At 39.2% G+C, this 262190-nt stretch overlaps 1 protein-coding gene and 1 non-coding gene across 11 annotated transcripts; one reads left to right on the top strand and one right to left on the bottom strand.

Moving 5' to 3' along the window:
* Positions 1-81958: 81958 nt before the first annotated feature.
* Positions 81959-220774, top strand: Add3 (adducin 3). 10 transcript variants are annotated; one of them, XM_020183099.2, is made up of 15 exons: positions 81959-82139; positions 186781-187004; positions 198129-198267; positions 201538-201689; positions 202856-202936; positions 203752-203901; positions 204382-204525; positions 204638-204736; positions 205929-206111; positions 207490-207747; positions 207975-208094; positions 208543-208629; positions 216582-216705; positions 217980-218075; positions 218566-220774. In XM_020183099.2, exons 2-15 carry the CDS (start codon positions 186810-186812, stop codon positions 218850-218852), a joined length of 2115 nt encoding a protein of 704 aa, XP_020038688.2. In that variant the 5' UTR covers positions 81959-82139; positions 186781-186809; the 3' UTR covers positions 218853-220774. The 10 variants fall into 10 exon arrangements, with proteins under 10 accessions (XP_020038688.2, XP_020038694.2, XP_073934440.1 ...); XM_074078339.1 differs by lacking the exon at positions 81959-82139 and adding an exon at positions 82932-82955; XM_020183101.2 differs by lacking the exon at positions 81959-82139 and adding an exon at positions 83297-83321.
* On the bottom strand, positions 103020-103121 carry LOC141425270 (U6 spliceosomal RNA). Its single transcript, XR_012450342.1, has one exon. It is a non-coding gene; the product is annotated as a U6 spliceosomal RNA (small nuclear RNA).
* Positions 220775-262190: the final 41416 nt, after the last annotated feature.

Genomic DNA, 262190 nt, shown 5'->3' with positions numbered 1-262190 from the left:
TTAAAACTGCCACCTCTGTCTGAAGCATGTGAGTGACCCAGAGACAGCAGAGCAGACAGAGGAAAGAAACAGACCTCATCACATTATCTGAGCCCCGAATCCTGCTGTACCTTAGACCAGGTTTCCCACTGGACTTTTCAAATGTCAGCCAAAAAATTCCCTTTTGTGTTTAAGTCAGTTTGACATGGGTTTTCTGTCATTTACAATCAAAAGACTCCTTACTGAATCATTTAAATAATCATACGTACAATTGAATTTTATGCATGAGTAATTATGACTTTATTTGTATAGATAGTAACTAACAAATGGAAGAGGTAGCTTATAAAATATAATATCCCATTGTTATAAAAATGTAGATAGAGATTTAAGACATATATTGCTATAGATATACTTTTTGGAGAATAAAAGAAGTGTTCCAAAAAAAATCTTAGCAGTGCTTTTCTTGCCCCATTTCTTTCTGTTTTTTTTTTTTTTTCTTTTTCTGTGCTTCGAGTCAAACCCAAGATTGCCTTTCATCAAAAAAGAAAATAAGGTTCAGAGTGGTGGTGACAACTGTAACCCCAGCACTCAAGAAGATGATATGAGGATTGAAAGCTTCAGGCCATCCTAGACTACATAGCAAGACCCTATTTCAGAAAAGAAAAAAAAAGAAAGAAATCACTAATCCTTGGGAGTCAATGGACTCTGTTGCACCTTACAAATCTGAACACACCAACCAGTAAGTGTCCTCCAGGTTTCAAGTTGGTAACTGGTTGATGGCCTCACCATTTACTTCCCACAGACATCTGGAAGAAAAAAAAAGAAGAAGAAAAAATTCTTGTAGCAAATCAAAATTACAGCTTCAGAAGAGAGTTTAACCTGTTCAAGCATTTTCAGTTTGTTCTAATAAAATTGATAATTGTAACAGCAGTGAAGAGTGAGGCTCACGTAAATTGTTATGATATGGCCTTTTTTTTTTTGTAAAGTTGACTAAAAGATAGACTTGTGGTTACACCCTACAGAAGAATGGGAGAAGAAAGCCAACTTTCAGATTGTAGTCTGCCAAAACAAAGTACTGTAAATTAAGGGTGGGAGAATGCATTTGGCTCTGTTCAGAATCTACTCACCCTTTGTATTCAATGAAAACTGAACTCAGACCTTTTGACATCTAAGTTCCATTTGCTTTTGGCAAAGATCAGTTCTCTGGTTCAAACCAAAAAAAAAAAAAAAAAAACCTTTTTAAACCTTTAAGAGGCCCACAGGGTTTCTTGGACTTCAAATGATTCTTACACAAACAACATATTGGTGAGCTAAGTGTAAGTGAATCATAAACATACAGAGTAAGTGCTCCCTGGAACACATGGACCCTTCATGCTGTAGGAAAAGAGACTCAGGGAAGAACTAGACCTGTCTCTTCCTTTAAGGAGTATTCCTTTTTGCCATATTTCATTCCCAACTTGAGAAACTTACTGAGGACCTTTGCAAAATGTGGGAAAGAGAAGAGAGTGTATCCAGCTGTTCTTGTAATTCCTTCCTGGTTATGTCTTGAAAACTATACTTTGGATAGAGTTAGCAAGCCCTAGAGGTCAAGGTCAAGAGACAAGTTCTGGCCCCAGATCTGCCATGTATAGCTTTTCTTTGGTTTCCTAAGGGGTCGGTGTGATGGTCCCCTTTCCAAACCTACTATGTAGCAGTCAAGACCTATGCAGAGAACTTGAAGCTGGCAGTCTAGATGACAGGTTCTGTGTGGTCCCCACTGTATCCTTTTGTAGCAGCTTTACTGACAAATAATTCACATACCATACAATTAGCCCATTTACAATGTGCAACTCAATGATTTTAGCATATTCACATAATTGTGCCGCCATCACCACAAGCAATTTTAGACCATTTTCTCTACCTCAAAAAGAAATCTATAACCTTTAGTCACTTTCCACCTTCCTCCCCACATCATCCATACCCTCGGCAACCACTAACCTACTTTCTGTCCCTATAGATTGCCTCTTCTGGGCATTTCATATAAATGATATCACGTAACGTATGGGAGTTTTGGCCTCTCTTACTTAGTATGGTGTTTTCAGGGTTTATTCATGTTGTGGAATGTGTCAGTACCTGATTTCTTTTTACTGCCAAACATACAAAATAATATTCCATGCAGTAGAGTCTTATCCTTTCATTAGTTGATGAACATTTGGGATTTTTTTTCATTTTTTGAATGCTGAGAATAACTCTGGTATGGAACTTTCATGAACGAGTTTTTATGTGAACATATGTTTTCATTTATCTTAAGTAGATACCTAGGGGGCAAAATGCTGAGTCACATGGTCACTTTATGGATAATCCTTTAAGGGACTGTTGTACTGTTTTCCAAAGTGACTAAACCACTTCACATTCCCACCAGCTGTGTGTGAGGGTCCAGTTTCTTCAATCCTTGTTATTGTCTTTCTTTGTGAGTCTAGCCATGCTAGTGTGTGTGAAGTACTATCTCACTTGGTTTTGACTTCCATTTCCCTGGTGGTAATGACATAGAGCATCTCTTCAAGGGCTTATTGACCATTTGTGTATCTTCAGAGGAAGGCATGTCTATTAAGATCCTTTTCCCATTTTAAAATTGAGTGGTTCCATAAGAAAGAGACTAAGGTAGAAAGAAGAAAAATAGAGGAGATGAACTAATTTGGGTTGTAATACACATATACTTGGAAATGTCACAAGGAAACTCCCTGTGTAACTATCTTAAACAAACAAAAATGTCATTTTTTTTTCCTTTTACAAAATCTAAGGACAGAAGGACAGAACAGGTCCTGCCTGAGGGGTTGGTACCAGTGTGGGGGAGGACCTGGGGAAAGGGCGTGGGAGGGTGAATATGGTGCAAATGCTGTGTACTCATGTATGTAAATGGAAAAATGATACCTGTCGAAACTCTTCCAGGAATGAGGGGAGATAAAGAAGAATGATGGAGGGGTAAGTTCAAGTATGATATATTTGATATATTGTAAGAACTTTTGTAAATGCCACAATGTATCCCCAATACAACAATAAAAAAAAATAGAATAAATAAAATTGGGCAGCTAATTATTATTGTTATTATTACTATTGAGTTGTAAGCATTCTTTATTCGAGAAAAAAATCTCTTATCAGATATATGGTTTGCAAATAATTTTCTCCCATTTGATAGGTTCTTGCACTTTTAAGATTCTAATTAGATGGCAACATTTTAAAAAGAAGATTTCACTATTTAAAAGTCCATATCTTCAGCTTTCTTTGAAAAAGCAGAAGATTGTTTTGGCAACACTGGCCCTTCCCCCACCCAGTAGCAAGCAGCCTGCATGGAGGGGAGGCTGCCTGGGAGATGGGAAGTGGACAATAGGACAGTAAGCCCCTCATTTAACAAGTAGGCTCTGGTGCTTTACCTGCCAGACTCCTGTCGGCATCTGATTTGTGACCCCTCTTCCCAGAGAACCTGGCAAAGCATGGCCTGCATTTCAACTCTGCTGAAATTGTCCTTGCAATTGAAGTATGCTACTGCTTGCCAGAATACTTTCACCTTTGGCCTTTAAACATAGAATTCCCCCAAACTTAGCACCAACTAGCAAGTCCTCCACTCTTCCTCTTTTGCAATTTGAATTTTTCAAGGCCTGGGGCCAGTCACTGGAGCTTGGCAGAATTTTGGCAGCCCTGCTGGTACTGATGTCATGAATGTCCCTTGCCATAATGCATCCTCATTACTAACTCAAACCAGCCAAACAAACAAATAAAGCCAAAAAACAGACTAACAGGCTGCCTGCGCTTCAAAACACTGCATAAAAATACTCAGCAAAACAAGTCAGTGCTTAGGACTACGTCCACATCCAAGAATGAAAATCATCGCTTCTCGTTATTAACCATCACTTCCCCCGATCACAATTTGCCTTCTAAAAGCAGTCCTTGCTCAGAAGGAAATGAGTATCCCTGAAAAAAATATTAGGAAGGTAACCTACTCATGTAACATTCTTTTCCCCTTCTCATCCACCTTTGTTTAACTTTTTATTCATCTGGTTCTTCACTTAAGTATTCTTTTTATCCTTAATATTCCTTTTCAAATAGCTTTACTGAGATAGAGTTTATATACCATATAAGTCACCTACCTAAAGTACACAATTCAGTGGGATACTTTTGCATTATAGGTTTAATTTTATTTCTTTTTAAATTTTGTTTTTAAATTAGCATACCTTAATAATATGAGGAGATATCATTGTGATAATTCCATACATGTATAGTGTACAGATTTTTTATGGTACTGGGATTTGAACTCAGGGCTTCAGGCTTGCTAAGCAGGCACTCTACCACTTGAGCCATGCCTCCAGCCAACTCAGTGGTTTTCAATACATTCACAGAGTTGCACAGCCATCCTCACAGTCAGTTTTCAGACATTTTCATCACGCCCCCCCCAAAGAAACTTCATATCCTTTAGCACAATACCTCATTTCCCATTCTTTCCAGCCCTCCACAACCATTAATCTGCTTTCTGTCTCTGTGTAGATGCTTCTTTGACCATTTGACATAAATAGAATAGATCACCCTCTGTGACTGGCTTGTCACTTAGCCAGCTAAGCATAATAAGCAGGAGAGTGGCAATAATTTCAAGAGCAGGGCATATACACAAGCAGAGTGTAGAGTTAGGTCATTTCGGGGTACTAAGAGCTGATTCTAGCTCATAGATGTATTTACCTTGCTTTGCATGGAATTTTATGATTTTCAAAATAAACTCTACTATGGTTTGGCTATAGTTTGACCCTCAGTAATTCATGTGTTGGAAGCATGGTTCCCAGACTAGCAATGTTAAGAGGTTTTGGGGCCTTTAAAGTAGAGCTTAGTGGAGGTTGAGTAGGTTATTGGAAATACTGCCTTTGGAAAGGATTAAGGTTACTTCTCAGGAGATCAAGTGGCTAAAATAGGCTAGCCCTCCTTACCCTCTTCCTTCTTGTCTCAGCACATGATTCCTTTCTCACACACACTTCTACCACTATGAGGCCATCTATATAGAGGACTTCACCAGAGCAGAGCAGAATTGCTCTTGAACCTCCAGAACTAGGAACTAAATAAACCTTTTTTCTTTACTTGAGGAAAAAAAAACAGCCTTGGGTATTTCATCATAGTAATAGAAAACTGACTAATACAGTTTCCAACTCATAAAAAAGGTAAATTCATCCAAAAAAAATCTATTGACATTGGACCCATGCCCCCTGCTTAAATTTTGCAACAAACAAACTAGTTGAATAATACCATTCAGCATTTGCCCATTGGACCTCACTCATCAGCCTGCCTAGTGGGGGGATAGTATTGTTTGGGGGACCCTTAATCCAGATAACTGGGACATATCTGAGGTGTTTGTGCATTGGCCATCTACAGAAATACCCCCACTCTACATGGCCTTGTCGAGAGAGGAAAAAAGAGCCCAGAAAGATACCAGTGGGCAACTGAGTCTTTGCAGGCTCACAGGGTTTATCAGGAAGGCAGCAGAGTGAGGAGGAAGCCTTGGGGCCCCCCTTTTGTCTGTGTTTACAAAATAAGCAGCAGATGCAGCTAGTCCTGTGCAAACTTCAAGGGAAGTAAAGGCAGCATGTTGCAGAAGTCCTCTCAAGGGCAGGTCTGGCAACAGACATATTCTCAGGAGCTGTGGCCTTCACCTCCCCTAGTGTAAGGAGCTGGACATCACTTGTTTTTAGAAAGTGCCCTCTAGTTCTCTCTGCTGTTGATTGAAGAACATCAGCTCTTCTAATCAACTGCTAATTGATGACATGAGCCATGGCAACCTTAGATCCCAGTGAATCCCAGACCAACAGATTCTGTGGTACAAACCTCTCTACAAACCAAAGGCCTCTGCCAGTTGGTCCACTGCCCTCACATGGTGAGTGTTAAAGGCAGACTGCCCATTTTTAGTTTTCTGTTAATCCTTGGAAGTGGCCACAGCTCAGCCTGCAGTGGGGTCACAGACACTGTAAGGAATTTCATCCTATCCCAGGCACTTAATGCCAGGACACCCTTTCTGCTCCCTATTAGCCATGAGAGCTTTGACAACTTATTTTTCCTCTGTAGCCTCATCTGTAAAGTGGGAAGAAGGATACCTGACTTGAAAGGCTGTTCAAAAGAAAACACTTTGCACTGTGTGAAACTCAGAAAGAACTCTGCTTCCATGGTGCATTTAAAAATCTGATAACTATACATCTTCATAAAATCAAAGACTGTCAAAACTACTAGAGATATCTTTGGAGACCATCTAGTTCACTGAACACAGGAGAAAAGCAGTTTCTTTCCCCTTAAAAGGAGGTGATGGCCCTGGCCAGCGTGTGGTCCCATCCATCAGGGTTTTGTCAATGGTCTCATTGTACAGATCAAGGCACACCTGCAGACCACCCTCCCCCACACCCCATCCCCTACCCCATAGTCCTTGCTGTTATGCTAAACAGTACCTTTCCTGCAGTTTTGACTCAGCTACTTCACAGCGCTTGACAGTCAGAGCTTCAGAGGCCCTTGGGTGAAGACACATGAGCTGGGAACACATGTGGGAGAGCAGCATTTACATCCTTCCCCTCTTTGCCAGAGAACTGAGTGTGTAAGGAGTGGAATGGAAGGCTCTGGAGTTAGAGTGCAGCACAGCTGTAAAAACAGACTCTCCCCATGGCTTCACCCAGCTCTTTGGCACAAAGAGGCCTTCCAGCAGCTTCAAGCAAAGGAGATGCTACTCTTCAATGGAAACAGCAAAACAAAAAGCTGCTGTTGTATGACCTTGTTCCCAACCAGGTTTTCCTTCCTTTCTTTGAAGTTAGGTGGGACTGGAACCATATGGGTATAAACTGATGGAAGAAAAGAACAATAGATTAAAAATGTTTATGGAAAGTTTTGTTGTACACCATGATCACCAATTTGCAGGGCCCGTCAACTGTGAGAATGGGCTTAAGATAGGGAAACAAACTAAGGGTCTGTTGACAGATGAATGGAAGAAGAAATTGTGGTATTATATATACAAGTATGATGGAATATTATCCAGCCTTTAAAAAGGAGATTTTTGCCATTTGCTGCAATATGGATAAACTTGGAAGGCATTTCACTAAGTGAAATAAGCCAGACATAGAAAGAAAAATACTGCATAATCTCACATATATGTGGAATCTAAAAAAAAGTCAGATGTGTAGAAACAGAGAATAAAATAGTGGTTACCAGGAGTAGGAAGTGGGGAGAAATGGGGAAATACGAATCAAAAGGTACTGAATTACAAATACGTAGGATGAATTAGGTCTAGCTATCTGATGAAGTCTTGAGTACCATAGTTAATATGTACTGGAAATTTGCTGGAAGAGTAGGTTTCAGGTGTTTTTACCACACATACACAACAAAATAAGGGGTAACAAGATAAGCTAATGGACGTGTTAATTTAACTATAGTACCCACTTCCCTATGTATAAGCATAACAAAACATCTTGTTGTATGCCTTAAATATATACAACTAAATAAAACTAGAACCAGAATTTAAAAGTCAAAAATCTTGCTATTAGTCAGGTTTCCATCACTATAACAAAATGCCTGACACAGGATACTCAGCAAATAAAGAGAAGTGTTCTTTTTTGGCTCATGCTTCTGGAGGTTCAGGTTAAAGATTGGGTGGCCCCTGGGATTGGGCCTCTGGTGAGGGAAGCACTTCATGGCAAGAGTGCAAATCATAGCCAATGGTCACATCTTAGGCAAAGACAGAAGGAAAAGGAGGAGGAGGACAAGGAGGGGGAAAAGGAGGAGGAGAAAAGAGGAGAGAGACAGAGAGAGAGACTAGGCCCCCACAATCCCTTTTGAGGGCACATCCCAATGACCTAAGGATTTTCCACTAGACATCACATTTTAAAGGTCAGCATAAGGGCTGGGGTATGGCTCAAGTGATAGAGTACCTGCTTAGCAATTAGGAGGCCCTGAATTCAAATCCTAGCACTGTCAAAAAAAAAGTTACCAGCACCTCCCAATTTCACCATCCTAGAGGCCAAACTTTTACTCACAAACCCTTGGGGGACAGTCATCCAAACTATAGCAAATCTTAACCTGTCCAACCCTCCATCTAACCATACATCCTCTCTGGGTTCTAGCTTCATCTTCCTTTGTGCCTCAGAATTTTTGCATATCCTGTTGCCTCAGAATGAACCCACACCACCACTTCTGCCCCAACACACTCTTCACTTGGCTAAGTGAAATGTCCCTCCCATAAAGAAGCCTCTCCTGCCCTCCCAACCATGTTAAGTATTGTCTGTGCCAGCCTCCCACAATGGCAAGCTCTCTGATGGCATGGTCTGTTCCAGTTCTTGTTGTACATTCCCAGGGTTTAGCACAGTTCCCAGTAGGTAGAGGTGCTCACTTTCATTTAATGCAAAATGAACATGCAGGCAACATACACAGTTCACAATACTCTGGACTTTTCCCTTCTCCAAGAAGCTCAGGCTCTCCAAATTGAAATGTTCAGAGTTGGAGAAACAACTGTCTCTTTGCAAAGTTAAACTGCCAGAACAGAGTACATGGGAATGATTGTATCAGGCAGTATTTTTTAAAGCACCTAATACATGCCATCCACTATTCTCAGCAACATTACAGAGGAGTCAAAGATAACTGAGCCCTGACCTAGTGGCAGAACGCCTGGTGGATATTGAACTTGGAGATTCTTTTCTTCCAGCTTCAACTAAAGGTAGCCTACACCTTTTTTTTTTTTTTTTTTTGTCTTTTCTTTTTTGGGGGTGGGGATTGAACCCAGGGCCTTGTGCATGCTAGGCAAGCACTCTACCACTGAACTATATCCCATCCCTGATGGTAACCTATGCTTTAGCTAAGATGTACACTTCTTCAACTCACATCTCCAGTCTTTGTGTTACAGGGTAGAGTATGAGAAATACTCTCATCAAAAAAATCTAAGCAGATCTTTTGTGCAGTCTAAGTGATACCATGTAGTCTTAGAATGGGTAAGATTAACAATTTTTGACTTTGAGAACCTAAAAAAATGAGGATAAGCAGGATTAAGGCACCAATTCTAGATAAATTCTGAACTTATTCATATTTTTAGCAAAATTATCTTAGTTCTTCTGTGTGTTGGGCCCCATTTTAGGAGGCGATGATAGAGCAGAGTACAAATCAAGGGTGCTCTTGATTCTGTGAAGTTTACTTTCTAACGGGGAAAGACTGACAATAACACATACTCAGTGGTGGCAAGCACTAGAGAGGAAAAAAAATGAAAGGAGGGGACATGAGAGTGCTGGAAGTGGCATAGCATACAATTTTTCTAGGACTGTCAGATGCCCTGGGAGCCTAACATTGTACAGAGGTAAAGGAGGGGACTGTCCTTGTAATGTCTTGATGATTTAGGAAAGTTACAAAGGTCACCGAATAGACTATTTAGGTAGCATTTGTTAGGAAAACGCTGCACAGCACACACAAAGGAGGCTCATGAGAGGTATCTCATGTTCAAAAGTTTAATAAGCAGGCTGGCTGGCCGAGAAAAATGGTGTAGCAGCTTCTCTCGGCGGGTCTGGCCTTAAGTAGCATTTGGGAGAAAGCAAGGGCTAGGGAGAGACAAAGAGAGGTGGCAGGAGATAAGGACAGTGGGGCTTTGTTCTGTAAGGGATGAGACCAACTGCTGAAGCAAGGTCTAGGGGCGGGCAAAGGAAGGTGGTGGGAGATAAGGAACAGTGGGCTTTGTTCTGCAAGTGATGAAATCAGCTGCGGCTCAGGCTGCAGAATGGTGGCAAGGGGCAGTTCTTATCATTCCCCCATTTTTTGATTATTAAAGAGAGAGGGAGAGGAAAAGGGTAGGGTCTTGGGGCACAGTTTGATCCTCTGGCTGCTTCCAGCTGGCGGGGAGTGGCACATGTTCTCAGGTGGGGTCCTTAGGGTTTGGTGTCTCCATAGGGGTTAGTGTGGGGGGTCCCCTCAGTGGCCCCAGAGAGGTTGATATCCTTGGAGGAGGAGTTGATTGAATCTTTGGTTGGTGGCTGCAGATATGCAATCTAGTAAAAAATTCTGTAAAGTTTTTACAATGCAGGGGAGAAAGCTCAGGAGGATAAAGACAACAATAAGGGATGCTAGGAAAGGCAGTAGCCAAGAGAGCAAAGGAGATTGAGTCCAGTCTAGGACAAGGGAGTTTTTAGTCCTGCAAAGTTGGATTTCTTCGCTTAAGCGAGACAGGGTATTAATATTTTGTTCTACTAGGCCTGACTCATAAATGTAGTAAAAACATTCCTCTTGGAGGAAAAGGCAGGTGCCTCCTTTCTCAGCGGTTAAGAGATCTAGGGCTCTGCGGTTTTGTAAGGCAACCTGAGCTAATGAGGTGAGTTGTCGCTGAAGGGAGGCTAGAGAAACTGAGGTTGAGTCAAGGGTGACCTGTAGGCGCTCCTCAAAATCTTTTGCAGAGATGACACTATGGCCCAGGGCCCCACCTGCAAACCCAGTGGCAGCGATGGAGGAGACTAGGCTAATCCCAACCATAATGGGCAGGAAGGCGGCTTGTGGTTGTCTGGGAGAGTATAACCAGAAGAATTCAGCCTTTCCATAGACAGTAAGTTGGGGAACTGTTATTACTGAAAGGCCGGGGCCTGGAGTAGAGGCATTTGTACAGGTGTGTAAGGAGCCGTTGCACCAGAGGTGTAGTCCAGAGGGTGGGAAGGTTTGTGTAGTTATAGAGACATTAGAGGGACAGAACTTGAACTAGCTCCGGAAGAGGAGTGGACAGAGGTGTGATAGCAGGTGTAGGAGGGAAGTGAGTATTGGTCTGGGTCAGGTTCCCACAGAGGTATAGAAGTCAAAGGGGGGCAGCATTTAGAGATTTGGGACATAGAGATGGGGGCAGGGATAGAGAGGTTGATGGGTACTGCCACCAGCAGGGGGCGCTGGAGGGAGGCACACAAGAAACAATGGGTAGTGTTTATGGAACTGGTGGAGATAAGAAACTGTATAGAGGTTTCTATAATTTGGATCCAGGATGATAGAGTTGTTTGAGTAGGCCCCTTGCGGAGTTGGTCCTGGAATGTCTGCTCAGCTTTTAAAATGTTTGAGGAGAGTTCTATCTGTGATTGGGGAGCCATAACCCATTCTCTAGCTATAAAGAGGGTTCCTGAGGGTCGTAAACTAGTACCTGAGTAGTACATGGAGCCTTTGACCCTGTCCTGCCAACACTGGTGCCAGGGATCGAGGATGTAGAGGAAGAAACCTGAGTCATTATAATGGGCACCTACTGTATTACTTGTTGGACGCTTTTCTGAGATCCAATGTTTTCTGCAGCTCCAATATGGGCAGCGTCCATATTCCTCTGACCATTTAGCAACCTTTTTAAAATATGGTTGGGTTTGATCAAAGAGGAAGCAGATATAAGGGAGGTTGATGTACATCCCCACAGGATGTGGTACAATGGACTTAGGTGTAAACAAGACGGTGACAGCCCGATTACACCCCGTAGGGGGAAGAGTCCCCAGAGCCCACGTGATGTGTAGCCTGGTTGAGGCCTGGTTTATAGGTTTCCCTGATCTTGAACCTCCAGAGATATGATGGAGATAGGGAACTGACCAGGAGGGTAATAAAGATCCAGTTTATAAGAATAAGGAAAGTACAAGAAATAGGCCACAGAGGGCAAGATACCCAAGGCAGAGCACCATGTGGTTGAGCCAGCTCCATCCAGGTGGAGAAGTTATCCATAAGCCCATGCTTAAAACAAGGGGAATGAGGATAATAATCACCCATAAGAAGGGATGGAGTGAAAGCATAGGTGGAGTGGTTTACAGTAAGGCAAAGAGTAAGTTGGAAAATGAGTAGATTTCTTCAGGAGTAAAGTCTGAGAGAGTACCCTGGAGATGCAGATTGGATATCCAACTTATAAAGCAAGGGTAAAAGAGGTATGAGAAAGGAGGGAGGCTGATCGTATTGGGAGGTAGGAAGTCTAAAACCTCACAGTAGAGTGTATATATGAAAGAGTAAAAGTGTGGGCAGGCACTGACAGGAAAGAATGAGAGAGGAGAAGTATAAACAGTGAGTAGGCGAGATACCAGGTCCCCAGGCACCCTGGGAGTCTCCGTGGGTGTGTCTCCATCTTCTGGGATCCATCTTCTGGGATCCTGGGGAAGCAGGAGATCTTTATTTTTGTTGGTCCTGTAAGAAGAGATTGGTAAGTCTTTTGTGGGGCTGCCAGTTTTAGACTTTGAACATGTACCCAGGAGGGAAATCCTGCTAGCTTAGCAGCCGTGGGTGTGGTGAGGATGACCTTAAATGGGCCTTTCCATTTTTCTCTCCACTTTTCTTTCAGGTGGCCAGGTGTGGTTGTACTTTTCAGATAAACCAGATCTCCCATTTGGAGGGTAGGAGTTATTTTGGTGGTGTCAGAGGGCTGTGGCAACTGATCATGAGCATGAGACCAAAGGAGAGAGAGAAGAAAAATGAGGAGAAGATTGAGGAGAATGGGGGAAATGTTAGGGGGTTGTGGCTGAACCATGATAGGAAGAAGTGGACAGCCATACAGGAGCTCAAAGGGGCTGAGCATAAGTGGTCTCTTTGGGAGAGCCCAGAGGCGGAGAAGGGCTAAGGGCAGGAGATTTGTCCAGACTAGATGGAGTTTGAGAGAGAGTTTGGTGAGAGCATTTTTGAGTGTGCGATTGGCATGCTCAACCTTGCCTGAGGATTGGGGATGATAGGAGATATGAAATCTCCGGTGGATGTTTAAGGCTTGTGCCAGTTTTTGGGAAATAGAGGAAACAAACTCGGGCCCATTGTCTGACTGAATGGAGGCCAGGAGGCCAAACCATGGGATGATATCTGTGACCAGGATTGTTGCTACTGTGGAGGCCCTTTTATTAGTTGTGGGGAAGGTTTCCACCCATCCTGTGAAGGTATCGACCAGTACCAGGAGGTATTTGATTTTCTTTACTGGGGCATGTGGGTAAAATCCACCTGCCAGTCCATGGCAAGGAGGCATCCTCTGGCTTGGTGCATGGGAAAGGGAGGGGGCCTAACATTGGAGTTAGGATTTGTATGCTGACAGATCGAGTAAGACTGGGTGATCTGTTTAAGGTATTGTATGTCTTCTGTTGATAGGGAAAGGGATTGGTGGAGAAAGGTGTAGACAGCATGAAGATTAGGATGAAAAAGCATATGTAAATAAAGAGAAGAGGGGAGTGAAAGCTTAGTGAGAGGGGGAAGGGAGGCTGGGGTAAGGGGGTACATGGTCTAGGGTGCAGATTGGAGGGCTGCTCATTTTGCCTCTGTATCTGCTCAGTTGTTTCCTTTGGTAACAATAGAGGAATCAGTCTGATGAACTTTACAATGGGTGATGCCTATTTGGGAAGGGGGGTGCAAGGCTTCTAGGACCTGGGTTATTAAGGCAGTATTAATGATGGGGGTTCCTTTTGTAGTTAGGAGTCCCCTTTCCTTCCAGATTGCAGAATGAGACAAAGTATGAAAGGCATATTTAGAGTCAGTGTAAAATATTAATAGTTTTGTTTTTTGCCAGGGTTAGAGCTCTAGCCAGGGCAGTTAGTTCAGCCTTTTGGGCTGAACTAAAGCAAGGGGATATGCCTCAATGACAGTAGAATTAGAGACAATAGCATATCCTGCTCTTTGTTGTCCACTGTGAATAAAGGAGCTGCCATCAATAAACCAAGTATAGTCAGCCTGAGGAAGAGCACCTTCTTGTATGTGATCTGAGCAAGGGAAGAACTTTTCCAGGGTATCAGGGCAGGAGTGAATCAGGGGTGTTGGGGAGAGAGGAAGAAGGGTGGCCAGGTTAAGTGAAGGACACGAGACGAAAGACAGTGTGGTGTCCTCAACCAAGGCCACCTGGAGGGACAGGATACAAGAGAGGGACATGAAGTGTAAGGAGCTCCAAGAGGCTATGAGAGGAGCAAACAGTAAGGGGGGACCCAAAGGTGAGCTTTTCACTTTCTTGAATTAGGAGAGAAGCAGCTGCCAGGGCCCTGAGGCATGGGGCCCACTCCCTGGTTGTAGGGTCTAACTGTTTGGAGAGGTATGCTACTGGAGCAAAGGAGGGCCCTATGTTGTGTCCTAAAACTCCTAGGGCAAACCCTTGCCTCTCAGAGACATGAAGGAAAAAAGGATGAGTGAAGTCCAGCAGGTGCAGTGCCAGGGCTTGTACCAGGGCTTGCAAGAGGGATTTGAAATGGCCCGACACAGGCTGAGAGGGGTCCAGGGTCTCTTGGATGGGGCCCCTGGATGCCTCATATAGAGGTTTGGCCATTAGACTGAAGTTAGGTATCCAGGCCCTGAGGTAGCCCACCAGGCCAAGAAAGGAGAGAATTTCAGCCTTGGTGGTGGGGATAGGGAGAGAGACTAATAAGGCTTTATGATCTGTGGTGATGGCCCTATGGGTAGGGGAGATACACAGGCCCAGGTAAGTCACCTGGGTGAGAGACAGTTGAGCCTTGTTAGGGGACACCCAGTATCCCTTTTTTCCCAGAAAATTAAGCAGGAGGGCAGTGTGTTGTTGGCTATCCTCAAGCGAGGGGCTGCAGAGCAGATCATCTACATACTGGAGGAGTTTACTCGGGGAGAGATGGAGGGTAAGGAGATCCCTAGCCAGAGCTTGGCCAAAGAGTTGGGGACTGTCCCGGAACCCCTGAGGCAGAACAGTCCAGGTCAGTTGTTGGGAAGTATGAGAATCTGGATCAGTCCAGGTGAAGGCAAAGAGGTTTTGGGATTGTGGGTGGACAGAGATAGTGAAGAAAGCACCTTTTAGGTCCAGGACTGTGAAATGGGTGGTGGTACCAGGGATGAGAGACAGGAGAGGGTAGGGGTTGTGTACCACCAGGTGTATAGGAGTCACTGCCATGTTGATTAAGCAGAGGTCCTGCACCTGCCAGTAAGACCCATTGGGCTTTTTTACAGGCAGAATAGGAGTGTTATGGGGGAGTGGGTTGGGCAAAGCAGGCCCTTAGCAAAGCTCCGAGATGATAGGCTTTAATCCCGTAGGTGGGTTAGAGAGATGTGATATTGAGATTGGTTTGGGAAAGTAGAAGGCTCTTTGAGAGTGATGACATCTGGCTCATGATATGAGGCAACAGAGGGGTTTTTGAGATCCCATACAATTGGGTCCACCAATGTTGCCGTAAGGGCAAGGAGTTGGGAGAAGCTTGTAGAAGCAAGACACCTATGATGGTGAGGAGGGACTGTGAGGATGGAGATGAGGGGTTGATGGGTCATGGCCTTGATGGAAATGGGTGTAAGGTGAGAGTGGCCTGAAATTTTGTTAAAAATGTCTCTACCTAAGAGTGGAGTGGGACAATTAGGTAGTACTAGGAAGGAATAGGTAAAGAGGGTATCTCCCAGTATGCAAGTTAAGGGAAAGGTCATTAAAGGCTGGGTGGGGGTTCCCTCCACCCCAACTATGGAGGTTGAAGAAGGCTTGGTAGGTCCCCAGAACTCCAGCAAGGCAGAAAAAGTGGCACTGGTGTCTATGAGGAGAGAGATAGGCTTACCATCAATCATGGCCATTACCCTGGGCTCCTGTGAAGTTATGGTCGTCAGGCCTGGGAGTCCTGGGCTCCGTCAGTCTTCTGCTGTGGTTGCTAGTCCTAGAAAATCAGTTAGGGAGGAGGAATGTTGAGGGGGTCTAGATGCCCTGCCCTGAGAGGTGGAGGGGCACTCCCTTACCCAGTGGCCCTCCTGTTTGCACTTAGGACATGGTCCTGGTGGGCAGCATATCTTAGGACAGGCATGGGCCCAGTGTCCCTCAAGGCCACACCAAAAATATGAGCTGGGAGGTGTTCAGAATTTTCCCTGGCCTTGTGAGTTGGGAGCCGGGGGGTTTTGCCAGAGGGCTTGGGCCAACATCTGGAATTTGGCCTTATCTCTCCTCTCCTTATCAGCACTTTGCTGTTCTTCTTGGTAATTACAGCCTTTAAAAGCCACATTTAGAGTTTCAGCCTGTGGAGTCTTAGGGCCATTTTCCAGCCTTTTAAGTTTTTTTCTTATATCTGGGGCTGACTGGGAGATAAAGTGGGTCATAAGGATAATTGTCCCATCCTGAGTTTCAGGGTCAACTTTTGTGTGGAATCGTAGCACTTCTGTGAGTTGGGACAAGAAACTGGCTGGATTTTCCTTTTCCTCTTGTTGAACTTCTCTGAGTTTATCAAAATTAACAACCTTTTGGGCAGCCCTCTTTAACCCTGCCACTAGGCAGGTGACCATCTGGTCTCTGGAGTTGTGTCATTAGTTTGATAGTCCCAATGGGGTTCTGTCTCTAGAACTGCCAATGTTCCCACAGGGTGAGCAGGGGTGGTGCAGTGAATCTCATCTGCATGTGTCTTAGCTGCATCCCAGGCCCTTCATCCCTCCTCCAGGAGGAGCATTGAGAAGATGGTGTAAATGTCATGCCAGGTGAGGCTATAAGATTGGGCCAAATATTGAAATTCTTTAATATGAGAGTCAGTGTTAGTGGTGAAGGAACCAAGGCATTTTTCAATTTGAGACAGGTCTGTGAGAGAAAAGAGAACATAGCTCACATGATACCCTCAGCACCAGCCAGCTCTTGGAGGGGGTAGAGGGAAACCAGCTGCCTGGGGGGACCATGAGAGCAAGTGTGTGGGGGACTCAGGGGATCCTGTGGTTCTGAGTTGGTAGGAGGGCGGAGGGAAAGGGAAGCAGAGGGAGGAGTGGAGGAAGGGGTGGGAGAAGGGGCAGGGGAAGTGGCAGAAGGAGCAGTGGGAGGAGGGGCAGAAGGAGCAACAGGGGAAGCACTGAGGGCCAGCTGCTGAACAACGGAGGCTCGTGTCTGATAAGGTGGAGGCTCATCAGCAGGGTTGAAAGAAGGGAAAGCATCAGAGTCAGGGAGGGTAGTTGGGGTTTTTATGGCCAGAAGGACTTGGGCAGGGGAGCAGGAGGTGCAGAGAGAAGGCTTAGAGTGGAGGTAAGAGAAGGCCCGGACATAGGGAATCTCCTTCCACTTTCCAGTGCGTTCACAGAAGTTATAGAGATCCCTGAGAATGTTAGGGTCGAGTGTGCCGTTAAGCAGCCATTTTGAGTCATTGTCCAATTGTTATTGTGGCCAAGCCTGATGAGAAAGAAAAATGAGTTTTTGGGCTTTGAGATCAGGTGAGAGCTGTAAGGACTTGAGGTTGGCCAGTAGGCAGCCCAGAGGAGTGTCTGAGGGAATTTTGGAAGGTCCAGTCCCCAAGGTGAGACCTGGTCAGAGGAAGAATATGGTGGGCGTCCCCAAGATATTGCTTTCCTGGACAAAACAGAGGAGTGGAGGACCTCAAGGGAATGTCTTCAATGAAAGGATCGTCCACGGCCCAGGAACCTGGTTCCTGTGGGGAGTGAGCCAGGACCTAGTACTAGGATTTTGACCACCCGAGAGAGAAAGAGAGAGAGCCATGACACATGGCGCGACAGCGTGAGGGAACTCACCAAGGGAGGACTGAGGAAATCAACCGGTGATGGGCAAGTAATGGGAGCTCACTGGCCTTGAGGAGGTTCCCTGTGAGCGAGAGTGGTCATGGCGGCACTAGTCTGTGGTCAGAGGTCCTGGCAAAGCAGCTCAAATCCCAGTAAGTTTATCCAGGCTTAAGGAAGGCAGTTCCCACCTATGTGGCTTTGGCAGGCCGGTATAATCCCCTGGACAAGCACCCCTATATAGCGGATGTCTGCCTGTGGCCAAAGTAGGATTGGGAGTGCAGCGTATATCAGGAGGGCCTGAATTTATTGACTGGAAGAGCAAGATCAATGCCGGAAGCTCACCTGGTCCTGGGTTTCGGCACCAAAATGTTAGGAAAACGCCACACACTGCACACAAAGGAGGCCCACGAGAGGTATCTCATGTCCAAAAGTTTAATAAGCAGGCTGGCTGGCTGAGAAAAATGGTGCGGCAGCTTCTCTCAGCGGGTCTGGCCTTAAGTAGCATTTGGGAGAAAGCAAGGGCTAGGGATGAGAGAAGAGAGGTATCAGGAGATAAGGGACAGTGGGGCTTTTTTCTGCAAGGGATGAGACCAGCTGCTGAAGCAAGGTCTAGGGGTGGGCAAAGGAAGGTGGTGGGAGATAAGGAACAGTGGGCTTTGTTCTGCAAGGGATGAAATTAGCTGTGGCTCAGGCCACAGAATGGTGGCAAGGGGCAGTTCTTATCAGCATTTAGGTAGCATTTGCATTGCATTAGGTATTAAAAGAAATTAAGAGAAACTTTAAAGCATAGAAATTAAGAGAAACTTTAGAACATACATAGGTTATATGCAAATACTATGCCAATATATACATGGAAGTTGAGTATCCATGGATTCAGGTATCCATGGGGGGCCCTGGAACCAATCCCCTCACAGCCAAGGCACAACTGTACAAAGATTCTAAATTTGTCAAGATTTCTCATTTCTAATGTTATTTGCTTTGGAATGATGAAGCCATAAGAAACCTTTTATAAAATATGAGACCAGAATAACCTCAAGGTCTTAGGTTATTTCAAATTTAGAAGAAAAATCAAGATCCTCTGTTTTTATACATGTAAATAGCTACTATTGTAATTAAATTTGAAAAATGATTCCTGATGAGTATTAAATAAATTGTTTCTTTCTTTTAAAAAAGAAAAGAGAGAATTTTCCTGTGTTAGATCTACTTGTGCCCCAGAGCAGTGTCCAACAGAGAGCACCCAGCCCAGCCTAGGCAGGCCACATCTACATTCAGGTTGACACCTTTAACAAGGCTTCTTCCCACCCAGCACTAGCCTAGGATCATAGACATTCAGTTGGACATGACAAATCAAAAGACACCCAGGATATCCAATGGAGGAGCTGGGGTTTATGGATCACACTTGTTATCACCAGCTGTCAGGAGCCAGACAAGGAGAGGGCTCTCCTTTTATAAGTGGACCGGGATATCAGACAGGTCCAGCCCACACACTAGCCAGAGCTAGGGAGCACTAGAGAAGGAAACCACCAGCTCTGCTGGACATGAAAAGAAGGTACAGCAGGACAGCAGAGGGCACTCAGGAAAGGCCTTGTACAGCATAACAATTACGGCAGGAGTTGGAACAAAAGGCATGGGTGTGTTTCTGGCTTTCTGGGAAACTTCACCAAAAGAAGAAACTTGTTTCCTTGAAACAGCAGCTGTGCTCCCAGGCTGGAGGTTTGGGGGGGTGGGGGGGCTGTGAGGAGAGGGAGACAGTCGCAGAGCACAAAGAAAATAGGGTCCAATTGACCTCTTAGCGAAGCACCAGGACACATTGGGGTTCTGGCTCTGAAGAGAGACCCAGTTCTGCTTCATATGAGCCATGTGACCCCAGGCAGGTCATAGCCTGCACTGAAATGGATAACCCTCTTATCCATAGCAGAGTAGATGAGATATAACCCAAGCCTCCTTCCAGTGCTAACATTTGGTGATTCTAACACCAGATGAGGGTTGATCTAGTTATTCCTCTCTTGATCTGCACACCCAACAGAAATACATTCAGATGTTCACCCAAAGGCACTTCCGACTGCAACGCTGTTCATTGCAGCTGAAAAAAAAGCAGAAACTACCCAAATATTTCAAACCAGTAGAATGGGGAAATGTATTGTGGTATATCCACATATCTGAATAATAGAAATCCGTAAGAATGAGCATAATAATTCCTGTATAACATGAATGAGTCTCAGAAACAGGACCCTAAGAATATATGCTATGTGGGTCCACCTTGATCAAATACAGAAACAGGGAAAAATCATGTTGCAACATTAGAAATCAGGGCAGTGGTTCCCTTGCCCTGGGGAAACTAAGACCTGAGAGGGACCTTCTGACTTCTGATGATGTTCTTCTTGATCCAGTCTAGTTACACAGACGCTGGCTGAGTGAAAATTCATGGAGCTGCACTCTTAATGACTTGTGCACTTCTCTGTAGGTATATAATATTTCAACAAAAATTTAAAACACTTTTAGAAGAAAATCAGGAGATTTTAAGATCTTGCAGTAGTGGAAATTTTTCTTATATAAGACCTATAGAACAGGCATGATTATAGGAGCATGAATTCAATTACATTAAAATTTTGAATTAAGAAGGAAGCAGAAGCAATAACAGCTTCAGCATAAGGAAAAACATCATGAAGAGATTGCATTCATTTTGTCATCTACTATGTCAAGCCTTTTGCAAACATCCCACTGAACCCCTGTAATTACCCTGGAAGTTAGTGCCTTGATCATCCCCATTTTGCAGATGGGTCAAGTAAGTTTGAAGGAGTTCAGTTACTTGCCTATAGGTACTTGGCTGGTAAGCCAGTACTTGCACTCAGGTGGGTCTCACTTCTAGGTTTTTCTTCATTCCCTAGTTAGCCAAGGAGATTCAGAGACCAAGTCAGAGGGGAGTGTGAGAGCACAGGTCCTAGGTCCAGATCACATCCCAGTCCATTTCAAGCACTGTATTCAAATAGAGGGGATAACTAGAGTTATGATGCCAGGTTGCCACTCCCCTGAGATCAGGAGCCCACAGTAAGAACTCTCTCACCCTTACAAAATAGACTGTCAAGAATGGCATTATGGATTGAGAGGTAAAAGGAAAGTGGGCTTGTGTATTCCATTCCCACTCCACCCCAGCTAGTCCAGTCCTCCTGGGGGTAGGCCCAGCATGCTAGGTTCATTCCAGTTTCTAAACACAGTTCTTCCCTCCTGAGGACCTTTACCCTCCTCTTTAATTCTGCTATCCTTCCAGGCCCAGGTGGAGCCACACCTATACTCTGAAGTTGTCCTCTGTTATTCTGAACCAACACTGTCCCATCGTGAGAATATTCATTTTTCACTGTCCAATATGATGACACTAGTCACTATGCATGTTGCATGGTGAGCACCTACTATGACTGAGGCATTGGATTTTTAATTTTACTTAATTTATATTTAAATAGCCAACATATTGGAAGCACAGCTTTAGACTATGCTCACTCCCTGTATTGCTTTAATTATATTTCTTCATGAACTGAATACCAAGTTGATTGGTTCTGTAATTATTTTGCTTGCATAAGTCATGTCTTTGGAGCTGAGCCATTAGCATAAGAAGGGTGTTAAAGAGATGAAAACAATCAACTTGTGGGGCCTACTATTGGTACACAGTGCTGAGCACAGAGTAGGTTCCTCTCAATAAATTCCTGCCAACACAATTGCTGGCTCAAAATAGAGGGAGATAGCAAACAAGGCGTGGAGCCCTTGGAACCCTACTTGTTGATGCTTCATTTTCAAGGTATGGGGTGGAGTGTACATTCCAGGAAGAAGCTAATAGCTCCCATGCTGCAGAAATCAGAGAAGGGTCCAGGCCAAGTACTTTAGCTCCTCCGAGGCCTTGCCACCATTTTCTATAATCTTCTTCCTCCCTTGGAAGTAGCTCGTGGTTCCACGGTGCAGGTCTGAGGCAGACTGTAGTGACATGACTACAATGTAAAACCCATGGGGGTGCTAACTGCAAGCACTAATGGTCACATTCCTGAGAACCCTGAACTTTGCCTTCCCTTCAAAGCCTCAGGACACCCTCACTGGAGTTTCCTCTGACACAAGGTTGGAACAGCAGAGGTTGAAAGAGAAGAAGCTGGTCTGGGGACACCTTTGATGTGGGCCCCATCACCAAAGGTTGTCCTTAGGCCCTTCCCAACTATCTAGGATGTTTTCCATGGGGACAGGATGGATCAACAGGAGCACTATCAGCAACAGATAGAAAGAAGAGGCAGTGAGTCCCTTAAGTCAGGAAAGGCAAATGAAAAAGAGCCTGTTAAGGAATGAGAATCAAATCTTCCTAAGGCCCAGGCCTTCCCACAGATCTAACAGGAGTTTTGAAAGAGATAGTAGCCAAATTGCACAATAAAGATAGGAATGAAATAGAGGATTAAGGTGCCTGGATGCTAAGCCAAATAGTATACACATTAGGCAATCTGGAAGGTGCTTGTATGGAGTCTGAAGAGACTCTAGTAGCTTCTTTTAGAGTGAGGCGAAAAGTGGAGAGAAATGGAGATAACCACTATTACCCAGGATGCCAGGCTGTTGCTGGAAGATGCTTGAGTTGCCTCAGAATGGACCAAAAGAGCAGGAAAGTGCCTGGATCCTTGTGCATGTTACAGATGTGATGACATCAGCCCTTACCCAGTTTAGGAAGAGGGAGTACGTAGGATCAACAATGTATAGGAGGCCCCAGCCCCCAGCTCCTGTGCCCACACCTGTCTACCCTGTCAAGAGAGAGGAGCATCCTGTGAAGTGGCCCAACACAAAAAGTGTTTAGCCTCTGGAAAGCTGCTTCAGGAAACAGATAACCTTCTCCTCTTCTCCACAGTCTGCCACCTCTTCCTTTTCCTTTGGCATTCAGGAATAGGCTCTGCAGGATGCAGCCCCTTGTCACTGCCTTGGCCACGTGGCTTCCCACTCTCTCCCCACTGTTTCTACCATCTCACCACTTCCCTCCAGTTGCCAAACTATGCAGACGCTGCTGAGGCACCAACGTATTTGACCTTGGAGATGCTCCTCCCTCCTTCAGAAAGTGTTCTCCTCAGGCCTTCCTAATACAGATTTCTACATACTTTTTGGACTCCCTGGGTCTCCCTTCTTTTTCCCACCTCTGTAGGTGTCAAAGCTCCTTCTCACTCACCCTGCAGTATTCTGGGGTGCTCAGCCTGTACCCTGTCACCTCCACTATCATGCCTTTGACTACTATATCTATGTTTCCAGTACAAATCTGAATTTCTGAGTCCTGGGTCCTTATTTCTAACTTTCTCCTCAAGTGCATTGTCCAAATATTCAACATGTCCAAAATTCTCTCTTCTCCCCTCAAAACTTGACTCTTACTGCATTTAAACATATTTGGTATCACTCCTGAGCTACAAATGCATTTTTGCATTTATTCCTCTTCCTCCAATAAAGAATTTGTGGCTTTCTATTCAGGTAAGCCCACCACCACCACACACACACACACACACACACACACACAGCCCATGGTCTCTGGGACATGCCCTTGGTTACCAGCATATCCCCTCCTCCTGGCCACCAAACTTGTTTTAGGAACAGACCCAGTTTAAACTGGAGAATGCAAGGGGATTCTTTCTGAGAAAGAACTGTTTCACCCTTGCAAACTCCTGGACAGCTGCTTTCTCATTCTGCGCATAAATAAGAAAGATGTATCTCTCAGAACATTCTGGCAGCCATCCTATGACCATGAGGCAGCCAGATAATATAGGATAAAACAGACATCTTAGGAATCTGAGACCAAAATAAGGAGGAAAAATTGGACCTTTAGTGGCATTGTGAAACTGGATCAGCCTTGCCCGAAGGACACCTTACCACTGTTTTGGTTTTTTGTTTCTTTTTTTTAATGGTACTAGGGCTTGAACTCTAGGACTATACCTTGAGCGAGCCACTCTATCAGTCCCCAAACCCTTTTTGTGTGTGTGTGTGTTGGGTTTTTTCAAGATAAGCTCTCGAACTATTTGTCCAGGTTGGCTTCGAACCACAATCCTCCTGATCTCTGCCTTCTGAGTAGCTAGGATTACAGGTGTGCACCACTGGCACCAGGCACCACTAGGGTTTTTAATAAATTCTTTTTGGGTGATAGGGATGTAGCTCAGTGACAGAACACCTACTTGGCATGCATGAGGCCCTGGGTTGGATCCTGAGCCCACGAAAGAATAAATAAATAGATTCCTTTTCTATTTTAAGGCTGTTTCTATTACAACCCAAAGCACCTTCAGTGATACTACTAGTAGTAGGTCATCAGCAGATATTTTTTATATCAAGTTAACCCCTACAAATTCATTAATTACAACTAACCTTCAGATGATAGAATGTGTTTATCCAGTTCAGCTACATCTCATTAAGAAAGCACTTCAATGTCAGGGACTGCTTATCTTATTATTTATTTATGGTTTATTTTTGAGGCAGGGTCTCACTATGTAGCCCAAGCTGACCTTGAATTCGAAATCCCCCCTGCCTCTGCCTCCCCAGTGCTGGAGTTATAGGCATGTGCCAGTTAGGGACCACTTATTTCAGAGGTTTACAGGAACTGTAGGGCTCAGGAAGTCCCTCAAATCACAGCATAGAAGTATCTAACTCTGCTTCCTACACATGAACCTCATTCTCTCTTAATTTCAATGTTCTTTTCTCTATTTTTCCTTTTTTTTTTTTTTTTCGGTGCTGGGGACCAAACTCAGGGCCTTGCACTTGCCACTTTAGCTCTTCCACTGAGCTAAATCCCCAACCCCCAATTTTCTCTTCTCTAAATCCAGGTGATAAAATGCACTTTCATTTACCAGCTCTGGGTCATAAAAAAAGCTGGGAAATCAAAGGTATTAAATTTTGTAAATTTTTGCTTTCTGCAGCAAGAAGTACAGATACTCTCTGTGTAATGCAGAGGGCAAAATTTCTCTTGGGGAAATTTGTGAGAAGAATCCTTATGTTGGCTCTTACATTGAGCAAACCTCTTATGAGGTGTCAAAACCACAAGCAAAACCCACTCATTAGGCCCAAAACAAACTTATCAAAAACAATAAAACCTTAAAGTAAGAGGATTTTTCAACCACACCGTTCTAACATACTGGAGAGTCACAGCCAATGGCAATACATGCTGCAAGTGAGCACTTACAAATAACTGTTGAAGTATCATGCTCCCTGAATGAATATCTATTAGTTTTGACTATTTAGATTCCATTCTCCTATTTACTATTATCAGTCTCTCAATTTTCCTTTGCAGATACTCCATACCCACTCATAGTCCCTGTAGTTCACATGAGGCTGACCCCCAACTCCACCCCTTATTCCCCCATCCTGGAACAAACGAGAGAGAGAGGATACAGTCCTAGCCAACCACATGTCATATTGGCTTAAAAGCAGTGGCCCATCCAGGACAGGAGGCTGTGATTCCAAGTCAGTCCAATAGAGCTTAATCTCAGAATTTACATTAAAACCATTGGGAAAAGAAAGCTCTCTTCTCCTAGAAGGTGCTAAGCTTTGAGGATCTAAGGCTAAGACTGCCAGGAGATATTTATCACTCATGAAGAGACTGAGTGTGACAATGCCAATATAAAGCAAAGCAGAACCTGGAGATAGAGACAGTCTAAGTCCTGAAGAAACCATTTGAGTTCCTGGGTCCAACCATGACTGAAACATTCACTCCTGGAAATCCTTTTATTTCACAACCCAATAAATTTCATCTTTCCTTTAGGTCAATGCTTCATTACATATAAGAATTGTGAGTTTGGGCTTAGCACAAGTGGCCTGCGCCTGTACACCCAGCTAGCTACTCAGGAGGCAGAGCTCAGAAGGATCATCATAGTATAAGGCCAGCCCAGGGCAAAAAAAGTTAGTGAGACCCTATCTCAATCAATAAGCTGTCATCCCAACCTGGAGGATCCAGGTTGAAGGTGGTGGAGTAGGGGAGGCACACAAGACCCTGTTTGAAAAATAAGTGAAAGGGCTGGGGCATGACTCAAGTGCTACAGTACCTGCCTAGCAGCCAGGAAGCCCTGAGTTCAAACCCTAGTACTTCTGAAAAAAGAAAAATCGTGAGTTTGCAATTGTAGAAATAAATGAGAGTGAAATCAAGGTTGTCCTCATTGGAGCATCTTTCTCACTCACATTCTGATATAATTTTTTGAGTGAGGGTGAGGAATGGAGAAGGAGCCAACAACCAGCACTAGCAGTTGAGTTATAGTTTAGGTGTCTCTGGAAGTGAAAGACCAAAAATCTGAGCCTATCAAAATAATGCGTCCTGTCTATGTCCATGAGTCATCTGTGTGTCTTCACAAAATACAGATTGAAAAAGTCTTTACTTAGGGGTTTTTGTTGTTGTTGTGACACGAGGCTAGTTTGAACTTAGGGCCTTGTGCTAACTAGGCAAAGCACCTTACCACTCGAGCCACACCCATAGCCCTTTTTTGCTTCAGCTGTTTTTGCCCAGCTGACCTGGCCCGTAATTCTATTTACACTTCCATGTAGCTGGGAGGACAGGCATGAGTAACCACATCCAGCTTGAGATGGGGTCTCGCTAACTTTTTTGCCCAGGCTGGCCTCAAATGCAATCCTCCTGTTCTCTATTTCCAGAGTAGCTAGGATTACAGATGTGAGCCACTGTGCCTGACTTAACAGTGTTGTTTCTTAAGTTCCTTCCATCTCTATAACTTCCAGAGTATAAATGACTTTTGGCAGCACAATCTATTTCTGTCTATAATTTTTTTTGTCCTTCTTAAAGGAGTTTCCTGCCACATTTGCATTTACACAACCTCACGCAGTCAGCAGTAATTATAATACCACTTTGCAGACGGACAAACTAAACCTGAGAACAGGGAAGTGACCTGCCCTGCCACAGAATAGGAGAAACAAGGTTTGCTTTCCCTAACCGGTTCCCTTTCCTCCTCCCGTGAGAGCAAAATGAGATCATAAATAGGAAAGCACTTTGGAAAGAAAGAAACTTTATTGATGCCAGATGTATTAATATAAAGCAAACCTAAGTACAGAGTGACCTTGTTATCACCCCCAGAGGTGGGGATGCTTACATATCAGTCCTGCTTAATCTCCTGTACTCTTGGGAAAGTGTCTGGGGCTTTCTCCAGCAGGGTTAAGTCTTGCATGTTTCTGATATCACTTTCTCCAGAGAGGACCCATCAGAAAGAAAAGAGTGACATCCCCTTCATTCTTTAAAAACATCGCCCTCCAATTATGCCCAACTCAGGCCAATTCAAACGTCAGAGAGTAATTGTGTAGATGTCAGAATTCAAAATTTATAGACAGTGTGGACATATGTGATAGTTTGTTTGGGAAAATGGATTCGTCATGTGCAAAATATATGGCAGCAGATAAAACATTCTGACAATATTACACACTTGGGGTGGGGGTACATGAGCATATTATTTTGAAAGTACACTGTTATGACATTTTAAAAATTCCTGAGCGAATGCTGAGCAGATCCAGGGGCCAAGGCCATGCTGGAATATGCAGCTGTGCAGGACCATAAAGAATCATCTACTTTGAATCACAAAATACATTTTTCATTTTCTTTTCTTCTCAAATCATGAAATTCAGTGTAGGGGAATTTTAAGCAAATTTGATTTGGATATATTTAAGAGTTTAGTATAAAAATAATAATAAAGATTCTTTTTTGAATTCTTAAAAATAATGCAAATAACTCTAAATTGTAAATGTGTCCAAAATTGCAAGTTTTTCAACTCAAAAGGCAAACTATAAATGCTGTTTATTCTCTTTCCAGCTGGCCAGTCTTTGTCAGAAAGAACCCATATCATAAGATGTGTATGTTTTCTATTTATATGAGATTGTAACATGCAACTCTGCTAGAAATTGCAGCTTCCTTATACTTAGATATAGTTGATGTCTCAGGGGGCTTGTTACGTACAGGCTTTCACACATCTGCTATTTTAAACCTCACAACAGCCCAGACAGTGATAACGCCACCTTCATTTTACACAGGAGAAAACATAGACTGAGAAGATATGATTGCTTGCCCAAGGTTATATAGGCAGGATTGTGCAGAGCTAGAACTCACAGGGCTCCTTCACCTCAACCCCACAACCACTCAACCTGCATTAGACTCAGAGCATTCACGCATTCACTCATTGGTCTCCAGGCATGTGCCAGGCCCTGTTCTAGGCAGTAGGTTCATGAAGACAGGAAGATGTTAGAGCCAATGTTTTGCAGGGCCAGGCAGTGTGGCACCCAATGCAGTGTCCAAAGCTCCAGGTTGGTTCCAGCAGGTTGCAGTTTTGCCCAGTGGTAAGAGATGGGGGAGAGGGGTCAGTGTGAAACCTCTTCCCCTGGATGAGGTATGGATGATCATAAGCAGGCTAAAAGTGCTACCTTTCCCAGTGAGGTTAACTGGATCCCAGAAATATTAGAGGTTCACTGTATGGATAGAAATGGAAATAAGAAAGGTATTTCCAAATCAAATCCAAACACCAGACCACATAGGAAGAAAAGTCCATAGCCCAGCTGTACCTTAAGGAGCTTGGTTCTTGGTCTGAAAACAACATGGCTATAGTTCATTCCCATCGGTAGACTAGCTCTGGACTCTCAGAAGTGAGGCTCACAGGTCTTCAGTGTATGACCAGTGCCAGGACTCAACAATTTCCTTTCTCTCTCCCACTCACACTGCTCCTGTTGTACTGACCATACCTTCCCCACTTTGTCCCTCACCTCAGAGCTACTCATTCAGGGCCTCTATAGTGTCATGATTTTTCTTTACTACTTCTTTCTATGTGTGTCATTTGGCTTCTGTTCCTCTGACCAATGTTCTCAATGAGTTCAAACCCCTGAACCAAAATATCTGATTGGTTAACTTCATCAGTGTTTCCTTCTTATGCAAAACTTTTGCACCAGGTTACCTTATAGGCTGTGGACTGACTTATACACTAGCTGCCCTTCCTGCAGTCAAGTGCTTACCCCTGATCCAATCAGCTATGATGGGAGGACTGCTATGCAACAGAACTGACCACTGGTGCACCAAGAAGAACTTAGAGTGCTGGGGCCTTAGCTCAGTGGAAGAGTGTTTGCCTAACATAAGTGAGGCCCGAGGTTCCATCCCCAGCACCACAAAAATTTAATTAATTAATTAATTACTAATTAATTTACTAATGAAAAAATATAAAATAAAGAAAGAAGACCTTAAGGCTATGCTTCTAGCAAGGAACTATAGGTGTAGGGTTGGCAGATAAACTACAGACTACTCAGTTAAATTTGAATTTCAGATAAAGGACAAATGGTTTTCTAGTGGAAGTATGCCCCAAATTTTACATAGGGCATACAAATATTATTTCTTGTGTATCTGACACATAAATTTAACAGGATACCCTGTATTCTTAAATCTGATATCCCTATTGGCAAGGGGATGGGGAGTTATTAGAGTGAGTCATGAATGTCCTTCCAAGGCATAGCCTATTCAAAAGAAAGAAGTAAGACAAAGAAAGCCATGAATGCAGAGAAAAGCATCCACATTAATTATCAAAATAAGAGAACAGGAAGCTGGTATAGGAAGCCAGAGATTGTAAGCCCAGGACAGCAAAGAAGATATCCACAGATGGGAGGAGCAATAAGAGGGTAGGCAAGCCATTGGCACTGTGTAGGAAGAGGCCCTGGAAGATAGGCAGGCACCAGAAGATAGGCAGGCACCAGGGTGGTACTGCATTGTGCTTAGTTCACTCAGACAAGGGTATTATGTCTATGTGTTAGCTTTCTCTTGCTGTGACACAATACCTAAGAAAAGCAACTTTAGAAAGGAAAGATTTATTTTGGTTCATGGTTTCAGATGTTTCAATCCATTGTCACTTGGATCCATTGTTTCTAGGCCTGTGGCAGTAGAATATCATGATGGGAAAGACATGGCAGAGCAAGTTTGCTCACCTCATGGCAACCAGGAAGCAGAGAGAGAGCACAAGGAAGGGACCAGAGGCAAAATACACCCTTGCAGGGCATGGCCCCAGTGACCTACTTCCTCCAACTAGACCCCGCCGCCTAAAGTTTCTACCACCTCCCAAAAATGTCATCAGCTGGCAGCTAAACCTTTAGCACATGGCCTCTGGTGGACATTTGAGAACCAAACCATAACAGCCTGTCAAAGAGAGATATGTGAAGGACACTGTCCAGTCCCTAGGACAACTTGGTTTACAAGAACTAGTCAGTATGCAGAACCTCAGCACTGAGAGTACAGAGCAGAAAATTTATACAGAAACCCATGTTTTAATCAAGCAGAGGTAGTCACAGGATGCTACTCAGGAAATGAGTCTCTGTGAGGTACCCCATGCCATTGGGATACTGGACTCACATGCACGTCACTGAAGCCCTGCTTCTACAGATGGAGACTAACTAACTGTCAGCCATGATGCGAGTAGACTAAGGAATCAAAGAGGGCTTACATATACCAGTAAGTGGGCCAAGAGAAGTCTGAGCTTGGCAACTCAGACTGCCTTAATTTTTCCAACTTTCCTTTCCTGGGGCCACTGGGGAGTTGAACCAGTTGGACTGGAGTTCCCAGAGTTGGGCCAGGGCATGGAGTTGAGTGGAAGAAAGTCTAGAACTGGATGGATGGGAGTAAGAGCCAGATTCAAAGCAAAGTTTTAGCACAGATTAGGCAAGATGGCAGGATCACCTGGAGAAAAAAGACCTAGAGAGGCCCTCACAGATAAATGTCCCCAGAGTGTCTACATCAAACCTATGGCTGGTGGATAGGAGTAAGGGGCACTAGTTGGTTTGGACTTAGATTTTTGGTTTGCATCACAATCCACATTTTATATACTAATCTAGTAAATATACATAAGTAATTAAGACACAGTTTCATAAAACCATGTTCACCCTTTACTAAGTGGCTTGCATTTTGGTATGTTCTAATCTCTTCATTTTTATTTATTTAGGTAATTTTGCATGGCTCTGATTGGAGATCAAATTGAGGGGCTCACGCATGCTATGCAAGTGCTCTGAATTACAACCCCAGTCTTCAATTTTATGTTTTTTAAAAAGTATGACTCACTAAACTGATTTCACGGCCTATTAATGGATCATTGCTCACAGTTTGAAAGACATTATTTTAGATTACATTTCCTTGCATCCTTTGACTATCATTTTGTTTTTATCTCTGGCTCTTGGCAATGCCATGCGTTCAGATATCTACTCTGCTCATAAAATCCCTTCTCTAAGAATTATTTTGTACTCTCCACCCCACATGGGGTCCCCAAAATAAGTGAGAGTCTGGATCCATGTGTCTACAACATGATGTTTCCAATTTGAGCATATTAGATTGGATAGGAGTAGACAACTGACCCCAAAACAAAACAAATGTTTTCTCCCAAGAACATGGAATTAGGCCAGTGAGAAGATAGTTAATTGGACAATGGGGGGGTGTCCTTGAGACAGGGACATATGTGGATGTGTACATTATGAATTACACAACTCTAAGGATTACAAATCACATAGACTAAAATGCAAAATGTGCCTCCTAGAATAACTTAGCATACAACTTGTACAACCATAAGTGACAACCCTACTGGAGCTGGAACTTAATTTATTCCTAAGCTAAAATGGCCTTACTCTATAATATACTTGTAAAACAAGCTTTTAAAATGTCTTATGATATTATCAGCTGTACCCAGAATTCATTTTAGGGAAAGAATTTTCTTTATACGGGTAAGTACCTCAACAAGCTGCTTAGAGAATCCTTCGGTAACAAACATAAGTTGGTGCCATTACATCACAAGAGGGAGGAGCTCACTGTGCTTGAGACAAAGGAAAAGGAAAAATTTTCAATTTGAACAATGGTAGATTAGGTGGAGGCTGATAGGCTACTATCTGGAATGACAATCTATAAGCAGTAGTGAAATCTCACTAGGGTAATAAAAGTGTCACTGGAAATGTGAAGGAATGGGAAATTTCAGGTTACCCAAACTTCTCAGAAATACTTTGATAAGCTGCCTGGGGCTGGGATGAGACCCATGGGACATGACTGCATAAAAACAAATACTTGGTTTTAAAATAACTTCAGCAGACACATAGACCAATGGTACAGAATAGAGAGCCTAGAAGTAAACCCATACATCTACAGTCATCCGACTTTCAACAAAGGTGCTAAGAATACACATTGGAAAAAGACAGTCTTCCAATAAATTGTGCTGGGAAATAGGCTATCCAAATGCAGAAGCATGAAAGTAGACCCCCTATATCTCTACAGTTACAAAAATCAACTCAAAATGGATTAAAGACTTAAATGTAAGACCTAAAGTCAAAGGGTTAAGCAGACCCAAAGAGAAGCCCTGTCGTTCTTGTATTTAAGAAACTTGGCTATGGTAACAAGCATGCAAAATGTTATAATTGCATGAAAATAAGAGTTTATTTTTCATTCATCCTGACACTCTGAAGAGAGCTCTCCTCTATGTGATGATTCAGAACTTAGGCTCCTCCTGGCTGTGGCTGCACTGTACCCTAGGATCCAGGGATCCAGGGCTTCAATCCTTATCTATATCCAGCCAGCGGAAGAGGAATGAGAGCCAGGAGGGAACACACCAGTTCCTTAGCCTGAAAATGGCCTCCATCATTTCCACTCATGCTTTGTTGTTGTAGCTATTTTACAGTACTGGGGTTTGAACTCAGGGCCTCAAGTTTGCAAGGCAAACCGCACTCTACCTCTTGATCCATGCCTTCAGCCCTCCACTCACATTTTGTTGGATAGACCTCACTCCCATAGCCATACTTAACTGTAGATAACAGGTGTCCATCCTGCTAAGCCCTAAGGCTAAAATGGCATCTATCTATCTATCTATCTATCTATCCATCTATCTATCTTAGATAGACTTTTTTTTTTTTGGTGGCAATGGGGTTTGAACTCAGAGCTTCATGCTTGCCTTGCTCTGAGTACTAAAATCTACCACTTGAGCTATGCCTCCAGCCTTTCTTGCTTTAGTTATTTTTTTTCACATGGGATCTCACTCTGCCCAGGGCCGGCCTTGGACTATGATCCTCCTACCTCTGCCTATCACATAGCACCACTACACCTGGCATATTCTTTGAGATAGAATCTTGCTAACTTATTGCTTGGGCCTCAAACCATGATTCTCCTGTCTCTACCTCTCAAGTAGCTAAGATTATAGGGCCACCATTCCCCACCCTAAAATTTTCAGATTCTATCATGTGTATATAAAACAAAGTTTAAAAACATTTTTATGACAAGAGGGTGGAGCAGGTTCTGCCCAGAATCAGGGTGGAGGACAGGGAGAAGGTGGCCCAAACAATATATATACATGTGAGTAAAATGTAAAAACAATAAAATAAAATAAAACATTTTTTGATGTCACCAACTGGAACCAGAATTCATCTTAGGGAAATAATGGAAAAGTACCTCAATGAGCTGCTTAGAGAATCCTTCAATAACAAACATATCATCATGGCCTCTGCCCCAGAGATCACTAGGCAAAGAACTTCTGTCTATCTTTGGACTTTAGCTCAGCCTAATACATCTGATCAATTGATCTGATCAATAGTCCCTGCTGTTACATCACCACACCACCCACTTCAAATCTGCCCTCTGGCCTTTTGATTTGACAGCCTAGGAAGGGTTGATATCCTGATACCTCCTGCAGTGACTTTTGCATTTGTATCGATTCTTTACTTTGACTTCTTGCATTCTTATGGCCTCTTTACTCTTTTCCAACTCTCTGTAACCTAATAAAACTGCTTGAAGTATGATGTGTGATTTAAATGTTATAGATATTTGTGATTAAAATTAGAAGGGAATAAAGAATTTGCAATCACTATGGTCACAACTACCAAGTGAACTCAGCAGTACTTGGTGAAGTAAGCCAATGAAACTGCTGCATCTCATGAATCTATTGATAGACAATAAATTCTAACATTGTGGAAGGGCACATACATGTTGGTATGTGTTAATGACATAGCTCACTCATGACACTGACTTACTGTATGTCCCAGAAACCTGTGTGCTTCCAGAGGAGAAATGAATCTTCAATAAATGGATTTTTAATAAGCAGCCCTCAGTCTATTACAGTCTACTCTTCTACATACTAATAGTCCATTACTACCCTTTTACCTACACAGAGACTATATTCCTCAAGGAAGATAACCCATGGTTCCATCTGTCACTACACTCACCTCTAAATTCAGGATGTTTGAGGATACAATGTTTTCTTGATCAGTTTTATATGTAGCTCCATGGTTCCACAATTTATTAGTTAAAAGATCAGTTATCTGCCCCTCTAACATGTATCCACTATACCATAGTTGAACAGGAACTTGATAATAAGACTCCCATACAGAAAAAAGACATGGTGATAGGATCCTGCTTGGTGGACAATGTGAAAACTGTCTGCAAGGGGGCTTAAGACTCTTGTTTATCCCTTAACCTGTTCTCTGTGAGGAAATTCTTAATCATTTTTCTTTACCTGCCTTACTGTACCCTCTAGGACATCCCTTCTTGTCCATCATCCATTTGGGCCTCTTCTGGAGTCCCCTCCTTGAAGACCGTACACCCTCTCTAGTCCATTTCCTGCTCATACAAGTTAAGACTTAACCAATCAAAAGTTACTTCATATGGGCCTGTGATTTCTTTGGTAATACCATTTCCTCACAAAGAGTAAATTTCTCATTTATTAGCTTCCAGTAAATTCTAAGTGCCAGTAACCACACCTATAGTTCCTTGCTAGACCTAATTCTAAAGCCTCTGCTATTTGCTTCCTTGTCTCCATAGCTTTCTCTCCATTTAATGGAAGCTAACCTTGGACCATCTGGATGACAGATTTGAATGCAAAGGCTACATCCTTTTAATTTGCTGCAGAGCTTCTATAGCTAACTGAGAATTCTTAATTGTGTGTGTGCATGTGTGTATGTGTGTTCATCCCCAGTTTGTGGGCCAGAATCAACAGGCTTTTCCAAATTTAGGCATTCTCTTTGTTACCTTTCATTTCTTCCTATAAACTAGTCAGTTATTAATAGGGATCATATTTTTCTAGTAATAACTTGTTATAAGCAGCAAGGAATTTAACTCAAACACACTCTAGCATTCTGTCTCTTTATAATGGCTTTCCTTAGAGTTACAGGCTCACCAGATATTTGGTTGGACTTCCAAATGATAGTGGGCAAAATTTTTAAGAAATGTTTTGCTGCTGCATAACACAGGGCACCATTTTTGCAGCTATTCTTGTTTTCTTATCTCCCTTTGCACAATTACTAAGTGCCACTTATTTTGGGTATTTCATATATTTTCATTTTCACACATTCTTATTACCTTTCTGACACCAACTTCTACACTATTTAAGGTAGGCAAGCTCTGCTAAAAATAGATACAAAATGTATAATGACTCAGACACAATAGAAATCTATTTCCTATTTGCATAACAATCTGAAGCAGTTGTTCATGGTTGGCTCCATTCCCCATAGTGATTCAGAAATCAGACTCCTTTACCTATGGCTCCATCTTCAGAAGGTAAGGAGAATGTGAAGGTATAGATCTGCTGATTGCAAGTTTTGACCCAGAGAAGTTCAAACTTTTCAAGCATAATTCCCACCAGCAAGAATTCAGTCATACAATCACTCCTAATCACAAGGGAAACCAGCAGATTAATCTTTGGCTAAGTAGATTTTTTCCAACAACCCTGTAGTTCCAGAGGTCAGCAAACTAGAGTCTGTTGGCCAAATCTGGCCCACTGCCTGTTTTTGTAAATAAAGTTTTATTGGAACACAGCCATGCTCACTCACTTAATGTATGATCTATAGCCACTTTTGCACTATACCAGCAGAGTTGAGTAGTTGGAACAGAAACCATATGCTCCACAAATCCTAAACTATTTCCTATCTTATACCCTTATGGAAAAAAAATTGTTGACCCCTAATGTTATAGTTTGGATCTTGAAAGTCCCCAAAGGCCCATGTGATAAAGGCTTGGTTGACACCCAATGTCATTACTTGGAGGTTATAGGACCTTTGTGATGTGGGACTTAATGTGAAGAAGTTAGGATATTGGAAGTGTGCACTTGAAGGAGATACTGAGACTCTGTCCCCTGCTTTGCTTCCTGGCTGCCATAAAGTGAGCAGTTCCTCCACCATGCACTCCTGCTATAATGTACTGTCTGCCACAAGCCCAAAGCCACCCTCTGAAACCATGAGCCAAAATAGACCTTTCCTCCTTATAAATTGATGAGCCTCAGGTTTTTATTACATTAAAGCTGACTTATTCCATAGAAGCCTTATTCTGTAGAGGCTGGAACTATTGCACCATCTTGCCACCACAAGGGGGAGTCTGGAACTGCCTGGGCCTACCACATGGAGGTTGAAAATGAAGCCAATCTAACAGAAGGTAAAGCCTAGAAATGGAGAGAAACCAAGTCCTGATGACCTCATTTGAGCCATAAGCTAGTCACTCCTGAAGCCAGCCCAGCCCTAGGCTTTTTAGTTAGTTGTCCCAATACATTTCCTTTTCTTTCAAAATTTTCTTTCTCATCAGAAAGGAACCTAACTGATAACTCCTCCCACTCTAGCAATTGCAGGCAATGGGAAAGAGAGTGATATTTTTTCTTATAATTAAGACATAGAAATAAAACTTCAGCCTGATTTAACACACCAATGGGTCTAACATGAACAAGCTCTACTGAGGCATAAAACCAGCACATGACATTCCCCCAATTTAACCTTGCAATCTCTTGAGACACTGATCACTGAGAGCTTCCTATAAATATGTCATGTCTATGTCTGAGTCGGTCAAATTTCTCAAAGCAGGTGAGGCAAGAGTAAGAGATGGGTTCAATGAGGCATCTGCTAGGTGATCCCTAAGTCCCAGGAGATTTTAGATAAAACCTGGCCAAGAAACAAAGGCAGAGATTTTAGTCCAGCCTGTCCTGGAAAGGCACTGTGTCATCTCACGCAATGAAATATAATAAGCCATCTCTCTTCCATGCTGAGCCCTGGGAGCTCTCTGCAGGTGCACTGGAGCATGGAGGGGCTGGCAAAGGCCAGGTGGCTTTGTTCCTCTACTGCCTTCTCCTTATAAGTTGCTCATTACAGAAAGAGCCGGCAGTGTTGTATAACATGAGCTCAGCCTGATTCCAATAGAGTACAAGGGAGAGGAAAATACCTAAATGGCTTAAACACACCACAGACTGGGAGACCATATATAGAACCCTTTAGATTTTGACAGATGGGCAACACATTGAAGTCCTAATATGTCCTAAGCCTCCTATGAGGTGCCTCTTATAAAGGCAAACACTTGTTATGTGATAAGAGTATTTTAGAGTATGACCAACAATAGTAGTGCCTGTATTTCTAATAATTCTTGGCTTTAGTCCAGTACCTTCCTTCCAGGGATCTGTAGGAGCTTTGCAAACATTTACTGTGAATTCACACACACACACACACACACACACTCACACTCACTCACACAACCATGCTTACTCTTAAAAATCATTTTTGCAAATAAGTAAAGGTGATTGCACACACTCCCTTTTAATTAACAAACATGTCCTCCTGTAACCACATCTCCTGAGACATGAATAACAAATATAACACCCAGAGACAGAAATGAATTCAACCGTTTTTAACCCTTTGTAAAAGTATAAGAACACTGCGTAAAGAATGTGGTTTCTGAGCAGAAGCATGTAGGGCAAGAAAGCTCTAAGCCACTGAAGCACAAAAAGGCAGAAGCTCTGGAGCCCATGTGGACAGTCATGCTTGTACCTAGCTGAGCTCTGCTATACCTGTTCAGGTCCTTCTGGGTCAATCCATGAGGTCTCAGGGTTGGAGACAAATGAGAGGAAATGTTATTCAGGGAAATAAACGGCACCCAGAGCCGAAAAGAAAGTTTAAATCCTGGTCATCTAGGAGAAAAACACAAGGTTGAAACTAGAAATGTAAAGTTGAGAATAGAAAGGATGGAAAAATAAGCCAAAAGCTCAGATGGTCAGGTAAGAAGGTCAAGTGCATGGTAAGTCAGGGTATGTGGTTTTAGGGGAGGGGAAAAAAAGGGATTTTTTAAGTTGTCTTATGTGATTATGGGAGCTGGCAGATCTGAAATCCATAGGGCAAGTCACCAGGCTGGAAATTCAAATAAAAGCTGGTGTTACAGGCTTCAGTCTGAAATTTGCAGAGTGAGCCAACAGGATTTCAACTCAGGAAAATTTTCTATGTTACATTCTTAACGCAGAATTCCTTCCTCTCCAGGAAACCATAAGAGTCTCTGCTCTTACCTACTTCAACTGATTAGATGAGGCTCACACACACATCATGGAGAATACTCTGCTTTACTTAAAGTCAACTAATGGTCAGTGTTAATCATATCTACAGTATCTTCACAGCAACATCTAGACTATTGTGTGCCAAACAACTGAACACAGCCTAGACAGCTGACACATAAAATTAGCCATCACGTGGCATTTAAAGATGTCCAGTAGAGCTGGATCACTGGTCATGCCTGTAATCCCAGTTACTTGGGAAGCAGAGATAAGGAGGATTGTGGTTCAAAGTCAACCCTGGCAAACATTTCGAGACCCTATCTCAAAAATACCCTACACAAAAAAAGATTGACGGAGTGACTCAAGTGGTAGAGCACCTGCCTAACAAGCATGAGGCCCTGAGTTCAAACTCCAGTACTGCCCAAAAAAAGATGCTCAACAGATTCATAGGTTTACTAATTTCCTTACTCATAGACAATTAGGGCTACACGATGCTCTATAAATTGGCAACCTAAGAATCAGACAAGGAGGGAGGTGACACTTAGGTCACCCAAAAGAGAAAATGGAACTTAGGTCTCCTAAATTCCAGTCCAGAACTTTTTCAAATTCTGTATCCAGGCATCGTAAGCCTCAGTGTGCCAGTTCCCGCACAGTTTCTTTTTTGATCAAGCTCGGTTGGGGTAAAAACAGCCGTGTGCCTTTAAATAAGTGCCAGCTAAATAACATTCTAATCATTCAAATGTCTTTTTCCTCAATAACCTCAGGAGGAAGTTAGGGATAGTAGAAGTCTAAGGACAACAAAATGCAAGAGTTTCCAAGATACTGGAGAACATATGTGGACTTGGAGGCTTGCCCTTGGGGGTTTTTTCTGAGCTATGTACAGCTAAGCAGCTATTACTTAGGGAATTCTCATTTGCACCTATGTTCATCTACTTGCAAAATTGAGTTGCATCAAGATGTGACTGCATATCAAGACAGGGATGCTCACTTTTCCATTTGTTTGGATTAAAATAGGGAAGTCAGCTTAGTTCTGACTTTTTGTGAATGAAATAACAGGGTTTGCTCTGTGGAGCCATCTGGTCCATGCACAGCATGGATTGTTTGCATTGAACCCTGCCTGGCATCCCTCTAAGGTCAGAATCCTTCTATGCCTGGGGTGGCTCCAGGAAGTGTTTAGAGCAACAAAAAACTTGGCAAAAAGTATCCACAAGAGCATCATGAATGCAAAAACTCTTTCCACAACAGAATAATTACCAGACCAGTCTGGTGCTTTTCTGTGGGAGTCAGAGTGTACTTGAAAAATCACCCAAGAGACCAAGGCAGAGAGAAAAGATCTGTTACCATCTTCCCAATGTGGCCTGCTTTTATTTCTCTAAAATTATGGTTTGCAATGTGTGGGCATTGTTGTGCTATTTTTCCCTGGCGGTACTTCAATTGAGCAAGTGTTTGTAGATTTCAGGGGTATAAAGTGAATAGTAACAATAGCTAATTGAGCATTTATTGTGTGCCCAGGAATGTTCTGAGTACTTTGCATGATCCAACTTATGAAATCTTCACGACCCTCTGAGGCAGGTACTAGGATTACTCTCATTTTTTAAAGGGGAAGATGAATCTTAAAAAGGTTAAGCTAGAGAAAGAGTTGATTGACTAAACAGTTACCACAGACTAGCAATTCTAATATATTTTTTGTCACATTTTAACGTCACTGAAATTAGGATGTGTCCTATGATTGATGGCATATTGGCATTACATCATAATTTAATGGGCAGATTTTTTCTTTCTTAGTGATGCTTAAAACAGCGATGCAACTTGTAGCCAATGGCATCTTAAACTTGATACGATCTGGGAGGTGAGAGGAGCAGGGAAATCCTGGCACTTTCCCTGGACTCTATTGTCAGGCTGTGCAATGAGACATTCTCAGTTGCCTTGGTGGAAGGTGGGGGGGGGGGTGCAAAAGAAGCTTTTTTTTTTTTTTTTACCAAAATAAGCTTTGATTTCAATCCAGAGCTCATTCAGTGCGCCAAATAGAATTTCTGAGGCAACTTCACCACTTACCTCCTGAAATTGGTCAGTAAAAAAGCACAACTTTATTTAGTTGCTTTGGAAATGGAAAAAAAGCCAAGACCGCCCAAGGCAGTTTTTTAGTCTTTTATTTTTTAATCTTAAATGCTTTTGGTAAACAAACACCTCATTCTGGTTCCCTCCCTTTATACCCCCAGGAATTCAGAACCATGACCCCACTCAGAGTAAGACTACGGACCTGAAATGATCCAAAGTTTTCTTTTTCTGTATATAGTCAGGCATTGGATTTTTGTTGTTCCTGTTGTTCTTTGTGAGACAAGGGCTTACTATGTAGCTTAGGCTGGTCTGAAAATGAAGACCCTCTTGCCTCAGCCTCCCCAGGACCAAAATTATTGGCATGCATCATCATCATCATGCCCAATCAGGCATGGATTTGATCCACTTTTTTCTTATGTTTTCAAGCATAATAATAGTTATATACCATTAAATTTTAAATTTTTTAAAAGAATGAATGCAAGTCAAAGGGAGAAATAGACTCTGTGTGTGTGTGTGTGTGTGGGTGTGGGTGTGTGTGTGCGCGCGCGTGTGTGGTGTTGCTTGACAGTGTTTCTTGTTTTGTTTTGTTTTATATTTGAGTTGGTAAGGAAAAAAATCTCTATTTAAACAGAAAATCTGTAATTTCAGCCAATTTATTATTCCTGGTTTTTCTATCAACAGCACATTGATTTTGTTACCCAGGAAACCAGTGGGAGTTTCTGGAGAACTAATTACTTCATTCCAAACCAAGAGGTCACTAAACTCTCTTTTCAACTCTTTTTATATGAAACAAAGGCAATTCCTCGCAGCTCACCTGAGTCTCTCTAGAGTCTGAAACTTGAGCCTGGACTCATTCCTGGGATTTCGCACTTCCTGCTACAAACCATATGTTAGGGTATAAGGGGAAAACCCTATAGCTACAGTTGGGAAGTGTGGGGGAGGAAGGATGAGGTCACAAATCTCTGCAGGAGGCAATCACAGCTCTAATCCAAGGCTGCTAGAAAAACATGTCCCAATAAACTAGATAGATTGTTGTCATAGCCCTTCAACATCAACCCTGGGCTCATTATGGTTGGAAGTGCCTTTCCTTCTTTTCTCTCATAAGCAGGCTCCATCTACACTCCTGAAAAAGCTAGTGGCCAGCCTGCCATGCCCTGTAATCTGTCTGGATTTTGTTCCTTGCACCTAGACAGTTCTTTTAATTAGAGTGTTTTATTCCTGTCCTTTCTTTGGGTGTGATACCAAATACAGAGGGCCTAAGGAGAGATGGGAGCCTCTGTAACCTCTAACCCAGAACAATAAAGCCTCTTCCAGGACCTATGTGGTGCTCAGGCCTCACCTGGCACTCCAGCAAAAGATGCCTTTCCAAGGACACAGGGTTGAAGGCTCAACAACCAGCCTCACTGCTGGTTCAGATACCCAGCACTACTTCAATTTCCAGAATGAGCCAGAAGATATCTACCACCAGGATGAGAACATAATCGTTTCTTATACAGAAGAAAACAAGAGTGTTTCCTTAAAAACGACTGGCAGAAAACTGACTCATGACAGGGTGGTGAAGGAGAAAACAATTAGGATTTGAAATCTGACCAGCCCATCATTTTTTACCGTGCTGGGGATTGAACCCAGGGCCTTGGGCATGCTAGGCAAGCTGACTACTACTGAGCTACATCCCCTTTCCTGACTGACCTAAATCTGAATCCTGGCTTGACCACTTTCTAACCTGAATAACCTGAACTCTCTGACCCTCTGTTTCCTCTTCTACAGAAAGAGAATATCATATAAAATAGGAATACTGTGAGGATTAAGTGGTGTCAGGCATGGGATGAATGGGCTGAGCATGCAATGCATCTGACAGCTCTCTAGGGCAGTGCCTTTGCTTGTGTTTTCTTTTCCACAACAGAGTTCAGACTTTTCCTGTTCCTCAGCACACTTTGTGTGCATTTCTCTAGGGCTTACGTTTAGATCTGCACTTATTCCACTTCCTCTTACAGGAGACCAAGCATGTAGAAGCCTCCACCCTTGCAGAAACTGTGCTGCTAGAGACTATCTGGGTTAATGTCACGGACAGTTCACTTTCAAAACCAGCTTAAAGGGGTATCGCCCCTTTCTTCCAGCTCCAACCTGTGAAGTCATTTCCATACTAAGCACTTTTTAGAAGTCACTGGCTCTATTGCTGCTTCCAGCAGTCCTTTCTATAGCCTGGAAGCCTTTCAAATGCCCATTCTGCCAGCATGGAGAGCCGTGCCTCCTTGATGAAGCCTTCTCTGTTTGCCCATCATCACCCTGGGCCCTCCCTGCTCAGAAATGCTGCAATGCCACTAAATCGGCACCATATGCCTTAGCTATTCTTGCATCATTGCTGTGCTCAGCTCTGTTGGTTGCTAAGCCCCTTGACTAGGGATGCCAGATAAAATACAGGATACCCAGTCAAATTTGAATTTCACATAAACAACAACTGACTTGTTGCTGTGCCTTGCATGTTGCAACCCATATTCTTATTTGAGAAGTCTGCAGCAGGAGAGAAAGCCAGACTCTTGAGCTTTGGTACCTGTGACAGCACCCAACATGGAGGTGAAATGTTCCTGGCTGCATCATAAATGCTTTACTGTTAACAATAACAATAATAGTTAACATTTATCAAGCACCAAGTGTTTACATTTGCCAGATACCATGCTAAATACTTCACATCAAGTACAACAAGGAGACCATAAAACACACACACACGGACATGTGATTGACAACACAAGGTAGAATGATTTTTTTTAAGGCCATGTAGTTTAAAAATTGAGGGGAGACATGCAAAGCCATATGGCCCAGCCCTGTCATTTACTGTGCCAATGACCTTGGGTGTTTACCTAATCTCTCCTTATTCTCCTCAATTATAAGATGATGATGATAATAGCTCTTACCCCCTGGAACTATGGGTAAAGATGAAATAAGATACTATAGGGCTGGGGTGTGGCTCAAGTGGTAGAGATCTTTCCTAGCACGTGTAAAACCCTGGATTCAATCTCCAGAACCACACACACACACACACACACACACACACACACAAATTCTACACCAAGGGCTTATCCAGCATACACTAAGTCCTCAAGAAATGGTAGGCACTATGGTGATAGTAATGTTGTTCTTGTGGGAATTTATGGAAACTCTTTGAGCTGAGTGATCAGTACCACCTTCAAGGATTGCTTAGTTTGACAAATCTGGGGAAATTCTCAAGAGAGCAAGAAAGTGAGAGGCATTTTTAGGATGTGGTAAGTAAATTTAGTTGCTTCAGTTTGCATTGAATTAACTCAAAATCTTTTTTTTTTTTTTTTTTTTGGTGGTACCATGGCTTGAACTCAGGGCCTACACCTTGAGCCATTCCACCAGCCCTTTTTTGTATTAGGTATTTTTTTGATCTAGGGTCTCATGAAATATTTGCTCAGTCTGGCTCCAAACCATGATGATCCTCCTGATGTCTGCCTCTTGAATAGCTAGGATTACGGATGTTAGCCACTGGCACCTAGCTTCAAAATCTTTTTTACCATCAAAATCTAAATAAACTTGAAGTCCGCATACCTAAAAATTACTGATAAAATAAAATAAATTGACATTTTGACTAAAGTAATTTACAGATCTAAGGACACGAGTGGAACATTCAGTGACAGGATGCTTTATTTTTTTTTTAAAGGAAACACGAGGGACAGTTCTGACACTTGCTAGCTACCATTGCATCTCCTTTCTCAGCTTGCCACAGTGAGACAACATTCACCAAGGCCCTGAGATATTGATTATGCATCTGTGTAACCACTGACAATAAGAAGAGTTGTACTCTTGAAGTAATGAAACCTTGACGATCCTCTCCAAAAATTCCTTTTGTTTGCTCGGCTCCTGCAGGAGGGCTTGGGTAGAGAAGTACAGGCCCAGCCCTCGGGACCCTTTTGCTGGATCTGAGCTTCCGCTGAGGTTTCTGCTCAGAGCTTGGGCTGTGGGAATGAAACCAGAGAGGGTGCCAGATGGCAGGGTGTGGGAAGTCTCGGGCTGGAAAGGGATGGCCAAGATAAACAAGCGACTGGAGGTCTGAAAAATGAATGGATAAACATCCAGACCAAAGTCAACAGTGCTGGATAAGCCAACCCAGTCTCTGGAGCAGGGGAGGTTTGGACACATGAGTTCAGTACCAAGTCCTTGAAGGAATTGTGTGCCTCTGATTCTGAGGCATCCCTGCCTTTGAAAGGGACTAGGGAAGGGGGAGAGGTCAGTCAGTTCCTGCAGCATTGTAGGAATCGCTAGATTTTCATGAGTGGGCCTTTCTGTTTAAAACTCTATAAATGACTAATACTGGTTGATATTAAAGAAGCAATTGTTACTTTTTAAAACTATCACAATGGTATTATGTTGCTTTTTAAAAGGAATAGTTACTTTATTTACAGTTGAAATGATGGTGTTATGGATTTACTTCAAAATAACCTGAGAATGAAGGCTGGAGATAGGTCTTATATTGATATCAAAGTTTAAAGCAGATTACTCTCTCTACTTTTAAATATGGTGCTTGAGAGTTTTCATATTACAACAGTTTAAACAAAAGTTGAAAAAGATGCATTATGGTAGCCTATTTGCAGTTTGCACCATTAAAAAAAGAAAAACTAGGATTACATAAAATCTGTTTTGTTTTTTTATACAGTGTCTCTCTGTGTAGCCCAAGCTGAACTGAAACTCATTACCAAGCTGGATGCATACTTACTATGTAATTCAAAGTGGCCTCAAATCTCCTTCTCCGGCCTCTCGACTGCTGGGATTACAGAGGTGCCCCACCATGCCCGGCTATTTGTTGTATTTGTTGTTATTGTTTAAAGCATGAAAGATACTGGTTCTAGGTCTGCACACAGAGCAAAATGAGATGGAATACAAACAAAACTAAGCCATTTTGAACCTAAGTCATAAACACCTTATACCTATGAGTGTTTCAGGGCAAGGTATCTATGTTTTCCTGTAAATTCACAGATAATATGTGCATAGTAAAATTGGTTCAGGATTCTCACTTCTCTGGATAACTGGATTGTGAAACTTAGTCTCAGGAAATACATTCAGAGGGTAAAATTTAGGGTGTGGATCCAAGAGATATTTCAGGATAGCAGTTATTGCTTGGTTGGCTGGTGGCCTGTTTGAAATTCAGTGGGGTCTTGACATAGACTAGGGGAAGTTAAGGAGTCTAGCACACTGACCAAAACATCCCTGCTGGGGCTCTTCCCTGACTCTGTTCACTTCCTCCCAGCCTTCTGGGATGATAGGGCTTTATTGTTTATTTGCTTTGTTTTCTCAATCTCTGATAAATTTGAACTATACACTCTATGATGTGTGCTATGAGAAAAAAAAAAAAAGCAAAGTGTTTAGAAATCCTTGTTTAAACTAGAATAACTGATTCGGCTTTGAAAGTAATACATAATCATTTCCTGACCAGCAAAAGCCCCCAAATCGTGTGTGACCAAGAAAACAGTACTTATGTAATGACAATGCCTGGAGTCTGTTTGCTGCCACAGTGGGGGTGGGGAGGTAGAGATGCCCAGCATTTCTCTACAGAATGGTCAGCACAGTCATCCCCAGATGGTCTTTTAAGGCTGCAAACCGGCACGTGTCACTCCATATTGTTGGGAATGCAGTAGAGTCAGATGACACTGCACAGTGTGCTGAAGGGAGTGCAGGTCTGGCTGCTCTGCTGCCTGAATCCAAATCAATTATGCTCTAATCAGGACTGTTTCCGGAACTGGTCCGACTGAGGTTCAGAGAGAAAAAGAAAAATTGCTATTTCTCTCCAGATCCTGTTTGCATTAGTGGACTCCATCTGAGACACATCCTGTTTGACCTCTGGTGTGGCAGGGTAGGAAAAAGTTCTGTTGGACTTTTGACTGTCACAGATCTGAGGGCCTTCACCCTGCCCCCCACCTTTCTTTTTCAGGAAAGGCTCAGATTAATATTAAAAGTTAGTCGTCATCCTCAGTCTATAAGGGTACACTGTCTGAAACATTCTTGTTTCCCAAAGAATAGCTCTGGGCACATCAGAAACCCCTACCCCCAGGATATCTGTTCAAAATGCCGATTTTGACATAGTCTTTAGGGGACTAGTCTAACCCATGACCCAGGTGATTCTGAGTTACAGCCAAGTTCAGGACAATAACTGCTCAAATCTAGGCTCTTAATCTTAGGCCATATATTCCAGCCAGGCTTTCCTCCACTATTTATGCTGTAATGTTGAGAAAGTTGTTTTGAATTTGGGGCACCTGGAAGGGACCACCAAAAGAGGTGCCCTTGCCTGTGGGCCACGGAGTGCTATAGAACATCACCTCCATGCATCTGAGAAGTGATTACTGAGAACCAGGTGGACTGGTGAGGTCAATCTAGAGGCTACTGTCCAACTTTGGCCAAGTTCTCACCAAGACACATCAAAAAAAGATAAAAATAGGGTAGAATTAAATTTATTTAAATTATTTTGTGATTATATTAACCATATCTTCCTTGAGGTATTAAATATCTTCTTTCAGAGCTTTATGTTTGTTTTTGGAATAATTAATACATGACATTCCTTGCACAAAATTCAGAATATACAAAGCCTTCTGCATTGACTGTATGGGACATCTCCTTTCTAACCAAGAGTTCTGCTTCCCAAACCCCAAAAACAAAAATGCCCTGTGCATATAGCATATATAGGCAGATACATTTGCAAAAACTCATTTTCTTTTTTTGTTTTTTGGCAGAACTGGGGTTTGAACTCAGGGCTTTGCACTTGCAAAGCAGGCACTCTACCACTTGAGCCACTCCTTCCAGTCCGCAGAAACTCATTTTTAATACAGCAAGTAGCATCTTGCTTTACAACATACTATGAAAGTACTTCCATATCAGCACATTTGGTAATTTTAAAACAAAAATAAATGATAGTGATGATATATTATACTTGGGCATTTTTTAATGGTGTAAAGACTATATACACACTCCTGTACATGTATTTAGCAGTCCCATACCAGCCTATAAAATTTGAAAGCTGAAGTCACTGCTGTAATACTAATAAGTAATAATAGTTTAATAAGTATAGTATGCAATAACATATCTTATACATAGTAATTATTTATTGAATAACAATAATTAAAGAGTTTCAGAGTCAAATAAGCCTGGGCTTAATTCCTAGTTCTCTTATTTTCTGACTCTAAGAACTTAAATAAGTTTCTGCTTTCTCTGAATCAGTTTCCTCATTTGGCAAAAGTGAGGGTGGAGTGGGAAATAAAACCTCCCTCCTGAAGCTGACAGGATTAAATAATGAGTAGAAAGCACCTGGAACCTTGAACTGAAAGGATTATCACTGTAGAATTGGCAACAGACAAATGCTACAAAGGTTACATAAGATAAGGACCCAAGTATTCATAGACTAAGTTGAAAGATTACTAAAGTTCAGCCACAGAGCTCAGGAGAGAGCTATGGGCAGAACAGAGCTGGAGGGAGGGGAGGAGGTTCATGTTGAATGCATGCATCTCTGCAGAAGCTGGGTATTATGTGGCCCAGACTCAGAGCAGGCAGAGTTCTTTGTGAAAGAAATTCTGTTTGGCAACTCAAAAGAAGGTTCTTTTGAGTCTTTTATCTGAATTTTCTGAATATTATGAAGGGCATACACAAAGTAGAGTGATATTTCATTAATATCCATTTTGCTTTCATATACTATAGCCCAAGACCCCCACTAAAAATGGTGAACAGTGCTGGACCATATATGTACACACACAATGTAATATATGTACATATATATATATATATATATATATATACACTATGCCTTTTCCTATACATACATACCTATGATAAGGTTTAATGTATAAACTAGGCACAAAAGGTTAACAATAAAATAGGACCATTATGACATACTTTAGTAAGAGTTATATGAATGTCTCTGTCTCTCTTTCTCTCTCTCTCTCTCTCTCTCTTTCTCTCTCTCTCTCTCTCTCTCTCTCTTTCTCTCTCTCTCTCTCTCTCTCTCTCTCTTTCTCTCTCCCCCCTCTCCCTCCCTGCCATAGGGTGGGTAGTTATACAATATGGATATGCTGGACAAAGGGATGACTCACTTCCTGAGAGGGACAAAGTAGCATGATACAAGATTTCATCACACTATTCAGAATAACAATTTAAAACTTATGAATTGTTTATTTCTGGAATTTTCCATTAATATTTCCAGACTGTAGATGACCATGGATAACTAAAACTGAGAACAGTGAAACAGTGAATAAGGAGGACTACTGTACTTCCCTCCTATTCTGCTGCCGTTCTGTACTTCTGTCCCTAAACCTGGCGCCCTCCACCTTCTGAGAAAAAATCTTTCTCACTAGTTAATTCATCTCTTCTTCCTCTTCTTGCTTCCCCTCTGATTCTTTCTCTAGAAAACTTAAAGAACCATCAGTCTGGCAATGGCAGAATCCCTTGCAGAGGACAGAAATGACTCGCAAATACATAATCCTCTTGGCTGTCAAGGGTAGGGAAGGTAGGAATCCTGATATGTAATAATTTTTTTGTCCCTTCACAGATAATGAATGATGGATTCAATTAAGCCAAACCCCAACTGGGCTGCAGGGAGCCTGGGATTGTGCCAAGGAGTATACCTGAGTAAAGCCATGAGGAGCTGTGAGCAGAGTGTGCGCCCATGATAAACAGAGTGCTGCATTTAACATGAATTAGGTGACCACTGGCATCTTGCTACACCAGCAGGATGATATTTGGGAACAGAGAGCATTCTGGAAACTCTCCTGTAAGGGAAGCCCCTTCTCTCTTTACATGCAGAGCTGGCTTCATTGACCCTGAACCACACACCACAATTACACCATGGGGTAGCACACCATGCTTTTTGCATTTCTGAATAGGCTATTCAGAGCAAAAACCCTACTAGAAAGTGCAAGACAAATGCTAGTCCTCAGGCCCACCGTCCCAAGGTGAGTACATGATGGGCACAAGAAAACAGGAGCCAAGGGGAAAGGGCCAGGCTGAGCTAGAAAGCATTCCAAGCTCCTTGGAAGGGAGGTATTTCCCAGCCCCTCTGCCTCCTCTTTTAGGAAAACTAGAACCCAATTTAACAAAGCAGAAGGGTGGAAGCTTTGGCCTTCTGTGAAACTTGGTTGCTTTCAAAATAGTACTCTGATTTACTTAAAGGTGCAGTGCAAATAATTAAGTTTACCTGTCTCACAGATTCAGCTGAAAGATGAGAGCCAATCTGAATAAGTGATAACTTTTATTTTTTTTTCAGAGTGAAACTCAAGCTAAGAGAGGCAAGACAGTGTAGCTGGGAAATTGTTGAGAGCCTACGCTCTCAGCAAGAATCATTGTCACACCCTGACTCTATCAATTATTATCTGTGCATCTATAGACAAGTTGCTTAATCACTCTGAGCCACGGAGGAAACTGAAGATAATAATTATGCAGATAATAACCATATCTACTTCACAATGTTGTCGTGAACACGAATCTAGGGTATTGTGCCAATCAGCGCATCGGTCAACAAATAGCTCCGATTGTTATTAGGGGTCCCTAGAGAATTAGACCTCTAATAAATAAAACAAATATTGTTTTAATAAACTTTAAAATTTTGGAATGATTCTAAATAATAATAATAATAAAAGTCAAAGAATTCCCATAATTCATCTAATTTTTTTATGTTAGCATCTTAACATTACTGTGGTACATTTGCAAAAACTAAAAAGCCAACATGGTATGTTATTATTAATTAAATTCAACTAAACTCACACTTTATTCAGATTTCTATTTCTTGTTCTGGTTACAGTCTAGGATATCACAGTGCCTTTAGAACAGTATTTTTTTTTTTTATTATTCATATGTGCATACAAGGCTTGGGTCATTTCTCTCCCCTGCCCCCACCCCCTCCCTTACCACCCACTCCGTCCCCTCCCTCTCCCCCCCCAATACCCAGCAGAAACTATTTTGCCCTTATTTCTAATTTTGTTGTAGAGAGAGTATAAGCAATAATAGGAAGGGACAAGGGTTTTTGCTGGTTGAGATAAAGATAGCTATACAGGGCATTGACTCACATTGACTTCCTGTGCGTGGGTGTTACCTTCTAGGTTAATTCTTTTTGATCTAACCTTTTCTCTATACCTGTTCCCCTTTTCCTATTGGCCTCAGTTGCTTTTAAGGTATCTGCTTTAGTTTCTCTGTGTTAAGGGCAACAAATGCTAGCTAGTTTTTTTAGGTGTCTTACCTATCCTCACCCCTCCCTTGTGGGCTCTCGCTTATATCATGTGCTCATAGTCCAATCCCCTTGTTGTGTTTGCCCTTGATCTAATGTCCACATATGAGGGAGAACATACGATTTTTGGTCTTTTGGGCCAGGCTAACCTCACTCAGAATGATGTTCTCCAATTCCATCCATTTACCAGCAAATGATAACATTTTGTTCTTCTTCATGGCTGCATAAAATTCCATTGTGTATAGATACCACATTTTCTTAATCCATTCGTCAGTGGTGGGGCATCTTGGCTGTTTCCATAACTTGGCTATTGTGAATAGTGCCACAATAAACATGGATGTGCAGGTGCCTCTGGAGTAACCTGTGTCACTGTCTTTTGGGTATATCCCCAAGAGTGGTATTGCTGGATCAAATGGTAGATCCATGTCTAGCTTTTTAAGTAGCCTCCAAATTTTTTTCCAGAGTGGTTGTACTAGTCTACATTCCCACCAACAGTGTAAGAGGGTTCCTTTTTCCCCGCATCCTCGCCAACACCTGTTGTTGGTGGTGTTGCTGATGATGGCTATTCTAACAGGGGTGAGGTGGAATCTTAGTGTGGTTTTAATTTGCATTTCCTTTATTGCTAGAGATGGTGAGCATTTTTTCATGTGTTTTCTGGCCATTTGAATTTCTTCTTTTGAGAAAGTTCTCTTTAGTTCACATGCCCATTTCTTTATTGGTTCATTAGTTTTGGGAGAATTTAGTTTTTTAAGTTCCCTGTATATTCTGGTTATCAGTCCTTTGTCTGATGTATAGTTGGCAAATATTTTCTCCCACTCTGTGGGTGTTCTCTTCAGTTTAGAGACCATTTCTTTTGATGAACAGAAGCTTTTTAGCTTTATGAGGTCCCATTTATCTATGCTATCTCTTAGTTGCTGTGCTGGTGGGGTTTCATTGAGAAAGTTCTTACCTATACCTACTAACTCCAGAGTATTTCCTACTCTTTCCTGTATCAACTTAAGAGTTTGGGGTCTGATATTAAGATCCTTGATCCATTTTGAGTTAATCTTGGTATAGGGTGATATACATGGAGAACAGTATATTTTAATTAGTACAATGATCAACATTATTAATCAATTAGTGTTTCTGTTGTCAAAAACCTAAATGTACTTTTTTTTAGAGTGGAATTGCATGAAGTTCAGGTTGATTTACATTTCATTTTATTTTATTATTTTCCTTTATTGTTGTGCTGGGTGGGGGTCCATTGTGGCATTTACAAAAGTTCTTACAATATTATCAAATATGTCATACTTGAATTCATCTCCTCTTCTACCACTCCTTTACCCCCTCTTCTCCCTCTAAATGAATCTTTCTAAAACACTTGAGAGTTCTTTAAAATCATTTAATCTCTTAAGGAGTTTTTTTGCTTTTATTTTTACAAACTTTGTGACCTATTAATTAGCATAGTAAATCGTCTTTGCATGGTGAATGAAATAGTCAAATATAGGCTAGCATCTGCCTGAATTATCATAATATTCAATTGATTTGGATTTGAAAGGAATAAGATTTGACTTCATACATAATCATGCCCTACAAAGAGATGTGGTATCTGACACTTAGTAGGTGCTCAGAAAGAGCATATTTCTCAGTTGAATGTAAAAGTGAATTCACATCTTCTGACAGCTTAATCTGCTTTCGAGCAGTTAGATGTAGTTTGCCATGAAGCAGATCTTGTTTTCAATGATCTCTTGGAGCTTAACTTGCCTTTGCTCATAGAACCTGTTTGTACAAGACTATACAGAATCTGAGCAAATAAGACTTACTGTTTGGCTAACCACAACTTTCTCTACCATCTTTCACTCAGCAAGGATTGTCCCTTGAGGGCAAATCGATTCTGATGTTGAAAACAAATGTTTTTACTTTCATCTCAGAAAAAAAATTCATATGTGCAAATTCAATTTCTGGGAAGTTGTGGTAGTTGCTCTTTTCAATAAACAGTATTGACCAGAGATGATGAGAATTCCCAGGGTGGCAGAGGTAATGAGGAAAACAGAGATAAAGGTATCCAGCCAACCATGGGCTTCATGGGGTGGCCAGGTGGGTCTGCTGCCCTGCTGGGACCTTGGATAAGTTATTACAAGATAGGTGTGACAAGGGCATGACTTCCTTCCCCAGTGTTTTGTGCATCCAAGATATTCATGTAATCCTTCTTTTATACAACTTAAAACACATTTCAAGTGACAACTCTTCAACATCTACTGGATTTCTACTACTGAAAGTTCAGCCTATGGATTATTCATTGACCCGGAAGCTTATTAGAAATGCACAATTTCAGGCCCCACTACAGTCCTTCGAATCAGAATCTGCATGTTAACAAGAGATACAGGCGATTCTTATGGACATTCACGTTTGAGCAGCTCCAGGTCAGATACCAGGTGTCAGAGCCACCATGCTATCAGGAGACAGATGATACATTTATCAAAGAGAACTATCAATAGAAGATCAGAGTTACAGAAGGACACAAAAAAGAAATGGCAAAGCTCCCCAGAAGGAGTACTAACAGAAACTTGTTACCATCCTAGCAAGAACTGAAGGAGCAAGCTATGTGAGATGGGACCAACAGTGTTTGCTAGAGCTAGGCAGCCATTACCAAACTATGCCTTGTTGGGGAGCCAGTTAGGGGAAGAAAGACCTCAGCTGTTTTCACATTCTCTGACCAGTGCCTCAAACAAACAAAAAAACCCAGCCCAACAAAACCAAAATGCAAGAAAATCCAGTCAGTACAGTCTGTAAAGTTCAGGTGCCCAGGGTGGAGAACACAGTGGGGAGGGGTGGGAAATGTCTCTGTTGGAGCCAGCAGGGAACACCCATCACACCATCAAACCAGCCTTTGCTCTCCACAGGACGTCAGTTCTGTATGGTTTGGAAGTAAGAATAGCCTTTACTGTTCTCTTACACAAAAACTAGATTTTTCAAAGTGGCCTTCAATTTGATATTCTAAAATCCTCCCAGATCACTCTTTAGTAAGATAGCCACATTTCCAAGCAATTATTATGTGAAAGTCACTCAACTAAGAAGAAGATAGAAGTATTAGATAAGGTCCCAGGCTTCCAGAAGTTTGTAGTTTTAGGTAATTGATATTTCCTACATAAAAATGACAACTCAAACAACCGGTCAGTCAGAGGACTCTGAAACCAGGCTACTGAATTCAAAACTCAGTCCTCACTCACACTAACTACAGAACTGTGGCTATGCTACCTAACTTCTGTTTCTTCCTCTGTGAAGGTGGGATGATGGTAAAAAAGAATGGCCTGCCTCCAGGGGTGGCTGTGTGGTGATGAAAATTAAAGGAATTATACATGAAAAATACATGGAAAGTATTTTTGTAATTTTTTAATTTTTTTATCATTGTGTTGGGTGGGGGTACATTGTAGCATTTACAAATGTTCTTACTATATACCAAATATATCACAGTTGAATTCATCCCCATCATTCTCCTTAACTCCCCTCCCCTATTCCTGGCACAGTTTCAACAAGACTCATTTTTCCATTTATATACATGTGTGCACAGTATTTGCACTATATTGTCCTTCCCATACCATCTTCTCCCCCTCCCACTGGCTACCAACCCTCCCCCCCCAGGCAGAGTCTTTGCTGTCCTATTCTCTGATTTTGTAAATGAGGAAAAATGACATTTTTGTTTGTTAAAGATAGGAGTTTCCTTGTGACATTTCATGGAAAGTATTTTTGATGGTCATCACCTAGCACAGCATCAACCCCGTATGTGCTAGTTACTGAACACTAAGAAAGAACCACGTCCCCAGTGGCAGATGACCCAGAAGAACAGAGTGTCAGACCCACCACACAAAGTTTCCTTCTACATTTATTGAAATAAGTCAATTAAAGAAAAAAAAACAATCATACAGTTGGCATAAGGATACAGAGGTATTGAAAGAAGCAAGTAAGTTTGAGAAACTCTGACCCCTAGTTAATTCTGGCCCCTTGACTCCCATATAATCTTTGTCTGAGTGCTTTAGATGATCAAGAGTCTTGGAAGGGAAAGACTCCTACAGAGCTTTCTGGTTAAGAGGGAAATGAAATGTGAGTATAAACATAGAAGTGCTTTTAAGAAATTAAAGTTGGTTGTATATTCAAAACTGCTAAAGAAGTTCTAAATGTGTACGGGAAGAGCTACTCTGGGTATCATGTGTGCTCTGCAGCTGTGCCAACAGAAGTCATGTGCATATATCTGAGGGCAAAAGTCACCACTTGAATCAAGTTTGTTTAGTTACCACTCTGCCAGGATTTCCAAAATTTTCAGGCTCTTTTTGTTAGATCCAGCACTAGTTTTTCTTTGCTTTTTGATGAACTTTTGACCTGAATTACATTTCCAATCTCTAGTCATTTAGTGAAAGGCCATTAGTGACTGGTTAAATACACACATGTGCACACACACTCATATAGTACATTTCCAGACCAATTGAATTACAGAAGGAACCAATTTGAGAAGTTATTGAATTAAAACCCTAGAAGGGAGAGATGGGTTTTATTGTTAGAGTTGGCATGACAACTTGATATGCTGGAGAGTAATATGTGCTGAGTTCATGTCAGTTGGAGACTCTGACAAGTTCAAGGCCATGGCTTTGCCTCTAAATCTTGTTGCCTAGGTAATGCAGCATAAGGCCAGAGTCCACTGAAATGAATACCTCTGAAGGCTCATACCAGCAGGAGCTATCTGATTAAAAGGGATTTTTTTAAAAAAGAAAAGAAACAGTTTTTTAACAAGGGCAGGTGGAGAATGCAAAGGCAGGATATTGAAAAATGGTCAACAGAACATCTGAAAGGAAAGCAGCCAGTGGGCACCAAGAAGTAACTAAATAATGGGGGTCTGTTTTATCAGCAAGAGGTTAGTGTGCGTGCAGGTCTACAGGCAGGGATACCAGCTCGCCAGACCATTTTGCACATAAAATGATACTGCCATAATTTGGTTCCCTGGCTCAAGTTCAACAGAATGAATTCGTCTGAGTGGTGGCCACTCACTCTCTTTCCCTATGCTCCCCTCCTCCCCACAGACTTTAATTTGACAGATTTTCTTCTCTGATAATACATTAAGGAAAATGGTTCCTGAGGGACTTCATAGGTTACACATAGTTTAAGATGCAAAGGGAATCCACAAAAATCTCAACCCAGAGGCCACAGACATGTCATTGCCTTCAGCCACTAGAATGGCCTTTTGGATATTCATGATTCATGTCCCAGTGATTTGTGAGTTGATTTACAGGATAATAATTTGAGGTTCATGATCTTATGGGATCTTCATTTTCCTAGTTTTATGTGCCAATTTATCTTGGATTTTTTTTTTCATGATGAAACTGTGATCCTTAGAGGTTTTTATGCTCTAAGAATGAAGAAGAAAATGTTCTCAAATACAGATCCCATAAGGGCTTTAATCCAGAGTCCACATGAGCCATCTCTCTTTATACTTCCAGGGACTTAATGGGAATAATTAGGAAATAGGGATATGTGGGTAAAAAGATAAAGGATGGAATCTGATAGGAATTCAGAATCCCAGTCAGCAGTTCTAGCCCTATATATTCATATCAGAGTATTATTTCATAAGCAAATAAGGAAATGAAAATTACTATACTTACCATACAAGTAGCTTATACTTTATAAACTGTAACGGAAAGGATATTAGCCTTATAATTACTGTTGGCCCTTCATATCGGTTCTAGGACCCACCCTTTGGATACCAAAATCTGCAGATGCTCAAGTCTGTTATATAAAATTGTAAAATATTTTCATATGACCTACTTACATCCTCCCATCCATGTACTTTAAATCATCTCTAGACTACTTATAATCCCTAATACAATGTAGATACTATGTAAATAGTTCTTATACTGTATTGTTTAGGAAATAAGGACGAGAAAAGAAGTCTGTACATGTTCAGTACAGATGTACTTTTTTTTTCTTTGCCTGAAACTGCACTGACAAAAATCTAACTCCTGCCTCTGCAAATGATTTGCTGAATGACCTTAGCAAATTATTTAACATGTTCAGTTCCTGTTTCTTAAGCTTATGTGTGGTTTGCTTTGTTTTAGTTTATATTGTTTTAGAGACAGGGTTTTGATATATTGCCTGACTGGTCTTGAACTCAAGTAATCCTCTTGATTAACTAAGACTATAGGCACGTACTACCACATTCAGTGTGGTTTTTATTTTTAAAACAGAGTAGATTATCCTGGCTTTCACCTTTGGTGGCAGTTCTCTTCCTAGAATATACAGCCAAATCATGGAGGGGATGTTTAAGAAATTCAGATTCCCGGGCCCCACCCTAATCTTTACTAAGTCAGTTTGTCCTTTCTACACATGATTCTGATTTCCATCTTTGCTTAAGATTCACCAAAGATTATGGATAACTTGTAAAGATGAACTGGCTAATAGATGTGAGTTGTCACATGTGCCTTCCTTAATCAGAAGGGTACAGAAAAGGGTGCAGCTAAGTTCAGCATATATTTTTTTTTCAGTTTATGTGTCTTTTAGCTTTATCGTAATATCCAAAACAGGGCAAAGAAGTTTGGACTGTAGGAAACTACCATTTGAAGTATTTGGAGATGTCCAAGTTTTAAATGAAAAGCTCTTTGAAGTAACTCTCTTTGTTTATGGTTTGTAATATTCCCTTCAGTCTTTATTGATCTGAGCAGAGTGATAATGATGTTTATCTAATCCTTGCTGGCACTTTAAGTGCTTTATAAGCATTAGCTCATTTGATCTTACCTCCTCTTACACACATGCTGTGGAGAGATTATGTAATCTAGCTAAGGCCTTCGGGATAAGAGTAGGAGGTGGGCTTTAAACCCAGGAACCCCACTCCAGAGCCCCAATCTTAATCACTGTGCTACTCAGACCCTCCAGGGATCAGATGTTTCAAATGAATAAACTGTTCAACCTTTTCTGGTAAAAATAAGAGCCTACAAATAAAAGTTTTTCTAGACCTTTGATCATCATTTCTTAAAGTATGGCCCTCAGATTTCCTACCTCACAGTCACCAAGATGCAGGGTTTAGGGACCACTCCCAGAACATTTCCACTAGAATCTCAGGGTGCAAGTGGGGACTGGGAACTGACAATTAGAAATACACTCCTTAGGTGAGTCATGAGCCCAGTGAAGTTTAAGAACCACTGGCCCAGATCAGTATTTGTAGGTCGCCATTGTTGGGAACCAGATGAGGCCAAACATCTTTTTTTGTGTATATGATAGCAAAGCATTCTTTTTTTTTTTAATTTTTATTTTATTCATATGTGCATACAATGTTTGGGTCATTTCTCCCCCCTTTCCCCCACCCCCTCCCTTACCCCCACCCCCCAAACATCTTGAGAGCTGTGGGAACCAAGTTTTCCTGAGTCCATCTTAAGGCATTGCCTGGGGCAGAACCTTACATCAAAAGGTGATAAATAAAGCATAGGTGCTATCCAGGAACAAGTGCTTGCACAGAGGCAGCTGGCAAACTGACAGGATGAATTTCGCTGCAGGACCCAGATCTCACTGCCCTTCAAGAGGGTCATGCTAGCTGGCGGAAGGGCTAACACGGGCCTGGAACTTTGATGTTTTCTTTTTCACTCTCCAAATGCCGAGGAGCCTCTATGTCACTGCACTGTTGTGTTCCTGCAGCACAAGGGCAGAGGCCGGGAGGCGGCTGTTTGGAATGCAGTCTGGCTTCCCTGGGGCCTTGAATTGCTGATCTTGCAGACTCTCATGAGAGTTCATCAAAGTGTCTTTTTCAGACGGGCAAAGAAAAGGAGGTCAAGAGGATAACCCAGACAGGTTGGGCTTGGTAATTTAGAAGAAGTCTATCATGATATTTTAATGAATTGGAAAAAAATTGTGAAGTTATTTTATTGAGGTATAATTTATGTACAGTAAATTTCACCTTTTTTTTTTTTTTTTTTTTTTTTGTGGTGCTGGGAAGCAAACTCAGGGCCTTACACATACTAGGGTAGCACTCTCTCACTGAACAACATCCCGGCCCATTTCATCCTTTTTGAGTATACAACTGAGTAGGTTTTGTTGTTGTACTGGGGGTACATTGTGACATTTACAAAAGTTCTTACAATAGCATTCTCCTTTATCACCCCTCTCCCCACTCCTGGAATAGTTTCAACAGTTCTCGTTTTTCAATTTTCATACATGAGTACATAGTATTTCCACTATTCCTCCTCCTGCACCCATTTCTTACATCTTCCTCCCCCCACTTGAATGAGTTTTTAAAGGCAGCTGTGCTCAGATCATACCACTCCTGCTAGTATAATGGACATCAAATGAGATACAGACCATTTCCATTTCCTCAAAAAACTTTCTTTGCAACCAGTCCCCACAGTCTTTTCCCCCAACCCTTGGCTAATACTGATCTGCATTCCAGAAGGTCATGTACCTTCTGGAATCTCATAACCTGTAGCTTATTGTCGTTGCCTGTATCAGTAGTTCATTCCTTTTAATTGCTAAGTAGTATTCCAGTATATAGATATGCCATAATTTGTTTATTGATTCATTAGTTGGTGGGCATTTGGGCTATTTCCACTTTTTAGCAGGAAGTGAAATTTAAATGAGCACCAATGCAGTAAGGACTTATTGAACCTGCACGTGAGTCGACCTTGGAAAATGAGATAGCTTATGTTTGCAGCATCTTATAAAAATTATAATCACTTTGGAAATTCAAACTAACACCTAAAAAGGAGCTTCATTTGTGGCCTTGAAAATCAAAAGAAGAGAATGCTATTAAATGATGTTGGGGTAGTGATTGGAAAAGTACTATATGCCCTTGGATAGCCCTAAGATGATACTACCATGCTGAGACACATGAGGGCGCCCTAACAAACCAGCATCAGTAAACCCTTTTTTTCATTCTTACAAAGGTTGTTTTTTAATTTATTGGAATACTTTCATGAAATCCCTGGTGAATTCTCACTCTTACCCTTGGCCTCATTGGCCACTCTTGGATGATTGAAAAGAATTTGGCACCAAGTGACTCTGTCTTTGACTAGACCTTGGGGGTTTATTGTACACAACCAGTTTCATGGTGAGGCTCCAGTCAGCTGCGTACTTAACCTCACTCGGCAAGGCTTCCAAAGGAACTCTAGATTAGAATACCTCATAAATCACAAAGAGAACTGGGATTGTCCCTAAAGTTCCTGTTTTGTTGTTGCTTTCAGGCCTTCCTGGAACGTAGCTCACAGTATTAAAAATAACTGCTCGGCAATGTTTTATAAAGACTTGTGAAAGCTCAATACCTTGCTGACTTAGTGGTTCACACTTATGGAAGGAACCACTGTGAGAGGAAAGCCATCTTCACCACAAAGCAGCCAGAGAGCTTAGGGTTACTGGTTTTGGCTTCTGAGTGGCTGTTCAAAACAAAACACACACACACACACAAAAATGTTCTGGATACATTTAAAAATTTTTGAAAATCAATGACTCATTTGTTACAGAGTAACCAAGTATGAAATAAAAGACACTTCATAAAAATTGTATTAGAACACTCTGGTAGGACTTTTGATGAATTTAGTGCTGGGGGTACATAATTTTCATGTAAGACCTAGCAAAGCTTAGAAGTTCCTCTCAGGAAAAACATCTAATTCCATTGCTTGCAAGTATGTCTCTGTAAGCTCTCTCTAATATTAACAGAATAAAATGACTACTTGAAGAAAGAAGCCTTTTACTCAGTCAAACCGATTCTAAAATATGACTAATTGTTTTAAGCAGAAAAACATGCCTGACTGTTACATCCAAATTATCTAATAGCACGACCTTCAAATTTGGAAGAAGATAATGAAGAGATGATTTTAAGGACAGGTTGTGGCCCTGATATTCACTCTTTGAACAGTTTTACCTCATCCCCTTGTGCTGGGCACCACCCAGTGGGACCACCCTAGTGTGTTCTTTCTTCTATTTGGGTGACATCCTGAACCACTCCATAAGACCTAGGACCTTCACCCAATCCCATGGGGGTCCTCTCAATCACCCTCCTCAAATGCATTTTACCATTGTGTTCTTGCCTTCTTGCTTGTATCTCAAGCTCACTGGCTAATGAATGTGGTATTGGAAGCATGGATCAGGGTTGGGGATGTAGCTCAGTAGTAGAGCACTTGCCTAGCATGCATAAGGCCCTGAGTTCCAGCCCCAGCACCACAAGAAGTTAATTAACTCAAAATAAATAAGTAAATAAGATCATAGACCAATGAGTCATCAATGATTATGTGATCTTGAATAAGTCACTTAACCTCTCTAAGCTTCAGTTTTCCCACTATAAGATAGAGATGATAATATCTCTCTTACACTTATATAGTCTATAGTTATAGATACCTTTATATCAATACTATGATAGAGATAGTATCTACAGGTAGATATAATAATCATCATAATAATTATAGATTATAATTATCTGAATATAGATAATACCATAATAAATAGTACAATAGTAGTATCTATCTGAAATTGTTGAGCTCAAATAAGATAATGCAAATGAAATAACAAAACTCATAGTATGACACATAGTAAGTTCTCAATAGAGACTGACATCATCATCAATTTAATTATTATTAATTTCCAATTTGACTCCTCTCACTATAATCTGACCTTCCCATTCTGATCATCTATCCTCAGAGGCAGTGGAAAGAAACTTCCTAGTCCACCAAGGCCTTAGCCTCTCCTGTGTCTGCATCTCCCATGAAATTGTCCTCTCCTCCCACCAGGTTCACAAACAAAATGTACCCAATGGTAACCTTGTCCCAGCACATATAAGTTGTGCTAAGATGACTAGGAGTGACCTTCACTGTAGCTAGCCATCACTTTGTGTGTATTTTCTTCCAGGGTGTCATATACCTCCACTCCATTATAAATCCTTGCAACACTCATCCACCCAGGGCAGAAATGAGACTTGAGAAGCCAGGTGCCTTGTGGCTCACACCTGTAATCCTAGCTAATCAGGAGGCAGACATCAGGAGGATTGAGGTTTGAAGTCAGACCAGGCAAACAGCTTGCAAGACCCTATCTCAAAAAAAAAAAAAAAAAAACCTTTGAAAAAAGGGCTGGTAGAGTGGCTCAGGGTAATAGGCCCTGAGTTCAAACCCCAGTACTGGGGGGGGAAAAAAGAAAGAAAGAAAAAATTGAGACTTTAGGAGCATACTCTGCCTGTCAATAGTCATCTTATAAATGAGAGGCAGAAAGAGCAAATGTGAGTGGAAAGGTGTTCTGTCTGAGGACAAGAAATGCTGTTTAATGTTCCAATTATGTTCCCAGCAAGTAGCAGAGTCAAGGCACAAGCTAACAATTGTAGCTCTAAGTTTTGCAAAAGAAACACAACAGAGGAAAGGAGATTCAAAGGAACAATGATCCCAGTTTTTAAAAACTATCTCTGGCGATAAAGTCCTGCAAAAGATGAATGAGGAGAAACAAAGTGCCTCAAAGTATATTTAGTAACATTTCTTTTAAAATAATGAGGGGAGGTGTCTAACAGACCATTCAGAATGATTTAGAGATAAGCTGTATTTTAAACAAGTTTTCTCCATTAGTTGGTGCGGTGTTTAGGAGTGTGCAGATTCTGGATCTAATTGGGTCATATTCTGCCTCTATTCCTTACTCTTCCCAAGCCTCAGTTCCCCCACGTGTAAAATGGGAATAACATAGTGTCTACTTCATGATGATGTCACTAAACAGGATATTATATTACCAAGCACAGAACCTGGAAATGGGAAAGGGGATGGCAGATAAAGAAGAAAAAAGACTAAAGTAAGATTAAGCAGAAAGCAGCTTTATCAAGATCAATGTCAAAAGGATGAGTGAATGCGTGAGTGTAGTTAACTCCCTTCCATGCACCTCAAATCCAAGCAAAGAAACAGACTGGAGGTGTGACTCAAGCAGCAGAGTTCCTGTTTTGCAAGTGCAAAGCCCTGAGTTCAGGGCTTTGGTTGGTTCAGTCCCAACCCAAGTATCTAAATCATCAAGCAAAGAAATAAGGAGAAGAAACTTCAGCACATGGACCTTAATCTCATGTTTGTTCAATGGCACCTTTTGACTTCTTTCCTCATTTTACTGTGTCTGATTAGCTGAGTTTTCTGACCAGCCAAGTTCTAGAGAAAATGAGTAATAAACAAAAGGGAGCTAAAATAATTGCATACATTGAGAGAGGTAAATCCATATCCTAAAGAGAATTTGGAGGCTCTGAGGATCAGCACCTCTGAGGCTGCAGAGGTTAAGTAGCCTCACATATGCAGTTAGGGAGCAGCCAAGCCAGACTAGACTCTGGAGACAGCTTAAGGTCTTCCTCAGGACATCATGATGCCGGAGATAATATTAAGAATGTTACTTTATTTCATAGCTGATGGCCAATGAAAAATGAAGGAAAAGCTTGAATACAGGCATCTTTTAAAGTTCCACTCACAATAGGCCTTACTCTTCAAATGGGTCACTCTTTATCACCATGGTGATTCTTCCAAGTTTTCCTGGAATCATCAGCTCTTTTCTAATGAGGACACTCCCCAGAACTTGCAATGCCACCAAACAGATAAATATTTCCCAGTAGAAAATACTTAGCTCCTTGTGCAGCTTAGTCAGCAATTGCTTTTCCTTCTCCACTTCTCAGGAAAACAGCCTAAAGCCTGCACTTACATTTGCTTTGGATGTCACACTCTTTAAACCTCTTAATTGTACTGATGACAAGGCTTCTTTCCTTAGGTTTGTGTGATTTATGTACTGAGAAACCCACTTTCTTGCTTCCTGTTTTTTTAACTGAGCAGTGAGTGTATCATAATTTAAAAGCCTTGGAAAAGTAGTGTGGCACCTTGAAAGCAATATGATCAGCAATTCCACTTCCGGGTACACATCAAAATGAATTGAAGGCAGGGTCTTGAGATATTTACACACTCATGCTGATAGCAGCATTATTTGTCCTAGCCAAGAGATAGAAACAACTCAAATGGATAGTTGTATAACCACAATGTCAAAATATAGATATAGGTATAGTTATAGATATAGATATAGATATAATTATCAAATATTATTTAGGCTTAAAGGAAAGGAAATTCTGACACATGATACAACATGGATGAACTTTGAGGATATTAAGCTAAGTAAAATAAGCCAGTTGCAAAAAGGATAAACATTGTATGATTGCACTTATATGAGGTATCTAGAGTAGCCAAATTCATAGAAATAGGAAGTACAATGGTTGCTGGCAAAGTGCAGAGGAAGGTATAAAATTTCAGTTTTGTGAGATTAAAAAGTTCTGGAGATTGGTTGCCTAATAATGTGAATATATTTAATAATATTGAACAGTACATTTACAATGGCCAGGTGGTGAACTTCGTGTTATGCATCTATTGTTATAGTTAATTTCTTTTAATTTTTAAGAGATGGAAAGAGATGGACAGTATCTAAGTCCTGTACAGTTTATCACAAGCATACATGCAGTTATTTTAAATAGTCTCATCAGTCAAAGTTGTGAAGGTTCACTATGGAAACCCTGGGCATTAAGTCTTCCAAAAGCATGAGGTTAAAGCAGTGGAAGTAGAAAATGAAGGAAAGAACAATTATTTACCTGGAATATTTGTTCATCTGAATCTCTAAGTTTCCACTGAGCCCATATTGATCTCCAGTGAGCTAGAGATAGCTGTTCTAGTTTTGTAAATATCCCCAGAGTACCTTTGTAGAAATTTGATTTTGTCCAAATCTCAAAATTTGGTTTCTTGAATTTGTAGGAAGAAATTTGATTATCTCTAAAATGGATCCAATCAAAATTACTGAAGTTCAAGTTCTTGCTGTTAACACAGCTCTCAAAAGAAATTTTATTCCCACTTTCATTGAATACCTATGTTGAAATCTTAACCCCAGTACCTCAGAATGGGACCTATTGTTGCAGACACAATTAACTAAGATGAGACCATATTGGAGTAGGGTAGGTCCCCAATTCAATATGACTTGTGTCTTTATAAAAAGCTAAAATTTGAACACAAATACATATACAGGAAGGATACCATATGACCACAAAGGCAGAGATCAAGCCAAGGAAAGCCAAAGATTTACCTGCAAGCCATCAAAAGCCAGGGGAGAAGCATGGAATATATTCCTCCTGGAAGCCCTCAGTAGTCAACCCTGTCAACATCTTGATCTTAGACTTCCAGCCTTCAGAACTGTGAGACAAAATATTTTTGTTTACACCAAAAATAAATAATCACTCATACCACTTTTTCCCTTTGCCTTTACTCTTTTGCCTTGTAGCTTTTCAACTCTATTTGCTCTAAAGTTTCCCATCCCTTAAGGTTCTTGCCGTATGCATCATAGTTTATTAAAATATGCCTGGGCTTTATTTATAAGTAATTTCATTAATGTGTTGGCTTTTATTATAAAAGCAATACATACCCATTGTTTAAAAGTATACTTTCATGCAATCCATGAAGTTAATAAAGTAAAAAGAAAGAGACCTCTCTCTCCATCCCCACCTGACCAGAGGCACCTCCCCAGGAATTAAAAGTGGGATATTGCTCATCAGAGTTTTTGCATATGCATGCATGTGATTATAAATTGTTTAAAAAATATGCAACTTGCTTTTCTTCAATTAATAATACATTCTGAACAGCTTTCCATATTAGTATGTATAAGTATGCCTCTTCCTTTATGGATGTTTCTTACTTTATTTAACAAATTCACCAATAAATGATGTTTAGATTGGTTCCAGTTTGCTACTATTGCAATCTGCACCTTGTGTTTAGTTCATAATAGTTAGCAGTTCACATACATTTGTCCCTTCCTCTCTCCTTATCTCCTAACTCCTCCCTAAGTTTTTACAAAGATTTGGCAAAAATCCTATTTCCTGTCAAAAAGTATTTATAGAGCATCTAATATTTCAGGGTTTGAGTCTCTGAGGAGGACTCTCAGTGTTTTTGTTTTGTTTTTTATAAAATACACTGTCTATTTTGGATTTACTTCATGTACAAGAGAAAGCCATCTCTGAGATCCCAGTATATGGTAGTCCCTTACTTAAAGTTGTTGGAGTAAATGCATAGAAAGAAAGAAATGATGTTGAATGAGTAAAGCAAAAGAGCCCAGTGGTGTCATAGAAGCATGGTGTCACAAGTGATGGAGGAGGGCATTCACAAAACTTTTCCTCTGCATTTCACTTACCAGAAGGGAAGCATTGAGGCCAAAGGCCAAAGGATTTGGCTAGAAACAAACTTGAAACCTTATGTTGTATCTTGAAATTTCACATCCAATTTGCATTCTATTCAATACCATGTTGTTTGCTGCCATATAAATGAGATCTTTCTCTTTAAATCCAGGATAAAATGGATACTCCAACAATACATACCATATTTATCAAGTTTCTCCTGGCATGCTTTCGGGAATGTGTGTGCCTGTATTTGAGAAATGTGAGATGAAGGGAGATGTTGAATAAGTTCTCATTTTGTGCCTCCTTCTGTGCATCCTACACACCCATCTCACAGCCTCATTCCTTCCAACTTTCTGCTAAAAGTCTCCCCAACCCCTATTGTCAATCCTGGTTATTTTATATTGAAACTCTACTACCCAAGAAATAACCTTTCTAATAACATTTAAGGTTATTAGGATTCCAGGGGATGCCCTTCATTTATCCACTGGCTTCTTGGTTCAACTCATCCCTGTCATCTGTGACAACAGACTCTTGGAGGGATGTAGCTTGTTTCATTTAAGTTTTGAAAAGCACCCAAACTAATGCTGTGGTCAATTAATGTTGCCTGGGTTCTGATCACACAGTTCAGTATTCTCCTTTGTATGTGATGGACACTGTAAAAGGAACATATGTTTTGAATTGCTTCTCCAGAGCTCCGATCTGTCCACCTCTCTTCCATCCCCCATGCTTGGGTTCTGGGTTAAGTCCTTACTTTCTCTTGCTTACATTATTTTTCTGGCTTCCACCTTGGCTCTTGTCTTTTTACTTCATTCTCCTTAAAACTGCAAGAGTGATTTTTCTAACAAAGAGATCAGCCCATGCCTCTCCCTTTCTTAAGATTTAGGTGGCAACAATCCACAATTACATGCAAATGAGTCATATTTCACTTATTTATATAAGTGAAAGAAGCCAGACACAAAAGCATATCAAGCAAAGCAAAAAACCCAATAAAACCAATCTATGGTGTTAGAAGTCAGGATAGTGGCTACACTTAGCAGTGGTGGGGAGTGTTGGGGATTGGGAGAAAGGATGACTGGGGCTTCTGACAGGTTATTATGTCCTATTGCTTAATCTGGGTGCTAAGAAATTATTTTCTCTTTTGTGAAAATTCAGCCAGCTTAAATTTGGGGTGCTCTTTTCTATGTCTATTCATAAAATAAAACATAAAAACAAGCAAATAAACAGCACTAGTCACTTTGCCTTAACATGATACGCAGTCATTCACCTTCTCCCACCCCAACTGTTCCTCCACCAATCATCAGACCTACATTAGCCAGAGAGATGGCCTGACGCTTTCCCAAAGCACGCTTCCTGTGTTTTCCCCATGCTGCTCACCTTGACAGCAAGCACTTCAGCTGAAAGTTGACTTACCCTTGAGGGCCCCACTTCAATTATCACCTCCTCCAAGAGATTTCTTCCTGATCACCTCCAGTAAATGTAATGGTTCCCTTTTCTGTACTTCTACAGCACTTTGTAATTCCTTTTCTATAGCTGCAGTGACCATACCTGTCATGTAAAAACCAGACACATGGTCTGAAAAGTATGAGTTACACTCAATTGTACAGGATACTGTGATCAGTGTGGCCTGAAAAATCCAGACTATGTGTGACACACACACATATTACCATATAGTAATTACCATACATATTACCATATAGTAATACCTCTGCATTTGTCTCTCCATCTAGACCAGAAGTTCATTGTTTCTGAACCATGAACCTCTTTGGCAAACTGGAGAAGCCTATGGACTCCCTTTTTAAAGTACATTTTTAGTGAAGTATGACCGTAAGTGCACAAATCATAGTGAATTTGTACAAAGTGAATACACTCAGATTTCTAGCATCTGGATCAATGAAATAACTAACTTAAAGTCCTCCCTCCCACCTCCTCTTAGCGGCTACCCCAAAAAAGAGTAAACTTGACTTCTAGCCCCACAAATTAGTCTGTTTGAAACATTACATAAATTGTAGTATGTTCCCTTTTGTGTCTGGTTTCTTCTTGATCCTTAAATTTGAGATTTCATCCATGTTTCTGAATGTAGCAATTGTCAATTCATTCTCCTCTTGGGTGGTATTTCATTGTATCAGTATTCTGCTGATGTATTCATTCTTCTATTTGTGAACATTTACTTTGTTTTTAGTTTGTAATGTAATGAATAGTGATGTTATGAACATTCTCATGCATGTACTTGTTTCAAAACAGTTTTTTGATGCCTAAAATAAGATACACAGGAACATCTAGAAAATAATTAAGTTAAATTATGGTATTCATTGTAAAAAAAGTTTGAGATATTGTTATATGTGTGTTTATTAACAATTCCTAGATCTTGCAGTGGGTCTAGTTACTTAATTTTGAAGTAGTGATGTAAGTAAGTAAAATTTGAAAATTTCTGCCAACGATAATATACTATGAAAATGTCTGTGATTTTTCTATTGATGACAAAAATCAGACATACTATGACTACTTCTCTGATGTGTTGAATACTTTCCCAGTTGAAGGAAATGTTAAATTTTAGTGAGGGGTTAGGTTTTTTATTTTATTTGCTTTTTTGAAATAGGGTCTTGCTATGTAGCCCAGACTAACCTTGAATTTGTAATCTTGCTGCCTCAGCCTTGCCTCTCAAATGCTGAGATTACAAGCATGAACTGCCACACCCAGCTAGATAGAGGTTAGTGAAAAACAGACATGTGAGTTTTTTTCGCCATGCAAATTCAGTAAACTCCTTAATTCTGTTGAGTTGAGAACTTCTGATCTAAACTAAGCCCACTTAAAAACAAGGATTATATCCTAACTATATTAAAAAAAATCTGAATATGGAAGCTGGGTGGCGGTGGCTCATGCCTATAGTCCCAGCTACTCAGCAGGCAGGGATCAGGAGGATTGTGGTTCAAAGCCACCCTTGGCAAATAGTTCCACAAGACCCTATCTCAAAAACACCGTTCACTAAAAATGGCTGGTGGAGTGGCTCAAGGTGTAGGCCCTGAGTTTAAGCCCCAGTACCACAAAAAAAAAAAAAAAAAAAATCTGAATGTGGTACAAAATTTAGTACATCATAGGTACTCAATATTTTTTTTGAATGACAAACTCATGGGTGATAATAGCTAACTTTTATTGAGCTTGTGGTATGTGTCGAGTACTATGCCAAGTGCTTTTTTATTTTCTTGTGACACTGGGGAGAGAACCTAGAGTGTTGCACATGCTAGGCACACTAAGTGCTTTAAATATTCTTAAATTTTCAGGAGAACCCAGTTTTATTAATAAGGAATCATAGACTTTGATAGGATATATAACTTGTCAAGATTTTAAGTAAATGTAAGACCAGGAATTCAAACTCAAATATTTCTGATAAGTGAATGAAGAGATTAATGCATAAATGAATGAACTTAACCAACTTCACCTCCTATTCCATTAATCTTTACAGTAGAACAATTTCAAGAAGCTGTTGGGCTGGGTACCTGTGGCTCATGCCTATAATCCTAGCTACTCAGAGGGCAGAGATCAGGAGGATCTTGGCTCGAAGCCAGCCCAGGAAAATAGTTCCTGAGATCCTATCTCCAAAAATACCCAACAGGAAACATGGCTGGTGGAGTGGCTCAAGGGGTAGAATGCCTACCAAGCAAGCAGGAGGCCCTGAGTTCAAACCCCAGTACTACCAAAAAGAAAAGAGTATTTCTTTGTGTGGGGCAATTTGGCACCTTGAAAAAAATAGAACCCAAGTAGTAATTAACGCTGTTCCTTTAACCAATAAAACCAGCATCCAGCAAATGTTAGCTGACAGATGTAACAGTGCCAAGATTAAGTAGGTAAATTCTTGGGCCAGAGCTTTATTCACACTAATTAGTACTTAGTTCCAGATGTACTTATCAGGTCTTTTGTGGAACATTATCTGATAACCAAATCTCTCCTTTTTTCAAAGAAAATACTGGTAAGAATCACACTCCAGTCATGACATTTTGTCCTATCTGAGATCCAAAGAAAGCAGTGAAGAGGTAAGAAGGACTCCTAGGATCTCAGGAATTCCAAAGTCCTCTCTTGTACTGAGGACTTGGATAGGTAGGTGTCTTTACAGGGAACTAAGCCAGACTGTCTTTCAGTTCTGAGATTCTTTTTATTCAAAGAGAAACAGATTCAGGTCATTCATTTTCCTTAAAAAGATAGTCACCAAGTAAGGACTCTTAAACTTTAGGAAAAGGTGACCAAGTGCTTAAACATGTTTCTAAATTTAGTTATTCTCATTTTACTGTTTTTTAAATTATACAAATAGTATTTATACATATGAAAGCATTCAAATATATGAGCATTTAAAGTAAAAAATGAAAATTCTCCTCACGTCCCTAAACCACTCCTCAGACTTAACTACTGTTAGCATTAAAAGTGTCATGTTTAGATTTTCAAACTTTTTTCTAAATACATATACATTTATATCTACATGCACACATAAATATGCACACATATACATGCATTTATATACATATAGCATTACTTTTTACATATTGTTTTATAGCTTACTCTTTTCCTTGGCAATATGACATGGACATTATGCCAGATCAACCTCATGTTTCATTAAGGCTGAATAGTATTCCAATAATGAGGCAATAGTAAATTGTTTTTTACTACTCTCTACTGACTACTGTTTTTTTGGGAGTAGGGGGTATTTATTTTCCTGTTTTTGTTTTTGCTTTCTATTGGAAACCACAAGGCAATGAGCATCCTTGTGACTCTCTTGTGTAAATACTCACATATAAATTTCTATGGCAGAGTTTCATTTTCATGGACTTGCTTGCTCAAAAAAAAAAATCCCATGCTTTGATTTTTGATAGTTATGGAAAAATATAAGAGGAGACTTTAGATATTTCTGTTCCTAAAGAAATTTTCCAGGTTTCAAGTGATTGAGATCCATAGCCCTGGTTATCTCATTCATAAACTCACAGACTTTTCCGAGAAAGTCAACCTGTTTTCTATATTGCTGTGATCACACCTCGAACATTTATTCTAGCTCCTTCCAAACTATCTTTATTTCAAAGCATATTATTTGAAACAAAATTCAGAAGTCTTTTATGTTTCAAATAAGAGAGTAAACTCTACTCTCACTGTGGATTTGTTGCCCTGGTCAGTATACACATACCTACAACTTAAGTCTATGTTTAAGCTTCCTTCTCTTTTTCTAATTGTACAAGCAAAAGAATGTGTAGATTGATTAGGAAGGCAAATGCTAGAAAGTATATAGGAAGTGATTAGTTATTTAGCACTGGAGCAAGGGAAAAATTGACAAAATTGTAGAACAAACTGTTGGAACAAGAACCTGAAATCATGCCATAAACTCCTCAAGCCTCAATAAATATTGATTAAGAAAAAGAATCTTCTTAATAATCATTTTATTAAGCACCCTTTATGTGAATACATTTTATAGAAATTATTTCTAATCCTCCCAACAAATTTTCCACATAGATTATATCTCCATCAGACATACAAGGAAACTGAGGCTCATGGAACTGATGCAACCTAGTCAAGATTTCCCGACTCAGGTTTGCCTGATTTACTTTCCACTGTACTACGTTGTCTCTCTTGCCATCCTAGCTGCCCACTCAGACCTTCATGGACAGAATGAAGACCAATGAATGGAGGTGCCAAGGTCAGAGTTTAGCTCAGTGTAAGGAATGCAATGAGATGGGTGGCCTTTCACGGGAGGATGGGTGATAGGTCATCTGTCAAGAATATTGAAGATAAAATTCCTACAGTGGATCAGATGCTAAATCAAATGATTTTCAAATCCTCTTTCAAGTCTATAGATGTATAATTTGACTCCCACACCCATTTCACAGATAGGGAAAGAGAAGTGCACAATAACTAAGAGATTTGCTCAAGTCCACAGCTAACTAGTACGGAATGTGTGACTCTTCTACTGACCTGTTCACTAACAGATGGCTATTTTCAAGCTTGCAGAGTTTCTAGCATTTTGCCTATATAATATTGACTTGTACTACTAATTTGTTTGTGATGTTGTGGCTAATGTAGGCTCCACCTTGACATCCTGCAACAAATATGTGATCAGGGGGCCAGGGACTGTCACACTTTTGTTTTCAGTTCCTGTCTTTTCCAAAAACAAAGACATAAAGAGCAGCCTAATTTAGGATCATTCAGTATCACCTGAATCATCAATACCCTACTGTTTCAATGCTTTGGATTCCTAATCCGGCACTATATCAACAGTTGATATATATATATATATATATATATACATATATATATATATATATATATATAAAAGGCTGAATTATTCCCAGAAAATATAAAAGCCAAGTCCAACACCACAGGTGCATCCTGTTAGAACTCTGGCAATCTTTTGAAAAGCAATCAGGGTTGTATCAATTCTAAAGTCCCATTGGGTAGAAAAGAAAAAGAAAAAAGACTAACAAAGGTCTGTTAGAAACCACCACTATCTGGGCTGAAGCATGTTGTGTCATAGCCAGACTTCAGAGACTGGCTCAGAAAATCCATCCTGTAGTTGAAGAGACCCTGTGTGTTTTAGTAGGTCATTTGCTGTGTGCACCACCCTAACTTCATACCCAGGTCATTCCCAGATGTGAGTCGCAGGCTGTTCTCTAAGTTACAACCCTCCTCCCCTGCCCCCATACATAACACACAGAGAAATGAAACCATGAACCAGAAAAAAACAAAAAATACCTTCTGACAGAGACTGTATCCATTCCCTCATCCCAAATTCTCCGTAAAAAAGTATAAACTGAACTGGAAAACTGTAGGCCTTGCTCAGGTGTCTGGAGGCTTGATTTAGATTAGATATCTAAATTCTTACTATTTAACTTAATGTAAAACCTACGTAAGTAAATTGCCCTAAAGACTGCTAGAGAGGCTCATGTTGAGTTAACAATTAACATCTAAGCAATTTGATTCCCAGAAAGTCTATTTATTGTGACTACCTGGTTCAGATAGGTTATTAAAATGTCATTTTAAATATTCAAAGAGAGGGTTAGAAGGGTCTCAAGAGCACAGAAAAGGAAAGACCAGGTACTATCTCACTCAGTGGTCAAGCCATGCTGGAAGGTGGAAAGGCAAGGGGTTGAGAGCTTGGATTCTGAGCCATTAATGGGATTCCAAACCCAGCTCTGTGATCTTGGGCAAATTACTTAACTTCTCAGTGCCTCCATTCCATTGTTTCCAAATAGGTATAATAGGTTATAACTGATGGAGTTGTATGAATTAAATAAAATGATGAAATAAAATGCTTACAATAGTAACTAGCACATAGAAGTTCTCAGCAAGTGTTAGTAATGTTTTTACATGTTCAAAGGATAAGAATGGTGATCTCGCCCCCCCCCCCACACCTCCTACATTGAAATGAAACAATCGGCCATACAGAATCAATATAGTTTTTATATTTGGATACTGTTGTTATGTTTAATTTTCCCAAATAGCAACCACTATTAAAAATATAAAAATAAAAAAGTGACTGGTTTTTACATTTGGTCTCTATTTATACTGCATATAATCTGCAAGTGATTAGATTTCGTTTTTATTACTCCTGTTAAACTATAACACGCTGTTATCTCTCCCCGGGTGTGGTTCTCACTTAGGATGCTATTGGCCTGGTTTAGCAGTCTATCTGCTGCTACTTAACTTCAGCAATCATGATGAGTGAGATTGTGAGAAACTTGTCTTGTTCAGAGAATATTGTTCCTAAGACACCAGTTATTAGTTTTTTAGTCTTAAAGAGTTATAGGTCTTTAAAGCAGGGGGAGGAGAGAGGTCAACAAATGACTAGGATTTAACCCAAATGATTAAAAGGACAGGATGTTTTTTTTTTCCCCCTGGGGCCATAGAAGGAAATGAGAACTAAATTTAATGTTATGAGTTCTCATGTTCACAAATTGATGTCTTAGGTTTTTGTGTCCCAGTAATTATGCCCTGCTTTGGAAAGGCTTACCCTGTAAGTTTAGTCTGAGGGTAGAAATTCAGTAGCTGAGAGTAAGTGCTGCATAGAAACTATGAAATAAAAGTGCCAAGAGAGTTTCCAGAAAGGTATTTATCTTATGTGTAAACACAAGGCAATTTGTGAAGTGGGATTCAAGGGTCACATCCCACCCATCCTTTTCCTTCCCACTTCAATGGTAGGACTGATGTCAATCCATGGAGCCCTTCTCTCTCCTCTCTGCCTGTGAAGTTTGTGCTCTGCTATCAGACATTTACACTTTAGTGAAAAATTAGGTCAATGTGTTACTGCTCTCAGGAAGGATATGTTTCAAAAGCTTTACCTCTAATTTGTAGATTTCGAGGGTTGCTGTTTTCTTTTTTTAATTACTGTGTCATAGATTATATTACAAACAACTGAGACTACTCTAACTCAAATAAGAGAGGAATTTATTGAAGGAATAAGACTCACAGCTCACACTGAAGGAAAAGCTAAAGAATCAAGACTGGGAAAGGACGGGAGCCAAGTGAATCTTTAAAGTAGTATCTAGTCGCATTCTCTGTAGGGACCTTCCCTGACCAGAACTCTGATGTTCTAAAGTCTTGGTTTCACTCTACTCAAGATTTAGATACTGGGGAAGGAATATGTGGTTGGTGCAGCGTGGGCCAGTCCCTACCTCAGGGGAGCGCAGGGTGCCAGAGCTGTAGTAATGGGGTGAAAAAAGTTTCCACAAAGGAATATTGGGGCACTCTTACAGGGAAAGGAATGGAAGCTGTGCAAAAAAAAAAAAATACATTTTTCTATAATCACTAGATAAGAGAATTTCATATACCTATAAATAGGATACTTTGGAGATATAGTAAAGAAGAGGGCTGTCTTGTTACCCTTGAAATTCTAGCATTTAGCCATTTTTCTTCACATGAGGACCCTACGGGAGACCCTTTCCTGGTCTCCAATGACAGTAAGTTAAATGAAATAGAAGAAACTCCAGGAATCTGTCACCGGTTCACTGGTTTTCTCTCAAAAGCTTTTAAAACAACACCTTATGATTTGACTGTATTTGAGAATATCATTGAGTGTGTGTGTGTGTGTGTGTGTGTGTGTACCTTGCACATGCTAGAAAAGCACTTTACTACTGAGCCGCATTTCTAGCCCTTGGTTTTGTAAGACAAAGTCTCCTGTGTAGACCAGGCTAACCTTGAACTCTTGATCCTCCTGTCTCAGCCTCCAGAGTGCTGGGGTTAGAGGCATGGGGCACCATACCACATCATTGAATTCTTAAAACTATACTTTGTAGTCTTTTGGGATGCCATTGAAATGTGGTTTCTAAGGTAAATATTTGGGTGCTTTAGCTATAGTCAACAGCCCATCTACAGTGCTAGTTAAACATACCTGTAACAGCAGAGTTTTGGGGTGGGAACTGTTTAGAGTGGGAGCTGATTGTAAACTTCCAATAAACTGACCAGGTGGTTTTGAGGGGTTTTTTAGTTGTTGTTTGTTTGCGGCACTAATGTTTGAACTCAGGGCCTCATGCTTGCTTGGCAGGAGCTCTTACCACTTCAGCCACTCTACCAGCCCAGGTAGTTTTAAAATACTGTGTGTCCCTCAGTGTTCTAGACTCAAGGCTTACAACAATGAGCAAGATAAACAAGGCTCTTCCTTTCCTAAGACTCATGGGGAGAAGTTACTTATGAATAAGTATTAAAAAGTAACAAGATAATTATAGAGAGGAAAGACGATAATTGCAAGCTTAACAGAAATGTTCACTTTCACTTACCATACTATTTCTTCTTAAATTTTCCCCATCTCAAATATCAGTGCCACTGTCCACCCATGTGCTCAGGCCAAAGACTTAGAGGCCAGTCTGGATCCATTACTGTCCTTCCGTCCTTTCTCTCACTCACTCCATGCACTATGTCAGCAATTCATATCATCTCTGCCTCCAAGAGAGACCCCAGTCCATCTGCCTTTCCTTTTCTCCACAGTTACTCCTACAACAAGACCCCATTTCCTCTATATGGAGGACCTCAATGGTTTCCTAACTGCTTCCCAATCTCAAAGCATGCTCCTCTGAGTTCCTTCTCCATAATGTAGCAGAAGTGAAATTTCAAAAATGTAAATGAGATTGTATCCCTCCTTGACTTAAAGCCTTCTGAAAGTCAGGCTTCTCACCCTGGTCTTCCAGGCCTCCAGGGTCTAGCCCCCACCAAGCTTTCTGGCCTCATTTCTAGCCTCCCCCTCTCTCCATCACAGTGCTCAACCACGTGTTTTCCCTCAGTCCCTGAGGCACACCAAGCTTATTCCGACTTCTTGAACTTTGAATTGACTTCTCCCTCCAGCTGCCAGCTATAGGTCATTTAGGTCTCAGCTCCTCCTAACAAAAGTCCTCCCTGCTGCACTGCAGTCATTGTCAAAGGTCTGTTTTATATTTCTCACAGACTTAAGCATCTGAAATGACCTTATTTATCAATTTATTTACACACTAACAGCTGTGTTTTCCCAGTACAATGCAAGCATGAGTGCAGAGATTTTCTGTTTGTTTGGTTTATGGCTCTATCCCTAGCTCCCAGAAAAGCAGCCAGCACGTAGCACTGTTGTCTCAAGGAGTGAAAATAAGTGAGTAGATTAATGAAAAGTAACTGGAGGTGGAGTGTCTTTAAACTGGCTCTTGGTAAACTAAGGCTGAGTGTTTCAGGGTTATAGGTTTAATCGCTCCTGGGCTTTTTGGCTAAAATAAGTGCAGGGTTACAGGCTTGGAGAATACAAAAATTCTAACTTTGCCCTACATAAACTCTTTACAAACCCATTTGTTTCCAGGCAAATGTGTTTACTTGCTGTTCTGTCAACATACCTTAGACTGTCCTGTCATTGTGCAGTGGAGAGAACTGAGTCTGGGATTCACCATGAGCATAGTTCTGAGTACTATGGGACCTGCCCCAGAAGGTGACCCCACACCTCCATAGTAAAAAGGCTCTTCCCCCTCCTTTCCTCCTGCTCTTCCTACTCACCCCCTTCTTCTGCAGCAGGAAGTGCCCCATCTCCTCCTTGACCCTATTTGTATATTTTCTGATTGTGATATAATTGCCAAATGTGTGCCTTGGGCAAGTTCTTTAACTCTCTGAGCCTTGATTTCTTCATTTGAAAAAGAAAATTCATGATACTAACAATTGCTCTCATGACTAAATGTAACATGCATAGAACTCGAAGGTTTGACATATGATCATTCATTAAACGTTAACTATAACAACTCTTACTCCTTCTTATTGTTAATAAAACTGGAATTAGGTCTTAAAAATTATTAAAATAGAAAATAATATTGACAATAGACAGTTCTGGCTCCATGTGTACCATTTTCTAGAAGCTTCACATTTGTGTTTTAGTTCCCAACTAGACAGGGTATATATAGTTTATGTTTTAAGGGTTTTTTTTTTCCTCTCCATAGACTAGTATGTTGGTGCATAGCAAGGGCTCAAGAAATATTTGCTGCAAATAATGTGATTATATATAGTTTTGACTTTTAGAGACTTGCATTATGTCAAAATATAAGCAGATCTGGAAAATCAGGTCAGTTTGGGCTGCAATTTTTGTTTAAAAATTTAGGTTTGGAAATCCAGATGCTTAAGTAGTTTGCTGGTACGAGCTCTGCCTTTCATTCATTCCACATGAGCTTTTGTGCACCTGTTGTATACTGTACTCTGTTATAAGTAACTAGTAAAGGCCTGTAAAACAAGGAAGTTAGCGGGTCTAGGAGTGTAGCCCAGTGGTAAAACACATGCTGAGCACCTGTGAGGCCCTGGGTTCAATCCTTGGCACTACCTTCAAGTAAATGAATAAATAAGGAAATTATTACATTAACTTGCTAGTATTTCTAGCATGTTTATAAACTGTACTTTTACAGTTTCTCATTTTCTCTAACAGACTGGCTTAGAGAATTTACAGAACATACAGCATAACGAACAGTTAGGTTCTAGATTCAGAGAGCCTGGGTTCAAATCACAGCTCTGCTAATTCTTTGCTTTGAGATCTTGGGCAGTTTACATAAGTAACTCTAAGGCTCTAGCTTCAGTTCCTTCATTTGTAAAATGAAAATACTAATATTGCCTACCTTTAAGGGTGATTATAGGTATGAAATTAAATAGTGCATATAAAACATTTGGCTATCATGTTTTATTTTTGGTGCTGGGGGTTGAACCCAGGGTCTGGTACATACTAAGCAGGTGCTATACCACTGAGCTACATCCCCAGCCCAGCACTGGCATGTTTTAAAAGTTCAAAATATTAGCTCTCATTACATTACTAGTTCATATTACTCTACAAAGTAGAGCATACTAAGACCATTGTGCAAGAAGAATGCACCTGGAAACTCATTTTTGAACTTAGACTTCACTTCCGTTATGCATCAAGCATTAGAATAGAAACTCCATGTGTTATTTCATTGGATACAACAGCTCTGTCAGACAGGTATTATCTTGCAGGTGAGGGTGCTAGGCCCAGGGAGATTAAGTACCTTGCCCAAGTTTACACAGTAGAAAAGGTGCAGCCAGGTTCCTCCTTATCTGCTAAGGGAAAAGAAAGTCACCTGAAATTCACCTATTGTGTTGCTGAGTTGCTATAGCACTACACTGTTTGCCGAATTAGCAGTGCTCAAACTGTTGCACCTGAGAATCAACTGGGGTGCTTTAAAAATCCTCAGTAAAGAGCCCCCATGCTAGAAGATTCAAATTCTAATTCTTCCTAAAAGACCTTGGGGTAGGGCCCAGGAATCAATATTTTAGGAAACCCTCCAAGTGATTCTGTTGTGGATGGTGCCTGACTTCATGGTAGAAACACAGTGAGAAGAATTAAAATACCTGTTTTAAGATCATGTATATATATATATATATACACTAAAGATTAGCAGCTAAAGTTAAGACACATGACCTTGAGATGAAAAGATGTATACCCAACTGCTTTATTTTAGGTTTCACGTAATAATCATATCCTTTGCACTCATTTTTACAGTTTATGTGGAAACTGATAACTCTTAAATTCATGAGTTTTTATGTACTACCTATGAGTGGGCCTCTCATTAGGAATATCTTATTTGTAGCAGTTGTTTGCTTATTTATTTAATCATGATGACTTAACGTTACCAAATAAAGATGGATAAATGAGAATTAACACTTAAAAAAAAAGGAGGCTATTTCATTGAATTTACAAAGTCTGATTATTTAAACAGTTGTATAAGGATATGTCAGCATTTAGCTGAGGTAATTCCTTTAAAACAAACCATCTAGGTCACATAGTGCTAATAAAATGTTGATGAATCCTTGAGTATTTTGCCCTGATTATATCTCCTTGGGGAATGGAGAACTCATTAGCATGAGTTCCTTGTCAGTCCTCCCTACCTTGTTCCCCAAGTACTTTCCAGACAGGTTTGGCATAAAAAAGTGATCAAAATGTATGCAGCATGGCCAAATTTCAGATGAATGGCTCATCTACCCAACTGATTAAACACATGACATTACGTAATATGAAAAGACAGCTGTGCTTCGTTAAGCTTACTTTTCTGTCTGAAAACTTTTAAAAGGTAAATTTTAGGGAGTGAGCTAGGGAGAGCTCTCTGTATAAATTCTTGGCTCTTCATATTCAATTTCAGATGCCTATTTCCCAACCCATGAAATCCTCAAGGCTGAGTTGTTAAATTGGGAGTAGCAGGTATGTGTGTGTGTGTGTGTGTGTGTGTGTGTGTAGAAAGAAACCTGTTTGCTTTCTGAAACAAGTAGTAAAACAGGTTGTTTAGTGTATGTGATGTCCCTTGTCCAATTACCTTGAACTAGGTAATTGATTTAAAATTCATCTGCCTGGACTAATACCTTATATTTATGCAGTGCTTTGAACTTTTCAAAGCATTTTTATATTTATATATCTCATTTGAACTTCACAACAACGCTATGAAGTGGGTAGAGAAGGCAATATAATCTACCACTACCACTTAAAAGATGGTTAAACTGAGGCACAGGATGTCAGGAAACTTGTTCAAGGTCAGACGACCAGTAGATCTCACAACTAGAACCAGAACACCAGCATTCTGAAACTTAAGCCTGTGCTTTCTTGGCAGAAAGGGTCCCTGCCACTGTTTGATTTACCCAGAGTTCCTGTGGAGATTCGTGGCTACAATTTAATTGGAGAATACAAATCAGGCATGCCTATAGAGCTCCACAGAAAGGAGATTGTGTCTTTTAGATCATGACTGTGTTAGAAAGGGGAGGTAGAGAATGGAGTCAGTTGTTTCCCACAATGCAAATTAAAAACAAACAAAAACACTCTGTAATCTGTTTCAGGGTATTTTGGGGCAATTCATTCGCTAAATGGTGTATTCATTTTTTAAAAGTATTTATTAAGTGCCTTTCTGTAAGAGACTGCTCAGCACTTTGGGAAGATACAAAGAGATGCATTTAATATTTTGGAAGGATTGTTTTGAATTATATAGCTAGTCACCATTTTATTCATTGCTCATTACCACCTAGTAAATGAAATGAAAAAAGGAAAAGAAAGATAAACAAAAACAGTTGAAGGAAACTTGGCAACTAATTTTCCTTAATTCTCTCCTTGTAGGGGGCTTTATTTTTTATTTGTTTAGTTTTTCAATCAAGGTGATAAGTTTGCCATGTCATTTAATATGGCACTCATTTTTAACCCTACTGCTTCCTTGAAATTAGGGAGACTGGCTCAGGTTGGTGCAAGGTTCCCAAATAGGAATACCAGACCAAGATTTAAGAGAAAATATTAACATACAGCCTAAAGCTTTCAGTACCAGAAAAGAATTTCCAAAGGCCAGAAATGAGTTTTTGCAATAGTTTCCCCTCCCTGGCTCCAAAAAGAACCTTTCCTCTCTGCAGGCATGCTTGAAGATGTGTACAAAAGGAAAGAGGCACTAATGTGTGCAAGGAAACAACCCACAGAGTAGCTGAAGGCCCTGTCATTTGGTTGGAAGATAAACAAGAGTTTGCTAATGGGTAGTGTGGGTTCCCTGGTGGGGGGTGGGGGCGGGGGTGGAGTGAAGGGTAGGATGGAGGTGGTGGTGAGGGGGAGGTCTTTTTTTATATTATTATTAAACAGTCCCCTGGAAAATTTTCTTTCCTTTCTGCACAAACATCTCCAAACCTGAAGATAAAACTTGAGTTACTATTTATACTGATTTTAAGTACTTGTTTGATATGTTTTTAGTTTATCCTAAATGTACACAAATAGTGTTATTAAGTATAACTATTTTGTTGTTTTTGTGACAGGCCCTGCTCAGTCCCCAAAGTGGGTATTGAAACAGTGTGCATGGTCATATGTACTATTTATTTGCTGTGTGTGTGTGTGTGTAAAGAATGGAGACCCAGAGTTAACCCTGTTCTGTCCTTACCATTTTCCCCATTTTGCTTCTCTGGGTTTCCATGTCTTCAATTTGTAAAATGATAGAAGTAGATGAACTCTAAAATCTGTTCCAACTCTACCAACTGATGATGCTGCAGCTTTTAAACATGTTTCAGTTACATTCAGCATACATTGAAGTTATATTTAACATACATGGGCACTCTGAACAACATGGTAGGGTACCACTTCAGGAAAATTGGCCATAGTTGGGTATACCATCACAATTAAGATAAAATTAAGCTTATTCACTTCATAAAATCATTATTTGATTTGCAAAATAATTTCAGAATACCAAATAACAAATTAGTTGTGTATTTAAAATAAAGATGTAGTTTAATACATGTTTTCAGGAAAAGGAATCTTGAGTGGAACATACTTGCATTAAAATAACAAAAAATATACACATATGCATGTCATAATTAAATCATAGTATTTTTGGAATGTTATAGAGATTCCTGAGAAATTTCAATGCAACGTCCACATTTTAAAAAACAGGGAAGGACTTGTCGGGTGGTTCAAATGGTATAGCACCTGCCTGGCAGGAGTGAGGCCCTGAGTTCAGACTCTAGTTCCACCAAAAAAATAAATAAAAAATAGGGAACTAAGGACCAAATACTTGTTCAAAACCATATAGATCATTCATAAAGATCATGCAAAGAAAATCAGTGGCAGAATATTTTCTATATTCAGTTTGTGACCACATCTCCACATTTACCTCTGAAAAGTCATAAATATTCAGTGCTTAAATCAAGAAATATTATTAAAAATAAATTTGAGGTTATAATGCAGACTTTTATGAGCACAACACATTTTAGTAGTCTAAATAGAAGATTCATATTTATAATAAGCTAAGTCACTTGAATTTCTTAATTTTGTTGAGCTTTGAATTGCCACTGAAATAGCATAGTACTCTGCTAACATCTTCTAACATTATTTTAGATACTATATTTTTTGTTTTTTCTATAAATAATATTGTGGTTTTATAATATACAAGTATATATTGAAATTTTTCAATAATCTATTTTCTAACTGGCATTCACTGAAGTTCCAGATGTGCTTACAGGTGTTAGTAGGACTTGAATCCATTGCTCAAAGTCACATCAGCAGGTTTTACTTATTAGTCCTTCCATTGTACTAAGTACTAAATAGTCTCACTTTCTATAGTTACTTTAGTACGACGATTGGAAATTAAATATTAGCACAAATTGCTAATCACTTTCAAGGCACACGGCTTTATTTTTGCCATTCACCCCAACATGTGAAGTCAGTGGGGCTCTTTAACACTCACTAGTGCTTCTAGCATTTGACCCACACTAAAATCCATGCTTTGTTCCTCCTTCACCCAGTTAATTTTAACCTTGACCTCCCACCGCTCTAACTTGCTTTGCTCAGTCTCAAAAAAAAAAAAAAAAAAAAAAAACTCCCTGATCTCCCTGATTCCACCCTTTCTGCCTGGAATGAAGCAATAGTGGAGAGGAAAAATAAAACCCATTCCTTTAAGAAAGATTCCGCCTCTTTTCTTATAAGCAAGCGCCTAATGGTAATTGTGGAGTCTCTACTAAGTCACACACTTTACTACTCAGCAGTGGGAGAAGCTGCTGAAGCTGCTGCTGCCGCCGCTGGTCCGAAGCTGCAGTGAGTTCTGTGCAGCACTGCAGAATCCACACCTAGTAACCGAAGGCAGACACACACGTCCACCACCCTGCACACAAGGAAGACTGAGATCGTCTGCGGGTAAGCAGCTCTGTTACCATTTTGTTCACAAACCGTGGGAAAGGGAATGATCGTGGAAAAAGACTTCAGACATTCTTTAAAATGATTCTGTGATTTTGTCCTCCTTTGGTGATGGTGGGGGTCTAGGTTTGTGACTGGCAAATGCCCTGTGAAGTGGAGACTATTATGTGCTAATGTGCCTTGAAGATACTTTTTTTTGATATTCATAAAAAGACTAACCTGGATGCATGCAAAAGCTTTTTAAATTTTTCTTTGCTTTTTAAATGCAAGAAACCATCCAGCCACTCCCAATATCTCTCTCAAATACTGCAGCTATTTTAAAATGCCAAATAAAATGACAGGCCAAGCATTTTCTAAATGTCGATTTTCTCTCCAAAGCTAGGAAGTCTTCCCCACGACTGTTTAAAGCATATTTTAAAATAATAAGGCATGGTTGGATTTTGAACAAACGGGCAATGGTGGTAGACTAAAATTTCTATAGCCTTAGTCCAGTGGAGAGAAAAACGAGGATAAATGAATCGCAATTTGTGCCAAGATTCATTTTCCACACTTCATATGTGGGAAGAGGAAACTACATTTTAATTAGCACATTTTTAGGGAAGAGGGAGAGGATGAAGATGAGGGGGGTGGTGGGAAGTATTTGAGGGGGAAGAGAAGAGTCTGCCGATGAGGAAGGAAATGAAGTGGACTGTCGCCAGTGTCTTGGAAACGACGGGAGATAAGGGTGGGGAGTGAAGTTTGTTGTGTGTGCTAGGGTGGGGTTGACCCTAGGGACCATGAGTCACTAGCATGGCGCTCGGAGGGGTGTGCTTGCGGGTGAGTTCGTGCCGGTGGAGGACATGTGTTTGGGAGAGATGTGCAAGTCGTGGGTGGCAGAGAAAAGTGTGCGCCGCTGGGAAGTCTATTTCGAGAATAGGTTGGGGTGAGAAACACGCCTAGGAGGTGGGGGTGTGCGGCCCAGTGTCACCTGTGGAGGGGTCCCCCAGCCCTGCAATTGAGGGTTGCAAAGTTTGCCTGGCCTCAAATAGATTCTGAAGGCTGCTGGTAGGACCTGGACTTTTCATCTCCAGAGGTCAGTTCTCGAAAGGTTATGGAGGCAAAGCGCCAAACTGGGAGTGCAGACTCTGGAAGGGTACAAACGAAGCAAATTTGTGGGAGCTCTTGCCCTGCTCCTCTGTGGAGGTGAGTGGGGGAGTGCCCCAAACACAAATGTGCTGAGAAGAAAATGAAGCCCCTCATGGGGGGGCATGCAGAGGTCGAACTTTAGTAGGGCCCCCCCCAAAAAAAAAACCCAGCAGCCCAGTGGCTACCCAGGCTCATTCTGGAAACGGCTGCTCAATCTCGTGAGTAGGGGGAAAGGGACTCGTTTAGACTGGGGGAAAAATTTCCGAGGGGCCCCTCCGTCCTCAGCGGTCGGGTTTCGTTTGGGGTCGTTTCCCACTCAGGCCGCGGATCGGAGCTGCACAGCGGGAAAAAGACATTGTAGAGGCGCCAAGCAGCCGCCCCGCAACAGGCCCGCCAGCCTGCAGAGTACGGAGGCCCCCTTGGCCACTGCTGCACAGATGCCGAGCTTGCAGCGCTGGAGAGGGGGTCGCGGAGGGCGGGACCAGAGCGCTCCAGGGGCGCCCAGGGCGGGGCCAGAGAGCGTAAGGGCCCACCGGAGGCGGGGCCTATGGGAGGCGGGGCCTGGACGCTCGCGGCCGAGGGGAGGAGCCAAGGGTTCTCGAGGGCTGCTTGGGGCGAGCCTGTAGGGGGCGGAGTCAGGGTCGCTTGGGGCGGGGCCAAGGACGCTTGAGGGGGGATCTTGGCCCGTCCCGCCACAGCGCGAGCCGCCTGCCGGTAACGGTCGCTGGTGTGAGGGGCGGGAGGACAAGAACGAAGGTTAAATTCTATTTTTCTGAAACAGAAAGTAAGAGTTTAGAGGCATCGGTGACTAGCTGTCGCCGCTTCCTGCCGCACAGAGCTCGGCGTCCAGGCCCCTCCTTCCTCACGCCCCCTCTCCGTCCCCGACCCTCCCCTCTGGAGCCGTGCGACGTTTTCAGAGGCTGCTGCGGCGGACCGGGCGGCCGCTGCAGCCCGGCGGCTGCGGAGAAGGAGGGAGGGGAGTACAAATCCGGTTGCAAGCTACGAGGTAATCTTGCGGGCAGTGGGGACGCCGTGGTTCCGCCCCTTCTCGCGGCCAGGACGCGGGCGTTTGCGCGGGGGCACCTCGCCGGGGTTCCCGCGAGGAGGAGACTTCCTACTGGCTGTCCCCGCGGCCTCAGGTGAACCCCTCTCTGGGGCGGGCATGGGAGCCCCGCGCGGGCCGAGGGGAGCGTGCCTGCGGGGGAGGGGCCGGGGGTCCGCGGGGCGCGGTCTCGGGGCGCCGCCGAGTGGGCCCCGACTCGCCGGCGACCTCCGGCTTCCCCCGCGAGGGCGGGGGGTTCTCAAATCCCGGGAGCTTTGGTGACCCTGAAGGTGCACACCCGGGGGTGGGAGCTTCCCGCGCTTTGAAAAGGTGAAAGAGTCTCGGCTTGTTTGGATTTTTTTCGCCCCATTGAGAAAACTCGTCTTACAAGTTGAAAGTGTTCAACCACCATTCGTGTCTGATTCACGTCCCCAAGTCCCCCTTCCTCCCCCCCCAGCTCCCGCACAGACACCCAAACGCACCACCCTCACAAGTATGCACGTTAGGTTGCGCTTCCTGCCCCGGGTGACAGACAGATTGGCAGCAGATCTGGTTGTTGATGTTGGGAGCACCACCATTCTCTCTGGAAGTATGCGCTTAGATCTGAGACAAGGCCACGGACAGGTAGGATAAACTGGGCCTTTATTAAAATGGCAAGAATGGTCTCAGGTGAATTTTTTTTTTTTTTTTTTTTTTGCAGAGATTTAATTGCAAGTAAGTGCTCGGGTTAAAATAGGATCGTGAGGAAAAACACTAGTATCCTTGGTACATACACTGCTGCAGTTGACCTGCTAGAATGCTATGGGATTTATCTCAACCAAGAGGCTTTGAGTGAGGATTATATGGAAAGTTTGTGAAGCAACTGATAAGATTCTGAGGCTTGGGACCAGCTCCATAAAGTGTGCGGGTTGTTTACATTGAATTATGCAAATTTTAGATTTAGCAGTATCAAATGGTTGCCTTTCTTGGAATGGATTTCATCTACATCTGCTGGAAACATCCTGATTTGAGTTTTGGAAGACTTCTAGTGAGAGTTGTTAAAGGAGAATAAGAGTACAGTGTAATTTGGTGTTTTAACATTTAAGATACTTGACTAATAAAAAGATTTGTGTACTTAAGGTATGGGACTGACTCATTTATAGGGCTAAATTACTTTGGAAGCATTTATTAGAAAGATTTTACATATCAATATCCATTGCATAGTACTTGCATGAAACTCTTTTTCTTTTGCTTCAATTGAGGTTAATTTTATTGAGGGAGGATCAGAAAAAAAAGGGTGGGGGCACTTCATCTCTCTAAAGTGTTCAATTTATATAGTAACTTAAAACTGACCTAAAGTGCTAGCATGTTGGTAATAGTTGTTTTAAAGAAAAATCGTAGTGCATCTATTTTGAATGTTAAACATAATTTAAGGAGTTCTTGATATATTTGGTATGAGACATTTAATAAGTTGCAACTTTTTACATATATGATATCGGGAAATGTTTGGTAAACACTTGGTGTAAGACAGGTAGTCCTATGACAGCTAAAAAATACTTATTTTGCATGCTAGAAGGATTGTATTTTCAGAATGTTAAGATTTAGCCATTGACTGAAAATGAATGAGAAAATTACATGTACACTTAGTTATTTCTAACCCCCATTTCCAATAATATTATGCTGGGATGAATGTGAGTCCCTTTCAGTGATGTGGATTTGGTCCTTCTAAAATGATAATTTTTAGGGGACTAAGAGGGCATAATATTAGCAATAGCTTACCTCCTACACATAATCCTAAGACCTAGGTAAGGATGGTGGACAACTTCTGAGGTGGTGAGCTTCTTGAAGTAGTCCTATCTGAGTACTTTCATCACATACAGTCCTATAGGTGGCTGGTTAATTTCTCCTGTCTTAAAGCAGTTGGCCAGCAGTACTGGGCAGCAAGTATGCATGTCATACTGACTTTGTGCTGAGGGAAGAAATCAGGTAGAAACATGGAAACTCAATTCTGAACAAACACAAGTTTGTAGGATTGTTGGCAGTGACCATATCAGAACCTTCTTTCCTCATTGTTATATGTAAAGTGACTAGAGTAGAGCCTGTGCTCAGTAAGTGTTTTATGTGTTCATTCTCATCAGTATATAAAATGACTTTTTGGAGGCAGTTACATCATGCCACCCAGGACTGAAGACAACAAATATTTGTAACTGCCAATATTTGTATGGTTTACCTCTGTGCTAGGCACTACTCTAAGAGTTTTAATGATTTGATTTATTTAAATCCTCCCAACAACCCGGTGACTAAACAGAAGCACCAAGAGGTTAAACACCTTGCTTGTTCTGGACCCAGAGTTTTAGTCAGGAGTGAGCCCATGTAGCCACTAAGCCACTAAGCTGCTATCTCATTCATGGTAATGGTTGCAAATCAGTGAAAGATGTTCACTGCATTCCCAAGACTACTAGTACTAGTTGTGTATGTTCAGTTTAGCCACCCTCATATGTTAATACTACTATCACTAGGTAGTGTTCAAACTTGAAGGGTAGCCGGGTGCAGGTGGCTCACTCCTGTAATCCTAGTTACTTAGGAGGCAGAGATCAGAAGGATTGTGGTTTGAACCCAGCCAGGGTAAATAGTTCCATGAGACCTCATCTCGAAAAACCCTTCACAAAAATAGGGCTGGTGGAGTGGCTCAAGGTGATGGCCCTGAGTTCAAGCCCCAGTACCACACACAAAAAAAAAAAAACCTGGAACAAACAAACAAAAAAGCCAAATCTGAGGGGTAGTGATTAAACTGCATTGAGTAGAGTTACCTTTTGATTTTAGAAGGAGTCTTTTTTTTTTTTTTTCCTTGTTTTTGCAGAACTGGGGTTTGAACTCAGGGCCTCACATTTGCAAGGCAGGCACTGCCACTTGAACTATTCCACCAGCCCACTTACTTTTGAAAATACTATGTAGAATTTGAATAGCAAAACTTTAAATGTTTCAGCAGCAGTGCTATCCTCCTTTTAAACATAGTCTTGTTTGAAATTACTCAAACCCAACTCGAAATTAACATGACTATGTCATGTCATTGAGATTCACAACAAGTTCCTTAATACTTTATTTCATGACTCCTATGGTAATGCACTTTAGGGTCTGTGCCCCCATATTTTAAGTGAGAATGTTATGCAGCCTTTCAGGTTTTGCCAGAGATTAAATTCCCTTGGCCAAAAGCCAAGATAATCTCAAATTTTTACTGTAATGGGTTGTATATCAAGAATCCTCTCTAAGAATTTACAAGTCTTTCACTGAGTATGGCTTGAAAGAAAAAAGTTTGTATCCCTTAGATGAATTTACAGTAGCTCCCCTTATCTATAGTTTTGCTTTTAGAAGTTTTAGTTACTGGTGGTCAACTACAGTTCAAAAATACTAAATGAGAAATTCTAGAAATAATAAGTTTTTAAAAACTTGTATTATAATAATTGTTACACTTGTTATTGTTCTCTTATTGTGCCTAATTTATAAATTAAACTTTATCATAGATCTGTATAGGAGAAAACAGTATATATATGCTAATCTGACTTCAGACATCCACGGGGGGGGGGTGTCTCAGAATGTATTCCCCTGGGATAAAAGAAGAACTGCTCTAATTATTTCTTCTAGCAGTAGCAAATTATGGATATGTATGTGTACAACCATTCTACTTGGGGAATTCTATTCCTTTCAGGTAAAGTTAAAAATTGTTCAGTTGGCCTTCATTCAGTACATGTTTACTGAGTAACAACGGTTTAAAAAAAGAAGGTGATGGAGAAGAAAAGCAGGTTTTGGACTTTTTTGTTCATTTCATGTGTATTTAACAATGCTATTTTTTTTTTTTTTTTTTTGGCAGTACTGGGGGTTTGAACTCAGGGCCTCAGGCTTGCTAGGCAGGCGTTCTACTACCTGAGCCACTCTGCCAGCCCTAATAGTGCTCTTTATAGCTGAATAAGTCTTAAAATAAAGCTCAAAATTAGTTGCACAACTGAAAACATATTTGAATGTTAGGAAAGTACTGTTTAGCTTACACTAAAGTCTTGAGTGTTAGCATAGATATGAGAAGGAGAGTCCCTTGTTTCCTTAAACTGTTTTTGGTTGAATATCTTTGAAAAGCTGCATTAACAGTCTCAGTCTTCTAAGACATTACTTACTATCCTTAATGAAGAGTATCCTGGAAACCTTAAGGAATGAATGTGGCTTTCAGAGTTGTCTAACATAATCCAAATAGTAGCGCCATAACTAAAAGGTGTAAAATGGTTGAAACCTTCTTTAATTTAAAAAGGCTTACAGTTCTTAAAATTTGTGTCTTAAGAAGATAGTATAGATTATAGATTATAGATTGGTCTTAACAATGCTGAAAGCTGAACTGTTACTGTACAAGGTGTATATAGGCTTCAGCGTATGTTTTTATCTTTGTGATGAGTTAGATCTGCATTGAGCCTTTACCTGATGTCAAACTGATCCAAATCACATCCTATATCTTACAACTTTTTGGTTTTTTTTTCAAAGTTGGCTTTAGTTAAAGCTTATTTGGAGTCATTCTCATTCTCTTTGTAGAGATGATCTGCTTTCAGTCTATTGAAAGTATATTCCTTTCCTAATAAAGTTTATCACTTTCACTACAAAAAAAAAAAAAAGCTTAGTTGGAAGTGCTAAGACTCACTGATACAAGATGAACTTTGAAACTTCTTTGGTTCAGATTCCCTGAAACTAGGACTGGTGATATATTGGTGTATAGGCAGCACAATAACTAGCATTTAAGATTGTTACTTCCTCAAATAAGGCTATAGTTTCAACCTCAGATTATGAAACTCATTTTTTCCTACAGTGGGCATAACTGATATTCCTCACAACCAGCCGAAGGTAAAAATAATATCCAAGAAATTTAAGGACAATAACATAATGTCCTTTAAACCTGTATCTTGAGCTGTATACTATTATATGTATTATATGTATACTATTATGATACTGTTAGAATATTATATACATACATACAGTTGTATGTATACATACAATTATATGTGTTACATTATTTTATATATATTATATAACACATATATGTTCATAAAATAATTTTAATACTCACATTATGCTTTAAGGCAAATAGACATCCCAGGCAAGCATCAAATCAAACAAGATCAAAATCTAGCTCCAAATAATACACATGAAATAATTATTTTACTTTTTTAGCTAACTCTCATCCCCTGTAAATTTCTTGTAATTTCTTGCTCTCCTGATTCCCACCAAGGAACTTCTACTACCTCCTTGAATGGAAGGGCAAAGGACGGCACAGGTGTGAGTCAGCCTGTTTCACTCAGCTCCCATGGCTGTTGGTCGCCTGCTAGAGAGTTGGAATTCCAACAATATAGAAAGTAGTCAGGTGAGAGAAGTGCTAAGCTTTTTTTCAGTGTTTTGGGGCCTTGGCTTATATCATTAACTTGTCATCATCAGCACTGTTTCTGTGCTTTTCTTCTACAATGGCTCAGCTCATCCTGTGCAAGGACACCATTTCCTTTTCCCTTTTCCATATGCTGTTCTCATCCTGTCACTTTTCCATCTGCTGGAATGACTAAATGCCATAGCAAAAAGATGAGTTTATCAGTGTCCTCATGGAGAAGATAATTGGTCTTACATTCTATGTCTAAAGAAATATATTTGGGGCTGTAAGCTTCTCCAGAAGAGAGAAGAACACTCTACTTTTAATCCTTTAGAAGTTAGAGCCAACGACTGTTAGCAGCATTGTCACTTCTGTTCTCATTTGTCTAATTAATACATGAGAAGAAGATTCTTTAAGGCCAGCCTTTTTAACATCCAAGGAAGTAGCTGGGGAAGAGTGATGGTGAAAGCTCAAGTGGAGTTGGGATTGAGCAGAAGAGCCTTGGACAAATGGACTGCTTCATTATTGTCCAAGATGAGTGGCACATATAGGCAGTGGAAAGGGAAGAGATTAGCCATGAAGTTGGATCATTGTTTTTTGTTGTTTGTTCTTTGTTTTGGTGTACTGGGGCTTGAACTCAAGGCCTCGTGCTTTACCACTTGAGCCCTGCTTACAACCCTTGTACTTTGGTTGTTTTTGAGATAGGTTCTCGCATTTATTCCCAGGCCAGCCTGGACTGCCATTCTCTTATTTATGCTTATTGCATAGCTGGGATGACAGGCAAATACCACCATGACCAGTTTTTATTGGTTGAGATGCAGTCTTGAGAACTTTTTTCCCCTTGGCTAGTCTCAATCTGTGATTCTTCTGATCTCCACCTCTCAAGTTAGGATTACAGGTGTGAGCCACAGTACCCGGTTCTGTTCTTATACCATACTTCTATTGCCAGCTTTTTTATTAAACTTTAAAACAGTGTGTTCCTTTTACTTTTGTTTATGATTTATTGTCAGGATGGTATTCTGTTGCTCCCAGGAAAAGGTAGAATTTTCCATGTGAGCCATGCCTGAAGCCTGTTTTACTTTAGTTATTTTTCAGGTACAGTCTCATGCTTTTTGCTCAGGCTGGCCTTGGACAGCGATCCTCTTACCTTTGCTTCCCGAATAGCTGGGATTCACATCTAACTTGTTTGTTGAGATGGGCTCATCACTTTTTGGCCGGGCTGACTGTAATGTGATCTTCCCACTCTTTGGTTCCCAAATAGCTGGAATTATATGTGTGTACCACCATGCCTGACCAGAAAGGTAGAATTTTTTAAGGTGATTCCTATCTGATTTCTGAAAGGTTGGCTTTCAACTGGAGATTACAATAGAGGGAATTTTCTTCCATGTCCACAGCTGTCTGCTTTGTAAATTTCAAAGAAAGATCTCTGAAAACAGAAGTGTGAGAAACCTTACTCATCACCAAATAGTTGGGAACTATTCTGTATTAAGAGTAAAATGGATGTCATCAGTGTATCAGAAATTGATACTGCTTCAAATGCTTTTTTAGATCTGCAGTGATTTTGTATTAAAATGATTGATCTGTTTAACTGAATATCAAAAATTATTTTCAATCAAGGAATCCTACATTTGTCTTAGTGAAAGTAGATAACGATAAAATCATAGCTCTTTAAATACTTTGCTGTCAATACACTAATGAAAAATGTGCGGTAGACAAGGCTAGACCTTTTTTTTTTTTTTTTTTTTATTCATATGTGCATACAAGGCCTGGGTCATTTCTCCCCCCTGCCCCCACCCCCTCCCTTACCACCCACTCTGCCCCCTCCCTCTCCCCCTTACCCCCTCAATACCCAGCAGAAAAGACTGTTTTTAATATAAGTCCCAATAACTTCTTAAGATTTCTCCTTGCCCATGCTTTCCAGTGCTGAAGTAGTTCATCATGTGTTTAGGCCTCCTGCTGGGAAACAATTAAAATTAAGCAGGTAACTATTCCACTCAGTAGGTCTGGTTACTGATGGCTCCTGCGGTCAGTAATGAAGTGCTTGAACGTTTTGGGTTTTTTTTACCCCTTGCCCTTTTTCTTTGTTTCAGCTTCTAAGGCAGTGATTCTTACTTGAGCAGATTCACTATTTTAAAGCGGATTTTGTTGCTTTGGTGTATCTAGTCATCTTCTGTTTTGTTGTCGGTTTTGTTTTTGTTTTCTTTTTCTCTCTTCTAGAAACTTCTTGTAGTAGTAGCCTGGATAGAGTTGGATGTAGTAAAACCAGTTACAGGTCAGTTGAGGCTTAAGGTGTCTGATGTAGGCCTGAAAAGCCAGACAAGAAGGACTTTGACAATAAGAATTGAAAGGAACATAAAGCTAAAAAGCTTCTGTTCATCAAAAGAAATGGTCTCTAAACTGAAGAGAACACCCACAGAGTGGGAGAAAATATTTGCCAACTATACATCAGACAAAGGACTGATAACCAGAATATATAGGGAACTTAAAAAACTAAATTCTCCCAAAACTAATGAACCAATAAAGAAATGGGCAAGTGAACTAAACAGAACTTTCTCAAAAGAAGAAATTCAAATGGCCAAAAAACACATGAAAAAATGCTCACCATCTCTAGCAATAAAGGAAATGCAAATTAAAACCACACTAAGATTCCACCTCACCCCTGTTAGAATAGCCATCATCAGCAACACCACCAACAACAGGTGTTGGCGAGGATGCGGGGGAAAAAGGAACCCTCTTACACTGTTGGTGGGAATGTAGACTAGTACAACCACTCTGGAAAAAAATTTGGAGGCTACTTAAAAAGCTAGACATGGATCTACCATTTGATCCAGCAATACCACTCTTGGGGATATACCCAAAAGACAGTGACACAGGTTACTCCAGAGGCACCTGCACATCCATGTTTATTGCGGCACTATTCACAATAGCCAAGTTATGGAAATAGCCAAGATGCCCCAGCACTGACGAATGGATTAAGAAAATGTGGTATCTATACACAATGGAATTTTATGCAGCCATGAAGAAGAACGAAATGTTATCATTTGCTGGTAAATGGATGGAATTGGAGAACATCATTCTGAGTGAGGTTAGCCTGGCCCAAAAGACCAAAAATCATATGTTCTCCCTCATATGTGGACATTAGATCAAGGGCAAACACAACAAGGGGATTGGACTATGAGCACATGATAAAAGCAAGAGCACACAAGGGAGGGGTGAGGATAGGTAAGACACCTAAAAAATTAGCGAGCATTTGTTGCCCTTAACGCAGAGAAACTAAAGCAGATACCTTAAAAGCAACTGAGGCCAATAGGAAAAGGGGAACAGGAACTAGAGAAAAGGTTAGATCCAAAAGAATTAACCTAGAAGGTAACAACCACGCACATGAAATCAATATGAGTCAATGCCCTGTATAGCTATCCTTATCTCAACCAGCAAAAACCCTTGTTCCTTCCTTTTATTGCTTATACTCTCTCTATAACAAAATTAGAAATAAGGGCAAAATAGTTTCTGCTGGGTATTGAGGGGGTGGGGGGGAGAAGGAGGGGACGGAGTGGGTGGTAAGGGAGGGGGTGGGGGCAGGGGGGAGAAATGACCCAAGCCTTGTATGCACATATGAATAATAAAAGAATAAAAAAAAGTAGGAAGCTTTGAAGTTGTTACTATGAAAGTACCCTTGATTGTTCTTATGTACTATTATATCTAATTAACTAGTAAGCAAGCCCTGCCAAGGATCATGGTAAGCACTACATGAATTATCTGAAATTTAGTAAGAAACTTGCCCAAGATCATACAATTAATAAATGGCAGAGTCAAGATTTGAGCTCAGGGCTGCTGTTCTTAAATACTGTGCTGTACTGTTGATCTACTTAAGCTAATTCTTGTGGTGATTGCACAGAAGATTTGAACCAAGATTAGAATTGTATTTTTGTCTTCACTAGAAAATACTTTTTTTAAAGGTGGGTGGACAAATGGGTAAATAAGATTGAGATTTCACTAGAATCGGGAAGTATTCATGAGATGGACTTTCACATGTGCTTATATACTTTTAATTTGTTCATTTTGTGATTTCATTAATTTAAAGCCACAAAAAATTTATTAAATCATGAAGGGGGTTGTTCGACATGCCACAGGTCTTGTACTTAAGTTTCAGAGGTTGAATTAACTGAAGTGTTTTCTGCTGAATTTATTTATTGTGAAGAGTAGAAATTTGAGGATTTTTTGTTCCTTATTTTGCTCAGTTGTAAATATTTTTAGGTGTATTACTTGTAGTAGGGCAATGATAGCCCATGTCCATAGCACAGTAAAATTCAATTATATGTCAGTTGGGTGAACCTCAGTTTCTTGTGCTCCGTATGCCACTAAATACGGCATACCATGCCTCATATCTGTGTTTCAATACTGTATTGAACAAATGTGTCCTTTCAATTAAGGTATATTTATTTAATACCTGTTGACTGTCAAGTGGTGTTCTTATTTATTTGTTTAATATTTTGACCTTAAAAGCATCTTTATTAGCTTACAAGACTGGGAATCATTGTTTTAATATAACTAAAAGCTTCTAAAATTGCAGTTCAGTGATAGCTGTGCTATGTATTCTTAACCCAGTCACTCTTTTAGGGCTTCTGATTCTTCTCCTTCATACATAAGTGAATTGTACTTTACCATGTAGCTTTCAGCAAACTCCCATAGAATATGAAATGTATAACTCCTTGGGATTCTGACTTTCCTATCATGTAGGAAAGGCCAGCAACAGCTAAGACTACAAAACGAAAGAGGTTACCTGCCCCTGTGTGATGAATGCCAAAGGACAGGGCACAGAAAACAAACTCCATCAGTCATCTGGCCAAGAAAAGAGCAAAGGATAGATGGTCATAAAAGGCTTCCCAAGCAAAGAACAAGAATTAGTCTTGAAGGGAGGTTAGGCTTTCTTTAGGTGGAAAGGATGGGGAGAGATTTCTGTCTATGAAAAACTTTTTTCTTTTTTTTTTTTTCTTTTCTGCAGCATGATAGTTCATAACAGTGGTTCACAGCCTCTTCACACTGTAAGGCACTTGAAGGCTACAACAGACATCTATCTGGAGCAGTGCTAAGGACTTACCTTCCTGGGAGGTATCTTAGCATGTGGCAGGGGGAGGAGAAGAGGAAGTTCCCTGCGATAAGGAGCATGTAGACTTCTAACAGTGCTCCCACTGAACTCTGCATGAAAATGACTAGTTCGCAGGAACTTTGTTTTCTCTTTTTTAAAAAAAGCAGTTTTATTCGGAGGATGAAAATGATAGTATGCTAACTTGAACAGCTAGGTTTTATAAAGAAAGGTCTGAAAATGCCCTTTTTGATGTTACCCAACTTCCAGGGCATGGAATACATTTATAGCACCTTGCTCTTTCTTCAGACCTCTAACTGCAACCTAGAGTTGAGCAAAGACATAGCTTAGTTTCCCTGCAAAAGAGATTGGAAATTAAATCTCAGTGACCCATGTTGCTTGGAGGAAAGGCACATTTGTATAGAGAGTATGTTTCAACACACATTTTTTTCGCAGCACGCGTTTGAACTCAGGGCAATATGCTTGATAGACAGGCGCTCTTACCACTTGAGCCATTCTCAGACAGGACCTCACAAACTATTTCCCTGGGGCTGGCTTTGAAGTGCGATCCTCCTGATCTCTACTAAGTAGCTAGGATTACAGGTGTGAGCCACCAGTGCCAGGCTCAAGACATTTTATAGAAACCACTAGTCTAAAAAACTTCCTTATGAACATTCTTATAAAGCTCTGTTGAAACTTACAACCCTTAGGAAAGTTAGTATTAGCAAAAAGATTTTAGGAATTCTCACCATTGTCAACACTGCAAGGAAAGTCTCCTTTTGGGAAAAGGTATACTTTTTTTTTTTTAAATCTGTATTTGTTATTTACTTTTGTGAATACTGGAGTATAGTTCTGTCAGTGTTTCTGTTACAATTTCTGACATGTGGATGATGGGCTAATGAATAGAATTATTGATGTTACCAGATAACCATTTTATTTAAAATTTTCATAAAATAATATTTATGTTTTCGATCTCTAGAACATTTATTTCAAAATGTCTGAATTCTCTAACTCAGACTTAGCCATGCTTACTATTTACTACTTTAAAAATACTTAGTATAACTAGTCAAGACATTTTGACCATGTAACTTTCTGTTTTTAGTTTTCCTTTATATAAAATATGTGAGATAAATCATGTTAAGATTAATTTTGGCTTAGAGGTGCTTGATTGCCCTTGCAAAGAAGGTGAATTTCACCAGTTAGTGCTTTCAGCTGGAAGTTGGCCTAGGCACTTATGATTATACTGGAAATGGGTCTAAGAAGGCAAACACATGCAAGTCCTTGGCTCTATATACATGTGACAACTGAGAAAAGGACAAGATCGGTTCATCAGCTTGTCAACTCCCATAATTTCAGTTCTTCAGAAGCTAAGGGCCTTTGGCAATGGACATCTTCTTTCCAGAAACAATGAAATGAGCCAGGATAACAACTTTTCCTAAAGCATTGGTAGAAACACTGTGGTATATTTTTCCAGAAGTGGTGCTTTCTACTCCCATCCTGACTATTATGTTTAGTAATGCTACTTCCTCATAAATACTTCTCTGACTCTGCTTAGCTATTTTTTGAGCAGCTTGATGCTTCCTTATGATTATTCATTCATCAAATATTTACACGCACGTACTATGTTGTAGGCCCTATTCTAAGTGCTGAGAATTCAGCAGTAAGCAAAAAAGATAAACCCTCTTGCTCTAGTGAAGTTTATAGTCCTGGGAGTAAATAGAAATAAGTAAGTAAAGTGTATGTCATATTGGTGATAAATATTACAGAGAAATATAGGGCAGGGAGGAAGATAAAGGGAGCATTTGGGGATAATTATAAATTTAAATTGAGTGCCCAGGTCAAGTCCTTACTAAGAAGACTTAAAGATGTGAGCAGACAAAGATGGTGAGGAAGCATGTGTGTGGACGTCTGTGGGAAGAACATTGTAGGAAGAGGGAACACCAAGCCCAAAGTCCCTGAGGCCCATGTATAATGGGCATGGGTAAAATAGAACAAGGAAGGGGTAATGGGAAGCCATTCATTGACTGACTGGACAAAGATGTGACACAGTCTGATGGGTATTTTAAAAGGCTTGTTTTGGCTGGGTTTTGAGAGTAGCCCATAGTAGGCAAGTGAGGTTGCAGGAGACTACTAGGAGGCCAATGCAATAAGCTTGATGAGAGATGAAGAGATTAGATTGGGTTCTGGATATGTTTTGAAGATGGTGTCAACAAGATATTCTTACTGGGATGCAGGGTATATGTGAGAGAGAATCAAACTTGACTCCGTGATGTTGGGCCTAGGTAAAACTCTGTAGGAGGAGCAGTTTGGGGAATGGCAAAGAACCATGGTTTGATTTAAAATGTCTGTTACACATCAGTTTAGAAGTTGATGTGAGTGGAGATAAGTGCATAGTTACAGGCTGACCATATGAGCTTGAGAGTTACGGTTATTTTCCTCTATTTTTAAAGGAATGCATATTCATCTCTATGATGATTAGAAAAAAAACTTTGCTCTTGTAAGGGTTTGAGGTATTTCTATGCATCTTTATGCTTGCAGGACTTTTAGTTTATCATGTAAAACCTTTAATTTATTTTAACTTACAAAGATACTTGGTCCCAAAGGAAATCTTTTCCTCTAAGGATAGAACAATTTGGTTTTAATCAAAATGTGAAAATAAAAATATCATTATTACTGCCCTTTAAAAATGTGTGTGACTGTAAATGGAACAGTTTAGATGTTTTAACATGGTTAAAAGTGGAAACTAGAGTTATCAGTATGACCTAACAATTCTACTAGCTATATACTCAAGAAAACTGAAAGTGTTCTCACAAAAATATTGTACACCATGGTTCATAGCAGCATTATTCATAATAGTCAAAAAATAGAAACCTCCCATATGTGTGGTAACTGACAAATGGATAAATAAATATGGTATATCCATAAAATGAAATATTATTCAGTCATAAAAGTAGTAAAGTACTGATGCAAATACACGTTATGCTAAGTGAAAAAAGCCAGACAAAAAAGGACATATATTATGAGTCCACTTACATGAAATTTTTAGATTAGATCTATCCATAGAGTTAAGAAGGAGATTAATGGTTGTCAAGAGTATGAGGCAGAGAGAGATAGGGAGTGACAGCATGGTAAGTACTGGGTTTCCTTTTAGAGTCATTCAAAAATCCTGGAAATAGCGGTGATGCTTCCACAACTTGTGAGCGTACTAAAAACTACTGAAATGTTCAGCTTGAAAGAGTTAATTTTATGGTACACAGATGATATCTCAATTTAAAAAAAGATAACAGGAGCCATGTGTTAGTGGCTCACACTTGTTATCCTAGCTACTCAAGAGGCAGAGATCAGGAGGATCATGGTTCAAAGCAAACCACAGGCAAATCATTTGAGAGACCCTATCTTGGAAAAAAACCCATCACACACACACAAAACGGCTGGCAGAGTGGCTCTGGCTGTAAGAGTGCCTGCTTAGCAAATGTGAGGCCCTGAGTTCAAACCCCAGTGCCGACCAAAAAAAAAAAAAGATGCAACAAGAAAAATGTGTATATATGTGAATTCATATATACACAAGCACTAACACAACCTATGTAGACCATATTTCTAAAACAGAACTGCTCTCCCAGGAGAAAGTTGGATGAAGCAAAAATTAGCACACCCAGCTTTGTTTCACTTGTTTAAAGAGGATAAGCTAAGATACTTAGCCTGTTCAGAAAGAAGTCAGAAGGTAATTTGTGATCCTGTCCTTAAATCATGAGCGAGTCTAATTTCTTTAATACCCATTTTCATGGGGATGACCTACATAAGTAAAATAAGCTTCCATAATTATCATTTCTATGAGTTTTAGAGAGCAGGAACCAGCTTATAAATAAGTTTATGAGGACTTAAGTCAATAAGGATGACCTATTTTTCCATATCTGTAACTTAAAAATATGGAGCACTCAACTTGTAATAATTGTTTAGCCAACCCAAGATATCTACCTTCCTAAAAACATTACTATTAAAGATTTGCCTATTTATAAAGTACATAAAGGATTATCTTTAATTTACTTTTCCTATACAACTTACCTTAATGTTATTTTTATTGAGACATCATACATACGATATAAAATATACCACCAAATTTGTTTTGAAAAAAAAAATTGTCTTTTTTCCTTTATTAGAATAAAAACTTCTAGAAAACAGATACATATTATTTGATGGCTATCTCATGCATGGCTTGGTATGTTTTCAACATTTTAAGGGAAGTATATGGGAACTTGACAAGAACTGTAGTTGAGAGGGATGATAGACATTTACATAACTGACACCAACACAAACCTGGAAGCTATGCTATAGCAACAGTTTAAATGAAGCATAGGTGGGGACAAAGAAAGGGATATTTATGCTGTCGGGGAGAAACAATTCAGGGAGGAGGTGGCATTTGATTTGAGCCCAGGAGGATCCAGAAGAATTTCAGCTGGGAAGAAGGTGAATTACAGGTCAAGGTAGTAGAATCTGCAAAGCCACATAGGATTGTGGGGTAGATGTGGTACTTTTGTGGCAGAGGAAATAGGAAAAGTGAGATTGCAAGTATCAGATAGTGCAGGCCTTGGGGGCTACTTGAGGAAATTAGGTTTGATTTGGGGGCATCTATTTTAATTGATTAGAGTCTGAGATTTGGTGGTGAGAATGTCATATGGAGTGAGTGAGTGTTGGCAAAGAGGCCAGTTAGGAGGCAAGATGATCAGCTATGACAGGAAGCTGAGGCTCACCAAACACCATATCTCTCAGTTTCTTGATCTTGGACCACCTCAGAACCATGAAGCACAAATATGTGTTGTTTATAAGTCATCCCATCTATAGTATTCTATTGGAACAGCCTGGTGGACTAAGAAGATTTTAGAGTCAAAAGTCTATATAACTTGCTGAACACTAAAGAGGTCAAAGATCACTTTGGATAGAAATTCACGTTTCATTTTGCTCCACTTTCACTACTCTGATTTGTGATAGAGAAAAGATAACAGCTGTACTAACTAGAAATTAGGTAGCTTCAGCAAATTTTGAAGGTATCCTTTCCTTCCCATACATGCAGATTTTATAAGAAATGTGATTATTTCTTCATCTGTTTTGCTGCTTGTCACCCATTGCCCATTTGTCCAGTCATTGGGTTTGTTTTCATGTGTGCATGAATGCTTGAATAGTAATCATTTTGGCTAAAGAATAATCTTTTGTTTCCAAATGAAACTGCATCCTTATGTTATGGTTTTGTGTTTCATTTTAAACTTTTGTTCAGTGGGATAACAAGAAAGAAATAATTGAAGGCATTGGCTTTGCAGTTACCAAGTATTTTATGCCATCTTTAGAGGAAGACATTGTACCATCTTGAAGTTTCTCCTTAATAACATTTAGTAGTTTATCTAGGAACTTCAAAAGTAAACATTTGAGGGTGGAACACACCTGTAATCCCAGCTACTGAGGAGGTGCAGATGGGAGGATCACAGTTCAAGGCCAGCCTAGGCAAAAAAAAAGATCCTGTCTCAGAAAACAAGCTGGGTATGGTAATGCATGCCTGTAAGCCCAGCTATGCAGGAGGCAGAGGTAGGTGGAGTGCAGTCTAAGGCTAGTCATGGACAAAAGCTCCAGACCCTATCTGAAAAATGACTAAAGCAAAAAGGGCTGAGTTCAAACCCTTGTACTGCCAAAAAGAAAAAAAAGCAAACATTTGGTAATCATATATAAGAAATTACTAGAAAAGTCAAAAATATGTGCAAAATTATTTTTGCTATGTGAATTTAGTGGAGAATCCAACCCAGTAAGACTGCATTCGCATAGTGAAACAAGTAATAGATTTGGGTCCTCTAACATTTTTTTTAATAGCTTAGGTATAGGCACAGTTGACTCTTTGTTTTTAGTTCTTTGTAATAAAACATGTAATGAATAGTGATTTTGTAAATGTGTGGAAGAAAATACTAGTTTTACAGAATTGACTTCTAAATTATTTCAATTGTTTTAAAGCTTGCTATCATACTTAACTGTTTTAAGGATTAAATAATGTTTGAAACAGTTTATTTAAAAGCAATTCTCCATAAAATTTAAAATATTTTCTGGACATAAAATACTACAAAAAGAATAAAAATCAGTGTGGAAAGCATTTTAAGTATTTTAAAAACAAGAACTTACTTATTTTTTGATGGGACTGGGGTTTAAATTCATGATATCATGCTTGCAAAACAGGTGCTCTACTGCTTGAGCCACACCTCCAGTCCATTTTATTCTGGTTATTTTGGAGATGGAATTTCTCGCAAACTATTTGCCTAGGCTAGCCTTGAACCATGATCCTCCAGATCTCAGTCTCCTAGTAGCTAGGATTATAGGCATGAGCTACTAATGCCCAGCAAGATTGATTTTCTTAAATTTTGTGTCTAGATTAAGCTTAAGTGTTTCAACCAAATTTTTATAAAAATCAATTTCATTTTTAAGTACTTGAAATTATTTTTTAGTTGTACTGGGGTTTGAACTCAGGGCCTTGTGCTTGCTAGGCAAGGTGCTCTACCACTTGAGCCATGCCCCCAACCCTTTCTGTTTTGATTATTTTTGAGACAGGGTCTCACTTTATGCCTGCTGGCTTGGACAACCTATAGTCCTATTTATGATTCCAGAAGGTGTGGGATGACAGGTGTATGCCACCATGCTCAGCTCTCACTGGTTGAGGTTAAGATCTCAACTTTTTGGCTGGACTGGCCTTGAGCCAGCCTCACTCTTCCTGATCCCTGTCTCCTAAGTAGGTAGGATTATAAGCTTGAGCCACCATACCTGGCTGAAATTATTTTTTGAGTCAGAAACATAAATGCATGAAACAAAGTCGGTGAGGCACAAAAGTATACAAGTGAAAAGTTGTCAAAACGAAATCACTTAGAGCTCCTTTCTTGTGTATTATTCCAGAAATGGTTTTCTGCTGTTTTTCTTTTTTTTTTTTAAGCTCTTCAATCAAGATTTTCCCTGCCTATACCTGGTGAACGAATTGCTGCATAAGAAATAAGCTTTAGGCTCAGAATAACCTGCAGAAATAGGTAGCTGTGTTCTCTTAGCTGGTGTTCTGAGCCATTGTCTCTTGCTATTGAAGGACTTCCTTTCTGAGCTCTTCTACCTAAGGCAGAGGTATTGGAAAGTGAAAGACTGTAATTTTAATTATCCTCTAAGACTAAGGTTTTGGATGACACAGAATCTTTTCTTCCTACACCTGATCAATTCTCAAAATTCTCTATACAGGTTTGTATGTTGCAGCAAAGGTTATCTGTTTGACATTCAAGGCCCTGGAATGGAGACAAGGGGCATAAACCCTTTCACTTTGTTTTTTTTTTTTTTTACCCTTGAGACATTGTTTTTCTATGTCGTTCAGGCTGATCTTGAACTCATGATCCTCCTGCGTCTGCATCCTAATGCTGGCATTACAGGCATGAAATACTATACTCAGCTTGGCCATTATTTTATTTATTTTTTTTTTATTGTTTTATTATTCATATGTGCATACAAGGCTTGGGTCATTTCTCCCCCCTGCCCCCACCCCCTCCCTGACCACCCACTCCACCTCCTCCCTCTCCCCCCCACCCCCTCAATACCCAGCAGAAACTATTTTTTGGCCATTATTTTTAAGTGAAGGACGATAGCCTCATTATAATTGGAGGGGACCCTATCCCCAAATTGTGCAGATGCTATGTTAGTGGGTGAGTAAGGGAGTTTGATAAAGGGGTACTAGCTGACCTCTGCCTCCATGACTCAATTGAAGGAAGTTTCTCCAGTAATAGAAGGAGCTCCCCAGACTTGCAAGTTTCTTTGGATGCTGAAGTTACTATGTTTTTTACTTTATTAGGTGGAAGTAAAAATTCTCTGTAAGCTTTCACATTTGGGGAAAGAGAAGTAAAAAGAAGGATGAAATCTAAATTTATAGACTTTTGGGACCTCTGCCTCTATTTACAAGTAAAGGACTTGGTGTGATTGAGTGAAGTGGTATGTTTAAGGCCACATGTGGCTCGTGGCAGATCTAGACTCACAACCGAGATGACTGACTTGCAGTCTAGTGCTTTTGCCATCTTAACTCACTCATGCAGTTTTGAGTGAAAGATATCCCCAGAATTGCACTTGACCTTCCCTAGAGCAGGGTTTGGACAGGATGAGAGACCCCAGTCTCTTAGAGATTTGAGGTCTCTTTTAGGAAATAATTGGTACTTGTTTTCTTTTTTAAAATCTTTCACTGAATTAGAGAATATTTTTGGTGCTTTCAAAAAAAATTTGGAATGTGTCATGAACTTTCTTGCTTTCCTTAACAAAAGCCATGCTGATCTTCTGTATATTGTTCCCATTTTAGCATGCTCACCACTGAAACAAGTCATGTAGATGGTAAATGTTTCTGAAACATTATATCGAAAATTCAAACTGGATGTATTTGGCCATCTTGACTTTTTTTTTTTTTCTTCTTTTGGAAAAGAACATACTTAAATGAGAAACAGTTCTACCACACCAGTGAAAAGGAAAAGTTTTCAGTCATTTGTTTGAGTGAAATCGATTATAGAACTTATAACCCCAATTTTCCATTATTTTCATCTAAGTGGCCCATTACCTAAGGCATAGTAAAGGAAGAAATCTGTCATATTAGAAATAGTGTTTTAAAATCAAGTTTTGTGATTAAGCTCATTTCTCAATAAGATAGTTAGCCATCAAGAATGTATTTTATCTATTCTGCAACATACAGGACTGTGAAATCTGTCAGATTTGCTTTTATGTTTAATAATTTTGCTATGGCATTTGGTTTCAGAACAGTTTTAGAAGGCAGTTTTCAAGATAACCTGATCTTTTCAGAACAAGGCCTTCCTTTTGAGGAACTGGAAAATTTCATTATTCTGGTTAGATTATAAATCAAAATGCTTTTGATTTGCTATGAATATCAAAAGAGGCTTTCTGATCTATTTTTAAAATCAGTTTTAATGGGAGGAGGTACAAGGTCAAGGTATTTACTTGAGAACTTTGAATTAAGTTGCCTTGAAAATCTTGTAGATGAGTTGTTGTGAAAACCATGTAATATTTTCTAAGTTAACTACTGAGTGTTTAAAAAGCCTTCTGTTGGTGCCTTTTCCTGAGATTTTAGTCTATAGAGAGAAAAAAAAACTTTGGCAGATATTCCCATTTCCTGAAATTCTTTGGGTCTTTAATGAGACGGAACCAAATGATTAAGAATATAGTTGGATTTTGGTAATGTATTAAAGGCAGTAACTCCTAGATGGATAGTAAAGTCAGCGTACCTTGACTTCTGTTTGGTTTATAGTATGCTGTATTTAGAATCACTATTCAAAATGAAGACTCTAATGTCTTACACAAGTCTTAAGTAATAAAGATAAATATGTTCATGAAAGTGTATGAAATAAATTGGAAAATCCTGCCATCTTTGTATACGCTTCTGTAATTGAATGAAAAAGGAAACTTTCAGAGAGAAAAAAACAAACCCTCATTAAACCATTCTTGATCGTGGTAGTTTAACCATTTTTGTCTTTATAATGTTATAGTCAAAAGCTAGCTACTACTATAAAAGAAATGTAAATGTCACTGAATGAAAACTTCTGAGGGCAGGTTCAGCTGGTTATGCTTAAGTGAAGAGAGCTGGGGTAGAAAAGGAAGCCAGTGTTGGGTAGGACAAAAAGGACAGCTTTTGACATCAGACAGATCTGATTCGGAATCCTGCTGATTTTAAGCAAGTTAGATATCTTCATTAAGCTTTTTTATTTTCTTCTTATGTAGAATTGGTGTAAAAGTGGCTCTTAAGTTGCTTTGAAGATTAAATGAGATGACATGTATGTTGTAAGTTTAGTATGTTACCTAGTAGTTGATCAATAAATGTATAGTGACCAAATTCTACTTATGTCTGACCTTAATCCCTGTATGAGAAAGGAAGAGGAAGGAGGCAAGCCTAAAATGAATGTAGGAATATTTTAAAGAAACTTATCCCATTTATACCATGTGGATTCAGTGTTTGACCAGCACGAGTCTTTAAGCATTATGGTTGAAGTTTTAGTTCAGTACTATTATCAAATAGGTTCAGAAAGTTATGTAGAATTGTTCATAACTCTCCATTGTTTAAATAGTGAGAACTGTATTTCATTAGTATTTTTTTTTGATGGGACTGGGGTTTGAACTCAGAGCTTCATGCTTGCAAAGCAGGTGCTCTACCGCTTGAGCCAAACTTTCAGTGCAATTTACTCTGGTTATTTTGGAGATGGGGGTGTCATGATCTGTTCACCTGAGCTGGCCTTGAATCGTGATCCTCCCAATCTCTATAGATAGGAGTACAGGCATGAGTCACAGGTGCCTGGCAGTTTTGTCAGTCTTATTTATTCCATTAATCAATAGCATCTGTTTCTAAATTTGTTTAAAATATTTAAGAAAAAAAATTTTCAAACTTTTCATCTTTTTATAGGTATGATACAAATGCATTGTATTTCATGTCTTTAAAAGTTTTGTCAGAGGGTTTATTGCAATTTGGAATTTAAATGTGTTTTACATTTACTTTGGAAGGTTAATTTACAGAGTAGTAGATTGTTCTGATGATTATAAGCTTGTATATTAATGCAAACCAAGGGAAAGTTTTCTAAATGAGAGAAGAACAGCCACTTGGTGACCGTTTAATGTTTTAATGCAAACACTATTTTGTTTTTGTTCAGCTTTTAACATCAATTCAGATTTTTAGGTAGCATGGGGACTTTCTATAATATTAGTTATGTGATGTGTTCTGAGTCTATTTAGGAGGAAGGGGATTCAGTTGCTTTGTGTTTCTGATTTGCTGTGCTCTTGGAGAAATTTATTTGAAATATTGAAATGTGGGAATGCATGGGGAGTTCTGAATAGATGGTTAAATTAGATAGGTTTTCAGAGCTTTACACTCACCAATGTATAGGCCTCATGCCTGGTAATGTTCTTGGAAATCAATCACGTTTGAAAATCCAGTTCTTGCCAATAGCATCTGGTTACACTTTATATTATGTACTTTGAAAGTAATTTTTGAATTGCAAAAAAGCAAACCATGTGACATAGACTTTTCTTACCAGATTGAATGTTGTTTACAGTTTGATTGCACTTTAACAAACTTAACAAAATTAAAGGCATAATTGTCCAAATGTGAGGAGTATCACTACACGTTATTAAAAGATTCTTGAAGTTATCAGTTTTTAAAATATTGTCAAAACTTCTACATTGTTTTAGTCACCCTGTCCTCCCATGGAGGTCTTATTTACTACAAGTTCTTTTATGTTTGTAGAATTTTGTAGATACAGACCTGATTGGAATATATTCTAATGAGCCATCGAGAAATGGTATTGATAGGATTGGCATGCCTCCAGCAATTTCTGCAGCTCCAGCAGCTGTTATTATATGCTTGTGTGTATGTTTGTCATAGCTGACTGAGCTTTTGATAGACCAATGTCTTACCATTGTAGTAATGTAGGCAAGAAGATTCTCTTGGCAACCCAGAAAGATTTGTGAGATGATTTTACATTGTTAGTATCTAGGCTAACCTGTGAAACAGGGCTGAAGTAGGAGAGATTCTTTGGACTATGCCCAGGCTTGGTAACAGAATTACACCCCTCCACTGCCCATAATGGTGGCCCTGGCTGCACATGACTGTTAACCACTCGAAATGTGGCTATTCCTAACTGACATGTGCTATAATTGTGAAATACACAGCTGTTGAAGACTTGGTATAAGAAAAGTAACTATTCTTAAGTTGATTACATGTTGGAATGATCTTTTGATATTTTGTAATGTACAGTATATCCAAATTAATTCAACCTATTGCTTTTTACTTTGTTGTTTTGTTTGTTTGTTGAGGCGGGGGTCTTAGTAATATAGTCCAGCCTGTCCTTGAACTCTCAATATGCTTCTGCCTTGGCCTCCTGAGTGCTGAAATTACAGGTACCACTTCTTGACTGGGCTTTTTACTTTTTTAATGTGGCTTCTAGAAAATTTAAAAGCATGCATATGGCTTGCATTGGTAGCTCACTTTATATTTCTATTTAACAGTGCTGTAGTAAGCGAAAGAGAATTTATGTCATGTTTTTACTATCTTGAGTTCACAGAGGTTCTGGAAGATTCTCCCTCGGGATTCTTTAGCTTCAACTAATCTAAGCTAACTTGGCTGGGGCTAGCTGTATTACAAGTGCTGTTTTGAGAACTGTTGCCTACAGGCAGCTTCTACCTCTCCTCCTCTCCCCTGTGTAACTCTACTAACTGATGAAGTTAAAAAAAGAAAAAGGTGGTTCCAGTCATTGTCTCTGATGGTTGCTTGCTGACTCTTGACCAGCTGCTTCTTGAAGAGAAGTGATAAAAATAAATTTATAGCTGCTGTTCTTTGGGTACCTGCCATGTACCAGGTATTGTGCCAGGTGCTTTACATGGTCTTGAGTCCTCACAACAGTTTTGCAAGATTTATAGTATAAGATGAAGAAACAGTTTCAGATGTTTGTCTTTATCCCTGGTCAGCTAAGAAGTGCCAGAACCTGTATTCTAACCAAACTGGTCTGGTTCTAGAACCAGCATTCTTTCGCTAAGTGTGTCCTTCTGTATAAAGCAGAGTGCCATAAAAGGAGTCTGTTGCCAAATGGTGGTGACTGGTTGCTATTTAGAGTTCTTGAGTTGTTTCCCTTTGTCTTGTGGGTGACTTTACCACCTGTCACCCCCATTTGGTACGTAGTGAGTGGTACTGACATTAATGAAGAGATGTAAGCTTTCTTTAAAGAAATGTAACTCACAGAAACATGTACAACTATAAATATATAGTGGAGTGGCTAAACTGAACTAGTTAATGTGCGTTACCTCACACGCTTTTTTTGTGGTGTACTTTCTTAGGAGTTTTCAAGAGAGATTTAAGCTTTTATTTGACAATCTTCTGAGCAATATAGATTTATCTAAAAACTGAAAGAGCATCTTTCTCACCTTGAAAATCAATTAGTAAAAGATGTTTCAGGTGACAGGGTCTCCTCTAAATACCAGGATTATCAAACCTTGGACTTCAGAGACTGACCATGTAAGGAAGGGGCTATTTATAGACAGTGTTGAAGTAAAATAATGGGATAGAATAAGCATATTGAGCTGGATAAGTCTTGTGTAATCCTAGGTCATCTCTTAATGGCCATGTCCTTGACACTGCTGCATTAAGAATGAGATCAAGGGGAAATAGTTTGTGTGCTGACATGCCAGCTGTTAAATTAGAATAGATGTGATTACAACTTATGAGTGCTCTGGAGGGCTGGATACACATTCTGTCACCCCCTGCTGCCTTCACTTAGGCTCAAATATGCAGGACAGACTTTGGAAAGAAAGGCAAGAAAAAGAACAGAGATGTTCAAAGAGTAAAACTAAACTGGGGAAGTGTGCAGTAAAGAGAACCAAGCAAGTTCAAAGCACAGCCAGGAGTGGTAGTGAATGCCTATAATCCCAGCAGCCTGGAGGCTGAGGAAGGAGGATTGTGAGTTCAAGGCCAACTTGGATACATAGCAAGATCCTGTCTCCAAAAAAAACAAAACAGAAGTGCAAAGTAGTTTTACAAAAACAGATTCTATTCATAATACTAAGAGCAATATAAGCTGTGAGAAACTATCATTTCAGGAAAGAAACTGATATACTAGAAAGAAAATTAAATTTCTGACTAGGTGGTGAGGATTCAGGTTTCCTAACTCAACCATTATTCTAACTGTGTAACCTTAGGAAATTATAGAAGCTGGGATCCTCAGTGTCTTCCCTACATAGCCTTTCCTTCATGATTAAGTAAGATCACAAGAAGTTTGAAAACACTTTGTTTATGCTCTTCTGCTGTACATGTTATTATTGTTTTTATACTGTTAGTTATTTACTCCTTTTCTGTAGTGTTGCCTACCTGAAACTTTGGGAGGAAACACTGTGTCCCCAAGAACCGCCCGCATTATGATAAGACAAGTGAGAGTTAAATTAAGTGACCAATTTAAATAGGGCCAATTTGGCTCTCATCCTAGGCATCATAAAAGAGACAGTGGTGTCCTTGTGGGTGAGGGGAATGTGGACCTAATTACTTATTTGATTTAGTCATTCATCCCTTTAACCCCTTTAAAACTGGCTTTTGTAGGTCAGTTATATAATGTGTATACGCATGATATTTGAGTGAGAAGCCCTGAAGATTTTTGATATATTCATATAATAAACTTGGTTTGCATATCTGGGAATCTTGTGGTCTTCACCTTCTGACCAAGTTAGTGAAGGGTTGCTATAACTACCAGATGGCAGGCTTTCCTAATCCAGTGCTGGATGCCAACAGATTAATAGCAGCACAATAGATACATACAGAATTAAAACATAGCATTTGAAGTATTATTTAAATTGCTCATCTAGCAAACATAATTAATATAAAGAGGATAAACTACATACATTCAAGTTACTATACAATTGTTTGGTTCTCAGAACAGTCCTACAGTGAGTCTTTGTGTTCCATGTAGAATGCTGGGTATGGGGATATTTTGCCAAGTGCTGGTTTGAAATTTACTTGGGATCCATCCAGCTGGCAGATTGGTTGTACTAATCAGATGGGCCCATTTCTGGGGAGTAGGATTTCATAGTGGGAGCAGTGTTCCTGAAGTATAGCTACTTTAAAAATTAGTTAATTTTTAATTTAGAAACTCTCACATTATGTTAAAACATTATGTAGATAGTGGAAATACTTTGTGCCTATGTTGTATTCTTACCATTTGAAGCTTAGAAAAAGAACAGAGACAATACATTCATTGTATTACATTCAGTTTTTTATTTTCACTTCAAGTTCCTGAAATGATGACTTGCTTCTGCCATCAATCTTTATGAACAAGAAAGATACTGAAGTGCACATGGGTTAAACCTAATAAATAGTACAGGTGACTACCTTTCTGTGTAAAGAAAGCTGGAAACTCATACTTTTAAGGTGAGTAGGTAGATTGGGTTAGTCAGAGACCAATTGGTACAAACAAAAAGGATCATAAATGAGGGTTGGGCCTAAACAACTAACACGGACCCCTTTAAACCTTGAGATTAACACATGTAAGTGTAACATGTTGTCATTTCCACATGGGTAAGCTTCATTCCCACACTATGTTCTATACATAATTAGTTCTAAGAGATTTCCCGTGAAAAAAATAGTTACGACTATGTTTAGAAAATTACTTTCTGTATCCTCTTTCTTAAAGGTTCATAATGCAGTGTAACATAGCAAAGACTGAGAAGTACTGCTGTTAAGTACTGGCTTTTCCTGTTTTTTTCTGAAACTTAGTTGTATTCATTTAAATATGGGACTAGACCATAGAAGCTAATCTCTACTAAAATCAGTCTCTGTACTGGAATTCTTTTTTGTGTGTGTGTTGGGGAGGGGGATTGGGGTCTTGAACTCAGGGCTTCACACTTGCAAAGCAGGTGCTCTGCCGCTTGAGCCACACCTCCAGTCTATTTTGCTGTGATTATTTTGGAGATAGGATCTCAAAAATTATTTGCTCAGGCTGGCCTCAACCCATAATCCTTTGATCTCAGCCTTCCAAGTAGCCAGGATTACAGGCATCACAGTGGAACTCTTGTTTCTTAGAGAAGCAGCGCCCTTAAGTGATGAGTTAACAGAGTTCAGGGTTTATTTTTTGTGATTACTCTTTTTTTTGAAAATTCATAATTAAGATTAAATTTAGTAGTTATAATGCTCATAAAGAATGTGTTTTAAACTCAATATATGACCATTTTACAAAGAGTCTTTCAATTAATACTGACATATATGTATCATTTGAGAGCATTTAGATGCTTCTTGCAAACCCAAGTTTCCTTTTGTGTCTAAAAAATTACATTATGATAGACCAGATAATTTTATGTAACAAGCTATTTTGTAACTTAGATTATATAAAATTTTTTCAAGAATAAATTAGGCTGCAATTTTTTGTCTTATTTTTATTTGGTGGTCTTGGGGTTTGAACTCAGAGCCTCAGGCTTGCTAGGCATGTGCTTTGCCACTTGGCCCATCTCCTAGAACCCTTTTTTGCTTTTCAGATATTTTTTGGATAGGGTCTACTGCTTTTTGCCCAGAGCGGGCCTCAGACCCTGTTTCTCCTACCTACACCTCCTGCATAGCTGGGATTATAGGCATAACCTACCATGTTTGGCTTGTTTGTTGAGATAGCATCTTGCTAACTTTTTGCCTGGACTGCTTCAAACCACAGTTCTTCCCATCTCCACCTCCCCAGTAGCTGGGATTACAATAATTATATTAAATGAGGTTTTGAATTCGACCTAGACAATGATACTCTAAGGATAGGCAAATTACTTGTCTATACCAAAGACTGTTATTTAGAACCTCTAGTCCTAGTATACATGAAGGATTTTTAAGCAGTTCTTTGCTTTCCATGAATTCCTTAAAAATGAGACCTTGAGAATTTTTTTTTTTTTAGATTTTTTTAAATGTTACAGTGAAATCTGGATCCTTAATCATCCCCATGTTGGAAGTTGTGCTATTTTGTGAGCAATAGAAAATGCTAAATATAATACGCTTCCAAGTGTAAGCCAGTGCATAAATTAAGTAAATTAAACCAAAATAGCTAGCCATGTTTCGGTTTTTGGGATACATGTGGTCTATAAATGTAACCTCCTACCAGAAAAGAAATAGTCCTCTTGCCATTAATCACCAACCAAACCATGTGATAATACTTTATTTTTAGTTGTATTTAGAAAACCATATACACAGCTTTGGCTTGCCATCTGCTGAATAATAAAAATGGTTGTTTAATGGTAGGTATAGTTCTGACAAGACCATCAAACACCAAGTGGAATTTTTAGGGAGGGATTCTTTCATACTAAAATGCAAAATAAACGTTCTTCCTTCATATTATGTTAGATGGTCCTTGAGGTCATTATCTCATCCACATGGTTTCCTTTCTTCACTCAACGCCACCTTGCTGCTGTATCTTCACAGTTTCTCCTTCTCCACCTCCATCCTCAAACCTGCCCACAAGCACCCCGTGTTTTAAAGGAAGTACAGGCAATAGGGCATGGACTCTCTAGAATAGTCTTTATCCTGAAGGATATTGCTTGCTGAGAGAGCCAAAGACTAGTGTGACAACTAACTCCACTAGCAAAGAGCTTTCTGCACAGCAAGTGATGTCGAAAGCTGTAAACCCAGGCTAGACAGCTGACTGAACCAGGGAGCACTTGCGGAGCTGTCAGCTACCTGTCCTTTGATGCTTCCCTTTTCTCCCTTAAGCGATAGCCCAAATTTTTTAGACTAGTGCAGGTTTTAGAAGAACCTGGAGCTCTTGTTAAAATCAAGCCCCCATACTTTCTGATTCCTTGTCTGGAGGGTCGCCCAGTAATTTGCATCCTGACTAGTTTCCCGTCAATGTTGCTGGTCAAGGCAAAATGTGCTTTTTTTAGACCAGGAAATCTTTTTTGAATCCTTTTGCTTTTTTGTCCCCTTTGCTACCACCATCCCCATTAAAGCTTGTAACTTTCTGCTATGGACTGTCCAGAGCTCTATTATTAGCTTTTCCTACATTAGTTCTGTATTAACTATTCTTTCACCATCCGTAGTAAAACAGTATTGTACTGTGGAGACTATTATAATGGGACAGCATCTTTACTAGTCTTGGAATTCTTTATTCTTTCTCAATCTGTATTCTCATGTGACCATCCCCTTTCACAGTTTAGACAGTGCATCTTCCTTTTAAAGTTGTAAGTAGATGCTTTCACTCTCTGAGGTTCTGTCATGTGTGTCATGTTGGCTTGGTGAGGCCTGGGGATAGTGTTTCATCAGGGATGTGACGATCATTCCCCAGCAGTGAAGAGTGGAGTTACGACTAACCTCCTGGAGTTAGAAGTTAGATGAGGAGAAAGAATATCTCTCTTTAAATAACTGCTGCTTCAGCCACAAACTTTACAGCCTCTTTTTGTTCTGAGTCCGTACCTGAGCCATGCTTAACCAGGCTAGTGCTTTTTGCTTCTAAGCTCTGAGATCTAGCAGGTAAGTTTTCTGGCACATGAAGGATTCTGATGCACTAAGTGTATCATAAGAAAGTATAAACATGCACTTTGTAAAGAACTGTCCATAAACTTTAGAGGTCATCTAGTCCAGCCTTCTCATTTTACATGGTTGGAAATAAAGCATTTCCTGGACTTGCCCAAGGTCAAGTAACCCACTGCCTGACCACATTTCACTTTAACCTCAAGGCTTCTGGTGCTCTTTGACAGTGGTGTGAAGGAAGATACTTAGGTAGTGACTAGCCACATAGTTCATCTTAAGAAATTAGCTACATCTAATATTAATGTTTAAAATCATGTTTTTGGTGATTTAAAATTTATGTAAATCCAAAGAAAGCACTGTTAGAACATACTGTGTGCATGTATATATTCAGCAGTATTTATTTTTTTGATAACTAGTGTTTGCTACTTGCTGTAAAAGTAACATGAATCAAAACAAATTTAGAAAATAAACAAATTAGTAAATAAAAGTCGGGACTACACTACTATCCAGAGATGTCCTGTTGTGCTAGGTTAGGCTAGCTGTGTTTCTGAACACCTGCAGAGTTAGTGGCGTGGTGCGGTGGGCTGTGCGCTCACTTGTGTGCACTTCAGCACGGGTTTCACGGGGGCGGGGAGGAGGTTGGTTCTGGGCCCCAGGATCATTATCTGGCGGCTCCCACCCTCCAGGGCCTGCAGATACGGCCCTGGGTCCTGGGGCTTTTGCCATTTTGTACCTGTTTTATAAAGAGGAAACGCATTAAGTAGTATTGGAATATTATGCGCCCTTACACTCCTATTTTTAACTACTGTTTTTAAACAAATGTGAAAGGTAGGTTCTCTAGATGCTCTTTAAAAGCACATTGTCAGCCAGGTGCTGGTGATGATGCCAGTTTGTGGCCAGCCTAGGCAAATACTTCTTGAGACCCCATCTCCAAAAATAAGTAGAGGGAAATGGACCAGAGGTAGGCAGAGTGCCTACTTTGCAAGCATGAAGCTCTGAGTTCAAAACCACAGTCCCACCAAAAAAAAACAAAACAAAAAACGCACATTGTCTTGCACTCTTTGAAGACTCGTACACTAACACACACATACACACGCTAAAATGCTTACACTGACTCAGTAATCATACTGCAGTGAATTTACCCACAGAGTGCAAATGTGGGCGGTTAGGTGCGTGGGATGAAACATACTTATAAAGTAGTAAGAACTATGAAAGCCTTAATGTGTTTGGGAACAAGACTGGTCAAATCCATTTTGGTGACCATACCCAGCACTGGAATGTGATACAGCCACTGACAGTGACGACTTTTACATTTAGACAGATGTCACAGTAAGTGATGGACAAGTCACAGAATGGCATGCATGCTATGTCAAGTTGAGCATATGATTGGAGGTATGTCTCTCAAGAGATGTCTGTGTGTATAAAGAATATGCAGAGTGATTATCCAAGTTAGATTTCAATGATTTGACTTTTCAAAAATGTTTAGTATTTAATTTTAACAGTAAGCATGAATCATTTTGATAAAGTCAGTAAAACTATATTTTTTGGTAACTGGAGTTTGAATTCAAGGCTTTGTACTTGCAAAGCAGGTACTCCACTGCCTGAGACACACCTCCAGTCCATTTTTCTCTCGTTATTTTGGAGTTAGGGTCTTGTAAGCTATTTGTCTGGGCAAGCCTCAAATCACAATCCTCCTGATGCCAGCCTCCTAAGTAGCTGGGATCACAGGCATGAGCCACAGGCACCCAGCTAAGCTAGTAAAATTCTTAGAAGGTAAAAAAATCTGTTCCATGTTATTTATATTGATTCACTGTGTTTCCAGTCTTAAAAATCACATTATTTGAGTTATGGGACAAAATTATAAAGTCATACTTGATGTGTAGAGGAAGTCCCAATATAATAAAAGCTCCAGATCCTGTATATGATGATTCTTGTCTAGTAAGGAACAGGCTTATTTACCAAGTGATAATCTTAAGAGAAGGAAACGGTGTATAGTTAGGGGTTGGGACTCAATTTTATTACACTGCATTCTTGGGCTATTGCTGTTCTCTTAACAAATCATTTCTTACAGTTAGCATCTTCTGTTTAATTTACTACTGAACCCATAACTGTCCATTATGTTCTTTCTTAGGAAACCAACTTGCTCTGTAATCACACCAACAGTGTGTATACCAGACTTTAAGTAACCGGAGGAGCACAAGTCATATCCCTTCTCACTCTTCCCTTTCACAAATACCATATACCAAAATATATTATGGTTATTTTTTTTTTCCTTTTAAAATGTAATGTGTTACTCCAGCTTGAGAAATGCCACTTTGATGATTTTTCTGGACATTTATTCATGGCAGATGGGAGAAGATAGTTTGGACAAGGAGGTGGTCCTTATTTTCATAAAACCTTGTGCTTTCTTTCCTGGCAGGTGGAGTTACAAAGGTAACAACTACCCAGTTTGGCTAGTCTAAATCTCTGCCTTTTGCTGCCACCCAACAGATGTCAGGGACCCAAAGCTCACCCTCCCCAGCCCTCTCTTCTGCACACTGCTTCTGGCTTTGACCCTGCCTAACTCTCCTGCCTTCTAAGTTAATCATGCTACCTTGCTACATGCAACTACTCTCTTCTTCCCTCCTCCTCCACTCGCTGCTATAAGCTATCTCCTGATTTAAAAGCTCTGCTACCCTTCTTTAAGCACCTACCGTGATGGGGAGAGAAAATTAGTGGGGTGGAAAAGAATAGGAAAAATAATTCTTAATTCCTCATTAGGTGTGTATCTAGTGGTGTAATGGTGGTAGAGGAACTAAGAAAGGAGCACTGTGGCCCCAACTTTGAGGCAAGATGTAATGGTAGAGGGCCATAGCCACTGTAGAATAACCTAGGGCCATTGTTTTTTGACATCAGTGAAGGCATTACAAACTGTGCTAGCTTAAGTTATTTCCAGTAGGATAGCATTCAGTGAGGACTCTGTTGTGAAACAAAACTACAAAATACTGTATCTCTTACAGCTTCTGTGGACTAGGGATCTAAGAGCAGCTGAGCCAGGTGGTTCGGCCCTGGTCTTTCAGGAAGTTGTGATCAAGCTGCTGTCTAGGGCCTCAGTCATCTCAAGGATTGACTGGGAGTAGGGTGAGGGGAGAGGGAGGGGATGGGGGGCAGGAGGGAGGAATGGCCCCAAACAATGTATGCACATGTGAATAAATGAATTAAAAAAACAGGATTGACTGGGGCTGGAGAATCTGCTTCCACACTTGCTCGCTTGATATGTTGTCGTGCCATAGGTCCTTCGGAGCTGATAGTGGAAAGCCTCCATTCCTTGCTCTGTGAGCCTCACCACAGGGCTCAGTGGTTTTTTTTTTTTTTCTAATTTTTAATTTATATATAAAAGCTGTGCATATTTATGGGGCACTGTGTGATGTTTTGGTACATAAATACATCATACACTGCTCATATTAGAGTAATCATATCTGCTCAAATACTTGTTTCTTTGTGATGAAAACATACAAAATCCTTTCTTACAGCTTTTTTTGAACACAGTATATTATTATAAATAGTTGTCCTAGTGGACAACAGAACAACCAACATTTATTTCTCTTATCTAGCTGTAACTTAGCACCTATTGAGCAATCTTTCCATATGCCATTCTCTGTTTTACTCTCCTCAGTCTGGTAGCTTCTGTTTTACTTTGAACTTCTGTGAAATTGACTTTTTTAGATTCCACATATAAGTGAGATCATGTGATACTTATTTTTCTGTGCTTGGCTTATTTCACTTAACATAATGACCTCTAATTCCATCCATTTTGTCACAGAAAACAAGATTTTTATGGGTTGACATTATTCCATTGTGTACATGCACCATATTTTCTTTTTTAAAAAATGTTTTTATTAGTATATGATTGTTGTATGGAGGGTTCCATTGTGACCATATTTTATTGATTTGTTTATGAGACCGGATGCTTGTCTGTTTGGCAAGCATGTTGGACCATGTGGTGACTCTATTTTACCTTCCATTCTGTGTTCTAAGATGATTGTCCCAATTTGTATTCCCGCCTCCCATTTGAGAGGATCCCCTTTTCTCCATATGTTCACCAGCACTTATTGTCTTTTGTCTTTTTCATAATCGCCATTCTAACTGGAGTAAGGTGATATCTTATTGTGGTTCTTGATTTGCAGTGTGATTGCAGCATGATTCCTTGATGACTAATGATGTAGAGCTTTTGTCATGTTGGTGGCCAATTTTGTGTGTCTTGAGAAATGTCTAGTTAGGTTTCTTACCCATTTTTAACTCTAATTATTTGTGGAGTTTTTTTTTTGTTTTTTCTATTGAGTTATCTGAGTTCTTTATATATTTTGGATAGTAAACCCTGTCAGATATGTGGCTCACATATATTTTCTACCATTCTGTTAGATTCCCTCTTTACTCTGGTGATTATTACCTTTGCTGTGCCAAAGCTTTTTAGTTTGTCCACTTCTGCTTTTGTTTCTCCTGCTTCTGGGTCTTATCAAAATAATTCTTGCACATTCCAGCATTCTGAAATGTTTCCCTTGGGTTTTCTTCTAGTAGTATCATGTCTTACGTTTTAGTCTTTAATCCATTTTGAGTTGATTTTTTTTGTAACTGGTGAGAGATGAAGGTCTAAGTTTCATGCTTCTGCATGTGGGTGAGAGTTCTTAAAATGTGATTGCTGGCTTCCCTCAGAACAGTTGAGGGGCAAAAAGGAAGAAAAAGATGGAATCCACAGATTAATAACCTAATCTTGCAAATATGCCATCACTTCTGTCCTATGCTATTGCTATGATACATTGTAAGAAGGACCACACAGAATATGAATATTGGAGGGTGAGATCATGGGAGCTGTCTTAGAATTTGCCAACCACAATACTAATACCATCTTTAAGTAAATCATTAGGGAAGTTAATTTGTTCAGCTTTCCAGCCTTCATCAGATAAAGGTATGTTAGGTGTTGCTAGTTTGAGTGAATATACAGATAGTACTTAGTGCAAAATGTGACGTGGTTCTCTTTTCAACTTAGTGCCTTTGCCAAGGCTGAAAGGTGATTTAGTGGGCTAGTGTACCTGAAACATGATTGAACAGATTGACACTGGCAGGAGCAGACAGTGAAAATTCAGTATAACCTGTTAATATATGTGTAACTGTGCAGTAATTTTTGATGATTATCATCTATTATTAGGAGTACTTAACTGCAAATGTAAGTATGTAGTATCACATTGAAATATAAAGCAGATAGTTGATTTATAACAAAGATATTATTATGGAGACATTTATATACCATGTTACATTATTTGGACTTTATTCTGTGAGAAATGGTGAAGCATTGAGGGATTTATAGGAAGAGGAGTGATGTGATCAGATTTGTGTTTTTAATATTTTTGTCAGTGGTATTAAAGTAGATGGAGAGATACAAAGTTAAAGGTAGAGATTACTGTAGTATTCTAGGAAAGATAGAATGAAGACCTGAAATAAATCAGTAGTCTCAAAGATGGAGAGGAAAAGACTGGCCTGAGAGCAAAAATACTAAAATCAGAAGAAACTGTTTACTACCTGGATGTAGGAGGTGAAGGTCAAGTTAAAACAAACCAAACCAAACCAAACAAACAAACAAACAAAAAACCCTAGTTTCTGACACTGAAGAAGAAAACTAGGACAAAGGCTCATATTTTTTCCCCTCCCTCCCTCATTCTCTCCCTCTTTCTTTCTAGCAGGTAATAGGAGTTTGATTTTTCAACAAAGGTTAACACATGCGGTCATCTAGCAGTAGGCTAGATGTATAGATATGGAGTGCAGGCAACTAGTTGGACAGGACTAAAAGTGCACGATTGAATTAATGACAAGGAAATGATAGCTGAAGTTGTGGGAGATAGACCATGTTGTCCAAGGTGAATGTACAGAGTGACACAGAGATGGAACTTTGTTAGATACCAGGGTATAAAATCCAGACTAAGAAATTCAGATCAGGGGATCCATTTTATTTCCAGCTCTGCTTGAGGTTGCAGTGAATGAAGTACCAAGGTACTGTGTAACTTTGAACAAATCATTTATTGTCTCTGAGCCTAAGTTTCTTCATCTATAAAATGGGAAAGGGGATTAATCAACAAGTTACTTGTAATAGATAACCTCCTACCTGAAAGGCATGCACCATACACCCAGTCCAGCTGGATCACTTCTTAAACTCTTGGGATAACAGACCCCCTTTGGGAATCAATGAAGGCTATAGATTCTCTTCAGAAAAGTACATGGATGATTTTTTTTTCTATTTAGTTTGAGAGAATTAAAATTTCTGAAGCTTCTTTACAGAATCTCTTGGAATCCATGTTGAGAAATTTCTTATCTCCAGGCATGGTGGCACATGCCACTGTGGTAAGATTCATCAAAAAATTACTGCACAATTGCACATACGTTAACAGGTTACACTGAATTTGCACCATCTGATCCTGCCGTTAGTGGAAACTTTCTCTTGAAATAACTGGTGGAAAGGGTCAAAGAACTACTTACTTGGAATTATTAGGGGAATTAGATTGGTTTTCCCAGTCAAAGGAGTAAAAAGTTGGTGAAAAAAGCATCGAGCAAAACTCAGTTGTCAGTAAAATTACTGTGTTACTTTTATTTTATGAGTATGCTAATTCTGTTTTTTTCTAGGCAACACCAAGATCCACATTCCATGTTATTACAGAATATTTCTTGATTAAAAATAGTATTATTTTGAGCTAAGGATGTGGTTCAGGGGTAGAGTGCCTGCCTAGAAAGAGTGAGGCCCTGAGTTCAAATTCATTACCGCAAAAAGAAAAATAGCATTATTTTAGTTGAAATAAATTATTCTTTCTCTTTTCAAAGCATGAGTTTTTTTGGTTTTTTTTTTGGAGGTATTAGAGTTTGAATTCAGGGTCTTGTGCTTGCTAGGTAGACCATATTACCCTTTAAACCATGCCCCAACCTTTTTTACTTAATAAGTAAAACTTTCTGTGCTTTGTCAAGCATCCTGAATGCCTGGGCACTTTGTCATCTTCTGGCTGCCTTATTTACTGCTACCTTTGCTGCCTCCCCTTCCAAAAAGATAACATGGAATGGTAGTTAAAATAACTAATAATTTTAATACATTTTGTTATAGCTGTGCTTCAGAGTGCCTTATTTTTCTTAATGTTATGTGGCTCTATTTAGAAAGCTATCTTCTAATTATTGCAGTCTCTTATATAAACAGTATCATTGCCTTTAAGAAGCAAAATTATTTTAAAATTAAAAATACTATAGAATTTCTTACTTATTCTTATTTATCTATTCACAAAGTGTATTCCCAAAGCATGAGGCCTTCTTTTGCAACAAATAGTGTCATAAAATATTAAGAGAAGGGAGCTAGTGGAGTGGCTCAAGCAGTAAGAGTGCCTGCCTAGCAAGCATGAGTTCAAACCCCAGGGCTTCCAAAAAAAAAAATTCTTTAGAAAACAGATTTATTCTGGGGATTTCTGGGGATTTATTCTAGATAAATATTTTGTATGAGTGATTAGAGTAGGGTCTTGCTGTGTAGCCCAGACTGGTCTTGGCCTTGAACTGGCTGTCCTCTTGCCTCAGTCTCCTGAGTGCTGGAATTACAGGCATACCCCCCCACCATGCTTGGCAGTAAGAACACTGACTTTAAAATTTTCTTTTCAGGCTGTAGAATATTATGGGACACAATAATTTTGCTTGTGGTTTAGTTGCATGTGGACACCTTGGTATGCATTGTTATTGGACTGGGCCAGTTCTCATTTGAACTGCTTGCTCTTCAGGTAGACTTCTTCTCTTTCTCTTATTCTATTTTTCCCCCTGCTTGAAGCAGCTTAACTTTAATTGAAGTTGTCTTGGCCTTTCAAACCAGATGAGGGTTTTTTTTTTTTTCCTTAACTGATTTTAAGGATTTTAAAAATAGAATCAATATATCTACCAAACTCCCTTACATTTTAAAATCATGTAGCATAACAGAAACTTACCAGAGGTACACAGAAACTTTTTCGAATAAGTGTTTATCTTCACCAGTATCTGAATTAATGTTCTTTAGAGAAAACTGTAACTTACAGTGTGAAGAAATTTATCCTGCCTCAGGTTTTCCTGAAAAAGGTATTGTTTAAAAGTATAGCTGGTATTTTCTTAAAACTGTCTGTCCTTTACTGTGAAAGTTGAGTTGGATAGTTCTAGACATTTCACTCACCCACTTGTTGTTACTACATTTTTGTGGCTAACTTAACCCAGCCTTTTTTGAACTTGGGGCCTTATGTTTGGTAGGGGGTGGTGCTATACAACTTGAGCCATGCCCCCAGCTGTTTTTTTTTTGCTTTAGTTATTTTTCACATAGGGTCCCATGTTTTTGCCTAGGGCCAGCCTCGCACTATGATCCTCCTACCTACAGCCGTAAGCACAGCTGGAGTTACAGGTGTTTATCACCATACCTCGTTTATTTATTGAAATAGTCTCACTAACTTTTTGACCAGTCTGGCCTTGAATCACAGCATAACTTTGATTTTCTTTTCGATATTGGGGTTTGAACTCAGGGCCTCATGCTTGGTAAGCAGGTGCTCTACTGCTCGAGCCACATCCCCAGCCTAGCTTCCTTCTTTATTTTTATTTTTTAACCAAGCTGAATAACTTGGCAAGAATGACATGGTCAAATGAACATGTATTTCTTTGAGAAGGTAAAAATTTACTGTTGGAGCCATATTTTTCCACTGAATAAGTTCTCCTAGGAGTAGATTGGGAAATTTTAAAAGCTATAGTAGACCCTTGAACTAAGATGCTATTTTAAAATTATTATATCAGGACTGTAAAATCTTTGATTTAGGAAATATTTTAATTGTTGCTGGTATTCAGCATTATGGAAGATAAAACAATAAATCAAAAATCCTTTCCTGAAGGAATATCAAGTCAGTTGGGTGAGATAACATATAATCAGAAAACCAGAAGAAAGCACAAAGCAGTGAGGAAGTACAGATTAACATCTTTGGCAGCTCAAAGGAAAGATTGAGTTTTTTGGCCTGAGAGAAGTGAGAGAATGAATCTTTGATTATAAAATTTATTGAATACTTAGTTTAAAAAGGAAACTTCAGACTATATAAATGAGACTTTGAAGTTAGAGTACACACTGGAAGAAAGCTTATGCAAGAATTCATCATTTTATATTATTGTGCCTTCTGGCCTGTTAAACCATTGGTTCCATGACAATAAGAATCATACACTTTTATCTTTGTGTTCCTAGAGCTTCATACTTGACTGCTGTTGTTGGCATGATTTTTTGTTGTTGTTGTTTTGAGACAGTGTCTCACTGTGTAGTCTAAGATGGCCTTGACTGGCTATGTAGCCCATCCTGGCCTCAAATTCCTGATACTCACATACTCCTGAGTACTGGGATTATAGGTGTGCATCACCACATTCAACTTTGCTATGTGATAACCCCCCCCCCTTTTTTTTTTAACTGGGGTTTAAATTCACAGCCCTCCATTTGCTAAGCACGCACTTTTCCTCTTGAGCTATGCCTCCAGCCCTTTTGCTTTAGTTATTTTTCCAGTTGTGTCTTGCAGTTTTTGCCCTGGTCCATTCTGAAATGTGATCTCCAAGTATTTAAGTCTCCATCATAGCTGGGATCACAGGCATACATCACCACGCCCACTTTACTGGTTGAGATGAGGGGGTCTTGATAACTTTTTTCTTGGGCTGTCCTTGAACCATGATTCCCCTGATCTCTGCCTTCCAAATAGCTGGGATTACAGTTGTGAGCCACTGTGCCCAGCTTGCTATGTGATTTGTGAGAGAATGAATCAAAATCAACTAGGAACTTAGACATTTCCACACAGATTTAACCAAGCATTTCATGCAGCTCAGTGTTAAGTCTAACATATATGCCTGCCTTAAGGGTCATGAACTTTAAAAAATACTCATAGAGGTGGAGGCAAGAAGATTGAGAGTTCAAGGTCAAATGGCCTACATAGCAAAATCATAGAATGTCTCTAGCTGGTAATAACAGCATTGAATTTTTTATTCCAGAGATAGTGGTACCATGGGGAGAACAAATAATACTCCTTCAAAATATGTAAGACTACAAAACTAAAATGTGTGAAGAGTAGGTAGCAGAGTCCTCAGATATTTTCCCATGAAATTCAATAGTAGTGACCTTTTAATTCAGAATGAAACTATGTCATTTACACTTTGGAACTAGGTAATTACATTCTCAGTGAATGCTGTTTCTGAAAGTGCTATACTCATGGTGCTCATAGTAAAGGTAATACATGCACAGAATACTAGCTTTCCATTACTGTTACAAACACTTGAGATAATCAACTGAGATAATAAAGAGAGAAAAGGCCTATTTGGACTCATAGTTTTAGAGCTTTCAGTCAGTGATTGATTGACCCAATTACTTTTAGAACTGGAAAGGAAGCATATTGTGGCAGGAACATGTGACTGAACAAACTGGTTCATCTCAAGGCCAAGAGCAAAAGAGAAGAATAGAAAGGGGCTAGGGTCCCACTGTCGCCTCAAGGGTCTACCCTCAGTGTTTGGAACACCTCCCAGTAGGCTCCACCTCTTAATGTTTCTACCATCTCCCAATAGGGCCATGCTGGGGACCAACCCCCTAACACATGGATCTTTGGGGGACATTTAAAATCCAAACTATAGCATACAGCCAAACCTCAAAATGGGACTGCTGTGTGCATTTGTAGCTTTTTTTTTTTAGAAGTAAAACTCTGTTGATAGCATGATTATTTATTTAGAAAGTACTAATGAATCTTGGTATTACTAACAAGTGAATTTAGCAAGACTGCAAGATACAATGTCAGTATGTAAAAATTGACTGTGTGTATTCTAGTAGCAAAAACACCTTGAAAACTAAATGTAAAATGGGTTTTAAAGATGTCTTTGGTAGGGCTGGCGGAGTGGCTCATGTGGTAGAGGGCCTGCTTAGCAAGCATGAGGCCCTGAGTTTAAACCCCAGTATCACCTAAATAAATAAAATGTCTTTTTGTAATAACTCACAGTACGCACAAACATTATTTTGAAATCTCTACATAAAAACAAAAGCCATAAATCTAGAAAAAAATACAGAATATTTTTATAGCTTTGAAGTATGTACAGTATGCCTAGGAACAATACAAAAAACCCTAAACAAGAACAGTGATAACTTGGACCTCATTAAAGTAAAAATTTTAAAGTTTGCTCATGGAAAGACTTTAGTAATAAGGTGTAAGAATTGTCAGTAAACTCATGAAAAGATATGCAACACTATTAGTTATTAAGGAAATATAATTAAAGACACCTAGGTAGCACTTCACATTAGCTAGAGTGGTAATTTTTAAAAGACGGATAGCACAGTATTCCAAATGTTGGAGAGGCTGTAGAACAACTGGATACATTGTCAGTGAAAATGAAATGCATTATATCCATTTTGGAAAAGTTTGGCACTTTATGAACTTAATACCATGCCTCCCAACAAATCCACTCCTAGAAATGATAGTGTATGCCTACAAAAAACTTATTCAAATAATAAATTTTTGATCTGAATATTATACAATATATACATGTGTTGAAACATCACATGGCACACATAAATATAGTTTTTATAAATTAAAAATTATTTTAAAAAAGACTCATATAGATGCTTTATTCTGAATATCTTTGACCCGTAAAAAAACCCAAGCAACCCAAACTAGAATTACCTAAACATACTTCAGTGGTAATGGATAAACAAATTGTGATATATGCTTACAATGGAGTACTAGTCAGTAAAATCTACTACAATAGAAACTTCATTAGTGAACTATTGGTGGATTCCTGAAATATTTTGTAACTGTCTGTGAGAGCAATCTTACACTCATGGGCTTTCCTACAGAAAGAGTGAGGTGCTGCCTCTTCATTATTCAGTCCAACATGCAATCATCTGTAGATGGTTGGATTTTTTATTTTAGTTTTTTGGGGCTTTTTTTTTTGTGGACCGGGGTTTGAACTCAGGGCCTACACCTTGAGCCATTCCACCAGCACCACCCCCCTTTTTGTGATGAGTTTTTTTGAGATAGGGTCTTACTAACTATTTCCATGGGCTGGTCTTGAACCGTGATCCTCCTGATCTCTGCCTCTGGAGTAGCTAGGATTACAGGCGTGAGCCACTGGCACCTGAATGATTTTAGTCTTCTTAATGGTAGGATCTTGCTATGAAACAGTCCAGGCTTGAAGAAAAGCATCATTTATTCATGGTTCAGGAACTAACTGATTGCTTCCCTCAACTGCTTTTCCCAGCATTGAAATAAAGTACTGATGGGGAAAGAACAGAGACCTGTATTGCTATTTAGTACTTTTGAGGTATTATTTATACTGTATCAAGGATTTGTATAAATTTTATGTATTTCTATAATTCTAGATATAGGCTCAAAAGCTTTGAAGAATATGAAATCCCATCAAAATTGAAAACCTTATTTAAGGTACATCAATGTATAAGAAAATTAGAAAGCAATGGTTACAGAGCCCGAAATTCAAATCCTACCACAGTAAATAACAAGCCAAATGGCTAAGAGCATAAGATCATAGCAGAAGTGGGAAAAAATAGCCTCAACAATTTATCATAGTGATTTTTCTCAATTTTCACATTTAGTTCGAATTTAAATAATGCCAGTTCCTGCTTAGATATAATGTGGACATTTCTGTTTGTGGCATATGATAATGAAATAGCTTTTCACTCTCAGCGAGCATTTCTCTGACATATTTTTGGTTATTGCTATAAGGATTGCTATTTGGATGCTATAAGGTTACTTATGTGCTTAGTTAAATTTATGTCAGCATTTCAAGAAATCGTGTTATACTCTAATGCCCAAGACTTGTTTTTAGGCATATATTTAAAGTACTAAGATATATGTCATAGTATATACTTGAATTACTAATTTGTTTTTATAGCTTGATTTCTTTAGTTTTTTTAACTTTAAAAAAACAATAATTGGAATTTTCACTGACCATCAGCTATCTGGTCTTTGCCAGGAAGTTAATAGAATGGCTGCTTCATTTTCCTTAAGGACTGTTTTTCTAATCAGTAGGCAAAAAACAAGAGTGAATGAAATAACCTAGAACAGAATGGAATATAATTCAGCCATAAAGAAGAATGAAATGTGTTGTTTTTAGGTAAATGGATGGAACTAGATAACATTATGTTAAGTGAAGTAAGTTAGGTTCAGAAAGGCAAAGGTCTCATGTTTTTCTCATATGTGGAAGATAGATACAAATACAAATACAAGCATTGTCATATTTATTGTATATATACACACACACATATGTACAGAACATGTTTTCAATAATGGAACTGTTAGAGGAGACTAGGGGAGAAGAGAATGAAGAGGAGAATGATACAGTGTGAATAAAACTGAAATCATACTCTGTAGGAACAAACAACGAAATTAACTGAAAACTGTTGAACAATATGGGATGAGGTAAAACGAATGAGGGGGTTAGACTGATTAAAGTACATTGTATTTATAGGTCAAATACCAGGCAAAATGAACAAATACTTAAACAATGAAGGACAGGAATGTAAAACATGTCAAGGGTTGGGCACCAGTGAGAGAGGAAGAGGGTAAAGGAGCGTGATTGTTGTTGATATATTTTCTATACATGCATGATTATGGAACATTGAAATTTGTCAAAAGTTATTTTAAAAAGGGGGAGGAGGAGGGAGAATAATGGAGGGGTTGAGCTAAATCAGAGTATATTGTACACATATATGGAAATGTCATAACAAAAACCCCTGTAAAACTATTATATACTAATAAAAAGTTAAGAGAAAATTTCAGTGAAACTTTAATTCTAATATATAGACTGGTAATACATGTGTTAAGTTCAACTTTTATTTAAGGCTGTTTCTTAGGATTTATGAGAGTTCAAGTATGCCTGCTTCTTGCCTCATCAATTACATTTCTACAGATTTATATTTTATTTTAAAAAATGTGCTAAGTTGCATGTACATAGATGCTTATTATAACAGAGTTGGTGATGATAAAAAATCACCCGGAAGTGGGAGCAACGATGGTGTGGCCATGTGCTGCAGCTTTTAAAGCATGAGCTCATTCTGTGTGTTCTGCTTTAGAATAGGATGGACATTATGTATTAGCATTTTTAAGAATCTTGAGTTGTAGAACAATATACAATGGTATATCAGGGTTTTTTTGAAGTGTGAACTAGAATGTTTCAGTTTATATATACTGAAAGAATATTTGACAAATGGTGATCAAAATTTACTTTGGGGGAATGGTACATGGATATATATGAATCAATGCCCTGTATAGCTATCCTTATCTCAACCAGCAAAAACCCTTGTTCCTTCCTATTATTGCTTATACTTTCTCTACAACAAAATTAGAAATAAGGGCAAAATAGTTTCTGCTGGGTATTGAGGGGGTGGGGGGGCGAGGGAGGGGGCGGAGTGGGTGGTAAGGGAGGGGGTGGGGGCAGGGGGGAGAAATGATCCAAGCCTTGTATGCACATATGAATAATAAAAGAAAAAAAAACAAGTCAAGAACATGTAGGGTTGGGCATGGTAGTATAAGTCTGTAATCCCATCTACTCAGGAGGGAGCTCAGGTATGGTCCCAGTTTGTAATCCCAGCTATGCAGAAAGCATAGGTAGGAGGATCATCTTGGTCTAAGGCCAGATTGGACCAGCACTCAAGAGCCTATCTAAAAATAATTTAAGCAAAAATGACCCAGGGCCTGGATCAAGTGGTAAAGTGCACCTGTCTAGCCCTGAGTACAAACCCCAGTACCTTAAAAAAAAAAAAAGAGAGAGAGAATGTAAAGATTAAGAGTTGTAATTCTAGTCACAAAATGTTTTAGTGCTATTAGATAATACAATTATTTGTGTGTGATAGGTGGAGCATGGGGTATAGAGTTAGAAGGCCTATATTCATATTCTGGGACTGTCACCCAACTAACTCCAAGTCCTTGAGCAAAAGCCAAATTTCTCTTGAAATCCATGTAAAGTATTTAGCATCACGCTTAGCAAATAGTAAGTGTCCAACAATATTAGCAGTATCACAATGCTACTGAAATATTTTTTGACTGATATGATGGCAAACTGGAAAAAATTCCAGGAGTGCAAAGCAAGAATAATCATATCCAGGCATATGTGTTCACAACATTAGATTGAACTGTTGAGCTTCTTGCCCAGGTGTTCGGAATTATTTTGGCATTTTGTAAACATAGAAAATAGTAGTAAATGAAGGTCTTTCATAGGTCATCCAATTATATATCACTATAATCATTTATTTCAGAAGTACTGCATATGGTAGTTACTATTTTAATATTACTTGATTTAAAAGTATGCATATTTTGGGCTAAGGACCAAGTACAGTGTTCCGTATTTAGCAGAATGGATAGAAAATTTCACCATATAAGTTATTAGGGGGATGGTATTATCTAAGGTTCAAAGCCTTTAATGAATTTTATGTTAGCATGTTGTTATTTTTCCTTAACTTTTCATATCATAAATCTAAGAAAAGCCCAGGTGAAAAACAAACAAATGAACAACAACAACAAAAACCCACTGGGTACTGGTGGCTCATACCTATAATCCTGGCTTCTTAGGAGATAGAGATGGGGAGGATCATGGTTCCAGGCCAGCACAAGCAAAAGGTTCAGGAGACCCTATCTCATCAAGTGGTAAAAAAGCAAAGGAAAAAGAAAGACACCCATCTCAACCAATGGCTGAGTGTAGTGGTACATGCCTGTCATTCCAGCTACTACGGAAAGCATAAATAGGAGGATTGTGGTCCAGGCTATCCCCGATAAAAAGTGAAACTCTATCTCTAAAATAACAGAGCAAAAGAAGCTGGCAGTATGGCTCAAGTGATAGAGCGCCTGCCTAGCAAGCTCAAAGCCTTCATTCAAATCCTAGTACTTCCAAAATAAAAGTGTAACTTATGGTCTTTCATCTGCCTAACAAAGAGACAGGCCTCAGCCACAGATGGATCTTAGTCCATATAATGGTGCTATAAATTTACAAAGTTGTTTTGAACATAAGATGAAATAATGGATGTGAACTGGAGGGTACTGTGCAGATAACAGGAGCCTTGTTATCTTTTTCTAATTTAGACTTTCTTTGCACAGTATGTTTTATTTTATTAGATGGCATAAACGCCTATCATGACAATTTTCTTAAAGGAAAGAGACGTAATAGTAAATGGAACATTTATTGGAAATCCATGCTAACCACTATGAAATATTTTGGCCTAGCTAAACATACAGACTAATACAGTGCCTGTATTATGTGAGTGTGTGACCTGCAGGCTGTTGAATTGCAAACACATTTTTATATAGGTCAGCAAAGACATCAATCTAAAAATCACCTCACAATTCCAAGTGTGTGTGTATGTTTGTTGCAACAGGGTCTAGCTTTGTGGCCCAGGTTGGCCTCAAACTCAAGGTCCTCCTGCCTCATCCTCTATGCAAGTGTTCCTACTGAGATAACTGGCTGTATTACTTCCACCTTTCCTCAGCTCTTAGATTTAGGGGAAGCCTTAATTTTCAAATTGACACAATTCCTAAAGGGTTCTGATTATCTGCAAATGTATATAATCTTTAGTTCTGTGTATATATCACAGGTTACTCACTTCCATTTTACTTGTGCGCATTTTCTGTTCTTAGATTGAATAGTATGTTTTCTAATCACTGGCTCCTTTAATGATAAATTTTGGACATGAGCAATAAATTTTATAAAAACCAGTAAAGTGTGAGACCTAGCAAAAAATAAAAGAATTTAGTATTGGAGAGTATTATTAATAGAATAGAATTTAATAATTTAAAAACATCACAATATTTTGAAGATGATAGCCCAGCTGAAGTTAGTAGTTCTCCATCACAAACAATAGTAGATATAATTTTTGGAAGTGGGAGAATGCCCTTCCTTATGCTTGAGTAAGAAATGGAATTTTTGCAAAATAATTATAGAATTTGGAATAGAAAGTGAAAACTTCATGGTTTAGAATGTTAATTCACTCTGACCAGAAATACATAGAAGGAAATGAAAAGCAAATAAATCAGACTTTTTGTCTGATTAACACTGAATGAATTCTTGAGTATTGAATTTGAAACTACAAATTTAAATTCCAAGCCTTCCTCCACTAAGTAAAATGTGATGAAATTCTCTGCAGTCCACCTTCCTCAGATGTATCCTTACCATGCACCTAGAGCAAAAGGAGAGCTTGTTTTTTTCACCTTCTTCAGCTTTCACAGTGACCATTTGGGCAGTGGTTATACTAGGGGGAAGATGGGATTATAATTAGATTATTTTTGGTTCTTTCCTGATTCATGTCTTTATTAGAAGCTTGTTTAGATTCCTATGGTGTAAGGAAATGCTAGGTTAGTAATAATTTCCAATTATTTCCTCAAGAGTTCCTTTGGGGTTGCAAAATCTTGTGATACTTTTGTTAATAAGAAGTAGAGTAGAGGTAATAATAACTGAGTATTCATATTCTTCATATTCCCCAGTTTTCTCTTCTTGAGCCCTTTCTCTATCATATTCCACACTCTTCCAATTGGGTATTCTGTGGCAACTAACCTTTATTTACATTAAATGTATTACATTGTTGAAGTAATTGCCAGTAATTTTCCCTAATAGTTGCTCCAAAAAATTCTCCTTCCTTTGAAAAGATGTAGGAAAGCACTTTTACTGACAGAGGTGTTTGGGGCACCTCTTTATCACTCTACTCATAGATTTGACAAAGATACCCCCAAAACAAAAAAAAGGGGGGTACCTTTGTAACATGGATTGAATATATATATAAAACTTACATGTTTTAAAAAAATTAACTGTATTGTTTGATTGCTATAATGAAGGCTCTACCATCTTAGAAATGGGGATTTTGTGGTTTTGTTTGTGTATGATACCTCTTTTCCAATAGGTTGTTTAAAAAAAAATCATGACATGCTATTACCAGTTGCATTCTTGAGACACACAAATGAAATGTACTTAAAGTATTTAGAAGATGCTCATAGAACAAAAAAAGATGTATGCTAAAAACTGAGTATAGTGAGTGAATGTTACAACACATGATACAAATACTGAAAAACATCTGTGACTGAGAGATGAAAAGAACCAGAGGAGATGGACATGCTTGAAGAATTTGGCAATAAAATCTGATGGGCAGAAGGCCTAGGGTATAGTAAACTGGAAGAACACAAGGGTGTGTATGCTAGGGAAGGGCAGGCTTTCTAACATACCATACACATTCTCTAGAAAGATCTATGTTTGTCAAGCATAGGAACTCTTTAGAATTATATGAATCAGTGTTTCATTTTTAGTGAGAGTTAAATACAGGATATGCTTTTTTGGTTTGGTTTGATTTTGGGCAGTACTGGGCTTTGAACTCAGGGCCACACCTTGAGCCACTTCACCAGCCCTTTTTTGTGAAGGGTTTTTTCAAGATAGGGTCTCACAAACTGTTTGTCCAGACTGGTATTTAACCACAATCCTCTTGATCTCTGCCTCCTGAGTAGCCAAGGAGCCATGCATGAGCCACTGGTGCCTGGCCAGGATATGAATTTTAATAAGAAAAAATTAGTTCTTTTTTGCTTTTACTAGTTGATTTAGATTGTTTTTTAAAATTCTTTGGTGGGAATGTGGATTTCAAAGTGATTAGGTGATTATATTTTCTTTATAAAAGTCTAATTTTTTTGGCTTTTGTCACCTCTAATTCCATAACATTATTAATAATTCTGACTTTGTGATTGGGAGTTTCCTAATGATTTTGCCTGTGTTCTTCCCATTAGAACCAAAACATCTTTATTTAGGATTGTTTGGATTTTCTTAAGCATATATTTTGAGTAATAATGCTTTAATCTTTTCTTGCTACTTTAGGCACTAGACTTTTTGATCCAAAAGCTAAAAAAGTTACAAAATAAGCAGAAAATTTAAAAATATTCATTGCTGTAGTTATTGTACTATAGAAGCACCCCATGTGCTTCATGTGTGCCAGCATATCCCAAGATGCCTGTCTGTCTGCACTTTATGTAGAGGAAGCAAAAATGACAAGCTGAATAAACCCCTCTACAGAGATGACTCTTTGATCAGTTCAGGAGACAAATTTAGCTGTTGTGTGGTTAACATGTAAACTCACTTTCCCATTAGGAAATTTTCCTGCATCCCTAAAGAACCTTCTTTTGTTTGTTAGGATTGGGAGAACATAGAGGAATCTATTTCTGGGGACTCTGTATCCTCTGTTCCTCTCAAGGTATGAAGTTGGGAACTAATGTTGTAGTATTCAGACATGATTGTTCTCTGGAGTAACCAGAGGAGCTTAAAAGCCACTGAGGTCCGGATTTGCATCTCTAAGGATCCGATTTAAATGGTGGGTGCAATAGGGTATTGGGATTTTTTAAGGCTCTTGGTATAATTCTTATTTTTGGTAGCTTGAAAATTCTTCTGGTCAGTAAAATAAAATGAACTCAAGAAAACTAGCCCATTTCAAAGCTCTGTGAAGGCAGAGAGCTTGTTCTCCACTGTGTGTCCAACACATAAAATAGTAGGCACAGAATGAATCCTTTTTGTTGAATGAAGAAATATACTTATTAAGAAACGGTATAATTTAAAGAACGAACCACATAAGCATCGACTCTTTAAAATAATCTGAACTATAAGAACTAGTAATAAACTAGTGGTGAAATGTGGATTCTTTGTGTGTGTGTGTGTGTGTGTGTATGTGTGTGAAGTTGAAGCTGAACACTATTTTTCAAAAATTGTAAATAAAAACTCCTGCATGATATGAAAATATGTTATAATTCTCCTTAAGGATATTTACACTTGAGCTAGATAACCCACTGGGACAAAATGATTTTCCCATTGAGGCTAACTCAACGTTTCCTTTATTTATTTTCCCCATTATCTCTTAAAGAGTCTTTTCTTCTTGCTGTATGCATGTTACTTTATTTTTTCAAGAAAAAAAAAAGGTAGTGCTCTTGCCTCCTTCCTTCAGGAGACATTTTTTTCTGTGTGATGTAATCAGTTTTGTCATTTCCCCCTTTAATATGAACTCAAAAGTTATCTTTTTCCTGTGAAAAGAAGGAAATTTCCCAGCTGTTCATAAATTGTGGGGTCGACTCTGGGAGAGGGCAAAACTTTAGAAAAGATCCTTCTCTCCCGTGTGTTCTTTTGTTGCTTTTCCATACTGCTTATCTACTGATTTCTTGTGTGTTCCATCTAACTGACAAGTTGGTGGCTTCCTGCTTCAGAGGTAGCTCTGTTTTGTGTATCAGAACCATGGGGATAGTCCTTCATGAACACTGAGGCATAGTGATGTTGCTCTGCTTGGGAAGGTAAGTGGGAAAATCAAAATGTTTTGAAAGGGGTATTATTTTGAAAGTAATTCTATAGCATTTTCTTGGTAAAAATACCACTTCCTCTTTTCTGAACACACCCATTTGAGCATATTACTGTTTCCTTTGTTTTAACCCTCTCTTAGTTACATATGTGGAACCATCATTTGGAGTGTTGCTGATGCATCTGGGCATCTCTAATCAGCATCTAAGTACCCAGCTAGCTGATTCTTCTTCAGTTTCATAAGCTCATTCTTTTTTGCAGTAAAGGGGTTGAACTAAGCAAGTGCTTTGTCACTTGAGCTGCACCAAGTCCTTAGAAACACATTCCTGAGTGGAGCTGTAGCGAGAATCCTGCCATACTACTTACTGTTCATTATCATTGATCCCAAAATACACCATTGCTTGTATACATGTTACCTGTATCCCTGGAACACTGTCTCACTATTTCTTTTCTTCACTGATTTGCCCTTTTAAATTATAATTTATAAGATACATACTATTTACAATCATATTTTAATTCCATTATGATGGCTGCCTTTTCACCTCCATTGCCTTGGGCCTTGGTTAGGTGACTTGTCTGTGACTTTACATAGTATTCTGAAAAATATAAAAAAGGAAATTCTGATTTTTTGAAGATAGATTTTGGTGCCATGGAAACAACTTTCAGAAAGGAGAAACTAAAGTTCATCCATACATGTATGGATTTCTTAAGAGCAAAGCTAGTTTGGTCATGTTTGCCACAACCTGTTTTTTCAAAATAGTGCAACCAATGCATTAGTTCCTCATGGTTTTTTTTATTTGGGGATGTTGTGATTAGAAGTTATTCTGTGGACTCCCAAAATACTTGTCATCCATAGACTTGATGACACTTCATCAAGACAACTTGAATGGGTATATTACACAGGCCTAGTCAAAGGGTAAAGGTGTGCTAGAAATGTGCAGTAAAGGCAATAGAGTTGGGGCTTGGGAACATTTATATTTTTAGATTGCTGTTTCCTGTTCAGGAGATAGTCCTGTAACTTTGCTGTTAGCTAAAGAGATAGTCCTGTAAGCTTGACAGATCACAGCTGTATCCTGTACTTTGTGTGACAATGTGTTTGCTTTTCCTCCTGTTCATTTAGTTTTTCTAATTTCCTAATATTAAAGTTTATTCCAGTATTCATGGAGCAAGAGGTTGGATGTATGCCCAGATGAGAATGTGAACAATAGCTAAATACTAGGTTGTAGGCAGAGAGAGAATTAAATACGGGGTAAACGTGTTGCAAAAGTTGAACAAAGAGAACCCCCCTGAAATAAATTTTTAAGAGAAGGTCCCGAAAGTACTCAGCTGTTCTAGGATAGTGCAATAATTCAAGCAGTTGTCTTATTTCTTTTATAAACTACACAATTTATTCAGAATAGTGCAGAATATTCTTTATAAAGAATCAAATTCTTATTCTGTATTCTAATCGTCCTGTCATTTTATTCTCTCTGAAAGGTTTCAAACAACTTCAAGATATTTCTGTTATCTCACCATCCTAAAAAAAAATCTTTTATTGCTACTGAAACAATATACTCCCTTCCTTGGGATCTTATACTATGATACCTATTTAAGCATAATATACTAGTAGATTGTTCACATCAACATAAACTCATTTCTTGACATTTGGACAGACACAGAGCTTGATAATGTCTTTTAGTATCTCATCTTTGTTAAGGTAGAATGTTTAACATGTTGCAAGGAAGGCTCATTTAAATTAAGCATTCTTTCCTGAAAGGCTACTTTATCTTTGACAGAGTAGAAAGAATACTGGTCAGGAAATGTGTATTCCTTGTGACCTTAGGTAATGACCTTGGGGCACCTCTGAATTTTCACAAGTGAAAGAGAATTGGACTAGATGGCCTTTAAGGTCCTTTCAACTGTATTTGACTGTTCACTGAGCCTGAGCTTTCTTCTAGGACAAAACACTGTTGCCTGTCATTATTCGAGTGCCTGTTGCTCCTGAAGACCCATTATATAATATGAGAGGTGAAAAGTAAGAAGCCAGTTGAGCTGTTTGATTTAGAAGGATGAAGCCACAGTGTTCCAGGTGGTGATGCTCATCTAGTAGAGCCACAAACTGTAGCCAGCAAAGTTGGGGGTAACACTGCAGGCCTTCTGAGAGAGACCTAGGCATTGCTTACTCAGTGGCACTCACTTTTATTGGTATAGTGCAGCCTAGTAAAGGATTATCTGTTTTGGGTTTGTTTTTTGTTTTGTTGATCAACCTGCCTGTTGATCTTGGAGAAGTCTAAGTGAGAGAGGATTGACTGGAGTCAGTTTCCCTTTGGGAACATAGAAAGCACCTTCAAGAAGTACTTTCATAAAAATTAAAGCAAACAGATGCTATACTTCACAGAGGGTAAACTCTTCCTACCTTGCACATAAATGCTGACATATGCAGGTGTTTCTAGAAGAATCAGGAATTGCATTTGCATAGAGAGGTTTTTTTTTTAACAAATGGAAGAAAGGTTAACAAGTGTTTGCTTTTTCTGTTTGTGTTGGTGTGTTTATCTGAGTTCTGTAATCATCCATGTAAATTTTTAGTCTGAAATACATTCTTCACTAGATTCATAGAATGTTTGCATTGTATGAAATGTTTGAAGATATTTAATTCATTCCTCTCATTTTCACCTGAAAAAAACCAAAGGCCCAGAATGGCTCAAGAACTTGTTCAAAGCCATGCAGTAAGGTAGAATCACAGCTAGAACCAAGTTCTGCTGACTACTAGATTTTAACTGTTAAGAACACAAACCTACCCTTTATATTTGAAAGCATGAAGTATACCCCTCCAACTTTTTAAAAAACGATAACTAATTTTATTAAGTTAGTGAATGAGGGCAAATCTGCTGTTTTTTCCCTAAGACCTTCCTCCCAACCTTCACTCTTCAGTAACGTAAGAAAGGAGCATTATATAGCATTATGTGCCAGCAGATATGTTTGTACATCGCGTTCACTGTAAGGCTTATAGACTAGAGGATAAAACAACGTAAGGCCAAAAAAGGATAATGAGAATGTAAAGTTACTGTTATCCAGAGCCTAGCCACTCAGGAAGCTGAGATCAGGAAGATCAAAATTGGAAGCCAGTCTGGGCAAATAGTTCCTGAGACCCTATCTGGAAAAAAACCCATCACAGAAAAAGGGCTGGTAGAGTGGCTCAAGAGGTAAGAGTGCCTGCCTAGCAAGTGAGAGGTCCTGAGTTCAAACCTCAGTGTCACCCTCCCTCCTGTCCCCCCACCAAAAAAAAGAATCTAGAAAATTCTCATATGACAGGGGACAAGCTTGCATTGCATGTTGCTGAAATATGTAGTTTTGAACAGAAAGTTCAACATCAATGCAATAGAGATAATGTGATAAAGGAAAGCAGTAGTTTCCTGATTTTTGCTGTGGGTTCATAGTTATATGCAGGTCTTTGTTTTCTTTTCACATAATGTGGTTTTGTACAGTGTCTTTTTAAAAAAAATAATCCAGTCATGGTTTAAATGTTTTGGTAATGTGTTAGAAATTTTTCTGTCACTAAAAAATGGAATCAGTACCTAAAGATGGGAAAAGCTGATGAATTTGGACAATGGAATATAAGTTGGCCATGGTGCTTGAACATTGTGATAATTTAAGCTACACTGCACATTCCAGTCAATTCACTGTATTTTTAATGTGGAGAAATGGAGTATGTAGTATACTTATTTGAAACCTCAATTCTCTGAGAAGTTCCTTATTCTGCCTCCATGCTGAGTAATTAAAATGAAAAGGATCTGTTACTTGTTTTTCTTTATGTAGAAGATGTATAATTTATGTAAGAGCTTATTTTGTTATTTCTTACAAGAGCTTGGATTGTACAAGTACTTTGGTTTTCATGAGAAAGGATTTAATAATGAGAGCTAAACTAATGAACAGAAAAGATGGCATCACATTGTAAGTTCCTGTTACAGAAAGAAGGGAGGCTTTTCTCTCTTAAATCATTTTAATTTTTCAGATAAACTTTTAAATGCAAGTTTAACATATATACAGAAAAGTGCAGAGATCATAAAGTACAGTTTGATGAATATTTACAAAATGAACACCCTGTGTAACCCCACCAAGATCAAGAAACAGGCATTAGAAATGCCGTGCTGTGCCACCTTAGGTATTCTCCCTGCCCAAGGTAGCCATAATTCTAACATATAATACTATAAGGTGATGTTGCCTGGTTCTGAATTTATATGGCTAGAATCGTTCAAGTACTTGCTTCTTTTGCCCAACATTTTTTTCTGTAAGATTCTTCCATGTTATTCCAGGTAACAATAGTTCATTCTCGTTACTGTGTGTATTCTGTTTAATGAACATAAAATAATCCATCAGTTTTGCTGATGGCCAGATTGTTTCCAGTTTGGGGCTATTAAAAATAATTCTAGCCAGGCGTGATGACGAATACTTGCAGTCCCAGCACTTGGGAGACTAAGGCGGGAGAATCGTGAGGTTGAGGCCAGCCTGAGCTACATTGTGAGACTCTGTTTGAAGTTAAAAAAAAAATAAAAATTTCACCGCATTTTGGTGTTTGATTTTTGACATTTGTATGTGCACAGCTCTTTAAGTGTGTTTCTGAGAGAAAGGAGTGGCTGTTTCACAACGCATGGTTGCCATCCTTTTCCATAATGCCAGATAGTTCTCAAGGGTGTGTTTGTGCCACTCATGCCTGTAATCCTAGCTACTCAGGAGGCAGAGATCAGGAGGATCGCAGTTCGAAGCCACATTAGGCAAATAGTTCACAAGACCCTATCTCAAAAAACCTCATTCCAAAAAAAAAAAAAAAAAAGGCTGGTGGAATGGGTTAAGTGGTAATAGCACCTGCCTACCAAGCGTGAAGCTGGGCTCAAACCCCAGTAGTGCTAAAAAAAAAAAAAAAAGTGTTTTTGTACCAACTGACACAGTGATGTGTAGTTGAATTCCAGTTATTCCTCATCCTTGCCAATACATGATATTAACAGTTTTTGCTTTTTGTTTCGTTCTCATTAGTTATATGGGTATCAATGTGGTTTTAGTTTTTATTAATAATAAAAACTAATAAGTGATGATCAGTATTTAAATCTTCATGTATTTATTGGTTGTTGGGACTTTCTCTTGCAAAGTGTCTGTTCAGATCTTTTACTAATTGGGAATAAGTTGTTTGTCATTTTATTATTGATTTTAGTGATTATTAAATAAACTGGATAATCCTTTATCCTTAAAATGTTAACATCCATTCTTTTTCTTTTCTTTTTGGCAGTACTGGGGTTTGAACTCAAGGCTCACATTTGCTAGGCTAGTACTCTATAGCTTGAGCCATTCTACCAACCCCCATTCTTTTTCATTTATTTTTTACTTTATTTGTACATTGTTTGTATAAAATTAATATCCATTCTTTAAGTCTAAGTGTAATAGCTCTTTCTTCTGAACAATACAAGAATCTTAAAATACTTTAACTCTTATTTCCATTCTTATCTTCTATGGTATTAGAAGGGAGGTTTCTGTTCACCTTGTCTGTAACCTCCTGCGTTTGTTATTGCTATTGTCTTTTATAGTATTTTAAGAATTAACATGTTTACCAGTTTATTTGCTCTCTTTCTATTTCAACTCTTCCTTCCAGAATGTATTTAATTCCTGCTTGGAATTCATTCTTTAAGTCTTTTTAGTGAGTTTATAAAACACTCTTGACAGATTATTTTTTAAAAGGAAATTGACAGATAATTTTGTTAGATAATGAGTTCCAGGCTGACAGTTACCCTCTCATAGCAGCTCAACAATAATTTGTTTTACTGCTTTTATTTTTCTTTTGCCATCCACTTCAAGTCTAAAATTGTCAGTCTTTTATAGGTGATGTGTCTCTGGACAGCTCTGAAATATTTCTAGACATGATCTCCTTGAATATGACTTCTTCCCCACTTCTCTTTTAGGAGCTATAATACTTATGTTGTTTACTTATTCCATTGTGTACAATTCTTAGAGAAGGGGTGTCAAATTCTCCTCTCTGTTGTTTCTGCTGACTTTTAAGGTGGTATGTTTTTTTTGTAATTCTGAGTTTTGAAGTTGGCAGGATTTTATCCATGAGAATCCTTAACAGTCTGTTTTGTTGTTGTTTCTTCTGTGCCAGGGATGAAGTCTAGGACCTCACACATGCTAGACAAGTGTTTATTCCTGAGGTACATCCCAGAAGAAGCTTTTTGATTTGGGCTTTTTGAATTCCCTCTGTTAGTGGACAGACTATGATTTTTGACAACTTTTGTTTGGAGGGGGTGAGGTTGGGGTTGGTGTTGGGTTGGTTTTTTTGTAACAGTTTTGCTTTGTAGCCCAACTAGCCTGGAATGTCATCCTCCTGCTTTGTCCTTCAGACTGTTTTGTCTACCTTTAGTGAAAAGAGTATAATCCTTGAAGATTCTGGCTTTATGTAAGGGTCTTTATAACAACTCCATACTTTATAGAAAGAACCATCTTCTTTCTATAGATAATTAGAAAACATGATTTCTAATTATCGACTATGACTATGATTCAGAAATTCTTTTGTACGTTTTAAGCTGTTTATATTGCTTTGAGATATAATTGAGTGTCTAGAAGTTTTGGAAATTATTGAAATGAGAGTATTTCCATGAATACGTCTTATCAATGGCATGGTGTATATAATGACTTATATTGAAAAAAGGCTTACATATTTAGATTCCTCTTTTGACCCTTGGCTATATTTTTTGTTTTTAAACCAGTGAAGCAAAATGTTAAAAGCCACAGCTTTTTGCTCTGCTCTCTGTTAAAAACACCAGTCTAGGTGCACTGATTGCTTTCTGCTTTATCAAGTATACCTTGACTTTTGTGTCAAGGCAAAATGAAACACTTACTGAATATATAGTGTCCTTTTCCCAATTCTTGTAAGAAGACATTGGTTAATGCTTAGAAGAATGAACAGATTTGATTAAATTGTTGTAAATCATCTATAAAAAATTTGAGATACCACTTTCTTGAAAAGAATTACATTACCTTTCAGTTAAATAAAACCAAAATCGTTCACTTTTATTTCTGAGAGTGTAACAGAGGTATTACTATTAAACTTGAAATTGAAGGAAGTAATTTGCTTATGCCAGAAGGCCTTTCCAAAATCCTTTTTGTAGTTTCTAGTCATATATTGGAAAACATAGTAATAAGTATATGTTATCTAATTGTATCTATTCACAAATTTTTTTGGTGGTGGTTTTATGTGCATACACAAACACACACACACTCTCTCTCTCTCTGTCTCACTGGGGATCAAATCCAGAGCCTCAGGCAGGCTAAGTAGATGCTATACTGTTGAACTTCAAACTTAAAAAGCAACTCCAAAAGTTTGGGCCTTATTTCCCCATTCTACCTCCATTTTCATTGAAAGCATCATATCATATACTTTATTGGACCAACAGGAATAATTTTGAAGGGGTTAAGAACTGTTTCAGGAAAAAAAGATAACCTAGTTAAATGAAAGATTTTTTATCTGTAAAATATTTATGTCTTCCTCATAGGATTGTTTTGTGGATCAAATGAAATAATGTAAATAAAAAAAAAAGAAAGAAAAGAAAAAGAACTGTTTCAGGTTAATGACTTGGCAGTTTGGAAAAAGCCCCACAACAGTCAGTCATGTCTTGCTTATCTTGTAGTAAGTTTTAAAAACCTAGCCAAAGAAAATTGTTCCTGTAGGTTGCCAGATTTAAAGTTTAAGTTGAATTAAAAAATGTTACACAATGCACATAACCCCTGCCCCCAAATTCTTGTAGATATATTTTGTAGGAGTCTTATTTAAAGAATGGCATAGTCCACAGGATTAAAAAGCTTTATCATGGTAGTAATAATGCCCTGAGCTTACATGGAGCTTATACTGCTCTTCCTGAAAGTTCTCAGTTCTTCAATTTCATTTATAAGTTATACATATTGCCTGTCTAAAGTACTAAATTTTTGCTTTGACTACCTTTGTTTATTGTAGCTCTATGATTTGCTCATTACTTCTCTTTTTTCTTTAATATTTTAAAAGTGATAGCCATTTACTATATCCCAGCTTTTTTTTATATTGGAAAAACACCCCTTCTTTTCCTTCCTCCATCTGTAGAATTGTGCAGCCTTTCAGTTAAACGAAACCAAAATTGTTCACTTGCTCAGTGTTCCTGCACCCCTTGAAATAAGCAACATAGCTGTGGGTGTAGCCCAGTCTAGTGTCTCTTCATCTGCTTTCTTAGCTCCTCCTTTTCCTCTTCCACCCAATATTTGAACTGCTTTAAATCTCAAAAGTAATTCTCATGAGCTATTTTTTCTTCTAAATATCTGAAGGAGTTACTGTTATGTAATATGTAAAAAGATACATATTTCATTGAGAAATTCCTACTTCAGAATTAAACTTCTCAGTATGAATTTTTAGAAATGCAAGATGGATTTTTCCCCTTGTCAGAGCTTAGAAATTAACACATGTAAATTCATGAATGTAAGTCACAGATAGCCCTTTATTTAAAATATTTGCTCCCCAGAGTTGACTACATCCCAGTTAACATGGTTAAATGCAGGAGAGATTACTATTTAAATGAAGATGGCAAAGAATCTCTAAAGAATTCACAAAGTACAAGTAATCCTCCTTAATTTCTCCATTTTAGGAAGTTTTTGCCCTCAGGTTGTTATGATAGTAATAGGTTGTAAACGCAATTCATGATTCTTCTAATTTATAAAAATGGGAGATCTATATGTATACTTTGTTGTGTAAACAATCCTTATAAAATTTTTGTATCAATAGTAATTTGATCAAAATAAGTGATCTATTGTCAACAATTTAACATGTCATCCCTTTCACCTTTAAATGTGTATTTCATCACTTTAGGGAAATTTTCTTCTATTAAGCTATGTTTCTATCCCATTTTAGCCCTTTTTTCCTTTCCAGAAAGTAACTTTTCTCATATGTGTCACATCCTTCTGGGTCAGTGAACTTTAGCACCCACTTGCCTTATTAAACAACACTTGTAATAAATTGATTTTCTTTTCTTCCCATCACTTGCCTATTAAATCTGACTTGGTGACTTTAAGCGTTTGAGCCCATAGAGTATGGTGTACTGCCACATTGACCATATCTTTGTTTACTGATCTGGTAAATTATACAAACAAACCACTATAAACTGTTAACCAGTGAAAAATTTGAACTTTTATATTGTAGTGTCTAATACTTTTATTGAAAGCAATATGTTAAAATTACAAGTTTATTAAGTATATTGTCTTTGCATGTCTTTTCACTCTTCCATTCCCATGCTGTCTTATCTTCAAGGTAGCATCCCTGGAACCTTTTACATTGACTCTTTTTTCTGAGTCTGTATACATCTATTATAATACAGTAACACACTGTACTATAATTTATCTCCCCTTCCCAACCCACTACATTGCTAGTATTATAGGGTCAGGGACACTGTTTCATTTGTTTCTTGTAGTCTCTACTGTACTACCTGCTCAATTGTAGTACATAATAAGTATGGAATTAATTTTTGTTAGTAGAATAAATGAATTTAAGCAGAACATAGAAAAATATTTATTGATGAATTGATTTACCAACTTAGAATTAAAATATAAAATTTAAGCTCTAAAATCAGAGTAGACTACATGATGAGTACAACGTAGATTTGGCATAGGACAAGTTTGACACTCTTAAAACTTTAGTAATACTTGGGGCCAGAATGCAAAGAAGTGATATTTACAAACCACTTTGTTTTGTTTTAATTAAACCTTCTCTCATGTTATTAGTTTGCCTGAAAAGATGGCATTTGTGCTAGCCATGGAAGTGAGAAAGCTCATCAAGGCTGAAGGCTGGCAGAGCTATATGCAGCAATTAAAGAATGGGGATGGAAATGGAAGGAAGACGACCAACTCTCTCTTGCCCTGTCTTGCAAAAAAAGCATTTATTTACAGGATGGAATGTGAATCTTGTCATGGAAGGGCAGCACAATTTCTAGAGCTTGATCTCAGAGAAGCAAAGGTCATTAGTAGGCCTGCAGGCATATGATTTGTCAACTTGGCCACCTACATAATAGTGTTTGAAACTAAGTATTTCAGTTCATTTCTAGGGAACTAGAAACATCACTTATAAATAATGCTTTTTTTCTAATATTAAAAAATGGATATGGCTTTTACTGAACAAAGTATTTGAAATGTAAAATATATTATTCCAACTAAAGAGATTTTGACTCATAGTTGGAGCAAGCAGCCATTAAAAAATATCTGCATAGTTTATGCCTGAGATGGACTAGATCAAAGCAAAAGTAATATTGTTAACAAGAAATTGCAGGGGGAGAGGATTTCAGTCAAACAAGATGAATAAACACCAGAGAGCTGCTGAGTGACAGTGTATCTATTACCAACAGTTACGTATAATCAAAAGAGACCCCACAATTAAAATAAAAATTAGGGCTGAAGACATGGCCTAGCAAGTACAGAGCCCTGAGTTCAAATACCAGTGCTTCCAAGAAAGTAAATAAATAATACAAATAAAAATTATACTTCAGTAAATATTTAGAAAATAAAAAACAATGACAGGAAACTGCATTGAATGTCTCATAGGTCATATATTGTGCCTACATTACATTTTATTTTTATTTTTTATTCTGTTTTTGTACTATTTTTCCAAAGCTAATATTATTTTAGAAATTTTTTGGCTTTTTTGTAGTGCTGGGGTTAGAACCCAGGGCCTGGCAAATGCTAGGCAAGCAGTCTTAACAACAAGCTACATCCCCACCCCTGTAGGTTTTCTTTTTAAAAAGTTTATTTATTAACATACATTAATTGTACAAATGGGTTTCATTGTGATATGTCCATACATGCATGTAATGTACTTTGATCAAAATCATCCCCTCTTAGCAGGATATAAAATCAATATAGAAAAATCATTAGCATTTCTATACACTAATAATGAACAAACTGAGAAAGAATATATCAAAACAATTCCATTTACAGTAGCCTCAAAAAAAATCAAATACCTAGGTGTAAACTTAACAAAGGATGTGAATGACCTCTACAAGGAAAACTATAAACTTGTGAAGAAAAAGATTGAAGAAGACTATAGAAAGTGGAGAGATCTCCTATGCTCATGGATTGGTAGAATTATATTTATAGTAAAAATGTCTGTACTCTAAAAAGTAATCTATATGTTTAATGCAATTTCCATCAAAATTCCAATAACATTCATTAAAGAGATTGAAAAAATCTACTGTTAAATTTATATGGAAACACAACAGGCCACAAATAGCCAAGGCAATTGGATACAATTGGATACAATGCTGGAGGTATCACGATACCTGACTTCAAACTATATTACAAAGCAATAACAATAAAAACAGCATGGTACTGGCACAAAAACAGACATGAAGACCAGTGGAACAGAATAGAGAACCCAGATATGAAGCCACACAACTATAACCAACTTGTCTTTGAGAAAGGCGCTAAAAATATACGATGGAGAAAAAACAGCCTCTTCAACAAAAACTGCTGGGAAAACTGGTTAGCGGTCTGCAAAAAACTGAAACCAGATCCAGGTATATCACCCTATACCAATATTAACTCAAAATGGATCAAGGATCTTACTATCGGACCCCAAACTCTAAAGTTGATACAGGAAAGAGTAGGAAATACTCTGAAGTTAGTAGGTATAGGTAAGAACTTTCTCAACGAAACCCCAGCAGCACAGCAACTAAGAGATAGCATAGATAAATGGGACCTCATAAAGCTAAAAAGCTTCTGTTCATCAAAAGAAATGGTCTCTAAACTGAAGAGAACACCCACAGAGTGGGAGAAAATATTTGCCAGCTACACATCAGACAAAGGACTGATAACCAGAATATACAGGGAACTCAAAAAACTAAATTCTCCCAAAATTAATGAACTAATAAAGAAATGGGCAAGTAAACTAAACAGAACTTTCTCAAAAGAAGAAATTCAAATGGCCAAAAAACACATGAAAAAATGCTCACCATCTCTAGCCCTCACCCCTGTTAGAATAGCCCTCATTAGCAACACCACCACCAACAGGTGTTGGTGGGAATGCGGGGGGAAAAAGGAACCCTTCTACACTGCTGGTGGAAATGTAAACTAGTACAACCACTCTGGAAAAAAAATTTGGAGGCTACTTAAAAATCTAAACATTGATCTACCATATGATCCAGCAATACCACTCTTGGGGATACACCCAAAAGACTGTGACACAGGTTACTACAGAGGCACCTGCACATCCATGTTTATTGCGGCACTATTCACAATAGCCAAGTTATGGAAACAGCCAAGATGCCCCACCACTGACGAATGGATCAAGAAAATGTGGTATTTATACACAATGGAATTTTATGCAGCCATGAAGAAGAACGAAATGTTATCATTCGCTGGTAAATGGATGGAATTGGAGAACATCATTCTGAGTGAGGTTAGCCTGGCCCAAAAGACCAAAAATTGTATGTTCTCCCTCATATGCGGACATTAGATCAAGGGCAAACACAACAAGGGGATTGGACTTTGAGCACAAGATAAAAGCGAGAGCACACAAGGGAGATAATGAGGATAGGTAAGACACCTAAAAAATTAGTTAGCATTTGTTGCCCTCAATGCAGAGAAGCTAAAACAGATACCTTAAAAGCAACTGAGGCCAATAGGAGAAGGGGACCAGGAACTAGAGAAAAGGTTAGTTCGAGAAGAATTAACTTAGAAGGTAACACACATGCACAGGAAATCAATGCGAGGGAGGCAACTCCCTGTATAGCTGTCCTTATCTTAACTAGCAAAAACCCTTGTTCCTTCCTATTATTGCTTATACTCTCTCTTCAACAAAATTAGAGATAAGGGCAAAATAGTGTCTGCTGGGTAGGGAGGGGTAAGGGGGGATAAGGGAGGGAGGGGGGCAAATGAGGGGGGTGTGAAGGGGGGAGAAATGACCCAAACATTGTATGCACATATGAATAAAATAAAATTTTAAAATTTTATTTTAAAATAAAAAATTTTAAAAAAAATAATTTTTAAAATAAAAATTAAAATTTAAAAATTTAAAAGAAAAAACATCTTCTGTCCTGTTTAAAAAAAAAAATCATCCCCTCCCCTCACTCTCTGCTTTCACCCTTGCCTCCTTCTGCTGACTCCTTCTCCAAAATACTATCCCCTTTACATTTATGTCTTTTTTTCTGATTTTGTTTGTTTGTTTTTAAAGAACTGGATTCTACACAAAAGAGAAAACATGTAGTATTTTTGAGTCTGACTTATTTTGCTTAACAGATCTCCAGTTCTATACATTAGAACTGGAAACAGCTCCAGTTCCCTCTATTTTCCTGCAAATGACATAATTTCATTTTTCTGTGTGCCTGATTAATACTCCATTGTGTATATACACCACATTTTCTTTATCTGTTCCCCTGTTTTTGTTCACCTAGGCTTGCTTGGCTATTGTGAATAATGCTACTATACATGGATGTACAGGAATCTCTTATTATTTGCTCACTTACATTCTTTCAAGTATATGCCCTATATGGTGTATACTATGATAGTTCTATTTTTAGTTTTTTAAGGAACTGCCATAATGATTTTCATAGTGGCTGTGATAATTTACATTCCCACAAACTGGCTACCCTACTCGCTAGCATTTGTTGTTCTCTTGATGATTGCCATTCTGACTGGAGTGAGTTAGAATCTCATTGTTTTGATTTGCATTTTTTTTTATAGCTAAGGATGTTGAACATTTCTTCAGGTATTTTATTAGCCACTTGTATTTCTTTTGAGAAGTCTGTTCAATTCATTGGTCCATTTATTAATTGGATTATTTCTTTAATTTTTTGTGCTCTTTTTAATATATTCTAGATATTAATCCTTTGGTGAATAGCTAGCAAAGATTTTTTTCCCCATTATGTAGATTGTTTCTTCCTTGTAATTGTTTCCTTTGATGTGCAGAAGCTTTTTAATTTAATGCAATCCCATTTGTCAGTTCTTGCTGTTATTTCCTGAACAATTATAGTGCTATTCAGAAAGTTTTTGCCTATATCTTTAAGTGTTTTCCCGTAGTAATTTCAAAGTGCTGGTCTTACGTTAAGATTGTTGATCCATTTCAAATTGATTTTTGTACAGAGTGAGAGATAAGAATCTAGTTTCAGTCTTCTACAAGTGGCTAGTTTTCCCAACACCATTTGTTGAAGAAACTGTCTTTTCTCCGATGTTTGTTTTTGGCTTCTTAGTTGAAAATCAGATGATTATAGCTATGTGGGTGTATTTCTGGGTCTTTTATTCTATTCCATCAGTCTGTATGTCTGTTTTTGTGCCAGTACCATGATGTTTTTGTTACTGTGGCTCTACAATATATTTTGAAGTCAGGTATTACACCTCTGGTATAACTTTTTTTTTTTTTGACTCAGGATGGCTTTGTCTTTTTGGAGTCTTTCATGCTTCCCTATGAATTTAAAATTGATTCTGTGAAGAATAGCATTGGAATTTTATAGTAATTGCATTGAATCTGTAGATTGCTTTCAGTACTATAACCATTCTTACAATGTTAATTCTGCCTGTGAACATGGGAGGTCTTTCCATTTTCTAGTGTCTTCAGTTTCTTTCTTTGGTGTTTTATAGTTTTCCTTATAGAGGGCTTTCATCTCCTTAGTTTGTTTTTTGTTTTGTTTTGTTTTGTTTTCTTTATTTCCTTCCTTCTTTCCTTCCCTCCCTTCCTTTCTTTCTGTCTCTCTCTCTCTCTCTTTCTCTCCCCCCCCCCTTTTTCCTTTCTTTCCTTTTTGAGGCTATTGTGAATGGGATTGTTTTCCTGATTTCTTTCTTAGCCTGTTCATTATTAGTGCCTTAGGATCTTTTTTAATAGCACATATATATATTTACTCTTCTCTTTTCATTCTGTTCTTTTTCTATGCAGTCTTTCTCTTCTCAGAAGTGGTTAGTAAGTATTATTTTGGGAAGTGTTATTTTATGGTAGAGTCAAAGCCATATTTTGTTTTGCCAGCTCAGGTTTGGCTACCTTGAGGATAAAATGCAGTCTTAACAGTATGACTGCATTTTTTGTTTTGAATAAGGATTATACCTAATATTTACAAGTAATGATTTACTGAATTTCATCATCTGCCTCAATAGGCTTAGCTTGTCAACATTGTTGGGTTATATTGTGCACATTTTTTTTAATGGGACTGAGATTTGAACTCAGGGATTCACCACTTGCAAAGCGGACGCTTTACCACTTGAATCACACCTCCATTTTGCTCTGGTTATTTTGGAGATGGAGTCTCATGAACTATTTTCCAGGGCTGGCCTTGAACTGTGATCCTCCCTATCTCAGCCTCCCAAGTAGCTAGGATTACAGATGTGAGCCACCTATGCCTAACTATAATGTGCACATTTTTTTATGCAGAAAAACCCTATTTGGAACATTAACCATCTTTCATTTACCACAACCTTGCATTTTCTATAATTGCTTCCTCTTTAAATACTGAATTAACTTCTTTCAACAAATAACCATCTATCAAACATTAAGTAAGTAAAGGACATTATTTATTTAGCATCTCCTGTGTCAGGGCCTGTGCTAGGTCCTGAGGGGCCCTGCTTTCAAGTTGGTTACCACCTGTGTGTCAGCTATACCAGTGAGTAGACAAGTGCAAGTAGGTATAGGAGTATTATGTTGGATCTAGAGAGTTGTGGGGCTTGAGGCTTTAAACATCAGGGTGGAGTCTTTCCTTCACAAATCCATCTTTGTAAGGAAGACAAAATCAGGATATTCCTCAGATGGGAAGTTACGGAAAATAGCCAGAGATACCAGCAGACAAGAATTGGCTTATCTACCTAAAAAGGCTCTCATTATCTTCTGAAACATGAACTCATGACCAGCACTGTTGTCAGGAGTTATCCATGTTGTATCATCCTCTCTGAGAACAGCTTAAGGAACAAAAGCCATAAGAAGCTAAGAGGTACTCTTGAACCCTCTAACAGATCTAGGAGCATCTCTGACTCAGGCTGCATAGCTCTAAGATGGCAGACTGTTTTGTGAAATTGACTTCTACTTTGAACTCACAGTTTTTATTGCCTTGGTTTTAATTTACTTTTTGTTCAGGCTTTTTCTCCCCTCTCCTTGAGTTTTGCTTCCTCAGCTGAATCTCTTATAGGTTGGCTGTCCCTACAACTGTTTAGGTTTTCTTTAATCCAAAGTCTCTACACTATGTATAAAATTGGACTATTATGAAAATCACCTGGGTTAAAAATATCACTTCCCTGCTTATTTCCATTGCCACTAGTTCTATGACTTTAACTTGCCTAACCTCTCAGTTTTAGTCTTCCTATATGTAGGGTTATTGTGGGGAGTACATAGGATAAGTGTATAAAGTGCATAGTAATTGGAATTATTACAGTGGCACTTCAAGCTGCCTAGCAGTACTCACTTCTGATGACACACAGGTTTGCACAATTAACTTTTACTCTCTTTAATATTTCATATCTGTCGTTATGCCCTGTGATCATTTCTTTACTTCATCCCTACCCCCCAATTTTTCTGCCATTTGCATTCCTTTTTTTGGCAAGTATTCAGTTTTTTTCTTGCTACTTTGAACTGAATATCTATTACCCAGACATATCCACTAAGCAAACACTTGTGGATGGTTCCAGTGGACTAGGCTTCTAATGTATGGAGATGCCCCCAGTTACATAGAGGAATCCATGGAAATAGCTAGCCATTATGAGGAGTTCTATGCTAGTTAGTTATTTAGACAAACATAGAAATGCTGATAAAGGAGCTTTAAATTTCATCTGAGTAGAACAAGAAAATAGGTTAGATTTTAGATAGGCCTTGAATTCTCACTTGATGAAGAAAAGGAAGCATGTACTAAGCAAAGGGAGCTTTTTATACAAAGACAGGTAAAGATATAACTAGTCGCTGCACAGTCACAAACCTGTGTCTTCCTTCCCCAACCACTCCATTTCTGACATAGAAAAAAGGCAAAGAGGCAATGGTAGCCTTTTTTTTTTTAACTAATGTAATTTCACTACTGCCTGCTTTAATAGTAAATAAAGAATCCCACTTTGTCTGTTACTATTTTCCTTGCATATACAAAATGAAAAGCAAACACGGCTCTAACAATGCTTAGAAAGTAGTGTGATCAGGCTAATTCTTGAATTGGACTGTTAATTTTCCCTTCACTGCTGTTTCCTTCCTTTGATCACTACATGCCAGACACTTAGAAAATGTTCTCTTTTAATCTATACAACTTTGAGTTAAGATTTCTCTTATTTTATAGCTAAAAAACTGAGTCTTAAAAGGAGTTTTAAAAACTCAAACCAAAAAACTTAAGATGCACAGCCAGTAAGCTCCTCCTCTGAGCCACCGCATGTCCAACTTCTGCTCCTTTTATCATAACTTAAAGCATAGAGCTGCTGCTGAAGGGCCCTGGACTAGGCCCTGCCAATAATTGACTGACTAGGTGGGTGACTGGGACAGGCAGCCAAAACTTTCTAAGTTTCGTTTCGCTCACCTAGTAAGTTGAGTGATTGAAGTAGATGAGTTATACTTCCTTTTAGCTTTATGATCTCTTCCTAGACTCCTCCCATATATTTTTTGTCTGCCATTTGTCATTATGTGTGACTGAGTACCAGTTATGTGACGGGGAATTTTCTATTGAGAAGGTTGCAGAGGCCTAACTATTCAGAAGTGGTTGTGTCTGGAGCAGTAAGTGGGAATTGCCTGGAAAGAGACTCGAAGGAACTTTTGGAGGTACAGGGTGTCTGTGTAGGAGTTTGGGGCACCCAGGTGTGCACTTAGATTTTTTACATCTCATTTTATGTAAAATTCTAAGCAATATGGAACTCTAGTTATGATATATGTGCTAAAGTATCTGGGGGAAGTGTATTGATGTCTCTAATTCACCTTAAAATACACAAAAAAATAGATTAATGGTAGAGTGTTAGATTCAGAAATAATATGACAAAGTGATTTCAGTACAGTGTTAATGTCATAACCTAGGTGATGTTTCTGATTTCCTATGTTTTGAAATTACAATGAAATAATATGTAATATAAAGTAATTATAATATACTGTTTGGAAAGACTCACTTTTACATCTGTCAGTGGCCTCCTTGAAGGGTCTTTGTTAAGGCCAGCCTTAACAAACTTTAAACTGTCATGAGTTTAAGTAGTCTGATGTAAAAAGCTCAGACAAACCTCTCCTTTCCCTAGCCAGTCTTACAGTAAAGAAGTTTGTTCCTGTAGACATTTCAAGCTAGACTGAATGTCCCACAGAGTAGAAGTTTGCCAAGCAAAGCTCATCCCTGTGGCTCTTTTAGTCACTAGTGGTTCTACCATACTTCTAGAGTTAATGTCACCATCAGCCAAAGATTAAACTTTTCTTCCCTCTCCCCTGTATGTACTTGACCAGATAATGTTTGCTGGAAAAGAAAAAGACCTTTTTTGGTAATATATTTTATTTTCAATCTATCACATATCTGAGGTGTATATATATATATATATTTTTTTTTTTTATTATTGTGCTGGGGGTACATTGTGACATATACAAAAGTATCATACTGGAATTCACCCCCTCCATCATTCTCCTCTATCCCTCCTCCCTCCACTCCTGGAATAGTATCAACAGGTCTCATTTTTCCACTTATATACATGTGTACACAATATTGGTCCCATATTCACCCTACTACACCCTTTGCCCACATCCTCCCCTCCTACTGGTACCAACCCCCCAGGCAGGACCTGTTCTGCCTTCCTGTTACCCGTTTTTGTAAAAAACAAAATGATATTTTTGTTTGTTTAAGGTAGCTATACAGGGAGTTTCCTTGTGACATTTTCCATGTATACATGTATTATAACCCAAATTGGTTCATCCCCTCTATTTTTCTTCTTTCTACCTTAGTCCCCTTCTAATGCTGATTTCAACAGGTTGAAACATTCTTTATTCATTCTTGTATAAGAAGTACATCAACCATATTCTAAGGTGTATATCTTTAATAAATCAAACTTCATTGTTTTAAGAGTCATAGAACTTTAGGTAGAAACAATTTCTCATTGTCCTGGGTTGAGTTCTGGATTATACAATTGATATCTCTATCCCTCTGTCCCTGCCTTTCTACTTTCTCTCTCTTCCCCCTCTCCCCTCCTTGGAATAGATAGCTTGTCTTATCTTCTTTGGTTAAGCCCCAGACCCTAGGGGTGCCCATAGTGTATGTCCTGTCTATCTATCTATGTTGTGTTTGAGAATGTACAGGTGTTAGGAGGGCATGAACTCCCGTGCAGCTGATGTTGATTGGTGGGCAGAAGGGAAAGGCCCTTAGGACAATGAATTCAATCATGGGAATACCTAGTTTACTGCTTAATTTAATATGAGAAGTTAGAAAGCTAAAATATGTTTTGAATTCTTTTCTGAAAATACCATCATGCTCTTTATCACAGGTCACTTTATGTACTGAAAATAAAATAAACACAATAACATTTTATAAGATTTAAAGAAATATTTTAAATGAAATTGGGGTTGGAGTACAGGGAGGACGATATACTTCTTAAGTTTCATGATCCCCTTTTTAAGCCTTCTGGCGCTCAAGAGTAAATCCAGAAACCTGATAAGGGAGGGAAAGAGAAATTTGATTGCTTGAAAGTTACATGAGAAGATTGGATCTGTAAATATACATGAATCCCTAAAACAGGCAGGTATATATGTATGCCAAGTAATGTCTGGACTAACCAAGAAAAACTTGCTTTGCTACATGACTGTGGTGAAAACATTGGTTCCAGCAGCTTTCACATCTAGAAAAAATTTTTAAAGGTATTAACCACACATTGGGTACACAGCTGTGTAGTCAAAGTATTGACTGGATTTAACATCTGGGGGCACATGAATTCCTAAGAATGTCACACCTTGTCTATGCCAATAAATCATAGTATCTATTTTTGATACTAAATTTGATGTCATTGGAAGATTTTCCTCTTTATTGGAAGAGTGATTTTCAGAAGGGGGAATTTTTAAATATATTTTTATTTCTCTGTGATTGGGATATTTTATGAGTATTTTTAGCTATAAAATAATACTGGCAAGTCCCAAGAAAACTGAATCTGGATTTCATTTTGTCTCTTCAACTCTGTGTGATCTTGTGCACATTCCTGACATGTTACAAACAGCTTGTGTCTCTGAATGTGCAGTATCAATTTTCATGGTGAGAGCCCCAAAAGGAAACAGACTGATTCTTCCATGCACAAACAGCTGGGCAGTTGTGGATGGAATTAATTGCTGATATATATTGGCTGTGTTTTTCTTCTCTTGTCATTTCCTTTGCAGCTGTGAAAGTGAAGTTTGACTTGAAAACATATTTCCAGCAGTGCAAATCCAAAAAGTATCATAGATGAGATTCTTCTAATAAATATCCTACTGGTACCTTTGGGTTGTTCAGTTTGGGGGTGAAATGAAGAAGACCAAAGGAAGGCAGCAGGTGACTCATAATTACATAGATAGTTGGAAAAATAATTAAACCAGGCACTTGGATTATGAAAGGAGTATTTTAGAATGGTTAATTTATCATATGGCAAGAGTGACCTCAGTAAATCAATCAGCACCTGCTTCCTAGGATTCTGAAAGAGGATGCTCTAGGCCATCTCTCAAAATATTAAAATGCCCAGTACACCATACTGATTTATTCCTCCAATATGAGGGTGTAACAGTTGGTGAGGGTAAGGTAACAATATGTATCACTTAAAAATAGTATTTTCCTGATTTTCTCTCAAAATCTTTTCCATTGTTTTAAATCCTGTGTAAATAATTATATAATTTCTCTCTGTATATACTTGGATATTTTAATCAGAGAAACTTATTTTTTTCATGATTATATGAATTCAATAAAAATAACTAACTGCATGTACAGAAAGTAGCATTGGTTAAAATCACTTTAAACAATTATCAAATGTTTGATAATAGTTTCAATACTGACATTATTTTAGAAATAGACCTTATATTTAAATCCTGTAGAGAATATCTAATTTGGAAAAAAAATCAGAAAAAAATTTAATTAAAATTCTCATGAAATTATTTGAAAGCAGATTATAATTTTTTAAAGTACTATGTGCATACTAATGATTTTCATCAAAATAATTTTCCCTTTTATGTGAACATTCTAATGTCCTATCAAAGCAAATCTGTAAATTGCATCCCTTGTTTTTTAAAAGTGATGGCACTTGCTCATTGGTAATAAAACAATAAAATAATAGAGCATTGGTGAATAGAGAAAGTAGGTAATTTGTTTGTATTCATATTCAAGTCCCCTGAAATAGGCCAAAGTAGTGTTCTTAAGCAATGTTTCTGACATTTTGAGATACATAAAAGCTGTTGCTAAACTTAGAAGTTGGCGTGATTGGACTTCCTTTGTAGTAGTGTACTTCCACCCAACATTGTGTTGGTTGAACTGCATGATCTATCTTGTACTTAGCTCTTCTTTCTTCATGAAGAAACGTGTCTCTGTAGTTCACTCTCAGACAGGAAGCTGATCTACAAACATGCACTTTCCCTGATTCTTTGAGGAGGATCACCCATTAATTTTGACTGAAGCCCTGAAAAATGTTGTGGCAATATTAATGATCAGTTTGCTCTTACTGAAATCTGCCTGGGTGTGTTGTTTCCCCCAAAGTGGGCTCCACCCTTACTCTAACCACAGCAGAGTGTGGATATCTTGCTGTTTAAAACAAAGTTCATTTTTAGGGCAGCATTGCATCAGAATTGCCACACAAAAACCAACTTAAGAAATGTACAGCAGCTTCATTTTTTTTGTAAGTAATGGATTGTCTATTGTAATACTGATAGCTCACAGCTTAAGGGGAAGCATAGATAAGATAGATGGTTAATCTTGCGCCAGCTGCTAATAACATGCAGTGTTCTTTGGGAGGAACCTGTGGCTTTATCACTCAACTAATTATTTTCTTTTAGTTCATTTGTCTGCTTTTTATTCTTAGTCAATTTACTGAATTAGTCTTATCTTTAACTGTTTGGGGATGACATTGACAGTTTAAAGGAAGGAAAACACTAGTAGTCTCCCAAATGTGCTCATTATTTAACATAAATGTGTTTGAAGTAGTGTTTTGTACTGAATTTATTAGACCCTTTTATAGCTTAATCTTGCAATACTGCATCTCGAGACATCGTGGCATGAACTTTGTGTGTAAGAGTGGGTTCATTGAATTAAAAAAAATAGGCAGCATCTAAAGAGCCTTTATTTCTGTCATAATGATGCTTTGTCCTGTTGCTGTTGGTTATTTGTCAGAAGAGTTGGGGCAGGCTGCAGCCCAAAGTTCTGTTCCATGCCTTGGCAAATTCTGCAGTTCCGTGCCTCTGTGTTCTCTAGAGTTTGTGACGTGAATGGTAAGTTGAACTATGAGGTCCGTGTTCAACAACTTTTTTTCTTTACAGTGGAGCATGACCCTCCACCCCCGTATTGAGATTCTGTTTGTACCTGAGTTTTAAATGCCTATGAAGTGTTCAATTATACACTGATGGAAGTGAACATGCTGAGAGATGGCTATGCTTTGTGATATTTGTACTGAGTTTTGGCTCCCTGTGTGGTGTGTTCATTGTCCACTGTTTTAAAGGGGTAGACACACCCATTAAGTGCAAGTAAGTTCACTTATAATCAAAGTTGAATGTTGAAAATGGCAGATTTCTATAATGTGTTATCCTTTTTGGTCTCAGACTTCATGACATCTCCTTGCTCTGCTTCCTCTTTGTAACTTGGTTGTAATTGTATTTAGCTGTCTTCTAACTTCACAAGGAAGTAAGAATAAAGTAAAAGTCTATTATTACAGAAGAAATCACTAGCCTAAGGAATCAAGAGACTGAGTCACTTCTTTGGGCATTAGTTTCTTCACCTATAAAATTAGGAATTTGGGTTAGCTCTCCAAGATCTTTTCCAACTTAGATCCCTAAATCTCTTGTAAAGACACATGCTTATTTCAAAAACCTTAAAAGCAATGTATTAGAATTGAGGAAATAAGTTTAGCTGTTAACTCAGTCATTTTTATAAATGATATGAAAACTAGTTTTTCTTTAAATAAGTTGTGTCTTTTGGGAATTTTGGAAATTTATTTTTTAAATATTGGAGAAGTTTAAGTGGCTATATATCATTCCCTCACCAAGAAAATGAATTTCTAGATTGAAAGGAGGCCAGCCTTTCACAACAGTAGATGTTCACCCTCCTGAAGTCACTTTTAGTTGTATAGTTTTGGGTATGTGGCTCAAACTTTTTAAAAATATATTTTGCATCAAGGCCCAATACACACATATACCACTTAGTCTCAGAAATAAATTCTGTTACAGTACAGAAAACAATTGCACATGGTGGCACACAACTGTAATCCCAGCTATGCAGGAGATGGATATGGGGAGGATTGAGGTTCAAAGCCAATCCCAGTAAAAAGTTAGCAAGACTTCTTCTCAACCAATAAAAACAGGGCACAGTGATGTGTATCTGTCATCCCAGCTACATAGGGATACAAATAGAAGGATCATGGTCCTGGTTGGCTGGCTCAGGCAAAACACAAGACCATTTAGAAAAATAACTTGGGCTCAGGGTGTGGCTCAAATGGTAGAGCACCTGTGTAGGAAGTATGAACCCATGAGTTCAAACATCAGTACCTCCAAAACAACATCACTACTAAAAAGAAAAAAACTATTTTCAGATTCATTTCAAAAGACGTTGGTTTCAGGCTACTGAGCTACATGACCTCTGCCATCCCTTTGAGCTCTGGGAGCATAGAGTTAGATTTAGTCTTCACTGTTGTGTCAGAGCAAATTTGCCAGCCACTTTGCTGTTAAATACTGAAATTAGATGATTTTTCTAAAAATTGATTTTAATTTGGAACTTTTATACAAATCATGAGTTAATACATAATCTCTAGAATAATTATTACTCTAAAACACTAAAATAAATAAAAATAATTTCTTGTAATAACTACATAGTATAAAGAAAATGGAGTGAATTTTTTTTTTTTTTTGGCGGTGCTGGTGTTTGAATTTAAGGCCTCACACTTGCTCTACTACTTGAGCCACTCTGCCAGCCCTTTTTTGTGTTAGATATTTTCAAGATAGGGTCTCGAGAACTACTTACCTGGGCTGGCAAGTTGTGACCCTTCTGATCTCTACCTCCTTACAGTAGCTGAGTCCCTGATGCTGGCTGTAGTGAATATTTTTGCCAGGCCCTATAAAACTGCTCCACAATCCCTCTGTTCCAGCATACTATTCAAATTTTATATATGCATACCCTATTCGTGAAAACTAACACATGTACCCTGACATGGCAAGTGTTGGAAAGTGTTTTCTAGAGAGTTAGATGCGATGTGTCATGTAGATTAGATAGCGTCAGTGTACTATTGGTAAACCCCTTCTTCATCTTCCTTACCAGAAAGAGGTCTTTCCTTCCCAGGGTCCTACAGAAGTTTCTTTCTCTGCTTTAATGTAGTATGTAAAAAATAAAATGCATATGATAAAAGATGAAATAATATAGAAGGATATCTGACAAAATGTCTCTTTCCCACCCTAATCCCCTCATCCTTACTCCCTTAAAGGGAATTTTCTTCTCATTTTCCTGGCAAATTTCTATGAATATGAATATGTATGTATTTATATATGTATGTAGGTGTACTTGGATATCTTTTTTTGAAAAGCCATTATAAAATTAAGCTATATGTATCATTTAGTGTTTAGCTCATTCTCTTTTACTAACAGTTACAATGAAAATAATGGGTTTCATTATTACATGATCATGCATTTATATAATATACTTTGATCATATTCACCCCACCCATTACTCTTTCTGTCTCCTCCCTTCTCCTCCACCCTGACTGATCCCCTTCATCGTCCCAAACACAGTCCCCTGTCTACTTGCTATCCTCAGCCATAAAGAAAAATGAAATCTTATCATTTTCAGGTAAGTGGATAGAACTGGAGAACATCATTCTGAGCGAGGTCAGCCAGACTCAGAAGACCAAAAATCATATGTTCTTCCTCATATGCGGACTTTAGATCTAGGGCAAATGCAGCAATGTGGTTGGACTTGGATCACAAGACAAGGGGAGAGCACATACGGGAGATACAGGAATAGGTAGAAAACCCAAAACATGAAAATGTTTGTCCCCACTCTAGAGGAACTAACACAGAAACCTTAAAATGACAGGTTATCATGAGCAGGGGATCAGGAACTAATGTAAAAATCAGTTAGAGTTGAATCAACATGGGTTGTAACACATGGGTACACATGTGTTAACATGTGAAGGGTCACATGTTAGGAATCTCTCTGTATAGCTATCCTTAACTCAACTAGCAAAAACACTTTGTCTTCCTTATTGTGCTTGTGTCTTTTCTTCAACAAAATCAGTGATAAGGGCAGAACGGGACCTGTGGAACTGAGGGGGGGGGGAGAGTGGGGGAGGGGGGCAAGGTGGAGAGATGACCCAAACAATGTATGCACATGTGAATAAATGAACAATTTAAAAAATCTAGATTCTGCTATAAGAGAAAACATTTTGTGATATTTTCTTTCTGTGTCTGGCTTATTTCATTTAATTTCAATCTAGTTCCCTATGCATGATATAATTTTGTTCTTTATGACTGAAAAATAGTCCATTGTATATATAGTAAATTTTCTTCATTCATTTATCTCTTGATGTGCTGCTAGCCTGATTTCCATGACTTGTCTGCTGAGAGCAGTGTTGTAATAAACGTGGGTGTGCATGTCTAAGTCTTCTGAATGTTGACTTTGACTCCTTTCGCTACATACCCAGGAGTGGTATACTCCTTCTACCTCTGCCTCCTGGGTATGCACCATCACACCCAGCTCTGTTGCTTACTTTCCCAATGATAGCCATTGTGACTAGGGTGAGATGAATCTCAGTGTAGTTTTGATTTGCATTTCCCTCATGACTAAGGATGTTGGATACTTTTTTCATATATTTATTGGCCATTTGTACTTCTTGAATTGTCTGTTCAGTTCATTTGACCATATATTGATTGGATTATTTGTTCTTTTGGAGTTTAATATTTTGTGTTCTTTATGTATTCTGGATGTTAATTCCCTGTTAGATGAATGGCTGGGAGAGATTTTCTCCCATTATGTAGGCTGTCCCTTTATGCTAGTGATTGTTTCTTTTGCTGTACAGAAACTTTTTAATTTGATATAATCGCATTTGCCGGTTCTTTCTATTACTCCTGTGCCATTGGATTACTATTCAGAAAGTCTTTGCCTATGCCTGTTTCCTCTATGTTTTATCTACTAGTTTCAGATTTTCCCATCTAATTTATATTTTATTAAGGTCTTTGATCCATTTTGAATTGATTTTGTATAGGGTGAGAAACAGGGGTCTGGTTTCAGTCTTCTACATACACATACCCAGTTTTCCCAGCAACATTTGTTGAAGAGGCTGTCTTTTCTGAAAAGTATGTTTTAGGTACTTGGTCAAGTATCAGATGGCTGTACTTTGTTACCCTGACTCTTCTCATTTACGGAGCCACACAGAGGAACCTTCTAATCCACCATTTTATCCAGAAGCTCTATCCCTATCTTTTTAAGGGAATGTTTAGTACTGTATAGTACTTCAGTGTATGCATAGATACATTGCTCTCTTGATGGATAGCTGGATATTTTGAAGTTGATTCTCATGCCCTCTCTGTCAGGTATATTTTGCTCTCAGTATTTTCTTCTATCTTCATTTTGGGATGGAACCAAGGGGGCTATAGCAAAAGATAATGCTGTGCGAAAATGGAGAAAACCCTCACCCACTTGTCTTCATCTGATGAGGTATCCTACAGGTAGGCCCCACTATCCCAGGCACTTATTAATTGGTAAGAACTGACCTGGAAGGGAGTAATTCCTCAGCACAGTAGTGAAAAAAATATTGGATTCAAAGTCAGGTAACTTGAGTGTGAGATTATGGGACTGTGTGAGCAGGTAGCAGGTCACCTTGATCCTCAGTTTTACCATCTATAAAATGAGAAGTTGGGACAGATGAATTTTAATGCTCTTCCAACTGAATATTTATATAGTATTTTTGTTGGAATATTGATTTAAGCTATATAACCCAAATTATATGAAATTTTTGTTTTCATATTGAAAACTTTTATATATAGTATGTGGTCTATAATTTATTTGACTTGCCACGTGGTCTAACTATTTGAAAGTTTAAGAATGTAAAGAAGAGAAGCAAAGTAGATAATTTCTATTTTATAGAAATTATCTTTTTATTTAAAAATCATTTTTAAGAGTATAAATTCCATTCTAGAAGTAAAAGCAAGTCCTTTGATCAAGCTTAAATACTTGAGGGAAAATAGTGTGAGGTGATGTTAGCATTTAAAATGAATCCTTATAATTTTCAATGAGTCTAGCAATTTAGAGCTAATCCTTGGGGCTTCAGCTTTTTTGTTTTAAATGTTTTCAGATTGTAGCCCTGTATTCCAGCTCCTTGCTTCCTTAGATGCTGAAATTGACATGACTTGACATAACTAAGGGTTTCTGACTTGGTGCTGAGGAAGCAGCCTTTGAGGTGAACTGTGTACTGTTACCCTACCAGCAAAGTTATAAAGTTACACAGCAAAGTTATAAAGTAACAAAAGAAGGAATTTTTGCTGCATCATACACAGGATATATAGTATTGCCTGTTTCACAATTTTAATCTCATATTCTCAAATGACAACAGCTCTAATAGTTGTAATATAAGAACTTCATCATTTGAATTCTGTAATTGCAACTGGAAGATAAAAAGGCATTTTTTTTTGGCCTGGAGGTAAGGGAGTATGTGTTTGTGTGCTGGTTACCATAGCTTCTTGTTAGAATGCTTGATATACCTTAAATAAGTACACTTTTCTAAAACTCGAGATTATCTGTTTCTCCATGGAATGCTAAATAGTTACTTGTATTCCATGTTAATTTTCATGTAAATTGACATAGTTCTGTTTAGCAAAATGTATTGAAGTTCTAGAAACCAAACACTGCATTAAATGGTGAGAGGACTCAGGCGACTGAGATAACCACTGGAATCTCCTAGAATGACGGCTGTTTGTATTTCTTTCTTGTTGAAATTTTCTAATATCCATTGGTGAGTGGAACTTAGCAAAAAAAAAAAAAAAAAGTTCTATAAATTTGAATCTATGAAAATATAGGAAGACAGTGTATTTTGGTGTTATTTTACAATACTAGGGTTATTTTCAGTGTTTAAAAAGGGATTCTTAATGTCTCATTAAGGCAGATATCAATCACTGTGGGACACACTCTTCTGTATATGGATGTGCTGGTGATTGCTTCTTACTACTTGAATTCTAAATGAAATAAACAATGTCGTGGTACTTGAACTAATTAATTGAGCCTCAGTTTTTTCCCTACCAAAATGTATATGAGATATGAAAGCCTGATGGAATTATTGTGCTTCATATATGATGCCTTTAAAATTACTTTTTGAAACTAAGCTTGAATGTGGTCTCAGAATGTTCTGATAACACATCCTGATAGATTCTTTGTCCAATTACCCCGTCCATTGTGGCACTGATGACTAAGGAAGTTCTCCATGGTTAGGAATATACAGGATGCTGCAGTCTACAGGATGTTGAACAAACTTTGTCTAAAACATTTGAAGCCAATTTAGGAACACATTCCCATGATAGCAAAATCAGGCAAATAGATTATAGATTGAGCTGAAGAAGAAAGCCATTTTAAACGTGTGTGTGTGTGTGTGAGAGAGAGAGAGAGAGAGAGAGAGAGAGAGTGAATAAATGAATTCTCATCATTCTGGTCAGCTATGCATTCCCAGAAGGAATTGCTGGTGTCTGGCTAGGATCCTGTGACACACAGTGGGAATTCACTTCCTATCAGGAAATGCTGATTTTCAGTGTACTATCTTGTTGAGACAACCACAGTGAACAATAGACCATTAACATTTTAGAGCAACAAGTGTCATAACTAAGCCAATATTTGCTTTGTTTTGAGTATTACTATAAAAAAAGTCTTTGGCTAGGCTTCAGGATACATTGGACCATCAGTAGCTGCTAAACATAAAAGCCATGATAGTAAAAATGAACAGAGAAGAAAAAAGTGCTTGAAAAATGGAGATGGACTTTTGCAAGCTCACTCTACTCGCTCACTTCCTGTGCATTCAGAGACAAGAATAAATTACTTCTCAACTAGTAAAAACCCTTGTTCCTTCCTATTACTGCTTATACTCTCTCTTCAACAAAATCAGAGATAAGGACAAAATAGTTTCTGCCGGGTAACGAGGGGTAAGGGGGGGTAAGGGAGGGAGCGGTTGGAGGGGGGGAAATGACCCAAACATATCATTATATGCACATATGACTAAAAGAAAAAAAAAAGAATAAATTACTTCAGACATATCTTTTGGTATGTAAAATGTTCATTTAAAAGGCTACTTTGAGTTTTGAGAGCCACACTGTGAAACTGGTATAAAGGAAAAGAAAAAGGTCTTAAACTCAAGTTTCCCTTTGAAATACCAAACCCTCTTATAAGCTATCATATTCAGTTTGGGGATATTTATATTTAAAAATATGTTTGGTGATACTACTTATTTGGGGATTGACAACTTTTTTAAAGATCTATTTTCATAACAGAAAGAAGTAAAGTTCATGTAAATGGGTGGTCAGCTAGTATCTAGTTGCTGCTATAATTTGGTAAAGTTACAAAATTTCAGAGCTAGAAAAGAACATAGAGGTCATCTGCTCAAACCTCTGCATTTTATGTGTGAAGAAATTCAGATCTTTACCTCTTCATTGAAATCATCCTTTAATATCTTAATCCAAAAATCTTTAGCAACCCTCAAATATTGGATATCTTGTGTGTCTGTCTGTCTTTTGGCAGCTGTCATAAACTGGTTTTTATTGTCAGTTACCTTTTTCATATGCATTGTATATATGTTTTATTTCTCTCCTGATTAAACTAGAAGAAAGTCCTTAAGGGAAGGAACCAGACCTGTATCTTATATTTCTTTATATTCTTTCCCTAATGGCTGAATTAATATTTCCTGACTAGATCAGCAGTTATTTTTGGGTTTTGATTTTTGAAAAATTACATTTTGTAGCATTATTTGATCTGGTCTCAGAACATGGCAGTAAGTATAGATATTTTTTTAAGTAACCTTTTTTATTTCTTCACAGTTTTTCTCTAATGACTTCAGTCTGATTAAGGCATTTCAAATATAGGTCATAATATTCATTACTTCAACCACCTGTGTGCCTGGTCAGTTTGATCAAACCATAGAAGGTCCAATTCTTACTGGTTTATAAGACAAGTAGAGAGTGGGATTTTAGGAGTCAGTGGTTCTTCTGAGTAACTGTTAAGTGAACAGTAAAGAAAAGAGAAAGATGGCAACTCGGTTTCTGAGAGAAGACAGACATACTCAAGTGATTTAAAGTCAAAACCAATTTATGACAAAGTGTTTTAGAATCATTGAGATGGGATGGGGAGGCAAATTTCACTTTTAGTGGTACTGAAGTTTGAACTCAGGACTGTGCACTTGCAAGGCAGGCACTCTACCACTTAACCACAACCCCAGTCCTTCTGGCCCTTTTTGCTTTAGGTCTTGTGTTTTTGGTCAGGTCAGCTTTAGACTGCTATCCTCCTATCTAAGGCTGCCCTTGTAGTTGGGATCACAGGTGTATACTACCACACCTGATTTATTGATTGAGATGGGGGTCTAATTTTTTTTTTTTTTTTTGGTCTGGGCTGGCCCTGAACCTCCATCCTCCCTATCTCTGTTTCTCAGGTAACTGAGATTATAGGTGTATATTGCCATGCCTGGCATTTGTTTTTTTCCGTATATGGATGTGCTAGTAAGTTGAGTCACCTCCTGTCAGGGAAGGCTGAGGAAGTCTTTATGAAAGGAGTTGGCTTTTGAATAAGACCCCAAAGTGTAGACTCATATTTGGATGGATGGAGATGAGAAGGGAAAACAGTCCACAGGTGTAAGAAATAACAACAACAAGAAGTGGCTTTTGCTTGGAAGAACCATTTCCTTCTGAACCTAGCAGGGATTGACGTTTGAAGGTTTTTCTGTCCTTTTTTCAGGGCCTGTGTTTCAAAACAAAACAAAACATAAAAACCAGGCTGATACCTAAGTCATTTTTAAAGATAGAACTCCAGGATGCTTTCTTTTTCTCCCCCTCCCCCCAGGAACTAGAAAAAGGTGTTTTGGAAATTTATAGTGGTGGTTTCCTGGTTCTGTTCTCAGTTGCTACCAAGGGTGTAGTACTCCTGTTACCTTTTAGATGTTTAAAATAAAACTTTCAGCCCTTTACAAGGCTATAGAACCATTCCTTGACAATAGAGATTAAGTAGATACAAAATATTTGCCCAACTCTAGAGAGCAACTGAAGTTACTAAGCTCCATGAAGATAGCTCTTTATTTGACAATAACGTACTTGATGTAGGCTTTTAAGTCCAGCTAAATAGACAGTGTAGAACTAAGCTGTGAGTCTAGTCTTTGTGAGCCTCAGAAACACAAGAATCCTACTTCAGCCTGAATTTAAAATATAGCAAGCAATTTAAGTGGACCCTTCAGGCTTGTGTGAGTGGGCACAAAAAGCTGAGTCATAAAATTTAGTGAATTACCTTGAAAGCTTGAAAGAAAACCATTCTTCTTATTTAAAAATATTATAAATTGCTTTAAATTCCTATGAAAATAACCCCCCCACCCCATCTGTTCTTGTGTTAACTTTGAATACATGCTTACGAAACCCTTAAAATCAAGACATTGGAACTTGAGCTATTAAGTGCTTTTGTTTTCAAAGAAGTTAACATTTTATTTACTGTACAATAGTTTCTAAAATGAGTTACCAAAATCTTTAATTAAAGGAGACTTTTTAAAAATGTGGTTCATATCTTAAATTAACAGATGGTGTATTCTGAATTCTACATTCTGTGCATGTAGATATTGTGAAAAGTATTGAGTAAGATAAATTGAGGGATTGGGCAAGTTACAGCGTCTCTTAGAACTTGTTTCTTCATATGGAAAAATAAGCGAGAACAAAACTTAATTTGTCAAATCCTTTTGAATTCCAAGAATGCTATTTCTCTTTTCGTTCTAATTAGATAATACCTGTGAAGACGGCATTTCTTAGAAGAATTATTTGTGCTCATAAATTAATGTTTTTCTTATTATACTTTGAAGGTATAAACGTTACATTCTTTATCTGTTTTAAATCACATTTCTGGTTTTTAACCTTCTTCCATAAATTTAATGAATTAGTTTAATGCTTTCTCTTTTCCCCTGAATTTGATATTAGACTTTTTAGATCTTTCAGGTTTTCTTACTTTTTATTGAGTTTCCAGATAGTGGTTGAAAATGTAGGTTATTGTCTCTGTATCTTCTCACTTGACTCAAGCCGCCTTACTATCTCTTCATGTCAGGAAAGAATCTCTGTCCTTTTTCTCTTATATGAATTAACTAGGTGTCATGAAACACCAAAACGTATGCACATGCTTCAAAGTTCTTATTCATGTCAACTGGGCTCTACTTTTCAAAGCCAAATTCTGTATTCTTTATCAGAACAGAACCAAGATCTCTTTAATATTCTGGATGAAACATGAGGCATATATATTTTAGATGCCAGCAAGATCCATTTCCCTTTTTTAAAGCTCATAATTTACCATTCTTGCTTAGATTGCACTTTGTGGATGATTGAATTTGGTGAATGACCAGGAGATCTTTTTTAAATTTATTTTGATTTGATAGATTCCCGAGTATCATATCCTAGGCTTTGTTCTTTTATGTTCAAGTGAATTTCATTTTAGGAAGATATATATTTTTTATAAGAGATCACATTGGAGGTAAGAATTTAGATTTGAAGCTGGGGTGGGGAAAGAGTTGGAAAGATTTACCAAAGGATCTTAACAAGTTTAAGTTTGAAATGACTCAAAATTTGGAAACCCCAGTAGGGGTGGGGTGAAGAGGTTAGAGTTACATCACAGTATACTGACAAAGAACTCAGACTCTAGAGCCAGTCTACTTGAATTTGCATTTCAGCTCCATACACAATTCTTAGAGTGACCTTGGGCAAGTAACTTCTCAGCTTGTTTGTTCATCTGTTAATTGAGATAATAGCATCCACTTTTTAGGGCTGTTATGAGGGTTAAGTGAGTTAAAACATGTTAATCTGTAACATGGTGTTAAGCAATAGTAGCGGATGCTTTAGTGATCATTTCCCCTTCTTACCATGTAAAACATTTATTACAATGCAAAGAAATTTCTGTTCAGAATCTGGATAGATTAGAACACTCATCTTTTCTGTGGTTTCAGATTTCCATGGAAAAGATAGAGACCATGTCAAATATAGGATTCATACATAGAACTTCAGTTGTGAGAATGTTTGGAGTTATCTTATAGAGAAACAAGAAAGGGATTTAGGCTGACTAAGTGTGAGTAAAGGGGTGCAGGATTAATAATTCAGCAACGCTTTTATCTGTTTCTTAATAAACAAAATGACAGCCAAGCATCAGAGTGGGAACCAACAGCAAGACTGACTTAATGCTGAGCTGCTAAGCCAGTTTCTTAGGGTTTCTTATAACCTCAGGGGCCCAGAGCCTGGTGTGATGCTAAACTGATCCCTAATGTAAAGGAAGGGGCAGAGAGGCAACATTATGTACTCATGACAAGAAACTAAGTAACCTGAGCAAGTGACATTTTAAATTCACCCCTGCTTAGGTAAAAAGACATTCATTCCATCAAACTAATATCTTACGATTTGATAACTTTCAGCTATCATGAAAGCAGTAGAGCCAATTGCAGTTTAATTTGTGATTGTGAATCTTGACAGGGTTTTACAAAGAATTTTCTGTTCAGAATCTGATGTGATAAGAACACTCATATTTTCTTGCCTCAGATTTCCTTGAAAACATTGATAGGCAGCCTAACATTGTCATTGGCAAAGGCCATGCCATTGTGGAAAATACATATTTGGCATTGTCCGATTTCAAATGCTTTGTTTGGGTTACTGTTTGATGTTTGTTATTTCTAAAGAGTTGACTTTGATTCTGCAAAAGTGTGCTATCTATCTACATTATTACGATGGTAAAATGTTTCCTGCAATACATATTAAGACAAAAATTCTGTTGGAACAGTATAGTTTTCTAGGGCTGCCACATCGAAGTACTGATGTGGGAGTCTGTGTGCAATGGTGATTGCCGGGAACTTTGTCTTGTGAAATTGAAGAATAAAAGTCATGGATAATGGGGAGCAGAGTTTATTAAGCAGAGAGGAAAAGAGCAGAGATACTCCCCCATGGGAGGGGTCTCAGAAAGGTGAACTTCTCGAAGTTCCTTTGTCTAGGGGTTTTATAAAGGTACTTATTTCCTGGTTGAAGTAGAGCTGACCATGTGATTGGGCCATTCATAGGATGCATGTCTGCACCAGCCCATGGGCATCACAGGGACACTGTGTATGTCCCTCTTTCTTCTCCCAATTACCTCTGGGGTCTGGCACACAAATCAAGCACCCTGTCAGGGTATAGATCATGTGTTGTTCGTGTGCCATGACAGTTTCAAGGCCTAGGCAAGTGGTTTCAAGACTCCCCAAGTCCTGCTTATCGCTTCTCTATGTCCTTGGTAAATTTCTGTTGAGAACTCCCTGTCCCTGCCCTGCCTAACAGTCTCTACCTCATAGCTCAGTACCACAAAACCGTGTAGCTGAAAAGAACAGAAATTCTCTTACAGCTCTAGAAGTACAAAATCATGGTGTCAGCAGACTGGTTCCTTCTGGGAGTTCTGGGGAAAATCTGTACCATGCCTCTCTCCTAGCTTCTAGAAGTTGCACAAGTCCTTGGAATTCCTGCAGCTATACTAGTGCCTCATGAGCCTTTTTCTGCATGTGTCTCCTCTGTGTCCACATTTCTTTCACCTTCCTCTTATAGACATTAGTTACTGGATTTAGAGTCTACCCTAATCCAGTATAGCATCATCTTAATTTGATTCGCAAATGCCCTATTCAAATAAGGTCATGTTCTGCAGTTCTGGAGACATGAATGGGGGGGCAGGCAACACTTCAACCCTACTCAGTATAGATGCTCCTTAACTTTTATCAGGGTTGCTTTCTGATAAATCGTCATAAGTTGAAAATGCAGTTAACATGTCTAACCTACCAAATGTCATAGCTTAGCAACATAGTACATTGCACAGTTTTGGTTGTGTTCATAATTGCATGGCTGACTGGATGTCATAAATCACTGCCCTGTCCAGCATCAAAAGATAATATTCCTTGGGCTGGTGGAGTGGCTCAAGTAGCAGTGCACCTGCCTAGCAAGTGTGAGGTCCTGAATTCAAACCCTACTACCTCTAAATATTAATAATGATAATATCCCACTGACATAATGATTACCTGAAAAAAGCTCAAAATTCAAAGTACTGTTTCTACTGATTGTGTACTGCTTTCACACCATCATAAATTTTAAAAATTGTAAGTTGGGGACTGTCTGTACACTATGTAAAACTTTAGATCTAAAGGATGATTCCTTTGAAAAAAAGTTATTTCTAAAAAAAAAGCTATTTTGTGAGATATTTCTGAGATTAATTAGCATCTCTTTCTGTGGACTTCCACTTAAAATTATTATCAGATTTACAAAGTGAGGGGTTATAACAAAGAAGTGTTTGTGAAAGTAATTTTCAGGTTCCATTTCTTGTGCTTTAGTAAGCTGCATTTTTATGGCTCAATGTTAGGATTTCCAAAAAGAAAACAGATCTAGTTACAGTTATCTTGAAACCTTACCAGCCAAAATATAAGGCAGAAATGCCTCCTTCAAATCACACTTCTTTGTAGGAACTGAATGTTGAGTTACTACCTACAGGTTAGGGATTAACTTTTACAGCTGTATTTTATGTTATAGTAGTGAAAACGAAAGTCTTTAGTTGAAATACCTGAAAGAATAGAACAAAGTCTTGGATTAGTCACACCCTCTGTTCCTCTTTTTTTTTTCTTTTTTCCCCCCTCCACTTTTAAAAATAAGGCACTTTGTCTCACTTTTGGTACCTTTCCAGCCCTCCCCATCCCCACTGATCACAATGACTACTTTAGGAATGAAACATACAAGTAGTCTGTAGTAATAGATCAGTTTTATAGACTAGCCTTTTGGGTAAATGTTTTCTCTTTACAAACTCAACTCATTTTTAATAATGTGCTTTGTAGAATTGTTTGCATTTCTTCAGATTGAGGAAATAGAACTTCCTCAGTTAAAAATCAATCTCAGCTTAAGAAATTGACAGATGTAAGACTGGAATTTGGGGAAATTAAATTTTCTGTATTATTTGTGTCCCAATATTATATACTTGGGAAACAAATTGACTGAGAGTTGGTATTGTAGTAATAGGTAACAGTGAATTTGACTTCAAAAATGATTGTCAAGAAGAAGCAGGGACTTCTTGATTTTTAAAACTCAGTTCTGTACAAATATTTAAAAATTAAAATAATTAAAAAGACATGAGGTTTGTGGGAGTTGATACAGGGGAGGTTAAGTTTTTTGTTTGGTTTCTGGTCTGGTCTGAGTTTTTTTTGGCGGGGGAGGAGAGGGCCCAGGTGGGCTACCAAATGGTAATGAGCCAAAGATTTAAGATATCTCTAGAAACTAAGAGCAATGAATCTTTCATTAAATTTCATAATCTCTAGTAATTCCACTTTTTGTAAACCTCTCGTTTATCATGAGCTGTCAAGTGTCTGGATAGTTTCCTAGATCTCAGTTTTTAAAATTTCATGGATCCCAGGGGACTCAATAATGGAAACTAAGATAACAGAACTGAATGTCCAAGTAGCAATCCACTGGTCTTTGTCAACTTTCTCTTAGGGGGAAAAAAAAATCCTCCTTTTATTTTTGTTCTTAACCATTTCCAAACACTCCATGTTGAAGACAAATGATGACTATGGACAAATATATAGAATGTTCATCATAGGAACCATTTGTTTTTGCATCCTGCAGGGTACTTGAGACATTGCCTTTCTTCGGTTGATTATTTTCCTCAGTATTTTATGGAGTTCTAAATATATTTTAATACATGTTTGCATGTGATTTATATGCTGCATATTTATATTATGTATACAGTTTATGTCTATATTTTAGGTATAATATGAATCATACAGAGACACTTAGTTCATTACTTACTTTTCCCAATGATTTGTTTTTCTGCACTGCAGGGAATCAAACCAGGGCCTTGTATATGCTGGGCAAATGCTCTACCACTGATCTACACACCCAGCCTTTTCCAGTGCATTTATATTGAGAACAGTCCCAACTAACATAGTAGACATTTACTACTCCCAGCCTTTTCCAGTGCATTTATATTGAGAACAGTCCCAACTAACATAGTAGACATTTACTAGGTATGAACTTTGTGAAGATGTACTTCCTCTGAACTTTCACGTTTGTAATTCTACCCCTTTGCATGGCCTTATAATTGCTAAATACCACCTAGTGGTGATAAAGGTTATTTTGAGGTTACCAATGTTATGTTGTTACCTACCAGCATCTAAGCAAGTAACTGCTTCTCTTCCTACCCCCTATTTTTCCCTCCCCCTACTCTTCAAGTACAAAAGTCTCTTCAGTTCATTCTTCCTTGTAATAGGTAGTACAGATCAATAAAATATCCTTCATCAACTATTGGTATTTCATTGAAAAAAGAGATTCGATTTATCTTTGATATTGTCCAGTGGGGAATACCTTTTGCCTTGGATCACTTTGATGAATGATTATGTTGTACTTACTGCCCTGTGCTTATATTCGAGCAATGTACATTAGGTTTAGGGTTGCATCTAACTACTTTGTTCCAGTTATACAATCACAGGGAGACTTTTTTGTGTGTGTGTTTGCTATAATAATTTGTCTTAATTATCATTGTTACTTATAAAACAAAATTTAAAAACAAAACAAAACTTTTTTAGTTTAGTTTTAGTCAATTGGTGTGCCTACCAATTGACAGTTTTATCTTAAGTGAATGCTTAGCCATTGTCAACTTCCATAAAGTGCAGGACACTTAGTAGCCAGCAGGTTGTTGTTATTATCACTAGTTTATTTTGCTATTGTTGTGCTTTTCTCCTCCCTCCCCCACACACACTTTAAGTTAGATTTTAGACTAAGGATCAGACTCTTTCAAAATGATGCTCAGTTAGCTTTAGAGATAAAAGGTGAAACTTAAACACAATTTATTATTACCCAGGGCACAATCAATATCATTTTGTTGTAGCCACTAAATAATACATAGCGTTGTCTGTCAGATTAATAATTATAACTTCCAAAATACTGATGAGTACCCACATGGTCTTCTTTTTGTTTAGAACTCAGAATTGTGTAGAGTGTTCATGATATTTTATGATGCCGTTTATCATTGCTTGCTTTATTAAGCTTCATAGTCTGCCCATTTCCTAATACTGCTTACCACATGAATCTTACTCACATCCTTTGCTAACTACAAGTGGAAAAGCAATACATAAGATGAAGGACCCTGAGAAAGCAATATGATGTAGTGGAGAGAGGCATCAACCCTGAGGGCACTTGATGTGTGATCTTGGGCACATCTCTAATAAAACCTCTTCATTAGTTACCTGATCTGGAGAAGCAGAATTCGGATTAGTCATTCTCTAGTTAATTTTTGCTTTAAAGTAAAAAAGTAGACCTTGACATATTGGTAAAATGTTAATCTTGAATAACTTAGTTACTTAAAATGTGTTTCTTTAATAGTCAGGTCAAACCACCATTCTACAGCTATCTCACTCGCATCTACTCTGTGCATACTAAATTGATAGACCATTAATTCCATCAATTAAGACCATTCTGAATTAAGACCATTCAGAATAATTAGAATTTTAGTCTTTATAGCCTTATTTCCCTCAGCCAATGATATTTATAAAATACAAACATAAACATGGTGTAATGGGCCTGTTTTCTTTCTTGTATTCCATTGAAGGAGTAAAATTTGACCATGGGGCAATCTGAGAATGATGTGAAAATACTAATAAATGTTATGTTTTTATACCAATATATGATACTCGAGCATCATACCTTTACAAAAATCACCTCTGAGTATAGTTTCCTCTCATCTGTAAAAAGCGATTCTTTTATCTGACATATTCTAAGAGAGCAGTGTAGAATCAATAGCCGTTACAGTAATAAGATCCCAGTGCTTCATAGGATAATTGAATCTTCCTCAATTTGGGCATTTGTGCCATCTGTGATCAGGTACAGTGGCTCAAGCCTATAATCCTATAATCCTGGGAAACTGAGATCAGGAGGATTGCAGTTTGAGGCTAGCCTGTGCTAAAGCTCAGGAGACCCCTTCTCCACCAATGGCTGGGTGCAATGGCAGGCATCTATCACCCAGATACACAAATAGAATTGTAGTCCAGGCCAGCCTGGGCATAAAACAAGACCTTATCTCAAAAATAACAAATGCAAAAATGTCAGCCCAAAAGACCAAAAATTGTATGTTCTCCCTCATATGTGGACATTAGATCAAGGGCAAACACAACAAGGGGATTGGACTATGAGCACATGATAAAAGCGAGAGCACACAAGGAAGGGGTGAGGATAGGTAAGACACCTAAAAAATTAGCTAGCATGTGTTGCCCTTAACGCAGAGAAACTAAAGCAGATACCTTAAAGCAACTGAGGCCAATAGGAAAAGGGGAACAGGTACTAGAGAAAAGGTTAGATCAAAAAGAATTAACCTAGAAGGTAACACCCACGCACAGGAAATCAATGTGAGTCAATGCCCTGTATAGCTATCCTTATGTCAACCAGCAAAAACCCTTGTTCCTTCCTATTATTGCTTATACTCTCTCTACAACAAAATTAGAAATAAGGGCAAAATAGTTTCTGCTGGGTATTGAGGGAGTGGGGAGAGGGAGGGGTGGAGTGGGTGGTAAGGGAGGGGGTGGGGGCAGGGGGGAGAAATGAACCAAGCCTTGTATGCACATATGAATAATAAAAAGGAAAAAAAAAGAAATCAAATGAGAAAGTAGAAAGCATTTTGAACTAAACAAAAATAAAAAATACAATACACCATAATTTGAGAGGTAATATGAGGTCACTTATTTGTGGTCTTTTTGCTCTTTTTATTAGTATGAAATGACCTTCTTTGTCTCTTGTGATGAATTTAGATTTGAAGTCTATATTATCAGATGCAAGAGCAGTTACTCTTGCCTGACTTTCGAGGCTTTTAGCTTGGTAAATCTTTCCCTACCCTTTCATCCTAATCCAATGTTTGCTTCTCTCTCTAAGGTGAATTTCTTGTAAATAACAAATCATTAGGTCTTTCTTTTAAACTCAATTTGCCAATTGATGTCTTTTGATGAAGGAGTTGAGGCCATTAACACTCATTGTTAATATTGAGGGGGATATGATGATCCCTTTCATTTAGTCATTTTTGATGTGTAAGAGTTTGTGTGTGGGATAAATTCTGTGCTATTCTCTTGAGATGTAGTAATTCCCATCCTTTCATGATTATGTTTATTTTCATTTTCAATGTGTAGGTTTCCTTTGAGAATCTTCTGGAGTGCTGGTTTAGCACTCATATGTTGTTTTAGTTTCTGTTTATCATGAAAGGTTTTATTCTTCTTTCAATTTCCAGTGATAGTTTTGCTGGGTAGGGTATCCTAGGATTGAAATAGTATTTTTTAAGTGCTTGAAATACCTCTCTCTATGCCCTTCTTGATTTTAAGGTTTCTGTAAAAAATCTGTTAATTTCCTGGGTTTATCGCTATATGCTATTTCATTTTTTTCTCTTCCAGCCTTCAATATTTTTACTTATTCTTTCTGCTAAGTATTATAACTGTAATGTGCTATGGTTCTATTTTGTTCATGTCTGTTTGTTGTCCTAGAGAATTCCTACACCTGAATTGGGTTCTCTTCCTTGAGTTTTGGTAAGTTTTCTGTTATTATTTTGTTGATGTATTTTCTGTGCCTTTAGCTTATACCTCTCCTCCTCCTGTAATGCCCATGCTTCAGGTTTGGGCTTTTGATGGAGTTGCACAGTTCTTGCATATTCTTTTTGCATCTCTGTTCTGTATTCTTATTCCTTTAATATCTATTTTGTCTTTGAGCACTGAAATTTTCTTTTCCACTTGTTTCATTTTGCTGGAGTAGTTTGCAACAATATTTTTTATTTGACCTAAGGAGCTTTCTGGTTTACTCTTTTTCTTTGAAATTTTCTATGTCTTTGTTAATCTCTTCTTTCATATCTTTTACTGTCTTCATTTCTTTTCTTTTTACTTTCCTAGGTTTTGTTTAGGTGTTTGTTGAAATCCTCTTTGAGTTCACTAAGTTGTTTCTTATCTTCTTATTTATTGAAAATACATGTTCTCTTCAGATTTATTGAGTTGTTTTCATTTGTCCTTTTTAAGCTCCTTAAAAATGCTTATCATTCTTCTGACCTCAGCAATGAAGGATTCATGCCCTTCACAATTCACCAAATCCTCTACTGTCAGACTGTTAAGGTTTCAGGATATGTTCCCCTAACTTCTTTTTTTCCATACATTTTTTACTTTAAGATTTGCTCGTGTGTTGTTGATCAGTTATTTCAGCTTTTAATCCTCTCTTTTCTCCTAGATGACTGAGTTTCTATGCTCTGTCTAGCTTACTTGTTAGCGGGGCTCTTGTAACATTTGTGTTCCCTGACCTGGGCTTTTTTTTTTAACTATTCATTTATTCACATGTGCATACATTGTTTAGGGTCAATTCTCCCCCCTGGTCCTCTCCCTCACACTCTCACCCCACTGGAGTTTTACTGAGCAATAAGAAATTCATGGATTCAATTGTGAATCAGTAATTTACATAATATGCAAATTCCTTGGCAGTATTGCCTAAAAACAGTAGGAATTGAAACATAACAGTTATTTATATAGAGATTAATACTAAAGTAATAAAATTGATGGATATAGAAGAGGAAACATGGGGGATGGGCTGAGGGGCAGAAAAGATGTATGGTGTGTAGGGTAGGGGGTAATAAGATCCTAATGTGTCTAAAGGAATAGTTTAGTCATTCTGGAGGAGAGTGCTCTTGTTAGGGATTGCAGGAGGATAGGAAGGATGGGGAGCGATGTGTAAGGTTGTCATAATAAATTATTTGGTGAGTGGTTAATGTGGAAGGGATGGAACAATGGGGAGAGAGGGGGATGATAAAGAGGTAAAGGAGGAAAAAAGCATAAAACAAAAAAGTGGTGAAAGAGAGAAGAAAGTGGGACAAGAGAGGAATAAGCAAATTACAATTTCAGCAAATGGAAATAAAGGATAAGTTAAACAACTTAAAAAAAAATGGCTGATGGAGTGGCTCAAGTGGTAGAGTGTCTGCCTAGCAAGCATGAGGCCCTGAGTTCAACCCTCATATTGCTCCCTGCCCCCTGCCAAATAAAAAGGTGCCATCTGTAGTCTATGTTTTTTCTCAACTTTTATCTATGTCTAGTTCTATTTTCCAGATCTGTTGATTTCCATGTCAGTGGTCTATAAAATTTTGCCTAGCAATTGAAAATAGTTTGTGTCTTTTAGAACTTAAATAAAATACCAGTGGTTAATTTGAAAGTGTGGCTTGTCATAATTTATTCAGGGTCTAAGTTGTTTTCGAGAACTTTAAAAACCTTCACAATTTTATGATAACTTCAGTTAAAAAAATTAACTCAGTAACCTGTACTTGTTATTTTTTTAACCAAATATGCTGCTTTGAAGACTTGCCATATCTTTGATTATTGTTTAAATGTGAAACAATAGGCCTGGTGCTTGAAAGTATAGCCATCTCTTTGCTTATTCTAGAGAAAGCTGTTAAAACTGCCAAGAATTTTATGTTCGGAAAAACTAAAAACTTTTCAAAAGATTGTTTTTAACCTTTCTAGCCTAGATATAATATAAGCCAGGCTGATTTGGAAGGAGTTATGACATAGTAAAATAATTCAATCCAACTTCCTGTTTATGGAGCACTCTGCCGTTGTGGGGACTACACAGATGGTCTCCATCTCCAAACTTAGAAGGTAGGGAACTCAGGTAGGATTTTTTTTTTTAATAGCAGCTTTATGGAGATGAAATCACATATATAAGTTTCCCATTTAAAGTATGCTATTCAATGGTTTTTAATATTTTCACATAGTTGTACAGTTATCACCATAGTCATTTTAGGACATTTTTGTCACTCTAAAAAGAAATCTTGTTACCATCCACTCCTCATTTTCTCCCAGCTACTGGCAGCCACTAATCTATGTTCTGCGTCTACAGATTTGCCTGTTCTGAACATTTTGTAAGATGTGTGGTCCAAGAAAAGTGATTCTTTCACTTACCATGTTTCAAGATTCATCCTGTTGTCATATGTATTTCATCTCTTTTTGTTGCCATATATTTCTCCATTAATATCACATTGTATTTATTCATTCTTCAGTTGATAGATGTTTGAATTGTTTCCATTTTTTGTCTTATTATGGAAAATGATGCCATAAATAATAGCCAAAGTGTACAGATAACCCTGCTGTCATTCAGTAAATGATTACACAATGGTGATGCAGCCATACCATTGGAGAGTATTAGCAATAAAAAATAGTACAATAGCCTCCTTAGATCTCTACTGAATTATGCTGAGTTGTAAAAAGCCAGTTCCCAAAAGCTATATGTTACAAGTTATGCTGTTTAAATTACAAAACTAGCAGTAAAGGATCAGATTGGTGGCCTTGCTGCTAAAGGGCAACACAAGTACTTACTGTCGTAGAAACAGTCTCCTTGACTGTATCACTGTCTTGTGTCCTCGTTACAATGCTGTCATACAGTTTTGCCAAGGTTTTACCATTAGGAAAAACTTACATAAAAAATAATGCAGACATCCCTTAGACCTTTGTAAAATTAAAAACGTCAATTGGCTCTTCTAGCATTCTTTCTAGATACCTTCTAGTCAGGTCATATTTGTTAAGTATGTTTTCTAGTTAGCACATGCTGCTTGTGCTGTCACCACATAACACAGTTCTTTCTTCAGCCTGCGGTAGCAATCTCCTTACTACCCTGCCAGCCTACACTAATAGCTTCCCCACTGCCTGGTTTCACAGCTGAACACTACAGTGTTCAGTTTTTGTTGTTGCAGCACCCCACTTCTGTGCACCATTTTTTGTTTTAGTTATCTTTTAGTTATATTACTTTAGTTATGTTTAAAAAATCAAATCTTTGGGTTTAAAACAATTATTTCTCATGATTCTCTGTTGGCTGCTGCTATGTGGGCTTATGTTACTGTATTTAGTTGGTGGTATCTGTGAGAAACTGGACTTTATTGGGATGGCTGGGCCTCTTCTCTTCATACTTTTTGTGAGAGTCTTCTTCCTGGCCTTGCAGCTCCAAGACCTTCGTCAAAAACCTGAGTTTGGAAGTTGTGCAGTGTCATAGCTGCCATATTCTGTTAGTCAAAGAAGCTCACAAAAAATGAACCCAGAATCAAGAAGTAGGAAAATAGTCTCCATTTTCTCATGGAATAAGTAGCAAAGTTACATTGCAAAGAAGTATGAGAAGAATTCTTCTGGCCACTTTTTAAAGCAGTCTTTTACAGAGCCCAAATCAGGAACCCAGTTTATCTAAAGGCATCCAGAAGATACAACAGCCCAGATACAAGGGGTTCATTCAACAAGACGAACCAGTATGGGCAAACTAGATCACAGGAGAGGCACACGTGGCTCGAGCAGTGTTGGTGAGCTCAGAGTAAGGGTATTTTACTCTGTTGTGGTGCCAAACTAAAAGGTCACCAGAGGCTATAATATAAAGCAGTGAGATTGAGGCCTTGAATATAGAACTCATTTGTTTTCTATTCACTAAAGCAGATCACTTCAAATTACATGGTATTTGTGACCTATATATGTTTAGAATGAATATATAAAGAATGAGCTTTATAAACATTACTTATATTCTAGAAGATCACATATTTTCATCCCTCTGGAAGGTATGATGGTACATACCTATAATCCCAGCACTTAGGAGATCAAGAATTCAAGGCCAGGCCAGCCTAGGCTAAATAGTGAGACCCTTTCTCAAAAATCCAAGGAATAGGGATGTAGCTGAGGAGTAAAGTGCTTACCTAGCATGCACAAAATATATACACATATATGTGTGTATGTGTGTACAAATATGTGTATATGTGTGTGTATGTATATATATTTACATAATATTTAGCATACAAGATCTTATTTTTGCTATAATATTCCTTCCTACTACTGTTTTCAGAAGTGTTTATTTTTTCCTTATTGTGCTTGTGTCTTTTCTTCCGCAAAATTAGTGATAAGGGCAGAACAGAACTGTCCTGGAACTGAAGGGGTGAGGAGGGGCGAGAGTGGGGGAGGGAGGCAGGGTGGAGAAATGACCCAAACAATGTATGCACATGTGAATAAATAAATTTTTAAAAATTACAAAAAAAAGTGTTTATTTTTACCCTAGGTCTATTTCTATATCCTGTTTGTTAGTCTGTGAATTCTTGGGATTAATTTGATAATGTGTATATTAATAAGTACATATTACTTTTGAGTTCTGGAAATTCCTATATTAATAAATTTACATGGATTGGGGGGATATAGCTTTAATATAGATGCCTGGTTTATTGTTTTATGACTCACATAATGTTTGGGAGCCCTCTTTTTTGTAAATTTATTTTGTGTCATATCTTGCCTTTGAGCAAACTTTAACAATTCTTTGGTGAAGGAAGATCATGGATTATTATGTTATTTCAAGGCATGCCTTAAAAATTGTGGTATTTTCTTTTGTGTTCAGTTGGATTTCCCTTATATTGAATTAATGTGTATGTATGTATATATTTTGTTGGGCTTCCTTGTTAAGTAGGTTTTTTTTTTTTTTAATTATTCCAGACTTACAAAGGAATTATAAAAAAAAGTAAGAATTCCTTTCTATCCTTCACCCAGATTTCCTAAAGTGATATTTTATATAACCATAGTGTACTTGTCAGTATTAAGAGATTAACATACAAGCACTATTATCATATTTGCATATCTTACATAAATTTCACCAATGGTCTCACTAATGCCCTTTTCCTGGCCCATGATCTAATTCAAGATTACATAGTTTCCTTTAGTTGTACATCTTCTTAGTCTCTTTTCTTCAATCTGGAACAATTTCTTAGTTCAAGACTTTTTCATTATTGAGCCCTGGCCAGTTTATAGTTTTGTAGACTGATCCATAATTCGAGACAATCAGTTCATTTCAGACAGGAGAATAGAGTTTTAGTTCTGTTTTTTGATGGTTAAATATACATTGGAAAAATATGAGTCTTGTCCTGTGAATAATAATCACAGGAGTTAGATGGTTAAGGCACTGGAGAGATATAAAATCATTAGCTTCATATTTCTGTTTTTAGAAGTATTTAGTTGCAGAATCCATACCAAAAAATTTTGCTTTCACATGTACAGTTCATAGGATCATAAACAGCCCTTCATAATACCCTGAGATAGGGCTGGCGGAGTGACTCAAGTGGTAGAGTGCCTGCCTGGCAAACGTGAGGCCCTGATAATACTTTCCTCCTCTTTCTCCAGTGCTGACATTGATATGTATTTTATATGGGCAGACATTGTGCTATCAGGTAAAGTAAGCAGATAATTCTAATACTTTATCTGGGACTGGCTACTTAAAGTTCTCATAACATTTATGTTTCTCAGTACAGTTGTAAACTAGTTTTGCATGCAGACAGGAACATTTCATCATTTTGCTTTCAGTTTACTTATGCTTTTTTATTTAATTTTTTAATAAGCATACATTGATAAAATAGAGGGTTTCATCATAGTAATTCCATATATGCATGCAGTGTACTTTATACAAGTTTAACCCTCTCCATTATATATATTTCTTTACTCCCTTTTCCTTCTCCCCCCGCTTCAAACAGTGTTTGGTGGGTTTTTCTATGCTATCATTGCATATATATATACATACATACACACACACACACACACACACACACACACACTTTGATCCTCTTTGCTCCCTCAATAACTTTTCCTTTCTTCCTCCCCTATCCTGCTGATTCCCCCCATAGTACTCCTTTTACATTTATGTCCCATTATTATCATCATTATCATTTTATGTTTAGATTCCACAAATGAGCAAAAAACATGCAATATTTGGCTCTTTGAGCTTGGCTTATCTCGCTCAGTTCCATCCATTTCTTTGCAAATGACATAATTTCATCTTTTATAGCTGAATAGTATTCCATTGTGCCTTATTTTCTTTGTCCATTCATTAGTTGTTGGGCACCTTGGTTGATTTTACAACTTGGCTGTTGTGATGAGAGCTGCAATAAACACAGGTAGGTATACAGGTATCTCTCTTGGTGTTGATTTACCCCAGAGTGATATGGCAGAGTCATGAAGTTAGGTATATTTTTAGTTTTTTGAGGAGCCTCCATTCTGATTTCCATAATGGTTACATTAGCTTATATTTCCACCAAGGGTTCCTTCCCCTCCCTCTGCCTTCACCAGCATTTGTTGTTACTTTCTTCATGATTGCCATTCTGACTGGGTAAGATGAAGTCTTAGTACAGTTTTGATTTGCATTTCATTTATGGATAAGGATGCTGAACATTTCTTAATGCATTTATTAGCCATTTGTGCTTCTTCTGAGAACTACCTGTTCACTTGATTTGCCCATTTATTAATTGGGTTATTCTTTTGCCTCTTAATTTTTTGAGCTCTTTGTATATGCTATATATTAATACTTTATCCATTGAACAGCTGGCAAAGATTTTCTCCTACTCTGTGGGTTGCCTCTTGATTCTAGTAATTGTTTCCTTTGATGTGCAGAAACTTTTTCATTTGCAGTCCCATTTGATCTTCTGGGCATTTGGAAAATTCTTCCCATCTCCCTCTCTCACACACCCCCCTCCCAAGCATGTTCTTCCTTTTTGTTTTCCATCTGACCATAACTTAGTTTCTGGGGTAGTATTTTTCAAACTGTGGGCCACAACCCACTAGAGGATCCTGAATCAGTTCGACCAGCATGTAAAAAAAAGGTAGAAAATACCAGAATGTACCATTAAAGGAAGGTATCATATCAGATCATGAATTTATTTGAGTTATATGTCTTATTTTCCTGTGAATACAGTATAAGATGTATTTGTTATTGTGGATTCTTATTTGTAAAGGTTGGAAAGCCACCTTTCTACAGTATTGCATCGATTTATGTCTTGAGCCTAATGTTCTTCAAACATACATGTTTGGTAAGAGTTTTAAAAACTACAACTTTGTTTATGCCTGGTATTAATCTGCATGGCCAAAGACTACGTTAGAAGAAAACCCATAGTATTGACAATGAGTTTTATAGTGTTACTGTTAAAAAATTTTTTTTTTATTTTACAACATTTTCAGCTAGAAGAACATTACTAAAAGACTATTTTTTCCCCTAACAAAGTCATACTGATTTGTATTGGTTTATGTTGGTCTGAAGTACTAGAAAGCATATATCTATATATGTATATATACAGTATTAAAAAATAGGCTTGGTGAGTTTTAAAGAGAAGACACCCTGAAACTGAAATGTTTCAAATTTCACTTGGAAGCAGAAGTATTTATGCTTTTAGAAGAGTTGTTTAGGATTGAGAGGGGAAAATCTACCAATCCTTCCTTGGGAAGCTTTATAAGGGAGCCAGAGGGATGAATGGTACATAACTTCCTTTCAAACTACAGTTTCTGAGCCAACAGAAAACCTTTCCAGCACTCAGTGTTATTGAATAGTGGTATTGGCATTTGAAAAGAAACCTACTAGGTACCCCTGGATCTGGATTATTACTGAAATCATGGGCTATAGAGTTCAACAGACCTAGATTTAAGTTCTCATCTGTCATTTGCTAGGTATTTTGACCTGAGATACTTCTCAGTTAACTTTATTTCCTCATCTGTAAAATGACAATAATACCTACATATAGGATTGTTAGACCATGAGCTAACCTGTACCCCCCAGCCCAGTGACTGGAACATAAGAGCTTAGTAATTGGTAGTTTTAAGTGCTGTGATGATCTACCACTAAGATTATAGAATACTAGGCCAAATCAAGGTTCCTTATCTGTCACATTAGGCCTAAGTCAGAGAATACCAATAAGATCACAGGATAAAAGAACTAGGAAAATCTGAAGGGTCTTTTGACATTGTCATTTTGTTAATAGCAAATTTCCAAATTCTTTGTGTTCCATGTGGAAGAACCCATGGCAGGACACATCGGTGTAAATGGAGTTTATTAAAATTTAAGGAAGGGAATTACAAAAGGGAGCATGGTGGGCCCAGGTGGAAGCTGGAAGCAAGAGATAATGTTTCTCTTTTCCAGTTCCTTTTAAAACTTATGCTAACCTGGCAAAGGAAGAATCCAGGCGATTCCGAACCAATAATCAGTGAGTGGGGAGCAGTATGGGTGGTCCCTGGCTAGGTGAAGGTGGTTTTAGTTGTCTTTGAGCTAGGGGTATGTGTGTGGATAACTTAAACACATTTGCAGTTGAAGAGAAGGCTCAGAGAAAGAGGGGTGTTCAATATGAAATACAATGTTGTCATATTTTCTAAGAGTCCCAAACTTTCCCTAATTCTGCCTGCCTCACTTTTATAATTGATCATGACAATTAACTTCTTTGTATTCTGTACTAGACTGTAAACCTTAGGAAGGAATGTCTTTGCCATTTTGTCCCTCAGTCCAGGACCTTGACACATAGTAGATACTTAAAACACTTACTGAATAAATGTTCCATGGTTCTTCTAAACAACTGTTGGTATAAATGCAGAGAGTTGAGTCTGGTGTCTTCATCCACAGTCCAGCATGCTGTACCACACTGCTTTCTGGGTTGAAAAGATTATATAAATGGAAAATGTTAGAATTTGGTTTATAGACTTTTAAACTAATAATCAGCTGAAATTCCTAGAACATGTTAACTATATGAAAATATGTCATGAAGAATAGTCAAATTTAAACTGATCTGACCACCACAAGATATTTTTTTAAGAGTTCCTTAACAATCTAACAGTTGAATTAATATTTCTGCCTGCTGTATATCCTGGCAAAAGAAGACTCCTACTGAAATCTGTACAGTAACCATTAAATGATTTTTTACAATACTGTATTTTACTTTGTCTCCCAGAGGGATTCATATTTTAGCAGTCCTTAACTTGTATAAACTGTTATATTAGCCACATTTTACATTCCAAAGCTTGCCTAGACCAATCACCATGAAAAATAGTTGGGTTTTTTGTTTTTTTGTTTTGTTTTGTTTTTAGTTTTGTTGCCTTTTTTTTTTTTCTCCTTTATTGTTATGCTGGCTGGTGGTACTTTGTGGCATTTACAAAGGTTCTTAGAATATATCAAATATATTATACTTGAATTCAGACATTTTTCACTGTTTCTCAGAAATACCAGTTGATGCTAATGGGATCCATGCATTTTTATTCAGATGCAATTTAGTTGTATTGCCTGGATTGCTTTCAAATGCTTTCTGGTACAGCATATGAAACTGGAGTTTTGGACCCAAGGCCTAAACTCCTGAGATTCCATATGCCAGGTTTGGCCACCAGCCCCAAACGCCAAAAAAAGGTATGGTGAAGGCAGAAAAAGGAGGTTTATTACACAGCTCAGGACAGACTGTGGGAAGAGGCAGAGTAAGCACTCAGCTTATCTTTCAGCCATGAACCTACATGAACTGTAGGTTTAAGTAGACAAAAGAAAGTGGGTGCAAGGGACAAAAGGTATGCATAGTTAAACAGTTCAGTCACAGGTTTGACCTGATTGGTCATTATTTCAGTATCTGCAGCCAGGCAAATGGTCCATCCTGAAGAAGGTGTAGTTTCTGCCTCTTGTCATGAAGATGTTACCTCTCTTTAATGGAATCCAAGGTGATTGCAAAGTGACTGCAAAGAGAATGGCTTAGAGCAAAGGTAGATACAAAATGGAGGCAAGGATGCCAAGCTTCTCCTGTTTTTAGCTAATTCATGGGCCCAAGTAAGGAATCAGTGCTTTTCAGAAAAAGCAATTTGAGCGCCTCTTACAAAGATATCTAAAAATAACTATAGTGTAAGCTTTACCCAGCTACAGAGGTGATCATATACTTGTATCATATAAAACTTTTCTATTAATAGAATATTAATCTTAGTAAAATTAAACTTTTTAAAATTTTAGATAATTATAGATGCATATGCAATTATAAGAATTAACAGAGGTCCTGTATACCCTTCATCAGTTTCCCCCATTAGTAATGTCTTATAAAACTGTGGTACAGTATCACAATTGGAAATCGTAGGATCAAAATTGATATTGGTCTTACTCAGATTTTCATGTGTGCATTTAGTTTTATGTAGGTTTATCACATGTGTGTGTTCATCTGTGTACCATCACAGTCACAATACAGAATAGTTCTACACAGATCCCTCCTACTGCCCTTTTATAACCAATACCTCACTCCTTCCATCCTGAGCATATCTTCCTGCCTCTCAAACATATCCCCCCTTAACTCCTGGCGACCACTAATATGATTCTGCACTTCTATAATGCTGTCATTTGAGAAATATTATATAAGCTGTACATGTTGTCACACCCCTGTAACCCAGCTACTTTGAAGGTGGAAGCGGGACGATCACGAATTTGAGGCTAGCCTGGGCGTAGTGAGACCTATCTCAAATATAAAATGAAAACAAAAGGGCTGGGGGCCATTTTGTTCAAGCGTCCTTGCCAAACCCTGGGTTCGATCTCCAATACCGCAAGAAAATACAATATGAATGGAATCATGCGGTACATAACCTTTGAGGATTAGCTTACATAATTCGCTAGAGATTTTTTTCATGCTTTTGTGTGTGTCAAAATTTGTTCTTATCTATTACAAGGTAATGTTCCATATACTTGGATATATCTCAGTTTAGTCATTACTGTTGAAGAATGTGTATTGTTTTCTGTCCTGGGCTGTTACAAATAAAGCTATTAAAAGATTTGTATGCAAATTTTTGTGTGATCCTAAGTTTTTGTTTCTCTGAGTTGAAGGGCCAGGAGTATAATTGCTGAGTCATACAGTAGTTGCATATTTCTTTTTTTTAATAAAATGTCAAACTGTTTGCCATAGTAGCTGTACCATTTACATTTGCACTAGCAGTGTGTGAGGGGATCTGGTTTCTCTACATCATTCCATCATTTCAGGTTGTCTGTCACAATTTTTATTTTAACCATTCTGGTACTTGTGTAATGATATCTCATTGTGGTTTTAATTTGTGTTTCCCTAATGGCTAATGATGTTAAATCCTGTGGTCTTTTGCCCCTTTTGAATATCTTTACTAGATAAGTGGTTTGCAAATACCTTCTCATCACCTGTACATTGTCTTTCCATCCTCTTAACAATGTTTTTTACAGGCAAACATTTTAAATATTGGTGAAGTTCAGTTCATTAACTTTCCTTCTGTGTATTAAGTTAAGAACTCTGCTTTGCCCTATATCCCAAAGACCTCCTATGTTTTTAATAAAAGTTTTATGGTTTTGCAAAGTCTGTGATCTATTTTGAGCTTTTTAAAGTGGAGGTTAAATTTACCATTTTAACTATTTTAAAGCATACAATTCCAGTGGTGTTTTGTGCATTCACAATGTGGTATAGCTATCACCACTATCACAATCCAGGACTTCATCACCCCAGACAAACCTATTACCTGTTAAGCTGTCACTCCCTGTTCTCTCTGTGCCTTGGTAGTTGACAAGTATAGACTATAACATCAGACATTTAGAAACTTTACTTGCAATTTTACATTGCGATGGCCACTTAGTGTGTTATTTTGTATTTTATAAAAGTATTGGTCTGTGATGGATTAGAAGAAGTCTTTCCCAGACAGTTTGAGATGCACTAAATTAGATGACTTCAGTAACTTCTGACAATTTATTTGATTACGATTGAAGGGCTAGGAAAGCTAAATAACTGTCCTGCTGATGTAACTATAGTTGATTAGCTAGCTGCAAAGCCCATATAAATTTGTCTCCCTGGTATAAAATCAAGGATTATCCTCTATCAGTAATAATCACAATAATTAAGTGAATCATAGTTGTTCATGTGGCTTCTGAATAGCTTTTTATTGTTTCTTACCATCTACTAAAGTTATATAGTCTGGCAACCCTAGAAATTCTGACCTTGTTCCTAGGAAATTGTTCAATCATTTGAAAAACTAGAGGTTGGGCTTCTTTCATATGTTAGTAAATTATATTCATATACTATAGTAGTATATGACTAGTATATAGTGTAGCAATCATTAAATATGGCCAAAGTTTGAGCTAACATAAAACCATGAGTAAGAGACATCCACTGGCAATACTTAATAACTTGAGAATTTGCTATCAAAATGTGATAATTTATTTTGGGATGGGGATGTGAGAGTCACTGTGTTACTCTGAGTAGTCTTAAACTCACTGTGTAGCCCAGGCTGGTTTCAAACTTATGATCCTCCTGCCTCAGCCTCCAGAGTTCTGGGATTACAAGAACACACACCATGCCCAACTTTTCTAATATTACTGAGAAGCAACTTTAAAAAAAAATGCTAGGGATGAAATCCAGGGTTATGAGTGTGCTAGACAAGTGCTCTACCACTCAGCTACAACCCCACCTACCCCAGAAGCTACTTTTTATAAAGAAAGTTTCACCTGTTGCGCTGATCAACAAAATAAAAAATTCTACATGACTCATGTAAAATTTGTTTAATAATGAATGTCTTTCTGTCCTTGTGTTTATTATGTAGAGAACAAAGGGAATCCACAGTTTTGAAACATGAGTTCAGATACCAGCCAAGGCGTGATCACTACTCCTCCTCCTCCCAGTATGCCTCACAAAGAGAGATATTTTGACCGAATCAATGAAAATGACCCAGAATACATTCGAGAGAGGAACATGTCTCCTGACCTACGACAAGACTTCAATATGATGGAGCAGAGGAAACGAGTTACTCAGATTCTGCAGAGTCCTGTGAGTTGAAATAATTATAAATCTGTATTTTTCTTCCTCTTTGGAAATCTTGATATGAGATAGTAGGTAGCTTAAACTACCCATGGGGTAAAAGAGGAATGGAGAAGGAATGGCCATTTGCTTAAAGGAGAAATTGACACCTAATTTATATATTTAATTTGCAAGGCTTTAAAGAACAAACCAGTATTGTGTTGGGTGGTATGTTTTTGTATGTTTTCTGGATATAATGCTTCATTAAAGGAGGGCAGACAATTTTACTGAATTCAAGGACACCAATTCAGAAGCAAAGAAAGGCATGACTCAACTTGTAGGAACCAAGAAATAAATTAGTTTTATCCCATGTTTTCTTCTTCCTTTGGGTACCTTTACCCTTAGAGCACCATAGAAAGACAAGGATTTTGAGTTCTGTGATTTGACAGCCTAATGTTAATACATCTAATGCAGGCACACATATATGTACATACCCCAAATTAACTAAATTAAAAGTGGATTGTAAATTCAGCTTGACCTGAAAATTCTGTCTGCACAGCAGTATCCAGACTTTTAAATCATACTGAAATGATAACGTAGTTTTCATTCGAACCCTTAATGGAATTGAATAGGTTACATGTAAGGGATGGAAAAAGAGAGAAGAGCTTGATTCAAGATGCAAAGTAAATTTATAACTTTATGCATAGTGAAGATCATGGGCCCTTTAAGCAGAGTTCAGTACACATAGACACGTGGTATCCATGTTAGGGTTATAAAGTTTCCAACTTAAGCACTAAAATAAGCACCAGGGCATAGCGCTGCCTGAAGTGGCTCTGGTAAATCATTTTTGTTGTGCCCTTGAGAATTTAATCACAAAGTCGAGTCCAAAAGCCAAAGGGGAATTCCATTCTGCATAATTCTCCCATACCAGTAGCCTTGATGGAAGCTTTGAAATACAAGTTATAAAAAGCAGTGCAAGCTTTAGAAATTTTAAAAGTGCAGTGCCCAGTTTAAAGAAACTATTTCCAAATGGAATGGAGATCAGCCAGAGAAGTAAGTCATGCTGAAGGAGTGGAGTATAAGCCTTACTTTTTTAAACCTGAATTTCTGTGCTTACAAATACTTAGATAATAATGGATTTATTTCCTGCTCTAAAGAATCCCACTTTTAAGAACTAACTTATTAGCCAAATGATTATTGTAACAGGTAGTATAAAGTAATTGGAAGAATGAGATGAAGTTCAGATTTTGTTCAAGGTTGTTAAATATTGAGATTTTTTTAGAGAAGTACCCTAAAAAGGACCATTCAACTCTTAACTATAAATTTAAATGAAAAAAGTGCTAACCTACATTTCTATCACCATTTCCATGAGTCAGGAATTCACAGTCATGTTAGGCAAGTGGTTCTGGCTCACCTTCTCTTAGGAAGTTGCAGTCAAGACACTTACCACATTTGTTGTCATCTGAAGGCTTGACTTGGACGGATGATCCACTGTTAAGATGGCAAAAGGCCACAGTTCCCTGTCACATGGACCTTTCTGTAAGGCTGCTGAGTGCTCTCCCCCCAGAGCAAGTCTCTTAAGAGAAAGGAGCCTGAAGTTCATTTTATGATCTAATCTCAGACATCACAAACTATCATTTTCACCACATTTGTTAGTTAGAAGTGAGTCACTAAATTCAGCACATACTCAAGGGGGAAGAATTTAAGCTCACCTATTAAGAGAATTGTCCACTCTGTGGTCACAACTTACTGTAAAAGCACCTAACCTGCCCTTTTTTAGCCACAATTTGTTTTCCTTCCTCCCACATGCAAAATAACACTTACCCTCTCCTAATATCCCCTAGAAGTCTCATCCCAATTACAGCATAAGCTTGAATTCAAAATCTTAATCTATATTTGGTCTGGGGCAAATGGTCCTCCTCAGGGAATAGTTCCTTAAATACAGCTTGTCATACACAGATCCTCTCAGTCTGTTGACTGTAAGGAGACAAGTTACCTGTACCCAAACATGTAATTGAATAGTGGGACAGGCATAAGATAACTGCTATCAACATTCCTGTCCAAAAACTGAAAATTTAGGAATTTGGAGGAGTGGGTCCAAAGAGTCTCAGGTTCAAATCAATTATGAAATCTCTCTGGACAAATGTTTGGAAGTTCCTTGATGAGGACTCAGTCCTACTGCTTACCAATATTGAGTCTCCATGGCTTTTGATTCTGCCCTCCAGGTTCTTAGTTCCACTGTCTGAATTATCCTTCTTTTTCCTTGAAAGGTAGTCTGTGTAGGCAGTTTTCTCAGCCACCTTCCTTCTTACAGAGGTTTTGGGAGTTCAGAGGCCTCTTTTCTTTTGTATTGACTTTGTTCTTTTCAGCCCAAGCTTGCAGTGCTCCTGCCATTAAAATTCTCTTAAAAATTTGGGGTCTCCTGTGAATATTGGAGTTTACTTTATTATATAAACCTATACCTAATAATTAAGATCAATATCAAAGACGTTACTAATTCACATGTATAAGTAACAAATTTGTAAGCCATCTATTTAAAATTGTTAGTTCATTTGGAAGGAAGGAAATCAGATAAACTAATCATAGCAAAGTATACTTTTTTATTGAGCAATTACTGTGTGCATGTGTGGTGATCTTTAATCCTCAAAGCAACTTACTCAAAGAAGTATTAAGAGCCCTAGTTTACAGATGAGTAAATTGAAGCTCAGAGACATTAAATTGGATAACAAAAATCGCACCTCATGCCTTGATCTGAAAAATAAAAGAATAAAGAATTTATCCTGTTCTGATGCTGCAATAAGTATTACTTCTTTCTAGGAATTTCACAGCTGCTTTCACATTTTTAAAAAATTGTCTTAGAAATCAAATGCTAGTGGGTAAAATAGTGTAGCTTGAGGTTTTGTTAGTGCCATAGACAGAATCTATAAATTCTCTCTGACCAATGTATTCCTCAAATACAGTATGTGTGGAAACCTTGGATTATAATTTATCCCCTTTTCTTAAAATGAAGTGTTCAGGGCATACTTGGAATTGATGCTTCATCAAAGTTAAAGATGCATGTAAGTTGAAAAGTAGCAGATAGCACATTGAACACAGTAGACATTTAGTAAATTTTGAACGTGTGAGCAGACGTATGTGAATAGCTGAGTGGACTTTTGAGTTATTAAATACTTGAATGTCATTTGGCAAACTTCTGCTGAACTTGACTGCTTAACATGGAAAACAATCGATGGGCTTCTTAAGTCTTATTACCATAGAAAGCGCGTTATATTAATCGGCACATATGCAATGTAATTCTGAAAAATAAGACAGCAGTGTAGGTATAGGTGGTATTAGCTCAAGCACCTGACAAACTAGTATTTTTAGATAACAGGGCAATATCTAATACTATAAACTTATTTCAAAGATTGGAGAAAGTTCAGATCCATAAATATTTTAGGATATAATTAAGGCCTTAATGTTAACAGGGCGCCTTAATTATAATAATTGGTCAGAATTGCCATGAACTATCTGGTCACTTTATGAAATTTAAGATGCATATATTCTTTATTAACTTTATGGTTTTTATTATATACCAGCTTCAAGAAAGTTATTCTAACTTTTGGCTTCACATTAAGACTTGAATATAGAAGAAAGACCATCTAGAAGAAAATTTAGTTTATTTGTTTTTTCTCCTTTCAACAGGGCCAGTCGTAATCTATTTCCAAATGAATACATTTCTTTATGGAGAAATTCTAAGTAAGTTTGTTATGCTCCTAATCCCACTTTAAGAAAGATCTAATAACATAATTGCAGGTTGTCTTGGGAGCAGCAAGTCTGTGATCTTTTTTATTTTTTTTAAATTTTTTTACTTTTTTGTCCCCAAAAGTAATCATTATGAGGTAGAACGTCCAGATGTGAATATTTAAAATTCATCTATGATGTGTCAGTATTCTGTTATTCAAGTTTCTCAAGGTAGACATTACTAATAAATCTACCTATATGATTTTTTTTTTTTTTTAGCACAAACTGATACAATCACATCAGGTCAGTTTCTTTTATAAAACTGTTTCTTTTTACTGTGACTTAAAAAATACTTCATTGCAACTTTGTCCTGAAAGTTCTGCTCTTGCATACAGCCTTAAGATCTGATACCTCAATGAATTCTACTTTTGGTTTATATTATACATGAATATGTGTGTACTAAAAGTATGCACTTGACTCACATGAATCTCAAATCTGTGGCTCTCATGTTTTCAGAAGTTTGTTTTTGTCCCATACCTTTTGAATCCACAGTGTATAGCCTCTCTTCCCTCAACATTGAAAGGAAATTTATGAAATAAAAGGGTGCAAGATTCAGATAAGGCTTTTAAGGCATCCAGTCTCCAACTTAATTTTTCACCTAGGAATTTTTTTGCCACATTTTTTTGATTTGTGTTTGATGAGAGAACTGTTTAAATTTCAGTGCTCTGGGGACAAGCTAAGTTTTTGAGTAGGATTTTGAGTTGAACCATTAAGTGACTTTAAAATTCTTATAATACTCAATGAAGATGAATTTATTTTAAAAAACAATTTCTCCCAATAGATAATGAATACTTATTGAGTAGTTATTTCACAGGGGAAATTCCTTATTCAGGTGATGTACTGATAAAACTATTTTATACCTACTTCATAGGTATAACCTATGAAGTGAATTTCTGTTGTCGTTAACTTAGTCAAGATCAAATTCTTCACTTTCTTAGTTTCTAGGAAAGTAAAAAGAACGAGTTATTTTATTAATTGAGCTGAACTAGACACTCGAGGATCTAAAAATGTGAAACACACTGTGATAGTCATCAGGTATTGTGGTACAGTAGAAGTAGATTATCATTCACAATCACATAACAGGTACCCTAGGTGTAGTGGAGGGAAATGTGTGTGGAAGAGAAGAAATATGGAGATCCCTCCTAACTAGGCTGATAGGAGGGACTTTTAAGGAGAAGATGACATTTAAAACAAGTATTGAATAAAGGATGAAAATTCATTAGGAAGAGGAACAGTGGAAGCCAGTGCCTCCATTAGATGAAATGGAATGAGCAGGAAGAGAAAAGGGCAAGTTTGAGCAGAGAATTCTGAGTATACCTTGTAGAGTAGACCAGGGCATACAGTAGTAATGGTGGAGAAAGTCCCCAAATTCCATAGCAGTGGGTTATGGAAACCCTGAAGTACCAAGCTATTTTGACCTAAGCTAGGAGTCAGCACATTGTCTCATCATTTCCAGTTTAAATTTTATACAAAAATTTTTTTTTCATTTTTCTTTTATTATTCATATGTGCATACAAGGCTTGGTTCATTTCTCCCCCCTGCCCCCACCCCCTCCCTTACCACCCACTCCGCCCCCTCCCGCTCCCCCCCCCTTAATACCCAGCAGAAACTATTTTGCCCTTATTTCTATTTTTGTTGTAGAGAGAGTATAAGCAATAATAGGAAGGAACAAGGGTTTTTGCTGGTTGACATAAGGATAGCTATACAGGTCATTGACTCACATTGATTTCCTGTGCGTGGGTGTTACCTTCTAGGTTAATTCTTTTTGATCTCACCTTTTCTCTAGTACCTGTTCCCCTTTTCCTATTGGCCTAGTTGCTTTAAGGTATCTGCTTTAGTTTCTCTGCATTAAGAGCAACAAATGCTAGCTAGTTTTTTAGGTGTCTTACCTATCCTCACCCCTCCCTTGTGTGCTCTCGCTTTTATCATGTGCTCATAGTCCAATCCCCTTGTTGTGTTTGCCCTTGATCTAATGTCCACATATGAGGGAGAACATACGATTTTTGGTCTTTTGAGCCAGGCTAACCTCACTCAGAATGATGTTCTCCAATTCCATCCATTTACCAGCGAATGATAACATTTCGTTCTTCTTCATGGCTGCATAAAATTCCATTGTGTATAGATACCACATTTTCTTAATCCATTTGTCAGTGCTGGGGCATCTTGGCTTTTTCCATAACTTGGCTATTGTGAATAGTGCCGCAATAAACATGGATGTGCAGGTGCCTCTGGAGTAACAGTCTTTTGGGTATATCCCCAAGAGTGGTATTGCTGGATCAAATGGTAGATCGATGTCCAGCTTTTTAAGTAGCCTCCAAATTTTTTTCCAGAGTGGTTGTACTAGTCTACATTCCCACCAACAGTGTAAGAGGGTTCCTTTTTCCCCGCATCCTCGCCAACACCTGTTGTTGGTGGTGTTGCTGATAATGGCTATTCTAACAGGGGTGAGGTGGAATCTTAGTGTGGTTTTAATTTGCATTTCCTTTATTGCTAGAGATGGTGAGCATTTTTTCATGTGTTTTCTGGCCATTTGAATTTCTTCTTTTGAGAAAGTTCTGTTTAGTTCACATGCCCATTTCTTTATTGGTTCATTAGTTTTGGGAGAATTTAGTTTTTTAAGTTCCCTGTATATTCTGGTTATCAGTCCTTTGTCTGATGTATAGTTGGCAAATATTTTCTCCCACTCTGTGGGTGTTCTCTTCAGTTTAGAGACCATTTCTTTTGATGAACAGAAGCTTTTTAGCTTTATGAGGTCCCATTTATCTATGCTATCTCTTAGTTGCTGTGCTGCTGGGGTTTCATTGAGAAAGTTCTTACCTATACCTACTAACTCCAGAGTATTTCCTACTCTTTCTTTATACAAAAATTTTTAATGTATACAAATTTATGTACAGTGCTTGTTTTGAATATAGGTTCAAATCTTGTCCCATCTACAACTTATTAACTCTGTGACATTAAGAAACTCATTTAACTTGCACTTCAGTTTCCTAGTTGGTAAAATGGGGAATTGCTTCACACATTTTTTGTGACAATATAATGAAATAATGTAAGCACTTGTAGCACATAGTAGGAAACTATTTTTGTGGAAATTGTGCACATAAATTGTTAGTTTAAAACACATTGTTACTTTTGTGGAAATACTTTGAAAATTAAAATCATAATTCCTTGGACTATATTTTGGTTTTTGAAGATCTTAAAGAATCTATGGACTTGATGGCACTCTAGCTTGTTCTTGTTATTCACAAAATGTCACATCCCCCAATACCTCCTCCTTCTGCAGTTCTCTACAGAAGACATGGTTTATACCGTGGGTTTGTGTATCTTTTACCGGGCTACTCTAGTGGAGACCCTAGAGAACAACATGTGACTTTGCTGACCTGCTAAGAAGTTTCTCATTATGCTTGGGTGATTTCCTAGCTGCGAGAGGGCAAACATTTAGCCTGGTACTCCAGGATCACCATAATCTGCTGTGATACAATTTTATTTGCTTTATTTACCATATAACCAAATACTCTAATGTAGGTGTAAAATAAGCTTACTGCCTTATATTTGGTTTCAGAAATGCAAACCAGCTCTGATAAAACTAGACAAAGATCCTGTGTCCAATTGAGAGTTCCAGATTTGAATCTTTATTCCATTTACTTATCAGTTATGCAATCTTGAGTAAGTCATTGTCTATTTCAGGACTTTGTTGTGAGACTAAAACGAATCAACTACAAAGAATTGTTTTATTAACAATGGATTTTTGTAGAATGTGACTAATTATTCATCATAAGGATAACTAAGATTTTTTTAATGTTTTAATAAAAGCTTAGTAAATTTACTGATAAAATTTTTAAATCAAGTGAAACAGTTAATATCAGTAGTAATTTTTATACTTACTGCAGTTTATGATTTAGATAATTATCTGAACAATATTTCAAACATTTGAAACAAAAATTGAATTATAAATGCTTACAAAAAATTAAATCTTTTGCATTAGAAGAATTCTTATCTGTTGAAGCATTGTCAACTATCTAAAAAGGCTGTGGAAATTTTATTTTGAAAAGTGTTTTTCTTTACCTATACTGCATTGAAGATATTTAGCCTTAAATGAAATACTCATAATCAATTTCAGAAGGGCTTTTACATCGCTGTGTGACACCATAGATAGCTGAAAGATTTAGGGTAGTACTTACTGTATTGTGGGGTATATAGAAATAACAACATTTTTACTAACAAAAACCATTTGACCTATGTCCTTGCCTCTCAAATATACTGTAAACTATGCAATCCTGAAAAGGTTTTCATCCTTTCTTGTTTAGCTTTGTCATCACACTCAGCAGAAATTTTTCATCAGCTTAATAGTCATGATTTTCTTAAGCAACTGGTTGCTTTTTAATCTTAAAGCCATTGTAAGTCAGCACACTGTGCAGGATGTCTTGATTCATGTTGGGTCCGTGAGGGTTTAGGGTTTGGCCCATCTGTAGCAAATACAACTTTATAGCATTCATTTAATCTTAACCTCACTTATGGTTCTGTCTCACCTTATTAGGCTTAGTTTTCTCTTAAACTTGATTTTTTTAACCTATATTTAATTTATTTTATTTTTGAATAATTTTAACCTATGGAAGCTTCCTTAATTCTTGTTCTTCGTGGAAGAACATGGAACCAAGGGCATTCATTAAAATAGATAATGCCAACTTCTCAGAACTGTTGTGATATCTGTAATGAGTGATACACATAGTAGACATCATTAATTATGGTTATAGACACTTTAAATTGAGGAAAGTGTAAATAGTTTGGTTTTGAAGGGAAGATAGTACTTCAGAAGTACAGATTGGCCTGTTGCCATGTGTCCAGAAGTTTTCTGTAGTTAGATAAAGAGAGGTATGTAGAAATTCTTTTCCTTTCAACTTTAACCTTGATAAAACATTAATGTTACTTATCTGTAACATGAAGGCATCTATCCATCTATTCATGTTACTTACCTGTAACATGAAGGCATCTATCCATCTTATACACAGCTCACAAACCATGTTATGTTCACAGGGTCTTGGGTATTAGTGGAATTTTCTGATAAATGTAGTATGTCTTTATAGGTGACATTTCTCTGTTTCAATCATTTTTTAAATGAATTAGATATAGTTGATGGGATTAGATGTTTTTGAATTTTTAATTATTTACACTTAATAAGCCTTAAGTGTGTAAAAGAAAAACTATAATTACTGTAAATGCTCCATGAACTCAAAATTTAAATATGGTCATAATTAGTATTTTTTAAATGAACCATTCAAACATCACTTGCCTTATTAGCAGAAAGTATGGCATCTTCCTTTTGGATTTTCTTCTTTACCTGAATCATCCCCAAAACTGCAGCAGCTTATACATCCCAAAGGGTTTGCCAGTGGCTTCCATATCACAGATGTGGTATGCATTGTGTGTACATTCACCCATGTTTACATGAAAGAAATACACTACAATCTGCTCATCCTACCATTGCCACTGCACTTCCCTGCCTCATGGTGATAGCTCCTGTCAAAAAAAAAGAGTTGCAGTTTACTTTTGACACAGATGCCTGTAAGGTCACCATGGTGTATGTCCCATGGCATCTAGCTTGAGTTTATAGTCACAGATACCTCTCAACTAGTGTTCTAAGAGCAACAAGCATTGAGTCAAGCCTGGTCCTAACATATATCACTTCCTAGTCTTAGAACCATGTTTCCACTTCCTATGGGATCTTATGCCATTATTAAAAACCAAAAACAAAAAAACTGGACCTGTGGTCTGTTAATGACGGTTTTTTATAAGCAGAGACCCCAAGAGATCTTACTCCCACCCTTTTGAAGAGACTACTATCAGTATCTCAAAAAAAATTCACCCCTCTCAGGGAAGCTTCTCCAGTGATCTCCAAGGTGTTCATACCTCTTGGAGGAATGATTCCAAAATAATTTTCTGCCTTCTCCCTCTTAGTTGAAGAATGTGGGAGTTGAATTTAATTTCTGTCAGGACATCCTGCTACATAGGTAACTCATCTTAAATGGAAGAGCAAGGTTTGAGTGATTTATCCAATAAGAGCCTTTTGTTCTCATGAGCAAGAGAACAGATTATAAATTTAATAAAATAAATGTTGGTTGGATGTGATGGAAAGACAAAATCAACTATTTCAACTAATATGGAATGGAAGTTTTAGATGATGGATCATATTAACTCAAGAGTTACCTGATGTGACTTTGTTATAATTTCTATATAGTTTGTTCTATAGTGTATGCTAAATTCTTTGTATTTTTTGCTAATTCTAAAAGAAAGGTTATTATATGCAGAAAAGATATGTATAAAAACAGAAATTTACCCATTCAATTAAGAAAACAAATCAGTTTATTTTCTAAAAAGTTACCTGAAAAGAGATGTTCTCTTAATGCTCAGGATTTTTATTTAAATGATTATGATTTCTGCCATCCCCTAATAAAAAGACACAACAAAAATCCGACATAGGATTATGTGGAACCCAAAAGTACAATTTCCTTAAGATCGTATTATAGAAGAAGACTAGTCCTCAGCTCTTATTAGTTTGCATTCTGAGTTTATGGAGCTAAGGAGTTACCATGGAAACCATGATTTCATATGTTAGTAAAAACGTTTACTGTGAATCATTCTGTATTCAGAGATGCCCCATTCAAATAGCAACTATCCTTAGATGATTAGGCTGCTGAACAAAGAATGCTGTTCCTTTGCATTGGTTTATACCTGGTGCTCAAGTTGCATATTAGTAACAGTTTTATCCATACCTTTCTAGTATAAATAGTATATCATATTTTTTGAGATTAAGAGTGCCTAATAGCCAGACATGGTAGATCATGCCTGTCATACTAGCTACTTGGGAGGCAGAGATTGAAAAGATCTCAATTTGAGACCTGCCTGGATAATAAGTTTGGAAAACCCCATCTCAGCCAATAAAAGTGGGGTGTGGTAATGCTCACCTGTCATCTGAGCTATGTGGGAAGGGTAAATAGGAAGTCGGGCAGTTCAGGCTGGCTGGGGCATAAATGAAAGAACCTATTTGTGAAATGTGTAAAGTGGGGGAAAGGGTGGCTCAAGTTGTAGAGTGCCTGCCTGACAACTGACAAGTGCAAGGCCCTGGGTTCAAACCCCAGTACTGAAAAAAAAAAAAAAAAGCTTAATGATATTCTCCTCCTTTAAAAGCAAGATTCTTACTTTTTCCAGTGTTTTAATTTTTTTATTTTGTATTTCGTATTTGTTTATAAATAGTGTAGGTAAAAGCTATTCAAAAGAGGGAGTGGAGAATTGATTATATCAGAGCAAATTTGGGTCATTCTTCTCCAAATGAGATAGATATATATGTGCTCATTGGTAGTTTTTGTTGTATTACAGGCCTTTCGAGAAGACCTGGAATGCCTTATTCAAGAACAGATGAAGAAGGGCCACAACCCAACTGGATTACTAGCATTACAACAGATTGCAGATTACATCATGGCCAATTCTTTCTCGGGCTTTTCTTCACCGCCCCTCAGTATGTCAGTTTTGAAGAGTTTTTTAAATTACGATTTTATTTTCTCTACTTTGGAACATTATACATCTCTACCAGCATATTCTGCTCAGGTTCATTCATTAAGTGTATAACATCTAATACTTAGAGTAGCGTAGTGTTAGAATCTCTTTTTTGTCTCTATGAGACACTTTCTAGACTTTGTGAAAATTATATGATAGTATAAGAAAGATAAGTGTATTTTAATTAATCCTAGAAACTATAGAGAAAAAAGTTACAATGCAGTTCGTAAGAAATTGCCTAATGACCTATCTTTATTCATCATGCTATGAGATCAGAGTTGTAGTTAATTACTGGCTAAAGTATACTGAGAAAACATGGTTGAAGAAGAGGCCTGAACTAATTAGACTTTGAAGGATAGAATAGAGCTTGGTGTAAAAGAAGGGTTTGGATATTTTACTCAGCAGTTCTTTAGTGAGAGCATCAATTTGATGAGCTGAACACTCTTAAGGATACCAAGAATCATAAGACTCCAAATCATAAGTTCCAAAATGGTACATCTCAGTAGTGAGAAATAATTCAGAAATCAGTGCAATGTCAGAGAGAGAACTATCAGGGACTGCTTCAGGTCAGACTCCAGGGATAAGGAACGTTTTCCACTTTTCTTTTGTTTGTTGCTTTCTTTCTTCCTTCCTTCTTTTTGGTTAGAGACCTTTAGGTAGGATTTATAAGTAGGATTTTAATGAATTCAAGTATTTTCCAAATACTTAAGTCATGATAGTAGGAACACGTAAGGTGGAATGTTGGCACCTCAGAGACCCAGCGTAGAAGCCTAAGGAGAAAAGTTGGGGCTGATTGAAAAGGCTCCTCACTGTCAGACCAAGGAAGGCTGTCAGTGTGGAAAGTGAAAAAAAAAAAAAACTTTTAAAGAAACAGTTAATAGATAATAACCTAAATGAGTTCCAGACAAGGGCGAGAAACTGAAGTCAGAAAGATCATTTAAAGATTCTTTGAAAGAATCCCATTGGGGGATATGAGTACCTGAATTAGAGGAGTATTGTAGGTATAGAGAAAAGAGACCACTGAGAAAAGATAGCCAGAGAAGAGTAGAGATGACTTGGTAACAAGCCCTGTGTTTGGGGAGGGGGCAAATGCTAAGTTCCCTAATGATGAGTTTCACCTTTTGAGAAGTACTCTGCCAGCAGAAACAAAAGTTCAAAGGTAGAGTGAGCTACTTTGATTCATTTTGTCATTAATATTGCACATCTGTGCCAAGCACCCTTTTCTCATGGAGACAGAAAATAGACTAAATAAATATGATGATTAAATAATAGGGAGTGCTATGCAGAGAATTGCAATATGGTGATATGATAAAAAAAAAGCATCTGGGTAGCTATGTTAGATTGGGTCATCAGAGAAAATCTCCCTGAGGAGGTGATGTTTAAACTGGAATCAGACTAGCAAGAGGAATGAACCATACCAAGACAGAGAGAAATCATCCCAGATCAAGTGAACTAGTACAGCTGCCAGGTAAGGAAAAGGTGGGAATAAGTTTAGTCTCTTGAGGAACAGGAAAAAAGAGCTTTGTTTTTGAAGAGATAAGTAGAATAAACTCAGAAACACAAATTATATTAAAATTTGATTTTAATATGGCTGGATAGAAATCATATCACAATCAAGTATGAAAATTTGAATTTTATGCCTAGCTTTGTTGGGAAGACATTTTAAGCAGGAGGATGATTTTATTGTTGTTGTTGTCAGGACTTGAGTTTGAACTCAGGGTTTTGCTCTTGCAGAGCAGGCACTCTAATGCTTGAGCCATGCCTCTAGTCCATTTTGCTCTGGTTATTTTGGGTTTGAGGTTGGCCTCAAACCTTGATCCTTCCAATCTTAGCCTCCCAAGTAGCTAGAATTACAGGCTAAAGCCATGGATGCCCGGTCAGGAGGAGGATTTTTAAAAGACAACTATGTTTTCTGTGTGAAGAATCAACAGGGAGATATCATAGTATTATTAACAAAAATAGGGAAGTACAGAGTTGGGAATCTAGTTCAGCTTGGAAAATGGATGGAGTTCAACTTTAGGTGTGCTTGATTTGAGCTACCAAGACGTTGCAGTAGTTACAGATCCAGTCTGAGAGCGAAGGAGAGGAACTTGCCAGATGACATAGAAAAGTACTGCTCGAAGCTGTGGGCATTGACTAAATAATCATGTAAGAGACATAGGCAGAGTAGAAATGAGTCCAAAGAGAAAATTTCAAAGCTTCTTAGATGAATGCTGGTCAGGGAAAACAATAAGAGAAGCTATCCTGTGAGTGTCCTAGATTATGTGGCAGGAGTGCAGACCTGTGGGGGTTTTGGCTGGCTGACTGGAATGAACAAAGGGTGGCAGCAGGAAAGCCATGTCCCAGTGTTCAGAGGTCAGGAAGTAGAAATCCACTACTTTGCCTAGAATATTTAGTGGTGCCATGAAAAAAAAAAAAAAGGAAGTTGGAAGGGTAAGGGGAGAATAGGAGTTAGAATAATGGCTGACATTAATTTTGTCAGAAACCATACTATTTTGTATGGCTTAAATATAATTGAAACTTTTTTCAAATTAGTTTATTACATTTCAAAATTAGAAGCTCTCATATTTAAAAGTTCTTACTGGGCTCATTGTCTCATGTTAAAAGCAGTGCTTTAGGAAACTCAGTCCAATGACTTTATGCAAAATGGACTTACAGACAAGATCAACAGGCAGGGACAAGAATGAGAGGGCTTATTCATGATTTAAGGTGTGAACTCAGGTATGAGGAAAACAGTGGTGGAACATGGTGACAAATTGCCTTTGGTGGCCCAGGAAGATTAAGAGCCCCGGGTGCCCAGCACACTTTTCCATCTTAAATGATTTTTAATGTTTGAATAAAAGTCAAAGAGATGCTAGAAAATTATTTTTCTGTTGATGTCTTTTCATCATAAAATTAGTAGTAACCTCAGTATTTAATAACACTTTCACCTTTGGAGTCATGTAATCATTTTTTCCCAGTGATGTAAGCCTTTAATAGAGTCACTCCCTAACAAGTACTACTAGATGAAGCAACTTTTACCAAGCAATCAGTGTAGATAGCTGATGCTTATTTTTAACCTCAGTATCCTTTTCTATAAGAAGATAGGCTAATAAAACATAGTGTGCACTGATAAGTTTCAGATCATTGTTTTACAAGGCTTGGATACTCCCAGACACAGGCTACTTCTTGGCATCTGATTTCCAGGTAAGGGGTTACTTGATTTGAATCTCCACAATTTTTCCTCTTTTAGGTCTTGGCATGGTCACACCAATCAATGACATTCATGGTGCAGACACATCCTCATATGTCAAGGGAGAAAAACTTACTCGCTGTAAACTTGCCAGCCTGTACAGAATTGCAGATTTGTTTGGATGGGCACACCTGGCAAATACATATATCTCAGTGAGTTCTTTAGCTTTTGATTCTTTTTTTCTAAAATCCCAGCTAGAAGGCAACTGTGCTCTTCTCACCTTTACATAGAAGTCCAGTTTTCAGACTTCATTCTTTGAACCCAACATCCTGGATGACAATCAAATGCTAACTGAAGCCTCCAAAAAGAGGCTGTAGTTCCCCCAACTTTCTTCTCTCTTTACTATCTGTGGTGTTCCTTTGATAGCTGTAGACCTATCCAGGAAGAAATCCTGTGACAGCATTGTCCCTCTCCATGTTACTTACAGCTAAGCCACAGTGGCATTACAAAGCATTTGGGGAAAGGAAGATAGAGGGTTATGGAAGTTTCCTCCCTGGTTTTTAATCTTTGAAATATACATTTGTTCACCATCTTGTTTTTACTTTGCCACACTTGGAATCAAGACACTGTGTGAAATGAAAAAAGTATTAAAATACTGTGTGATGGAAATGCCATAGACACATGGTACAGTTTACCAATAATCTTCCTTCCTTTTCCCCTGGCCGTCCCACAGTTTTCCCCTTCATCTCTACCGTAATTCCTTCCCAGGAAGAGATTTTGTTCTCTTTCTTGGCCATTTTCCCTTAATTCCCATGTTAAAAATTAAGTTCAAGATCACTGCTACATTGGCTGAATAATACTGGCATTTGTTTTTCATGAATGTAGCTGACCCTAAGCAACCTTAGAATCCCACTTTACACTTTACCTTAGTCTACTACAAGGAAAAATACATCAGAATTTTTTTAACAAGGACTTGAGAATTGAAGGAAACTTTTTTTTTTTTGAGGTACTAGGGTTTTAACTCAGGGCTTACACCTTGAGCCACTCCACCAGCCCTTTTTTTTTATGGGTTTTTTTGAGAAACGGTGTCACAAACTATTTGCCTAGGCTGGCTTCAAACCACAATCCTTCTGATCTCTGCCTCCTGAGTAGCTAGGATTACAGGTGTGAGCCACTGGCACCCAGGTGAAGGAAACTTTTAAGGGCAGTTTCAATTGCAGACCTCTTTTTTTGTTTGCTTGTTTTTGTTTTTTGCTTTGTTGTTCATTCTCACCCCCAGAACCCTTATAATTATTCATTAAAAATATAATTCTAATAATATTTATGCTGTAAAATATGAATGCCTTATTAAGTCCCTATTGTTTTTTCTTTCTTCTAGGTAAGAATAAGTAAGGAGCAAGACCACATTATAATAATTCCCAGAGGCCTATCTTTTTCTGAAGCCACAGCCTCCAATTTGGTATAATTTTCATTCCTGTTACTTTTTCTGGAGCTCTCTCATGTTTTCTGACAGTTTTTAGCTTTTAGCACAGGATGGAACAAGAAAGAGCTATGGGTGGAAAATCATTTACTTGTGAGTGGTGAAGAGTTAGGAAAGTTATGTTGATTTTTAAAAAAAGTTTTAGGGTTCAAGAAAAATAAAGTGGTTGAAGAGAATTGGAATTATCAGTTAACCGATTCATGTTTTAAAGAGAATGTTTTGAATTTTTTCCACCCTATATATCCTGTTTTTTTTTTTTCAAATCACACACTGTCTTTGTATTTCATAATTAGTTGGTGTGAGTATAGGATCTAACCTAGCATTTTCTTCCCATGACTGTATTCCTAGCCACTGTCATCAGTGCATAGAATAGCTAGAGATAGACTAGTTCTGGGTACTGCAGTGTTACAAGCAAGTGGAAGTTTTCCAACAAGTTCAATAAATGTAGACTTGTCCAAACCTTTGGTGAAGAGCTTAAATTACTCAATTCTTGCTAAATACTAACTTCTTAGTACTTCTTTGTGCTTCTTGCTAAATACTAACTTTTGTTTCAGGTGACCTGTTGTGTAAGTAAAATTTTATGGGAACAAAGTATACCCTTTTACAAATTGTTTCTAGCTGTCTTTGTACTTTCAGTAATGAGTTGAGTAGTTGCAACAGAGGCCCACAACATCTAAAATATTTACTAACTGGCCCTTTACACAAAAAGTTTGCAACTCCTTGGGTTAGTTTGTGAACACAGAAAAACTTGGATATATGTGAAGCAATTAAGTATGTCTTTCTGATTTTTCTAGGTGAAAGTGAACATAATAGGAGAAGTGGTTGACCAGGGAAGTACTAATTTGAAAATTGACCATACAGGATTCAGTCCTCATGCTGCAATCTATTCAACACGTCCTGATGTTAAATGTGTGATACACATCCATACCCTTGCTACAGCAGCTGTAAGTCAGCGAAGAGCCAAAACCAATAATGACTCTGGAAAATGTATTGTTTCATGACTTTCCCAACATGATGCTTTACTGTCTGCATTCCTTCAGTCCCTGCCATTAAGAATCATTATTTGAGCTGCTAATCCTCTGCATACCCAAAAACTAAAAGGCTCTTGGGACCAAATGCTACCATTCTAGGAAACAAGTGAAGAAACAGCATTTGGATTTTAGAACTAAGAAGTTTGATAATTGGGTACTGAGTTTTTGGAGCAAAGTTTCTTTCATAATGCACAGTATTTAAATTATGTTGTTGCCCTTGAGTCTCTTCCCCCCACCCTTTCTGGAAAAAATGAAAACTAAAGTGGGAGGTGGGCTGCAATGGAGAACATGATGAACAGGCCAGTGCTTCCTGGCTGCCTAAAGAATCAGGTCCCTGTGAAAAACGTGTGCAATAACTAAATGTGTTTTCTTGGTCTGAACCCAATCAAATAGGTGTCCTCCATGAAGTGTGGGATTCTTCCAATTTCTCAAGAGTCCCTCATCCTGGGAGATGTTGCCTATTACGACTACCAAGGGTCACTTGATGATCAGGAGGAGAGAATTCAACTGCAGAAAGTTCTGGGGCCAAGTTGTAAGGTATGTAGTAAAGTTTTTATCTAAGGAGCTATTTTTGTTGCTGCTGCTGTTGATGAAAACAGTGTAGCTATGTCAGTTATTTAAAGTGATTGCTCTGGGGATTCTATTTTAGGTGCTGGTACTCAGGAACCATGGAGTGGTAGCACTTGGAGAAACAGTTGAGGAGGCTTTTCATTATATTTTTAGTGTGCAGATGGCCTGTGAGATTCAGGTAGGAAAAATGATTCCCCTTTCTTATTACCTTGTCATTTGCCTGGTTAGTTGGATTTTGTGTTTATTTTCAAAGCCCTGTTGGTCAGTGTCTTCTTGTTTTGTCTTTTAACAGAAGTTCTACTTAAGTAAAAAGGGTTGTCAACTCAGTTATCTCTTGAATTGAAAATAAGAAGAAAGGGAATTCACACACACACACACACACACACACACACACACACACACACGCTCATATCTGAGAGCCTTATAAACATTATTTTCCCCACAATCCTACTTTCTCTGTTTGCCTCTTTAGTGGTGGTGCTAATTGGTAAACAAAGGCAGTCACAGTCATCAGGAATCAGAAGTGTTGTGGCCACTTTTGTAAAAAGCAACACTAGTGCCAGGAGTTTTCTGAACTCATACAGTTTCCAACAATTCTAAAGTCTCTTTATTATAATTGCTTTGGTATTTATTGATCACTTTATTCCTCAGAGAAGCTAAGTATGTAAAGACTCAAGTTTCCCTCTTAAAGAGAAGCAAACAGATTCTCTTGAAACAAATAGCAATAATATTAATTCATCTGAAAAGGCACAAGAAAGGCAGGAAATCTTTTTGTGTGTGTGTGTGTTATTACACAGCCCAGGCTGAACTCAAACTTGAGACCTCCTGCCTCAGCCTCCTGGATTCTGGAATTGCAGGTCTGTGCCACCATTCCCAGCCTTTTTCTACTAGCTTGCACATGTCTTATCCAACTTCTTTTTTGCTTTAAGGTCTCTCTTCTCAAATGGGGCTATGAAGAGCTTTATTAAGACACTGAGATGTTGACTTCTGCTTAAATAGCCTTAACTTCAAAGTGTAGTATTTGTATATTCCTTCAAATTATACCTTTCAGCAAATTAACTGGATAGCATGGAAAAACTTAAAGAAAAGAACTTTAAAATTTGGCAAGAGATCTCAGTTATTTGGAATATATTAAAAGGTGTGGCTCTAAATGTGTTTTCCAGCAGGAGGATCTGGATTCTAGAAAGTATCTTTTTTCAGATATATACAAAAAAATACTAACTGCCTACTTGCATAGAGGGTTTGATTGCCTTGTCAGTAGTCTGAACAAGTATTACAGATATTTGCCAAATTCAGATTGTGCCTTTTTGAAAGTAAATACTTACAGTCTTACAGTTTTGAGTGTCTATATATTTTACCATTGGTTACAGGTGCAGGCAATAGCAGGGGCAGGTGGAGTAGATAATCTGCTTGTACTGGATCTTCAGAAGTATAAAGTTTTCACTCACAATGTAGCAGCATCTGGAGGAGGAGGAGTAAATATGGGTTCCCATCAGAAATGGAAAGTTGGCGAGATTGAGTTTGAAGGGCTGATGAGGACTCTGGACAATTTGGTAGGTAAAAAAATCGAACGGGAACTTGGGTTTCATGTCTCCAATTTAGGAGCAGATACTTCCATCTCTGTTTGCTTTAGAACATGCATTTTACTCTTCCAGACTAGTGTTTAGCTCTAGGAAGGTATTTTGGTATGATTTAAACACATTTTTAAGAATCAGTAAGATACATAGGTGTCATCTTTCTTCCCCCAAGAATACAATGCAGTGTCATTAATTATAGTCACTGTATTGTAAAATATACTTCTTGAACTTAATCTTCTGATCTAACTGAAAATTTGTGTTCTTTAACTAGCTTTTCCCCGCCTCTAACCTCTGTTAACTACTCTTCTCTGCTTTCATGAGTTCAGCTTTTTTAAAAAGAGTCCACATGTAAGTGAATGTTGTGGTACCTATCTTTCAGTGCCTCATTTATTTCTCCTTATTCATCCATGTTATCACAAAGATCAGAATTCCTTCGCTTTTAAAACTGTACAATATTCCAGTGTATATATTTCTTTATCCATTTATCCATTGATAGGTACTTGGTTGACTGCAGCTGTGACTAATACTGCAATGAACATGGATATGCAGATAACGCTTCAACATATTGATTTTAGTTCCTTTGGATTTGTATCTAATAGTGGAACTATTGAGTCACATAGTAGTTCTGTATTTAGTTTTATGAGAAACATTTATACTATTTTTCATAATAGCTGTGCACAAACATTCCCTTTTCCCCAACAGTAGTGCACAGGGTTTCCTTTTCCCCTCATTTTCCCAACACTTATTTCTTGCCTTCTTGATAATAGACATTCTAACAGCTGTGGTTTTAATTGGCATCCTTTGATAATTAATGATAATGAATACTATTTCATATACCTGTTAAGCCATTTGATTGCCATCTTTTGAGAAATGTTTATTCAGGTTCTTTGCCTGTGTTTTAATTGGATTATTTCTTGTTATTTGGTTGTTTTAGTTCCTTACGTATTTTGGATATTAACTCTTACCAAATGTATGGTATAATGTGTCATTTTACCTTAGATTTTAGTCCTCTTCCATGAAGAGTCAGACTCAGGAACAAAGACTTAAATGAATACTGAGATTTGGTTTCCCAAAAAGCATTTTTTATAGGTAGGAAAATGTTTCTGGTCAGCAGTTTAGAAATTACCTTTATTAGGAGCAGTTGTATGAGTGGACGTTGCCATGCCAGCTGGAATCAGTTTTAACCACAGATCATGAAATTTGCTTAATTTCAACTCTAGTGTTTTGTGGAGGTTATATGGGATTTAGAAGGATGTTTTTCCCTTTCTTTGTTTTTCAGAAATCATTTGTTTAAAAAAATAGACTTCTCCTGTACAGGCTTGATTGCTTCATATGTGGTTTCTTCTTCCCTTAGGGGTACAGAACAGGCTATGCTTACAGGCATCCTCTCATTCGCGAGAAGCCTAGACATAAGAGTGATGTGGAAATCCCAGCAACTGTGACGGCTTTCTCATTTGAAGATGATGCCATGCCACTCTCTCCTCTCAAGTACATGGTGCAGAGACAGCAGCGAGAAAAAACAAGATGGCTGAACTCACCAAATACTTACATGAAAGTGAATGTGCCTGAGGAGTCTCGGAACGGAGAAACCAGTCCCAGGACCAAAATCACAGTATGCCACGATGTTACGTCGTTTGCCTTTACTAAATGTTTTGTCTATTTACTCATGAATTGAATGTTCTGTGTCTAAGTTACTGAGAAAGTAGAACATTTTAAAATTAATATTGCTCTAAAAAATTGGCAATATATGTCCCCCCTTGAGACTATAAATGGTTACTCAATACCTAATAATATCTCCTTAACACAAAGCTTCATTCTAGAAAATTTTTGATTCTTTAGTGGATGAAAGCAGAGGACTCCTCTAAAGTTAGCAGTGGAACACCTATCAAAATTGAAGATCCTAATCAGTTTGTTCCTTTAAACACAAACCCAAATGAGGTGCTAGAAAAGAGAAATAAGGTAAGACAAGGTCTTCTGTGGCCAAAAGAGACATTTTTATTCTGTTTTATGTTTAAATCACTAGTGACTGAATCTGATAGATAACAGGCTTAGGAGTTTGAGTACAGAAAAATTTAATTCGATAAATTTAGTGTGTATTGAATACCTCTGGTTCTATGGTAGTCATTGATGAGCAGCCTAGATGAGGAGGAAGTTTTAAACATATTTCTGCCCTTTAAGCTCTGGTGTTAGAGGGAAATGCAGTTCTCCAACAGTGTGAGACAATAGGAAGTCACATGCGAAGAAGGGTGAAGGTTAATGTGAGTGTTAGGATGGTAAAGAGTCAATGAAGGCAGGAATTGAATAGATTCATACTTGGAAATGTCAGATAATAAACTTTTAAGCAAAAAAGAAGGAAAAGGTCATCTACACAGTTGCTCCAAGAACTTGTTAATGTGTTTCAATTTAGATTCGGGAACAAAACCGATATGACTTGAAAACAGCAGGACCACAGTCTCAGTTGCTTGCTGGAATTGTCGTGGATAAGCCTCCTTCTGTAAGTCTGAAGCAACATGATCTTGTGTTTTTGATCTGCCACATAATTTCTTTGCTTTTTAAATATTAATTTTTAAAAATATGAATATATTCTTAATATAAGTTAAAAAATAAAATCTAGAAAACTTTAAATGCTACCCTTAAATTCCCACTTTCCATGGGTTAGAACTTTCTGTTCTTATAATTGCTTCTAGTATTGACCTTTATGTTTCTTAAATAACCTCATTATGAGCTGGGCACACATGCCTCAGCTACTATGGAGGTTGTGGCAAGAGGATTGCAAATTGAGGCCAGCCTGGGCTATGTAGCAGGACTCTATCTCAAAAAACAAACAACAACAAAAAATAGCATCTTTAGCCTATTTTTCTTGGTTTTTCAGTGAATCTCAAGTATCATTACTTTACGTATCACTAAAAAGATAAAACTCAAGTTATGTTGTAGGAAACCATAAACTGTGATTCCCAATTTCAGAGATGGGAAATGTGGGGAAGAATTTATCTTGAAATTAAAAATGGTAGAGACAGCTAGGTGCCAGTGGCTCATGCAAATCAGCTTTCGTGTTTACATTATTAACTGTTCACTGCTGAGCCAGGTAGTATCCCATGATTACATTTCCTCTCCTTTCTTACACAGTCCATTCCCCAACCTCCTTGCATTAATAATTGCCTCCTTTTTTCATTTGCTTCATATTTGAGGTACATTGCCTTAGTTCTTCCCAAACTTTATGACAGAATTTGAAGTCCCTCTTAATATTATACCTTTCATGTGGGCAAAGGCTACAGGAAATCTCTCCAGTTTGAACCCTAGCCATTCAAGTCCGAATCTGGACTGGTTGTTCTTGAGGCCACTGCATGGGCTCGTCCTGAGGGTGCTGTGCTTCTTGTCTATGTTGCATCCTCTGTTTTCTGTATGTGTGTCTTCTGCTTCTTCAGTTTTCTCTTTCACCATGAATGCATCTCCTAAAAGCTTTCTGAGACAGGATATGTGGAAGGTCGCAATCTGAAATGCCTTTATTCTCCCTTCAAATGTGCATATGAGTATAAAATTTTAGTTAGGAGTAATTTTCCTCTGAGTTATGAAAAACATCACTCTTTTTTCCACTGTTTTATAATTGAGAAGTGTTAGAGCATTGTGATTCCTGAACCTTTAACAGGATCCTTTCTTTTAGAACTTTTCTACATCCCTGCTGTTCTGAAACTATGATTGTGTGCTTTGTAGTAGATCTCTTTTGAATCTTTGTTCTTAGCATTTAGTAACCCCATTAACTCTGCAAAGCCATACTTTTCAGTTCTGGGAAATTTTTTAAAATTTTTCTTCAATAGTTTTTTCCCTCTACTTTCTTTTTTGTTGTATCTTAAATTTTAAGCACTGAGCCTCTTGGAACCTCTAGTTTTTTTCTTTTTTCTCTACTTTGCACCTCTTTGTCTTTTTCTCTTACTGCCTCAGAGGTTTTCTTCACTTTGTTTTCTAACTCTTCTACTTAATTTTACATTTTGGTGTTGATTTTTTTTTAATTTTTAGATGTTAATTTTTATTAATTTTTTAACTTTAATTTGTTTTAGCTAATATGATCTTCATTTCATGTACACAGTATTCAGCTGCCTCTTGTCTTTGTCTTTGAGTTCCCTTTTCCTTGTTGGTTTTGATTTCTCATACATGTTGGAAGCTTTCCTCATAGGTTTAGTAATCTGTACATTCCGTTTAGATTGAAGAATGGGACACCAAAAGCCAGTCTGTCAGAAGTTCTGGATGTGTACTGAGCCCATGGATTGATGAACTGCATTGTAGGGTGATTGGATGCACACAAGGTTGTTTCTCTGGGGAATCCACAAATACAGTTCCTTGTCTGAGACCATTTCCAGTTTCCCACCATCATTCTAGGAGCCTTCAGCAGTATTTTGTGTCCCTAATCACTTTTTCCTAAAGAATAAGCCTCTGTCTTCTGCAGACATAAGAGGTAAATACTTGACTGTAGAGTAGGGACGATGACCTGGGAATCTGTCTGTTTCTTATTCAGACTTCTCGATTATATCTCTACCCTCAGCTTTCCATCACCAGCATCTTCTGTGGGACCTGATGCCCTTAGTTTCTGAACCTTACCAGGACTCTACCGGGCAAGTGAGCATACTTCTCATTTGCACTCTTCTTTACAACACTATGGCTTCAGCTTTGTCAGCTCTACTATGCACTCTCCATTTGTTTTCCAAAACTGTGTTAACATTTCTTATTCATTGTCCACCCCCTCCTTCTTCTGAGACAGGTCTTGCTATGTACTGTAGGCTAGCCTTGAACTCCTGATCCTCCTGCCTCAGCCTCCTGAGTGCTGGAATTATAGGCATGTGCCACCATGCCCTGCTTCTCTCCCATTTTCTTTGTGAGTGTGTGAGAGAGAGAGAGAGAGAGAGAGAGAGAGAGAGAGAGAGAGTGTGTGTGTGTGTGTGTGTGTGTGTATACCTTTCTGATCAAGCACCTGTGATTCCAATACTCAGGAGGCAAAGATCAGGAGAATGGCAGCCATCCCAGGCAAAAAGTTAGCAAGACACCTTCTCAATGAGGTGTGGTGCATACCTATCATTCCCGCTTCAAGAGAGGCTGGAAAAATAGGAGGATCACAATACATGTGGGCCCAGGCAAAAATGCGAGACCCTATTAGAAAAATAAAGTAAAAAGAGCTGGAGGTATGGCTCAAATGGTAGAATGCCTGTCTAGCAAGTGTGAGGCCCTGAGTTCAAACCTCAGTACTGGGGGGAAAAAAGTACACCTGTCTGGAATTCATGACCAGCCACCAATGCATTAGAATACTTTCAGGAATCCTACACATAGAAGAAGAAGATAAACAACTATAAAAATACAGGAAAGCAGTACTGATGGCTCAGACCTGTAATCCTAGCTACTTGCAAGGCTGAGATAGAGAGGTTTGTGGTTCGAAGCCAGCCCAGGCAAATAGTTCAAAAGACTCCCATCTCCAAAATGGATGTGCAACTCAAACAGTAGCAAACTCCAATCCCACCAAAAAATTTTTTTAAAAATACAGGAAAGATTAAATCTTTCTAGAAGGGTACATAAGCAAACAAGGACTAGAAAAGGCTCAGTCATTATAAAAACAACAAAATGACAGGAATTAATATATGCTCTCATTAATAATTCAAAAAATAAATGGTCTTAATTCCCCAATTAAAAGATACAGATTTGGATTAAAAAAACAAGGCCAAACTTCTGCCTACAAGAAACATACATCACTGGCAAAGATAAACATAGACTGAAAGTGAAAGAATAAGAAAAATAATGCAAACAAATGGACCCTGAAGCAAGAATTAATAGCTGTACTCATATCAGACAAAGCAGACTTGAAACCAAAATGAGGCAGAAGAGACATAGAAGGTCACTTCATATTGATAAAGGCAACAATCCTTCAAGAGGATCTAACAATTATAAATATATATAAACTGAATATCAATGCACACAATTTCATAACACAAAACTACTACACACAATAGTGAATGACTTCAGTACCCAACTCTTATAAATAGGTCATCCAGACCAAAAATAAGCAGATGTTGTGCCAGTGGCTCATGCCTGTAATCCTAGCTACTCAAGAGGCAGAGATCAGGAGGATCACGATTTAAAGCCAGCCTGGGCAAATAGTTCCACGAGACCCTATCTTGAAAAAACCGTTCACAAAAAAGGGGTAGTGGGGTGGCTTAAGGTGTAGGCCCCTGAGTTCAAGCCCCAGTACCAAAAAAAAAAAAAAAAAGATGTCAGAATTAAATTACACTGCAGATCAGATGGATTTGACAGGTATCTACACATTCTGCTCAGCAGCCCATGGAACTTTCAAACTAGATCATATTTTAGGACATAAAGCAAATCTTAACAAATACAAAAGGAAATAAAATAATGTATTGTGTCTTATCAGATTATAATGGTATAAAACTAAAATTCAACAGCAGAAGAAACTACAGAAAATATACAAACACATGGAAATTGAACAGTGTACTTTTGAATAATCAGTGGTTCATTAAAAAATTTAGGGTACAAATTTAAAAATTACTAGAATCAAATGAAAATGAAAAAACAGCTTACCAGAATCTATGGGATACAGTGAAGGTAATTCTGAGAAGAAGTTTATAGCTATCAGTGCCTACATTAAAAAAAAAAAATCAAATACCATGTGACGAATTCAATCCTACCACCACCACAAACACACACAAAGATTTTTGATTGTTTGGTGGCACTGGGGCTTGAACTCAGGGCCTCACACTTGCTAGGCAGGCACTCTATCACTTGAGCTATTTTACCAGCTCTGTTTTGTGTTGATTTACAAGATAGGGTTTCAGGAACTGTTGTCCCAGGCTGACTTTGAACCACGATCCTTCTTATCTCTGGCTCCTGCTTAGCTAGGATTACAGGCATCCAGCATACAAAAAAGATTTTAAATAACCTAATGATGTACCTCAGGGTCTTATAAAAACAAGAACAAGCCAATCCTAAAACTAGTAGAAATAATAGAGATAAGAGCTAAAATTAATAACATGGAAACTAAAATAACAATATAAAGGATTAGTAAGAACAAAGAGTTGGTTCTTTCAAAGGATAAGCAAGATTGACTAATCAAACTAATCAAAAGAAAGTGAAGACTCAAATTAAGATAAAAAGAGGATACCACAACAGACGCAACTGAAATCCAGAGGATTGTTAGAACATATGAAAACTTGTATTCCAATAAACTGGAAAATCTAGAAGGAATAGATAAATTTCTAGACACATATGATCTACCAAAATTGAGCCAAGAAGATTTTAAAAAAAAAAAAAAAAAAGCCTAAACACACAATAAGCCTGAAGCAGTAATAAACAGCCTCTCAACAAAGTAAACCTACTGGACAGATTCACTGCTGAATTCTACCAGACTGTTAAGGAAGAACAAACACCCATGCTCCTCAAACTATTTCATAAAATAGAAAGGGAGGAAACACTTTTACTCATTCTACAAAACCACTATTATCATGATACCAAAACCAGTATTGTATTAAATGGGGAAAAACTGAAATCATTTCCTCTAAAATCAAAAATAGGGCAAGGATGTTTACTCTCTCTACTTTATTCAATATAATGCTTGAAATCTTAGCCAGAGTAATAAGGCAAGAAAAAGAACTAAAAGGGATACAAATAAGAAAGGAGGATGTCAAATTATCTCTACTTGCAGATCAAATGATCCTGTATTTAAAATACCCTAAAGACTCTACCAGAAGACTCAGATCTGATAAATACTTTCAGCAAAGTAGCAGAGTACAAAATCAGTAGCTTTTCTATATACCAGTAACAAACTGGCTAAGAAAGAAGTCAGGAAAACAATCCCATTCACAATAGCCTCAAATAAATACCTATGAATAAACCTAACCAAAGAGGTCGAAGACCTCTATAATGAAAGTTATAAAATATTGAAGAAAGAAATTAAGATACTAGATGATGAAAACGCCCCCATTGATCTATAGATCAGCAGTATTAATATTGTGAAAATGGCCATATTATCAAAAGTTATCTATAGATTGAGTGCAACTCTCATCAGAATTCAAAGACATTCTTCACAGGGCTAGAAAAAGCAACTGTAAAATTTATATGGAACCACAAAAGACCCAAAATAGCTAAAGCAGTCAGGGGCGGGGAGGGGGAGGACGGGGATGGAATAGTAAAAGTATCACGATACCTGACTTAAAATTATACTGCAGGGCCATAGGAACAAAGACAGCATGGTGCTGGTATAAAAACAAACATGTAAACCCATGGATTGGATTATTGGACCTAGAGATAAACCCACACAGCTATAGCCACCATATTCCTGACAAGGTACCCAAAGCACATCAGTGAAAGACAGCATCTTTAACAAATGGTGCTGAGCAAACTGTATATCCACTTGTAGCTGACTAAAATAGATCCCTCTCTCTTACCTTGTACAAAAGTCAATTCAAAATGGATCAAAGACCTTAATGGAAGACCTGAAACTTTGAAAGTACTAAAGAAAAACAAAAGGGAACCACTTCAAGATACAGGCATAGTAATGCCTTTCTGAATACAACTCCAGTTGCGTAGAAAATAAGAGCAAGAATTAAAAAGCTTCTACACAGCAAGAAAATCATCAAAGTGAAAAAATGGCCTACAGAGTGGGACAAAATTTTGCCAGCTATTCATCTGACAGAGATCCAGAACATAAAGAACTCAAAAAATGAAACACCAAAAGAGCAAATAATCCAGTCAACAGATGATCAAATGAATTGAGCAGACACTTTTCAGAAGAACAAACTCAAATGGCCAATAAATACATGAAAAAAAAATTCAATGTCTTTAGCCATCAGGGAAATAAATGCAAATCAAAATTACATTGAGGTGCTGGTGAAGTGGCTCAAGTAGTAGAGCACCTGCCTAGCAAGCATGAGGCCCTGAGTTCAGAGCCTAGTACCGCCAAAAAAAACTACATTGAAATTTCAGCTCCCCTCAGAATGACTACCAAGAAAATAATATGCTAGCAGCATGGCTTAAGTGGTAGAGTGCCTGACTAGCAAGCACAAGGACCCAAGTTCAAACCCTAGTACTGGAAGAAAAAAAAAAAAAGGTGGCACATTGCTGGTGGAGTGGCTCAGGTGGTAAGAGCACCTGCCTTATAAGCATGAGGCTTTGAGTTGAAAACCCAGTGCCTCCAAAAAAAAAAAAGAAAGAAAACAAAGAACAATAAATGCTAACAAGGATGCAGGAAATCCTATACTTCGTTGGTGGGAATGTAAATTGGTCCATTTACTACTAAATTTCCATCCGGAAATAAGTATGAAGGTTCCTCAAAAAACTAAAAATAGAACTACTGTGTGATACCGTTTTGCCACTTCTGGGTATGTACCTGAAAGAATCTAAGTCAGCATACAATAGAGGTAACTGCATACCCATGTTTATCACATCACCATGCTTAATAGCCAAGTCATGGAATCAGCCTAGGTGCCCACCAGCAGGTGAATGCATAAAGAAAATGTGGCATATCTACACAATGGATTATATTATTTATTCAGTAATAAAGAAGAATGAAATAACATCATTTGCATGGAACGTGGCTAGAACTGGATATTATCCTGTTAAGTGAAGTAAGCCAGACTCAGAAAGAAACACTGTGGGTTTTTTTTTTTTTTTCTCATATGTAGAATCTAGGAAGGAAAACAGATCATGAAAGTAGATGGGGGACTGTTAGGGAAAAGGGAAGGGAGGAAGTGAGAGTAATGGGGGCTGAATATGATCAAAGTACACTATATGCATGTCAGTTAAGCCCATTTTGTACATTTAATGTATGCTAATCATAAAATTTTATCCTCTTTTTCTGTTCCTTTATTATCATTTAAGTGGGGTTTTTTTAGAAAGGATCAAAACTAGATGTGTGAGTTCAGCCTGCCAGTTTAAGTGAAAGTCTCATTAATTCCTTTTCTAGAGAAAATAACTACAAGTTTATTTTCATGACAAATTTGAAGACATTCTTTTGGTATAGTTTTTTATAAAAGTTAAAATCTTGGTTTTTCAAGATATTTCTTAGTTGCTGAAACTTACTAGAACTTGTTTTTTATATATTTTTTAAAAAGTTTATTAGGTACTGGAGATGTAGTTCAGTGGTGGAAGAACACTTATTAGCATGTGCAAGGCCCTGAGTTCAATCTCCAGTACCCCCAAAATAAACAAACAAACATCTGCAGTCTTATGGAGGCAACCTTTGGTGGCAGTTTTAGTCGATTGGATCAGTAATCAAAGAGCATTAATCTGATAGAGTTAAACAAAACATGTTGCTTTGTCATTTCTTACAGTCAACTGTCATAGTCACAAACATATATTTGTACATATGTGAGTATTTGTATGTATATGTAAATAGATAGGGAGATAGATACATGAAAAAGTCTTGGTGATGAATCTAGTCTTATTCTTCACAAGACCATGCAGTTTGAAGATGATGATCATGGCCCTCCAGCTCCCCCTAACCCCTTCAGTCATCTCACGGAAGGAGAACTTGAGGAATACAAGAAGACAATCGAAAGAAAACAGCAAGGCCTGGAAGGTTAGTTCATTTTTAGATTAAGCTCAGGATAACCACACTGATGACAGCAGAGCACCTTGAGTTGGATGATAAAAGGCAGTCACAGTTTTTTTGTCTTTTTGGTTTTAATGTTCCTTTTTATACTAGATTAGTCTGTTTCATCTGCCCCTGGTCTTTGCTGAATGCAGGTAAGACTGAAATGCAAAGAACTGCCATGTATCTTATCAGGTAGAGAATTCTGTTCTTCCTCAGAAAGCAATCTGAATGCTGGCAGTTTTCTAATAAAATTTAAAAAGTGAAATCTCCAGATGAGTAAAGAATACTAGCCAAATGTGTTAATAGATTTAAACCTTTCATACTATGTAGCTTTTAAAAACTTTTGTTTTGAAAAATGAGGAATTCATTCAGAGTGGAGGATAAGAGGTCTGTGACCCCAAAAGAGGGTTAGAGCATCTGCTTTAGTTCATCTGCAAACTATAGTTAAAATTTTTACCCAAAGCAAAACAGAAACCAGTAGTTAAAGAATTTTATCCATGTTAGATATCATATAGGAAGAATTTATGACATCTGAACTATGCAAGGAACAGTTTTTACCGGTGTATGTAGCTTTAAAAAAAAAAAGTGCACATCATCCTACCTCATTAATGCATTTACACTAAATGTTCTAAGTGACATATTAACTTGTTTATTCTTAAATAATGTATGAAGCTTTCTCTTTTTCTTTGTATTTTGTAAAATGTCCTCTTTAATCTCTTATTTTTTGAAAGCCTAACAGTGCCAAGTAAAAAATACTGTACTCTAGAACTATCACTTTTTATGTAACTTTGTAAGTACTTTCTTTTACATGCATTATGAGCCTCCTGAATTAGCACACTAATATTGCTCTGACGAAATCACTAGTTGGATATTGTTCTGAAATTTCATGAAGCAGTCTGCCTCATTAATGTAGAAGCCGTGGTGAGGCTTCATGATTCTTTCATCTGGATGCTAAGTATATTTTGGTTTCCTAACACTCATAAAAACTAAATGCATACGTATTATTTGCCTGGGCTGCTAATAGCCATGCTTCCTTTGTAACCTTGTATGTAAAATTACTATTTGCAGCCAAAAGTCTTAACACATTAATCTCCTCTTGATGCATAATTATTGACCCATGGAATAACTGTTAGCATGCTTAGCTCATGACTGAAGAGTTTACCATCTCCGTATGTAGGTATTTGTTGTATGCACTAACCTCCCTGAAGTCTTACGCTTGTTTATTTTGCATGGCTTTTAACTAAACTCTTACCCAACAGATGCCGAGCAGGAGTTACTCTCAGATGACGCTTCATCTGTTTCACAAATTCAGTCTCAAACTCAGTCACTGCAAAATGTCCATGAAAAATTAGAAGGTATTCAATGTTATTTCCCATAGTTCATTGAGTAGTCTTGAAAGCTTGTCCCATCATTTGTTTTCATGTAAGAAGTTAAACACTGGTTTACAGTAAGTTTGCTGTGGATTTTACTTAAATCTCCTAATAATCTTACATTTTTTACTAAATGGGATGCTACTTTTATTCAGCATTTATATTGATTTGCTTTAATCCAGATTTTGGCAACCCATGGTTCCTAAGAATTTGTGACCCCAAAAACTAAAGAAATTATATGTTGTCTTCCTCTCTTACACAGACTTGAGTTACAATGACACTGTCAGGTCATCAAATCAGAACTACCTAGCTTTGACTTTTTAGCAACTTCTCTTCCCCTGATTAGCTTCATGCTAATAGATCTATAGTTTATTAAAATGATTATCTTAATTAGAATTAATTAGTACATTGATCTGTGCACTAAGCAAAATGTTAACTATGTAAAATAACCCCCTAAAACCCTCCCCTTTTGTAGAAGACTATGAGATATTTTCCAAGAGCTTCATGGATGTGCCTGTCATGGTAGTAAATGGCAAGGATGATATGCATGATGTTGAAGATGAGCTTGCTAAGCAAGTGAGTAGATTAACTACAAGCACGACCATAGAAAACATCGAGATTACCATTAAGTCTCCAGAAAAAATTGAAGAAGTTCTGTCACCTGAAGGCTCACCTTCAAAATCGCCATCCAAGAAGAAGAAGAAATTCCGCACTCCTTCTTTTCTGAAAAAGAACAAAAAAAAAGAGAAAGTTGAAGCTTAAATAAAGTCTTTTTGCAATTACTATTACAATGTGACATTGCACATTTAAATACCACATTTAAGTTGATGATTAATATACAATGTAGGTCAGATTGGGGGTACATAGCAAACTGGACTTTAAGAACTGGAAAGAGGTTTTACTAAAAGAAAAACATTATGAAAAAACTTTCAAATTCATCTCTCATTTTATATATCCAAAAATGGCTTTGAATTTTTAAATAGTCACTAGTTTTAATTAGCTCTGCCCTCATGAAGTATTATTAAAGTTCACCACTAATAGCTGTCAGTCTGAATTACTTCAGGCCTTCTCCATAATATCTACTGGAAAGAAATTGCCAATGAACAAGTGAGAATTTTTATTTCTCAACACCTGCTTCACTTGGTAATCAGATTATAATTTTTTTATCAGATTATTGACTCTTATCTCTGGGTCCCCATTGTTTTAATGGGCATTAATAGAATGCTTGAAAAGCTTCTAAAACAAGAATCTATAGCATTAGTATACACTGGCACATTTTTTAAAACATTTTAAGAAAAGATTTGTTTGGAATTTTATTCATAGTATAAAATTTCTTCACCTGAAGTAACTTTGTTTGCCAAAAAGTCATTTTAATAAACTATAATTTTTGAAAACTTCCTTTTTTATTAGTTAGAAAGCCCCTTATTTTTCACAGAGGGGATTTTGTATACATAACATGGATTATTTAGTTTAACTCTGGCAAAAACAACTTTTGTATGTTGGGATGTTTGTATACCATTCAGTATAAGAGTGTCTTATGCATATTAGCCAATCATTTTAACAGTAGAGCATTTTTGAGGCTGCTTGATACTAAGTATACTTAAATAGGATTCAAAAATCCAGGGATGTTATATCAAAGGGGCATATAAAGATTTATCTAGATTCATGTTTGAACCTTATAATGTATTTTTCTCTTAGTATTGCTTTTGAATGAAGAAATCTGTAATGTAACCAAATGAAAAGAGAAAGAATGAAAGGGAAAGTAAAAAAATTAAAGAACAAAAGATAGGATTTGAAAAGAATTCTAGTTTGATAATGACTCATATTCACAATAGGTTAGTGACTTAACAGAAAGCATGTCCCAAATTTCTAACATCCTGCTTCTCTGCCAGAAGCACTATCATGGCTGATAATTGAGTTTTCAAAGGGTCACATCCTCCTAACTTGTGCATTTTTAGAGAGCAGCACTAGAAGAAATCAGTAGGTCTAATCCCACCAGTAAGAAAACTACCATTTTGATTCTTACAAACTTTTAAAAAGTATTTTCAGTTAACTTTCTTTCTGATGTAAATACAAATTTAAACCTAGGCTTAATATAGTTTTTCTCCCTTTCTCAAGTGATGTCACAAATCAGTGTAAAATCAGTGATCCAAAATAGTGGGTAAAGGTAATCCAAAGTGAACATTCTGGAGGATGAGTTGGCGTGCAGTTACATTGATTACAGTGTGCTCTGGACTGGTTCTGTGTGGCTGTGTGTGTATAATGCTGCAGAGTTGAAACAGAGCCTGAAAATGTCGCTCCAGATCTCATTAACTACTGGAATCAGTGTTTTAATCTCTTAGTGGAAGCTTTCAGTTGCTTAACTGCATATTTGAGGATTATTTTATGTTCTACATCATTTATGTTGTATTACAACATATGTAGAAACAGTAACCTGTGAACTATGCTTTTCCATAACTTTTTAAAAATATATATATCTAAATGAATGCAGTGTGCATAAATATTTTTAAATGCAACAGTAAACTATTGCACCTTTTGCTAATGCCTCTATTTACTTGCTTTGGCATAATGAATGAGCCAATGAACCTGTGTCCTGTGGAAAATTGTATAAATGTTATCAGATATTGCTCTTAGATGTTATGCTAATTAATGTTAAATCACAAATAAACGGTATTTTAAATATACGAATTTGGTATTGTGTGGTTTCTGTTCTGGAGTGGTTTCCTAACCTGTGCTTTGTGGTCTGTCAAGTACTACAGTGAAACTTTGAGTAAGGTTAATGCCTCTAAATGAGAAGTATCTTGACATACGTATTTTCAAATTAGTTTTGAAAGTTCATGTATTAACATAGAGCATATAGAGTATATATTCATTATATTATTATGTGTAATATGTAATGAAACCTTTCTTGTTTCAAATCATACTGGAGAAAATACTCCCTAAAGGACCTGTTTTTTTGTCTTGATAGAGTTTGGTGGCCTTGGAATTTTGATAATCTCAATTCTACTGTTCATATCTATCAATCTAGGATAGATGATGTTGTAAAATAGGTACTGAGTTTATACATATCTGCTCTTTTGAATTTTAGTTAATTATATAAAGAAAATAGAATAGAAAATATTCCAACATTCCACATTTAACATTTAAATTTTTGTTCCATTACAGCTCTTGCCCAGTTATATATGTATTTTCTTTGTTGATAATCACAGTGTGGATATAGTATCTACTGTTTTTTCTTTTTCTGACTTAAAATAATCCACCCTAGAACATTTACAAACTAAATTCCTCATGTGAATAATTGCCTGTGATTTTTTTCCACTTTGTCCTAAAAATAGAGTAGTGGCGTATTCGAGGAGTAAATCATGTTAATTGAGGGTTCTGGTTAATCGAAGTTTTTACTGTAATTACCTATTATAAAAATGAAGGGCTTGGGCAGAGAAGAATAGATTCATAGTCTTGGACATATTTAATTGTAACCTTCGCTTGTAAATAACCCTGTGGTGAAAAAATGCTGTTTCAGAAAGATACTCATTTCAAAATTCCCTTCCATAAAGCTGCAACAATGAATGTTATCCTCAGTTCCACTTGAGAGTTAGGATAGCTTGAAAAGTTGCCTGTGCCATTTTCTTTATTGATCAGTATTTTCATTCAACTGGAAATGAAGACAAGTAACTAGATAAAATTATGACATTTTTTAAGATCAGAAAAAGGCAAAGTGGTTATTTTTTAAACTCAATGGTATTTTAAACACATATCCAAATTGTAATTTTGGCCAAACTGGAATTATAAAATGAAGTCTTCTTTGTGGCCACTAGAGGGTGGAATAGACCCAACAATAAAGTTCATCCTAGTCCTTGTGTTCAACTTCCCTTTTCTTAGACGGCAGGCACCATGTTTGTGAAATTAGCCAGAACTTGCAAGACATTTCCTTTTGTTGCTTATTCTCCTCACTAGACTGTTCTCAACTTGGCAGTTCCTAGCAGGTTCCAAGTTTTGAATTGGTATCCAAATATCACCCACATGACTACAGCGCCTTTGAAGAACACAGAGAATTGGCTCAGAAACTGATGGAAGTGACTCCACAGAGGTTTTCATGCCTGGGAATGGCAATATAATGCCTCCTTCAATAATTGGATTCTTTTTTATAAACTAATGCCTATCTTTGTTTCATGCCTTCTCTGTCGCAAAGACTATACTAAGTATTTTCCATATATTAACTCATTTGGCCTTCCCACCATCCCAACAAAGTAATTGATATTATCTTCATTTTGTAGATAATGAAACTAAGGTTTGTAGATGATGAAGGTGTTTTACCCATAGATTCAGACTGCCAAAATTACTAGTGCCCTCTGTGTGCTAGTCTCTGTGTGGCTCCAGTGTACGTTTTTGTGAACTTTTTAGGGAGAGGCAGTTCCCTTAGTTGGATGGTAAGTCCAGCCATGGTGACTGTAGGTTTTCATATAAGATATTTGGTATAAAACATTGACTTTTGACATGAAAGAATTTTTCCCCAGCAAATCACCTTAGAATGAAGAAATCAATGAAAAGGAGGAATAAGTTGTGGTGATGGTATCTTTATGAATAACTAACTCTTGAATCTTCCCCACGACACCCAGAAAATACATGAACCTTGGTTTAAGAGATTAGAAAGACTTGAGAAACCTTTTGTCTTTTGGATTTCCAGTGTTGGAATCAGGGAAGCTATTCAAAGGACAGTTTTTAAAAACTGAAAAGACATCTTTTTTAAAGATCAGAAGTGACTGTAGCTATTTATTTTGTTTAAATGAATGTAATTAGAGATGGTATTTCTTGGAGAAAAACCTAATGTACAGGCTAGAGTTCAGATCAAAAATAATTTTTGAGGAACTTTGAGAAGAAAGAAGCAAGCTTGCACATTTTGATATTCCTTCTATACCAGAAAAATCTTACACCTGGCAGAAAAACAGATGATGTGTATATCCAGTCCACAATTACTCTTAAGGCCTATATAATTTCTGGTTGGGTAGGTCTTGATACTGAAGCTGTGGTGAAGGTTATTAATTAAGCCAGCTTTTGCTTCTCAGTTTTATTCCTACATAAACTATCTTTAGGTTTTGTTATTCTCCAGAGCCAGCCTTGACCTTGCTTACAGTGGTTGGAAAATCCCTTAATCTCAGCCCCAGATAACTCTTGTCACTGTGCACAATACTAGTTTCCTGCTAAATTCCACGCCTTAAAATCAATAGCATTGGTTTTACTCATTGAATTTGATGTGTACTGAAGAATATTAAATTTCTAGGAAAATCATTCTAATATTTAAAATGTGTTTTTGAAATGGCAAATAACATGTAGTACAAATTTGTAGCATCAAAGGAAAAATGTGTAGATGAAATCTTTGTTCATTATTAGACTTTACCCCTCAAAAAGCCAGTAAAGCTAGGCATGGTGTTGCACACCTCTGTAATCCCAGCACGGGAAACAGGCAGGAGGGTTGCAAGATGAAAGCCAGTCTGAGCTACATAGAGAGATCCCGTCTCTCAAAAAAAGAAAAAAAGACCAGGGATTGGGGATGTAGCTCAGTGATAGAGTGCTTACCTAGCATGAACTGGGTTCAGTCCCCAGCACCACAACACAAAATAAACTCCCTTTGGAGTGTTTAGTTGAATTTTTTTTCTTAGACCAAATAATGTCCCCTTTGGTTGATACTCAGAGATGAAACTTTCAAGAAAAAACTTGTATTCCCTAAAGCAGTTATAACAGATATCCTGACAGATGGGGCTGGAAATGAGAAAGGTGTGTTATAAAATGAAGGAGTAAGTAAAGAGGAGGATTTCCCTAGGGTACGCTTGACTTACGTTAGCTTTTCTCCCCCAGCCTAGAGCCACAAGGCTGCTAGGCCCTTTTCAATGCCTTGCCAGTCAAGTGTTCTGTCCTTACTTCAGGAGCATTTTCTTTTGTAGACAGTCAGGATCTAAACGTGCCTTTTCCAAAAGCAATAATTTCTGAAGCTTCTCACCAAGCAGGAGCTATGGAGGAAGTAGTTGTTGCAGTCAGTAACTCGCCCCTTTCCTGTTGAGTAATGCTCTGGGATGGGGGGGTGGATTGCCACAGTGACTGGTGTGATAGACTTTGACTTCAGAGTAGATGACCTCCTCAGTTTTATGAGAGAACACGTAGATATAGCCAACTTGTTGGCAGGCATAAGCAAATGCTTCCAAACGTGTTTACTAGACTAACAAGGTTAAACATTACTTCCTACTTGGTTTCTATTTTGGAAGTGTTGGCTTCAGTGGTTTCAACTAAAATGAAGGTCTCTTGAGACTGATACCTAACATTGTATCCCAAATATTGTCTACTGGGGAGGAGGGGACCAGGGAGGTGCAACACTTCCATTGCACCTGGATCTTTCCTGTGTATAAGCGTTTTTAAAGTTAATTAGCTCAAAGTATATTGTTTTGTTTTAAAATATCTTTTAAATAATTTTATATTTTAGGACTGTATATATGAAAGCATTCTGCATATAGTTTTGGTCTTGTCTCCATTTTGATCTTTAGGTTAATATTGAGCAAGAGTCCATGCACATGTACTTGCCAAAGTCAAGCCGAGAATGGCTCAATTAACTGCAGAGCAGGACGAACTGGGTAGAGCAAGCTCTGGAATTCTTCCCACTCACTGAGCAAAGTCAGGTGTTTAGGGGACAGCTTGAGCTGAAGAAGTGAGTAGCAAATGCAGCCCAGCAGGCAAAACATGGAACCTGGAGAGCACAGTCAACCAAAAGCACAATTTGATAAGTGGTTTGTACCAGGGAAGCAAAAGTCCTTATCAGGAAAGGAGCAAGAAAGTGGGGTCATGGAAGTCACTTAGGATATGTGGGAGCCCCAGCCACAGAAGAAGCTTCAAGAGCAGTGCTTCCTCCCTCCACTTCCTGTGGGCTAATGGCAAGCCTGAGTATAGTTAGCAGTTCTTCAAGAGAGGAGCTCAGATGTAAGGAGAGTGGCAGATGAGGACTGTGTTCTCAGAACAGAAATACATGATACTGCTAGAATCCCGGAAAGGGCAATGTTCAGAGCTAAGGCCAGGTCCTGACTGGCCTGGTGGTGGGCTTGGCTCCATATGACAGAGCTAACGGATCCTAGCCCTACCTGTTGGAGAAGAGGAGCACTACGAAGACAGGAAGGGCCAGACCTGGCTTTCACAATGGAAGCAGCCTATGCGATAACACCCAGCAATGTAAGAGTGCTACATGGATGCTGGAGGGATTTATTGGTACTTTGCACCAGAACCTATCCAGGAGCTCTGGCAAAGACTAAAGAGCAAGGGACACATAACTACCAAAACTCTTAGCTGTGAAGATGGCCCGGTGTTCTTTGCAAACTACTTTTGTCTATCTGGAAGCAGCTTTCCATAGAAAAATATAGCTCTAGTGATGGCTCCCCACTTCCCAACCCTGCTGGGAGCACTACAGATGCACCTCAAGAGCCCTAATTGAATAGAAGAGGATCAAAGAATGTAGTCCGTGTTTCCTTCCTTGTTGAAAGAGACGTGCTCATGATTGCATGCTAGCCAAACAGATTGGATTCCACGTGGCTTGTCCTCCACAACCGTCTGGTTGTGATAATAGCTTTTGCCACTGAGTCAGAGGCCTCTGATTTGTCTTACCCCATTTCCCTCTCAGTTCACTCCTCTAGCCTGCTACTAGGTAGGTTGGCTTCCTTGGAACTTGACCCGTAGGGACTCCAATCAGCTGAGGACACAGGACCAAAGCGACCCCTGGCAAGCAGGGCCTCCTTTATACCCAGCTGCCCTAACCTGGGTGCCCACAGAGGCTTGCACCCTCTCAGATGCCTTCCCCTGCACTCCAGGCACTCTTCACCTGGCTACACTGGTAGGGGATGTTTCCTTTCAACCAAATGACTTCTTGGGAGTCTTTACTCCAATTCCTGCAAGGGGAGCAGGAAGTGTTTCTCTATTTCCCCCCATTTCTTCCTACTTTATCCTGTTATAGTAAAATAAATCCTTGCTAAAACTTCAAAAAAAAAATGGCTTCTTCCAAGCCAGGCATGGTGCAATCCTATAATCCCAGCTACTCAGGAGTTGGCAACAGGAGGGTCATAGTTTGAGGCCAGCCTGAGGGAAAAAACTTAGCAAGACCCTATCTCAGCAAGTCAGGTGTGGTGACATGTGCCTGTTATCACTCTGCTACTTGGGAGCCAGAGGTGAAAGGATCATGGGCAAAAATACAGCAAAAAGGGCTGGGGCATGGCTCAAGCGGCAGAGCACCTGCCTAACAGGCATGAAGCCTTGAGTTCAATCCCCAGTGCCACCAAAATAAATGACTTCCTCCTTTACCAAATTGCAGATGCACTCCAGGATCATACTGATTTCTGCCTGCCTTAAGCTGGCATTATGTATCTGTCTCCTTCCCAAGACTGTGAGCCCTGGGAAGGCGGGAGCTCTACCTTGTTCAAGCTGTTGTCCTCAACCCACCTCAACCTTTGGCCAAAAATATTCTTCATTTTTACTGCTTGTGATAATACTGCTCATGTTGGCAGCACTTTAGCAACATGTACACAGCAAAAGAAGCTCTGCGTCTCAAATCCTGCATAAGTCAGGAAGTGCTCAGTGTGAAATTCTTCTTGGAACCAGTATGATATACAAGACAAATAATAATAGCTACAGCTTAGCAAGTGCCTGTCATGTGTATGCATTGTACTGCTTGTTTTCATTACATTATCTCCTTTAATTGTCAGTCCTGCACCCTAGGGTTATCTCCACTGAAGGGAAACTGAGGCTTAGAGAAAAGCTAAGAAACTTGTCTGATTTCACCAACTAAGTAGTAGATCCAGGATTCAAACTCTCAGGTCTGTTGCTGACTATTGTGGCAAGTTCTTCACTGAGTATAGCCTTGCCTGCTGATGGGAAAATCGGGCATTAGAACTTGCAGCAAGGTCAGAGACGCCTCCCCAGCCAATCTCTCCTAGTTTCTAAGTGAGGAAGCATTTGCCTCAGGGCAACTAGCCTGGGCACACCCCTCCCCCCCAGCACACACATACCACACTGGCATCCACTAATCCAGAGTGGAGAGGAAATTCCTGATCAAGTATGTAGTGGAGTCTCCATTAGCTAGCCAAGGACAACTCTGGGATCATGCAAAGGACAGAGAAGACTGGGTCCTGGTCTTAGCAAACCCTTATGCAGGTGTTAATAAAGTGAACAGTGGTGTGGCGACACATCCTGGTCAGCAGTATGGGGTTTTTATTCATGGCTTGCCCATTTCCACTAATCGTTTATTTAACTGAAGTCCACTGTCATTGATGGAGGCTAGTGGCGCCTCATAACTCCATGGGTAAACTGAGGTAGCTAGAATTTAAAGCATCAAGTACTTTAAATGGATGCATTAATTTAATATAGCAAACCTCAAATATAGACACTATTATCTCCCATTCTTCAGGAGATAATAACTTAAGAGAAGTTACCAATAGTCACAAAATTAATAAGTAGCAAAGCTAGGGTCCAAACCCGAGCAATCAGACTTGAAGTTTATACTTCTACTGTCTTTGATCTCCAAAGATACCTTCTGTCTTATCCTCATTTACCATGGATCTTTGGGGACAGACATCAGTGAAATAAGCCATCACAGTATACCAGGTTCGTGTTTTCTTTATCACTCGGTCAATTTGATAATAGAATACCTAGCTAAACGTGGTATGTTACATATTATATTAATATTACATATTATCTTATTAAGCAATTTTACCAGTAGAGCCCTGAAATTTCCACACTTGAGATTATTGTCTCCTATCTCCCTTGTCCAATAATGAAGCATCATAGTCTAACAGCCAAGAGCTCTGGAGTCACAGAGCCCTCTGTGTGATTCCTTGCTCTTCACTTTTCTGTAGAATGTGCACAATTGCATTAACATCTTAGGGCAGCTATAAGAATTAGGCAAGACAATATACACAAAACCTTCATACCAAGCTGTCTCAGTAAGCCCTAGGAGTTGTATTCTTAGTATTGACATTTTCCTTGGTTTTCATGCTGTGTTACGAGGATTGAACTATGGCTGGCTCATCCCTCTCACTCTGTTACCCATTTGGAATGGTGTCATTCCTATTCCTTCTAAAAGTCTTGCTACAACTGTGACCAGGTTTCCAGTCTTTGAAAAAGAAGGACAGAAGATGAGCAATGAACAGATAACTATAATTTGCCCTTGTTCTTGGGAGGTTTGGTTTGTGCCCTGGGGAGGTGATAGATCTAAGTATTGTTAACTCCAATTCCTCCCAGATAGGGACAGAGGAGAGCAGCAGCTTCAAGATACAGGGAGGAGTTCAATTCTAAGAAGCTTTCAGTGGAAGCAACAGCCTTTTGGGTTCCTGTTCGAAAGGACTGATTTCCTGGCTTTTTGGCTCCGGAAAGCTGAGGGCCATCACAGAGGGGGTTGGTTGTCTAGGGTCCTCACGGCCCCAGCTGTTTCATCTTGGAAATCTAAAAAAAGTCTTTAATGAACAACCTTAAGTGATGTTTCACAATTTCAGTGTTCCATCCTGGACAGCTCTGGTGACAGAGGTCAGTTCAAACTGTTCTCAGGGCAGTCTAAAGATGCAGGAAGGCAAGTTCATATGAGTCCTGGGCAGGATATTCAGAAAATAAATATGCTCCTTAAGAAAAAATCCGTGTATACTCAGAGTGTAATGACAGAGGGCATGGGTGGAGCACATAAAAGTAGATGGGAAAAAAAGGTTGTAAAAATTTTCCTACAGTTTGGTGCCAATCGTATTTTGAAAATTAATCATATTATACACATTCATACTTACAAGAGAAAGACAAGAAAAAACATACCCAAACACTATGGATTTAACAATGGTGATTTCTTGGTGGTGGGATTACAAGTGTTTTTAATTTTCTTGACTCATATTGAACAATGAAATATTAGAAACTCAGAAAATCAAAAATTGTGAACCAGACATGGTGGCACATACCCAGAATACCAGCTACTCAGGAGGTAGAGGCAGGAGGATGAATGTGTTCAAGGCCACCCCAGGCAAAGTTAGCAAGATCCTATCTCAAAAACCAAATACAGACAGAAAGGCTGGGGGTGTGGCTCAAGTGGTAAAGTACTTCTCTAGAATGTTTGAGGCCCAGGCACCAGTGGCTCACACCAGGAGGCAGAGATCAAGAGGACCAGTGCTCCAGGCAAAAAGTGAGACCTTATCTAAAAAAATATCCAGTATAAATAAGAACTGACAAAATAGCTCAAGTGATAGAGTACCTGCTTAGGAAGCATGAGGCCCTGAGTTCAAACTCTAGTACCATCAAAAAAAATTATTGAATAGTAAATAACACAGCGTAGAACAACGTACTTTTATGCAATAAAGAGGAAAAACAATTTATTATTTGCTGGTATATGTGCAAAATATCCCTCAAAGTGTGAAGCAGAACTGGGTCACACAGTGGTGTACATGGGAGGGGAACTGCAACTTCGTTATCAGTCCAGTTAAAATTAAATACACTGTATTTCTTGTATTATTATGGTATTAAGAGTTCCTAAAAACTGTCAGAAGGGGCATTGTTACAAGTAAACCATATGTGCAGCTGTGTCAACCGTTCCAAACATGCTTCTATGGCCCACAGTAGGTAGAATGTCTGCAAGTCCACCACACTGTGTGCCACTCTTTATTTAAGGGTCCACCTGTCAAATGACTGTCCTCATTCAGACTCTCAAATACCCACCAAGTTTCTGTCTTTGCCCTGGCTTCCAGGGAGCTAAACTTTGTCTTCAACCAGGTTTTCTGGTTTGGTCAGAACCCCCTCTCAACCTACCCTATTTACTATTTCATTCTCATCTTTCAAATCTTTTCTATTTTTTCTTTTGCGGTACTAGGGTTTGAACTCAGGGCCTTGCACTTGTTAGGCAGGCGCTCTACTACTGAAGCCGCACTTCCAGCCCTCATCCTCCAAATCTTCCACTAGCTTTCCATCCTGTAGTTACCTATATGTAATGTCAATTCCTTTTTGCACACAGTGTTACCTACCACTAGGTAACAAACCATTTTCCAAAACACACATGCTTAAAACAATGTATATTGACTGTATCTCATAGTTTCTTTGGATCTGAAATTCAAGACCCTTTCTGAATCTCTCAAGAGATTGTGGTTAAGATGTCAGCCAGAGCCATAGTTATTGGCAAATTTGACTTCCATTGGTGGCTGGCAAGTGGACAGCCAGTGGCTCCCCACATGAACCTCTCCATAAGGCTGCTTGAGTGTCCTCGTGACAGGGCAGTCCCCAGAGTAGACAATCTGAGAGAACAAAACAGAAACCATAATACCTATACAACCATGCCCCAGAAGTCACATACCTTCAATTCACTTTCTACCCATTAGAAGTGAGTCATTGAAGCTGGGAATGGTGGCATGCACCTGTAGTCCCACCTGCCGTGGAGGCAAAGGTAGGAGGACCGCAAGTTGGAGGCCAGCCAGTTGGAGGCAAGCCTGGTGAGACCCTATCAAAAACAAGATAAAAACAAAAGGGCTGTGGCTCAATTGGTAGAAGCCTTGTTAGTAAGGGCAAGGGCGAGGCCCTGGGTTCAATTCCCAGTACCACCCAAAAAAAAAAAAAAAAAAGAAATGAGTCATTAAGCTGGGTGCAGTGTTGTATGCCTATAATCCATAAAGTGCCATCCACCCTGGAGGCTCAGGCTCAGGCAGGGGTCACTTGAGCCCACAAGTTTGAGATCAGCTTAAGCAATATGGTGAGACGTCATCTCAAAAAATTTTTTTTTATTTTTTGTGTTTTGAACAGGGTTTCGCCATGTAACTCAGGCTAGCCTCAAATTCATGCTCCTCCTACCTCAGCCTCCTCAGTGCTGGGATTTCAGGTATGTGCCACCACACCTGTCTTAGTTTCCACCTTTTAAAGAGAAGAGTATCAAAGAATTTGTGGTCAGTATTTTAAAGCCACCATAGGATATAATAATCAAATTAGTCAAAGGAGAAGGTAAAGACGATGAATGAAGGGACGGCACTTATAGGAAGGATAGTTACTGAGCACCTTCTATGTCCTGCACTCTTGAGTGGCATACATTATTGTGTTGGGTTTCATAAAAGCATATTCTGTTTTACAAATGGGGACAGTTGAACTCTAAGAGCAGGCATGGCTTGCCCAAGGTCACATAGCTAGTATCAGAGGAGTCTGTCAAACACGGTGTCAGCCTGAGGTCCCAGCTGTACCATCACCCCTCCCCAATGCAAAATGGAAAGAATTTCCAAGTATTTGCTACCTTGACTCATCTAAGCCAAGGCCATTTTGTCACCAGGGAGAAATGCGATTAACACTCCAAGTTGAATGAATACTGACAGAGCTGTTTCATTTGTCTCTGAACACACTAGGATCAAACAGGTGTGACCTCTCCTTCTGCCTCACCAACAACCTTCTGCTATTGCCATATTTGCCTAATCTAAGCCGGGCCATGTCTCCCTCACCCCTGGCTTTGAAAGTCAGCCAAATACTTTTCCCACTGGCATGGAGGCCAGTGGGGTCAACAAAGCAGGGTGACACTGAGCCCAAGGGTGTGTGAGGGCAAGGCCCTCCCTGTTATGGGGACTGAGCCAAGTCCAGCAGTGAAGAGATATGACAGCCCATCTGCCCTGGTGCTGCACCAGACTGCGGGCACCTGATAAGGCCAGGGAACCACCCACCCAATTCTGTGTCCTCTTCCAAATATAGATTTCTCCCTACACTCCTCACCCTGATGTCGATCGTCACTTGGATGGTTTCCTCTAAAGGTAGTTGGCTACCTTTTACCTGCTAGGAGATAGAACCTGATCCAGGGTGGGGCCAGCTGTTGGAGGTGACAGATTGAGTGGCTGTGAAGCAAGCATGTGAATTCCCACCTCTCCTTCCTTTCTCAGCATTGGCCAGATCATTCCTCTTGGGAAACAAACTTTTTTGATAGATTCCTTTGCCAATACAATCCATTCTTTTAGCATGTGTTTCTGGAGAATCACTAGAACCTTCCATTGGTTGTCTCAACTCCTAAGCAATTATTTCTTGGCACAGAGAATTGTCCTTAGATTAGAAGTTTAAGGGCCCATTGAACCTAGGGAGTAAGAAGCAGGTCAGCTGGGGCATAACTGTGGCTCCTGCCTATACGGGCAGTAACAACCATCCTGTTAAAAGTAAGAATGATGAAGACAATCAACTTATTGAAACTCCCCTTAGGAAGTACACATCCGTGGTTGAAAGGGCAGTCTGATGAAATACTTGGGGAAGTTATTGAAGACTTCTAGCATCCAAGATCTTGTTAGCAGCTTTTTCTGGGTGTGGCTTATGAGTTTGAAGCCCACCCCACCCCATTAGGTCCTCCACCCTTCTCTCTGTTCTCAATCTTCTCTTTGAGTAAAGGAGTAACAAGTACAGGGAGGTTATCAGTAGGCAGGGGCACCAGGCTGTTAGCTCCTGCAGAATGACTGGGTCTTGGTCAGCCTGAGTTGGATATGTGTTTGGGACAGATTCCCATCACCCCACCAAGCAGGGACTTTGTTGGGATGGACCAGAGCCATGCTGACTGTCCATCTTCTCTTCAGAGCTGCAAATAGGTGTGAATGCCAGCAATTAGAGGTGAATTTCCCTGTTCCTCATAGCCAGGGTTCATCTCTCGCTTGGAGCCTTCAGGACATTTGACACTGATGAACAAAGCAGGGTGAGTCCACATCCTGCCTGGAGGGCAGCTGTGAGTCACTGCCAGTCCATGTTACCAGCACGGTCAGCGATGTCACCCTGAGTCCCCAGGAGTGTCACATATGGATGCTGGAGAGGTCAGCCTAATGGAGGAAAGTACACAAATGATTAGCTCTCTCAGCATACATTGGTGCACTGCCACAGCTAAGGCAGTATGCTGGATGCCACCTGGACCAATGTGCTCTCAGAACTGCCCAAGGGATGGGCACCAAGGCTACCTGTCCTATCCGAGTGAGGAACCACAAGCATGTGAGGCTGAACAACTTGCCCAAGCTGTACTTAGTAAGTGGGGTCAGAATTCTAAGGCTGATGTCTCTGACTCCTGAGCCCTTTGAATCCCTGTGAATTTCTGAGAAAAGTCACCTTTTCCAGTGCTCGTGACCCCCCATTCTTGGCTTTTTTCTGCACCTCTGCTCTGCACCATCCTTCTCCCTGAGGGTGGCGTCTGAGCCCTCTCACCCTGGAAAGCTGTTAAGGCAGCTCACGTGATCCCTGCCGTGAGACAGGCTTTTCCAGAACAGATCAGGTGCTTGAAATCAGGCCGCGTGTCCCTCAAGAAGGCAGAGCCCAACCTGGTGAGAGGGCGTTCAGACTCTGCCCCAGAGGGTGGCAAGACAGAGGCTGTGGCTACAAAGAAAGCAGGTGAACTTTGGAGCCAGAAGCTTTGCCCTGGACTTGCTGAGGGACCTCAGGCAAATGTTTTTTCTGAGCTCAGTTTTCTGGGCTGTGAAGTGGGCACGAGCATATCTTCCTCAGGTGGTGAGACTGGGGATGAAACAAGTGAGAGTCAGGTGCCTGGTGCTAAGCTGGCATACTCCAGACATCCTGATGTCAGGGAAGGGCACATGAGGCCCTTCTGGGGAGCCACCCTCTGTCCCCACCCCAGCCATACCTCTTCTCTCCCTGTCTCCTTCCTCTTCCACTTTCATTCTTTCTCACCCTCTCCATTCTACATGATTGGAAGACTTAGAGTGGCCAGAGGGATGAGGCTGAGCCTTGCCCTCACTCAGGGAGGAGCCACTGACACACCTAGAACCCTTCAACCGGAAAGGTTAACCAAGCCAGGCCCTGAGTCAACTGGGGAGGTGTGCACCATGACAGCCACACCCAGGCCTCTGACCTCCCCATCAGCCCCCTTCCCCACAGGCCCCTGCTTGCCACCGACTCTCCTTGTCCCTGACCTCCACCCAGGAGCTCCAGCTCTGGCCTGAGAAGGGTCAGAGGTGAGGGAACACCAATGACTTCAGAGACCACGGCCATGATCATTTTTACCCAGAGAGGAGACTGCAGTCTGCCTTTCTTTCGCCTTCCGTCTCCCCAACCCAGAGGAGAGACATGGGGAGAGGTGAGAATTGCCATGCTTGGCTGGCTGGCTTTCTGTGCTCAGGGTATTGAGGCAGCCTAATTGACAGATAGCAAACAGGGATAAAGACTCTGGAGCAGAGAAGGGGGCGGGGCATCAGGATAAGGCAGGTTGAAGCATCGGGAGGGTTAGGGGGTTGAGGGTCTTGGGAGAAGACCAGATGGCTTCCTGCCATGTCCCCATCTGGGCCTCCCTAACTTTAAGCCAAGTGATCAGGGCCTGGGAGACAAAGGCTAACGTGCACATGAAGGGACACAGGAGGTGTGGCTGGGAGTGGGGGAGTGGAAGATGGAGGCTCCCTTCTGTGTGAGGCCTGGCAATTGAGACTCCATGCATTGTGTCCCCGCTTACTGTCTCCACACTGCCCCTCAGAGCACCTGCTCTTATGAGGGAAGCGCTGAGACAGCTACATGGTCTGCACCATAAGTCTTCCAGCAAGGGGCTGGAGTCCCTACAGCCCTGCTGATGGCAGAGCACAGGCCTCTTGGGAGAGCTTGGTCTCAGCCACCTGCCTGGCCGCAAACCTGGAGGATACAGACTCCCAGCACAGGACAGGCTTCTTTGAGGAATGAGGGAGGAACTGCCTACTCTGGGCCTGAGCCTGTGTACCACCCTCTCTCCTAACATGGCCAGCTGGGTCAACCCTCTTCTGTTTCCAGAACTTCCTATTATGCCTGTGCCCTGAGCAAGACAGAGGATCAAAGACATGCCAACTCTTTTTAGAAAAATTTCTCTCTTCCACCCTTTTCTTTGGCTCTTTGGAGAAGCCTCCCCAGCCTCAGTCTGACCCATTAAACACTGACTTGCCCAGAAGCCAAGACTGCTCACCTTGAAAAAGAATTGTCTTCCAGGACTGGAAGTGATGGTGCATGTCTATAATCCCAGCTACACAGGGGGCAGAGGGAGGAGGATTGTAGTTCTAGTTTGGCCTGGACAAAATTAGCCTGAGATTATCTGAAAGACAAACTAAAAGGGAAAGGAGTATGGGCCTGGCTCAGTTGTAGAGCACTTGCCTTGCAAGTGTCAGACCCTCAGTTCAATCCTGAGTATTGCAATAAGTAAGTAAGTAAATAAATAAATAAATGTTTTCCACCTGCTCTCCCTGCCTTTTCAAATCCAACCTAGGCTTATATAGGGCAGCTAAAAAAAAAAAACAGAAAACAATATGAAAGAATGCAGATAAACCTTGATTCCAAATTTACCCTTCTGTTTATAACTTTGGCCACATCACTTTCTCTGAGTTGGATTTCCTAATCTGTAACTGGGAAAGTGGGTACCTCTGCACAGAGTTGTTGTGAGGACTGAATAAGGTGAGACCTGCCCGCCTGCCCCAGCAGGTGGTCAGGGAGCTTGTCATACCATAACTCCAAGGCCACGTGGCCACCATTCCCCATTGACACTACCTCGTAAATCGTGCTCCTTCTTGGCCCCTTTTTCTATTCCCACTGTCATGGCCCTAGTCTAAGCAACTCACTTCCTACCTGAATTCATTTAAACAATGAATTCATTGACCCCTGATCACTCTGCTGTTCTTGTCCCACCCTTCCACCCTGGCTGGAGAGGAAACACTTCTAATGCAAATTGTGGTCCTGTCACTGCAGCCTCACTGCCTATGACTTATAAGAGAGAGGAAATCCAACTTTCTGGGCATCTGAGGAGTCCCTTGGCGATCTGGCCCCATCTGCCTTCTGGCTTTATTTCCATACTGCCACCTAGTCCTTCACTAGCCTATGACATTGCACACATTCTTTCCTTGACTTGCCATGTCCTCACCCAGCTCATCTGGGAGCCAACTTCTCATCCTCCTCGGGCAGAAGGGGACCTGCTCTATGACAGGCATGTGCTAAGTTCAGCACTTACCTCATGAAGTGGACCAAAATCCTCATGCCACTTCCCAAGTGATAACACTGGATCTAAGTGGTCACCATTCTGCAGCCAAATTCATGCTCTTCTGCTACCACTGCCCCCATCACCAATGCTCCTCCTCCACCTAGCTTTGTACTGCTCCAAGCATGGAGGCTAGATCTGACTCAGTGGTTTTAGGGACAAGGTGTGCACATTTATTTCAGAGAAGCAAAATGTCTTTATTTGGGAAGTTCCTGTTCAGTCCAACAAGCACAGATTCACCAATGCCTACATTCAAGGGTTGGATCTGGGTGCTATGTAGAATTAAAAACTGTGAACAAGAATGAGTGTTGGTACATGAGTTATATCTCAGCAAAGCTGTCTAAAAAAAAAACCTACATATGACCTAAATGCACAATAGGAGACTGGCTGAGAAAACTGTGATACAATTAATAGAGTACTTTGTAGTGATTTTCAATAACACAAAATGTTGATTTGAAAACATTCAAAGATTGTTGAGTAGTCAAAAAAGAAGTTGCAGAATTCAAAATAGAACATTTGATCCCATTCTTGTGTGTGTGTGTGTGTGTGTGTGTGTATGTGTGTGTGAAAATGGAAAAGTCATCAAAGTCTACAAGTTCTAGATGGGGTATCATGGAAAATTTTTTTCCTTTTTGTGGGGTGGGTCGAGTCTATCTGAATTTTCTAATCTTTTATGCCCCTCCACAGGTTCACTCCAGCCAAGAAGGCACTTACAAACATTGCAAAGGGAGACAGAGTGGGACAGGGTTGGGTTAAGTCTCACTGAGGGACTCCAGGGACAACTCCTACAGGAGATGGAGTTTGAAATGATGTTAAAAAAGGCATTTGGGGACAGAACCAGAAAACTGAGCCTTTGGCTCTGGATTTCCAGAAGACAATTGGAGAAAGACAAAGGGCATTTCTCATCAACTGCCCCCAAAGATCCTGGGTACTGTGACCCAGTCCTTCCCCAAATAATGTGCTTTCCATTCCCCACACAACGATTGGCAGGAGGATAGTGCATTTGTCCAAATCATGACCAGCAGTTGTCCAGGTGAGCCCAGCAGCCTTTGAATAGGGTCTGAAACCAGAGTTCTCTGGAACAGCCATACTGGTGGGTGGAGTTAGGGGCTGGATCAAGAGAGGTAAGACATGCCCCTCGGTACCCTGCCATTTCCCACCTTCCACCTTCTAGTTGCCTTTCATTCTTAAATGCTATTTCCTCCCAAACTAGGGAAGTGCCCAGTGGGTTGTGAACAAAAGCCAGAGGCTGCGAAATAAAAGAAGCTTCGAGATCAACAGGAAGCAGGGAGATAAATCACGAGGAAAATGACTTAGGGAGGGCGTGGGTTGGGTTTGGTCTTATTTTTAGTGGCCACGGTGGTGATAGTGGTTGGGAATTGAGGCCAGAAGCAGGAAGCCAGGTTTCCCAGCTTTGCCTTTGATGGTTTCCGGGTTCCCTTGGGCCTGTGAGAAGGGGCCCATCTTTGTGATTAACCAGCCCTTTTAAGTTGCTTTTTTCTCTGAGAGAGTTTAATATGGTCTTCTGAAACTACAGCTCCTGTGAGGGGTCCCTCAAATCATGAATGAAATAGAAAGTGTTAAACAGAGGCTGAGCATTGCCCTAAATGTGTATAGCTGTGAATGAGCCCAACACACATTCCTCTGGATGTTCCTTCACAATCATGGAAGACAGCTTTCCTCAGAAAGACAGCTTTCATCAGACCCTCAGAGGAATCCACCACCTTCACCGAATTAAGAATCACCAACAAGGAAAAGAGCACTGGGCCGGGAGCCTCTTAGCCTGTTCTGCTGCATAAACTGGCTGGCCTATAAGCAGAAATTTCTTTGCTAAGACATACAGTTTTGTAACATTATTTTATTTATGTTTGTGGTGCTGGGGATTGAACCCAGGGCTTTATGCATGTTAGGCATGCACTCTACCACTGAGTCACATCCTTAGCTCCAGCCCCTAGTGTTGGAGGCTGGGCAATACAAGCTCAAGGTACACACAGTTTCAGAGTCTGGTAGGGCTCATTTCCTGGCTCAGAGGTGGCTGTCTTTTTTTCTATATCCTCACAGCATGGAAGAAACAAGGGCTCTCTCTTTGGCCCCTCCTAAAGGGACACTAAGCCCACATGAGGGTGCTGCCCTTAAGACCTAATTGCCTTCCAAAGGCCTCATGCCTAACACAATCATGTTGGGGGTTAGGAGATGAACAAGGAGTTTTGTGAGGACACAAACATTCAGACTATAGCAGGGAACCAAAACCAAGCTTTGAAAGTCAGCCTTGAAAATCTATTTGCTCTGTGATTTTAGGAAAGTTACTTGATGTCTCTGGGCTTTGGTTTCCTCATCCAACATGCATCTAAATGAGGTGTCACACATGAAAGCATCCATTCCTGATCAACTCTCTGAGTCTGAGTGCCTCTGGAGGGACAGGGGAGTACCCTGGAGCAAGTATGCAAATTAGCACCAGACTGGGCAAAGACACAGGTGACAAAGAAACCTCATGACACAACAAGAGTTTGGGTCAGCTGTGGGGCTCAGAAACTGTCCAAAGGCCCTGCTGCAAACAGCCACTTTTCCCTCTGCTTGACTTTCTCCCTCCAGACCCCAGTTTTCATCTGTAAAGAAGGAGTAATTAGGAGTGCCTTTCTCATTGAATGGTGTTGCACTTGCAGTGACTCTTGCTTAGTTTTCTTCTTTCTGCTGGCAGTGGCATGGCTACCAAAATATAGCCAGGCCTCATTATTGCCTTTCCACATCACAAACTTGCCTTTCTGGAAGTCAGTCCAATGACTGGCTGGTCACAAATACCAGCACTAGACTCTAAAATGCCTATTTAGATTATTCAGTCTACCACCTGGCTTTATGGCAGAATCCCCTAGGAAAATGGTTTTTAAAACAAAGATTACTAGACCCCGTCCTATCTATCAAATCAGACTCCAGGGATGGAGGCCAGAGTTGCACTTTTAACATCTTCCCCATGTGCCTCACAAACAGCTAGGAGATCGCTGTCTTAGGAAAACACCCTTCTCTTTTGCTAAAGCATTTTGCTCCATTATTCCAACCCTTCATCTGATAATAAGGAGATGTGCTTATTGTTTAATTCATTCAAAATTATTCATTAAGTGCCTCCTGTGGAGAACAATAGTTAAAAGTTTGGGCTCTGGGCCAGTTCACATCCACCAGGATGGCTATGAACAAAAGGACAGATAATAAGAAGTGTTAACAGTGGTACGGATACATTAGAAGCTCATATACTGCTGGTGGGAATGTCACATGGAACAGCCACTTTGGAAAAGAATCTAGCAGTTCCTCAACCTATCTAGCAGTCCTATTCCTTATATACCCAAGAGAAATGACAATATACATCCACAAAAAAAAACACAGAATGCTGGTATGGTGGCACATGCCTGTAATCCCACAGCCTCAGTTGGCTGAAGCAGGAGGCCAACCTGGGCTTTGAATAAATACTTGCTCAGAAATGGTCATTGCAACATTATTTATAACAGCAAAAAAGAGTGAAATTACTTGAATGTCCATCAGCTAACCAATGGGCAAACAAATTGTGGTCTATCATACAACAGGATATTGTTTGACAGTGAAAGGAAATGAAGTATGGGTAAATACAACACCACGGATGAACCCTGAAAATATCTTATGCTAAAGCCAGGCACGATGTGCCACATAGTATATGACTCTGCTTCTGTGCAACATCCAGAATGGGCAAATCTGCAGAAACAGAAAGTAGATTAGTGGTTGATAAGGGCTGAGGGGTTTAGGAAGGAAACAGGGAATGACTGCTAATGGAAATGGACTCTCTTTTTGTAGCAATGAAATGTTTGGAAATTAGTGATGATTGCAGAATTCTGGGAATATGCTAAAAACCATTTATTATTTTTTAATGCGACTTTATTTATGTATTTATTTTGGCAGCACTGGAGTTTGAACTAAGGGCCTCGCACTTGTTAGGCAAGTACTCGACCACTTGAGCCACTCTGCCAGCTAACTGAACACTTTAAATGGTGACCTGTATGTGTGTGAATTCGATCTCAATAAATCTGCTGTTAAAAGTAGAGTTTGAGCCATGCAGTCTGACTCCCCGGGCTGGAATCCCACCTGTACTATTCACGAGTTGGACAATTTGGGACAAGTAATATCACCTCTCCATGACTGCTGTTAAGCTTAATTAATTGAGACAAAAAAAATCTTAGAGGAGTACCTGACCCATGGCGAGTACTCAGTAAACATTATCTGTTATTGCTTTGAGCCAGGCATGTTCTACATCAGTGCTGTCCAATATGGTAGTAACTAGCTCTTAAAATACACAGCAGATTTCAAAGGCTTAGTATGCAAACAGTAAAATATCACTAATGTTTATAATTACATGTTAAAATGATATTTGACATATTGGATTAAGTGAAATCTATTAGTAAAATTAACTTTGCCTTTTCCTTTTCTGAATGCGGCTCCTAAAAACTTTAAATTACCTAGTACACAACTAAAATCATAAATGATGATAAAAGTCTGAAACTTTTCCCCAGAGATCATGAATGAGGCAAGGACAACTGCTCTTACCCCTTCTGTCCAGCATTGTGCTGTAGGTTGTAGGCAGGAAAATTAAGCCACTTAGTGAAATGAAAGGCATTCCGATTGAAGCAGAAGAAGTAAAACTATTTCTAGTGACAGATGATCTTTTACGTTGAAAATTCTAAGAAGTCTTCCTCACCAAAAAAAAAAAAAAAAGACTATTAAAGCTAGAAAATGAGCTCAACACAGTTTCAGGATACAGGACTTATACACAAAAATCAATTGTATTTCCATACACTGACAATAAAAAAGTCCAAAAATAGAATTTAGAAAACAATTTCACTTAAATAGTATCAAAAAGATTGAGTACTTAGGAATAAATTTAACAGAAGTACAAGATTTGTACATTGAAAACTGTAAAAAACGTAGTTGTGCTTCGTGCTGAAGAAAATTAAAGAAGAGCTGAATAAATGGAAAGATATTCCAGAGTTATGAATTGGTAAATGGCAATATTTCCCAGATTGATCTTCAGATTCAATCCAGTCTCCATCAAAACTCCAACTGGCTTCTCTGCAGAACTTGTTCAGCTCATCCTAATTAATGTGGAAAAACAAGGAAGCCAGAAGAAGCTTTGGAAAGGAAAAACAGAGGACTCTCAGCTACAGTTACTAAGACAGTACAATACTGGCCTAGGGACAGACATATAGATCAACGGAATAGAGTCCAGAGATAACCCTCACGCTTACGGTCAGTTGATTTTTAACAAGGTGTTAACACCATTCATTTGGGGGAAGGAGAGCCTTTTCAATAAACACTGTGGGGAAATGGAGATCCACATGAAAAGAATGAAGCCAGACCACTAACCTTTCACCATACACAAAAATTAACACATCTTTAGGTGTGTCAAAGTTCTTAGTGTAAGACTAACACTATAAAGCTCTGGAAGAAAACATAGGGATACATTTTTGTGACCTTGGATTTGGTTGTAGTTTCCTACGTACAACACTAAAAGCACAAACAGCAAATGAAAAACTAAATCAGCTGGACATGTCAAAATTAAAAACTTTTGTGCTTCAAAGGACACTGCAGAGAAAGTGAAAAGACAACCCACAAATGGGAAATTCTTTTGCATTGGGCTGGAGGCGTGCTTGACTGGTAAAGCCTTTGCCTCACAAGCACAACGCCCTTCAAACAAGGCCCTGAGACACAGTTCAAACCCCAGTTCCCCCCACCACTATAAATCATGTACATTATTCATCAGGGACTACATCTAGAACACATAGAGAATTACTATAACTTAGTAACAAAAATTTAAATGACCCGGTTTTAAAGTGGGCAAAGCATCTGAATAGGAAGCTCTCCCAGGAAGATATGCAAACGGTCAGTAAGCACGTACGTACAGTGATGACTGACTCCATCAGTCACAAAGCAAAACCACTATGACATACTGCTTGCTTCACCCCAGCTGGGATGGGTATAATAAAATTAAGAAACAAAAACAGAGCTGGGGCAAGTCAGTGACAGAGCACTTGTTTAGCATATCTAGGGCCCTGGCTTTGACCCCCAGCAACACACACACACACACACACACACACACACACACACACACACACACATACACACGCACACATCGGCTTTGGGAAGGATGTGGAGAAATCTGAACCCTTATCTTTTGCTGGTAGGAGTACTTTGAGAAATAGTGTGGAATTTTTCAAAAAGTTAAACACAGCTTTATCCTATGGTCTACTGGGAACATGCCCAAGAGAACTGAAAGTTATATCCACACAAAATTTTGCTCGTGAATAGTCACATCAGCATTACTCACAACACTGAAGAAATGAAACAACCCAATGTCCATCAGCTGATGAATGCGCGGACAAAGGGTGGTCTACCCATGCAATGGAATATTATTTGGTAACAAGAGGAAATGAACTGCATGCCACAGCAATGATGAACTCTGGAAACATGCTAAGTAAAAGACAAACCACAGATTACATGATTCCATTTACAGCTGCTCCTCCGTATCTGCCAGTTCTGCGTCTGTGAATTCAAGCACCTGCAGGTAAAAATATCAGGAAAATATTCATCTGCTCTGAACGTGTACAGACTTTTTGTCATTATTTGCTAAACAATATGGTATAACAAGTATTTGCCTGTCATTACAATGTATTGGGTATTATAAATAATGTAGGTACTACTTAAAATATACTGGAGGATGTGTGTAGGCTGTACTCAAATACTAGTCCATTTTGTACAGGGGATGTAAGCATCTTAGGATTGGGGTATCTGCAGGGGTCTTGAAACCAATATTCCCCACCTCCTGGGTACTGAGGGGAGACTATGAAATGTCCAGGATAGTTAAATCTACAGGGATAGGAGTAGATTCGTGGATGTCAGGGCACTGGGGAAAGGGAGGAATGGAGAGTGACTGCTCATGGATATTGTGTTTCATTTCGGGTGTTGAAACTTTCTAGAATTATATAGTGGTGATAGCTGTACCACCTTTGAATATACTAAAAAACTAAAAACCACTGAACCATCCACTTTTCAAAGGTGAATTGTATATTGTATGAGGCATGTCTCAATTTCGAAAGTGGAAAAACAATTCCATATGTGCCTTACACTAATTAAGATCCATTTTTTAAAACAAACCATTTTTTGGAGCAGTTTTAGTTCACAGCAAAAGAGTTGGAGGTACAGACCTTTCCTCCTGCCCAACCTCACCAGCTTCTCTCACTCTCAGTATACTATCTGGAGTGCATTTGTCACAACCGATGATCCTGCAGTGACACATCGTTGTCCTCCAAAGTCCCACTTGGTCGTGAACATTCTGTTGTGTTTCCACAAATGGCATGTACCCACCATTAGCACATCAAAGGTAGTAATTTCACCCCCTAAAAATCCTGTGTGCTCTGCCTATTTTTCTCTCTCTACCCGAGCCCCCTTGCAACCACTAGTCTTTAACTACCCCACAGTTGGTCTTTTCTAGAATGTCATGTGTTGGAATCATACAGTAGGTAGCCTTTTCACATCAGCACCTCTCACTTAGTAATATGAATTTAAGTTTCCTCCATGTCTTTTCACAGCTTGATAGCTCAGTTCTTTTAGTGCTAAGTACCCTTTCATTGTCTGGATACACCACATTTTATTTTGCAGCTCATCTACTGATGGTTGCTTCCAAGTTTGGGAAATTATGAATAATGCTAGCGCCCATGTGTCAGTTTTTGTGTGGACACAAGTTTCTATTCATTTGGGTAAATACAAAGGAACATGATTGCTAGATCTTATTGAAAGAGAAGGTTTAGTTTTGTAAGAAAATGCCAAGCCAGGCATGGTAGCATGCACCTGTAATCCCAACACTTGGGAGACTGAAGCAGGATGATTACAAACTTGAGGCTAGCCTAGACTACATTGTGAGACCCCGTCTCAATTAAAAACAAACAAACAAAAACCTGTCAAACTGTTTTCCAAAGGAGTTACGCTATCTTGCATTCCCACCAGCAAAACATCCTCACCAGCATGCAAGTGTTCTGGATTTTCCCTCTCACTATGACTTTAGCACATTGTATTTTTATTGGCTGGTGCTGCTCTAGACACTGGATACAGAAGCAAAGGGGACCCACAAAATCCCAGCTCCATGGAGATCCAAGCTTTATAGAAGCAGATACTGGAGGCAAATTCCCCACCTCACTCAGCTTCTCCCAAAGAATGAGACCAAAGACCCTGTCCTAAGTGAGAAGTGTCTCCAGAATGGGGACAGGACAAAGGGATAGAGCAGTTCAAGTTGGATATCGTGGTGTACACTATAATCCTAGCACTTGAGAGGCTGAGGCAGGAGGACCTCCGTTTGAGGCCAACCTGGTCTACGTAGCGAGACTCTGTTAAAAACAAAACAAAACTACCCAGCACTGGAAAACTCAGAACACTTATCAGAGCCATGAAGAATAAGGAGCTGGAAGGGAAAGACGTGACTTAGGCATGTGAATTACCTAAGGTCAAAAACTACACCCCGTGTCTTCCTGAACAATGTGTGAAGTTGGTCGGGATAAACCATCTAACAAAAAAGGAAAACCCTTCATCACTTCCTGAGATCCCAGCCCAGAGAGCCACAGGACAGTCAGTGCTCCTTACCTCCCACAGAAGTGCTGTGCTCCGCCCGAGGGACTCGACCTCCAGACGTTACCCACACCTTCACTCACGTGTGCACAGCAGCTGAGGACCATGACCTCTACGGCAGCATTGTCACTGACAGAAAGCAACCCACTTCATCAGCAGCGGTGGAGGGAGGGGTAATCAGATATATTGCGATGCTTCCACACAGGGTCATGGTTTGCACTGAAGTCCAAAAAAAGTAAAAAAGCTCTTCATGTACTAATAGAGAACAATTTCCAAGACCCGTCATTCAAGTAAAACCTAAAACAGTGTTGATTTGCATTTCACGTATGTGGGGCGGGGTGCAGGCATAAATGCTACAAACAGAATGATTGGTTGACTCCAGGGAAGGACTGAGTGAGGTGGACACTGGGACAGGAGAGAAAGGTCTTGTCCTATATCCCTGTGTCTCTGTATCTAGAGAAAGAAATTGCATATTCCAAAAACCTAACCAGCAAGGCTGTTTCACAAAGCTGACCAAGGTTCCTGGGCCAAGTTTGACCTGAGTCAGGCAGGATAGGATCTAGAGGTCAAGAGAGTGGGTGGATGTTTTGCCTGCAGAATTGTGGTGAGTTACATAACCTCTGTTCAGGAGGGAAATTAACCACAAGAGCCATCCCTTTCTTGGCTCCAGAGAGACAGAAGCATCAGGGAGCCTGATCCTCCAGGCTGAACTTGGGGAGACCCAGCACCTTGGAACAAATGCAGAGGGTAGCTGCAGGTGCCTAGCACCCTCCCACTGCCCATGGATGCACTCACTGGGCAGGTGTTTCCTCAGCCTTCAGTAGCCCTGGGCAGTGCCAGTGCCCACCTGATAGTGAGGCAGGAGGCCTGGCTTGAGCCCAACTCTAGCCCCGATTTGATGTGGGAGATCAGACAAGTAGGTGAACTGTCTGTCCCAGAGGTCCCCCATATCACACCTGCCTTCCTGGCCTCACAAATGGGAAACAACCGAGCTCTGACTAGATTCTGGGGAATACCAGTGTCCCCATGAAGGAGTAAGTAGCTGCTCCCCAAAATGGCTCTGGTCAAAAATTTTTCTAAAAAATTTAGAAAACTCTGGATGAAGGGATACAAATAATCAGATCTGTCACTGCAGACTTTCTCAGTACCTTGAAGTCACATCAGGTGTGGCTATTGTGTATCATTTCCCAAACTCACTTGACCATAGAACTACTTTGGAAGTGTTTATCTATTAAAATTTCTCAGAATAAAAGCAATCCATGGAACACATTTTGAGAAATGCTGATTAGATGAAAGAAAACACAAAATACTATTCAAGCTGTGTGTGGTGGCACAATCCCAACACGGAGGAGGCAGAGGAAGGGGGATCAGGAATTCCAGGCCATTCTGGGCTATAGTGATACTCAGTCTCAAAAACCCAAGGTTTGGGAATGTAGCTCACTGTAAAACACTTGCCTAGCATGTGCAAGCCCTGGGTTCCATCCCTAGCACTGCAAACCAAAACAAAACTATTTAAAGACGCATTTATTTTTGCAATCTAAATCCCTGGTGTTTCAAACTTCCTATTCCATTTCCCTGAAGTTTTCCCAGCTCTGCTCTCAACGCTAGGTGTTTTTCAAACTGCGGATCATAAACCATTAGTGGGTGGTGAAATCAGTTTAGTGGGTTACAACCAGCTCTAAAACAATGAATCTGGATAGAACAGAAAACAACAGTGCACTGCATTGAACATGGTAAGCACATACACACACATGTGTGTTGGGTTGTGATGAACAGGGCGTTTCGTACTGTAGGTCATAGTAGGAAAGTTTGAAAATCACTGCTCCTGAGCTCCTCTGCCAGAACTGGAGAAAATGCTGGTGTGGGTTTCCCTCCTCTTGCTATGAACCTGTGTGACTGTCTGGTGCGGGTTTGGGAACAGGGGCCTCTCCTTGGCCGTGTGATTGCTAGGTAGATTTTAGGATTAGCAGAGTCACCTCACTGGACCCAGAGAATGACAGAGTCCCCTTTGTTACCCAATGTGCTCCAGAAATGCACTTGATCTCTCATCCTTTTACAAAGGCTGCTTGGCCTCCCTGACCAAAAGCACCCCTCCACCTAGGAAAAGCAGGACTGTGGTGGCTCAAGCTTCTTGGTTCCACTTAGACTTTTGGACTGCAACTCAGATGTCTCCAACTCTGAAGACTCATTTTGACTTTGTCTCTTGCTGATTTCTCATTAGCAGTTGGGTTTTTCTTTTTAAAATGTTTTGCTGTGCATCAGTCCTTGTCCTTGTTCTCATTCTCTGTGGTGGGCGAGTACAGGTTTAAATAAACCTGCAGGAAGTTGCAGGTTGACCAGGTGGAGTTTAATCCACCACCACGAAAGAGAGCTTTGTAAAGGTTCCAGAATAGCCATTCCCCAGAAGCGAGACTTCAGGCAGGTGGCCTCCTCCCTCCATGCCTTGTTTTCTCATCTGTCCAATAGGACCAATAAAATCTGCCTTCCAGGGAAGTTATGAGAATTAAATGAGACAGTCTATATAAGACATTTGTCACCGTCTTGACACACAGTAAGAGCGCAATCAAGGACTAATTTAGTTACCACTCCTCCCACTACTTCTCTGTAGTGTCATTCACCTGTTTACTTGGAAGGGAGGTGATCTGGTTCAGCCCTCTGCATCTTTGAGGGATCTGTCAAGGTTTGTAAGGGGGCTTTGAGTGTTCAGAAGTCATCCCCAACCCTGCAGAGGTCGCCTTCTTCAGGAGAGAGCGCCCTGAAGTGTTCAGGGGCTCTTCTGTGTGTTGGAGAGTGCACGGAGACTGCTGAATGACCAACCCACCTTCAGTGTGTGGCAGTGGGGAGGAATGCCCGGGTCTTTCTCCTGGCCTTAGCACTGGAAGTCCTGCATCCTAGGCAATACCTACATTTGGGTAAACCAGTGTGTTAGTCCCTTACTTTCCAGGTTCCCCTCCAGTGGCCTTCATGCCCCCAGACTCACACTAGCATTCACCCATCCCCAGATTGTCTTTCTTCCTGCCCCTGGCTATGCTCAGCCTCCCTCATTCCCTGGCTTCAAATGCCTCAGGTTCACTGACATAGCTCAGTTGACTTGTCCACCTTCTCAACTATACTTTGGGATCCTTGGGCCCAGGGACTTTGTCTTGTTCTTGTTCTGTCTTTTTTCTTTCTGTCTGTCTTTTTTCTTTTTCTTTTCTTTTCTTTTTTTGGCAGTACTGGGTTTTAAACGTGTGGCTTCAGGCTTATTGGGCAGGCACTCTACTGGTTGGAGTCACACCTCCAGTCCTATGTCTTGTCATATCAAAGTCAGTCTTGTGTCACTCCACAGCTCTCATGACTTAAAGCAGAGGTTCAGAAAAGGCCAGTGAGCAGAAGTAGGGCAGAGGGAAAGGATCACCCACCTGAATCCTGGGTACCTGCTCAGAATCAGGGGGGCCATAATCAGGAAAATGCTCTAAGGCTTGACTCTCCTTTCCTTCTTGTTCCACAGACCTAGGTACCCCCCTCCCCCACACACCCCCTCCACCTCCCTGAACTCTATAGATACACCACTGTCCCAAACGCAAGGAGAATTAACCATGAGTGCTTCTGGCTACAACTGTCAGCAGGGAGGTCAGCAGCCTTGGTCAATGGGTCATAGGATCAGGAACTCTGCCTTGTATTAAAACACCAGCCCTCAGGTGTATTCAGTCAGAGTCCTTGAGGGTCAGGCGCTGCCTTTGAGCAGGTGACTATGATGTAAATTAAAATTGTAGGAGCCATGACCTAGTTGTAGAACCTTCTTCACCTGCCTCATCTCCACATTCCTACCTGAGGGGGAAATGTAGACCCAGCAAATCCATAGCAAGGGGCCAGGTGTGTGTTAGGGTTGCCCACCAGCATGGTAATTCAGAAAGAATGAGGTGGCCACATCTGATCCCTTCCCCGACCTGAGACAGACCCCAGAATCTGCAATCAGTGAAGGGGAAAAAAAAACTGTGGAGCAGCCTGGCAAGAGATCTTAGGCCTGGGTCTTCCTGAAAGTGCCAAGTCAAATCTTTGTTTGGAGTTTTGACATTAAAAAAAAAAAAATTAAGCCTAGAGTGTTACTCACCTGGAACTGATCTCAGAAGAGGACTTGAGGAGAACCCCAAATCTCCTGAAACTGAATCCACAGTTCTGTGTGTGTGCACATGTGCACCCACCCCACCCTGGGCTTATCTTCAACGAGGCAGTATAGAGAATGGTTGATGGTGTGGACTGTGGAGTCAGATCCACCAGATGTGAAGCCTGACCATAGCAGCAGTTTACAACCATTGACACAAGTTGCTCAATGACTCTGGGGCTCTGTTTTCTCATTTGTAAACCAGGGATCACAGTAATACTTACCCTATAGGGTTGTTGTAGGATTAAATGAATCAATACATGTAAAGGACCTAGAGCTTAGCCTGCACTTGGCTATGATAAATATTCCTGATCATTAACTAACAACAGCTTTTGGCACATCTTCAAAAGTCAATGATCCAGAACCAGGCATGGTGGCACGCCTGTAATCCCAGGAGACAGAAGGATTGAGAGTTTAAGGCCTGCCTGCGCTACATAGTAAGAGCCTGAATCAAAAAAAAAAAAAAAAAATTAGTGATCTGAAAGGTTAAGAAAGCTGACATCCTCTCAGGGCCGGGGAGGCAATAAAGTGGAGGGGCTAAGTCTAGTATGACCTCAACGAGATCTGCTGCTTCTGCTAGCTAATGTGGGGCTGGACAAGTAGCTTCCGTCTCTCAGCCTTTTAGCTCATCTGCAAATGACAGCAACCATCAGCAAAGGCTCAGCATCCTTCATCTTGGAGCTAGGAGGCAGGACCGCAAAGTCTTTTCCACTTGCTTCCCCAAAATCCATGTGACACTTCCTTTCCATCGCCAAAGCAGTCAGGGAAATAGACACCACCCACAATCTTCGCCAGGGGTAACTTCTCCACAAGGGAGGGGTACAAGAAGGCTCCCAACGGTTGTCCTCGGGATGGGAGAATCACTGAAACCACTCTGAACCAGAAATGAAAACATCTCCTCCCCTTCCACCTGCACACAGTGGCCTCCCTCTGCTCCCCGCCCCCACCCCGACTCCTCCCAGCTCTGTTCCAGGTATCTCCCAGGCATCAGGGCGGCTCTGAAGACAGCTCAGGTGCCCCAGAGCCGGCAGAAGGTGCCAGAAAGTCTGACACAGTGGCTCAGGAAGGACTTGACTAAAAATAGAATCTCCAGATCTCAGGCCACCCAGGAGTTGGGAGACCTGATAGGGCATGGGGCACAGTGTCCTCTCAGGGCACGGCTCCCTAAAGCCAGTGCTGGCTAAAAACAGACTCTGAGGCCCTTCCTGGAGACTCAGCTGCAGATCTTGGGGAGAGGGCTCGGGAGGAGCATTCAGGTGATTCCTATAGGGTCAGAGTACTTCCAGCATCACTTGAATCCCCTGCAGATGGGGACTCCCCATGGCTTCTCAAGGGTTGCAGGGAAGCTGGAGTTAATATGGTTAAGAGGACAGATTTTGGAGCCAGATGTGGATAGGGGCCCGAGCCCTCCCAGCTGCTAGCACAGCCACATCCAACCAGTTACTTAACTTTACTGAGCTTAGTTTCTCCTCTGTGATGTGGGGACAGTAATTAATTGCAGGCCTCTACTTCCCAGGTGGTCAGGAGGTTTACGTAGGCCAGTGTAGATAAAAGTGTTTAGCATTTCCTCAATAAATGTCTGCTGCTGGAAGAATAATAATAACAAGAAGAAAGTAGTCTTCGTCCTCATGTTCTGCTGACATCCCCAGCTCTAGGATATAAACCCATGGGCATTCTTTCTGCTTTGTGATAGCCCTACAGGCATCTGAAGGCAGATGTGACACCTCCCTTGCTTCTCCCAAGTCTGCAGGATGCTTTCTTCCTTCTGACTTTGAGGATCCTCATGGCTGATTGGAACCTCCCAGGTGCAATGTAAAGAAGAGGAAGGGAATGGTGCCCTAAATTCACATTTCACATCTTTAAAAAAAATTTTTTTTTCCTGGAGGAAGGATAGTTTTTGTTTTCTGGGGGGGTTTTTTTGTTTTTTTTTTTTAATTTTCCTTTACAGATAACTCAACATTGCACATCTAACCCAGTTTAGTGGTGAGCTCTTTAGCTTTTGCCTTTTGGAGCTTGGCAAGTGAGCCCACAAGTGTAGGCCAGAGTCAAAGCAACAGAAGCAGAGGCTGTCGGCCCAGGCTGAGAGGAAAAATGCTGGTAAAGGAGACATTCCCGCTAAGAGCCTGCTGGGCCTTGAAACTGGAGCGTAAGAAGACTCAGCTGATGGTGACTGCAATTGACGTGGATCCCATCAAGCTGGTCGTATTCCCACCTGCCCTGTGTTGTATTATCCAGGGGAAGAAGGCCAGGCTGGAACAGCTAGTCCACAGGGAGAGGTACCACCTTTGCCTTCACACAGGTTAATTCAGAAGACAGAGAAGCTCAGATGACAGCTATGATGAGAACCACTGTCACTGGCAAGACAACGTCCTGGGTCCAAAATTGGTGGCTCACATCTTTATTTCTAGAAGGCCCATGTAAAAATGTTTCTGAGTCAAAAGAGAGAACAGGTGACTTAGTAGCAACCAATAGCCCACTAGTATGAAATAGCTGTAGGAATGTGTTGGACAAAGAGAGCCAAGAGTCCTAGGGCTATGCTCTGCCTGGATCATCAGCTGAGAGGCAAGCCAAGGGTCTTCTGTGGCCTCCTTCCCCCTCCTCCACTCCCTGTCCTTCATGTTAACAGAGACCCATGGCCTCTGGAGTAACTGCTCCCTGTTTTCCCAGGGGGAAGAGGGGTTCCTGATAACCTCCAGTTGACTGGCCATGGAAGGACAGAGGACAATGGGACTCTGCATCTCTAAGAGAAACCGGGTATTTTCCCTTAGTGGCAGGTACCTTCCCTTACTGGCACAGTTAAGAGCTCAAGTCCTTAGGGAGCTACATGGAATCTCCTTAAGTCTGTTTGTTGATCTGTGAAAAAAAGGAAAACATCATCATTAGTATCCATCACACATGGTTACTTTGAGAAATAAATAAGATTATCCACATAAAAGTATCTATCGAGCCTTTTGCTACTGTTAGTAATTCCAGTACCCTAGCTTAGGTTACCCTGAGCTGTGTGGGAACAGTAGGAATGGGAGGTGCCTTTTCTCTTTTGCTTTGCTCCCCACTGTGTCTCTAGCCACAGGCTGTCTGCCTGTTTCCACAGCTGTGAAATATTTGGTCTAACTTTCTGGGTGTCAGAGTATCCCTGGAGGTCCCTGAGAGCCTAAAGGCTGGATGGGAAGACTGAAATGGAAACACGGAGAGGTAAATGATTCTGCTCCAAGCTCTGCTGGCCAGTGCCCCAAACCTAAGCAGCTGCTTGTGTGATTCACGGGCTGTTCTCAAAGTTGCCCTTGACCCCTTTGTGACCCTGGGCTCTGTCCCATGGCTGTTGCCTTACCTTTTCCTCTCAGCTTGTTGTAGGACACTTTGGATGCCAATAGGGCTGTCCAAGGGTCAGAAGTAGGTGTAGCTTTGCAGTATAAGAGGTTTTCTGGTGGTCTGGGGATTGAGGGAAGGGATCCTTTCTCTTCCTAACAGCCTGGAGCCATGGATGGGAACCAGCCCAGAGTTGATTTTCCTTCTGTTTGCATTTGGGCAATGGGAAATGAGGCCTACTGTGTGGTCCTCACTGGCCTTCCCAGAGAGGATCCCCGCCTCTCTGCGTTCCTCCCAGCCAATGTATTGTGCAGCTCCTATGGGCTGCTAGGCCATCAGTGGCCAAACTTTTTTTTCTAATGTGCTAACAAAAAATCTTTCCTCTATCCCACACTGCACTGAAGAACTATAAACTTGTAATAGAGATAGGAAATCAAGCGTCCAAACTCAAAATCAAAAAAAATCTCAGCCTGTTTCCCTATTGGGTTTGCTGCAACTTGTACAGAGGAGTGGGTCTTGTCTGGAGATGGCTGCTCTTTGGAAAGCCACAGTCATTCTTGAAGAGCAGGACGGTCCTTCTTTTTCTGACCCAGTGACTCCCACATGAGAGACTCCTCATGGTATGAGCGGGGGAGGACCTGGTATCAGGCAGGGAGCCCAGCCCTGCTTCCATGGGTGAGCAACCTGGAGGGAAATGACTCACCCTAAATGGCAGCTGAGTGAATCTTACCTTCCCTCACCCAGAAGGGGATAAGCAGGCCTCATGTTTCAGAGTTAGACCCACCCAGGTCTAACCCAGACCAGAGTAGTCCAGGTTGCCACCATATGATCTGATGACAACTGAGCCTTTGGAGACATTCATCCACATAAAATAATATGCCTTTTTGCAGGGTTGCTGTGAGGGTGAAATGATTGCCTGTACCATCCATGGTAGGCCATCAACTAATCACCCCACAGCCCACCACCCTCCCCACCCAGAGCTCTAGTCCCTCTTCTCAGCCAAACTCCCACAATATTTATGTAGCTCTCTTGTGGTATTTTTTGTCCTTTTGTTATGAGAATTGACTTCAGTCTGTCTCCTTGTTTTACTGGGAGCACCCTGAGAGAGTTGGAAGGTCAGAGAGGTGGTTACAACAGCCATCCCCTCCGAGCCTGTCAGTCTGACTCAGTCCGTTCAGAATAAGGTGTCACATACCCCTGGGGCAAGGCTGTACCCTGGCAGACATGGCATCATAAAGTCAGGTACAAAGTCCTCGGCCTCCCTGGGGGGAGGGGAATCTGTCCACTCTTCTTCAGTGTCCTGTGTCCTTGTTCACTTCCTCCTCCCTTCCATTTCCCTATTAAAATGTGAAAGTGACCCACACAATTTTAAGGGCCACACAGGGTAATAGGAACTGGTATAAAGCCCTTGAAACAAATTGAAGTCTTTGAGCCCAACCCTTCTCACTTCTCAAAGTACATCCTAGGACCACAGGCATTGGCATGACCTGACAGACTTGTTGGCAAATCGTTTATTACCCGAATCAGGTGTGGGGTCCTGGAATCTGCATGTTTATCAGCTATCCAAAGAACATTTCAGACAAAATAGAAGTTTGAGGACAAATGGTTCAAATTTAGGTGCTGTGTAGAGAAGGTTTTCCAAGGCAATAGATGCACTGGTCTCCCTTTGACCCCTAGAAAAATCCTACATGGAGCTTCCTGATGAAACTTGTCTGCAAAGGAATTAGAGACCCAGATCACCTTCCTGCTTTTTCTCACTATGTACTGTTTACTGTTCACACACACACACACCCACACACACAATCTATAGAATGTGTATAATAGTATGTATATATAATATACATTGTAAAATGTATATACCCTCTCTATGTGTATATATATATATATATATATATATATATATATACATGTCTATATCTAGATATATCTAGATATAGATATAGATATATATCTCCTTTGAGAGGATTGAATCTAGGGCCTTATGTGTTATTTAAAAACAAAAAGATTCAGACAGTTTGAAAATCTGTCTTTTGTGTGGATTAATGAGCGTTCAAGTTACTGATTTGATTTGAAAGACATGGAAAAACGCTTTGTGCCTCTAACCTCACACTCCCCCACAACACTCCACACCCTAACAAATTGGCTGGTTCAGTGTCTGAATTCTATTAGAGGTGCTGCTGCCTGGTCTTCTGATATTGCTTTGTGTTTCTGGGTCCTCAGAAATGCTCCCAAGAGGGCCAACTCAACATAGATACATCATTAAGACACTCAAAATCCACCTCTTTTTTACTTTTTATTCTTTTGCAGTGCTGGGGATGGAACCCAAGGCTTCACACAAGCAAGGCAAGCACTGTACAGCCCTCAACTCTTACATAACCACAACTTCTCCTGATTCCTTCAGGGTTGTACATTTACTTTTTTCTCATTTGTACTATTGATGTTTTGCACAGTGTTCTGAAAGCCAGATAGCCTGTGTCTCTCTTGCTATCTTTTAGAATTTTCACCACATATTAAACGAATGTGACTAAAAACTGACACTAATGCTTGTTACCTTAGAACAAGTGCTCTTTTTATTTTCTGATGCCTCCTTGCAGTTATCACTGTGCATATAAGATTTTACACAGGTAGGTCATTCTTGACTTCTCCGAAAGTGGCAACCCACTTTCACCCCTGAAAGTGTCTCTGTTGTAATAAACTTTACTATAGTGTTGTCATTCTCACCTTAGAGATGGTCGACTTTCAGTCTATGGAAAGTGTATTCCCTTCCTAATAAACTTTGCTAACACTTTCACCACAAAATTTTTTTTGCACAGGTGTACTAAAGGCTGGAAACTGCTTTGCATTCTTCATTTACTTGAAATTGTTTCATATGCATTTTTCCATGGTTTTACTTTAATTTCATTATTATCCTTACTATTAGGCAAAATAATATTGTACCCATTTGATAAAGCAAAGCATACTTAACCAACCCTCTTTTGTTGGGCACCTGGGCAATTTCTAAATTTTTATCAATCTGTGCCATGCTACTATATCTTTATGCAACTAGCTTTTAAACTTTTGATCATTTTTCTGGTGATGGCATTCCCAGAGAGGCATTTTCCCAGGATGCATTTGGATTTTGAACTCCTGGAAGGCAAAGATTGCAGTTGCTGTTTCATTGACATTTCACATCCCTTATTCCTCCCCTCAGTCCCTAATATCACCCAGCCCACTGTGAGGGCTGTATACAGTTGCTGACTGATGTCACAGGGGGATAGTCCTAGCTTTCTTATTGTTTTCCTAGAAAGGGATTGATGGCCTTTGCTCAAGAAATACCCTAATCCTTGAAGGCTTTGACTGCTAGGACACATTGTCCAATGGGGGTTAGCAATTGTGGAAGGAAGAACCCTTACTGTACTGGGCTGGATGCCCTGCTGTTGGGGGCACAGGTGGATGTGGATGATGCTCTTTGAAAACTGCCCGGGGCCCTTTTGTTTCCTAGCAGTGAGTGATGAAGACAAGAGAGGTTCTTCACCCCACCCAGAGGCTCCTGGACTCAGAGTCTGAGCCCTTGGGCTGCACCAAAGTGAGGTCTGACTTGTGTTTCCAGGAGATTGAAGAATTTGCATGTTAAGCTATACACATTCAATAAACAGAACAGGAGAGGTTTCTGTCCCGTTAGTTGGACTCTTAATGTAACAACTGGTGGTCGGGGAAAGCATGGGTTCTTGGAGTCACAGCTCTGCCTCTTACCAGCTGTGTATCAAAGAACAAAACACTTTATCCTCAATGATTTCCTTGGAGGCTGTTTGATAGGGACAAAGCTGATACTTAGGGACTCCATGGAGTTAGTGTGAAATTAAGCAATGTAATTTATGTGAAAGTGCTTGGTAAATACTAAAGAAGTGCCATGGATTTGTGGGATTGGTATTTGGATTATCAGCATTGGCTAACTGGGACACACTTCCTTTGTGCTTTTGAATGGAGGCTATGACCCTTGTCTTCTCTTTAGAGTCTCAGGTGACCAAACTAAATAGCTCAGCCCACTCACCAAAAAATATGATTTCAAGCATCATTATTAAATGTTATTTTATGTGTAAGAGACTGAACTTCTATGAAAAAAAGAAGAAACTCTGTCCCTGGGTGCTAGATTCTTCCCCCTCCCTTACCATATTTAATCCTTATATGATACATATTATTATTTCCATGAAATGGAACAAAAATTACTTGCTAAAAATCACATTTTTGTGCATGCCAGAGCTGGGATTTGACCTCTGCTTGTCTGATTCTTTGCTCTTGTCCTGATGACTTGTTATCTCTCTGTCCCTGGGACTTTAGTCTAGATGGGCAATAGGCCAAGAGAATAGGCAGGAGGTTCTAGAGGGGGAGAGAAAGTATAACAATAGCTTGCTATGTGCATCAGTTAGCTATTGCTGAGTAACAAACTACCCAAAATGCAGTGGTTTAAAATACTACATATATTCAACACTTAAGTCTGGGGGTTGGCCTGGTGGCAATTCTGGTCGTTGTGTGCTCCTATGGTCAGCTGTGTTAATTTGTTGATCTTGGCTGGGCTTTCTTGCCTGTCTAGGACCTCAGCTGGGACAATAAGACTGACTCAGCTCTGCCTCACCGAATCTGTTATCATCCAGCTGGCTAGCCTGGGCTTGTTCTCATGTGAGAATAGAAGTGGGTAAGACAGACTTCTTGGCACTCAAGCTAAGAACTGGCCCACTGTTGGTTCTACTGGCCAAAGAAACAATATTTCTGTTCTACATGCTTAACCTGTATTAAGGCGTTTAATCCTCTTAACACCTCTATGAGCTGGAAACCAAGAGCAGCCCCACTTTATGGATGGAGATATTGAGTTGCAGAAGGATTAAGCAAATTTGCCCAAAGACGCAGAACTGCTGAGTGGCAGAGGCAAGATCAGAACCCAGAATCCACTCTCTTAACCACTGGTGCCTACAGTGAGGTGTGTGTGCAGCACAGTGCTCCCCTGGGGAGAGCAGATACCAAAGCCAGGGAAGGAGATGGGCTAGGGTACACCACACTGAATGCCTGGATGTGCGGCTCTGGCAGGTGGCCAAGTTAACCAACTTGTGTGACCCCCTTCTCCTGAGAAGGTGCACAGGGAGAGAGGAAAAGGGCCCTGGAGGATGGCATAGTCCAGCCTGGGCTTCTGGCCCCTACATCACTGGAAATGCATTTAAGTTTTTAGAGCGGTCCCTTGGCTGGGACTTCCCATGTCCGGCTCCATCAGAGAGCTGATTGTCTGGGAAGAGTTGGAAGCCCTTGGACTTGGGAGACTGGGACTGCCGCGTCAGCTCAGCATTGTCACAAAAATAGCCCTTCTCAGGGAAGGCAGGTACTTCCTCGGCAGTGTTTCCCCTCTAGCCCCGCCTGGCCTCAAAAGAAAAGAGACATAGAACCTACTGCACACAGGATTGGGCTGTGGCTGGTGAGAGGGCTTTACTGAGACTCAACAGTAACAAAGGGAGGAAATGAATATGCAGTATTAGTAATTATACTGTACGTGTCCCAATTTGTATTTCAATATGTCATTTCCATAATAAAACTGCCGAAGCGAGTAACTAATGACACTGACTACTGTCAGGGAGCTGGGGGAGGAAGGCGGAGCAGGGTATTTTTTTTTTTTTTTCCTCTAATAACAAAAATTGCCATCAGTTAGAAACTCTTTCATGGCAGACTGGCTGTTTACCAGGTAGATGTGTTCCAGGAGTTGAAGCTGCAGCCCAAGCCTTTTATGGAAAAGGAGTCAGGGTTCACCAGACAACTGTTGGAGCTCCCTGGGTTCCATAACTGTGTGCAGTTATGCTCCAGGGCAGGAGTGCAACCTGCAGGATCCCCAGACTAGATTAGAACAGATGTGCTTTGGGCTCTGGAGAGCCCATAAGGTAAAAGCATCAGCTGACAACAGCCTTGTGTATCCAAGGCCTCTGACAGATGAGATTCCCATACCTCTGTGCCTTTGCATGTGCTGTTCCTTCCACTTGGAACGCCCTATCTCCTTTGTTCATTTGTTTGTTTGAACTCAGCATTAAGTCACCTCCCTGTGAGCTCGCCCTGAACACCAGTTCCCAGCACCAGATTCCTTATTTTGGAGGAACCTGCTGTCTACTGGGCCTGCACCTGCAACCTTAACCACATCGCTGATAATTGTCACGGGCCTGTGAATACCCTGAGGACAAAGAAAAGTAGCTCAGGATCCCCCAGCCAGGGCCCTTCTGTGGGAGGAGTAGCTGCAGAAACTTTTTCCACCTCCCCATGCTCAGGTCAGATTTGGCTAGCATTGCACAAAATTCATTCCCCCAATTCTACATGGAATAGAGTATAATCTTCTGAAAAAATAACAGAATCAGTGTCTGGGCATGAAAAAATAATAATAGTTGCCCCATAATTGTGTGGTGTTTTCCCAATTACAAAGCCCTTTGTGGGCGCTGTGTCAACTGATTCGCTCATAACAACACTGTGAGGTGAGCAGACAGGTATCATAATGATTCTCATTTCCTACAAGAGGAAACCAAGGCCCCAAGAAGGGATCTGTCCAAGCCACACAATGTACAAGTGTGTTTGGAGTGAGACTTGAACCCAGGTCTCCAATCTCAACTCCAGGGCTCTCTGCACTGATAAAAACATGTCAGAGAGGGTTTCATGAAGTGAACTGTCAGCAGGCTGAGATGTTATCATAGTCCCAAAACCAGAGGGCTTGAGTTAACTTTAGCTCAAATTTTTTTCAAGAAGCCAGTACAAAAAGATTAAAACAATACAAAAAGAAAGAACTTGCCTTTTCTGAAGCTGAGATTAGATGGACATTCTTTAGAAATGCTATCTAGTGAATTTTGATCTCAGAAGCAGAAGTTTTGAGCAGAATGAAAGAAAATGGGGAACTTCTCTAGCTAAGCCTCTGAAACACAAGTTTTTCAAACTGAAGAATATATAATATAGTTCAATCATTTAATTCCTCAGAATCTCCCTTTGCATCCTTGTCTTAAATCAAAGTTAAGCCTTATCTCGTTAAAACAAAAAAATCAACCAACAAGCGAATCAGAAAATTCGTTCCTAATCTCTCTCTTCCTTCTCTCTTCTGCACTAGGCTTCTAGAAAGAGCTTTCTGAAGGTTTCCATATCTTCTCTCTGCTGACTTCTCTGTTCCATGTACAAAGCTGTGTCCAAAGATTCCCTCTTTTCTTGGGATGCTCTCTTTCTCTGTCCTGGACTGTTGCGTCAGCCTCCTGATGGATTTCTCATCTTTTGCTTCTCCCGCTCAGCCCATCCTGGCTTCTGCTCTCCTCCCTAACCCCAGGTTACAAACAGGCCTCCATCCCTGACTCATCTACAGCTTTTTGCTCTAGATCTTATTGCTTGGGCCATGGCCAAGAGAAGGATCTCCCCTGAAGCCCTGCCCACTGCTGACCTTCCTGGGGACAGGAAGGAGAAGAGGAGGTGGTAAAGGACTGTATTTAAATCACAGACTATATTGACAGACATACTTGTGTGTACATAGAACTCTTTGGAAGAACACACAGGAAACAAGGTGGCTGGGCAGTGGGGGTCCAGGAGTGAAAGGGAGACACCCTGGTCTATTGAGTCGCTATGTCAGCTACTGTCTTAAGCTCTAGAGATACATTAGTTGTCAAGACAGACACAATCTATCCCCCTTCGCACTATCTGTGTTTATCCATGTATGCATTCCTTTTTCCAAGACGCACAATACCCATTTTAATAAATAAGATGGGGGAGCACCTCCATACTTTTGAATGCTGTGTACCCATTCAAAAGAATGGAATGAACATGAAGTTATATTTTTGTGTAGGAAAAAGATCCCAAGTCACAATATGTATATACTATATTATTTTCTCTGTGTAAAAAAAATGTATATCTACAAAATTCCATATGCCTATTTTGACTAAATGAATGCAAGCATATGAAGAAAAATCTGGAAGGATTGTAATGTATGTGCAGCGGGGGGATGTTATATGAGGAATGAGAATTATGCTTTTACACTATTTTATATATGTTTATATCTCTTCAAGTGTTTATGTGTAAAAATAACTTTTCAGATTTAAAGAGGAGCCTGAGGCCATAGCTGCTCTCAGAATTCCTATCCTGGGGAAGGTGAGATCCTGTGGGCCCTGGAAAACAGTTTCAGCCCCAGATTTGGACAGGCACCCCAAATCTAGTCAAAGCCTAAAAGTTTCTCTTCTTTGGAAATAAGGAAAGGCTGCTGGCATTGACAACTGAGAATGCTGTACCTGAAGATAAGACCAAAGGCTTCAGGAAGGCTGTGGTGGGTGGGAGGCCTGTGGGGGCTGCAAGGAACCACATTGTTGATGCTGTCACTGGGCTCCTGCTCCAGGAAGTAACAATGAAAAGATATTGGCAACGTTGACATGGAGGAAATTGCTCTCTTCTGTAGGAAAGAAGAATTCTGTTTTGAGGACAAAAATCCACTTGCCCTGACAAAATGCTTAATTAGAAGATAAGCCAGAGAGCAGTGGGAGGGGCGTTGTTTGCCTGGGATCCTGGGGAGTAGAACACACATGCTGTCCTCCACGTCTTGTGGTCAGGACTGACCAGGGCTTTACAGGCCGCTGGAGAAGCAGTGTGTGAGCAATTGTGGTCAGGGCTCTTTTGGTCCCTGGGCAAGCCACTAAATCTGTCAGGACCTTAGTTTCCTCATGTATAAGCCAGCAACTGTAATCTCTACCTCACCAGGGTGGAGAAGATTAGGTGAGACCGTATTTCACGTTCCCAGCACAGTGCTAAACACCTGGCCACAGCTTAGTGACTGGGGTTGAAGTCACTGTGATTATTACACAGGCAATTCACACAGTGGCCAAGGGCACAGGCTCTCAGGTCAGAACACCTGACCTGAAAGTGCTCACACACTTTAGCTGTGGGATTGTGTGCCTTAGTTTACTTCTCAGTAAATTGGGGACAATCCTCGTCCTGTGCTTACCTCTGCGAGTTGTTGCTAAGATTAATCTTAGCTACTACCCAAAAAGAATATGTACCTAGGCCACAGTGGTCAGCTTTTGGTAAAGAATGGAGCTGCTATCAAGAACAATGGTGGTAAAACCAGGCAAGCAAGTCCTGAGGGCTCAAACTTTTTGTTCTAGTCACTCTCCCGGTCCCCTCCTGTTAGATTGGAAGAGCTGAGAAACAGGACATCCTTCTTCCTGTGGCCAGACAGACAAGGCAGAGAAGGAAGAGCTTATTTGCCATGTCCGCAGTTGGAGAGTTGAGACCCAAGACCCTCATTTCTCTGGCTTCAGAACTAACACGCTTGTCTCTGGTTGTGGCTTTCAGGCAGCCGGCCGGAGATATGGACCTAGTGTCCACTTGCTGTGCTGTCTTTGGTAGGCTCTACCAAACTGAGGATGATAACTGTGGGGCCTCCTGAGTGGAAACTGAGAGCAGAAGTTGTATGTGACACTGCCATGCTGGAAGTTGACAAAACTGAAAGTCAAGATCTGTGTCTGTCCCAATGCCTTGGCACCACTCAGATGTGGGTTCAGTGCTGTTTGACAGTCACTGCTTCCCTAAAAGGGCAGGGCTCCCTGTAAATTTCCCTCTAGCAAGGTGGTAGCAGTAGTTGGGAGGCACCCAATCTGAGTGCCAGAGGAAGATGTTATGGAGAAGTGGTCCATTAAAAGTGCCATGACACCCACACCACCCTTCTGAAGCGCCAACTGCCATGGGAAAGGTCACCAGGTCAAACCTTAGGCAGTAGATAAGAGTTTAAGAGGAACTGGTTGGCAGCACCTTGAAAATTGTTGGAGACACTGTGTGTGCTGGGGAGCCTGGCAGGAAATGGACAGGTTCGTACAGCTGATGGGACAAAGAAACTACACGGCAATTTGGCAAAACCTTTCTGTAATCTTAAAGATGTGCAGATGTATGCCCAGCTGCAGGATATGAACAAAGATTTTTGCCACAGGATGCTTAACATTATTTACAGCAAAAAATATCTGAAAACAATTTTAATGTCTACTGTTGGGAGGCTGGTTAAATAAATTATAGTGGAACCATATAATAGAATATTGTA

This window comes from Castor canadensis, chromosome 7 (genome assembly GCF_047511655.1).
Source record: "Castor canadensis chromosome 7, mCasCan1.hap1v2, whole genome shotgun sequence".
Taxonomy (NCBI): domain Eukaryota; kingdom Metazoa; phylum Chordata; class Mammalia; order Rodentia; family Castoridae; genus Castor; species Castor canadensis.
The sequence above is the reverse complement of the archived record's forward strand: the minus strand, read 5'-3'. Positions and strand labels throughout refer to the sequence as shown.

What these genes read in the sequence shown, in the direction of transcription:
- Add3 (XM_020183099.2), top strand. Translation starts at nt 186,810, where the DNA reads ATGAGTTCAGATACCAGCCAAGGCGTGATCACTACTCCTCCTCCTCCC. An exon ending in TGGCAAATACATATATCTCA is followed by an intron (nt 201,690 to 202,855) that starts GTGAGTTCTTTA and finishes TCTTTCTTCTAG; the next exon opens with GTAAGAATAAGTAAGGAGCA. An exon ending in TCGTGGATAAGCCTCCTTCT is followed by an intron (nt 208,630 to 216,581) that starts GTAAGTCTGAAG and finishes ATTCTTCACAAG; the next exon opens with ACCATGCAGTTTGAAGATGA.